The 288,358-nt window shown below is 42.4% G+C and overlaps 3 protein-coding genes across 10 annotated transcripts; 1 reads left to right on the top strand and 2 right to left on the bottom strand.

Annotated features, from left to right (window-relative positions):
• Positions 1-79,102: 79,102 nt before the first annotated feature.
• Positions 79,103-122,389, bottom strand: SEC23IP (SEC23 interacting protein). Of its 4 annotated transcripts, none has more exons than XM_047825398.1 (19): positions 122,147-122,389; positions 118,273-118,805; positions 114,517-114,739; positions 113,141-113,334; positions 110,861-110,950; positions 108,651-108,771; positions 107,024-107,113; positions 105,399-105,540; positions 103,600-103,808; positions 102,903-103,021; positions 102,221-102,373; positions 100,832-100,927; positions 95,759-95,956; positions 90,208-90,363; positions 89,681-89,783; positions 88,010-88,195; positions 87,178-87,340; positions 86,598-86,699; positions 79,103-79,488 (listed from the first exon to the last, which is right to left on the bottom strand). In XM_047825398.1, exons 1-18 carry the CDS (start codon positions 122,307-122,309, stop codon positions 86,618-86,620), a joined length of 3,021 nt encoding a protein of 1,006 aa, XP_047681354.1. In that variant the 5' UTR covers positions 122,310-122,389; the 3' UTR covers positions 79,103-79,488; positions 86,598-86,617. The 4 variants fall into 4 exon arrangements, with proteins under 4 accessions (XP_047681354.1, XP_047681353.1, XP_047681355.1 ...); XM_047825397.1 differs by having other exon boundaries at positions 79,103-79,470; XM_047825399.1 differs by having other exon boundaries at positions 79,103-79,470; positions 87,178-87,337.
• Positions 122,390-135,448: 13,059 nt separating this feature from the next.
• Positions 135,449-183,542, top strand: MCMBP (minichromosome maintenance complex binding protein). 2 transcript variants are annotated; one of them, XM_047824641.1, is made up of 16 exons: positions 135,449-135,789; positions 154,998-155,083; positions 155,909-156,049; positions 156,179-156,220; positions 158,477-158,578; positions 163,281-163,425; positions 165,745-165,896; positions 167,276-167,376; positions 170,619-170,791; positions 171,165-171,288; positions 173,086-173,203; positions 175,927-176,092; positions 177,001-177,134; positions 178,345-178,509; positions 181,231-181,319; positions 181,691-183,542. In XM_047824641.1, exons 1-16 carry the CDS (start codon positions 135,732-135,734, stop codon positions 181,815-181,817), a joined length of 1,923 nt encoding a protein of 640 aa, XP_047680597.1. In that variant the 5' UTR covers positions 135,449-135,731; the 3' UTR covers positions 181,818-183,542. The 2 variants fall into 2 exon arrangements, with proteins under 2 accessions (XP_047680597.1, XP_047680596.1); XM_047824640.1 differs by having other exon boundaries at positions 170,619-170,797.
• Positions 175,023-273,516, bottom strand: INPP5F (inositol polyphosphate-5-phosphatase F). Of its 4 annotated transcripts, none has more exons than XR_007145237.1 (20): positions 273,205-273,516; positions 251,910-251,990; positions 233,532-233,668; positions 224,110-224,238; positions 223,733-223,900; positions 223,560-223,616; positions 221,039-221,237; positions 220,095-220,274; positions 218,881-218,948; positions 211,742-211,866; positions 210,891-210,968; positions 209,812-209,932; positions 208,446-208,574; positions 201,990-202,107; positions 199,636-199,834; positions 191,522-191,593; positions 190,405-190,478; positions 190,117-190,242; positions 183,716-183,722; positions 175,023-175,033 (listed from the first exon to the last, which is right to left on the bottom strand). XR_007145237.1 is itself a non-coding variant. In XM_047824637.1 (20 exons), exons 1-20 carry the CDS (start codon positions 273,299-273,301, stop codon positions 185,487-185,489), a joined length of 3,402 nt encoding a protein of 1,133 aa, XP_047680593.1. In that variant the 5' UTR covers positions 273,302-273,505; the 3' UTR covers positions 184,393-185,486. The 4 variants fall into 4 exon arrangements, 3 of the variants coding, with proteins under 3 accessions (XP_047680593.1, XP_047680594.1, XP_047680595.1); XM_047824637.1 differs by lacking the exons at positions 175,023-175,033; positions 183,716-183,722; positions 190,117-190,242 and adding exons at positions 184,393-186,639; positions 189,139-189,226; positions 189,845-189,973 and having other exon boundaries at positions 273,205-273,505; XM_047824638.1 differs by lacking the exons at positions 175,023-175,033; positions 183,716-183,722; positions 190,117-190,242; positions 190,405-190,478; positions 191,522-191,593 and having other exon boundaries at positions 199,639-199,781.
• Between the last annotated feature and the right edge of the window lie 14,842 nt (positions 273,517-288,358).

Here is a 288,358-nt window from a genome sequence, read left to right as displayed (position 1 = left end):
TTGGGAGTGAGGGTTTGGGGATGAGGGGGTGGGAGGGGGGCCTACCCAGAAAAACCTGCATTGGAAGGACTGAGTCTACTCTATATAGACGTTACAGACAGTCGCTCTCCTCCTTGCCTCTTCCTTTGGCCTTGAAGGATAGCAGAATATGCCACTCCAAAATACTCCTCTTTAGCATAAGGATTATTTCTGAGCTGATCATTCTGAGAAACTGCAGACACAGGAGAAACTCTGAAAACCGTAGAGAAGTTGCCCTTTGGCGGGAAATTTACATTAGAAAGGGAGCCTGTACCGGAGAGCTATTCCCAGACTTCCTCTCTCACCAGAGAGACTCAGTTGCAACCTTTGTTTACCAAACGTTTCCTCTCTCACTTTCCTGTGACTTGCCTTCCCTGCCTTGAAGCCTCACACTCCTTTCCTCAGCTCAGTCTCAACTGTCTGGCAGCCTTTGGAGTCTTCCAACTTTGTGGGGCTCCCGTAAGGTCCCACATATCCAAGTTAAATGTGGGTTTTTCGCTTATTCGCCTGTCTTTTATCACAAGGGGGTGTCAGCCAAGAACTCAGAAGGGTAGAGGAGAAATGACCTTTCCTCCCCCACAGCATGTCCTGGCATCACCAGCGTGTACAGTTGGGGGCAAGGGGAAAGGGAGAGATTTGGGAGCAGCCCGCCTCCTCTCCCCAAGGGAATTAACCAGGGTTTCAGACGACTCCCCACCACCTGAGCGAATGTGTCTTGGCCAACCTCGTGCCCCTGGCACACACTTCTCTTGGGAAGTCTGCTCGAGGAAAGGGTTACAGTCACTCAGTCGGAGGCGCTAGCCAGTGTGATCACCATCTTCACCCCGCCCTCCCCCACCGCCACACCCTATCAGGGCCTAGAACAGTCCTCAGCACTTCTGTGTGTAAGTCAAAAGGTGGGACACAAACCCCCTTTAAAATAGTCTATGATGCCAGCTTTGGGTTATTACAACTTGATGCTCTGTCAGTTACTTTCTCACGACCTCAACAATCCAGGATTGGCAAGAACTTCCCTTTAACAAAGTAGGCCTTTTCCAGTAGGATAATACAAGGGTGGGTCCTGTCCCCTCTCTTTTTCACTTTTTCTCTTTTTTCACTTTTTTTCCCCCAATGACTCAATACCTCTTGTGGAAGACAGAACTCTCAGAACAACTCCAATTACTAAACCGAAAGATAGCATTCCCTGGACATACAGGACATCCTCACAAACAGAGAGGAATTGAGATAGACAGTTGGCTAAGCTAGGTAAGGACCACCAGAAAAAACTGGATAGCAACTCTTATAAAGCCAGAATTACTGTTTTTTTTTAATAGACTTCCTCCAACCTTTTCTTTATAAACATCAAAATAATTTATCGAGCACCAGCTGGATATATGCCACATTGGTCACGAAGAGGTGGCCCTTGCCCTTACAATTTCTTTTCATTACGATACAATTCACATGCCATAAAATTCACTCTGCTGCCTCTATCTTTTAACTCCCACTGTCATGTTAACCAACTTGGACAGTGAATTCAGTCACTGAGCTCCCTAAAGGCATACTTTGCAACAAAGACATTTTAAAGGAGAAGAAAAACAAGACACAGTGTTTCAAGTTGGTGACAACTAAGCCTGTCCTGTGGCCCTCCAGCTGGCCTCTCTGCCTCCCAGCCTCATCTCAAGGCTTCTCCCATTGCCGGCTGAGCCCCCCACCTCCACAGATCTTACCCTCAGTTCCCTGCCCACCAAGGCTTTCCTGCCTCGGGCTTGCACTTATCATCGCCCATTCCTGAAGGCTCTTCTCCTGGACCTTTGCAAGGCCAGTGTCGTATCCAGGCCACAGCCTAAATGTCCCCTCCTCGCCCCATTTAATGTAAAGACCTCCCCTCTCCTCTCATCCTATCTCCCTCCTAGCCCTTAGCACAACTTGCAATATCTTTTTATTTATTCATTCACATGGCTGCTCGCTGTCGCCTGCCCTCTGGAAAACTAGCTCCAGGAATGCAAGAACTTTGTCTTGATCGTGAACCCTTAGCACAATGAGGGACTCCCATAATGCACACAATGAATGAAACTGCTTTGATGTTTTCCTAGCTAAGCGTGACATAGAACTTTGGAGCTTTAATTACTCATTATCTGGGTTGTCAGAACAGACCCAGAATCGCTTTCTGAGAAACACTTTGGCCCTTCTCACATACCCTACTATGACCCACCTCCAGGGGCAGGCAGGCCAGCCCTCAGGTCAGGCACAAGCCCTTCCCAGACTCCCCAGTTTGTTTAAAAGGACGCCTACCCTTTGGGGCACCTGGGTGATTCAGTCGGTTGAGTGTCCCACTTCAACTCACATCATGATCTCACGGTTCATGAGTTCAAGCCCCGCATTGGGCTCTCTGCTGTCAGCACAGAGCCCACTTCAGATCCTCTGTCCCCCGCATCTCTCTCTGCCCCTTTCCTGCTTGCGCTCTCTCAAAAATAAATAAAATATTTAAAAAAAAGAAAAGGATGCCTACCCTACCCCTACCCTGCTCTTTGTCAGAGGACAGAACATCAAACTCACTGCTAGTCTATACTTAGCGGCACTCACTAGGCAAGAATCATCTTAATGGAGGACGGCCTGGAGAACATGCTGTCCATTCTTGTCTTTCATGTTAAATGCAATCTTTTGAGTCCACCAGACCCTTGGAAAGAATAATTGAACCATTTCTGTTTCCCGTACAAAAGTTTTTACTAAACCATACTTTCTCACCACACCGTTGACCTACATTGAAAGATGCTATGAGAAACAACGTAGGAAGTTCATTATTATGTATTGTTATATATTCTATACGAATGGTTTTGAGGATATTATTTGCTACACCGCCCTGGGCCTCCTACTGAAGACCCACAGGAGAAATTTCTCAGCTCTCGGTAGCAGGAATAGCTGTGCCTCTCTGAACCGCTGGTTAAGTCTTGATCTTTTTCATGCTGTGAATCTTGTTTCTTCCTGTGCTTTGGAGGCCAAGAAGCTCATAGCCGCACATTTGGGACCTTACCCTGGGCACTTTACGTGCTAACCTTCCTTGGGGCTTTATAGAATTTTCCATACACTTATTTCCTTTTGACCCCAATCTCTTTGCTCATCTTTTTTTGTATCTTGTTAAACCAAATATATTATTATATTATTACAGAGCGTTTAATATCTTTTCTGGAACAAGGTAGGGAATCTGCACAAATAAAGTTAATAATTTGGCAGTTTGCTACCACATTACAGAAAAACAGTGATGTGGGGGCCCATGCGTTTGCCCTGACTTAAAATACAGACTTTGCCTCTTCTTATGGTTTTCGCCTCCAATCCTGGTCACTCCCGCCCATGCACTGATGACTTTTGGCCTCTGTCTTACTCCCTCTCCCCTCCTGCCACTGTTATAATTATTCCCAGTGATTTCAGCATCCACCTGGATGACCCACCCCACACTGACCATCCCTTGGTTTCATCATCTTGGTGTCAGTCATCTTTTCCTTTACCATACCACAGTGTCACAACTGGAATCATCACCAGTAATGCTGCCGTGTCAAAAACCTCAGGGGCTCCTGGGTGGCTCAGTAGGTGAAGCGTCTGACTTCAGCTCAGCTCACGATCCCACAGTTCATGAGTTCGAACCCCGTGTCGGGCTCTGGGCTGACCGCTCAGAGCCTGGAGCCTGTTCCAGATTCTGTGTCTCCCTCTCTCTCAGCCCCTCCCCTACTTGCACTCTGTGTCTTTCTCTCTCAAAAAGAAATACACATTTAACGTTTTTTTGTGGGTTTTTTGTTTTTTTTAATTTTTTTTAATTTTTTTATTTTTGAGACAGAGAGAGACAGAGCATGAACGGGGGGGGGGGGGGGGGGGGCAGAGAGAGAGGGAACACAGAATTAGAAGCAGGCTCCAGGCCCTGAGCCATCAGCCCAGAGCCCAACGCAGGGCTCGAACTCACGGACCGCAAGATCGTGACCTGAGCCGAAGTCGGACGCCTAACCGACTGAGCCACCCAGGCACCCCAAGAAATACACATTTAAAAAATTTTTAATAAAAAAAATCTCATGTCAGGGGTGTCTGGGTGGCTCAGTTGGTTGGGGGGTCTGACTCTTGATTCTGGCTCAGGTCATGATCTCAGTTGTAAGATCAAGTCCCTCATCAGGCTCCACATGCAGCGTGGAGCCTGCTTGAGATTCTCTTTCTCTCCCTCTACCACTCATTATCTCTCTATATATACATAAAAAAAATTAAAATAAATTTTAAGAAATCTCAATGCCAAACATCCAGCTCTTTGACCATCCCCTCTTATCCTTCCATTCACCTTTTCTAGTATTCTCTCTCTCTCTAGCAAAGACCTCTTCCAGTCCATTGAGCTGGCTATGTTTTCACTATCCAGAACCCTCATCTCCTATCCTCACTTCCTTGCCCATCTATACTCCACAGTCCAGCACTAGACACACCCTCTTTTCCTCCCACTGTGCTCACCTAGCAAAACCCACACCCTGTTTAGCCCAAGCATATAACGCAACGTTTCTGGAGAGACTCCATGGCTGGGATGACTGGACTTACTTCAAATTTTTATGACAACAAATATCAAATGTGCACTCAACACTGACAGGCACTCATTTACGCTTCCTGAATAAATGTGCTATCCCACTCTCTGGAATTACATCAACTAAGACAACTCAGGCCATAAATGAGCATCATTTCCCAGACTATGGCTGGCCCCCAACAATCATTTCAACTTTGCAGGCTAGTGTGGAACCTTGGCCCCTTCTGCATTTTGTGGGCTCCCTGGGGCATCTCAAATATGCTCTTGTCTGGTCCTCTCAACATTAGCCTCATCACCCTCCTTTCATTGATGTCTGCTTTCTAAAAAGCTGCTTGAGGTGGCGCCTCCCTGTGGCTGGCCACTGATAGGACACCTGTCAGGACAATGCTATAGTGGAAATGTGACTTGTCTGCTCAGGGCCCCTCCCCTGTCCCCGGTAACGCTGGGAGGGCCACAATAAAAGCATCCACAGCCATGACGCTGGGCGCTCAACCTGGACTCAGCCCACCAGGGAATCCCATTCCCCAGCAACAACAACTGGGCCAGGAGTGGGCACTGCCCCCAGCCCAGTCGCCCAGAGTTCTTCTCCATAAATGATAGGAGAGAAAAGTTATCTTTGCACTGAGTTTGTTATCCTGAAATGATGTGAATCTGGAAAACTGGCAGCATGTTTCCTTAAAAGTAGAGGAAACCTTTCTTCAGGAGGCCTACACCCAGAGACATGGAGAGCCCGAGTACCAATGTTGAAACTCCTCGTCCATCCAGACCCAAAGATCTGTCCCTGGACTGGACAGGTACAGACACCAGTTAGTCACCCTTGGTGCTCAAGCCAGTTTGATGTAGGTTTCTTCTGTTTGTAACTAAAACCGACTCAGAGAGTTAGGTGTCAACTGAGTGCCATCACCTGGGGCTCTCAGCAATGCTCCCCTCCAAGAGCCAAGTATGGGGTCATCACCATGCCCGAGACCCACTGTTCCATGCAGGAGAAGGAAGAGTGCCCCCCTCAATGTAGCACATGTTGAAGGGCGACCCACGCCCCAAATCCTCACTAGTTCCTCCAGCCTCTGTCAGCAGCCACACTCTGTGCAAGGCTGACACCAAGTTCCGGAACCCGAAATGGAGGCAAATATGCAAGGCATGAACCTTTCCTTTCTCCTCAATCCAGGCCGTCTCCAAGCTCCAATGAAAACTCTCTCCTCCCTCCCCTTCCGGTCAATAGCCCTCTTGCCCACCCTTTGTCACACATGCGCAGACATGCCTGAACAACACCAGGATCGGTTCAGTCTGCAAACACACACACACACACACACACACACACACACACACACACACACACTTCTAAGTTGAAAGTAATGAAGAACCAACCACCAAGGGAAAGGATTGTAGAATGTTTCCATTGGAAGGGTCAAGAGGAAGGAGATCCATGCAAAGAAAATGAAGAGAAGAATAAATATAATAACTTGAGTGACTTTTACAAGACTTAGAAAGGGCAATAAGGTCTTCTCCTCAAATGCCAGCCAAAAAAAATAAGTTTCTAACCTCTACTGAAAAACAGAGCCAAAGAGTAATTTCAGATCATCGGATTCAACATCTAATTAGTTTCTGCCTAGCACCATGTTTGAGGAATTGCCCCTTCCTCTCTATCCATAAGCCTGTGGTAGGAACAGCCATGATCATACAGAGTGACCTCCCTCCCATCCCCTGAACACAGACCAAAAGCCACTATCCCAGGAATTTGAAATGAACACCAAGAGAGGCAGCGCACCCTTACCAGGGCAGGTGTGGGAGGAGTTATAAATTCCAGATGCAACTGGTATCAATTTCTAGAGACTGGGCTCCTGGCTCTTGTCTGTGCTGAGGCCCAGTCGTGTCCCTGTTTGCGGGTTCTGTCATAGACCCCAACACCCTCCCAAAGAATTCTGCTTGCTGAAACCAGCCCAAATGTGTTTTTGTTACTTGCAGCCAAAAGCGTATTAATTTAAAACATCTATGGGGCGCCTGGGTGGTTCAGTGGGTTAAGCGCCCGGCTTCAGCTCAGGTCATGATCTCTCCATCCGTGGGTTCGGTGCTCGTGCCTGGCTCTGTGCTGACAGCTCAGAACCTGGAGCCTGCTTCAGGTTCTGTGTCTCCCTCTCTCTCTTCCCCTCCCCCATTCATGCTCTGTCTCTCTGTCTGTCTCTCTCTCTCTCAAAAATAAATAAAAACATTTTTAAAAATTTAAAAACACCAAAGAGGATTGTTAAAGGAACGTGAAATGAGAAGAGCAAAGGATCATTAATTAATTAATCAATTACTCAAGCCGGATCTGTATTTGCAAGGAAGGAGTGGCTGGGCGACAGACAAACGACCATGGGCGCAGAATTCTCCCCAAAAGCTAGTAATGTTAAAGTGACAGAAAGGAGCAGTTACTTTGAGAATAGAAACCAGCACTGACGAATGTCTTGGGGACATGCAGAAAAGGGCCAATTTTAAAAATTGAGGCTGGGGAAGGAATTGATAGACTTATAGAGAGTGACCCGCTTCCAGAAAAGCAAAGAGTCCAATCAATGCCAATTGACCTTGTGCCTACACATCCGCCAGGGGTCACATAAATCCAGTCAACAGCACTGTCGCAGAGGTGGTCTCCCACACTTACCGCTCAGAAGCCTGTTCCCAAATGTCTCACAGCTGAGAACACAATTCCTGAGAGAAGCCCACCCAGCGGCAGATGGAAAGACATTGTGCAACGCTGCATCCCTCCTCCATTGCAGGGGAGAGAAACCACCACCGAATTCTCATCACCCAATTACCTTATTGAACATGTAGAAGATAAAATGAGAGAGAAGGAAACCAATGAAAGAGAAGTAATTTTCTAAAATTAAAACAAGGGGCACCCAGGTGGCTCAGTCAGTTGAGTGTCCGACTCTGGGTTTTCAGCTCAGGTCATGATCTCACAATTCATGGGTTCCAGCACCGCATCAGGCTCTATGCTGACAGTACAGAGCCTGCTTAGGATTCTCTCTGCCCCTCCCCTGCTTGTGCTGTCTCTCTCTCTCAAAATAAATAAACTTAAAAAATAAACAAACAAACAAACAAAGTTAAAACAAAAAACTAGCACTGCCCAGAAATCTGACCCCTTAGTTCTTATGTCTAAATGCCTTCCGTGACTTCCTGTCACCTATGGATAGGGTCCAAGGACTGTGTGGCCCTTGCCACAGAGCCCACTTCTTCTGTCACCACCCTAACCTTCCCATCTGGGCACCAGCAACACCGAATGCTCCAGGCTCTCCAGCTCACCACGAGGTACCCGCCCCCCCACCTCTGTTCCCTGGGGTCAGCCTCCAGCCCATCCCCCTCCTTGGTGGTGCGGATTTGGTTTTCTTGGTGTTTGGGGAGAGGCAGTCACTGTTCTTTTCACTTCAAATTCCTCTAACAATCAACTTTGCCTCCTTAGATGTCTCTTCTAATTAACACTCTTTTGCCTGCAACTAACAAAAATTGCCCGAGCTCCTTCAGCAGACGGACAATTCACTGTTCACTATTCAGAAGGATACTGCCCTCTCCAACCCCAGCTGGCTCATTCACCAGCTTCTTTCCTTCATGGGTGTGATCATGGGTCCCCCACCCCAGGAACACCTTGGGGCCCCGCTGGGTGAGGTGCTCCACCTCTGTGCTCCCTGTGTGTTCTGCACAGACTGTGAGCTCCCTGAGGACATGACAGGGACTTTGTCTCCCAGGGTCAGTACTCTGCATGGCTGGTCCTGGGATTGGATAAATGTCTGTTGGACACATATATGAATTATCAAGAACATAAATTCTTGCTGGTGATCTATGTAATGGCCATTAATCATCGCCCACCACATTTTTAAAAAAATTCCTGAATGGTTGTTCTTGGCCCAGGGAATCCCACTCAATGACAATCAATTTCATGCACATCCATCCTGCCTTAGAGTCTCTGGGACCCTTTCCTCCAGCAAAGGAGATTTTCCATTTGAATTTAGGGTTGTCCCATTGATCAATACCACACTACTTTGGAATGTAAGGGCACACTCGTTATTGTGGACTGGATGTTATCTGATAACACGAATGCTTGATTAGAAACTACCTCATATGCTTCAGATCTCAGGATGTTTTTCTCAGAAGACTGAAGTTAATTGTCATGCTTGGCAATTATCTAAATAACAAAAATAAGCACCTTTTACAGAACCTCACTTAATGAGCTGAGACTGGGCTAAGCATTTTACATGTATGATGTCACTTTTTTTTCTTTTTTTTTTTAATGTTTATTCATTTTTGAGAGACAGAGAGAGACAGAGCATGAGTGGGGGAGGGGCAGAGAGAGAGGGAGACACAGAATCCGAAGCAGGCTCCAGGCTCTGAGCTGTCAGCACAGAGCCCAACGCGGGGCTCGAACCCACAGACCGTGAGACCATGACCTGAGCCGAAGTCGGACGCTCAACCGACTGAGCCACCCAGGCACTCCTGTATGATCTCTATCCTCACAGTGACCCTGAGGAATTATGGCCACTTTATAAGGAGGGGACTGGTGTTCAGAGAGCTTAAGTGACTTGTTCAACAGGACGCAGATGGTATGGGGTAGAGCCCAGAACCAAGGACAGCAGATTCTAAATCACCCACAGGACACACCAATGGGTGCCTAAGAAACGGTGGACCGGGCCCCGTTGTGACAAGGACCAAAAAGGGTGGTGAGCACATTGGCTAAAAAGGAATGACTGTGTTTCACTAAGTTCCCACACAACTTTTTTATTGCCCTAAGAATATTTGTTTCTTTCATTATTCTCTTGTTATCTGCCATAAAGCTGGAAACTGGAACCTGAGGCTAGGAATGGTTGGGAGAGCATTACTCCTCACTTCTCCACTGGAATTTGACATAAGGCCATATATCTAAGGCCACATTAGGAATCTCTTGAAAGCAATAAGTTTGCAAACTACATTACCAGCAGCAAAGCATACCACCTTGGGGTTCATGAGTTCTGCGTTCTCTGAGACTAGAATGCAAACTATAAAATCCTTGAGACATAGGAGGATAAGGAAGAGTCCTCGAAGGCTCCCTCTGGATGCAGTAGACAGAGGCTCTGTTCTAGGCAACCCACCTGGGCCTCCTATGGACACTTCCCTACAAATTACAGTGATGTTCTGATGAATGTCCAGTGAAACTTCCATTCAGATTAAATGACATAAAATGGTCAAAAGACAACCATGTTTGGGTCTGAGCATGCACTCTGCTTGACTGGTTCTCATCAGGGTAGATTTCTCCATTGGGCCAGGAAAAAAAGAAGTTCTAAAAGTGCTGAATCCAGGTATTTTTAAATGGATAAAAAAGAACATATCAAAATTTAATGGAGGAAAATAGGTCAGCTCCTATTTTTCTTCAAGAAACAAGTCTCGGTGGTAAGGCCTTGAATGTGCCACACACTGAAAAATATTGCCATTAGAAGAACTGACACTGAGGCCTAAGAGTTCCCTCCATCTTAGACTTTCTGTCTCCATAAGTGACAGGAAATGTGATTTATTTGTAGAATTTCACTGTGGATTGCTTGAGGAAAGTTGACTTGAAAAAAAAATCTATCAAAAAAAGACAGGGGCACCTGGTGTCTTAGTTGGTTAAGCCCCCGACTTCGGCTCAGGTCATGATCTCCCAGTTCATGGGTTTGAGCCCCACAGCCCCACAGCAGGCTGACAGCTCAGAGCCTGGAGCGTGGTTTGGATTCTGTGCCCCCTTTTCTCTCTGCCCCTCCCCTGCTCACATTCTGTCTCTCTCTCTCAAAAATAAATGAATAAAATTTTTTAAGGAAGACAAATGTTCTGTGGAAAGCAGATACGCAAATGAAAGGCAATGTTTATGTTCCACTGAACTACCGATGATTATTAAAAATAGTAGCTGTGAAGCAAGGCAGGGTTGGAACTATTACTGGATATTATGCCTTATCTAGTTAATCTTGAGAACCAAAGTGAGTTAAAGGTGAGAAAGCAGAGCTATTCCAGGCTTTACCACTGATTCGCCAATTAATGGGAACTTTCTTTTCTATTTCCTGTGGAAATGTCATTATTGCCTTACTACATGTCCGTGGAGTGATGCTTCCAACAAAGAATGCCACATTAACGTCCTTTGCTCTTGTGTCTAATTCCAAAACAAGGCATTCAACAAAAGCCCAAATGTCCATCAACAGATGAATGGATAAACAGTGGCATATCCACCCAATGGAATATTATTTGACCATAAAAAGGAGTCGAATTCTGAGACTTGTCACAGTGTGCATGAACCTTGAAAACATAATGCTAAGAGAAAGATGCCAGACATAAAAGGCCACGTGTCATATTATCCTATTTACATGAAATGTCAGAATAGATAAATCCATAGAAGCCAAATGAATGCTAGTTGCCAGGGGCTGCAGGGAGGAGAGAACTGAAAGCAATGATTTATTGGGTACAGGGTCCCTTTGTGGAGTGATGAAAATGTTTTAAAACTTGATAGGGGTGGTGATGGCACAACATTGTGAATGTACCAAACGTCACTGAAATTTTTCACCCTAACATGGCTAATTTTATGTCCTGTGAATTTCACTTCAATTAAAAAAATTTTTGCAGGGGCGCCTGGGTGGCGCAGTCGGTTAAGCGTCCGACTTCAGCCAGGTCACAATCTCACGGTCCGTGAGTTCGAGCCCCACGTCAGGCTCTGGGCTGATGGCTTAGAGGCTGGAGCCTGTTTCCGATTCTGTCTCTCCCTCTCTCTCTGCCCCTCCCCCGTTCATGCTATGTCTCTCTCTCTGTCCCAAAAATAAATAAACGTTGAAAAAAAAATTAAAAAAAATTTTTTTGCAATAAGACAAGGCATTTACTTTATGTTTTTTTTTAAAAAATGCCATATGGGAATTTTAATACAAGAGGAAGAGTTAGGACTGTGTGATAAATGCTTCTAATAAAACAAAATTATGAACGCAGGCATCGTGTCCTCCACAGCACTCAACAGAGAAACATAAAATCCTTCAGATGGGCCAAAATCTTCTGAGGAGAAGTGGATTCAATCAAAGAGCTATGGGTTTAGTTGAGGGGCAGCTGGGTGGCTCAGTTGGTTGGGTGTCTGACTTTGTCTGGGGTCATGATCTCCCAGTTCAAGAGTTCGAGCCCCACATCAGGCTGCCGTTGGCACCATGGAGCCCACTTTGGACCCTCTGTCCCTCTCTCTCTCTGCTTCTCCCCCATCCGTGCTCTGTATTGCTCTCTCTCTCAAAAATAAATGTTAAAAGGGGCGCCTGGGTGGCTCAGTAGGTTGAGCGTCCGACTTCGGCTCAGGTCATGATCTCGCAGTCTGTGAGTTCGAGCCCCGCGTCGGGCTCTGTGCTGATGGCTCAGAGCCTGGAGCCTGCTTCAGACTCTGTGTCTCCCTCTCTCTCTGCCCCTCCCCACTCACATTCTGTCTCCCTCTCAAAAATAAATAAACATTTAAAAAAACTGATAACATAAACATTTTAAAAGATTTTAATAAAATAAATAAAAATAACCTTAAAATTGGGGCGCCTGGGTGGCTCAGTCGGTTAAGTGTCCGACTTCAGCTCAGGTCATGATCTCGCGGTCCATGAGTTCGAGCCCCGCGTGGGGCTCTGTGCTGACAGCTCAGAGCCTGGAGCCTGTTTCCGATTCTGTGTCTCCCTCTCTCTCTGCCCCTCCCCCATTCATGCTCTGTCTCTCTCTGTCTCAAAAATAAATAAACGTTAAAAAAAAAAATTTAAAAAAAAATAACCTTAAAATTAAAAAAATAAAAGACCTATGGGTTTAGTTGAGTGGGGAAAACTACCAGCCACAATGTTCTACCCTCCACCCCCTATGCAAAACTGCTGCAAATGACAACCTCTCCCAAGGTTCTCACTTTATTTATTTATTTATTTATTTATTTATTTATTTATTTATTTTTAACATTTATTTATTTTTAAGACAGAGAGAGACAGAGCATAAATGGGGGCGGGGCAGAGAGAGAGGGAGACACAGAATGTGAAGCAGGCTCCAGGCTCTGAGCCATCAGCCCAGAGCCCGATGCGGGGCTCGAACTCACGGACCGCGAGATCGTGACTTGAGCTGAAGTCGGACGCTTAACCGACTGAGCCACCCAGGCGCCCCCCAAGGTTCTCACTTTAAATGTGCAGTTTGTTATGTCTGCCTCATGCTGGGCACCTGAGGGTGGGGTAGCGAAGCTGTCCACCCCACCCCCGCCACAGATGACCCCTTGGGCTCATGGAAGTGCTGCATTCTACTGCAGTCAGTGACCTGCCTCCATAATCAGAGACCAACCTCCCAACAGAGAGAAACAGACCTAAGTTTTAACCAAATCAGGGAAGGTGAGAACGTTAGGAAGTTCACCTTTTTGCTGTTTCTGGCTCTGCGAGATTTGCTTTATAGCTTGCCTGCACACAACCCTAACCTAAGAAAGGTGTTCAAAAGAAACAGGCGGCCCAAAATGGAGTCACTTTGGTTAAGGCCCACCAAGACTTAATACCTAGCCTCACTGCAGTTTCTGCCTTTTCCAGGAGTAGAATTTTATTTATCTATTTATTTATTTATTCATTCATTCATTCATTCATTTTTAATGTTTATTTATTTTTGAGAGAGAGAGAGACAGAATGTGAGTGAGGGAGGGGCAGAGAGAGAAGGAGACACAGAAGCCAAAGAGGGCTCCAAGCTGTCAGCACAGAGCCCAACGCCAGGCTCGAATGTACAAACCACAAACCACAAGATCATGACTTGAGCTGAAGTCAGAAGCTTAACCAACTGAGCCACCCAGGCGCCCCCTAGGAGTGGAATTTTAAACCAATCAGTTGTTCAGTACTCCTGAGGTTGTCTGCCTAAGACCCCTGCCCTCCCCACTAAGGGAAGGTGACTTTGCCTGAAACAATCCTTCCCTTTTGCTAATAACTTCCTTGGGCCACCCCATTCCTGCCTATAAAAGCTTTCTCTGTTGTACAGCTCCTCAGAGCACACTATTTGTTACACGGGATGCTTCCTGATTCATGAATAGTTGACTAAAGCCAATTAGATCTTTAAATTTAGTTGGCTGAATTTTTGTTCTTTAACAAAAGGTACTGTACACGAGAGATCTATCAATTTTGAATCCCAGGCCATTACTCCTACCCGTGCTGTTACCAGAAATTAATGCCCTAGAATTCAAAACTGCCACCAGCTAGACCCCAGGACCTGACCTTTACTGCTCACCTGCTTGTACCCACCAACTCTGGTCCACCTTTTTCCTTAAGCTCTTCTTTCCAGCTTATCTTTTAACTCAGGCAAAAGACCCAACGGGTGTAACATTCTATGATGGAAACTGAAAATACCCCTCAAGCAATAAGGACTTCCCAGACCAAGAGTTCTGGCGGGCCCAGACCACCCAGACCAGTTTGAACTCAACTCCAGATTGACGCCTGTGCAGATGGACCACAGAGCAACCCATGGAGTGACTGACAGTTACCTGTACCTCATTATAATACTACAATCTCCACCCAAAGAGGACCAGCGGCCTCACTGACATCACATACCATGTAGATATAAGCAGGTTTCCTTAAGGTGCATGTGCAACCTTATGCCAGCTCCCACATACAACGACAAGGCTTCCCTATCTAAATATTCATTCTAACCCTAAATAAAAGAAATCCATTCTCCCTTGCTCGGGGAGTCATGGCTTTGGAAGTTACTGGTGATCTCCTTATTTGCTGCAAATAAAGTTACCTTTGCGCAACAACTCACCTGGTGCAGTTTCTGTCTGTGACTCACCAAGGAGCAGACTCATGCTGGTTCAGTTGCAAAACTGCTTGGCTCGTAAAATGCTTTGCCGAAACTTGAACATGACTCTACTGGCCATGGTCAGAATGGCATCGGATTGGCGTCAGCAGGTTCAAAGCTAATCGGTGGAAGAAGCAGTGAGGGCGTTTCCTAGTGCAGGTCTTTCCACATGGGATGATCTGGGAGCATCATCTGAACAGACCGCCAACCTTTGCACATACTCTTTTCAGGTTGAATGTTTGCACAGGACAGTGGCTGGAAAATCACTTATCTGAGGGCACACAGAAGGTAATCCGTAAGCAATTATGCAGAGTTGGAAGCCGAAGCTGAATGCAGCCCTGAACGCTACATTTGTGTATGGCACCTTCATTTAGAAAGTCTTCCATACTGCAGGGGAAGAAATCTAATTTGTCAGCGTTGACAAGAAAACAGACGTGATTATTCTAAAAATGACTGTACCTTGGGGCTCATTTTCAGCAGATGCAGGCACAGAAAACACAGGAATACGTACACCCTGAACCGTATGGGGTTTCCAACCAAATCTCCTATTGTTATCTCCCTTGAGAAGAAGGAAGGAAATAAACCAAGAAAATAAATATTTGTACATCGAACTGATAACTAGAAAATCAGTAAACGAAACAAACCCCCAAGATTGGATACCATTATACTTGTCTTCCTCTCCTTGCTCTAGAATTTTCTGCACATCTTTGCAGAGGGAGCAAGGAAGGAACTCATCAAAATAAGAAGTTACAGTCCATCTCGACACGCCTCAGGCCATGAACACAACATTCCTCTGATTAAGTATCTCCATTCATATCAAGGAACTTGAGAAAGACAGGTTTGCATTGGCATTCTTAACCAGAGAGGGACCACCTGAGTTTGTGAACTCTCTGGAATTTACAAAATGTTGCAGTTTACCTGTAACATGTAAAGTGGAGGTTGCAAATTTCATTAGGCTTTCAGAGAGAGCCCTGCTCCCCCAGAAGCTCTCAACTCTTTATTTTAAAGGGCTCCCATGAGATAGATATTGAAACTGAGCAGAACCTAATTTTGATCCAGCCCTAGAGGTGCCCCCAAGAGTTAGAGTTTCACTCCATGGTTTGTTCAACCAATTTTTGTTGTGCCTACCATGTGCCAGAATGGAGGGTAGGGCAGAAAACTACTGCAACATTTGAAGCCAGAAAGCAGGCAAACATTACACAAGAGAACTCACAGTGGGAAACCAAATCAGATACATTTTAGGAGACAATGTTTGCTCCGGGTCAGTGATGAAGGAGGTTGACCTGTCCCACTTGAGATTTGAATCCAGACCGATTATAGTGGGGAAGAAACCTCATAAACCCTTCAGCCTTCCCTGAGTTTAATCTACACAGGAAGATACTGCATTGTGAAGGCTGCACTTTACATTGACATCACATATCTGCAGATATTCACAAAACTGAATTAAGTCATTAACATATTGTGGTTTCCCCAGATTCTACTCCTACATAGAAGTTTTTGACAGGCTAATGTTGCTTTGCCTCACATGAGTCCATGCGAAACTGATTTTGCCCTCTACAGTCTGCTCTGGTTAGATTCCATCTCATCCACAGAAAAAGCACGAGTCAGATCCGTAAGCACACCATTTAAAAAACCAAGTTCCAGCCCAGAGAACGCAGGTGGTGATCCTTAGTGGGTAGGTCCCACGGAAAGCCCCACCCCCCATCCCAATGTATCTCTCTGATTGGCTGCTGAGAGACTGTCTAGGGCTTAGAGATGTACCACTTCACACCGCAGGCAGCAGACCTGGATGGGAACCAGACAGCGCTGCAATGGCAAACCCCACACTTCTAGTCTCAGGCCATTCTAGAAATGTGCCATCCCATTTTACAGATAAGAAAACAGAGGTACACATATGTCCATAAAGTGACTCAGTCACTCACAAGCCGGTGTTCTTCCCATTCCTCCATAATTACTAACCACAGCAATGAGTCAACCTTAAGGCAAAAGTTCCAGATCAGCCCCAGGCAAGACAGCTGGGCTGGCCACATTTGGCTTTTCTTCCCCTCACCCTATCCAGCCTCTCCCCTTTCTATTTCTTCTCCAGCCCCAGTGAATCATTCACCCATTCTTAAGGCCAGCCTGCTGGCCCTGACACCTGCTCCCTGGGGGCGTGTTCTCTCTCACCTCCAAGGGCAGTGGAAATGTCCTCCACAACCAGCCCTCTCTCTCCCCACATAAAATGTGTGCATCTTCGCAGTGACCTTGGCGACCCAGGCTTCATATCTGCTTCCCAGTGGAAAGGGGGGAGGGCGCGGGGAATCCCCTCCGTGCCTATAAGCCATCAGGTCCAATCTCGCTCCCGCCAGCCTCTCTCCACCAAACTCAACACTCGGTATTAGCTCCTTTTCGTTCTCTGCCTCAAACCTTGGGGGAGCTGCTAATGAAGGGAGAACTGCGCGGAGAGCATGGGCGGTGGGGTCAGCGAAACTGGAAGCCGTCCAAAGGGGACAGGCTCCGCAGGGCCCATGGAGAGGTGACACTTCCAGGGCAAACCCACAGCTGCCTGAGTCCCGCCGCCCTGCTCTGTCCCAAGGGGAGAAACACCGTTAGCAGGCACCTGACCTCAAGCCTGCTCCTCCGCCAGAAATGCAGGTGGCAAAAATAAAAAATGAAGGACAGCCCTGAGAGAGAGAGGGGGGGGGGAGAGAGAGGGAGAGAGGGAGGGAGGGAGGGAGGGAGGAAGGGAGCGGGGGAGAGGCAAACCAAGAAACAGACTCTTAACTACAGAAAACAAACTGATGCTTGGGGAGGGGAGACGGGGTGGGAATGGGTGAAACAGGTGATGGGGATTAAGGAGTGCCCTTGCGATGAGCAGCAGGTGATGTACGGAAGGGTTGAATCACTATCTTGTACATCTGAAACTAATATTACATCGTATGTTACCTGGAATTTAAATAAAAACTTTTAAAAAAAATGAACGGAGAACCCAAGTAGGTCTCGGGCAGAAGTCTCCGCCCCAGCCCATGCGATTCAAAGCCCCCCTCCCAAGGCAGTCTTGCTCGTGGGGGGCTCTGTATTCCCCGAGGGGATGTAGGCAGCCGCTGAGACTGGAGTCAGGCGTCAATCGCCTCGCGTCTCCGCAGGTCTGGACCACTCCCGGCTCGGAACCCGCCCAAAGGGATTCGCACCCCTCTCGGGCGCCACCTGCTGGCCGCTGCCTGCGCGTCAGCTCCGTGTCTGTCAATGCATGATTGTCACAGCCGCCTACTGGCGAGTTGAGGACAGTTGGATGAGTCCAAGGCTTAGAGCGGTGCCTGGTGGAGTAAGCACTAGAGAAAAGGTTTCTTCTAACAAACCTTGTGTGGGCCGTGTCCCTCCAGTCACAAGACAGTACTACATTTCACTTAACAAGGGCACAAGGCTAAAAATGAGGCATTCTTACGCAACCAACTTGTAGATTACAAAGCGAAAAAATGGTTTATTTACATGATACACAAGGTGCAACAGTCTTATTTATTCAGCCACTAAGAGTCTCAGCCTCAGTTGTCATGTTCAGACAAAACCCAAAATTCTTCAAGCTGTGTTAACATGAAGAACATTTCCTCGTTCCTCCTCAGCTGTACTCATACTTTACAGGAATCAATCTAAATTTCAACCTTTTCTAACATAAACGGAGAATTGAGAACAGGGGAGAGAAACTGTACTGCTTGGTACCTCCTTGTTATGGGCTGAATTGTGTCCTCCCCGCAAAATTGATATGGTCACGTCCTAAGCCCCAGTACTTCAGAATTTGATGTTAATTGGAAATAGGGTCAGGGTGCTCAGTCAGTCAAGCATCCGACTTCGGCTCGGGTCATGATCACACGGTTTGTGGGTCCGAGCCCCGCACTGGGCTCTGTGCTGATAGCTCAAAGCCTAGAGCCTGCTTCAGAGTCTGTGTCTTCCTCTCTCTCTGCCCCTCCCCTGCTTGCGCTGTCTCTCTCAGGACTAAATAAACATTAAAATAAATTTTTTTAAAAAAAGGAAACGGTCATTGAAGTTGTAGTTAGTTAAGATGAAGTCATGCTGGAGTAGGGTGGACACATAATTCAATATGACTGGTGTCCTTATCAAAAGCAGACATTTGAGGGGTGCCTAGGTGGCTCAATCGGTTAAGCCTCCAACTTCAGCTCAGGTCATGATCTCGCAGTTTGTGAGTTCGAGCCCCATGTCAGGCTCTGTGCTGACAGTTCGGAGCTTGGAGCCTCCTTCATATTCTGTGTCTCCGTCTCTCTCTGCCCCTCCCCTGTTTGTTCTCTGTCTTCCAAAAATAAACATTAAAGAATTTTTTTGGTTTTTTTTAAATAAAAATTTTAAAAGGGGAGGGGACACTTGGACACCAACAAACACCCTGGGAGAAGGCTATGTGAATGTGAGGGCAGAGTTTGGGGTGATACATCTACAAGCCAGAGAGTGCTAAGATCAACAGCAAACCACTAGAAGCTAGGTCAGAGTCTTGGAACAGATTCTCCCTCCCAGCCCTCAGAAGGAACCGACCCTACTGACCCCTTGATATTGGACCTCTGGCCTCCAGAACTGTGAGACAATTTCTGTTGTTTAAGCTACCAAGTGTGTGCTACTTTGTTATAGCAGCCCCAGCCAACAAATACACACTTCCACAGCAAGAAAGCATAGAAGGTTTAGACATACAACTCGGTGGTCCATGAATACACAAGGATTTGTTCCACAAAGACTTTTGGGTACCTGCCCTGGGTAGGCACTGTGCTCCATCCTGGGGCTACAATGGTCCCACCACACGGCCCTCGAACCACGGTACTGAATTCCCTATCACCGGGGTGAGTGTTTGGGAAGGGAAGGGGAGCCATGAAAAGCTTGGACATGGCCCAACAGGGGCCTTCATGTGACCAGCAGCAGCTGCACATTAACTGCGGAGAGCCAGAGGTGGCCAAGGTGACATCATCAGGAGTCTGACATTGACAGAAGAGGCGCTTGCCGTCTTTATATGCCCACAATTGTGTTGCTGATGCAAAAATATCAAGGGAAAACATCATCTCGTAACAAGTGGCATGGCAACGTTTCTTGTTAAAAAGACACCTTGCTAAGAATTTAGCTTGAAACCCCAAAGGTTATACTCCAGTAAAACCATAGGGTCATTAAACTGCTCACAGGTAACAGCTGGGTCTATTGACCAAGGTTTTTCATCTGGTTGAGCTCTGCAAAGGGAAGGAGAGACCTCTAGTGGGAGGGCAAGAGACAGGAGACAGGGGACAAGATAGAACAGTCTAACTGGGATTTTTTTCTGGTGTTTATGGGGGGTGCTTAAAGTCCCCTCCCTCCAGCTTACCCTAGGAATTTTTCAGTGACTGCCCCATGCTCCTTGGTCCTTTGAGGGCTTAGTGGGGGCAAACCAGTGAAAAGGAAAAATGAACAGCTGACAGATGGCTTAGCCCAGAAATTACTTTATACTTGCTTATCATCTCTGATTGCAAGGCATGTGCACAAGGAAGAGCACAGTCTGACCCCATGTAAAAACTATTCCCTGAAATAACAAACTCCCAAGATGGCAAGACATTCTTAAACTGATCCTTCTGGGGGCAGGGAAGCTTATCTGACTCAGGCCTCACAAATACCTTATAAGATTTAGAACATCCTGCCCGTTTGAAAGATGAGGAAAGAACCCTTAGGAGAGCCTACGTCACCAGCCAAAGAGGGCAGTGATGTGCTGTGGGAGCTGGATTCTCACCCCATCTGCCCAATACCCTTTGCTCCAGACGGTGCCTGCCCAGCCCCTTCATGCACCACAGGGAGTCCCCCAAACAGGGAATCACAGACCGTGTTCTTTGAAATAAACATCTCAGGGGCACCTGGGTGGCTCAGTCAGTTAAGCGTCTAACTCTTGGTTTCAGCTCAGGTCATGATCTCACAGTTCATGGGATCGAGCCTCACATCAGGCTCCAAGATGACAGTGCAGAGCCTGCTTGGGATTCTCTCTCTTCCTCTCTCTCTCCCTCTGTCTCTCTCTCAGCCCCTCCCCCTTCTCTTTCTCTCTCAAAAATAAATAAACATTAAAAAAAATTAAAAAAGAAAATGAAATAAACATCCCAACAAATTTCCTAGGGGAAAGAGGATAGTTGGAGTGGTTATAAGATTTTTTCTAGAATGAAAGCCCTTGGTGTTCATGGACTCTGCAGTCTAGTTCTCTCCATTGGATCACATCCCCAGAAGCACTGCTGACCTTGGCCTGTCTCACTTTTAGACTCATATACAGAAAGATGACCATCAAAAGTTGTTTTGTCACATCTGCCCAAATCTCAGTTCACAGAGAGATGATTTACAACCCAGAGGAGCCCAAATTTTTCCTTAAGGGGCAGAAATCCATTGAGTTCCCCGTTTTTTTACGTTATATGGTATTAATTCCACCCAACTGATTAAGATTCTAAACATATTAGGAGTTGCATTCAGTCTGCAGGCTGCTAAATTATATTTTCTTAAAGTTCATGAATTATGCTTTATATACAATGAAATTCAAAATAGCTGTTAGTGCAGCAGATCTATATATCCTGAAAAGAAAATACTTCTATAGTATGTCAAATGAAATTAAGTAAGGAGAAGAACAGTATATATAACATGTGCCTATTTTTATTAAAAAAAAATAAATAAAAGATTACATGTAAAGAGGTACAAGACTTACAACCATACAACAGTGAAAATTGGGAAAGGGGCCCCAAAGGACAAGAGAGTTCTGTAGTCAGCTTCCCACTGAACATCAAGGGAACAGCCCGAGAAATTTCTACTTTGCCAATGGGCCGTCCAAACTGGCATAGTCAGTCTTTGACTCAATAAGAGTTGTTACCATGAACAGGTATTGGATTTCATCAACAGCTTTTTTGGCATGTGTTGAGATTATCCTAAGACTTTTCTTCTTTAATATGTTAATATGATCATTTATATTAGTTGATTTTATAATGTTAAGTCAAATCCAACTCATTCATGATTTACACATTTAATTGATGCAGGATTTCACTTGCTAATATTTTCTTTAGGATTAAAAAAAAATTTTTAATGTTTTTTTTTGAGAGAGAGACAGAGAGAGAGACAGAGTGCAAACAGAGGAGGGGCAGACAGAGAGAGAGAGACACAGAATCCAAAGCAGGCTCCAGGTTCCGAGCTGCCAGCACAGAGCCCGATGCAGGGCTCGAACCCACAAACTGCGAGATCATGACCTGAGCTGAAGTCAGACACTTAGCCAACTGAGTCACCCAGGCGCCAATTAGGATTTTTGTAACTATGTTTATGAGTGATTTTCCCTTCCCAGTCTTTATCAGATTGTGGGATCAAAGCTATCCATCTCTCAAAAAATGAGCTGTGTGGAAGGAAAAATAAGATAAAAACAGAGAGGGAGGCAAACCATAAGATACTCTTAAAGACAGAGAACAAACTGAGGGTTACTGGAGGGGAGGTAGGTGTGATGATGAGCTACATGGGTGATGGACATTAAGGAGAGCACTTGTTGGGATGAGCACTGGTGTCATATGTAAGTGATGAATCACTGGGTTCTACTCCTGAAACCAATACTACACTGTATGCTAAGTTGAATTTAAACAAATAAATTTTTAAAACTAAAAAAAATTTTTAAAAGAGGGAAAAAATGAGCTGAGTATTGTTGTTTTTATATGTTCTGGAATAATTTGTACAAGACAAAGTATTGGGCACCTACGTGGTTCAGTCAGTTAAGTGTCTGATTCTTGATCTCAGCCCAGGTCATGATCTCGTGGTTCATGAGATCAATCCCCATGTTGGGCTCTGCACTGACAACATGGAGCCTGCTTAGGATTCTCTCTCTCCTTCTCTCTCTCTGCCCCTCCCTCGCTCTTGTTCTCCCTCAAAGTAAGTGAATAAACTTAAAAAAATAAAAAATTAAATTAAATGAATCATTTCTTAAATATCTGACAGAGCTTGTCAGTAAAAACCATCTGGATATCCTTTGTGGAAAAGTTTTTACCAAATGGTTCAAACTCCTTAGATTATGAAACTATTCAGTACATGTCGCTTCTTGAATCAGTGTTGGTAGGCTGTATTTTTCTAATTTGCATTTCTAATTTTTCCATTTCATCTAAACTTTAATTTTTATAGGCTTAAGTGGTTTACACTATCCTATCATATTTTAATGTCCACATTCCTAACATTTTTAATTTCTAATATTGTTTCTTTTTTTCTAGATCATTCTTACCAGAAGTTGGAAAAATTTTTTAGTCTTTTCAAAGAACCAAATTGACTTTGTTGATCCTCCCCATTAAAAATGTTTTTCTATTGTTATTATTACTGTCTGTTCTTGTGATATTACTTCCATCATTCTGATTCTTCCTGTGAGTTATTCTACTTTTCTTCTACTAACTTAAGGTCAATGATTAGTTCATTAATGTTGAGCCCTTTTTGTTGTATATTAAATATCAATATATGAAAATATAACATATTAGTTTGTTATATATGATATAGAAATATATAAAATATTTTAATGTGTCAAATTCTGTTATATGTGGTATGTTAAATATTGAACACGATCAATTTCCTTCTAAGAAATGCCTCTTACATTTTTATATTTTACCAGTTCCTCGTGCACCACTTAACTCAAGGAGTGGTGGGGCAGCCTTCTGCTGAAACCTGATATCAGGGCCTCTGGATTTTCCATCAATGGTCCCCAAGTGCTATGCCAGACCCTGATGTTTGCCCTCCCCCTTCCTTGCTAATTGACCCCCCTCCCCGCCCCCACCAAGTTTTGTTCCATATGGCGTGTTCTTGGCTTTACAGGCTGTCTCTAGCCCCAAGGGGAATGCTAATTGACGAGCCATAGCCAGAATCCAATTTCCTCTGCAGCGATTGGTACAAAGGTGAACATGTGACCCAATCCTAGCGTTAGGATTGGGGAAAATTCAGATGGGGTGGATGTGATGGAAATCAGAGAAAGGTTTTCCTTCCCAGTGAAAGCAGGTGCAGGGGAGAAAACGGTGCTCCCCTTTTCTGAATGTTGTTACATGCAGAAGTGGGACCCCTCGCCCAAGGCTACTTTGCAACTCTGAGGGGAAATGTTACCCATGAGTTGAGAATGGTAGAGCTGAAAGGAAGAAAGCAACAGGACACAATCATGTCATTGAATCCCCATGTCTGCACTTCTTATCCTGTAAAATAAGAAACTCCTTATTGTTGAAGCTCCTTCTGGCCAGGTCTTGTTATTTGCGACTGAAAGTGGCCTGCAGTAGCCCCATGAGGCCAGCCTCCTGCCTGCTGCATGTCATTTGATGGCAGAGGGTTTGTCAGTGATATTGACATGTGATCTTTCAACACTTGCGATGAATCAGGCAACTGGAAAAGATACTCATTACAGTACAGCTTATGTCATCTCAGGAAAAGTACACTATTCTACCTTGTTCCTTTGTTCTTTGAAAAGCAAAGTTTTCCTTTGTAAGTTCGTAGTCAAATGATAGATGGTCAGAATAAGCCTATGCACAGAGGAGAAAAATCAAGGAAGTGAGGTCACAGCTTGTGCCTGCCATTGTGGCCATCCAAAACAGTCTTGGGAAAGTCATGCTGCAAGCCACGTGGTCTGGAAGATGGGGGCTGTCATTGTATACACACGCCCCTCTCTGTCAAGCAAATGCGGGCACATTGGCGAGAACATGGCCAAGCACTTGCTTTTGTGCGAGATAGCACTTCCATTTGAGGACGCTTTTGCATAACATTTTTAAACACTACCTTTAAATTACATTATTTAGGGTCCTTTGGATGCAAATGACTAAAAAATTATCTCAAACCAAGTTAAGAAGGGAAAGGGGAGCCTGTGTTTATTGGTTCACATGAGCAAACTAAAAGAATGTGTGCCTGGATGTCAGGATTTGAGCACCATCAGGACTTTCTCATCCTCTCTCTAGTTTTCTCCATGCATCTCCAGTGTCTCAGGCAAGCTTCTCCACAAGGTGGAATCATGGTGGCCAGTGGCCCCATCATTACTCTCTCAAGAAGAAAAGTGAGGATATCCCCCAAAAGCTCCAATTAGAAATTCCAAGTGGGGACTCTGGCCCAGGTTAGGCAACATGATTATCATTGGACCAATCATCATGAAAAAGAAGGTAATGTGGATTGAATTGTGTACTCCAAAAAGACCTGTTCGAATCCTAACTCCTGGTATCTGTGAATGTGACCTTATTTAGAAATAAGGTCTTTGCAGATGTAATCAAGTCAAGATGATGTCATACAGGATTAGGGTGGGCCTTAATCCAATACTGGTGCCCCTATAAGATGAGGGAAATTTGGACACAGAGATACACACACAGGGAAAACACCATGTGACAACAGAGGCAGAGAATGGAGTGATGTTTGCAAACCAAGAAACACCAAAGATTGTCAACTACCAGAAGCTAGGAAAGAGACACGGGACGGATTCTCCTTTGGAACTTCCAGAAGGAGCCAACCTTGCCAACATCTCGACTGGACTTCTGGTCTCCAGAACTGTGAGAGAGTAAGTTGCTGTTGTGGTAAACCACCTGTTTGTGGTATTTTGTTTTGGCAGCCCTAGGAAATTCATATGGGGAGATAGTGGTCTGGGAGGCTAGGTACTATGAAGGTAAGCGCCCAATACATGGATGGAGGGGAGGAAAGGGCTGTATCCCAAAGAAAGGAGAGGGGCTCCATTAAAGGGGGAAGAGGGTAAAGGGAGCTGGGCAGACAAAAATAGCAGCCACGACATTAACACACACTGTCATCACCTTTGGCTGGATTTCTTACAGGTAAAGAGAAAGCAATATGGTTTTGCATTGCAGAAAATATTTATTTCTTCTTCCAAAGACATTGCAGACTCCTTCATCCAAACTCAGGAATAGATAAGCCACTGCAATTTGAATAGTTTTATTCTTTCAATAAGGACTTAAATAGCTTGATTTTCTTTGACACTCAGGAAGGTCTTGGATTCATTCGGTTGTGCAGTTCTGCTGTAAGAAATGTTTTATTAATTATACCAAGGTACATAAAAAATTAAAAGTTAAGTTCCTGTGAAGCACATATTCTATTTCAGTTACCTATCAGATTTAACCTTTTATCTTGGCCATAAAATTCAAATTATGCATCAAATATAATAAAGATCTGTTTCAATGAATCGAAATTAGTTGTCATTTTAACGTGCCTTTAAACTATTCTTAATTGATAACATGCTTTTATTAAATGGTCAGTTCAAAGATGTAAAAGTGTTACTTATAGAGAGTGATCTTTGAGCAGACACTATCAGATAGATGGCCTTGTGCTTAAAGATTCTATTTCAAGGCAAGTCCCCTGCAGTTAGAATTCTAATGAACCACACATACAGAATCCTTTAACAGCTTGGGTAGACAGGAATGTTCTCCAAGACCATACTCACTTTGAAAGTGCTGAGCCTGTGAACGAACTTTAAAGGTTAGGGAATTAGCTGTGTGAATATGCGTTCAAATAAGTCAGCAAACATCGAATCTACCGAGACCTTACAATAGCTAATGTGTCAGGTACTGCTGTATGCACTCTGTGGGTATCAACTAAGGTAATACCCCCCATCCCTCACCATGGGATGGGTACGATTATCCCCTATTTTACAGAAGTAAACTAAGAAACAGGTTATGAGATTTTCCCAGATCATGTAACTAACAATGTGCCGAGCTCCAAGATTCTAACCTAGACCAGAGTCCATAATCTTCACCTGCTGGAGACACAGAGCCCTGACCTCCTGCCTTCAAGGGTCTTTGAGGAGATAAAACCTTCCCACATGAAATCATAGCCAACAGTGCTTGATGGCAAAGGTGAAATAATTCATACGGAAGACAGTCCTACTGATCAGCAGGGTGTTTGACGACCACCAGAGTGGGCAGGTAGGCTGGGAAAGGTCAGGACTGGCCTGAAAGGACCTGGAGGACAGATAGGATTGGGTTAAGGTGAGCAGGATTTGGATGCTCACCATCCACAGAAGAGTCAGTTTGTCTCTTCTTTGCCATAAGACAGAGTCATCAGTTTCCTTTCACATTGCTAAGGCCACAAGCCACAGGTCACCAAGAAACATGGCAAAAACCATCCAGGTAAATGGCTGCAAAGCCCTGTAAGTAGGGTCAACAACTCATCTTGGTTGTTCTGGACTTTCCTAGTTTTAGCACTGAAGTCCCAAGTCCCAGGGACCCTGTGAATCTCAGGCAAACATGGTTAATCACTCTGCTTGTTAAATTTTAATAGGAGAAAGACAGTTTTTTTTAAGAAACGGTTTAAAACAAAGCTGATGCCATGCACATATTACAGTAGGTAAGGTGACCTATCAAAAGACTAAAACCTTTGAACTTGAGGTCCTCTGGACACTGCAACATAGAGGCTGTGGGATCTTAGGACAGTCACCACCATTCTGGGCCCAGTCTCCCTCCCTATAAAATTAAAGGTATAAAGTCAGATAAGCCTTAAGATCAATTTCAGGGCTAATAACCAGTCTATTACTCTTGAGTTAACATCAGTATTGGGAAAGCCCTGTGGCCATAAACACACACACACACACACACACACACACACACACACCCCTATACAAGTGGACACTTATGCACACCTATACAAAGCTTTCTAATGGGGGGGGGGGGTGGGAGAAGTCTCGTGGTATGTATTATCTTGCATTTGAGATGTGAATTAATTCGAAATATACTCAGATAAATTTAGTACTTGGAGGGGTTTTTTACCATGATTCTTTTAGATTTTTACTGTTTCCTAATTTTACTGTCTTAATGAGTTTTACAAACAATAGAGGAAATGCCTTCAGAATAAAATAATTGATAAAAATCAGAAGACAGTTTTCATGAATACTAACCTTTGGCTCCCAGACATGCCTTGGGAAGGCCAGATGAGCTAGGACAGGACATAAGAAATAGGAGTGCTCTGGCTCCAAATAGGAGCCTGTGAACTGAGCTACTACAGGGCCACTGGAAGGCAAGGGTAGAATTTGTCTAATGGAGTGTTTGGTGAGAAAATGCCACGTGGAACAATACAAGTCAACAAAAATCTATCAGAATGTCAGCCAAAAAGAGATGTGGCTCAGCAAATCTAAGTATAAGCAACTGAAATTTAAGAAGTATAACAAAATGGTTGTAAACTCCCCATTTTCCATACTGATGCCAGGGAAGGGGAAAACCTAGGTTCAGATCACTGGCCAAGTAGTATATCATGTGACCCACTCACCTTTCCTACGTGCCTTAGTATGATTAGACTCTTGCTCAGTGTTCTCCAAAGGACCCCAGGGCCACCTTGGTTAATCATGTCCTTGAAATAGACCATAGGCTCTGGGAAATAGATTCAGACTATGAACACTGATACCCTTCTAACCTGACTCAGCTTTGTACTCAGCTCCCGGGTCCAACCTGCTTCTATGGAAGGCAGGTGGCAAATAAACACACAATTATGTTGTCCTATCCACTGAGAGTGGGGTGCATCACAGGGAGGGTCACAGTGTCCATCAAAGACAGCAGAATTGGATTTTAGGCATCTGGTAAACCAAGCAATAAATATTTTTACTTTTCAAATCAGCAAGAGGGATACCTCATCTTTCTTTCTTTGGTAAGAACTTGCTCTGTGGGGAGATTGCAATTTAACCCCTAAAGTGCCATCGCTGATGGTTAGCAAGCACTAACTCCCTGCCATTTCATATCTCCAAGTTCAGTGCAAGTGTCCCCTGAACACAGAGGTACTCCTGAGTGGGGATGCCACAGAGCATCCTGACAGAAAAACAATGAAAGTTTAATCCCAGCCTAGAATTCCTCTTCACTGCAAATGGAATCATCAGTGTGATGCAGGATGCCCCCCAAATACACACCTGCCACCAGCCATTCTTTCATTAGAGTTTTGTTTCTGAGGCACCTGCAGCTTCATTCTCCTATTACAGTATCTTCCCAGACTTCAGTCATTTAAGATAACGTCGCATTTACGAAAGGATAAACATAGATATCAGTGAAACAGAATACTGTCCAGAATTAGATGCACACATGAGATCAGTTGGATTTTAACAAAGGTGCCAAGGCAGTTCAAAGGGTCAAAAAACAGTCTTTTCAACAAATGGTCCTGGAACAACTGGTTATCCATTTGCAAGAAAAAAATTTTTCAACTTCAAACTTTACCTCAGACAACACAGAATAAAATGACTCAAAATTGATCATAGTCCTAAATATGAGAGCTAATACTGATAAAACTTCTAAAAGAAAACACGGAAGGAAGGGAGCCAAGATGACGGAACAGCATGGAAGTTTTTTGTGTGTCTCGCATCCATGAAATACAGCCAGACCAACACTAAACCATCCTGCACACCTAGGAAACGGATCTGAGGATTAACACAACAACCTGAACCACAGCATTCTCAGGTACGCAGCGGGGAGAGGTGAACTTGGGGAGAGAGAAAGTGCGGAGGGCGCCGCTCTTGCGGACAGAGAGAGGACAGAGATGGTGGGGGAGAGGAGTACAGGAAAAGCACCCATCCCCAAAAGCAGCTGGAGAGAATGTGGAACATTGGAAACAGCCACAGGGTCTAAACTAAAAAGGGAGAAAGGAGAAAGGAGAGGGTTTAAATTCCATTAAGACTGTAAACAATAGGAGCGCAAAGGCTGCAACTCCGCAGCTCCCTACCTGGTGGTGCTCTGGTGGGAAGGGCGAATCCCCAGGAGCAGAGTGGGGTCCGGGAGGTTCTCGGGCCACGCGGGGAAAAAGGGTTCCACTGCTGGAAGGACGTTTGGTAGAGGCTATGAGGCCACCTGGTCCCAGCAGACCCCAGAGAACGGCCACATTCGCTGGTGCTGGAACAAGGTCGTTAAGGGTGAAGCCTGGTGCCAGATGTGTGTGGTGATTTTCCATAATCCCTGAAACGCTGCTGCTACCCTATCTCGCGATCTTTTTCTGGGGCGAGCTGGCACCTGGCCGCAGTCTCGGCCCGGCGGCAGCAGCAGGGTCCAGCAAGCGTTCCTGGGTGCAGCCGGCATTCAGCCATTGCTCATTCAGCCATTGCTGGTGAGACCCTCCCGCAGGGGGCGGAGCGGGTCAAAGCCGCTGTCCTGCGGAAGTAAGGGGCCGGGGAAAACAGCCGCCTCTGAGACAAAACTCGGGAGAGGGGTACTACCTGGGGCTTGGTTAGAGACAGTGTAAAAGCGGGGAGAGGATGAAAGCTGAAGACAAAGGAGGGGTGCACGATTGCTGGTCGGAGAGAACAGAGTTCTGGCAAGAGTGACTGGGTGGCTGGGGGACACCATTTTCACTGCTCCTGAGCATGCGCAATGCACCTCCAAGCGCCACAACAACCCACCCCGGTAGGCTAGCAGCGCCATCTAGTGGAGAATGGAGCCATTACACTAAGCCCCGCCCAACTGGGCCAACCTCCCTCTTCAAGAACACAAGTCTCACCCCCTGCTTAGTTTATGGACTATAAAGCGCTTCATAGTCTGACTTCTAAGGGAAAACGAAGTAATTTCAGTCGTATTTCAGTCTGTTAGCAGGTCCATCTATTAAATTTTCTTTCTTGTTTTCTTTTTTCTTTTTCACTTCCTTTTTTTTACTTGAATACAGAAAGAGAAAAAAATCATTTTTATTTTCAATTTTTCTTATGAATATTTTCTTTAATTTTTTAACTATATTTTTTACTTTTGTGTAAATTTTTTCAAATTCTATTTTACTTCCATCATTTTATTTTAGTCTACTTCAGTGTATTCACTTTTCCAAATTTTCAAACAATTTCCCTTTTTTCTTTTTTTCTTTTGTTCCCCCTTTTTTTCTCTAACCTATCAAGCCACTTTCAACACCCAGACCAAAACACACCTAGGATCTAGCATCACTTATTCAATTTTGTGTGTGTGTTTTTAATTTTTTATTTTAATATTTTTGTAATTTTAAGTTTTCTACCTCATTAATTCCTTTTCTCCCTTCAAAATACAAAACGAAGGAATTCATCCCAAAAGAAACAGCACGAAGAAAAGACAGCCAGGGATTTAACTAACACAGATACAAGCAAGATGTCTGAACCAGAATTTAGAATCACGATAATAAGAATACTAGCTGGAGTTGAAAATAGACTAGAATCCCTTTCTGCAGAGATAAAAGAAGTAAAAAATAGCCAGAATGAAATTAAAAATGCTGTAACTCAGCTGCAATCACGGACGGATGCAGCGGCGGCAAGGATAGATGAGGCAGAACAGAGAATCAGCGATATAGAGGACAAGCTTATGGAGAATAATGAAGCAGAAAAAAAGAGGGAGATTAAGGCAAAAGAGCACAATTTAAGAATTAGAGAAATCAGTGACTCATTAAAAAGGAACAAAATCAGAATCATAGGGGTCCCAGAATAGGAAGAGAGAGAAATAGGGATAGAAGGGTTATGTGAGCAAATCATAGCAGAAAACTTTCCTAACCTGGGGAAAGACACAGACATAAAATCCAGGAAGCACAGAGGACTTCCATTAGATTCAACAAAAACCGACCATCAACAAGGCATATCATAGTCAAATTCACAAAATATTCAGGCAAGGAGAGAATCATGAAAGCAGCAAGGGGAAAAAAGTCCTTAGCCTACAAGGGAAGACTGATCAGGTTTGCAGCAGACCTATCCACAGAAACTTGGCAGGCCAGAAAGGAGTGGCAGGATATATTCAATGTGTTGAATCAGAAAAATATGCAGCCAAGAATTCTTTATCCAGCAAGGCTGTCATTCAAAATAGAAGGAGAGATAAAAAGTTCCCCAGACAAACAAAAGTTAAAGGAGTTTGTGACCACTAAACTAGCCCTGCAAGAAATTTTAAGGGGGACTCTCTGAGGTGAGAAAAGATGAAAATATAAATAAATAAATAAATAAATAAATAAATAAATAAATACCAAAAGCAACAAAGATTAGAATGGACCAGAGAACACCACCAGGAACTCCAACTCTACAAGCAACATAATGGCAATAAATTCATATCTTTCAGTGCTCACTCTAAACATCAATGGACTCAATGCTCCAATCAAAATACATAGGGTATCAGAATGGATAATAAAACAAGATCCATCTATATGCTGTTTACAAGAGACCCACTTTAGACCTAAAGACACCTTCAGATTGAAAATAACAGGATGGAGAACCATCTATCATGCTAATGGTCAACAAAAGCAAGCTGGAGTAGCCATACTTACATCAGACAATCTAGACTTTAAAATAAAGACTGTATCAAGAGATGCAGAAGGGCATTATATCATAATCAAGGGGTCTATCCACCAAGAAGACCTAACAATTGTAAACATTTGTGCACCAAATGTGAAAGCACCCAAATATATAAATCAATTAATCACAAACATAAAGAAACTCATCAATAGTAATACCATAATAGTAGGAGACTTCAACACCCCACTCACAGCAATGGACAGATCGTCTAATCAAAAAATCAACAAGGAAACAATGGCTTTGAATGACACACTGGACCAGATGGGCTTAAAAGATATATTCAGAACATTTCATCCTAAAGCAGCAGAATATACATTCTTCTCCAGTGCACATGGAACATTCTCCAGAATAGACCACATACTGGGACACTAATTAGCCCTCAGCAAGTACAAAAAGATCGAGATCATACCATGCATATTTTCAGACCACAACGATATGAAACTTGAAATCAACCACAAGAAAAAATTTGGAAAGGTAGCAAATACTTGGAGACTGAAGAACATCGTACTAAAGAATGAATGGGATAACCAAGCAGTTAAAGAGGAAATTAAAAAGTATATGGGGGCCAATGAAAATGATAACACCACAACCCAAAATCTCTGGGACACAGCAAAGGTGGTCATAAAAGGAAAGTATATAGCAATCCAGGCCTTCCTAAAGAAGGAAGAAAGATCTCATATACACAACCTAACCTTACACCTTAAAGAGCTGCAAAAATAACAGCAAATAAAACCCAAAACCAGCAGAACACAGGAATTAATAAAGATTAGAGCAGAAATTGATGCTATCAAAACCAAAAAAAGCAGTAGAACAGATCAATGAAACCAGAAGCTGGTTCTTTGAAAGAATTAAGAAAATTGATAAACCCCTTGTCGATTTGATCAAAAAGAAAAAGGAAAGGGCCCAAATAAATAAAATCAAGAATGAAAGAGGAGAGATCACAACCAACACAGCAGAAATAAAAACAATAATAAGAGAATATTATGAGCAATTTTATATGCCAATAAAATGGGCAATCTGGAAGAAATGGACAAATTCCTAGAAACATATACATTACCAAATCTGAAACAGGAAGAAATAGAAAATCTGAACAGACCCATAATCAGTAAGGAAATCGAATTAGTAATCAAAAATCCCAAAAAAAACAAGAGTCCGGGGCCAGATGGCTTTCCAGGGGAATTCTATCAAACATTTAAGGAAGAGTTAACACCTATTCTCTTGAAGCTGTTCCAAAAACTAGAAATGGAAGGAAAACTTCCAAACTCTTTCTATGAAGCCAGCATTACCTTGATTCCAAAACCAGACAGAGACCCCACTAAAAAGGAGAACTATAGACCAATTTCCCTGATGAACATGGATGCAAAAATCCTCAACAACATATTAGCCAACTGGATCCAATAATACATTTAAAAAATTATTCACCATGACCAAGTGGGATTTATACCTGGGATGCAGGGCTGGTTCAATATCCGCAAAACAATTAATGTGATTAATCACATCAATAAAAGAAAGGACAAGAACCATATGATCCTCTCAATAGATGCAGACAAAGTATTTGACAAAATATAGCATCCTTTCTTCATAAAAACACTCAAGAAAGTAGGGATAGAAGGATCATACCTCAAGATCATAAAAGCCATATATGAACGACCCAACGCTAATATCATCCTCAATGGGGAAAAACTGAGAGCTTTGCCCCTAAGGTCAGGAACAAGACAGGGATGTCCATTCTCGCCACTGTTATTCAACATAGTATTGGAAGTCTTAACCTCTGCAATCAGACAACACAAAGAAATAAAAGGCATCCAAATTAACCAGGAGGAGGTCAAACTTTCACTCTTTGCAGATGACATGATACTCTTTATGGAAAACCCAAAAGATTCCACCAAAAAACTACTAGAACTGATTCATGAATTTAGCAAAGTTGCAGGATATAAAATCAATGCACAGAAATCGGTTGCATTCCTATACACCAACAATGAAGTAATAGAGAAATCAAGGAATTGATCCCATTTACAATTGCACCAAAAACCATAAAATACCTAGGAATAAATCTAACCAAAGAGGTGAAAAATCTATACACTGAAAACTATAGAAAGCTTATGAAAGAAATTGAAGAAGACACCAAAAAATGGAAAAAGATTCCATGCTCCTGGATAGGAAGAACAAAATTGTTAAAATGTCGATACTACCCAAAGCAATCTACTATCATTGACTATAGCATTGACTACATTGACTATAGTCAATGCAATCCCTATCAAAATAACACCAACATTCTTCACAGAGCTAGAACAAATAATCATAAAATTTTTATGGAACCAGAAAAGATCCCAAATAGCCAAAGAAATCTTGAAAAATAAAACCAAAGCAGGAGGTACCACAATCCCAGACTTCAAGCTACACTACAAAGCTGTAATCATTAAGACAGTATGGAACTGGCATAAGAACAGACACTCAGATCAATGGAACAGAATAGAGAACCCAGAAATGGATCCACAAATGTATGGCCAACTAATCTTTGACAAAGCAGGAAAGAATATCCAGTGGAATACAGTCTTTTCAGCAAATGGTACTGGGAAAACAGGACTGCGACATGCAGAAGAATGAACTTGGACCACTTTCTTACACCATACACAAAAATAAACTCAAAATGGATGAAAGACCTATGTGTAAGACAGGAAGCCATCAAAATCCTCGAGGAGAAAACAGGCAAAACTTCTTTGATCTTGGCCGCAGCAACTTCTTACTCAACATGTCTCCGGAGGCAAAGGAAACAAAAGCAAAAATGAACTATTGGGACCTCATCAAAATAAAAAGCTTCTGCACAGCGAAGGAAACAATCAGCAAAACTAAAAGGCAACCAAGGAAATGGGAGAAGATATTTGCAAATGACATATCAGATAAAGGGTTAGTATCCAAAATCTATAAAGAACTTAGCAAACTCAACACCCAAAAACAAATAATCCAGTGAAGAAATGGGAAAAAGACATGAATAGACACTTCTCCAAAGAAGACATCCAGATGGCCAACTGACACATGAAAACATTCTCAACATCACTCATCCTCAGGGGAATACAAATCAAAACCACAATGAGCTATCACCTTACACCTGTCAGAATGGCTAATATTAACAACTTAGGTAACAACAGATGTTGGCAAGGATGCAGAGAAAGAGGATCTCTTTTGCGTTGGTGGTGGGAATACAAGCTGGTGCAGCCACTCTGGAAAACAGTATGGAGGCCCCTCAAATAACTAAAAATAGAACTACCCTACGACCCAGCAATTGCACTACTAGGCATTTATCCAAGGGATACAGGTGTGCTGTTTCGAAGGGACACGTGCACCCCCATGTCTATAGCAGTACTATCAACAATAGCCAACGTATGGAAAGAGCCCAAATGTCCATCGATGGATGAATGGATAAAGAAGATGTGGTGTATATATATATACAATGGAGTATTACTCAGCGATCAAAAAGAATGAAATCTTGCCATTTGCAACTACGTGGATGGAATTAGAGGGTATTATGCAAAGCAAAATTAGAGAAAGACAAAAATCATCTGACTTCACTCATATGAGGACTTTAAGAGACAAAACAGGGGTGCCTGGGTGGCTCAGTCGGTTAAGCGTCTGACTTCGGCTCAGGTCATGATCTCACAGTTCGTGAGTTCGAGCCCCGCATCGGGCTCCATGCTGACAGCTCAGAGCCTGGAGCCAGCTTCAAAATCTGTGTGTCCCTCTCTCTCTCTCTCTCTCTCTCTCTCTCTCTCTGCTACTCCCCCACTTGTACTCTCTCTCTCTCTCTCTCTCTCTCTCTCTCTTTCTCTCTCAAAAATAAACATTAAAAAAATTAAATAGGTAAATAGATCAACAAAGTTTGGTATATCCATACAAAGGACTACCAGTCAACAATAAAATTGAACAAACTACTAATACACACAACAGCATAGTTGACTCTCAAAAATATTATGCAGAGTGAAAGAAGCCAGAAACAAAATACATATATCTTGCATGATTCTGTATACTTGAAATTCTGGAAAATCCACCTATAGTGCTAGAAACAGATCTGTGGTTGCCTGGGGCCAGAGGTAGAGAGGCCAAAGGAACTTAGGCATGATGGGAACATTCCATCTTGATTGTGGTCATCATGATTTGTATACATTCATCAAATTCACCATCACTTAAAAATGGTGCAGTTTATAAGATGTAAATTTACCTCAGTAAAGTTGTTTTTTTGTTTGTTTTTGTTTTTAGGAAGAGAGAGGAGCATGAGCAGGGGAGAGGGGTAGAGGGAGAGAGAGAGAATGTTAAGCAGGATCCATGCTCAGCACAGAGCCCAACACAGAGCTTGATCCCAGAACCCTGGGTTCATGACTGAGCCAAAACCAAGAGTCGGACACTCAACCAACTGAGCCACCCAGGCGCCCTGCAAGTTGATTTTTAAATAAAAAGGTGAGGGGTGGGAATTTCCAAGAAAGAGACATTAAACTACATTCTGGCCACAAAATGAAACATTTTTCCTGAGCTCAACAGAGAACTGAAAAGAAATAAAAGAGAGGGCATTTTCATTATTTGAATCAATGTCTAAAATCAACTGTGAGAAACACTGTCCTCTATAATTTCAACTATCCTGGGAAAGACCTTCCCTTAAACCCATATTTTGGTTCAGATTTCAATTATCAGCTAACAATTTAGCAAGAGGTGGTCAGCAATCATCTAAGAGGGCAGGCTTTGTAGAAGCGGAACAGAAGGGAAGAAAAGGCTGTGGTTTCACCAAAAGCTTCAGGAGAATATCCCCATGAGCTATGGTGTGGAGGGAATTAAATAATCTAGGGGGAGAAAGAGAAAGAGAGAAGGCAGAACAGGCCATCCTCATGTGCTAAGCCTCTTGGTCCTGCTCAGGGAGTTGACCACTTTGGTTTCCCATGGAACAATCTGGACACATCGAGGTGGAAGAAGGAACACAGCAAATGAATAGTCAAGAATAAGCAGCCCCAGGGGCACCTGGGTGGCTCAGTCTATTAGGCATCCGACTTCGGCTCAGGTCACCATCTCCTGGTTCATGGGTTCAAGCCCGCATGGGCTCTGTGCTGACAGCTCGGAGCCTGGAGCCTGCTTCGGATTCGGTGTCTCCCTCTCTCTCTGCCCCTCCCCTGCTGACGCTCTGTCTCTCGCTATCACAAAAACAAATAAACATAAAAAAAAAAAAAAAAAGAATTTAAGAAACAAAAAACTGTCAGTTAAAAGAAAACTTAAAACTTGCAATTTAACAACTTTAACAATTAAAATTATTTTTATGCTTTCAAATAGGCTATTTTCCTTCTAATACATTCCAGTGTGTGTGTGGAAGAGAGAGTATGTATGGGCAAAACAAAATGTTGAATGCATGAATATAAAATTTTTAAAACAAAAGTTCTTAAAACTGAAGTTTTAATTTTTTGAAAAAGGTAACCATACCTTATGGCGTATATTTTATAGAAGTAAAACGTTTCACAGTTCTAGCCTTCAATTATCATCTCGTTGCCCATGTGCGCGTCGTGCACGCTGTATTTAGACCTAGGAATATGCAACTTTAAGGATAATATGCATTGTTTTAATATTGCAAAATATTGCTCAGCTGCCGCTGAAACTCCTGCAAACACTGTGCTAATTTATGAGTTCCTCTGGAACGAAGAATTGGAACACAAAGAGAAGCCGGAGAAGGAACGCTTGGCACAGCTGGGAAGCAATAACTCTTTCTACAAGAATCTGTTGGAAGTTAATTAAAGATAAATTAATTAAATTGTCTTTGCTTTACCTCGGTGCTCTGCTGCTCACATCATTCTTACACCCCAAAGGCGCCCCAACACAGACAGCCACACGACAGTGACCCCTCGTGACATCCGAGGCAGCTGCCTGTGTGTCAAGGACACGGGACCAGAGGCACAAAGCAGTTCCCTGAGGCCTGAATCCGGCTACTTACAAAAGCAGGTGTTTAGGTTTTAAATTAGCATTTAAATTAGTGGTAAATCAAACTATGCCCATGTTGAGTTCCTCAGTGACAAAGTTGCCCCTTTCTCTGACGTGTGTGTGCGTGTGTGTGCGTGTGTGTGTGTGTGTGTGTGTGTGTGTGATAATGGACTCTGCAAAGCATAGGGTTCAGGGCAGGATCCCCTCTGTCCAGGTCCAAGGGCAGCACTGCTTGAGATTTCTCTCTTAAATTTTTTAATTTTTTTTTAACGTTTTATTTATTCTTGACAGAGAGACAGACAGCATGAACGGGGGAGGAGCAGAGCAAGAGACGGAGACACAGAATCCGAAGCAGCTCCAGGCTCTGAGCTGTCAGCACAGAGCCTCACGCGGGGCTGAAACTCACAAACCGCGAGATCGTGACCTGAGCCGAAGTCGGACGCCCAACCGACTGAGCCACCCAGGCACCCCTCTCTTAAATTTTTTTTTAAATGTTTATTTTGAGAGAGAGCCTGAGCGGGGGAGGGGCAGAGAGAGAGAGGGAGAGAGAGCATCTTAAGCAGGATCATGATCTAAGCCAAAACCAAGACTCAGACACTCAACTGACTGAGCCACCCAGGTGCCCCTCTCTTAAATTTTTAGTCTGAAGATATCCACCAGGTTTTTTAGGATCTGTTAAATTAATTTTTTTTATTTTTTTTCTAAGTTTTTTATTTTAATCCCAGTTAGTTAACATACAGTGCTGTATTAGTTTCGGGTGTACCAATTAATTTTTAATTATATAAGTAATATGTGAATTATTTCTTTATTGCAAAAGTATTTAAACGTTAAAGGTAAGGCTAAAATCCAATTCTTTCATCCTCCCATCCCACTGTTATGAGCTTGGCTACAAGTTCAATACAAATTGTTCCAAATGCGTTACCTCATGGTAATAACTAACACTTGTGACATATTTACACTGTGCTAGACATTGTTCTAAGCATTTTACACGCATCATCTTTTTTTAATCCTCATAACAACCTGATGACACAGCTACCTACATATATTCATATATTTATGTAGCTCTGTGTGTGCCTGTAACATAAAATGAATCATACTTAGGGCTTAGTGTTGAAACTTATTCATTCTTTTAATATATCTAGGAGACCTATTCATGTAGGGACACTTAGGGTGTACTTTCCTTCCCAACAGCAAGAGGCACATGGAAGCAAAATTTGCTTTGGGAGGGAAACAAGTTTTCCGAAGGCCTCCAGAATGTTCCATTTACTGAGACTTCTAATTTCTTGATTTCTAATTCGTTTCAGCTTCTGAGATCCGCAGGCAATTAGCCGTCAGGTGAAAGGTTAGCTGCACAGCTGGCCAAGGCAAAACTCCAATCTGGGCAAAAATTCCTATCCGCTGGGGCGCCTGGGTGGCGCAGTCGGTTAAGCGTCCGACTTCAGCCAGGTCACGATCTTGCGGTCCATGAGTTCGAGCCCCGCGTCGGGCTCTGGGCTGATGGCTCAGAGCCTGGAGCCTGTTTCCGATTCTGTGTCTCCCTCTCTCGCTGCCCCTCGCCCGTTCATGTTCTGTCTCTCTCTGTCCCAAAAATAAAAAAAAAAATTAAAAAAAAAATTCCTATCTGCTGTGCCTCGTTTTCTCCCACTGGACAGCTCTGTGAACAAAAGAGGACAAAAGTCCCACCAGGCTAATTCAGGATGACTTCCTGATAAATAATGTGAAGAAGCAGAAAGTGTAATGTCCATACAATTATTCTTTAAGCAAAGGGGCTCCTCCTACTCTAGACTAAGTTACTAGAGAGCCCAAGCTAATCTCAGCTTCCCCTTCGCCTCTCCCAGCATCAGGGCCCAGCACCACATGCAATTCTCTCTGATATCCTGGACTGAAAAAATCTCCCCCCAACCCCATCCCTACTTTCTTCTCCACCTCATAAACAGATAAATCTCTTTCTAAATGGAGCTTTCAGCTTGGTATGGGAAGGGAAAAAAAAATCTAAGTATTTCACACTAATAAGTGAGTGGCTGGATACCTCTCCTTCAGAACTGTCCAAAAGATGTCTTGTTTTAATCCAGTCTCTACTTGGGGAATTGAGGCTCTTTGGGGTAGACATTTAGGCACAGAGAGAACAGTCAGATGCTTACTCCTCTTTATTGTTGTCAGTAAGAAAGACAGATTAGCTGATTAGTATTTACGATGCATCAAACGAGCCAGGATCACAGAGTAATGCAGGGCAGGGCTGAACATGAATAAACAAATAAAGTGAGCATCATGAACTACCCAAAGCTGTTGGGACCATAAACCTGCAAGCCAGAGATGAGGGAACAAAAGAGGCAGAGATTTCATGAAAGCGGATATTTTTAGCCTTTCTGCTTTGCGATAGCAAAGTAGAGTTCACTTCCTTTATAAATCAAGGGCTTGGGTTTTAGCATGCTAGAACCTCTCTGTTTCTTCATAAAAGAAAGTACCAGGATCATTTTTCTAACACTTATTTGTCCCCAGATTCTCAGTGGGAGAGTTTTCCACCATCACCCAGAGTCAAGAAAAAAAGATTCTTGCACACCTGGGCCATCGAGGTCCTGTCTCTAGGTAATTCTCCATGATTTTAAGGCTCTGTAAGAGCTTTGTGCACAAATCAGCTCTGTAACATTCACCCCATCACCTCTAAAACATAGGGCCAGTACACGTCATGCCACTGTGCTAATCAGCAGAAACGTGGTGTGCACAGACTTCGTGGGGACAATTCTGCCAGGGGCACCCACACTCCCACAATTGCTCTGGCCACCCCTCTTGCCAGAGGTCACACACCCCAGTTCTCTGCCTGGTCCTCACTGCTCGAATGAATCCACTGGTTTTGGTCCCCCATGGCCCAGGCAAGAAGAACATGATCCGTGTTGGCCTGCTCACAGACTCCAGACTTGGAAGTGGAAGGGACTACACCCTCACTCCAGATGGCTGGATTCGGTGAAACCTTTAGCACTCCATGAACATTTGCCGCTCGTTATCCAATCAGCAGACAGTCTGGGCAAGTAGACCCACAAAACATCAAGGAGTGAGTGTACAGGAGGTCCTGTGTCCCACGCCCGGGGCAGGAGGCAAATCTGGGCCATGGCCACGGAGTCTGTGCTGCAGGTAGAAAATGTCACAGAGGGTGGGGGAGGCATATCCCTGAAGTCCTGGGATCCGATGACAACTGGTATAATGACAAGAGGAAGAACAGCCTATGGGAGAGGTCATGACCCACAGCACTTCCAGAAGGAGTGGCCAGTTTATACAAATCAAACCCATTTTAATTTTTTTTTTTTCAACGTTCATTTATTTTTGGGACAGAGAGAGACAGAGCATGAACGGGGGAGGGGCAGAGAGAGAGGGAGACACAGAATCGGAAGCAGGCTCCAGGCTCTGAGCCATCAGCCCAGAGCCCGACGCGGGGCTCGAACTCACGGACCGCGAGATCGTGACCTGGCTGAAGCCGGACGCCCAACCGACTGCGCCACCCAGGCGCCCCAATCAAACCCATTTTAAAGATGAGGACCACTCCTGTCCCAGGTGCCTCGGTCTGTCTTAGAGGCGCTTACCGAGGTTGAGCCTAGCTCCAGGTAAGTTGGCTCCAGGTAAGTTGGAATGCAAAAGGGAAACCTTCTGCCCAATTCCCCCATTGCTACTGGAAATTTTCTATTTTGTACTTAAAATGTTAAAGAACTCCTCCTGAAATCTGTGCTTGGGATGCAGGAATCTAAATTATTTGAAAGATGGTGCTATATAAACGCTCTTTGTAAAAGTTCCTAGAGGAGTGGTCCTCAGACTTCAGCAAACATCGAAACTGCCTGGGGATCCCAAATGCTGATTCTGAGACACTTCCAGGAGTCTAAGGTTGGATCCGTATTTTTAACAAGGACTCTAGAAGATTCTGAGAATTTTTAAAAAAAATTTTAATGTTTATTTGTACTGGGGAGAGGGAGAGAAAGAGAGTAAGTGTGCAAGCAGGGGAGGGGCAGAGTGAGAGAGACAGAGACAGAATCTGAAGCAGGCTCCAGTCTCTGAGCTGTCAGCACAGAGCCCAACACGGGGCTCAGATTAATGAGCCATGAGATCACGACCTGAGCTGAAGTTGGATGCTTAACCTACTGAGCCACCCAGGCTCCCCCATTCTGAGCATTTTTAACAAGGACTCTAGAAGATTCTAAGGTGACTAGTCCATGGGTCATAATTGTGAAAGCACGTTGCCATGATTCATTAGAAACATCTGGAAAAAGCACTTTAGAGATAAAATGTGTGTGGCTTTAGTGAAAAAGAATCTTTCAAAGTGTAAATCATAGAACGGTTACCTAATTATCATGAGAATTTCAATGGTTTCTGGGTGGGGAGAAGGTGATCCCTCCTGAGTCACCAAACTCCCAGTGAAGACCGCCGTGTGCCAGAAGTTGGGCTGAAGGCAAGGGACACGGAGATGAGTAAGATGTACTTCTAGTCCTCGAGAAGCTTAGCGTCCAGGGAAGGAATTCAGTTGGTGATCGCTGCTGTGTAATTCACACTCGCTGCCTAGCTAAGCCTGACCACAACTAGTTGGACAATCGTGGACAAGTTGATGAGCTTCTCCAGGGCTCCGTGGGGAAGAGAAAACAGGAGGCAGAGGCTAACTCAACAATACTTCCGGTTTCTTCCCACTCTAAAAAAGTCTATGATTCTACCTACACCCCTACTTAAGTAGCCATGCCCAAAATCTCTTCCAAGTAAGTACATAGAACAGACTTAATTGTGAAAGAATTCATATCTTATGATCCTTTTTAAGAATGAAATTGCATCCTATTCAGGAAACACTAACCAGAATGGAAAACAAAACCTCATGTCCAGGAGTCTTGATCTAGAATCTCTCCGAAGGGTGCCCAGGAGAAATATAGATCTTTTCCTGAATATACAGACCGTCATCCTCAAATATTCTACATACGGCCTGGAATGTTTGCCTTCAAGAATACTGAGCTAATTTACATTTCCTTTCAAAATAACTTTCTTTGTGCCGACTCATAGTGAGGACCAGTGAAAAGAAACCCCTTTCAAACCTTATGGGAATTAGATATTTCTAAGAAAACCTCACCTTAAAACCATTCTCTCCCACAATACAGGCTTTAAAGCAGCACATTCCACAGTAGCTATTTGCTTCACGGTGGGACTCACCAAGTATTTCTTTTACATAAACTTTTGTCGCATCAAAACGAAATGTTACATATAAGCCATTATCTTTACATATTTTTTCAGAAACACAAAATAATAATAGCTAATATGTACTCAATGCTTTGTGAGGTGATGGCCAAAATCCTGGATGTGTTTTGGTTTATTAATGCTAGAAGAAAACTCCCAAGCTAGGTACTATTTTTCCCCATTTTACAGGTGGGAAAAAATAGGTTCCAAGTGATAGAATAATTCGTCTGAGTTCACACGACAATACAGCCAGAGAGTCTGGAGGCCAGAATGTATGCTGTTACTTACAACACGATACCTTGCAAGAACAGAACCTGAGACACAGCAGGTGCTAGAACTGGAAACTAAGGTCAACAGCCAGCTTGACCTTCTCTTCAGGCTCCCCAAGGTGATGACTCCTTGGCATGATCTGTTTTGACCTTTGAGGTCCATCTAATCCTAACCCGATTGAAATTTGAAAGTTAAAACATAGTATCACCCTCAAGATACAGTCAGGCTCCATTAATTCACAGCTTCCGAAACTTCCATCATTTCTGTACCCTCTGTATGATTTCCCCATGTTCATGTATCACCTAAACTACTTCATGCTTAATTTACTTAATATTTCCTTCGAAATCATCTACTTTATTTCAAAAGGATCATTTAATATCTTTGAATTCACTGGGTGCTGTGCTAGTTATGTTTTTTCCAACTAACTTTAAAATAAATATATAGCCACTGAAATTCAAAACCCATTGTGAGATTGTTTCTTAGGATACTCGTGGCAGGGACACACTGCCATTGAAGTCTGTGGCTTCCAGAATGATGTCAGTTAAAAGGTATCAACAACAAGGTCTTTACTGGAAGCCGGTAGGAACCTTGTATTTGTGGAATGTCTTTACTGATAGACACACATGCAAGGACAGGTTCCCCCAACCATCTGTGCCTTATAAACCCCAACCAACTGTCTTGAAGAAAAACGAAGAAATACATATGTTCCCAGGGAACAGTGTTTGCAACCCTGTCATGTACAATTTGTCTTCACGTTAAATGTAATACGGTATCTCATTTGGCATTAGATCTTTTAAACTCTATTTCCCCCCCAAACTAGTGCTTTTTCTAACTTCCGTATATTTGGGTTGACTTTGGAAGGGAAACTTCCACTGTTGGATGGAGGGCAGGGTTTTAAGGTCTCCACTGGTCTGGGAACTAAGTTACTGACACTTGGATCTCTCTCGATTCCTGTGAAAAGAAATTCCCATCAAAGAAATGGTTTTTATCATAGCATGTCATCCCAGCAACAAGAATATAAAGGACCGAAGGCAGAAACTGTGGCCAAATTCTGTTCACTCACTTTCTTATCATCCTTATAGAATCAGACTTATTCATAGTTCTTGGTGTCCTGAGAGCTGGTTAATCCCTCGAAAGAAAAAGGTGACGAGCCAGAAAATAGATGAATCACTAGTTAGTGTGGACAACTGTGAGGTCACACTTCCTGCTGATGTTGTAGGCATTTTTTTAATGTTTATTTGTTTAGAGAGAGAGAGCATGAGTGAACAGGGGAGGGGCAGAGAGAGAGGGAGAGAGAGAATCCCAAGCAGGCTCCGTGCTGTCAGTACAGAGCCCAATGTGGGGCTTAATCCCACATTGTGAGATCATGACCTGAGCTGAAATCGAGAGTCAGATGCTTAACTGACTGAGCCACCCAGGTGCCCCTGACCTTGTAGGAAATTTTAGAATGTACCGAAGAAGCAGGAGAAAGGTATGAACCCGGCGGGGGGGGGGGGGGGGGAGATAAGGAGAGCATCTGATATATTTCTCTATAATTGTCATCTTTATTTCACGTAAAAAGGAGTCTTAGACTCTAACAATGGAAAAGCGAACTGCACTACCTTTTAGTTTTATAATTCATGCTACCATTTTACTCTGTTTCGAAGAGACAAATGATATTATAACATTCTTAAATCACTTTAGGCTTAAATTTATGTTAGGAAGGTAAACCGTGATCACTGATGGTTTCATAATAAGTTTAATTTCCACTCAGCCTCTCTTTACAAGACCACAGAACTCATTCTTTGAATTGAAATCCCATAAGCATCCGTTAAAATTACATCCAAAAGAACAGTCACCTTTTGCTTTAAGTGTTTAAAGTCAGCCTGTCAGTACTGTTGGAGGGGACACTCTAGGGAGTTGAATAGAACTCCTCAGCAGATTGTCAATAAATCACATGATGCAGGCAAACAATGACTTCAGGATTTCAGAGATGAATTGTAAAAACCTATGAAAACACAACGTGACCTGATGGATAGACAGAATTTTGCCCTCAACTACAGTGCCAAAGACGCCAAAGTAACCCACAGAGTGGTGTTTTCCCACCTGCATGGAGTTTTGGAAAATTGAGTTAATTGCTTGCATTTAAAAATTGGGAGAGGGGAGCCCGGGTGGCTCAGCCGGTGAAGCATCCGACTTCGGCTCAGGTCATGATCTCACGGTTCATGAGTTCAAGCCCCACATCGGGCTCTGTGGAGCCTGGAGCTTGCTTCAGATTCTATGTCCCCCACTCTCTCTGCCCCTCTCCAGCTCACGCTCTGTCACTATCTTTCTCAAAAATAAATAAATGTTAAAAAATTATTTTAATAAAGATAAAAATTGGGAGAGTTCACAGAAAATGTGGATTTCCATCTACACTTTAAAAACTCATTTCTGGCTGAGAATGCAAGCTGGTGCAGCCACTCTGGAAAACAGCATGGAGGTTCCTCAAAAAACTAAAAATAGAACTACCCTACGACCCAGCAATTGCACTACTAGGCATTTATCCACGGGATACAGGTGTGCTGTTTTGAAGGGACACATGTACCCCCATGTTTATAGCAGCACTATCGACAATAGCCAAAGTATGGGAAGAGCCCAAATGTCCACTGATGGATGAATGGATAAAGAAGATGTGGTATATATATACAATGGGGTATTACTCAGCGATCAAAAAGAATGAAATCTTGCCATTTGCAACTACATGAATGGAACTAGAGGGTATTATGCAAAGCAAAATTAGTCAGAGAAAGACAAAAATCATATGACTTCACTCATATGAGGATTTTAAGAGACAAAACACATGAACATAAGGGGAGGGAAACAAAAAGAATATAAAAACAGGGAGGGGGACAAAACAGAAGAGACTCAAATATGGAGAACAAACTGAGGGTTACTAGAGGGGTTGTGGGAGGGGGGATGGGCTACATGGGTAAGGGGCATTAAGGAATCTACTCCTGAAATCATTGTTGCACTATATGCTAACTAATTTGGATGTAAATTTTAAAAAATAAAAAATTAAATTTAAAAAAAACTGCTAGGAGAAATCTAAAGGAAAAATAAAATCATGTAGGGGCACCTGGGTGGCTCAGTCGGTTAAGTGTCCGACTTTGGCTCAGGTCATGATCTCATGGTTCATGAGTTCAAGCCCTGCATCAGGTTCTCTGTTGTCAGCACAGAACCTGCTTCAGATCCTCTGTCCCCCTCTCTCTGCTCTTCCCCTGCTCGCATGCTCTATTTACAGATTGAAAATCGGTATTTACAAATACAGAAGTGTAGATCTATTAGAGTAGTGAATTTACAAATAATGCCTGAATTTGCTTTTAATAGAATAAACTGAGGTATAAAGGAAAACTAAAACAAACAAACAAACAAAACAAAAACTCATTTCTGGCAACACTGCGTCCACCTTCCAGCAAGGTCAGAGAGAGGGGGAGACAGGGAGACAGGATAAGTCCAACTGGTGACAGAATAAAGAGAGTCCCTGGGAAGTCACCCATTCTGTCCGTGGCCACGCAGGTGCTAATACTGGCCTCTATCCTTCTTAGGAGGTGGGTAATTTTGCAAACAGTGTGTTTCTGGGAGCGATTAGATTGTCCAACTCTGCCATGAGTTACAGACACCATCAAAACTGCCATGAGTTACAGACACCATCAAAACTTTTCAGACAAGTTAGAAGCCAACTCAGAAGCTATCTTTCCAGAGTTCCCGAGAGGCCATTCAAGTGCAAGTTGGGAACACATACAAATGTGCAACTACAAACAATGATGTGCAAGACACCACATTTTTCACTTCTTTAATGTTTGTTTCTTTTTGAGAGAGAGAGAGAGACAGAGTGCACACGAGGGAGCGGCAGAGAGAGAGGGAGACACAGAATCCAAAGCAGGCTCCAGGCTCTGTGCTGTCAGCACAGGGCCCGATGCAGGGCAGAACCCACAAACCGTGAGATCATGACCTGAGCCGAAGTCAGATGCTTAACCAACTGAGCCACCCAGATGTCCCTCATTTCTTTAAATCAACTCAAATGCAGGTAGCACCTGCTAAGTAAGCACCATCACCACACAGAATATGGCTGTGACAGGGTCGGGATTATCGAGCATGATGGCAGTGCACAGGGGACAGCCCTCGCTCCCAGGGGCCCCCTACAGACTCACCATGAGAAGTCCTCTCTCCCAGGAGGGAAGGTAGACTTTTGCTCTCATCTCGTGTCCGGGAAGCCATCTCACCCGTGTTCAGTGGCCGTCCCGGGGGAGTGCCATCATGGACCGTGATTCAAAAGGGCACTAGGTGGGTATTGGACCAGTGCCTCTGGCCTGTTTCTCAGAGTGAACTCATCAATTGAGCTGATCAGACGCCAGCACAGGGAACAGGAAGGAGATATTGGAAATCTATGGCCAAGTGGCTGTGGGAAAGAGTAGCTAAGTGAAAAAAGCAATTTGCAGAGAGTACACGTGTGAAGAAAATAGCTGGAAGGACGCACATCAAATGTCAACACTGACCCTCAGGGAATGCATGGGAGTAAAGACAGCGACTATGGCTAACTACATTGTAGCTCACACAGTCTGCTCGCCTCGGGTTTCCTACATGCATTGCTTTCATAATTATAAAAGCTTTTTGAATCAAACATTTATAAAATATCAAGTATAAGATATTCTTATATAAGGGGTGCCTGGGTGTGTCGGTCGGTTAAGCGTCAGACTCTTGATTTCAGCTCAGGTCCTGGTCTCGTGGTTCGTGAGTCTGAGCCCCGTGTTGGGCTCTGCACTGACAGGGGGGAGCCTGCTTGGGATTTTCTCTCTCTCCCTCACTCTCTGCCCCTTCCCTACTCTCTCTCTCTTCCTCTCTCTCTCTCAAAATAGATTTTAAAAATTTTTTAAGATATTCTTACATAATACATGCTATATGTAGGAATATATGCACTAAAAAAGCTTGTCTCTGGGTGGTGGAATGGTGAGTAATTGTTTCCTCCTTTATAATCATCTGTATCCTCCAAATGTTCTACTTTGAAGGAATTAAGTAAATTTAACAGTACATTTTAAGATAAATTTTGTATCTTAAATCATCTCTCACCTTCACCTTCTCACCCCTAAAAATTTTAATTAAAACAGAAACCTCTCCTTGCCTCCCTGCCCCACCCTGCTGATTTCCCACATATTGTGTCCCTACATTTCGTCACTCACAGCTGTCCATCCCATGACAACCTCTCTTGACGTGGTCAGTCAGTGACAACATTTCAAACAGAATCTCAGCATTAAAACCGGCTCAGAAGGAAACCTGGAGAGGCAGCAAGCTCTTAAACGTCACGTTCATTGTGTTCCCTCGATGTCCCAAACGTGCACATCCACTGTGTTGAGAAGATCTTCCATTCAAAATTCATGTTCTTTGATTCAAAGCATATTGACCATAAGCATATGGAGGTGAATACAGATCATCAGGTAAAGAGAACCCTCCCCTCAAAAAAGTTCTATTTTTTTATATTCCCAGACAGGGGCTGTTGGAGCTTCAAATGGGTTTACCTAGAGTAAATTCTTGGTAAAGAATGGGCAAATCTTCGCTAGATAATGAGGCTGAAGGATGTGTCACCCCCACTCATGAAAGCTATTCCTGGAGCTCGTCCTAAATCCTATAAACCTCTGATGAATGTTCTTGATATGAATGATGGCCTACAGGTGCTTGGGGAAACTTCTCAAAAACTCTTAAGTACAGAAAAATTCACACGTGCTAAGTCCAAATGGTTATCAAGTAACAGAAACATACAGTCACGATGCAGTTTCTGTACGAAGTTGTACAACTTGGTGGAATCTGTCTCATCACTTTAAGGATACATGAAGCAAAGGGAGGATGGAAACACACACACACACACACACACACACACACACACACATTCATACACAAAAACATATGAAACAGGTCCCAAGCAAGGACATACAGCAGGATGATGACCTTGTGAGTTAGAAATCTCTACTCACTGTCCCTTTGGATCATGAAAAGTGGGTCATGCTCATGTCCCAAGGTCTGTGACCAGGTCAAGTCCAGAGGACAGAGTCAACAAATTATTCATTTCTAAGTTCAAAAGGCACCGTTCAAATAAAAGACAGAAAACATCTGAAAAGAGGTGCCATCTGGCACAAGTGGCTCCCCATCCTGTGCCCTCCCCACCCCTCACCTACCTCTTCCCTTACCCCGGAGCTACGCAGGAAGGAGGCAGAGAGCGGAAAGGGAAGGGAGGGGGCCGAGGCAGTCTGTCTTTGGGCCCTGCTCCCAGCAGAGAAGGTGTGAAGGCTGGTGGCAGAGACCCAGAAGGATTAGAAATCCCAGAGTGGAAAGCATCAAGCCTCATCTGCCCCATGTGGAACCCTGGACACTCCATGTCTTGTCTCCCATGTCATGAAGGCCAGGAAGTAACAGCACAGAGAGAGCAGCAAGGATGGTTTGGAACTGAGAGGGTCCTCACAGTCAGTCACAATCTTCCCAGAGTCCCAGAAAGGCAGGAGAAAGAGAATGATGCTTTTGAAGAGCTCCGGAAATGTATGGTCAACTCAGAGCCCTCTTCCCTACAAATTCAATGACCCCAATGACACCACAAGACTGGGTGTGCCCTGCCCCGGAAGACACTGAAGTAAAAACTCTCCAACGCTCGCCAGGGAGGGAAAGGGGGTGTTTGTCCCCTAAGGTGTTGAGAAATGACCAGAACCTGGAAGATCCAGGGGGAAGAGCCTCTGAGGGCTCACTGCAGGGTCTGGGGTCTTTTGCTCGGGGAACTTCCATGATGGTTCAGATCCTGTTGGAGGGGCAGAGGGCTTGCTTACACCGACAGGCGGGAAGGATCTCCAGGGAGGACATGCCAAGCTCACCATCCACCACCTCTTGGCTCCTTGGACTTGCTGCTGGCCCTTAAGCCAGAATGGGATTTCCAGGAGGTACGGACAGTAAGCTCTGGATCTTCCATGGACTGGCTACGCAACAGCAGTCCGTCAGATAAATTACCCTCCCTGAATCTCACTTTCCTGACGGGGGGAAAGGACACAGCCACCTCCCAAGGCTTTGGTAAAGCACACAGAATGCCTCAGGAAGTGGTAGGTAGTCCTACCTCCCTCTCCCTGACCCCAGCTGGAATTCTCCTTGTCCGCAGCATCCTTACAGAGACAGCTTAAGGCCCAACACTTACTATTTGACTTACACCCATGGCTTCTTCCCTCCTCAGGTCTGCATTTAACAAAACTGCACGTAACTCTTTATTTGCCTTCAAAGTACACGGGGGGGAGGGTGGGTGATGGGTATTGAGGAGGGCACCTTTTGGGATGAGCACTGGGTGTTGTGTGGAAACCAATTTGACAATAAACTTCATATATTGGGGGAAAAAAAGTACACAGGAGAGGCATAAGGAAATACTTTTTAGAGACTTACATCAAAAAGCACCTAATTATTTGTTGACCCTACTATTCGCCAAGCATTTTGCAAGGGGTTTTATAAATATAACCTTATGACCCAAAGGGGTCCTCATTTTTAAAATTTTACGCACAAGTAAACCGAGGCCATTAGGTTACATTAGGTTACATTAGGTTACATTAGGTTATGCAACAACAATAATGCACCATGTTTATTATTTATTATATACCAGCTACTATTCTCTTTATAGATATTAAATAGAAAAATAAATATGTTTGTGTACCGGGCACATACTTCGCATTAAGTGTGTGTTGATCATGTATTATCAGAAGTTCACACTTCATTTCTCCCACAATCCTAACAAGCGGGTAATGTCCCCATGAGAAATCAGATCACAGAGAGGTTAAACAAATTGCCCGGGTCACAGGGTTCCTACATGGTAAAATGAAGCATTGAACCCAAAGAGCCGAATCTCAGCGACTACAGTCTTCTGCTCAGTCCCACAGCTGGAAGTGACAGAGGCAGAATCCATACCCCAGGTTCATCTGACTCGAAAGCTCTTGACCACCTGGTAATTTGCAAGGGGCCAAACTCCACTGACATAGAGAAAGCTCAGGCAGCCTCTTTGTCATGGTGGAGGATGAGCGCACGTGACACCACCCCCCACCCAGGCCCTCTGCAATGGCTGTCTATTCCAAGTCTGCAGGTGGCCACTCTGTGTCAGACAGACAGACGATGTAAGCCAGGCAGTTGGGATATAATAATATCCATGGCCATCAGGCTGCAGGGGAATGCTGCTCTCAAAATGCAGACGTCCTCGTTTCTAAAGCAAAGCTAATTTGCTCTCCTAATGGATATGACTGCTCCCTCCTCCAAACCCTCAGAGCATTTACTGCACTGTCTCCTGGAACTTCTCATATCCTGACGTGCATGATGGTTATTTCTATAGTCTAGTGCCTTGAGAGCTGTATGGTTAAAGATGGATTGGCTGCTATGGAAGAGACATCTCCAAATAAGAGTGGCTTAAAGGAGATGGCAGTTAGTCTCTTGCTCACATAGTGGAACAGGTGCAGAGTGCAAGGCTGGAGGACAGCTCTGCTCCGCTAGGCGCTACGCGGGGATCCAGGCACCTTCAGTCTGCGTCTGCGACTCTCGACTCTGCCGTCCTCAGAGGGTTGCCTTTAACTGGCTACAATGTGTCAACACCGTGTCCAAATTCAACCAGTAAGAAGGGGAGAGGGGGCCAGAGAGCAAAGAGAGGGCAAGTCCCTGCCTTCGAAAGGCAGAACCAAGTTAAAAGTTCTTATACTAGCAAAAAAAAAAAAAAAAAAAAAATTGGAGAGCATATAGTGAAAGAAAGTTGGCCATCTCAAATGACCATTTCTTAGGAAACGCATTCAAAACGGTATTATATGAATGCAAACAACATTTCTCCATCCAACAAACATGTATAACAACATGTCACCCATATGTCACACACTGCTAATTATTGGGAATCCAGTGTAAGGTGTTTACAAACAATGGATGAATAAATGAATGAGCCCTTTTATGGAATAGCATCTGGAGGTGAGGCCATGAAAATTTCATGAAGGTAAATAATTTAAAATACGGACAGAAGTAATTTCTTCCCATAGAAGGTCATAGATAAAAACAGACACATTTAAAGCTGAATTTTTTGTGGCTTGCTGAAAAATATGGAAAATCAATTATAAAGAAAATAAACAAACAGACCTGATTTATTGGGCTATACTGCCACTAGCAAAATATATTATAGAGTCCCAGTGCCGAATTTTTACTTTAATGACTTTTTTTTTTGTATTTTACTTTAAGACACATTTTTACTTTTTCCCTATACAAAACAAAACAAAAAAAATTGTCATTTACAGGGTAGATAAATATACAGGTCTAAAATTGAATTCTTTCTGTGTCTCCTATAAGATAAACATTCAAGGGATTTAATCTGGGAGAGGAGCCAAAAATCCAACTCCAATTTATTATTATTTCTAAATTATATATAAAGCACCACATAAAACCTTTAATAATAATGTCAGTGGCTGCCACTGGAATGCATTATTGTTTTCAGACATCCACATCCCCAGCTAGGCTTTTCTCATTTCCCAAATTCCATTAAGATGGGATTCCCCCCTCCCCACCTCTCACCACCATAAAAAAGTCCAGCGACTGATTTGCCCTACACATTTTAACTAAAGTGCCAGCAGCACTGTGAATAGTAATGTTAACGAGCGAGTTTTTAAAATTCAAATTGAGAGATGCACGGAATTTGTGTGCTGAATTAAAATGACCTTGGGTTTAATTAGACTAGTTCTCTGAACTTAGGTTTTAGGTTTCAAAGAAGCAGAAGTATTTGTATTTCCCCCCCCTCGTGTTGTTAACTTGTGATGTTTTTCTCTGCACGCGTGGCCCCTGAGAACCTGACAATTTCCCCTTTCTCTCCAAGGAACCCAAACATCGTACATCCCCAGCATGCCGTTTCTAGGAGAGCTGCCCCTGGACACATTCTGATAGCTTCCCGCCCTCAAATTGCTTTGGGTTCGACCTAAAGGAATCATTTCTAGGCTCTCAATAAGTTTCTCCTTGACAGGAGGCAGAGCATTGTCTCTTAGAACTTTGTAAGTCTCCTTTTATGTAACTTAATTGTGCGCGCATTTATTCGGCTAGTGTAGGTAAAGTATTTGGCAGTGTGTTTGGCAAATAGTTACCATTTGTTTAGGGCTTAACTCAAACATGGTACCATTCCAAGCCCTCTGAGGAACACTAAGATTCATTCATTCATTAAAAATACTTATGGATCATTAAGTACGTATGTGTGCCCATACGTATGAATGAATATATTCATTCAACGTCCATCTATGGAGCGATGTGCCAGACTTCAGTCTAGGTTTGCAAAAACATAGTCCCCACCTTCATGGAGTTCACAGGCTAGTGGGGAAGGCAGACAGTCAAAAATTTGCACAAGTAAATGTGCAACTAATTATCCAGTGGGATAAATGTTGTTACCCTCATATTATAAAGCGTGGGTTCCTGTGGTTCAATTTCCTGGTGGTGTCACAGTCAGAGAAACACAACCCAACAAGCAGAAGTCATTTCAACCTAGCTCAGATCTCTGTCAAGGTAATGAAACCAAGGAAAGATGAAGAAGTGGTCACACCAGGAGGCTGCAGACGTATAATAATTAAAGGCAAGGTGGTGCCCTGCATGGGATCCTGGAACAGAAAGAAGACATTGGTGGAAACACTGGCAAATCCAAATACAGTCTGGATGTTGATGAATGGCAGTGTGCCAAGGTCAGTTTCTTAGTTTTGGCAAATGGAATATGGTGATGTAAGGGGTTAACACCAGTAGAAACTGGGTGGGGTATAGGGAAACTCTTTTCTGCTGTCTTTGCAATGTTTCTGTAAATCTAAAATTACCCCAAAATAAAAGGCTTGTTTAAAAAAAAATAACACACATCTTTATTTGAATTCTCAAAAATTGATGATGGCGTCTAAATACGCCTTAACACACAAAAATCTCCATTTGTGATTTACCTCTTATTTTGCTATCTGTTGCTGCGTAACAGATCAACCCAAAACTTAGCAACTTAAAACAGCAAATAGTTATTATCTCACACAGGTTCTGAGGATCAGGGATCCTGAGAGTGGCTGAGCCGAGTGAATCTGTCTCGGGGTCTCTGATGGGGCTGCGGTCCAGCTGCTGGCTGAGGCTCCTGACATCTCAGGGCTGGGCTGGGACTGGAAAATCAAATTTCAGGCTCACTCATGTGGTTGCTCGTATGCTTCAGTTTCTTGCCTGGTTGTTGGCTGGAGCTGTCAGTTCTTCACCACATCAGCCCGTAAATCTAACTGCTCCAAAACAAAGCGTGCCTGGGCGGCTCAGTTGGTTAAACGTCCGACTTCAGCTCAGGTCATGATCTCACGGTTTGTGGGTTCAAGCCCCGCATCGGGCTCTGTGCTGACAGCTCGGAGCCTGAAGCCTGCTTTAGATTCTGTGTTTCCCTGTCTCTCTGCCCCTCCCCTACTTGTGCTCTTTCTCTCTCTCTCAAAATAATAAGTAAACATTAAAAAAAATGTTTTAATAACTCTTCCAAAATGAAAGCATATTTAAAAAGTAGAAGTAGGGGGTGCCTGGGTGGCGCAGTCGGTTAAGCGTCCGACTTCAGCCAGGTCACGATCTCCCGGTCCGTGAGTTCGAGCCCCGCGTCGGGCTCTGGGCTGATGGCTTAGAGCCTGGAGCCTGCTTCCGATTCTGTGTCTCCCTCTCTCTCTGCCCCTCCCCCGTTCATGCTCTGTCTCTCTCTGTCCCAAAAATAAATAAAAAACGTTGAAAAAAAATTTTAAAAAATAAATAAATAAAAAGTTGAAGTAGTAGTTAGATCCCCTAGATGCTCTCCCCAACTTCATGGTCAACCATGCAGGCCATTTTTAGGTATGTGATTTATCCCCTAAATAGGGAAACTCTGAAGGGTCTCCCACAGGGATGCTGGGTCTTATTATTATTATTATTTAAATTTGTGTTTTTCTGATGGAGGTTGAATACTTCTTCATATACTTATTATTCATTCAGTTTTCCCCTCTGTAATTTGCCTAGACATATAATTTCCCTTTTAATTTTTTTCTTAATTTATTTTCTAAATTTTTCCATGCTGATTGTTAGATATTTTTCTCTGCATCCCAGAAACTATTTTTAGTCATAGATGTTGCACGTAGCTTACCAGCTGTCACCTATTCATTCATTTTGATGATGGCCTTTTAACAGCAGCCCCCCAAAATTTAAATTTTTTTAAGTTTTAATTTTTTTGAGAGAGAGAATGCAGGCACACGTGCACACTTGCATGAGTGGGGGAGGAGCAGAGAGAGAGAGAGAGAGAGAGAGAGAATCTTAAGCAGGCTCCATGCCCAGCATATATAGCCCTATGCAGGGCTTGATCTCACGACCATGAGATCATGACCTGAGCCAAAATCAAGAGTCAGACGTTTAACTGACTGAGTCACCCAGGCGCTCCCCCCAAAAGTCCATTTTTAATGCATTCAAATCTATCTCTTCCTTTATTGTATAAGTTTGAGGAGCCTGTTAAGAAATCCTCTCCACCCAAGATCACAAAGAATAATTTACATTTTTTCTATATGGGACAATTCTATCTTTAAATTTATGTCTTAAAGCCACCAGGATATGGTTTGAGATGAGGATCCAACTTTTTTCCTCCAGATAACAACCCAATTTTCCCATATACAATATCAATTTTTCCATATACAATTTGATAAAATACCAAATTCCCATATACACAGGGTCTATTTCTGGATGCTCCTCTGTTCCATCGGACCTGTTTTTCTGCCTGGTTCTATAATACATGTTAATATCTGGTATTGTAAGTCTCCTTTTTTTGCTCCTTTTTCCCCCCAAAATGTCTTAGCCATTCTTGAAGCATTATTCATTTATCAAATTTGTAGAATCAGTTTATTAAGCCCCCTAAAAATGCTCTTGGAATTTTAATTGGAGTTGCATTGCATTTACAGAATAAATACGTGAAAATCAACTGTTTTATAATGTTGTCATCTCACTCGTAGCTCTTCCTTTATTTACATCTTATTTTATATCCCTTAATAGAGTTTCAAATTTTTCTTTGTCAAGGTCTTGAGACTTTTTATTATGGTAATTCCTAGAAACTGGATAGGTTTGTGGGGCTTGGAGGGGGTTTTTTTCTATTTTAATTGGTATCACTTTTAATATTTTATAATAAGCTATTTATAGAGTATGTGTTAAAAAATCTCCAACTATAATTCTTGATTTGTGTCTTTTATCAACATGCAACACTTTGAGATATATATAATTTTTTTCCATACACTTGTTTTGTCTGATACTAAAATTGCTTATTGAGCTTTTATTTGCCTGGGCACACATCTCTTTTTTTTTTTTTTTTTTCAGTTTGCCAGTGTCCTTTGGGTCCAAGTGCAACTTGGTAGATGGTGAATGAGTCACTGGATCTCAGGATTCTCTCACTAGCCCATCCTGGAGTCCTTGACTTTGAGCAGTCATCTTTCTTCCCAGAGCTTCTGCTCCTCAGCTGTCTCCTAATTGTTCTGAGTTCACCTTACTCCCTGAAGAATGACTGTTTCTTGGCTGGTGATAGCTGTCCAGTAGAAAGAGAAGACCCTATCTGCATTTCTCTGGGTGAGTTGGAGGTACAGAGACAACTAGGGGGTACCTAGGATTTCCAGGCTCAAGTGATTCCTGCCTGGGCATCCTCTAGGGGTGGGAGTGATAGACGCTCTGGTCTCACGGCAGTGGGCACTCAGATCAATCAGTGTATCTATTTGTCTACTTGTATATGGACTGCCACAGATGGTGAGCTTTGGAGCAACATGAGTTCTGGTCCAGCCATGCAATGTAAGCCTCGCTATTGCACTGGGGAGTGCCTCCCAGACACCCACCTGGTCCACCCAGGGCAATGTGAGGGAGGAAGAAACCCCCAAGTAAAACCCGGTCTTAGTTCATCCTGGCTTGGGTTTCTGACCCTGCACAACTGCAGCCCCCATGCCCTGCACCCAACCTTCCACTTCCTCCAAAGAGTTTAGGGTCAGTTGCAGAGTGAGTCCTCCCTATCTCCTCTCGGGTGCCTCCAGGGCTGGGATCAGAAGCCACTGGCTTCCTTGACCAGAAGATGAATTCTGAATAGCCTGTAACAGAGATTTTTCTCTTGCAAGAAATTTTGTGACTGTTTGTTGCCTATAAATCAACTTAATTTACATTTTGAGCCTATGGTCAGGCTAGTGGGAAATCACAAGCCCTTTCTCTCTTTATTTTCAATAGGTGATATATTTATATGGCTCAGAAATAAAATATATGTAAAGTGATGCTGTGAAAATCTCCTTCTCACCCTCATACATAACCATGGATATTGGTTTCTTATGAATCTTTCCAGGCTTTCATTATATTTATATACAAGTGAGCATAAGAATGTAATTGAATGCAAGTGTGTGTGTGTGTGTGTGTGTGCGCGTGCACACACACACACACACACACACATTCTGATTTGCTCCCTTTTCCCACAAAATATGGCCTACTACACAATCTACCCAGCATTTTACCTTCGTTCTCTCCCTTGAAATGTCTGGTAGATCTTTCTCTACAGAGAGGTTGGTCATTCTTTTCTGCAGCTGCCTGGTATCCCATGGCAAGGAGGACTGTGGTTTGACCAACCATCTCCCACTAACAGACATCGAGATTGTTCACGAACTTCCACCATTACAACAACGCTACACTGAATAATACAGAGAGTTTAAACAATGGGGGGAAATGGAGAAACTAGCATTTTATTATGTTTTTCCCAGTGATTTCTTTCTCCTGCTGCTGTTTCTTCCTGCTGCATTTTTATCTTGCTGGAAGCCAAATGCTGATGCTTTATTACAGTTTGCGCATGGTTCAGGGCCATTTTCACAGTTGGAATTACACAATAAAACAGAAAAATGTATATTTGTGGAAGTCCTAAAAGTAGTGACAACAGCAGCAAATCTCACATTTTTCCAGGATCTTCTGCAGCCCTCAGTGCTGACAGGGCAGGCTGGTGGGGACTGGGCAGGTTCGGCGCACGGTGACATGATCAGATGCAGACCCCTCCTTAGTGTCCCAGGACACTAAGAAGCCTAGGTTGTGCCAGGGCTGCGGACCACCCGGAAGTCACCCAGGAATTTTTTCCTCCACTCACTGTGGAGAGGATGGAAAGCCAGGACTCCAAGTGATACCTGCCTGCCAGTGTTCGAGGCAGCATTATTCACAATAACGAAGGGGTAGTAGCAAGCCCGGTGTCCCCTGAGCAATGAATAAATAAGAAAACATAGTATATGCATATAATCGCATGTCGTTCAGCCTTTTTAGGAAGGAAATTCTGGCAAATGCTACAGTATGGATGAGCCTTGAGGACATTACAGTAAATGAAATAAGCCAGTACAAAAGGACACATACTATGTGATTCCACTGCTGTGAGGCCCCGAGAGGGGTCACACTCCTAGAGACAGAAGGTACAATGGCGGTTGCCAGCGGCTGGTGGAAGGGAGTGGGGAGTTACTGTTTGATGGGTACAGAGTTTCCATTTTGCATGTAAAGAGTTCTGAATTTGCATGGTGGTGACGGTCGTATAGTAATATGAATGTGCTTAATGAGACTGAATTGTACACTTAAAAATGGCTAGGATGATGAGTCTTATGTATATTTTACCACCATTTAAATTTGGTTTTAAGAGGAAAGAAAGAAAGAAAGAAAGAGAAGGAAAGGAAGGAAGGAAGGAAGGAAGGAAGAAAACATAGGCAACCCCTTGAGGTCTCTGTGGAAGCAGCTGTAAGAGAGGCTTTTCCAGTCAAATCCTTGTTCTCCACGACCCCTTCGCCTGCAATCAGTGGAGGGAGTCACAGAGAAAGTCTCCACCATGAGGCTGGTAGCAGTGGGAAGGCTGGCTAACACTTATCAGCCAGCCTCTAAGCTAGGCTTCTTACTTTATCTCATGTAACCCTGTTAAAGCTCCACAGAGTCAACACTATCTGCATTTTGCAGATGAGAAAACTGGTGACCAGCAAATCCAAGAAAAATAACTGAAAACCATTAATGCTAAAAAATACAACAAAACAAAACAAACAAACAAAACAACCAAACCAAAAAACCCTGCAAGGAGTAAGGTGGACAGGACACAAAGTAGATGACAATCAGTGCCTTCCCCGGTACTAAGGCATCCAGCTGAAACCGTAAAAGTCATTTCACGCACAGCAACAATCTAACTACTAAGGACTGGGGAAGCACTATGAATATCTGCTGAAGAAACTAAATACAAGAGGGATTGGGGCGAGGGGATAGTGTCAGAAAATTCACTCCTACCTGGTGTAATGGACTGAACGTGTATGTTCTCCCAAACCCAAATGCTAAATCCTAAAGCCCAGAGTGACAGTATCTGGAGGCGGGGCCTTTGGGAGATGAGTCAGTCCTGAGGGTGGGGCCCTTGAAAAATGGGATTAGTGCCCTTATGAAAGAGACCCCCAGAAGCTCCCTAGCTCTTTCCACCATGGGAGGCCACAGTGATAAGATGGTCATTTATGAACCACAGAGCAGGCTCTCACCAGACACTGGATCTTCCAGTGCCTTGATCTGGACTTTTGGCCTCCAGGAAATGATTTTCTGTTATAAAATACCCAGTCTATGGTAGTTTTGTTATAACAGCTCAGACAGACTAAGACACCTAGTATTAGCTCTGTACAATTTGAATTTTTTTTTTTTAATTTTTTTTTTTTTTCCAACGTTTATTTATTTTTGGGACAGAGAGAGACAGAGCATGAACGGGGGAGGGGCAGAGAGAGAGGGAGACACAGAATCAGAAACAGGCTCCAGGCTCTGAGCCATCAGCCCAGAGCCTGACGCGGGGCTCGAACTCCCGGACCGCGAGATCGTGACCTGGCTGAAGTCGGACGCTTAACCGACTGCGCCACCCAGGCGCCCCTGTACAATTTGAATTTTTATGACAAGTATTTTTATAACAACGAAAAGCTGCTAAAATACAAGTAAGGTTAAGAAAATTGTCCAGGTCAGAATTTGAAAGCAAATCAATCCAAATCCAAAAGGATTCCTTTATCCTCCACCACCCCAGAGTCCACCCATGATGACCCCTGTTGGTTTGCATTAGGATCATCAACAGAACGAAAACACGAATATCTAAAACTCCTGTGGAGGGCTCAGTGGGCCCTGACTCTACACAGTGCTCTGACTCCAGCATAAACACTGTTGCTATAAAAAGGTTCCCTGATTTAAGAACTTTCCAAGCCAGGCCACAGTATGGACAGGGGGTGTGATGCGTGGGGCAGAGTCAGTGGGAGGGCACGTTACATTGTATTCAATGAGAATGGTGCCGCCTGGACCATAATTCAAAGCAGAGCCTTTGCTCTGGGCCCCGAATTTCCTATCCCATTTCCCCAGCGACTTGTTGTATGTCACTGCCCCCAAGTCTCACCCCTTGGCTTGGACCTAGTTTCCCCCTACCCAGGCCCTTTGGATGGGACACTTCACTTATACTGTCTGCTTCCCCTTGGCACTGAGCCTTGAAGCTTCGGACCTACCCTGTGACAGACCAGACTCCACTTCATGAGAGCAGATTCCGGGCAGTTTCCTGAAGGTGCTGCAGGAAAAACCTTTATCCCTTGGCTCCCTGGATGACCACATTCCCTGCAAGAATCCATCTCATTGTACTCTTAGTACCTTCCCAAATCCTCAGCTCTTTACAAGACCCACAGCAACGCACAGCCCAGAACTCCCAGAAAAGGACACCCAATCACTCTTTTGTGCTGTCCTTTCTATTACCCATGCCCAGATTTCCAGTCTACTAGGCACATGTATCTCTTATATATTCATTTTATGTACAGCAAATTCCTCCCATACAGTTGAGTTACTCTAGAAATTTAATAACATTTGCAAAGCACTCCTGCATACCTGTTTCACTTGGTAGTTACAGAAACCTGTTAGGTAGCCATGTGACCCGCTAGGACGGGCCATCTGCACAATAACAATCATAATAGTATCTGACATTACGGAGAGCTGGCTGTGTTCCAGGCAATGTGCTAGTAAGCACCTCATATGCATTATCTCATTAAAGTTTAAAACCACCCTCTGAGGTTGCTATTATTATCCCCACTTTACAAATAAGGACACCGATGCTCAGAGATTTAAGTAACTTTCCCAAGGTCACACAGCTAGTAAGTGGTGGCGCTGGGATTCAAACCCGGGTCTTCAAAGTTCTTTCTGTTGTACTATGATCCAGAAAGATATGGTGATAGTAATTAGAAATGCCAAAGTGCATGAAGGGTGAAAGAGAAAAACCATAAAAATCAAAAAAGAATTCAAAAAGCACATATATCTAGACCAATGACCCTACACTCCTCCTGGAACCCAGGAAGTTCTGTATCATGATTGATGTCATTTACACAGCACTACTCTGTGCTAGGCCAAGGGGCTTCCGCGTGACTTTTTCTTACTAGTTGTGTGACTTAGGCATGGTCAAGTCTCCCAACATCCTGAACATCATTTTCTCTCTTGTACAATGAGCTGAAGATGCCTAGTCACACAGCTGTTATTACAGGTGAATGGATGGCATTCAACATTACCGTCACAATGGTTGTGATCAGAGTAGGGGGACACTCAAGGCCCCCTTAGGTATGAGGGGCCCCCTTCCCAGAGCACCCTACCCCGACCCTAGCCTGCTGTCTCCCCCCCCCCCAGCATTGGCCAAGACTGAGTACATGACCATCCCTAAATCAGTCACTGGCAATGGGATAAATGCCATCTAGGTTAGACTAGTCACTGGCGGGGGGGGGGGGGGGGGGGGCCGGAGTAAGGGGTGGGGGGGTGAAGGGGAGACACAGTCTAAACAGGCAAAAATAATTTACAAGAAATTCCTTTTTACTTTGTTTAACTTGAGCCTTTCTAAACATCTTCACAATTCTCGGGAGCCACTCAGGAGGCCCCTTCTCCCAAGGCTCCCCCTCTACTTCCAGCCCTCGGATCCCCCTCCTTCGTATGATGCATCCGCCCATCCCTTCTGATGCCAGCTTCCCCTTCTCTCCGGTCTGGTCCTTCTCCACCTTGCCTTGGAGTCATCCTTACTCCTCTTTGTCTCCCACCCAAACCCAATCTAACAGAAAATCCTTGGCCTCTACCTTCAAACCAGGTAGAGGCGCTGGTGGCTTCTCAGCCCTTCCCTGCCCCAGCTGTGCTCCAGGCCACCACACTCTCTCCCCTGAATTCGTGTAAGATCACCCACGATCTCCCTGCTCCCACCCTTGTCCCGCGGTGGACGCCATGAAGTGCCACCCGGATCCGCCCTTGGGACCACTGCATTCATTTCCCTAGCGGTCAGGAGTGTCACCTGCTGATGGCTCTCAGCCGAGGCCCTCCCCAGGAAGGCCCTCTGAGGAAGTAAGAGCAGCCCACGTCCTATGACTGGTCAGTGTAGGGATATAAACCCCCGGCCACTTCCCTCAATCCAGGACATCTCCCATTGAGCCAATGTCGCCGTTGCAAAACACTGACGTGCAAAACACTACATGCCCTGCCTCCCTCACTCCCCGACGGACGCTGCTCTCGAGGGCACACCCTGCACACCCTCCTCCCTCTCGGAGTCCGTTTCTGGGGAAATCCAACTATGACACCCTCTGCTGTCTCCTTTCCCACCGAAGCAGCCAGAAGGATACTGATAGTATCATAACACAAATCCCATCATGTCACACACTCTGCTCACATCTCCCTCGTGGCTCCTCATCTCTCTCAGGCTAAAAGCCAAGATCCCAGTAATGGCTCCTCCAAGGCCCCCAAGAGTCTGTGCATGAACTCTCTCTCCTTTGCTCCCTCCCCACAGCCTCCCCAGCCTCCCTGCCATGCTGGACGTGCCCCACCTCGGTGCCTTCGTTCACACTCACGTGCGCCCTGCCCACCGCTGTCGTCCAGCTCCCTCCGAGGCTCAGGTCTCACCTCCCTCTAGCCTCTGCTCAGATGTCACCTGTGTGTGAAGCCAAGCCTGACCACCCTTCCAGGTTCTAACACCCCTCCCAGACTGTTCATCTCTCCTAGCCCACTTCATGTTTTCCATTGCACTTACTGTATTCTAGAATACCAGAACTTATTATGTTTAATGCTTATTACCTACCACTCCTCCCACTAGAATGTAAGTTCTCAAAACACATGATCCCTGTTTTGTTCAGTGCTGCATCTCGAGGGCCTAGAATGAAGCCTGGCTCATAAAAGGCTCTCAGCGAATCCGTGTGGAATGAACAAGTGAATGAATAAGAGAATGAATCCAAACGTGCTTTACAAGAGCCTAAATTCTCCCCAAGATGCAACACAGTTCATTTATGTCATCGTGGGAAAGAGGAATAAGTCTCTGTCAATAATTTTTATCCCAGCACATAAATACACTCTTGGCCCTCTACCTTACAGCAGAAGCCTTCCTTATAAGTGAAGATTATACCTTGTAAGTGAAGAAGTCCCACCAATTTCAGTACCCAAGTTCATATCTGTATTAAAATCAGATTTCTGGGGCACTGGGTGGCTCAGTCAGGTAAGCGTCTGTCATGATCTCAAGTCATTCAGCTCAAGTCACGATCTCACAGTTCACGAGTTTGAGCCCCCCATTGGGCTCTGTGCTGACAGCTCAGGGCCTGGAGCCTGCTTTGGATTCTGTGTCTCCCTCTCTCTCTGCCCCTCCCCTGTTCACACGTTGTCTCTCTCTTTCAAAAACAAGCATTAAAAAAATTATTTAATCATATTTCTGCCTACTGAAAAAAAGAATAAACGATATGGTTGGCCCGTAAAGGCTTCCCCACGTTGTTACAAGGACAACATGAGATCTTCCATGGCGACGGCTTCTTCTGATGCCTGACAGATACTTAGCGCTGTCTGGAAGGCAGATTCGGTTATTTCTTTCATTTCCTCAGTGCTAACCCAGGGAGAGCCAAAATATCAGACAGGTTGCTGCTAATGGTGGCGGGTATTAGTCTTTGACATTAAGAAAAATTTATTTCCCAATTTTCTACAATGTAGCTAAAATTACAATATAAATTGCACAAGTATTTATTTACCTAAGGAGCAGGAGGAATAGATTGTGAGTAAAACACATTGGAGTAATACACCCAGTGTGTGCCTAGATAAATAATATGAATACATTTTTTTAAAATTTTTTTGTTTATTTATTCTTGAGAGAGAGACACACGCGCAGAGTGCGAGTGGGGGAGGGGCAGCGAGTGGGGAGACACAGAATCCGAAGCAGGTTCCAGGCCCTGAGCTGTCAGCACAGAGCCCGACATGGGGCTCGAACTCACAAACGGTGAGATCAGACCTGAGCCAAAGTTGGACGCTTAACCGAGTCACCCAGGCACCCCTGAATACATTTTTTTAAATGCCTTAACCAAGAAGTTAACAGTAGTCAGGTTAACAGACAGTTGAATCAGGAATACAAGATTCAATTGATGGAAATTGCTATTAAAGAATTTTCCAGTAGAGAAAGTGGTGCATCCAATGCATCAACCTTTCTTTTTTTTTTTTTTTTTTCAACGGTTTATTTATTTTTGGGACAGAGAGAGACAGAGCATGAACGGGGGAGGGGCAGAGAGAGAGGGAGACACAGAATCGGAAGCAGGCTCCAGGCTCTGAGCCATCAGCCCAGAGCCTGACGCGGGGCTCGAACTCCCGGACCGCGAGATCGTGACCTGGCTGAAGTCGGACGCTTAACCGACTGCGCCACCCAGGCACCCCGCATCAACCTTTCTTAAAGGCAGAACTAGGAAGCAGATGAAAATGGGCCAGGGTAATAAGAGCAGTACCCTTTACTATACACAGAGACAAACCCTTCAACCAGCCCAGGTGGTTTATTTGATCCTATCAGGGTCTGATTTTTCTGGCTTTTTTTGGAAACTTTTCAAACTTTAACGTTCACTTCCTCCTTTGAAGGGTGAAGTTCGCCAACTCTTGTACATACTTAAAGAGATTAATTTTGAAGCTCTCTCCTCTGATATAAAATGCACACCTCCTCCTCTCCTTTCATGTTCGGTTCCCACTGGGGCAAAGCAGGCACAAAAGGTCTGAAGAAGCCTCAGCTACTATTAAGGAAGAAATGCATGGCTGTGATGGGGCTGAAGAAATCGATCAGGAAGATTTAAAAACAAGCCCATCCACTAATTGTCTTCTATACGTCAGACACTTTACAAACATGAGCTCATTTAAATCTCATAACAGCCCTTAAAAGTGTAACGGCTATCATCCTTATGGGGCACATGGGGACACGAGAGCTCCAAAAGGTAAGATTATACAATGACTAAGTGGTGGAAGAAGGAGGTGAGCAGGCAGAGTGATCTGTTTCCAGAGCCCGTGCTCTCAGCCATGACCCTATGTGCCTTCCGACCTCTCAGTAAAAGGCCTGCCCAGGCGGATGAGGCACTAGGCATTTCTCCCCTGGGACCACAGACAAGGGCGCAGTGAGAGAAGCACAGCAGCCCTGGGGGCACAGAGACCTCACTCAGGGCAAACGCTGGTCCTTGGAAAATGCTCCCCCAAAGAGAGATGTGCCTGCGAAGAATTTGAAGGCAAAGCTATGGAAGCAGTTGTGGGATACAGAGCAGTAGTGTTTGCCCAAGTCGGTGAAGACATTCTGGTCACGTAGTGACTTAAGGAGTGATTTAACTCAGCATTTTACCATGATGCACTTTTAAGGTGTCATTTTCTTTGTATTTACTCAGCTTATGGTTTATGGAGCTTCTTGAAACCATTGTCAGTTTTGGAAGGTCCTCGTCAATTTGCTCTTCGAATACTGCTCCTGCCCTAGTCTCTGACCTGCTTGCCTTCCAGGACTCCAAATACACATTAGATCGTTCATACTCCACATGTCTCTTACACTCTTTCCTGTGTTTTCTATCCTTTTCCTCTGTGTGGTTCAGGCTATTTCTTCCTGACCTGCCTTCTAATTTACTATTCCTCTCTTCAACTACTACATCGTATCTGTGTTGAAACCCACTGCTGAGTTCTTATCTTCTATTACTATATTTTTCAGTTCTAGAATTTCCATTTGGTTCTTTTCACATCTCCAGTTCTCTACTCCAAATTGTCCACTAATTTCTTGATGATATTAATCACCATCATTTTTAAGTCTGTATCAAATAACTCCAATGTCTGGATCTATTGTAGCTGTGTTTTTTCCTCAGGTTTTCAGTCATGTAGATTTGACATCATGTATGAAAAATTACACAGAAAATGTGAAGCTCTGGGTGATAGTATCTTCCTTCCAAAACAATTTGTTTTTGCTTCTTTCAGGCAGTTCACGTGGGAGCAAATCACCGTAATGCATTCAAGGATTCAGGTGATTTAAATCTGAGCTTCAGTCTTGGTGAGAGGTTCTCTACTTCTGGTTCGTCCCCATCTGAAAGAATGGACTTTCAGAAGTCCCAGCTGCGGGGCGCCTGGGTGGCGGAGTCGGTTAAGCGTCCGACTTCAGCCAGGTCACGATCTTGTGGTCCGTGAGTTCGAGCCCCGCGTCGGGCTCTGGGCTGATGGCTCAGAGCCTGGAGCCTGTTTCCGATTCTGTGTCTCTCTCTCTCTCTGCCCTTCCCCCGTTCATGCTCTGTCTCTCTCTGTCCCAAAAATAAATAAACGTTGTAAAAAAAAAAAAGAAGTCCCAGCTGAAATCCTGTGATTTGTATCAGAACCTCTCCTCGTTGGTGTGCTGTAAACTATCATTTCTGTCCCCTCAGTCCCATAAAAATGCCAGAAGCTCTGCTGTCACCTCCATGGTATCTCCGTCACCACCTTCTGCTTTGGCAATTGCCTCAAGGGGATAAGTGGCACCCACTGTCATACTTATTTTGCTGAATCTCCTCTCTGGAACCTTGGTCCCTTGGGTCCTCGCTTCTTTGGTAGGTCTGCTACTCCCAGACATTGTTTTCTAGATATCATAGCTCCTAGTTGTTTATAGCAAGATGGTTGGTGTGCAATAAGCTAGTGCATCATTACTGAAAGTGGAAATCCCTCTCGTGGCTTTGTAATTGAATAAAGTGATGAGTTGGGTAGTGAAAATTGGTGTCACGGCAGTGGGGGCTGCTGGGCAGGAAGCCAAAAAGGGAACAAGTGTATTCTGGAAGACAAGATTGCTCAGCAAGAGGAAACACTGACTGGATGGGCTACTTTGCTCTCCCTCTTCCCCTCTCATGCACGTAATTTGGATTTAAGAGTCTCTGGAAGGTGGATTTGAGAATCTGAATAGGTTTGTAAGGAAACAATACCTACAACCAATAACTGTACTTTCTGAAATTAGAGCTTTATGGTCAAGGGCAAATTTCATTTTTAAATAACAGTAAATAAATGAAACATGCAGGGGCGCCTGGGTGGCTCAGTCGATTGAGGGTCTGACTCTTGGTTTTGGCTCAGGTCATGATCCCAGGCTGTGAGATCGAGCCCTGCATCAGGCTCCACACTCAGCATGGAGCCTGCTTAGGATTCTCTCTCTCTCTCTCTCTCTCTCTCTCTCTCTCTCTCTTTCTCTCTCTCTCTCTCCTGCCCACACGTGCATATACACTCTCTCTAAGATAAAAATAAATAAGTAAATAAAGTGCCACAGATACCATAAAAGGAATTTAAAATATTGCTAACACTGACTACAATGAATTAGACCAAGGACTAAATTTCCATTTGCTTGAATGAAAGCAAATTAATTGAATGCAATATGAATCATATGCACCCCATACAGTGGATAACTAAAACCTTTCTGGAATATAAAGCCTTTCCGGAAGATTTGGAAAGGTTCAGAAACCATATCATTAGGCTTCCATGACCATATGTGCAAGCCACATTTAAATGGCATCTGCTGGTCAAACAGCTTGTGGATTTAACCTTTTGGGGTGTCTGGGTGGCTCCGTTGGTTAAGCGTCTGACTTTAGCTCAGGTCATGACTTCGCCATTCATGAGTTTAAGCAACATTCGTGCTGACAGCTCAGAGCCTGGAACCTATTTTGGCTTCTATGCCTCCCTCTATCTGCCCATCCCCCACTCACACTCTGTCTCTGTCTCTGTCTCTCTCTCTCTCTCTCTGCCAAAAATAAACATTAAAAAAATGTTTTTAAATGCCACCTTTTGATAAACACACCCCTTCTAAGTGAATCAGACTTGAAAGCCACTGTGGGTGTGTGAAATGGTCACTGTGTTCTGACAGAGGCGTGCCTTATAGAATTCTCCTTTCCGACAACTGTCCACTTTTGCTTTAATTTCGTTCTTCAGTAGAATTAACTTTTGGTTTGAAAATAGAAAACCGCTTTACTACCCAGCTAAGTAACTGAGGTTGAAATCTACATGTAAGATGGGGTTTTGGTGGATACCAGCACTGCCATTCAGGGAACAGAATCTTGAGGGTGATTTTGAGCCTTTTGAGAGTGTACAAAGACTGAAACAAAGCCACCTCGGGAAAGTCTTATTTCCTTAGCAACTTCCTGTTTCATTGGACCTCAGGGAAATCATACCTGTTCAGTGACTGAATTTAAAACTCATTTTGAGTTTATTTTTGTGTATGGTGTAAGAAAGCGCTCTAGTTTCATTCTTCTACATGTTGCTGTCCAGTTCTCTCTCCCAGCACCATTTGCTAAAGAGACTAAGACAGTCAAAGAAAGACAGATATCATATGTTTTCACTCACATGTGGATCTTGAGAAACTTAACAGAAAACCATGGGGGAAAGGAAGGGGAAAAAAAAGTAGTTACAGAGAGGGAGGGAAGCAAACCATGAGAGACTCTTAAATACAGAGAACAAACTGAGGGTTGATAGGGAGTGGGGGAGAGGAGAAAGTGGGTGATGGGCATTGAGGAGGGCACTTGTTGGGATGAACACTGGCTGTTGTATGTAAGCCAATTTGACAATAAACTATATTAAAAGAGAGAGAGAGAGAAATGTAAACTACATACATACATACATCTTTTTATTTTTTTAATTTCTTTAATGTTTATTTATTTTTGAGAGAGAGAGACAGAGCATGAGCAGGGGAGGGGCAGAGAGAGAGAGAGACACAGAATCCGAAGCAGGCTCCAGGCTCCGAGCTGTCAGCACAGAGCCCGACACGGGGCTCAAACTCACGGACTGCAAGGTCATGACCTGAGCCGAAGTCAGACGCACAACCGACTGAGCCACACAGGTGCCCCAATAAATACATCTTAACTCAAATGTTCACAAAGCTATCTCTGAAAGGAGGTTCATCAAAAGGTTGATCTAATGTGTCTATCTTCCTATACACACACACACATGTGCATATATATTTGGAAAATTGGAAACAATTCAAAAACCAAATGATGGTGATTGGATAAGTAAAAAGTGATTTTATAGAAGATTTTTCAGTGACAGAAAATTCAAGCAATAACACACATAAAAAGTAAGTTCCAAACATTATAGTGTGATTCCATTTTTTTAATGTTTATTTATTTTTAAGAGAAAGAGACACACACACAGAATGCAAGCAGGGAAGGGGCAGAGAGAAAGGAAGACACAGAATGCGAAGCAGGCTCCAGGCTGTGAACTGTCAGCACAGAGACTGACGTGGGACTTGAACTCACAAACGGTGAGATCATGACCTGAGCCAAAGTTGGACCCTCAACCGACAGAGCCACTCAGGTGCCCCAAATGTGATTCCATTTTTATGAGGAAAGAAATGGTGTAATTTTATTTTCTCATTTATGCCTCTCCGCATTTTCCAAATTTTCTAATACAACACGACGTCAAGAGCTATTTCATATTTACACACTTTGGGGTGTGGCAGAGTTCCCAATTATATACTGATACGAAATGTATTCCCAAGGAGCAGCAAGCAGTCTAGGATGCAGTCTAGGGCAGGTCTAGGATGGAAAGATGTGAGCTCCGGTCCCAGGTTCCTCATCCACTCCTGAGTCTCTGTGGACAAGTCACGTCGCCCCTGGGAACCTCGGTTCCCTCATCTGTAAAGATGGAGATGATCATCCCTGTCCTGCCTTCTTCCCTTAATGAGCACAAAGATCAAACGCAGTGAGGTTCATGAAAGCGTTCTGCCAAGGGGCGAGTGCAAACCAGTAAGAGAAATAATTGCCACTGCTAAAGATGCTCTTAATGTTCGTATGGGTCTGACTCAAGCTTATAAAGTTAAGGCTCTGTATTTTACATCAATTAAGATGTTCATCCCTACAGTGCGCCTGTTCCATCCAATACAAACATGGGACCCTATGCAGAGCACTAAAGCGGGGGTACCGGACAGGTGGGTAGCACCAGCCAATCCAGAAAGAGAGAAAAAAAAAAAAAACCAAGATATTTACAAAACCCACTAAAGTAAGGAACAGCTGTCCAGGCCCCAGGGGCACATTATCAACAGTTATACGACGCCAGAAAAGGTAAGGATACTGTGGGAGATACGTCCACATATGAGGGACAGGATAATTTTTTAGATGATTAACATACTCCTCTCCCTTCCAAATCCATGAAAAAGAAGAATTTTTGATCAACACACTGAGATATTTTGTCCAAACATGGGAGGAACATAAGAAAAGCAATAAGTAAAATCTTGACTTTTCATCTCAGTTTTCCATTCTTGCTTTCTCTACTCTGACAATTCCATCACTGAATCATTGTGTCATCTTAGACAAGTCACTCCATTTTCCTTTTATTTTTAAATGTTTATTTATTTTTGAGAGAGAGAGAGATACAGAGTGTGAGCAAGGGAGGGGCAGAGAGAGAGGGAGATACAGAATCCAAAGCAGGCTCCAGGCTCTGAGCTGTCAGCACAGGGCCTGATGCAGGGCTTGAACTCACAGACCACGATTTCATGATCAGAGCCGAAGCCAGACGCTTAACGGATTGAGCCACCCAGGTGCCCCATCCGCTTTTCTGATCTCAGTTTCTTTACCTGTAAAACGGGCCTGTGCCATTCCAAAGCCACAAACATTGAAGTGATACATGAAGCTGTCGCTAAGTTTTGGGCTGCAGGTGGACACAAATGGGCTTTGGATTCAGGAGACGGGACTCCACGCTGGCTTTGTTGTTGTCTGCCACCCAAGCCCACCGCCCCCCCACAGTGCTCAGATTGCTCAGGACTGGTTAGGAGGGTCTTGAGCCCCCAAGTCCAGCCACCCTTAAAGCTACACACACCCATCGTCCGCCCAGACTGGCTTCCCTCCACTTCAGGTGGCACTCTGTGCGAGGACACTGCCTCTGACATGCTGACCCTGTACAGACAGGGGATGCACGTGGGTTGTTTTTATACTTACAAAAATAAACAGATCTGCACTGAACAGTCCACATGCTTTCACTGCCCAGTAAGATTCCTGGTGGCCAAGACTAGAAATGTATGAAATCTCATGTCTCCCTTCCTCTTCCCTGACTTCTTCCCAAACTGATCATCTTATTTTGCTTCCAGATCTTCACTCTAAAAAGCTCCCCTGATGAATAATCCAGTGTATATAAATCTGTGTCCATTTTTAAGACTATTTCTGAAAGTGAAACTATGGGGTTATAAGACCATTTTAAGGCTCTTAACACACAGTATACCACATTGTTTTCTGGAAAGAAGTATCAATTGATATTCCTACCAGCAATGTAAGTTCTGTGCACGTCTTTTTTTTTTTTTATTTGCCATTATGAGCAGTTTTTTAAAAATGTCCTTCTTCTTCCCTCTTAGTTTGTATTTCTGAGATAAGTAACAAGCATGAACGTTTCATTTCAAGTGTACTAGTCTTTTTTAGTGAATTATCTGTTCGTGTCCTCTTCCTATTTAAGTGGCTAAAAGTTCACCCTAAAAAATTTTGTGAAGCAATTTCTTCCTTAGGGGGGAAGACTCAACTCTAGCCAGAAAAATTAAAAGTGGCCACTTTCTTTTCAGTTGGTTGGGATTCACACCATGCAAAATGAAACAACATCTATAAAATAAAAACAACTTTAAATATTCATTTCCCTTTGAGGCTTGGCGACTGGGAACGTACTTCTGGTTTACTGCTCACGCTCACTCTTGCTGTTCAAGAAAGCTTTCCAGAACTTTAAGATATGACAAGGAGAAGACTTTATGTTCTTCTCTCAGTTCCGAAGAAAGCAGACGTGGCTCTAAATTCCAGCCAGCAGGTGGATTTCATTCTCTGCACAGAAGCAGCACATGTTTTGACTAGTGATGCCCAAGGATCAGAAACCTTAATCTTCATGTCTCTTCTGGAGGAGACTTATTGAGACTCCAAATCGCCAATTCAGAACTCATTATATTTGACAACAGTTGAGGTAAACTATCATTTTCAGGTAACAAAACATTGTCATTTTGTAGACAACGAAACTCCACAGGGCCCCATCGACAGAAAGTGATGACAGAGGAAGGTAATAATACACTGTCGTCCAGAGACCAGAGCCGTGCGAGATTCAGGTGTTGACAAAGCTAATTTGGGAAAAGGAAAAACCATGTAGGGCCATCTAAGGCATTGGGAAATGAATTTTGAAGGGAGTTAGGTGAAAGGCGTTTGAGCTAAAAAAAAAAAAAAAAAAATGAGGCAAAGTCTCAAGGGGTAAAAAGCAACTGTACCTCACAACCGTGTTTCTTTTTTTTAAATTTAATTAATTTTTTTTTAAATTTACATCCAAGTTAGTTAGCATATAGTGCAACAGTGATTTCAGGAGTAGATTCCTTAATGCCCCTGACCCGTTTAGCCCATCCCCCCTCCCACAACCCCTCCAGCAACCCTCAGTTTGTTCCCCATATTTAAGAGTCTCTTATGCTTATGTTTTGTCCCCCTCCCTGTTTTTTTTAATACATGAAATTTATTGTCAAATTGGTTTCCATACAACACCCAGTGCTCATCCCAAAAGATGCCCTCTTCAATACCCATCACCCACTGTCCCCTCCCCCTCCCTGTTTTTATATTCTTTTTGCTTCCCTTCCCTTATGTTCATCTGTTTTGTCTCTTAAAGTCCTCACATGAGTGAAGTCATATGATCTTTGTCTTTCTCTGGGTGACTAATTTCGCTTAGCATAACACCTTCTAGTTCCATCCACATAGTTGCAAATGGCAAGATTTCATTCTTTTTGATTGCCAAACAACCCGTGTTTCAAACACAAGACTCAAGAGCTTCCTGCCCAAATGCTGAACAAAGTAACAAAATCTGTCCTGTTGCCACACATGACCAAGACATGACCTAAAGCAAGTTGTAATGAATGATCGAAAAGCGACACTCCAAAGAGGCAAATTAAGGAATTTCTAGATGACCTCCGGAAAGATTTACCTAGTAAAAGCAATCATGGATCCCATTTAGAGAAATTTTTGACACAAGATGATACTTCGGCAGGGGGAATTTTGTATCTTTTCATGGGGGAAGCTTTGTAATTAAAGCTTTTTTGTTCAGACCAACAAAATGCATTCAGTCCGGATCCTTGAAGTGAAGGTGAGCTCCCCAGCCTAACAGACACGTCCCGGGACCTCTGTGTGTTTTAGAAGCGGCACCTGCGGCCTGGTTGGTGGCTCAAGGACCTCCCCTCACCAGGTGACCCGCCACACAGGGGTGCGGGAGAGCAGAGGGTGAAGACGTTTACCCTCCCTTCTCCTGGCTTTCGGATATTCAGGGGGGAACCTGTCACTCTGACGTGGCTATTCTGCCTAGGGTGCGGCACCAGGTTGAGGACAGCGTGGCAGAGGCCGTGGGGGCCGGGGAAGAGGGGCAAAAGGGTCTACATGTCTGTTCGCCTCCCTTCAACGTCCTTGGAAGGCAAAGGCTGGAATCCCATTAGTCATTTCCCCCTGTTCAACTGTGCTTTTTGAATAAACCCCTGAGACCAAACTGAGGCACAGGGGCTGGGGGAGGCAGCGGCCACATGGGGCCGAGACAGGTGCAGGGAGCAGGTGGGACGGGGCTCTGGTCCCACAGAGAGGCCGGACTCGCAGCCCGGGGCAGCACAGCCAAGAAAAGAAAAGCCACTGGGGAGAGTGTAGAGTTGGCTTGATTCACGGAGGGAGCAGAAGGCAAAGCCAGAGAGAGGCTGGGGAAGAGGGCAAGGGGGACAGGAGATTGGGAACAAAGGAAAACCTCTCAGTGGGATGGGGAGCCAGGGGCAGCGTCTGAGGACAAGCTGGGAGGGCTGAGGTTCAGGCTGGACTGACGAGCCAGGGCGGTGTTGTGGCTCCCTGGGACTGAGGCAAACGGGTACGGAAGCGGGAATGGAGAACCGGCCTGAGGACGGCCAGCCTGGCAGTGGTCTCTGCGAAGCCCAGGGTGGGCACACAGACCAGGACGCTTTCGACACTCTGAGGTCAAACAGACCATCTTGCATTTATTCCTCCCTTTTCAGTTCAGAGGGTCGTTGTGCGAACGTCTAGGTCCCATTTAGGCCAATATTTGGGAATCTTCATTAACTAGAAGTTTTTAGCCCTCTGTCAAAGAAAACAAGAGCACTTCGGGCCAAAACGACAAAGCCCATTAGAATCCGCAGCTCCTAAAACTTATCCTTTTCTTTCAAAGGTATCTTTTGAAGATGATTTGGCTTATGCAATAATAATGCAGTAAGCTTCGTCACTGCCTAGGCGCTTCCATACAGAGGTGGGCAGGCAGTCTGCGAGTATTTCAAAGGACTTCCCATATTTTCATTTTGGGGGTTTAGGTGCACTTTATTCAGCCCTGATACTAACTGTATGGCCCCAGCAACACGGCTGGCTTCTATAAGCCTCAGTCTTCTCATCTGTAAAATGGAGTAACACCCACCTCCAACAGGCTCCCGTAAAAACTATGCTAAAGAGCTGGAGCATGCACAGTGCCAGAAACACAGTCGGCACCCAAACCCCCCAGGTTCCCACCCCAGCTCTTGTCCGGGAAGGAACGTTCCAAAGATAGCAGCCTTGTTTACCTGAAGCTTCTCTGGGAGTCAGAAGTGCCCTTCAAAACAGCTTTGCAACTCTTCACCTGTAAAGAGAAACAGCTGGACGCAGACCCGAGGGGCACAGGTTAAGGAGCACTTGCCAATATTCCAAACTGCGCTCCTGTCCACAAGAGCGAATGCTACTCAGCGGCTACCGAAAGAAAAGGCACCGCTAGGCATGTTGTCTTTAAAACAATATTAATGGGGCGCCTGGGTGGCTCAGTCGGTTGAGCATTCTGCTCAGGTCACGATCTCATAGTTCATAAGTTCAAGACCCGCATCAGGTTCTGTGCCCACAGTGCAGAATCTGCTTGGAATTCTCCCTCTTTGTCCCTCTCTCTCTGCCCCTCCCCCACTCTCTCTCAAGATAAATAAACTTTAAAAAAATACAGTGTTAATGACAATCAGACTCAACACACTCATAGGGTTCTTTTCTTCACATTTCACGCCTAAACAACCTAATTTCTTCCAGCGGCCCGAGCAGGCGACGCCCTTTCCCCCGGGACAGCCTCCCACACATCCTGAATGCACTTCCCCACTTCCCACCTGGCCACTACTTACCTGTCCTTTTAGGTCACCTCAAGAGGCTGTCCCTGCCAATACCTCCGAAGGGAGGGGAAGGGTACCAGGGGATTCATTATACCATCCTCCATACTTCTGAGTGCGTGAAAATTTCCATAGTAGAGTCTCTTAGAAGTCACTCTTTAACATAAGGAATGAAAGAAAAACATGGTGGGTCATCCCAAGGATGCCATTTGCACCTGTTCGTGAACCTGAACCTGCAGCTCACCCTCTAACGAATCTACTAGCTCCAGAATGGGTCCTTGATAATCCCCGGTCTGTTTGAGGTGTCATCGTGCGGTTTCACATGCTGAACTGTATTTTGTGGTAGCTTCCGGGGATATTACATGTGTATACCACCCACGTAAAATCGGTCCCCTGGACCTGAGACTGAGGTATGAAGAGGCTGTGCTGTCTCACGAGCTCCCCCTGGTGGTCACAACGTGAAGTCATCTTCCAAGTGTTCTGCGGGGCCAGTGAGTTTGGAGGAAATCTAGAAGGGTTGATGTTTTAAAGCAGGAAAACGAAATATCAGGGAGAAAAGAGAATTTAAGAATGAAAAACATGTTTTCTTGATCTTTATCCCAAAAAGAGCTTAGGGAATCAGGGCATGCAGAAGTAACACACAGGTGCTTTCTTTTTTTTTAAAGTATATATTTATTTTGAGAGTGTGTGCAAAGGGCAGAGAGAGAGAGAGAGACAGACAGACAGACAGACAGAGACAGAGAGAGGGAGAGAATCCCAAGCAGGCTCCACACCACCAGTGCAGAGCCCGACATGGGGCTCAACCCACGAACCATGAGATCATGACCTGAGTCGAAATCAAGAGTCGGACACTTAACTGACTGAGCCGCCCTGGTGGCCCACAGGTGCTTTCTAACGGTCCTGCTGACCTGCTCGAAGCAGCAAAGAAGCGTTAGCATCCCCACCCCCGCCATCCCACCCCACTGGCTCCGCTGTCCCTCATCCTCCTTTCTAATGACCGCCGCCTCCTCCAGGCCACCATGCTTCACACACCTGCACGGCTGCTAGCTGCTCTCGGCTACAGGAAACCTGGCAAAAGTACAACCCAGGGAGGAGAGAAGTGGCCGTGAGCCAGACGCGAAGGCCTGGGTCTTCCCCGACGTGAGTGCTCTGGCGACAGAACCGGGCGTTCTGAGTGCTGCTACGTGCCTGGTGCTGTCACACGCACTTTCCCCACATTTCCATTGAGTGTCACACAACTGCGGGGTCGAGGAATCGCACGGCAGAGGAAACGGACCAAAACCAAAACACGCCGTGCCTGCCGACAAGTTGGGGACAAAGTCTTGCCCCAGGAGCCACACCCGAGGGCTTGGACACCAGGGTGCGTGGGTGCCAGAGCTCTTTACGAGGCTGTCAAGGTTTGGGAAGCTCATTCGGAGGTGAAATGGCAGGACAAGACTGATAACCTGCCGGAAGTATGACAGACATCTCGAGGAGAGGGCCCAACAGCAGGAACGCAGGGTCAGGGTCACTGCTCACAGTCAGACCGCGTGTTGTGACTATCTCACACATACGGTCTTCCCGCCGGGATGGCGGTTATCTACTATGATATAATGTGTAGTTATGATTACACTCACGTTTTAAGAAAACACCCTTACTTGAGAGACCCAGGAAGCACACAGGTGTATCAGAGCTACAGAGCTCTCTCCCCTTGTTACACATCAACTTAACCAGCCAGGTTACCATCATCGGTTTTATGAGGACTCGGGACCTCCAACTTCAGACACTCCTGCTTTTTTTGGTCCCACGCTCTGGGTCTGAAACCCTTTCAGAAGGACGAGTGATGACCTTCCTCACCTGGGGAAAGTGAGGACATTAACCTGGATCAGGGGCTGGGGTGGGAGGTTCCAGGCAGGCGGGGGGGGGGGGGGGGGGGGGGGGAGTTGTTCCTGGGGGATGTGGGGAGATCAAGCTGGACTCGGAAGCTATGCTCACGTCTAGGTTATGTTCTGGAATTCGGTGAAAGTTCTCAGTTTTGCAGACCACTGATCTGGATGGTCTTCCAAGGCCTCTTCCATGTGTTAAACCATGTTTTTGATTCTTAAAATTCTTTTATTCAAGAAATAATTGGAAAGCGCCTTAGTATGAGACAAGACTGTGCCAGGCCTGATATGCTATCAATAGTGAACAACATGCTAATAGATGCCGATTCCGCCCTCATGGGAACTACCAACTACTCATTTTTTTTTTTTAACGGAAATTGAAGAGTAATACAAATATACGTCCACAGGCAGAGTCACCAAAAAATTCGAATACGTGTTTCAAGTGTTAAAATCTCAAAATTCCTGAAACTCAGCTGGTACACAATTTATTCTTTGCACACTGGTTCAGGTGTTTCTTCTTTGCACAAGACTCAAAAGACATAGGCAGACGAAACCACTTGTCAATTGAAAATTCAAACTGGGGGCGCCTGGGTGGCGCAGTCGGTTAAGCGTCCGACTTCAGCCAGGTCACGATCTCGCGGTCCGGGAGTTCGAGCCCCGCGTCAGGCTCTGGGCTGATGGCTCGGAGCCTGGAGCCTGTTTCCGATTCTGTGTCTCCCTCTCTCTCTGCCCCTCCCCCGTTCATGCTCTGTCTCTCTCTGTCCCAAAAATAAATAAACATTGAAAAAAAAAATTTAAAGAAAATTCAAACTGGATTTTGTTTAGTATCCATAAACAACCCTCATCTTCCTTTATGTCGTCAGTTTGGGGAAGATAAGTGGCTATTAAGTGAAAAACAATAGTACTAGCTGTAGAGAAATGAAGGCCAAAACGGAGTCAGGAAAACTGTGTTCCAGCCCCGGTCTGCAGTCAGAGAAAGGCACTTAGCGTTGTGTCCTCAGCCGGAGAATGAGGTTGGTTGGAATGAACACATGTTGCCAGAGATCACTTCAGCTCTAAAGTTGTTCTGTCCTAATTCTATTATTAGGAGTAATTGCTAGGAACAAACCACATACAGCACGTACTCACGATGAAAAGTAAATGAATGCAGGAATATTCACAGGAACATTTTTAAGAAAGACGAGAAATACAGACGTATGCTGCTTTTTAAAAATGCCATTACTGTTTTATTCACACTAGTTAGAATATATACACAAAAAAATGTGTATCATATGTTGCTTTCAAAAAATTCTATGTTCCATGAGAACTATGTAAACAGTGTAAAATGTTTCTATCGCATAACAAAAGAAGAAAAATCGGCATTCCCATGTAGTATTAGGAAAATATTTAAGATAATTTGATTTTAAAGTCAGAGTAAAACAAAGTGAAATATTACAGAACAGTCTTTCCAGGAAGTAGATCTACAGTCTAGAAGCAATACATTTCATACTCTGAAATACTTTGGTATACGTGAAATTAATACAAAGCAAAAAAACGAACAAAAAAAACCCACCCCAAAACCTAAAAAGTCTACTTTGGTTCTCATATTAACTGAAAGTTTAGCAATGAGGCGACTGCACAGCTCCTCAGATGACAAAACGGAAAACCTCTCATTTGCTCCCCACACCCCTGTGAGCGGACGCGGATGTGCCCGGAGGACACTTCACAGGACCTCTGGAGCATCTCACTTCTTTCCACAAGTACGCTCTCAGCGAGAGCCTGAAAGGCTTCATAAAACCTCAGATTCAACTCGGAATATAAGTGCTCTTGGTTACTTCCTCTTAGACACCAACGACCCCTCATTAAAGCAGCTCGAAACTACAAGTCACATTGAAAGTAGAATATAAATTTTTGGAAAGTCGTATTACTATAGTTTCTCAAGAAGTCCATACTTGAATAAAAGAACATAACTACATTAATTTAAAAAAATGCAAGTTTAATGGCCCATTGACAATAGGTTTTTAAGAAACAGAAATAACCATCTGCATGCTACAAATATTTCTTCATTGATATCACGCATTACTCTGACAGCTGTACAACTAAACTGATCTGAGGAATTTTTAATTGCATCATTTTTCAAATTACGTTTTCTTATCTATACTGTCCACATGTGGTACTGATTTTCTCCATTGTCTTTTTGTTCTGTACGTTTTCTTTGAAACGACTTCCTACATGTGAGAAATTGTGAGCAAACGCTGATGAACCACTTTTCTGTCATCCATCACGGGAGCAAACTGGGAATGTCTTCTGAGGGTTTTCTCAGCAATGCAATTTCTTGCCTGACTTTCTGGAAAGACAAGAAAGCCTTTAGAAGAAAAAGAAAATACCTGGTGAACTTCACAAAGTTACAGTAATAACACACTAATGCACTGTTATTCCTTCCTGAAGTAAAAGAAATACTGTCAAGTGCCTCCGAAGAACACAGCCCGTGAGCACAAGGTCTCGGGCCTTCCACGGGGGTGGACGTGAGGCGAGGAGCGTTCACTGAGAGTCGCCAGCATGGTAGCTCTCCAGAACAAAACACGTATGGAAAATAAGAGAGAAAGTTTCTGTCAGATTCATGAGAGGCTTTTTAAAGAACAATTCTTATTCTATTTTTACTTTTTTAATTTGAGAGAGCGTTCATGAGCAGGGGAGGAGCAGAGAGAGAGAGAGAGAGAGAGAGAGAGAGAGAGACGGAGGGAGAGAGAATCCCAAGCAGGCTCCACACTGTCAGCGAGAGCCCAATGCGGGGCTCAAACTCACGAACCGGGAGAGCATGACCTGAGCCAAAATCAAGAGCTGGACACTCAGCCAACTGAGCCATCCAGGAGCCCCTTAAAGAATACTTGTAAAAAGGACTAAAGGAGAAAAACATAAAATTATTCAATAAAACTGACCTAAGCTTACACGAACCAAGTAGAGAAGGCCTGTTCGCATTCTCAATTATCGTATACTATTACAACAGTCTCAGGAACCAAAGTTCTGGCCCAAATTTTACAACCAAGCATAAGGAGAAGTAAAACAATGAGCAGTGAAAAATTCTGTATGAAATGAGAAAGGTTCTTAGTTTTTCATGCCAGCTTTTGCTTTCTTTTGTGGAAAGACACTGTCAGGGGAACTTGGGTCATTTCAAAAGTCATTTGCGACAACAGCCAAGACCGTCGTATACTCAGAACTTGCACCGCCAGACAGCAAAATCTTCGTCACGGTCACTAAAACACCGTATTTCACGAAGTGTGAGACACCATCGATTGTGAGATGTACCATCATTTCAGGCACCCATCTTAGGCAAAGAAAAAAAGATGTTCAGGATACAGACTCTAAAAGGAGACAGAGACCATCACAAAAAGTGGGGACACGGAATGGCCACAGCCTCAATGAGCGGTAAAAAGAATAACCCTTCCTCTACAAAGGACAGCCAAGAAGTCTGCATGCCTCTTCCTTGATGATGGGAAGAAGGGAAAAGATATGCCTTGGTATGTGAACTGGTCCCCCAGCCCTGCCAGCCCACAAATTTTGTGTCTGAATTCATATTAGCAGCATCGTCCAAAAACCTGAAGCAGAGAAATTAGCTTAAGCAGGCTCAGGTTGGTAGTGCCCCACCCAGTAACTGGGAGAAAATAACGCAACCCCTTTTGGCAAGAAGTCAACTACCATCCAGGCAACACCTGATTAGAAGATGCAGTCCAGGGGCACTTGGGTGGCTCAGCCAGTTGAGCGCTGACTCCAGCTCAAGTCATAATCTCACGGTTGGTGAGTTCGAGCCCCGCATCGGGCTCTGTGCTGACCGCTCAGAGCCTGGAGCCTGCTTTGGATCCTGTGTCTTCCTCTCCCCCTACCCCTCCCCTGCTCGTGCTCTCTCTTTCTGTCCCTCTCAAAAATAAATAAACATAAAAAAAAAAAAGAAGATGCAGTCCAAACATAAAGATAAAATGTGGAAAATATACGACTTGCAATCAGTAAAATATGGTAGACAGATGAGTAAGTCAATAGAAGAAATGTCAAAAAACCTCGAAAACAAAGACTGGGTACAATTATCCTGATGAGCACTAAGCTATGTATGGAAGTGGTGAGTCACTATATTGTACACCTGAAACTAATATAACACTGTATGTTAACGACACTGAATTTAAAAAAAAAATTAAATCAATTTTCTTGGGGTGCCTGGGTAGCTCAATCGGTTAAGTGTCCGACTCTTGGTTTCAGCTCAGGTCATGATCTCACAGTTTCACGGGTTCGAGCCCCATGTCGTGCTCTGTGCTGGCAAGCCAGAGCCTGCTTGGGATTCTCTCTCTCCCTGTCTCTCTGCCCCTTCCTCACTTGCGCTCTCTCTCAAAGTAAATGAATAAACTTAAATAAATAAATTTTTTAAAAGCAAATTGTTTTCTCATCAAAAAAAGAAAACAATACTGGGCATATAATAAAAATATCAAACAAGAACTTATCATGGAAACATCAAATCAATGACAAAAGGATGCATTTCAATATATGGCATGGGCAAAACAACTAAGAAAAAAGTGAAATCCCTCTATTCTTCTAAAATATATCTTTCTAACCTATAAAGTTAAATTAAAACACTATATAAAAACAAAAAATTAAATGTAATTATTGAAATGGTAAGTAATCTCAAAAGACTGGCTTATGTATTTTTAAAACATATTCTCTACCCATCCAAACCCCCAAAATCCAAAGCATAAGCAAAAATAAAAGGCCAATGTCAAACTGGAAAAAAACTCTGCAGTGACAAAACGTTATTATCCTTAAATATTATAATATAAATCATTAAGAAACAAAAATATCCAGAGAAACACACATAGGTTAAGACTAGACAACTGACAAAAAATACAAATGGGCACTTAAATATACCAAAAATGTTCCATTTCACTAATAATGGAAATATAAACTAAAACAATTATAATAATTTATGCTATCAAATAGGCAAAATTTTTAAAAATAGTAATACCCAGTGTTGGCAAGGGTACAGGAAAACCAGCACTTTTATACTGATGGTAAACATGAAAACCAAGAAACCTTTCTGAAATGCAATTTAGCAATAGGTAGTATAGATCAAAATCCTTTTATTTTGGTTGTTTTTATTTGAGATAGAGAGGGAGGGAGAGGGAGAGAATCCAAAGCAGGCCCCACACTCAGCACAGAGCCCAACAAAGGGCTTGATCCCACAATCCTGGGATCGTGACCCGAGCTGAAATTAAGAGTCGGATGCTCCAATGAGTCACCCAAGCACACCAAATTCCTTTAAAATGTGCAATACTCTTAAATCCAACGATGCTACATGTAGGAATTTATCCCAGATATGTGCAAAAAGCATATGCAACTACATGTCAGAATTATTTATAATAAAGTTGGAAAACATCTAAACACTCGACAATAGTAGATAAATTAAGTATTTTAATAAATAACAGAACTATAAAATGGAATACAATGCAACTCTTAAATACTATGAACAGTAAAGCCTTCTTTATACTAGTAAAAGATCAGAAGGACCTAAATGCCTATTAACAAGGAGCTGGTTTAAAAAACTATAGTGTAGGGGCGCCTGGGTGGCGCAGTCAGTTAAGCGTCCAACTTCAGCCAGGTCACGATCTCGCGGTCCGTGGGTTCGAGCCCTGCGTCGGGCTCTGGGCTGATGGCTCAAAGCCTGGAGCCTGTTTCCGATTCTGTGTCTCCCTCTCTCTCTGCCCCTCCCCCGTTCATGCTCTGTCTCTCTCTGTCCCGAAAATAAATAAAAAACATTGAAAAAAAAATTTTTAAAAACTATAGTGTAGGGGTGCCTGGGTGGCTCAGTTGGTCAAGCATCTGACTTTGGCTCAGGTGGTGATCTCACAGTTCGTGAGTTCAAGCCCTGTGTCAGGCTCTACGCTGACAGCTCAGAACCTGGAGCCTGCTTCAGATTGTGTCTCCCTCTCTCTCTGCCCCTCCCCTGTTCATGCTCTGTCTCTCTCTCTCTCTCTCTCTCTCTCTCAAAAATAAACATTAAAAAAATTTTTTTGATTAAAAAAAAAAAAACACATAGTGTAGCAGTCAATGGAATAGCACACAATCATTACAAAGAACGAGGCAGCTCTTACGTTGTGATATATATACTTCTCTCTGCCTGAAATGAGCTTTCCCCAGATACCCGCCTTGCTCACTTGCTCCAATGACATTGTATCAGTGAGACTGTCCCTCACCATCTGATACAGAATAGCAACGAGTCCCATCCCAAACGCACTCCCTCTCCCCCTGACCCTGCTGCTCTACTTTTTACCATCTGGCACACTTCAATTGTTTATTTACTGTCCGTCCTCCCCCAGACGAAAGAAGATCCCTGAAGGCACCACCAATGTCACCACCTATCTGCATCAGTGTCCACACTCCTCTCCGGCATCCGGCACCGGGAAAGATGCATCCCTGTTCTTTTCCTAAGGCTAACCGCTTCACTTGACCTAGGCCCCCTTCCTGCACTGCCTTTGCAAGTATTTCCTCCACAATTATCCCCTTTTGCTCCTGTCTTATCATTGTCTCCCCCCAGCACTGGGTCGTTCTCAGTAGCAAACATACCTTAATATCATAAAATGTCCCCCCATCTTATTTCTATTCCTTCACAGCAGAACTCTTTCCTATCTGATCCCTCACTTCTCCTCAACCCACTCTACCTCTGCCATGGTGTTAACAAGGTTACCAGTGAAGTTCTACGCCTTCCTCGAGCCTCAAGCACATGGCCGAGTCTTGGCCCTCCTCCTTCTTGACCTCTGTGTCAGCAGCCCTGGACACCACTGACCACTCTCTCTTGAAGCAATCTTCTCTCAGCTTCTCTGAGATCGTAAGCCCCCAAATTTTCTTTCACTTCTATGGCTCCTCCTTCTCCACCAGACCTCTTCTCTTCTCCACCTACTCACTCCAAGGTGATCCCATCCAGTTTCTGGCTTCAAACGGCCAAGTATATGCTGATGAATGATTTCAAGGTTATTACCTTAAGCTCAAACTTTCTCCTGGGCTTCAGGCCATCAGCTTCACAACATCATCAACTACTGACTTAACGCAACAGAACTACGGATTCCTCGTCCCCACTCCCCACCCCCACCCCCACCAAAGAGCCTGCTCTGTCCATAAGCCTTCCCAGGAAAGGCACACCATCCACCCAGCTGCTCACCTCAAAATCCTAAGAGTCATCCTCAACTTCATTCCTTCCCCGCTTACGATGAATTCCTCTGGAAGTCCTGGACTTCCCTTCCTCCACAACAGATCTGACCTCAGCCATCTGTCACATCCCTATCACTAGAGCCCTCGTCAGTCACCACTAGCCTCTTCACAACTCCCCCTTCCACCATTCTTGCCCGGCAGTCTGCCCTCCACCCAGCACCGAGAGCATTCCTTCTACAGCCTAAGCCAAGTCATGTCACTCCGCCCATTAAAGCCTTCCATGTTTCCATTATACTCAGAGTAAAATGCAAAGGCCTTACCAGCGACCTCATAGCCAGGCCCGCCCACCTCTCTGGACTCCTCTCCTCTTTTATTACCACCAGCCACAACGATCTGCTTGCTGTCCCTCAAACGTGACACGTCTGTTCCCATCTCATGACCTTAGAAGGAAGCTGCCCTTCCTTCTGTTTCTTCTCCCCAAATCCTCAGATGTCCACCTCCTTCTCATCTTTCAAATTTCAAACCCAATGTCATCATCGCCCAGCAAGGCCTTTCCCAGTAGCTACCCATCACTTGCAACGTCTTCCTATTTTCTCTCTCCACAAAACCTACCAATATCTGGAATGTACTTGTGGGGAAAGCACAGGTTTACTACTGCTCTCCTCCCAGGAGAAGGGAAGTTCTTTAAAGGTGAGAAGGCTATCTTATTATCCATTTATCCACAGCATGAAAACCGGTGCCTGGCACACAATAAGTACTGAATAAATATTTGTCAACCAAAGGACAGACCATTTTATAACTGAAAATCTGAACTGGGGTAGCTTTTGACATCACCTCCAGTTTATTTTAGTACTATAGTATCAGAAATGGTGAGAACTGGTAAAACTATATCAAGAGCCTGATTGCAAAATGGCTTTTTTAAACCTCTTACCTACTCTGTTGACTAAGACTCCCTAATATATATTAGGGAATGATCTAAATGTGCATTAATGGGAAACTGGCTAAATAACACGGAGTACAGCCACACAAGAGGTTACTATGCGGCCACTAAAGAGAATGAAAAAGATACCAGCCAACATAAAATACAAGCTGCACAAGTGAGAAGGTTGATGGAAACCATCAAGCAGCACAATACGTTCAATGAGATCCCTTTGTTTCCACGTGCACACATACCAGCCTGGATATGCACAGGGCGATCCCTCGAGGGCAATCCTGAAAGTGGTTACCGCTCCAGAATAAGGCGGAGGCTGAACTTTACATTTATTGTTAGAAAGATAAAAAGTGCCAGGAACTACTTTTGACTTCAACAGTTTAGAGCTCACCATTTGTATTTCATGCTTTGAAGGGCTTCAAAATTTCGAGCTATTTAAAAAACACACCTCTTTTTTGTAAATGATGCATCATCTAGTGAGGAAGAGGAGGTGTCGGGGTCTCAGGAGAACCGTCAGGAACGCAGGCTGGCTCGTTCTTCACAGGTTTAACTCCCTTCTCTACCCCTTCCCTCTATAAGGACTGGGGCACATGAAGCATTGCTTTTATAACCCTCCATGCAGTTTGGGGTTGGAGGAGACACGGGACATGTGGTACAGGCTTAGTCAATAGCAAATTCATTACTGAATCTGCTTTCCTAATTAAAAGGAATAGATATAACGGGACAATCCTTTCCCCCGTATTCATGTCTCAAATGTACACATGATGCCTGGAACCACGGGACCCGTCTTGTAATTGTGGAGTAAGAGCCGAGGTGCAGATGAAAAGATGCCAACAGTGTGGATGTCCAGTGACTTCACCCAACAAATGACAAGAAAAACAAACCTCTCTTCATTTAAGGTACAGTGAGCTGCGTTCTGCTACCTACAACCAAAACAACTCCTAACTGATATTCTTGGGAATGTCTCATTGAAAGAAATTGAAAACAAAAGAACTCAAATTTGATGTGGAGTTAGAAAACTGTTAACACATCAGAAATGTAGGCTGCAAACCAATTCCCCTCTTTAAGGTCTCTATTCTGAATTTTAAAAAAAAAAAAAAAGGAAAAAAAAAAACTACTAGGAAGAAACAGAAAAAAGAGAAAATTATAGTCAACATCAACTCCATAAAAAAGACTTCAGAGAGGTGCCCGGCTGGCTCAGTCCAAGTGGAACATGTGACTCTTGATCGCGGGGTCATGGGTTCTATTCCCACACTAGGCACAGAGATTACATTAAACAAACAAACAAAAAACAAAAACTAAAAAAGACTTCAGAATGAAACACTCACAATGTATACGCATAATAAAGATAAACTCACAGAGTGAGACTGAAGTCCAATCAATGCTGGGGCTGTTCTGGACTAATGTTCACTGTTCGATAAATTTCTTTAAGTAACAGCAGGGCAGTATCTTCAGATTCCCTATCACAAAGAAAAGAACATTTTTACTTAACAGACCATGAGGAGAAATTAACCTCTATGCATAAAGGTGAAAAATGCAACTTTGGTTCTAGTCAACCTACCTAAGAAAGGCAAATGAAAATAAAGCAGTGTAGCCTTAAAGCTGCCCTTAAAAACTGGATGGATACCGATCAGCTACAAAACAGCTGTGCCGCAATATGAAAGGGTGGCTTTTCAAAGTCCCCACCGCTCTCATTCTGTGAAAGGTATCCCTACAGAAACAGTGTGCAAGTACCAAAGGCCTGTGGTCAAAGTCAGATGACACACTGCCATCTTGTGGACAACAAACTAAAGGGGGAAAATACTGATTCTGAATACACGGCCGCTGAAATTAATATTCCATCCCAAGTGATAAATCCGCAAAAGAGTCTCCCTAAAACTACTGTATGTGCTAGCACCTAAAGGCCACGGGAATGTTATCAAAGAAGAAGACACTTACCAATAGCATAAATGACTCTGAAGAGCGAAAAGATATTCATTAAAACTCTCTATTGGCTTTTCTTGAAGAACGTAGTCAATTCGACGGCCTCCGTTTAGCATTCCCACCTTTCCTAAGTAGTCCTCATCCTTGGAAAAATCTGGACTTTCAACAATCTTTTCTGCTAGAATTTAAACCATTTCAATATCAAAGTCAATCACTTAATCATTATCCTTTGACTTTAGCTGACTTTCTGGGCTCAAGAGAGTATCGCTTGCCACACGTAGCGACCTGGGGAGCTACCAGGCTCCCTTCCCATTCCTCCAAAGAGCCGGGGGAAGGAAGAGGGGCTGGTTACCCGACAGAGAGGAGAAAGAGCCAACGAGCTGACAGCAGTTTTGAAGAAAAGGGGTGAGAGAGTTGCAGAAAGAAAGGAAACAGAATTAGAATCTGAAAGAGTCAAAAAACATCACGGCACAATGACCTGACTATGCAGGTAAAGTCTACAACATAATGACACAGTTCAACAACAGCAAGATAACTTCTCACAGCGAGCGGGCCTTTAACATGCCTGAATACGAGCTTAGCTCTCAACTCTGACATGGCCATTCTGGCCTTAGGAGTTTCGACAAAAACTTAAGATTGCAGAGTAAAAAAGTCCAGCAACTATCAGGCGAAACTCCAGGAAAAGGCCGACACGCATTCTGAAGCAGTTTATCAGAACAGATTTTCCTTTGTAGGAAGAACATTTTAACAAAAGAGACTAGAATGGAAACACCTCATTGAACAATTCGTAAGTATTATGTTTACAAACGACATTTGTACTAGAAAATGCCTCAAAGGTTAAATTTACCTTCAACGACTTGTTTTTCTTCTTCTTCTTTGATCTGATTGGCCACCTTTTCCAGTTCTTCCTGAAGCTGAGCTGAAGAGGTGTGAGCGCGGGCAAACTCGTTCAACGTCTGCCAAGCGCTTTTCAGGGAGCTGATGAAGCCCTGCTTCAAATCAGATCCCATACGAGAGAGACTGTCTTTCAACTCTAAAGAGATTAAGACGACATATCAAGTGAATTAGGCACTGGGTAAAATTCTCTACCGAGAAAATTAAAACAAAAGTTAACACCGTCCTCAGACAGGTTAAGACCCCCTCAAGGCCTTAAACGCCAACCACACGGGAGTTTCTCAGCCAAGAACTTTCAACATATAAAAATGTCTTGAGGAGTCTTACTCTGTCATTTTTTTTAACAACTAAAGCTAATCCAGCCAAAATGTATACATTTCCTCTCTCCAAAAAAGAAAAGAAGAGAAAAGAAAAGAGTTCAAATACCATAAAAATTCACGTGCTTTTTTTTTTTTTACCATAAGTTAGAAGAAAAAAAAATAGACCCATAAGATTTAAAAGATGACTGCCTTTCTAATCTGTAATGGTAAAATGGTTTTGAGAATTTGAGATTCTGACATAACCACAATTTAACTTCTTTAAAAATGAAAAAACTCCTGCCCCTTCAACCTTTTCTACTTCAGTCTAATAAATCCTATTTGAACTCAAGGTATTTGAGTATCAAATTTCTCATTTTAAGCCCAAAAGAGTTAAATACATTTTTATTTATTTTTTACTGTTTATTTATTTTGAGAGAGAGAGAGAGAGAGAGCAAGTGAGTGCAAGTGGAGGAGGGGCAGAGAGAGAGAAAGAGAGAGAATCCCAAGCAGGCTCCACGCTGTCAGCACAGAGGTAGATGTGGGGCTCGAACTCACAAGCCTCAAGATCATGACCTGAGCCAAAATCAAGAGTCAGACAGACACTTACCCACCAGAGCCACCCAAGTGCCACAAAAAAGAGATAAATGTTTTTTAAAAGCATGATGTAAGCAAAAAAAAAAAAAAAAAAGGAAAGGAAACCCCCACTTTCAAATAAAAAGGCATGATCACTTTCCTCGCTCTTCTGTGCCACACTCCCATCCTTTCCACCCAGACCTTTAAACCTATGAGTAATATACACCCTTAACTGGCATTAGAGAAACCTAAACCCCACTTGGAATTATTATCGATCCACTATGTTTAATGAACATTTTTAAAGGGAAAAGTTTATCTTGTTAGCAAGGACATGACAGCTCACTTAACTTAGCATAGGGTTTATTTCCTGATTGCTGGTCCTTCGTTCGTGTTACTCGGCTTCCCAACTCCAAAAATTATGACCAAATTCTATCAAAATCTATGCGTCTCATCATTTTATTACCACTTCCCCCATTCCTAAGTATCTCAACCATTAGAACGCCATTTCAAGGAAAAAGTCAACAAGGAGAAGCAACGCATTCAAAACCTTTCTTCACAGTTCCTCTGAATGTTCTAATAAATGGGTTCTAAACACAGCAGGCATTTCAATAACACTAATTCCATCAAGAAAGAACTTAGTGTTAAAATTTTCATAATTCAATTACAAATGACAGGAAACACCTAATTCATTAGGACTGACAGATTCCAAAATGACAAGAAGGAAACAAGTTTTTACAGTATTTGCTTTTTACCTAAATGAAGTCTTTTTCTGCCTTTGTGATGGGGAATGAGAACTGCTTTCAGGTCCAAATCTGGAACAATCATAGGCTCTAATCTATACGCCACTGGATCAAGCTGTAAAGGGAAGAATTGGAAATTCAGGAAAAGCTGTTTTATCTTGAGTTACGTATCTCAGTTGGGCGACCAAACGGATAACCAGCAAACCAGAGATTTTGATTTTTTCCCCCAGGTTATTCTGGTATATTACCAGTATAATTATACTGGTAATTATGAGGAGACTTCCACATTTGTGGGTAAAATTACTTTGCAAGCAAAGCAACAGAAATATTTCCTTGAACAAAGGCTCTCTGGTAGAGAAGTTTATTGGAAAGCATCAGACTGTTCTCTATTAGGACAGAGAGCTAAGCTCTATGTACCTCAAAATCAGAGTTACTTCCTAAGAAATAAGGATCTGAGAAACTATTAGGATGATCCAGATAGGTGTTTTTATGTGGGTGTTTCATCTTCTCCAAAATAAAAAGTAATTCAATTCACTCACTGGATGATAAATATTGAAGAATCCTTTACAGGTGGGAAGCCTGTAGTTCTCATCTATCCTATCCACTCCTCGAACAGTGAGAAACATACCAATTGGAGATCCCAAGGCAAAGAAAATCTCTGGTTCAAAGTCTAATGAGTTGTAAACAACAGAAACCTAGGAAGAATCAAAAATAATGAAAGATCATCATTCCAATGGCATATAATAGAAAATTCACAAGTTCAAGCTGGAACTGCACTTAGTTAAAATCACCTCAACATAGATGATGCCATTCTAGGTGCGGCTTGTGAGGCTTATAATCACTGTCACAGCTATTTTAAAAGGGACTAAAAACTCTCTGTTTAAAATCTTCACAGGCTTCTCCATCTTCTGTCTATATTTCTCCTTGTTGTACAGCATAGTATGTACAGTACACTGTGAGCATTCTATTTACTTTGGTTATAAATTACCCTTAAAACTGCAGACTCTAGCTTCAAACCGCCTGGGTTTGAATCCTGGCTCCACGCCTCACTATGTGACCTTGGGCAAGTTTCTTAACCTCTCTTGCCTTAGCCTGTTTCCTCACCTATACAATGGGGATCATAACAATGCCAAACTCATAATGGGGTTAAAAAATCAAGAACCTAATCCACATGAAGGGCTAAGCACAGGGCCTGGCGTTCGCCAACTGCTACTTCTATTCCAGCGACCATCTTCGTTTGTTCAAGTGAGTTGCTTTCCATTAGGAAAACGATGTGCCCCCAAAGAGCTGTTTTGGGACAGCTTGCATGGAGTGTCGCAGCCCGCTGAGAACTGTCGAGATTAAGAAAAAGCACCTACATTGGTGCCACTCTACAGTTTACAAAGCTCTTCTGTTTGCGGCTCAGTGGCAGGATACGGGCCTTTGTCACCCGAGTACCCTGAGAACGAAGAACGATCCCCACGTGCACGACAGAGGCCCGCTGAAAGGGATGTAGGCAAGATGATCATGTGACCCCTTGGATGAAGATGTCACTTCTCGGATGAAGACGGTTAAGCTCAGACAGGTGGCACCACTCACCCGAGGGCACTCGGCCGGGGTGGCAGAGCGAGGACTTCTCGTTCCCACTCCGATGCACCCTCGACTACACTAGGCTGCCCCTTCCAACAAAGTGTGGCCTGCACACGCCTTGGCTTGTCCTTATATGTGCAAATTCAATGGTGTCTGCTACTGATGAGGGCCACACAGGACGTGCTCCCAAGGTTACCCACTTCCCCCAGCTCCAGACAAGAAAAAAAGAAGAAAATCCAAAGCTAAAAGGAAAAATACCAACCAGAAAAGGTTTTTACCACACAGATGACAAAGACCAAATACCCTTAATATACAGAAACTCTTCGATATCTGTGAAGGGAGAAAGAACTCAGCAGGAAAGTAGGTAAAACCAGCACTTCTACAAAGAAATCATGCCAAACAGACCTACGAGCCAACAGCTAACTTGTCTAGTGCTCAGAAACACAGCGAGGCGCCATTGTCCCCACAAGGTTATCAGATCAATGAAATACTAGAAAGAAAGTAAAAGTCCTCTGTTTTCACGAAACAGTTATTTCTTCAGAAGAAAGAGACCAAAGTGACAGCACTGACTATCCATAAAGGACGCATGTGTAAAGGGTAGCACCAGTGTCAGTGAGGAGACCGGACGGGGGTCAATGCTATAAACTGCTAGCCAGAGTACAAACCAGCACAGCCTTTTCAGGGGCAAGTAGACAGAACTACCAGAATTTTGTGTGTACGTTCTTGTACCCAGCTATCCCACTTGTACTTATTTAGCTAAAGGAAATAACGAAGAACGTGCACAGAAAATTGGCTTAAAAGTGTTTATCACTGGGTGGCTCAGTCGATTAAGCATCTGACTTCGACTCAGGTTATGATCTCAAGGTTGGTGAGTTCGAGCCCTGCATGGGGCTCGCTGCCATCAGCATGGAGCCCGCTTCGGATCCTCTGTCTCCCTCTCTCTCTGTCTCTCCCAGGCTCACTCTCCCTCTCTCAAAAATAAATATTAAAAAAAAAAAAAAAAGTGTTCATCACCGGATTACTTAAAAAGGTGGAACACCAGAAACTGCCTACATGTCCGATGTTATGGGTGAACTGTGTCCCCCACAAGATACATGGCACTTCCTCAGACCTTATTTGGAAATAGGGTCTTTGCAGCAGTAATCAAGTTATAATAAGGTATTCAGGTGGGCCCTAATCCAACATGATTGGTGTTACTATAAAAAGGGGAAATCTGGACAAAGAGACAGACACATAAAGGATGCAGACACAGGAGGAGCCATGTGAAAAGACGCCTGGAGAGCTACATCTATAAGCTCAGGAGCCCCTGGAGGGCCGCCAGAAGCTGGATGAGGCAGGAAGGGTTCTTCCCCGTAGGTTTCAAAGGGAGCGTGTCCTGCTGACACCCCGCTAGACTTCCAGCCTCTAGAACTGAGACAATCAGTTTCCGTTGTTTAAAGCCACCCACCGTGCGATAGATACTTTGTTACAGCGGCCCAAGCAAGCTAATACATCCGGTAATAAGTAAGTGACAAAATAAATCATTATCTTTCCAAACAGTAATACAAGGCAGTCATTAAAAATGACAGAAATATTTAAACATGGGAATATATTCATAATATAGTGTTTGAAAATAGCAGTAGAATGTTTTGGTAAAACACTATGTAGTATTTTCCCATTTTTATTAAAGCATATATACATAAATATATGCTTAAATAAAAGTCTAGAAGGGCTTGTTCAAACACTTCACACTGGTTAGTTCTGGCTAAGGAGAATATGATGTTATTTCTTTTCTCTTGCTTAAGCAGTTTCTTGGCTTTCCGGCAACAAGCCTCCACACAGGCTATTGTCCACACTGCCCCATAGGCCTTTGGGTAACAGACCCTACTTGCCCACATTGGCCCACCCCCCACAGAGGTGGCATGTGACTTGGGCTGGGTGAATCAACTTGTGCCCCATTCCCCAGGCAATATGAATTGGCCAAAATGGACTTATGACCCAAACTAAGTCAAGTAAATTTTCCTAACTGGACCAACCAGGGGAGATTCCTTTTCCTCTGTGGTCATAAAGCTATAAGGAAAGGAACATACAGTCAATGACACCCATGAGCCCAGGTTCATGGAGAAGGCCAACTACCAGAGAAGGGAATGCAGTGAGAGCGTCCTGGTCACAGGGAGTCCCTGGTTCTACAAATCTTCTGTGCTCTGATCCTTCACAGTTAAATGAGGAAATACCTGCCCTTCATTTGCCAAAGTATGCTCAAGTTTGCTCATGTTTAAAAAGAAAGACATTTTAGAGGCGCGTGGGTGGCTCAGTAGGTTAAGCATCCGACTCTCGATTTCCTCAGGTCATATCATGGCTCATGGGTTCGAGCCCCACATCAGACTCCACACGGACAGTGCAAAGCCTGCTTAGGATTCTCTCTCTCATTCTCTCTGACCCTCCCGCATTCTCGCTCTCTAAATAAATAAACTTAAAAAATAATAATAAAGGGTTCCTGGGTGGTTCAGTCAGTTAAGTGTCCAACTTTGGCTCAGGTCATGATCTCACAGTTTCTTGAGTTCAAGCCCCACGTTGGGCTCCACGCTAATAGTGCGGAGCCTGCTTGAGGTTCTCCGTCTCCTTCTCTCTCTCTGCCCCTTCCCCATGTGAACTGTCTCTCTCAAAGTAAATGAATAAACATAGGGCACCTGGGTGGCTCAGTCGGTTAAGCATCCAACTTCGGCTCAGGTCATGCTCTCACAGCTTATGGGTTCGAGCCCCATGTCAGGCTCTGTGCTGATAGCTCAGAGCCTGGAGCCTGCTTGGGATTCTGTGTCTTTCTCTCTGCCCCTCCCTTGTTCACGTTCTGTCTCTCTCTGACTCTCAAAAATAAATAATAATAAATAAATAAACTTAATAATAGTAATAAATAAAAAGAAAGACATTTTAAAAAATGCAATCTTTATCAGTGAATTGGGTTAAAAGCTTGAATAGACTGTAATAAACACCTTGTTCCATTTTCTGCCTTCTTTAAATCAGTCATGAATTCCTTTATGATAAGGAACCTTAGAGACCCAACTATAAATACACTCAAAAATACAATGTCTATAAAGATTTTAATACTCCCAAGCCACTGAGATACAAGTATAGTAAAGTATACTATTAAATGAAGCACCACTGGGGCGCCTGGGTGGCGCAGTCGGTTAAGCGTCCGACTTCAGCCAGGTCACGATCTCGCGGTCCGTGAGTTCGAGCCCCGCGTCGGGCTCTGGGCTGGTGGCTCAGAGCCTGGAGCCTGTTTCCGATTCTGTGTCTCCCTCCCTCTCTGCCCCTCCCCTGTTCATGCTCTGTCTCTCTCTGTCCCAAAAATAAATAAACGTTGAAAAAAAAAAAATTTTTTAAAAAATGAAGCACCACTGACTCCTTGGTTTTTATAGAAATTTTCTGGGAAAAAAAAAATTTTTTTTCTCCAAGGGAAGAATTGTGAATACTAAAAACTGTAAGTCAAGTGAATGCAGCAAGTTTCTCTCACAGGAATCTAAGGATATATTAGTCTCCCCTCATCCAAGGGGATACACTCCAAGACCCCCAGTGGATGCCTGAAACCTCAGATAATCTGGTACACTATATACCACGTCTTTGCCTACATATCTGCCTACATACATACCTACGACAGTTTAATTTATAAATCAGGTACAGTAAGACATTAACAACGACAATAAAATGGAACTGCAACAATATACTATAATAAAAGTTATGTGAACGTAGTGTGTCTCTTTTGAAATATCTTCTTGCACTGCACTCAGCCTCTTATTGTAATGATGTGAGATGATAAAAGGTCTACGTGATGAGATGAGGTGGGGGGAATGACGTAGGCATGTGACGTAATGTTAGGCTACTGCTGACCCTCTGACCATGTATGTCAGAAGGAGGATCATCTGCTTCCAGGTCACGGTCGACCTTGAGTCACTGAAAACTGCAGGTAACTGGCGTCTACTGTGTTCAGAACATAATTTTATTTCTAAGTACTGCCACTCTGTTGCTGATGGCTATGAGAGACTAATACTATAAAATATAAAGTACTGCTACAAAATAATGGAAAAACTGAAATGAAAACAATTTCAAAAGTAGTAACGTTCAGTACACAATCTCTTACTTGGAACATTTCCATGAAAGAAGCATACAATCCTACTGAATGCAAATCAGTTTTCTCCATCGCCCCCCATAAATGTTGAATTTTTAAAGAATTTAAAGCCAACTCGGGGCGCCTGGGTGGCTCAGTCGGTTAAGCGGCCGACTTCAGCTCAGGTCATGATCTCGCGGTCCGTGAGTTCGAGCCCCACGTCGGGCTCTGTGCTGACAGCTCGGAGCCTGGAGCCTGTTTCAGATTCTGTGTCTCCCTCTCTCTGACCCTCCCCCATTCATGCTCTGTCTCTCCCCATCTCAAAAATAAATAAAACATTAAAAAAAAAATTAAAAAAGAATTTAAAGCCAACTCAAATAAAAAAGATATACGATTCCAATATAAAATTTGCAGCCCTAATCAACATATAAACTTACCTGTCCAGTGCCAACTTCAAAAGACTCATAATCAACATGCACAGAAGATACATAAGCACCAACTGGAAGTTTCCTCTTGGACTCATTAGATTCTGAGGGGAGAGAAGCCGTCTCTTTAGCTTTCTGAGCACTTTCCTCTTGCCCTTTTGTCGAAGCAGCCATCACTGCCTTCTTCTCTGATGCTGCTTTTTTCTGTTCCTGTGAAACACCAATTCATAACATAACCCTGAGGAAAAGTTCAGTTAATCAGCTATCACTATGGAACACGTTATATCGATGGTAAGGAATCCTCAGTCGTTTCTTTGGCAGTGTGGTGATTAGAGAAATGTCCTTTTTAGAGACACACCCTAAATATTTAGGGAAGAAACACCAGGATTTCTACAATTTACTTTAAAATTCTTAAGAAAAAAGGGGCGCCTGGGTGGCTCAGCTGGTTGAGCATCCGACTTTGGCTCAGGTCATGATCTCACGGTTCGTGAGTTCGAGCCCTGCATCGGCTCTGTGCTGACAGCTCAGAGCCTGAAGCCTACTTCAGATTCTGTGTCTCCCTCTCTCTGCCCCTTCCCTACTTTCTCTCTCTCTCTCTCCCAAAAATAAACATAAATAAATAAAATGCTTAAGAAAAAAATGACTAAGAGACTAAGAAAAACAGCAAAACAGCAACATTAAATCTAAATACTGGCTATCATTATACTATTCACTCTACTTTTCTTTTTTTTTTTTAATATATGAAATTTACTGTCAAATTGGTTTCCATACAACACCCAGTCCTCATCCCAAAAGGTGCCCTCCTCAATACCCATCACCCACCCTCCCCTTCCTCCCACCCCCCATCAACCCTCAGTTTGTTCTCAGTTTTTAAGAGTCTCTTATGCTTTGGCTCTCTCCCACGCTAACCTCTTTTTTTTTTTTTCCTTCCCCTCCCCCATGGGTTTCTGTTAAGCTTCTCAGGATCCACACAATCACTCTACTTTTCCATAGAACTTAGATTTTTAATAAAAAATGCCAACTTCTTCCTTTATGGTCTCAACTTTAGACAGATTAAAGTACCATATAATTATAAAATACATACTTCCCATAAAGATATGAATTTGGGGAGAAATTTCTTCATTCAACATGTTTACACCCATCATGTCTACATGGAGCCACTGACTAATTTTCCTCAAAACCATTTTGGGAAGAATGGACGAGCACCCTACAGCTAGAGTCGCACAATGGAAAAACTACTCAGAGATAAAAAGGAATGAACTGCAAATGTTGCAACAACTGGATGAATCTGAAAAACATGATTGTGAGTAAAAGAAGCCAGATACAAGAATATATGATGCTGATTCCATTTATGTGAACTTGAAGAGCCAGCAAAACTCCACAATGATGGAAACCAAAGTAGTAATCGTATGGCAGGAGGAGTGGACTACAGAGAAGCATGAGAGAATTATCTGATGGCAGAAATGTTCTAACTCCCATCTTAGGTGGTGATTACACAGGTGCAAAAACGCTCAAAACTTCCTGCGCTGAACAGAAGACCCACGTATTTCCATGAGCAAGGAAGTAACCAAAGCGTTAGGAGCCTCTGTGGAACAGGTGTGCCTCTGCAGTAATGAGACCAGGTCCACTCACACTGCTTTGTGAGCGCAGCCTGACACAGCAGCCCGACAGAGTCAGAGGAACGTGAGCAGCTGCCATGGGTGGACTGGCCTGTTCACCACAAGCCCACATCTCAGCGGCCCTCGCTCGCCAGGCTGCACACGACTGCCTAAGTCTCTGCTTAAAAGGGCGCCTCAACAAAACAGCTGGCCAAGCGATCTTGTCTATGAAGGGCTTCCAAACACCAGGAAATCGGGAATCAAGTCTAATTGGTTAATTCTTAAGCAAAAAGAGAATACAGAACTCTCTGGCAGCCTTCTTTTCCACTTCCCAACACACCCCCATCATCTCTCACTGAGTCACTAAATAATCACAATGACTGCTCTGAGATGTGTAACAGCCCCTCACCACCCCACTGCCCAACAGCAGGGGTTCGAGAACCGCGTCCCCTCAGAAACTGGAGCAAGAGGTTTACGGGGGCTATATGAAACTATGGCCCAATTCACACACACAAAAATTTTTTTAATGAAGTCAATCCAATTTAAAAATGGGCAGCGGATTTAAATAGACATTTGCCCCTAGAAGACACATATACACATGGCAAACAGGTACACGAAAACGTTCCACATCACTCATCATCAGGGGAATGCAAATCCAATGCACAATGAGGCATCACCTAACAACTGTTAGAATGGCTATCGTCAACAACAGCAAGAGATAACTAGTGTTGGAAATAACGTGGAGAAAAGGGAAAGCTTGTGCACTGTTCATGGCAATGTTACCTGGCGTAGCCACTACAGAAAACAGTATGGAAGTTCCCACCAAAATTAAAAGTAGATACACTATATGATATCTAGAGGGATAACCAAATCAAACAAAATCACGGTCTCGAAAAGACATCTTCTACCCCCATGTTCATTACAGCATTTTTTACACAACAGCCAATATATGAAAGCAACCTAAGTGTCCACTGATGGATGAATGAATAATGTTTTGGTGGGTGTGTGTATAAATCTGTGTGTGTGTGTGTGTGTCTGTGTGTGTATATACACGTAGGAATATTATCTATCAACAAAAAAGAAAGAAATCTTACCATTTGCAACATGGATGGACCTTGAGGGCATTATGACAGGTGAAATAAGAAAGAGAAACACAAAGGCTATATGATCTCACTTAAGTGTGGAATCTAAAAATCAACAAACTTGGGGCGCCTGGGTGGCGCAGTCGGTTAAGCGTCCGACTTCAGCCAGGTCACGATCTCGCGGCCCGTGAGTTCGAGCCCCGCGTCAGGCTCTGGGCTGATGGCTCAGAGCCTGGAGCCTGTTTCCGATTCTGTGTCTCCCTCTCTCTCTGCCCCTCCCCCGTTCGTGCTCTGTCTCTCTCTGTCCCGAAAATAAATAAACGTTGAAAAAAAAAATTAAAAAAAAATAAAAATAAAAATAAAAATCAACAAACTTATAAAACTTGAGAACCATTTGGTGTAGCCAGAGATAAGGGCTGGAGGGTACGAGAAATGGGTAAAGGGGGTTAAAAAGTACAATCTTCCAGGTATAGCATTTAAAAAAACTTTTTTAACCAAGCTGATAATAGAATTGTTTCAATTTTAAGCTGACCTCCAATTTTTTTTCCTTTAGCCCTCCATATCAGCCAGTAGGCCCTAGCCAATAGCAAAAGAAAGCAAATGTTAATGGCAAAACCAGGAAGGAATCAAAATGTTAAAAACTCATTTATTACAGACACATTGCTCATGGCTGAAATTTTATTACATAGTTTATGGTACATATTTTTAACTTTTAACATGTCTAAAATAAAAATTAAACTTCAGACTAAACAGATGATTTGATACTAAGTCGTAATTTGTGACAGAACTAATAAGCAGGAGAGTATTTCATGGTATTTCTTTAAAAGCACCATGACTTTTATGGCACCTAGGTGGCTCAGTTGGTTACACATCCAACTCTTGATTTTGGCTCAGGTCATGATCTCCCGGTTTTTGAGATCAAGCCCCGTGTCGGGCTCTGCACTGACAGCTTGGAGCCTGCTTAGGAGTCTCTCTCCCTCCCTCTCTGCCCCTCCCCCTGCTCACATACATATGCACTCTCCCTCTCTCTCAAAATCAATAAATAAACTTTAAAAAAAAAAAAAAGTACCATGACTTTCATGGCCATAAAAACATGCTTGAGAACCACTCCCTTATAAAAGAAAATCCAAACTCCAACACCTGCCATTCCCACCTCCAGGAACCTTTGTCCTACAGTATTCCCAATTCACCTGTTTCAGCCCCAGGAAAACACAAGCCCACTCCTGGAAAGCCATCTCCCCTAATCCTCTCTCTCCTTCAAGCTCAAGCATCAGCATTTGGAGGAGTCTTCTCTCCCCATTCCCAGCCCCTTCTCCCCAGGCCAGAAATACCACCCCTCCCCTGGCTGACAGCACAGACGACACTCTGTTCCAGGACCGATGCATCATTTGTGGTCAAATCTCTGCCCCTAACTAGACCACATAACCTTGTTCGTCTCCAAATCCCAAATACCGAGCATGGTGCCTGACCCAAAAGATATTCATAAGATGCCGAATAACTCAACTACACAAGCTAATCGTAACAAATCAGTTCTATGACTTTATAGTCCTATTGCGTATAAAGTGACGTATGGAAGTTCCAAACATGTGACACAAATAGAAGAACCACAGAAATTCAAAAGATGGAAGGATCAACACAGACCATGATAACAACAATAAAAATAAAGTAGCCACCCTAAGTGCTAATTTTTCTAAGTATTGAGAAAATCTGTCAAATTAATTTGATTAATAAATGAAAATTAAACGAGTGAGTTTTTTCCCAGTTGTTCTATTTCTTTCTGCATGCTTTTTAGTTGTGGCTTTGTTTTGTATTGTTAAGAATTTTTGCTTTTTGGTTGTTACTAATTTAATGAGATTTTAGTGGTCCGTTCTTGTTTCTTTAGATGGTGAGGCCTGAGAAGAGAGAACATGAGCTAACATTTACTGGGGGCAGAGCCGACACGTATGACTTCATCCTCACTGCAGCTCTATAAGGAAGGTAGCATCATTCACATCTTAGAAATGAGGGAAACAAAAGATCCGAAAAGTGAAGCAAATTGCTCATGAGTAAGTAGCTAATAAGTAGTTGAACTGGGAACTAGGGTGACCAATCCATCTTCCTGTCCAGGGCCTACCCAGTGTTTGCACCAGGAAATCCCCAAATACCAATTTTAAAACTGCAAGTCCTTTGGCCTGGGAATTCTCTCGGTTCCAGGAAAAACAGGATGGTCAGTTACCCTAACTAGGACTGAAAATCAGCTCTGGCTGCCTCCAAAGTCTGGGCCTCCGTCAACATGACTGTACCCTCGGGCAGGGAGCACACCCGCTGGCCTAACCATACCAGTATCAACACAAACTTCCAAAATACAAAGGAGCTAGTCAAAGATGGGTTTGGGTTTCTATTTTTAGGGCGGAAATCAACTTTACCAGTTTAACCGCTTTCTGTTTTACAAAGTTAGCTATCTTCTTTCTGGGTCCAAGGGGTATGCCCATCTCCTTCAGGTCATCAACTGTGCACATAAGCTTTAAAAGGAAACAGATAAGCACATTAGTTAATTGGTCTAATGACAGATGAGCTGCAACTGAAATAAGGAAATGATAACAAGGACCCATATCACTGAAAGCAATCTAAGATCCAGTCGATTTTTTAAAAGTCCATTTGTTTTTAAATCATGGATTAATTTAGCTTGTAAAATCTGGGGCCTCCACATCTAAACCACTCTATTTATTTTTGGCTGAAAATACATGCGTGTTGTACAAAATCCAAAAGCTACAGTCGAGCAGACAATGAAGTCTCTCCCCTCCCCTCCTGTCCTCACCACCCCTCGCAGCAGCCACTGCTGACAATCTGCTCTCCTTCCAGAGACACCTTCTGTATATACAACACCTATGTGGTTTTCCTTGTATGTGTAGCCTGCTATACAAACAGGACTAAACTGTGCGCTTTTCTCATAACATACCTTGGGAATCACTTCACACCAGTATTTCTGACACTACCTTATTTATTCCACAGCTGCAGGGTATTCCATCGTGTGCATGCACCATTAATTATTTCACTGGTGCCCTACTGGTGGACATGGAAGGTGTTTCTGAGGTTTTGCTATTATAAACAGTGCTGCAGTGAATACCCTTGTAGAAATTCTCGTGTAGGGACGCCTGGGTGGCTCAGTCGGTTACGTGTCCAACTTCGGCTCAGATCATGATCTCACCATTCGTCAGTTCGAGCCCCAAGCCCCACACTGGGCTCTGTGCTGACAGCCCAGAGCCTGGAGCCTACTTCCGATTCTGTGTCTGCCACTCTCTCTCTGTCCCTCCCCTGCTTATGATCTTTCAAAAATAAGCATTAAAAAAAAAAAAATATATATATATATATATATATATATATATATATAGAATAGTTTTTTTTTTTAATTCTTCTGTAAACACTTTTTTTTTTCTTCACTTATTTTCCTACTGTGTTGATGGGCTTTGTGGAACTATTTTGTAGGAGCTTTAAATAATAAGGAAATAAACTCTTTGCCCAGAAAGGATGTTCCAAATATTCTTCTTAATCTATTGCTGGCCGTTAGATGTTGTTTAGGGCATCTCCAGCTATGCAATCTTTCTCTTATGGCTTCTGGGTTTTGTGTCCTACTTAGAAGCATTCCCAGATTATACTAAAAAACAAACAAAACTCCTGCCTTCCATTTTTTAAACATGTAAGTTTCTGCCTTATCTGAAATGTATTATGACGTAAGAATGTTCAAACCATTCTTAATGTTTGATCTTACAGGAAAAACAATTTCAAACAGAAACGAACGAAACTATCATCGGTACCAGAGATTCCATGTCAATCTTTTCCTTTTCAAAAGTGCTAACATATTCAGAGAGGCTAAGTGCTTCCAGAGTTTCTTGCAAACTTAGGACTTCTTCATTTTCAACATCAAGGTCACAAGACTCATCCAAAGTCAGCTTTGACTCTTCAGGCATCTTAAAAAAAAAAAAAGTCAAGGGAACATTACAAAGCTCAGAAAAACTTCCACAAAATGTCTCCTGACCTACAGAAAATCTTAAACAATTTTGCTCCACAAAGAAATCCATTTTAGGTAGTTTATCATCCAAAGTTTGAATATTCTGAAAAAGAATATAAATTTAATAAATCATTCTCACTCCCATTTTCTACAGTAATTTGCTTAACATTTTTTAAAATCCTAAACTTTCTTTCACATTTAAATTTATAATCCAGAAGAAAGAAAAGTGAGAAACTCCAACAAGCTACATGATCCTATCATACTTATAAACCTCAGGATAATTTGATTTATAAAAACATTTCAGGAGCACCTGGCTGGCTCAGTCAGAAGACTCATATGACTCTTGATTTCAGGATTGCGAGTTCAAGCCCCACGCTGGGTGTAGAGATTGCTTAAATAAACTTTAAAAAAATTTTTTTCCGGGGAAGTTCAGACTTTAATAAACTGTTCAGCTTCACTTCTAAATCTGAATGTTAATCAGGCCATACCTGCTTTTCCTGAAAATGTGGCTGCTTCACAACTCCATTAGCAACAGCAAAAGGCCCAGGAGACTTTGACAAATTCAAATCTTTTTGATTAGATAGGATGTCAAATAATATTAAAGAACCTAGAAAAAAAATTGCATTTTGCTTTATAATGTATTAATAATTTTGTAACACTAATTATCATTTTTTTTTACAAAGTCCCTAGGCAGAAGTCATACAAAAGTTAAATGCCATTCAAGATCTGATCATCAATATCATTGTTTTACCAAACAGCAAAATAAACTAAAATACAAAGCATTCCTAGGTAATTGAAAAGCAAAAGCAGAATCTAACTAGACTCACCGCATTCATGTTTACCCTTTATAAAACTTAAAACCTGGGGCACCTGGGTGGCTCAATCGATTGAGCATCTGACTTTGGCTCAGATCACAACCTAATGGTTCGTCGGTTTGAGCCTCGCGTTGGGCTCTGTGCAGACAGCTCAGGGCCTGTAGCCTGCTTCGGATTCTGTGTCTCCCACTGTCTCTGTTCCTCCCCCACTCACACTCTGTCTCTCTCTCAAAAATAAACATTAAAAAAAGAATTGAAAAAAAATTAAAACCTGTAATTCTAAATCTCACACTAACATTGTCACCCTCTCTAAAAGCAGTGAGGACTCAACAAAAATCATGTTTAAAATGTGGATATTTGACAGTTTTACCTAAACTGTGACCAGCAACAGAGACTCCTCCTTTAAAGTCTGGATTCCGACTCATAAAAAGTGCATGTAGACGGTTGATCTCCATGCTCACTTTTTCCACAATCGTCTGACAGTAGGTGGGGCTATTGTAAAATAAAATATCTAGCAAGGTTTCATTGGTAAAGTGACGAAACCGACCAATACTTGGTAAGGTGATTTTCTTAATATTCCTGTTTAAAGAGAAGAAAAAGTATATTCAGTCAGTAGCCACCTTAAACCTATAGATTTTTTAAAGTTTAGATCCTGATTTCTAAATACACAATGAGTAAAGGAATCCCATAGGCTAATTATGAGCTGATTCTGTAGACAGTTATTATAAACGAATCAAGATAAAGCAAAAATTATGTGTGCCTATAGCTATACTATGACTTTGGGGCTTCATGAAGAGTTATTACATAAAAGAACGCCTACATAAAAACTTAAATTTTATTTTTAAAGATGAAAGGCTGCTCTTCCATTTTTCTTCCAATTAAGTGGAAATGAGGACACCTGACAAAAACTGCAGCGGAAAGGACAACAGGGAATGTAACAAAGAATCAGAAAGCAGCTTCATGCACTGAAAAATCTTTCCTGATTTGAGAATGGAGGTAGCCAAGTTCATGAACATCCACATGGAGAGAAAACACCCTCATAATAGGGCCTGCCTGGAATAACATATGGAATAACACAGAATGCCGTTTGTAGAATTAGTTTTATTAAACTACGTGCCTTGAAACATTATGATGTTCACTAAAACCCAGATATGTTATTAGCCCTGTGCCCCAGCAGAAATGTTTACCTCAATCTGTGTTTCTCAACTGGAAGCATTCAAAACTGAGTGGGACACTAACTTGTCATAGTGCCTACAGAGTGCTGCTGGTCTTTAACAACGACTGGAGATGTCTTTGGCTATTATGGGTTCGAGGCCAGAGGAGGGGGTGCGTGCTGTTGTTGTCTAGTGGGTAGAGGCCAGGATGTTCCTAAATGTCCTACAACATACAGGACAGCACCCTGTCTCAACTACTACAGGTGAGAATAGTATTCTAAAATTGGCTTAAATTCCTTAGATTCTCAGGGCACCTGGGTGGCTCAGTCAGTCAGCTGTCTGACTTCGGCTCAGGTCATGATCTCACATCTCATGGGTTCGAGCCTGCTTCGGATTCTATGTCCCCTCACTCTCTGCCCCTCCCCCGCCTCGTGCTCAGTCTCTCTCTCTCTCTCTCTCTCTCTCTCTCTCTCTCTCTCTCTCATAAACATTAAAAAAAAAATTCCTGGGGCGCCTGGGTGGCACAGTCGGTTAAGCGTCCGACTTCAGCCAGGTCACGATCTTGCGGTCCGGGAGTTCGAGCCCCGCGACAGGCTCTGGGCTGATGGCTCAGAGCCTGGAGCCTGTTTCCGATTCTGTGTCTCCCTCTCTCTCTGCCCCTCCCCCGTTCATGCTCTGTCTCTCTCTGTCCCAAAAATAAATAAACGTTGAAAAAAAAAAATTTTTTTTTAAATAAAAAAAAAAATTCCTTAGAGTCTCTTATTTATAATAGGAACACATACATATGCCTACACACATGTGCAAAAACACACATGTAAACACACACAGATAAGTAGCATATAAACATTAACGGCCAGTATTTAAATCATATGTCAGGGCAACTAGAACATTTAAATAAAGGACTGTATTTGTTGAATATATCTGTTGAAGCTACAACAAACTATTTTATATTATGGTTTAAATCTTGAATCTAAGTGTGACTAATCCGAACGACGAGTTATCAAAGTCCACAAACCTGTCAACACCTGTGGCGTCCCCACCCAAGGAACTGTGCCAATGAACAGGAAGAAACTCCACTCTGCTTACTTTCCGATCGTCTACAGATTTCTTGAAATGTGTCTGCAGCAATTTCAGAGAAACCACCCGAAAATCATCCACTTAAAAAAAAAAAAAAAAAATTCAGGAAGACAAATTAAATAGGTTAAATTTTCCCAGCTTGACAGGTAGTTAGCAATTCCCATTAACTATGCCAGTATGCTTTATAACAAACTTCTTAAGAAAAAAAAATAAGAATGACAAAATCAGTCCAATAAAGAAAAAACCCAACTTTTAGGAAGCTCTTTTCAACTTTTCAATAGTTTAGAGGAATATGTAAATGAATTAACTTAACTACCACTTCTGGAAGGCAGCATGGCACTATGGGTACAGACTCTGGAATCAAACTACCTTCCACTGGGCCCCTGCCCAAGAACCCACAGACCACGAAAGCAGAGAAGCTAACTTGCGCTTACGGGCCTCAGTGCCGCACCTACCGGTGCAGAGGACAGACACCCCCAGGGTTTATTGGGAGAGGTAAGCAAAATGACACACGCAAAATGCCTGGCACAAACCAAGTATTGAATAAATACCAACTATTATACAAAATATAAAAACAAAACTTCAAAAATGTAAGTAAACAGGCAGATTCACTGTTCCATTAAACAACTTCTTTCAACTAATTCACTTTAAATTTTTTTTTTCAACGTTTATTTATTTTTGGGACAGAGAGAGACAGAGCATGAACGGAGGAGGGGCAGAGAGAGAGGGAGACACAGAATCGGAAACAGGCTCCAGGCTCTGAGCCATCAGCCCAGAGCCCGACGCGGGGCTCGAACCCACGGACCGCGAGATCGTGACCTGGCTGAAGTTGGACGCTTTACCGACTGCGCCACCCAGGCACCCCTAATTCACTTTAAATTTAAAGCTCAAAGCATAGGTATTCCCAGTTGCTAGAGGTGCTTAGGCAGAGGGTGTCTGTCAGGAAAGGCTAAATCATTTCAAAGATCTCCCTAATTCTAATTATTCTAATTCTTCACAGTCTAGGATTTTATGAGTTACATGTATCATAAGAGCAAATCAAGTACAAATTATTTCCCAGTGATCATTTAAAAATCTCCCCTTACAGTTCCTCAGCCGGTAGTACACAGCTGGAAACTATCTTAAAAATGAACATTTAGGGGTGCCTGGTGGCTCAGTCGGTTGGGCGACCGACTTTGGCTCAGGTCATGATCTCACGGCTTGTGAGTTCGAGCCCCACGTTGGGCTCTGTGCTGACAGCTCAGAGCCTGGAGCCTGCTTCCGATTCTGTCTCCCTCTCTCTCTGCCCCTCCCCCACTCATGCTCTGTCTCTCTCTGTCTCAGAAATAAACATTTAAAAAAAATTTTTTTTTAATGAACATTTAGTTTTTAGTGAACAGCTCTATCTTAGAAAATATTTTGCCAGGTATTTTCTATTTGTTTTAACATAAGGGTGTCACCTTTTGAATGTCTCTGAATAATACCAGAAAATGGTACTTGTTCCAGGAAAAAAAAAAAAATGAACATTTCAATGTTCTTCTGTTAGTTCTCAAGTCATCACATGAAATAAAATGACTAACTTACCACATTCAATAATGCTTCTAAAGCGCAAGTCACACACAGGTCCAATGCCATGCACCATGAACACCAAATGGTCAACCCGAGGCATTTCTCCTACAAAAGAAATGCATACATGGCTATATAAATGCAATATTATAGATACCCCTTTTGTCACCATAAACTGGGCAAAGAACTGTAGGACCCTTCCATGCTAATAAGCTTTATTACTCTCTATGAGATGAGATGAGAAGAACAAAGCTCAAGGTCCACCTCGGTAAGTAACAGTGAACTAGACCAAGAAGTGGAGGAAGGTCACCCCTGATCCCAGAAGTTATGAGCATGTGATAATCATTAGTTTTGTGCCTACTGCATCTCCATAACCTTTGTGATTTCTTCAGGATTCCCCAGGAGACTACTAAGTCCCACATGGAAAAGCAATATGCCAAAATAAAACTTTAAATATTTCCCCCAGTGGGGCACCTGGCTGGCTCAGCTGGAGGGGCATGCAACTCTTGATCTTAGGGTTGTGGTTTCAAGCCCCACACTGGGTATAGAGATTACTTAAATAAATAAATGTAATTAATTAAAATAAAGCATTTTCCCCAAATCCTTCCATTTCCCTATACAATATATATCCTGTATCAAGAGCATCTTCAAGATATATATAGGAAAATCAAGTTAAATCTATTATCTTACTCTGGCATATAGGAACATATGGAACATATGGCATATAGGAACAAGTTAAATTTACTATTTTACTCTGGTTATTTTGTTCAGATTCACAATGAGTACATTTATTTTATAATTTCATAAGACAATGAAACAAAAACGAAGTATGTAATTGTCAAAATAAAATGTGTATATTTTTTAACGTTTATTTTTGAGAGAGAAAACGCGCGTGCGCGTGCCAGTACAAGCAGGGGAGGGGCAGGGAGAGGGGGACAGGATCTGAAGCGGGCTCTGTACTGACAGCAGAGAGACCGATGCGGGGCTCAAACTCGCCAACCACAAGATCATGACCTGAGCAGAAGTCAGACATTTAACCAACCGACTGCCCAGGTGCCCCTGAAATGTGTCATTTTGAATGGTGCCACAGGAGAAACCAAAGCATATACACTGGAGCAGGGGTTGACCAAACAGGCCAAATCTTGCTCACTGCCTGTTCTTTACAAAGCTTTACTGGAACACAGCTATCCTCATTTGTTGATATACTATCTATGGATGCTTTCGCACTGCAATGGCAGAGTTGAGTAGATGCGACCAAGTCCATATGGCCTGAAATATTTACTATTTGCTCCTTAACAGAAAACGTTTGCAAACTTGCACTGGAGTAATACAAGGTAGATAAGGCATAATGAAAAAAAGCCCAAATGTATTGCCAAAAGCCTGGTTTCAACCAGCAAAGTGTTTCTTCACAACAATACGTATTTTAGAATTTACATTACATGGTTTGTATATCTTCAACAGGATTCTCCACTTAAAAATTAAGAGAGAGAAAATAGGATAAAAAGAAAGATATGTGCCAACCTGGCTGATTTCTGCATGTTACAGCAGGTATTCCTAATAATTGCTCCCTTTTTCATCATTCTAAAAATGATGCTACAATAGAGGAGTCAAAAAAAGACCTTGGCCCTAAGCAAACTATACACACCATCAGGAATTTCATCAAGGTTATCATCAATTCCACGCTTTACAACCCTGGGCCTTGTCTGTCCATCTTGTGTGGTTCCCCATTCATCTGGCACTGATGAAGGCTGGAACTGAACAATAACCTTCAAGACATGACAGAAGGATTATGACAGAGCTCACGACCAAGTGCATTTCCACTACAGGCTAAATAATTTATTTCAATACATACTAAACTACTTCATAGTATGAATAATTTATAAATCAAGTACCCGTATTGTTCTCCCAACACCAATTTTATAACAGTCCTGCTAGAGTTCATTAACCATTAAAACTAGGCAAATCAATACCATTACTTCCAATGCGTATACTGGAAAATACTACAACTAAATCAGAAGTAGTATACCTTGATTTTAAAAATGTAACGTAATAATCCAGGGTTATGCGTAAGAAATTAAGGAAAAGTTACCTAGAAGAGAAGAATCTTTGCCTAACAAAAATATTTAAGGCATAATCCTTTAAATAGCAAGATTCTCAATTAATTTACAAAGTTCAATTTCAATGCCAAAAACTGATATACCCACCACTTTTTAGGAAAACACATATTCTGTTAAACCAACTGTTTTGAACTTAGTCCTATGTCACACAGAACATTTTCTTCAAAAAAAAAAAAAAAGGATGCAAGATGGTATGCAAAATGTTTGTGTTTGCATCAAAAACAAATGAAAAACAAAAGGTTAAGAGTAGTTACTAACAGGAGGAGAAAAAGGAAATGCAGAGTAAGAGGCTTTTATTCTTGATTTGATACCTTTTTCTATTGTTTCAATTTTGTTGGCAAATGAATGTTTTTATTTTTATTTATTTCAGTATCAATAAGAACTACAGAAGTGATGAGATTAAAATTACTTTTGTTTTCTTTTATGCTTTTCTAAAATAAATAAATAAATAGCCTATGTTCTGAGAAACTATGATATGCCAAGTACTATGCTGGATGTTTTTGTAGAAATTACTTCGTTTTATTTAAAATATGATCCTGACCCTGGAAAGATTGAAGTAAATCTTATCACAGGTGAGGAACCTGGAACTCAGAGAGACTAAGTGTGGTAAATGAAAGACCACCACTAATCAAGACTTTAAAAAAAAAATAAATTCATGGAGACAATACAAACAAAAATAGGAAGAACATATTTTTAAAAGGTGAAACGAAACATCATCAAGTGGAGGGTGGGTAAACTATGATGCACACTAAACTTTAGCGGACACACAGACATCAACAGCCTCATGAGAAAAATTCAAATTTCATTTTTGTTTCTACAATCAATGTGAATAAGTAAGCTTTTAAAAGCCACGTGCTTGTTACAACTAGATCCCTACAGAAGTTAACAAAAATGAGCATTTATCTACAAATCAAAGCCACACTGAGATACCACCTCACACCGGTCAGAGTGGCTAAAATGAACAAATCAGGAAATTATAGATGCTGGAGAGGATGTGGAGAAACGGGAACCCTCTTGTCCTGTTGGTGGCTGGTGCAGCCACTCTGGAAAACAGTGTGGAGGTTCCTCAAAAAATGAAAAATAGACCTACCCTATGACCCAGCAATAGCACTGCTAGGAATTTCCCCAAGGGATACAGGAGTGCTGATGCATAGGGCACTTGTACCCCAATGTTTATAGCAGCACTTTCAACAATAGCCAAATTATGGAAAGAGCCTAAACGTCCATCAACTGATGAATGGATAAAGAAGATGCGGTTTATATGTACAATGGAATACTCCCTGGCAATAAGAATGAAATCTGGCCATCTGCAGCAATGTGGATGGAACTGGAGGGTATTCGCTAACTGAAATAAGTCAGGCAGAGGAAGACAGATACCATATGTTTTCACTTGTATGTGCATCCTGAGAAACTTAACAGAAGACCATGGGGGAGGGGAAGGGGAAAAAAAAAGTTACAGAGAGGGAAGGAGGCAAACCATAAGAGACTCTTAAATACTGAGAACAAACTGAGGGTTGATGGGAGGTGGGGGAGAGGGGAAAGTGGGTGATGGGCATTGAGGAGGTCACCTGTTGGGATGAGCACTGGGTGTTGTATGGAAGCCAATATGACAATAAATTATATTTAATATAAAAAAAGGAGCATTTATCAACCACATGCAATAAAATCTTTATTGAAAGGAACCTTACACTTTAATATCTTTTTTTTTTCCTTAACACTTTAATATCTTAAACATTACCTTTGGATTGTGCATAACGATGGTCTCTCCACTTGGGAACTCTAATCTACGGTGCCACTGATTGGTGGTTACTGCTTTTTTATATTCAGCCTAAAATAACAGAAACATATAAGCCAAGAAGACAAATCTATGCCACGGTGAGAAAAAGTGTGGAAGAAAAGTAGAACTATGATGATGATAAAAATAACGTAACAGCAGTTCTCATGTACTATTTATCATCCTTGTCTGTCATTTTACGTACATTATCTTATTTAATTAATTACTCTCAATCACTCCTAAATAAGATTATCCTCAGTACATACAGGAGAGAACAAAGGTTTACCCAGTCTATTAGTTTCCTAGAGCTGCTATAGCAAAGTACCACAAAATGAATGGCTTAAAACAATAGAAATGTACTGTCTCGGAGTGCCTGGGTGGCTCAGTCAGTTAATCCTCCGAGTTCAGCTCAGGTCATGATCTCACGGTTCGTGGATTCGAGCCCCGCATCAGGCTCTGTGCTGATAGCTCAAAGCCTGGAGCCTGCTTCAGATTCTGTGTCTCCCTTGCTCGCTGCCCCCCCTCCACTTGCACTCTGTCTCTTTCCCTCTCAAAAATAAATAAACATTTAAAAAATTTTAAAAAACAAAAACATAAAAAAAAAAAAAATGTACTGTTTCACAGTTCCAGAGGCTAGAAGTCTGAAGTCAAGTGTCAGCCAGGGCCGTATCCCTCTGAAACCTACAGAAGACTCCTTACTCCTTCCTTGCCTCTTCCTAGCTTCTTCTGGTGCTTTGCCGGCAATCTTTAGTGTTTTTGCTTTAAAGATGCAACACTCCAATTCTCTATTTTTACATGGTATGATGTCAAGTCATACTGGACTAGGGGCCCAACCTTTTCCAGAATGATCTCGTCTTCACTAACTATACCTGCAAGCACCCTATTTCCAGGCAAGATCACATTCTGAGGTGCTACAGGTTAGGGCTTCAACATATCTTTTGTGGGGTGCAAAGGAGGACACAATTCAACCCCTCAGTAGACATTTTAAGTTCACAGCTGCACGAGATCGCAGGTGTAAAGTAGCACGGGCAGAACCGCAGTTCACTCCCACCCTCAAATTTCTGACTCCAGAGACTGGACTGTTGAACAATCTTCTTTCTAGGGAAGATTAACATTTTAGGGGCCGCTTTCAACGTTAACACAGTGTTGTTTTAATGTTTTCTGTTAGTGCCAGTTATCTCAGTTTTAATAACTACTACATTAAAAAATAGTAAGTAGGAGTGCCTGGGTGGCTCAGGCAGTGAAACGTCCAACTCTCGATTTCAGTTCAGGTCACGATCTCACGGTTGGTTGGATCGAGCCATGCGTCGGGTTCTACGCTGACAGCCCTGAGCATGCTTGGGATTCTCTCTCTCTCTCTCTCTCTCTCTCTCTCTCTGCTCATACCTTGCTCGCACGTGCTCGCACATACCCGCTCTCTCTCAAAATAAATAAAAGTTAAAAAAAAATAGCAACTAAAGTGTTCTGTATCTCATTTCCAGTGTACGTAAATTGAATTCATTTATTAATTCAACCATTAAGTAGAATTATCGTAAGAAATGAATGCAATTATGTGAAACAACATTAACCACCAGTTTTAGAATGGCTAAGTCTTAAAACATTTGTTTCTATTCTGTTTTCTATCTATTTTCAAAAATCAGAAGTTAAGCTCAAGTCTTTTACTGAACAGTGATCAGAAAAGAATCCATATGCTTGGCACGTGCTTTGAACAACAGATCCCAGCAGACTAAGTTGGTTTGAATGTTTGATACAAGTATCTAGTTTCTAGATCTGTGATACGCCCCTATAAAACAGTCTACCTTCAGCTACTGAGGCCATGATTAGCACCTGATCTGAACAAAGGCACCACTGAAAAAGCAATCTTCTCTGTGAACAGCATCAAAACAGGCTCTTAAAAAGCCTGCTTCGGGGGCACCTGGGTGGCGCAGTCGGTTAAGCGTCCGACTTCAGCCAGGTCACGATCTCGCGGCCCGTGGGTTCGAGCCCCGCGTCAGGCTCTGGGCTGACGGCTCAGAGCCTGGAGCCTGTTTCCGATTCTGTGTCTCCCTCTCTCTCTGCCCCTCCCCCGTTCATGCTCTGTCTCTCTCTGTCCCACAAATAAATAAACGTTGAAAAAAAAAAAAAAATTTAAAAAAAAAAAAAAAAAAAAAAGCCTGCTTCGTTGTGAGTGGTGTCACGTGAGGCTCCAATGTATACAGGGCCTACGGTTTTGAAGGAAAGCATAAAAGAATGAAGCCCACGTACCTCTAGTTTTTCACTGAACTCCTCTGTATAGGGAATAAATCTGCTGTCTGTGTCCCCTTTGTAAAACCAAGTACAGCGTCTGACTTCCGCCGGCTCCTCTTCCCAGTACACAGCCTTCCTCAGTCGATCATAGAGATAAACGTCATAGCGCCCTCCATCGGTGCCTAGAACCACACTCTCAGGGTCCGGCTGGACTGGAGCACAAAGTTCACGTTTTAACCCGACAGTTACAAGGCAGGTTGAAAAATGATAAGCAATGAAAAAAATAAATGAACTTTAAAAAATAAAAAATAAAAGTAATAAATAATGAATATGGTGGCTAGTTGACCCTTAATGACACAGAACTAAGTTCATTCGTGTTTAAATATTGAAGTTTGGGGCTCCTGGGTGGCTCAGTCGGTTAAGCGTCCGACTTCGGCTCAGGTCATGATCTCACGGCTCGTGAGTTCGAGCCCCGCGTCGGGCTCTGTGCTGACAGCTCAGAGCCTGGAGCCTGTTTCAGATTCTGTCTCCCTCTCTCTCTCCCTCTGACCCTCCCTCGTTCATCCTCTGTCTCTCTCTGTCTCAAAAGTAAATAAACGTTAAAAAAAAAAAAATTAAAAATAAATAAATAAAAATTGAAGTTTAACATTAATTTGTGCTACTCAAAATTATGACTCTTCTTGGAAACAAATTTGGCAATAAATTTCATATATTGAAAAAAAAAAAAAATTATGACTCTTCCTAAGTGAAGAAAAAATAGCCGGAGCAGAGTTGTGAAGTAGGACCATAAAATAATTCAAATGAAAAATAAATAAATAAAATAATAATTCAAATAACTGGATTTTCTTTTTTTAATCCAAGCAGCAAGTCTCCATGAGGTATGCTTCCAGAAGGTATTGAGGGATTTTTAAGTCTCACGATGAAATATCATCAGGATGAACAAAAACACATAATTCTATACTCCAGGACTTCTCAGAGCCTTAACACACTGCATTGCACTATCTCAAGAGGTGAATGAAGTTAAGTCACTTTCAAAACTGCCTGACTACAGAACACTTTTCAAAGCATCTTCAGGAACGAGAGTTCTAAAGAAGATGTTTTATAAATGTCCGTTAACTACAAAAGAATGACAGAAATAGGAAAACTGACACCTATGTTATATGAACTACTCTATGTCTCTAACTTAAAACATCTTTAAACAAAGAAGAAAATTACTAAAACATTTTGAAAACCTTTGCTTAAATCATTCAGGCCTTCTATCACTATCACTATCTTAAGCTACAGAGTCTGGTGGAGGATTAAGGAATCTGACATTCACAAAATACGAGCCATGGATAAATACTATTGCTTCTCTTCCTAAAATGAGATAAAAATGATGCATGATCTGTCCTTACCTGAATTATAGATTTCTTCAAGATTCAAAGAGTCAAACACACTGAAAGGCATCCACAATTGTTTGTATTCTACCTCCTTGCAGTAAAACCAGTGGGGTTGAACAGGTTCATATTGGTTTTGAAGTAGAAAAGGAGGGGGCGTTTGCACAGAAGGACCTGTGGGTCTAGCAAGAGCCTGCTGTTGTGTTGGAGGGGTCAACCCCGATGGCACTGAAGCAGGAATCTGGAACACACCAGAAAGACAGGACTATGATGTTTGTCCAAAAAACAACAATTCCATATATGCCTCAGACCCAAAGTAACATTCATAATGATTATCCTACATATATCTCTGGACAACCATTTAGTTTAATAATTGGGCCCTAAAACAATGTTTCTTAACAACAACAAAAATCAACAAAATCCAACATCAGTCTCAAAGTAGACTGGGCTTTCTCAAACTGATGGTGAAGTAAACTGGCACCTTTACAGAAATCAATCTAGCAGTATGTCTCCTGGGATTTATTTAATCTCTATAACTTGCATATTCCTTGACCTGACCATTCTATTTCTAAGAACTCATCTTAAAGACGTAACACAGAAACAAAAATTTACCTACAAAGACATATACTAAACGGTCACTTATAACAGAAAATCACTGGACACAATCTAAATGTCTAACAGAGACCTGATTAAGTACATTATCTGTGACTTAAAGGGTGGAATTCTCTAGAGCCATTAAAAATGTTTTAGAAAAGGGGCACCTGGGTGGCTCAGTCGGTTAAGCATCCTACTTCAACTCAGGTCATCATCTCGCAGTTTGTGAGTTCAAGCCCCACGTCGGGTTCTGTGCTGACAGCTCAGAGCCTGAAGCCTGCTTTGGATTCTGTGTCTCCTCCTCTCTCTGCCCCTCCCCTACTCATGCTCTGTCTCTCTCTCTCTCTCTCTCTCTCTCTCTCTCAATAATAAATAAATGTTAAAAAAATTTTTTTAACGTTTTAGAAAACAATCTTAACATCTAAAAAACGTTCACAGAAATCATATACAATGTTTGTCTACAAAAAAAGATAAAACATAAAAAAAATGAGAAGAAGGGTTATCCAGATGCAATTTTTAATCATTTGACTATTCTGCATTTTTCAAATTTTCTGCACTGGAAATACTTTTAAAATCAGAATCAGGGATGCCTGGGTGGCTCAGTCAGTTAAGCATCTGAGTCCGGATTTCGGCTCAGATCATGATCTCACGATTTGTGAGTTTGAGCCCTGCATCAGGCTCCACACTGGGATTCTCCCTCTCCCCCTCTCTCTCTGGCCATCCCCTGCTTATGCAAGTTCTCTCTCCCTCTTTGTCAAAAAATAAACTTAAAAAAAATTTAAACATGATGTGGCGCCTGGGTGGCTCAGTCGGTTAAATGTCTGACTTCAGCTCAGGTCATGATCTCACAGTTCATGAGTTTGAACCCCACATGGGGCTCTGTGCTGACAGCTCAGAGCCTAGAGCCTGCTTTGGATTCTGCGTCTCCCTCTCTCTCTGCCCCTCCCCCACTTGTCTCTCTCAAAAATAAACAGTACAAAAATTAAAATAAAAAAACAATTTTTTTAATTAGAAAACAATTATTTTTAAATGTTTTAATTAAAAATCATTTTGGAATGTTGTATCAATGTTAAAATTACGGAGGTGATAACTGTACCGTGGTTATGTAAAAGGACATCCTTATTCTTAGAAATTTGCACTAAAATAGTTAGGAGTAAAGAGTCATAATGCATTCAACTGACCATTTCCCAAACAACTTGCACACACACATAGTGACAAGGGGAGAGAGAGGATGTTCAAATGTGTGAGTGTGTGCCTGTGCACAAGTAAAAGAACAAATGGGGTAAAACGTTAATGACAGGTAAACACGCATTAAGGGCACTGGGGTACTGTTTGTGCTATCTTTATTTTTGTAACTTTCAAGTCTGAAATTATCATTTTTAAATTTCTTAATTAGAAACCTTTTCAAAAATTTAATCAGCAAACTAATATGTTAACTATCCCACATGCTGTGATGCGCTTACCTTCCAATATGCTGAAATCCAACATTATCAAGTTTGTGTATTGATAGGATTTAAATTAAACAATAAAACTGAGCCCATTCTCTATTCCCAAGAGAGAAGTTAGGTTATTTTCTGATTATAATACCGCTATCCCTGCCACACTTGGGTTAATTCTTCCTTTGAATCATTTCCCTTTTTTTGATTCAGTTGATTTCCCTGTGGAAGTCAGTTCAACAATCAGCTGGGGAAAAAGCATAAGGGAATTTCACAGAATTTACCCAATGCAAATGTTGCCCCATCACCCTCCTGAGATAGAGTTTGACTGTCTAGACCCAAACTTCATAAAGTAAATAAAGGAAATTATAGAAGTAATAAATTTTAGTCCCTGTAATTGAATGTTTTGATTGAGTAGGATAATTAAAAACTGAGAAAATGGCAGTCTGTTAATAAATGCTTCAACTCTGACATATCCCCAGATAACATTTATTATTGGTATCTTACTCTAAAATCTGGAAATACTGACATGTAGTTAACTCATTAAAATCAGGTACTACTTTCATAAATCAATAATATATGAACCATTTAATGAGCTTCCTTTAAATTTTTTTTTAATGTTTATGTATTTGAGAGAGAGGGGCAGTGGGGACCCACGGCAGAAAGAGAAGGGGGTCAAAAGATCCAAAGTGGACTCTGCACTGACAGCGGGGAGCCCAATGTGGGGCTTGAACTCACGAACCGTGAAATCAAGACCTGAGCCAAAGTCTGACTCTCAACCAAATGAGCCACCCAGGTGCCCCTTTATGATTCCTTTAAAAGAATGTTTACTTCAAAACACATAGCTTACAAAGAATCACCTCTAAGAACAGTTTATCATCACATTGACTATTAAACGCCCAGTGTTGGGACACCTGGGTGGCTCAGGGGGCTGAGCGTCCAATTCTTGATTTTGGCTCAAGTCATGATCTCGTGGTTGATGGGATCGAGCCCCAGGTCAGGCTCTGCGCTAACAGCGTGGAGCCTACTTGGGATTCTCTATCACCCTCTCTCTCTGCTCCTCCCCGACTTGTATATGCAGGTGAGCATGCGCCGCTCTCACATTCTGAAAATAAATAACTTAAAAAAAAAAAAAAAGGAATGAAAAAATAAAAATAGAAGCTCACTTTTTTTTTTTTTTTAATGTTTATTTATTTTTGAGACAGAGAGAGACAGAGCATGAACGGGGGAGGGTCAGAGAGAGGGAGACACAGAATCTGAAACAGGCTCCAGGTTCTGAGCTGTCAGCACAGAGCCCGACGCGGGGCTCGAACTCACGGACCGTGAGATCGTGACCTGAGCCGAAGTCGGACGCTTCACCGACTGAGCCACCCAGGCGCCCCGAAGCTCACTTTTTAAAAACACAGGCTAAGATGAGAGAGAGATAAAAAATCAGAGTGAGGGAGGGGCGCCTGGGTGGCTCAGTTGGTTGAGCATCCAACTTTGGCTTAGTTCATGATCTCACGGTTCCTGGGTTCGAGCTCCGCATCAGGCTCTGGGCTGATAGCTCAGAACCTGGAGCTTCCTTTGTACCCTGTATCTCCCTCTCTCTCTGCCCCTCCCCTGCTCGCATTCTGTCTCTGTTCTCTCAAAAAGGAATAAACGTTAAAAAAAAAAAAAAATTGCTTTTAATAAAAAATAAAATAAAAAACGAAATAAAATAAATCAGAGTGAATAGCTAAGATATAAAAACACATCTCCGTACCGGTGGCAAAGATCCTACAGGCATCTGGTACATCTGAACCGGGGGTCCGGCGGGTGGAGGATGGGGGGGATGGCCTGGTGTTTGGCACTGTTGCAGCTGTGGGGGTGCAATATAAGGATTAGCCCTGCTGCTTACAGGGGTGTGACGATATGGATTGTGTCCTTGTTGGGGCGTTCCTTGCGGTGGGCTCCCAAAATTGGAAGGAGGGAGACTACTTGGCTGAGAAGGCAGGTAAGTATTCATTCCCATCTGTGCAGAAGGTGGAGCACCATACTGAGCCTTCGAAATGGCTGGTGAGCACGCATTCGACGCATCTTGGGATCCAGTTGTAAAAGGGAGAGCAGCTGGGGACTTGGAGTATGCTGAGTGTCCAGCCGATGCTGCCACAGTTGTTAACGGCGACTGTCCAATATTCCCAAAAGGATCACTACTGCTTGATACCTGAGAGAAGTAACTAAAGGTCTGTGGGGTAGACGTGTGAGCAGAAGTCTGACCGAGGAAGCTGTCCTCCTCCCCAACGTCGGTGGAATCTTCTGAAAAGGAACAGGAGAGCAAAAGATTTAAAGGATATTCTATTTTTCTGTAGCTACGATCCTATAAGGCAGATCGAGCAATTGCACGTGTTCTTTTTTCTATTTCTGCATTACAAAAAAGAAAGGAAAGAAAGAAAGAAAGAAAGGAAGAAAGAAAGAAAGAAAGAAAACCTTGTTCTTTTTTTCTTTGAGATGAAAAACTAGAAAATAAGAATACGAAACAACAAAAGGAGGGAAAAATCAGAATTCATTCATAAGCCCACCTCCCAAAGACAATCACTGTTAACACGTTAATGTTTTGGTACATAACCTTTTATATTTTTTAAATGAATAGTCAAGTATTTATTGTAAATATATATAAATTACACATATCTGTATATAGGAGTTTTTGAAAACAGAAACAAAATCTATACCTACTATTTTTACATCTTATTTTGAATTTCCTCCTGGTAAAAAATAATTCAAATATTTTCTGCTACCAAATACACGCAGTTTTATTTCTACAGTAATAAGAAACTTAAGTACAGACATGAACTCTGTTGACAAGAAGGGGTGTGTCGGGACTCTTACCTACAAAGCATTCATTGTACAAATGAACACGTGGTATTTGTATTCCCAAGGCAAAGTAGGTCAACCATTAATTGCCATCCCTAAAATCACACTATTGCGACCAGAGAACTAGCCATTAGAGAATGCCAAATCACTAAAAAAGCCATTTTCTAACCAAAGTTCACTTCTCTTCACTTCCCTTTGCCCAAACTGATCTTCACCACAGGGATTATCAACCCCAAACTACCTTCTCTTCTGCAACCAAGTTGTAAAATAAAAGTATTCTCCCTCTACATGGCCTCAACAGTCCAGCCCACTCTTCTTACCAAACTTTTATAAGCCCTTAGCTTGTAGAAACTTTCTTCCTAGGGGTGCCTGGGTGGCTCAGTCAGTTGAGCGTCCGACTTCGGCTCAGGTCATGATGTCACGGTTTGTGGGTTCGAGCCCTGCATCGGGCTCTGTGCTGACAGCTCAGGGCCTGGAGCCTGCTTTGGATTCTGTGTCTCCCTCTCTCTCTGCTCCTCCCCTGCTCACACTCTGTCTCTCTCTCAAAAATAAATAAAGATTTTAAAAAAAATTTTTTTTAAAGAAACTTTCTTCCTAATCTTTTCCTTCCCCCGGCTCATTCCCTCTTATCTCCTACTGCTGGAGGCATGGAGCCCAACAGAAGACCCACACTCAGCACACAGGCACACTGTGATCCTTGCCCCCTGAGAGGCCTTCTTTCATTGGCTCACAGAGATTCTGGCTTGAGCTTCTAGGCTGCTCCCACTGTATTTCTCACACATCAATTTAACTGAGATACTCCACTACTCAAAATACTCCTCTCCATTGTTTCTTTGTAACCAAAAATAAATTCTCACCTCCTTCACAAAGCCCTTTGTCTGCTGGCTTTATTCTCCTTTGGAGATACATCTCCAGTTCCCTCTCTCTCTTTTCAGCTGCCTGGACCTCACTTGTCTTACATCTCTCAGTTCACCTCTCAACAACTAAAAACATGGAATGGAAACAAACTAACAAACCCCTGTGGTATCTTTCTTCCTTTAAGACAACCTGGGATCAACCTGATCCAAGAGACTTTTTTCTGATTAGCATCAATTGCAAATGAAATACTGACCTCTCACCTCAGGGGCACTTTCTAATTACATGTGGACACATTCGGCATTGAAACCTACAACCTTAATGAGCACTTGTACACTTTTGACACTCCCAAATCTGTCTCGAACCAGGAGCGTTCTCCTGTGCTCCAGAACCTATCAACCAACTGCTTCCTCAACACTTTTGGCAGACTCAGCCACATACACCTCAAACCTACGAAGCCTGAAAAAGAACTTACCACCTTAATTGTCCTCCTTCATGCGATCCTTTTATCACACCGCACTATCTCAACAGGTGTTCACCAACATCCATCCAGACACTCAAACCAAAACATCATCTCTTAGACTCCTCCCCCGCTTCGTTTCTCAATCCCTTCATTTAACCATTCAGACACTCATTCAAGAAACATGTACACAGTATCCATTACACGCCAGTTAGGGAGCCAGGTCTTCTGGCTAAAACTGAAGGAAGAGAAGGAGCCTCTGGGCTGATAAAGCTGACAGTATGGCCTCCAGGGAGTCACTGAGGCCCAACAATTTATAGTCTAAAAAATCTCTCCCCTCTCTTCCCTGCTCTTCATACCCAATGTGGCTGGGTAGGGCTAGAGTGCCATTCACTCGTGCCTGACTCCCAGTGGCCCCCAGACTGACCGCTCTTGCTACAGTCAGCTTTACTCTGGTGCAATCTCAGAAAACTCCAGTCTTTCTGAAACACACCTCCAGTTTCACTGCCTTGTTACCTTAAGATCCTTCGAAGGCTCCCCCACACCCTACAGGATGAACTACAAACTCCTCAGTACGGCATATGAGGCGCTTCGTGATCTAGTCCCCACTGACCACTCACGCCACTCCTCTGCACACACTCTAGCAACAGCTGCAAACTTCAAGAAGCCCACAGTCCAACTAGAGAGGCAGATATGTTTATTTCACAAACATGCAGGTAACACTATGTGCCAGGCACTGCACTCAGCACCTTACAAAAATCAATCCACTTCTCCTTACAGTTTTATGAGGCTGTATGGACATGGAAAGTGAAGCACAGAGAGGTAAAGTAACATGCCTAAGGTCATACAGCAAGTTCCTGGCACAGCCAGGGCTGGAACGCAGTCTGTGCCCCTAGATACTGTGGTCTGGGTAATGCCACAAAATCATTAAAAAGCAACACCCCTAGACAATAATAAGGAAATGAAAGAGCTAGGGTGCACGTAGGAGTGGGGGCCAAGGAGAACAGGAAACGGCTTCTTAGACAATGTGATGATGCACTGTCTTGAAAGATGACTACTGCATCGTGTACCTCTACTTTGCAAGTATTACAGGTCTATCCTAGGAGATCTCCTACTGTATCCTAGTTGAGAAGCACTATTCTCTTTGCATTCCCTGCCAGCACCTGGCACACTAGCATGTGTTCGACAAAAATCTGTGCAATGCCAGTGCCAGCGTGGAGCGTCCAGCCCTCGGATCAGAGGATTCCTCGACGAAAAGCAAGTCTCATGATCTGGCCCCCTACTTCCAATATTTCAAAGTCCCCGGGCCACTCAAACCTGGCCACGGATGGCCCTGGCAAGCCACCCACCACCCACAGAGTCGCATCGAGGCGCAAGGAATACCTCCTTTCCGACCCTCGTCACCCCACGCCCTCCGCCCACCTCCCTGCACACACTCTTCCCACCGGACACCCACCCCCGCCCCCACTACCTCCAGGCAGGAGCAAGGAGGCCGAGGCAGCGGCGGCTTGGGTGACTGGGATGAAGGGCACGTTGAAGCTGAATTCCGTGGCCGAGGAGGAGAAGAGTAAGTTAGTGCCCGATGAGGAGGTAGAGGCGGCGCCGCCGCTACCGTTAAGTTTCCTCTCGGCCATGGCTGCGGCCCACCGTCCGTTACACGTCTCCTGGCAGCCGGTGCGGCACCACCGGCCGGAAACCGGTCACACTCGGGGCCAGCACACTTCCGCACTTGCGCACAAGGCCCGGAACTCGGGTCGGCTCGTCAGCGGCCTTGCCCTTCCCCTGGAAAGCGCCGCCAGAAACCAACATGGCGGCGCTGGCTTCACGCCCGTGTCCTGGCACGTGACACTCCCCGGCGCGGCCGCGGCGGAGGCTGGGACTGGAGCGTGGGAGTGGCAGTACTGCTGGTTCTGAATCGAGTTGACGCTGAGGGTCACGGATTGCGGGGGGCGCGCTGGGCTGCCTAAAAGTATCGACAGAAGAGTTTAACTGGCAAGATTCTGGAGGAACAGCGGGAACCTGCGGGAGCAGTCAGCAGAGCGCTGTCCCCACTGGGAGGGAAGAAGAGGTGTTGAGCCATTTGTAGCCAAAGCTGAGCCCAACTCACCCACGCTAGCACTCACATCCAACCCGCCCACATGTCTTTCTGGACTGAACTGAACTCTTTTTGTTGGCCCAGAAATAGAAACGGTAAAACTTTTGAAGTTTTTAAGCCATGTTTAAAAAAGGAGCCAGGGAATTGAAATTTGGAGATGCTACATTTTAAAATAGCTTTCTATATCTGTCTACAATAATCTGATTAGTTAAATCCCAAAATGCGCCGTGGGTGACTTGGATGTAATTGTCACCTTTCATGTAGGTAGAGATTATGAAATAAAAAATAACAGACAAGTAGCTTTTTTGGAGGGAGGGAGAGGAAGATAGACCCCAAAAGAAGCTTTGAAATAATGAAACTCCTCCCCTGCAGCCATTCCCTCCTGTGCAGAACCTGTTTACTTAATTCAGTAACAATTTAGTGTGCTTACTGTCAGAGATAAACAAAGTGAGACACTAGTTAAAGCAGTAAGGATAGATCTTACTGGGTAATAACTACTACAACAGGAAAGAGGGTACATCATGAACTGAACTGAACTTCCCCAAAAGACTGCAGACTTTCCAAAGATCAGAGTGCTAAGGGGAAAGCATTGAAAGGTGCCAAGGGATGTTGGTCCACGTGACTAGGCCACCTAGGTTTGTTAACTGCCAATTATCTGGAGGAGAAACAAACTTCTCATATCTTTATGACAGGCAGTTGTACAAGTTAGAGCAATATACCACCAGGCTGGGAGGAGATGGGCCTTGAGAAGACAGTTCTGTATGGAAGATTTACACCTCAAAATTATAAGGGATATAGAATTGCAAGTTTTCTAAAGTAACTGCTCTGAAATGGAGCTCAGGGGCCCAAATGCCTAGCACCAGGTTTTGGCTGGAACATACAGTAAGTTCTCCTGGCAGCGTTGAGCTTTCTCAGGGCAGGCGTTTTAAGGAGGACTGGGGTCATTCTAGGGACATGGCCTTACACTGTTAGAAACCTTGCTAGAATTGGGTCAAGGAGAGAGTCTTTGTCGTTCCTATGGGTGACCCAGGCACTACACCAAACACCGCGGGTTCGGTGGTGTTTAAGAAAGACACAGAAACTTTCCATCTTAGAGCTCATAGTTTGGCCAGGAAGACAGGAAAGTAAACAGTGGTGACAGTTGTAATGTAGAATTTCCCAAGTTCCCATATTATGTCTAATATGGACACCATCAGGGGAGGGAGGTATAACCCTTCTGTGAGAAAAGATAGCAAATATTTAATATTTTTTTTCAACGTTTATTTATTTTTGGGACAGAGAGAGACAGAGCATGAACGGGGGAGGGGCAGAGAGAGAGGGAGACACAGAATCGGAAACAGGCTCCAGGCTCTGAGCCATCAGCCCAGAGCCCGACGCGGGGCTCGAACTCACGGACCGCGAGATCGTGACCTGGCTGAAGTCGAACGCTTAACCGACTGCGCCACCCAGGCGCCCCAAGATAGCAAATATTTAGACTAATCAGACCATCAACAAAGGACCTACATAGTGTTGAGTGACGTGAAAGGCTTCCTCGAAGAAGAAAATTTAAAGTCAAGCCCTGAAAGACAATGAGTAGAAGTTAAGTGGAAAATTTGGGGGGGGGGGGGGGTTGGAGGAAGCAATGAGAGATCATTTCAAAAAAAGTCACAGTATGTAGGAATACCCTGAAATGCCACACTGAGAAACTGGAAGAATGTTGGGAGATGAGAATGAAAAGCAGAGCAAGGCCAGATGATGCAGGGGCTTACAAGTCAAGAGCAACAGGGAGCCAAAGAAGGGGTTAAAAGAGGGTAGAGAGGGGAGCCTGAGTGGCCCACCTGGTTGAGCATCCGACTTCAGCTCAGGTCATGATCTCACGGTTTGTGGGTTCAAGCCTGGCGTCAGGCTCTGTGCTGACAGCTCACGAGCCTGGAGCCTGCTTCACATCCCTCTCTCTCTGCCCCTCCCCCCACTCGCTCTCTGTCTCTCTCTTAAAAAAATTAACATTAAAAATGTTTTTAATAAAAGAGGGTGGTGGGGCGCCTGGGTGGCTCAGTCGGTTAAGCGTCCGACTTCAGCTCAGGTCATGATCTTGCGGTCTGTGAGTTCGAGCCCCGCGTCAGGCTCTGTGCTGACAGCTCAGAGCCTGGAGCCTGTTTCAGATTCTGTGTCTCCCTCTCTCTGACCCTCCCCCATTCATGCTCTGTCTCTCTCTGTCTCAAAAATAAATAAGCGTTAAAAAAAATTAATAAAAGAGGGTGGAGAAATAACATTTGCCCTGTAGAAAGTCCACTCTGACTTCAGTGTAATAAAGTAGATACGGAAAGAGCAACCCGGGCTGCTACAGTGGACCAGGGGAGCCGTGAGAGTGGCTCAAATTAGAGCAATTGCAGTAGGCATGAGCAGAGAATTCCTGGGGTAATTCCTGGGGAGAGACATCAGATTGAACCAAAGTGTCTTCATTTCCTTCCTCCTGAAACTCTGTGGAAAACACAAATAGGTGTGTTTGATTTTTAAACCCAGAAGGATAAGGGGGATAGGAGAGGATTCCGCAGCAACAAGATTCTGCATACACACACAAAAAAATGGACCTGTAGTAGGTGATTTAGCAAACCAGTAATGGGGAAAGCCCAAGAGCAACTTATTTGCACCACAGAATCATCATAAGATTGAGGGTCTGATGACCCCAGGCACCTCAGGAGGTAGCAGTGAAGCTAAAGAGTTTGGAAGATTGGGTAAAACTGTTGGAGAAGCTGTTAGGTCTGTACCCCTAACTCTGAGTAACTGGACCACTAAACCATCCCCCTTCTAGAAAAAAAGACGAAATTTTCCCTTCTGGAGTGGGTAACAGAAGAAACACTTAGCAAACATGTACATACTGAATAAAAAAATAATCTCTCCCACAACCCCAGCCAAGTTTCTCCACTCAGCTCTGAGAACACTGTCTGCCAGATCTTCAACCTTCAGGCAGAAGATTAGAAAATTCTTCTTTGGGGCATGGGAAAGAGAAATGTAGAGGTGCTGAAATCTGGAGTCCCTAGGAAGACAGCCCAGCCAGATCACCCCATATTAAGTTCACAATCAACAATCCCTATTTATATGCTCTGAGCTCCCAATCACCTTGTTAGTCCCCACACTTTTTTTTTTTCAGTCCCTTCTGTGGCCAATGTGGGGCTCAAACTCACAACCCTGAGACCAAGAGTTGCATGATCTACGGATTAAGCCAGTCAGGTGCCCCTGGTCCCCACACTTTAAATACGATCACCACATAGTTGAGAAGGTCCTTTAATGTGAAAGAGATCAAAACAAGACACACACCAAAGGAAGGAGAAATAGCAACTTAGAAGAAACAACCCACACGGGAAGAAAAAGACTTAGAAAATCTGTCAATAATATCCTCAGAGGGATAAGAGGGTCAGTAACCAAGAAACAAGATCGGTGTGTTGTTTTTTAAAAAAATGTTTTTTAACATTTATTTATTTTTGAGAGACAGAGACAGAGCATGAGCAGGAGAGGGGCAGAGAGAGAGGAGACACAGAATCCAAAGCAGCCTCCAGGCTCTGAGCAAGCTGTCAGCACAGAGCTCGAACCCACAAACCGTGAGATCATGACCTAGCTGAAGTCGGATGCTCAACCAACTGAGCCACCCAGGCGCCCCCAGGATGTTATTTTAAAAAGAAAATAAGTGTTCAGGGAACACACAAGAAAATCAGTAGAAGGAAGATAAATAGTGAGGAAATTTCCCAAAAAGTAAAGCAAAAAGACAAACAGATGGGAGCTAGGAGAGAGACATAAGAAAATTAGAGTGCTGGGCAAGGAAAGCCAATATCTGTACATTAAGAGTTCTGCTAAGAATAGAGACAGAGAAAATGCGGGGGAGGGAATAATCAAAGAAAAAACATTTTTATTCCCAGAAATGAAGGATACCAGTTTCCAGATTGCAAGGGTTGAGTACCCAGCACAATAGTTGAAAATAGACACACACACGAGAAAACGCTGGAGACAAATAGAAGATTCTTAAGGCTCCAGAAGGATAAAAACAGGTCAAATGCAAAGGAATTCAGCTCTCAAAATACTTACCCCTCCAGCACACCTTCTAAGAAAGCAAATGGAGGAGGTCCTCCACCAAAATAAAGGAATAAGCTAAGGAAGTCTTCCTATGTGGGATACAGGAAACGTGATGTGCAACCACAGGTGTACCGGAGAATGTAAGCTGTTTTAACAACAACAACAAAAAAGACCCCAAATGCAGTGGCTCAAAGTAAAGGTTCATTTCCCACATGAGAGTACATGCAGGTAACCAGTTTTTCATCTTCAACACAAGGCTTCCAAGGCCGCTCTAGTTTTTTGCCAGCCAAGGCAGCGGCCAGAGGTCAGAGCAGTTCAGGCACAGATGTCTCATCTTAAGAAGTAAGGCAGACCTTGTACAAATCACTTCTGTTCACATTCCGCTAGTGAGAACTTAGACAAAAGGCACTCCTGGTACAACAGCTGGAAATACAGTCCTCACCTGAGTATCCACATCCTACCTACAATTCTGTAACTGTTCTGTATGAAGAAAGAAGATTTTAGTGGGCAAATGACGATCGCCACCACAGTCTGCCCCTCTGGCCACCAAACGCCAACCCTTCTTCCCAAATGTAGAATATACTCACTCCTCAAAGGAAGCAACATGCTGCATCCTGTTTAACAGTCTAGGATCTGCGGGTGCAGCTCAGCCCTCTCCACTGGGCCTGGATGTGGCTTCTCACCTATGGCGATAGGGCACATTAGACAGTCATGGACCGAGAACAGGGTAACTGTATGGAGACTCCCACTGTTGCACAGAAATGATTAAATCCTGCGAGGCATAAATTGAAAATACTCCCTGAGAGTGGAGAATGTTTTTGATTGGTCCTGACTGCCCCTGGTTTGGGCCTCTAGAAATACTTCCTCAGTCTACAGTCCTCCCTGGCCTCAGCTTTGCCCTCAGGGAGGTTTCTTCTTGTCCCTGACCATCCATGGCTGTATCCCAAGTGGCACGGGGAGGCATGTCCTCTTTGGGGGCTGTACAGCTTTGGTAGCCCACTGTCTCTCCTATGAGTCTGGGGCCTGAGACTCGCCTTAAAACTTGACAAGTTGCAGACTTTTTCAGGCCAAGCTCCTGGCATTTTATTTCCTGAAAGTTCCATGTTCTTTACTTCCTTGTCTGACTTGAGCCCTTTTTCTGTCAGTCTAATAGGTATAGGTGGGAAAGCTACATCCTTGATCTGACCTTTGCCATAAGGCAGGACTCTTTAGTTTACCAGAGAAATCTTAAAAGACCCTTGGAAATGCCTTTGAGCAAGATTCTTACCTCCTCTGATCTGAATACTGAGGCCCTGGTCTCTCTTGTGCTGCCTCACTTGATGGTCCTGGCTACCTGTGGCTATCGAGGTCTGGAAATGTGGCTGTCTGAATTGAGAAGTGCTGTAACTGTAAAATGCACACCAGATTTCAAAGAATTCATTCTAAAAAAAGAAGATAAAATATTCATTAATAACATTTATATTGATTATTCCAATTACAATATTTGGAATATGTCAAGTTAAATATAGTACTAAAATTTTTTAAGTTTATTTATTTATTTTTGAGAAAGACAAACCCAGTGTGGGGGGGAGGGGCAGAGAGAGAGGGAGAGAGAGAACCCCAAGCAGGATCCACACTGTCAGCACAGAGCCCAATGTGGGGCTCAAGCTCATGAAACCATGAATCATGACCTGAGTTGAAACCGAGAGTCAGATGCTTAACCGACTGAGCCACCCAGGCACCCTACTATTAAAATTAATGTTATCTGTTTCTTTTTACTTTTTTTTTTAACATTTATTTAGTTTTGAGAGATGGAGACAGAGACAGCGTGAGTGGGGAGAAAGCGGGAGACAAAGAATCTGAAGCAAGTTCCAGGCTCCAAGCTGTCAGCGCAGAGCCCAATGCGAGGCTTGAACTCATGGACCATGAGATATGACCTGAGCTGAAGTTATAGGCTTAACCAACTGAGCCACCCAGCTGCCCCTCTTTTTACTCTTTAAATCAACTTTATTGAGGTATAATTTACATGATAAGTGCATGAACTGTAAGTATACAATTTTATGAGTTTTGACAAAAATATCAGTATAGAATAAATCCATCACCCTACAGATGCCTGAGTGACTCAGTTTGTCGAACGTCCAACTCTTGATTTCAGCTCAGCCCATGATCTCACAGTTTGTGGGATTGAGCCCCACATCTAGCTCTGCACTGACAGCACAGAGCCTGCTTGGGATTCTCTCTCTCCCTCCCTCTGTGCCCCTTCCCCACTCATGCATGCACACTATTTTTCTTCCTCCCTCTCTCAAAAATAAAACATTTAAACATTTTTAGAATGTTTTATTTATTTTTGAGACAGAGAGTACAAGCGGGAGCAGGGGAGAGACACAGAGAGAGGGGAACAGAAGATCCGAAACAGGCTCCGTGCTGACAGGAGCAAGCCCCACGCGGGGTTCAAACTCACAAACTACAAGACCATGATCTAAGCCAAAGTTGGACGCTCAACCAACTGAGCCACCTAGGCACCCCATCAAAATAAATATATTTTTTAAAAAATAAATCTATCACCTTAGACTATTCCTTTGTGTTCCTCTTTCCAGCCAATTAATAACATCATAAATTCTATTCCCAGCCCTATTCCACCACTGATCTACTTTCTATTTTTTACATTTTTACATCTGTCTTTAGTAAGTTTTGTATAAATGGAACCATATAGTACATATTCTTTTGTGTCTGACTTCTTTTGATCAATATAATGTTTTTGAGGTCCATCCATGTCATGTGAATCATAGGTCATTCTTTTTTCTTTGTTAAGTAGTGTTTTATTATATGACTATACCACAATTTGCTTATCCATTCATTGGTTGGTAGAGATTTAGGTTGTTTCAAATTTGGGGCTATTATTATTAAAGTTGCAATGAAAATTTATGTAAAAATCTTCATGGGAAATGTTTTCATTTCACCTAGGAGTAGAATTACTGAGTCTTCTAGTCATGTATATTCAACTTTGTAAGAAATTGCCACATGATTTTCCGTCATCTTTTTTTTAATGTTTATTTATTTTTGAGAGAGAGAGAAAGAGACAGAGGGTGAGTGGGGGAAGGGCAGAGAGAGAGCCAGAGACACAGAATGTGAAGCAGGCTCCAAGCTGTCAGCACAGAGCCCGATAACTGTGAGATCATGACCTAAGCCAAAGTCAGATGGTTGACTGACTGAGCCACCCAGGTGCCCCTTTTCCATCATCTTATTTCCCCACTGTATCATCTTATTTTCCCACCAGTAATATCTATACTTGGTTTTGCCAGTATTTTAAATGTTGGCCATTCTAACCGGTGTGTAATATTATCTCACTATGGTTTCTTGTTTGTTTGTTTTCTATTTATTTAGAGAGAGAGAGAAAGAGGGCATGTGTGCACATTCAGGCACATTCAGGGTGGGAGGGGCAAAGGGTGGGTGGGTGAGAGAGAGAGAGAGAGAGAGAGAGAGAGAGAGAGAGAGAGAATCTCAAGCAGTTTCCACACCCAGTGCAGAGCCTGATGCAGGGCTCCATTTCACAACATTGAGATCATGACCTTAACTGAAATCATGAGTCAGGGGCTTAACCAACTGAGCCACCCAGGTGCCTCAGTTTGTTTTCAATTTTTTTTAATTTTTTAATGTTTTTTAATTTATTTTTGAGACAGACAGAGACAGAGCATGAACAGGGGAGGGGCAGAGAGAGGGGGAGACACAGAATCTGAAGCAGGCTCCAGGCTCTGAGCTATCAGCACAGAGCCCGACATGGGGCTCAAACTCATGGAGTGTGAGATTGTGACCTGAGCTGAAGTCAGATGCCTAACTGACTGAGACACCCAGGCACCCCAGTTTGTTTTCAATTTTTAATTGAAGTATAGCTGATATATATTTCAGGTGTAAAATATATTGATTTGACAGTTATAAACATTATAAAATGCTCACCACCACAAGTGTAGTTTCTACCTGTCACCAAAGTTATAACAATATTATTGATTATATTCCCTATGCTGTGTTTTTCATTCCCGTGACTTCCTGATTTTATAATTAGAAGGTTGCACCTTTCGGGGCACCTGGGTGGCTCAGTCGGTTAAGTGTCCGACTTCAGCTCAGGTCATGATCTCACAATTTGTGAGTTTGAGCCCCACGTCAGACTCTGTGCTGACAGCTCAGCTGCTTCAGATTCTATGTCTCTCTCTCTCTCTCTACCCCTGCCCTGCTTGTGCTTTGTATATCTCTCAAAAATAAATAAACATTAAAAAGTAAATAACTAAAAAAGAAGTTTGTACCTTTTATCAACTCTTAATGTGACTACTAATGACTTTTAATTTACATATATGGCCTGCACGATATTTCTGGGAGGCTGAATATACAAACAATGGCCAGACCATATTTAACAAAAGAACTCTGACAACCTCTGCAGCGATTGGCCTAGAAAAGTCAGAACTTGGTCAATGAGTCCAGCTTCCCTAGTAGTTGCCCCCACTCACTCCTCAGAAAACAGGGATAGTTAAGAAATCCCTTCTTGTTTCTGTGTTCCAAGAAAGGATTATAAATGCAAAAGACCAACTCGTTCTTGAAAATTCCAACATAAGGCTCACCTCCATTCTTCCTCGACGACTTCCTTGCTTTATGAAACTCAAACTTTACCACTCTCCTTTGAGATGTTTCTGAACGAACATTCTCCCTACTGCAACAGCCTGAATGAAATCAGTCTCCTTCATTGTCTCAAGCATTTCATCTTTCACTGATTGCTACCTTCCTTCCAACCACCAAACTAGAGCCACCTTACTTTGTGTTTGTTGTGATAACACCCCACTTACACCACTTGCTGAATTACTTAGAGTAATGCTAGCAGTTGTAACAAAGAGGCCTCAGAATGCAATGTTCATATACAAATCCAGGCTGTCACACAGAGTCGTTGTAGTCATCACCATCCTGTCCATCACAAAGGAGGAAAGAACATATCCAGGCCAAAAGTTTTCTCCAAACAAATTGAGGGGGAAGTTCCAGACATAACATTTGCTCCCAGTTCATTGGTAAGAACCTAATCACAAAGCCCTACCTAGCTGCAAAGAAGGCTGGGAAATGTAGTCCCTCGTTGGGCAACCAGCCTCAGCTATACGTCTGTAGGTAGAAAATGCAGGTCTTCCCTAGGAAATCTATCTATAGCTATGGAAGATGGAGGAAACAGATTTTTCTGAAGGGTCAGTGAAACCATGAAAGGAAAGAGAATCTTAAGGATAATGGATAATGGTGGTAGGCGATCCTAGGAAGACAGTTTTGTACCAGAGGTAAAGGGCAGCAAGTCTAGATCAGAACAGGTCAAAAGGCTCTAGGAAAGATACCCAAGAAAAGGTGCTTAACACCTAGAGAGGAAATTTAGGCAACGGATGGAAAATGTGTATTATCCATTCAGAAACCATTTATTGAGCACCTATGCTATGCCAGGCACTGTTTTAGGTGCTAGGGAATAAAATAACATGTAACTACCAAAATCATTGCTTCAAGGATCTTACAGTCTAGTGCAAATTCTAGTGCAGTTGAGGCTTAATTAATAACAAATGTGTAGAAAACTAGCAAATGTTTAAAAAAATTTACTCCACCCTGAAGGCAACTGCATTCAACTCTTTCTGCTGATTCTTTCAGGATTTCTGTTTCCAAATTAACATGATTATGTTGCCACTTCTTTTTTTTTTTTTTTTTTTTAGAGAGTAGATTTTTTATTTTTTTATTTTTTTTTTCAACGTTTATTTATTTTTGGGACAGAGAGAGACAGAGCATGAACGGGGGAGGGGCAGAGAGAGAGGGAGACACAGAATCGGAAACAGGCTCCAGGCTCTGAGCCATCAGCCCAGAGCCCGACGCGGGGCTCGAACCCACGGACCGCGAGATCGTGACCTGGCTGAAGTCGGACGCTTAACCAACTGCGCCACCCAGGCGCCCCACGTTGCCACTTCTGATGTTTTTCCTGTTTGCATTATATTGTTGACTTTCCAGGTGAACAATGAGGATTTTGCCCCTTTTGATCTTTGTCCTCATCACATATATGAACTCTTTCCCCCTAGCCTCTCGCTGAAGTTAAATTATAACATTGGTTAGATTAACACTCAAGTTTTACCTTTATTATGATTACATAAAGATGATTCGTAGCCAAATCATATAATAAGTTGTCACTATTTTAATTTTTGTTTGCAAGCTTTGTTTTCCTAGGCTTGGAACACTCTTCCCTCACTTTTTGCCTAGTTACCTCTTATTTATCTTTCAAGTCCTAGGGTAAATGTCACATTTCAGGAAAGTCCTCAAACATCCTTTGCCTTTACCCCACAGAGGTAGACAGGGTTATTTAATGCCCTCCTTAAAAATATAGGCTTGGTGTGGGGGCAGCGGTGCCATTCGTGGTGGTGGGAAGTCAAATCTTGCCACAGAGATGTGCTTTTATGGATCCTCCCTGGCCTCTTACATTTTCATAACTACTTAGTAGTAGTATCAACACATCTTGCCACAGAAAAATTAGGTGTTATGATTATTCACATTTTAAAATAATGACATTTCCGGGTGCCTGGGTGGCTGAGTTGAGCATCAGACCTCAGCTCAGGTCATGATCTCACCATTTGTGAGTTCGAGCCCCAGGTCCGGCTCTGTGCTGACAGCTCAGAGCCTGGAGCCTGCTTCAGATTCTGTGACTCCCTCTCTGCCCCTCCCCTGCTCATTCTCTCTCTCTCTCTCAGGAATAAATAAATGTTAACTATATATATATATATATATATATATAAACAAAATGAAATAATGACATTTCAAAAGCATCGTGGGGTCTCTTTAAGTAAATCTGAGCGATAGTTTGTTTCTAAGTCACTAAATACAGAGGAAGAAACCTAAAGCTTCAGTGTTCCTCGCCACTGTTGACTTGGTATCCATCGGCAATTTCATATGAAGCAAATCAATCTGCAATTATTATAACTTAAAAGCAGACATTTTCACGTCCGCATACATTTAATTTGCCCGTTACTGGTCAAGACACTAACATATGGGATTTCTCCATTTAATACAAGGGACTTGGCAACCCTCTCTGCTAAACACATGAATAAATGAACGACGTGGTGGTAGTGCCCTGGATTTGAAACTCCGTTTTCTCAGCTCACCCAAACTCACAAGAGCCAGATGTATAATCCAGTAGACCAATTAATTACTTCACAATGAGAAATACAAACCACCCGCCTTTGCCCTAAGTAGGGCTTGAGCTTCGAGTTCAGTTCTTATTCTCAGGCTTCCCACTTTCCAGTCTCCATTCAGATCATCCTCCTGTTTAACACGCTCTTTCTTCAGCTGTGGATATTTCCGTTTTCTCAGGTGTGTTCCAGTCCTAGGAGAAACATGCTGTTTCATCCCTGACCTTGGACGTTTTTCTGAATTCCCTCACTAAAAGTTTACCCCTAGATTTGATCTTTTTGTGTGTGTTCATGCCACCATCTTCAATCTTAGGGTATCCAGAGAGAGGCACACATGGTTTTACTCTGCTTAGCTTTACTGCCTTTCCCAAATACTGCGTTTTTTCACAAATTGAAAGTTGGTGACACCAACATTTGGCGCAAGTCCATTGACGCTATTTTTCCAAGACCATTTGCTCACTGGGTATCTCTACGTCGGGTTGTATTAGATCTTGGCAGTATTTCAAACATTTTCGTTATTACTACATGTGTTATGGTGGTGATCTGTGATCAGTGATCGTGACTTGCTGAAAGTTAAGATGACAGCATCTTTTAAGTTAAAAAAGATTTTTAAATTGACATATATACTTTTTAAGACTTAAATCTATTGCACGCTTGATAGACTACTGCATAGTGTACACATAATCTTCATGTGCCCTGGGAAACCAAAAACTTCATTTGATTTGCTTTATTATGATTTTCGCTTTATTGAGATGGTGTGGCACAAAGGGGCAGCATTTCCAAGGTATGTCTGTACACGCCTTCTGCAGGAACCTGCCAAAGCTCCCTGGTTGTTTCCAGCTTCTAGGCAGAGGCAGACAGGTACGTTTCCACAGTGAGGAGCTTGCCTCTCAAATTATGAACTCGTCACTCTACCACAGTGCCAGAGATCCAGCAAAGGGCGCTTGTGAGTTTTCAAAGTACCCCCTATCCAAATGCATACCTCCCCCAGTGGGATCAGACTTTATGCAGCTGAGGGAGTCACTGTATGGGTGTTTCAGGCAGGGCGCCACAGAAAGGAGCAAAACAAAACAAAACAAAACTAGCACCAAGAGGGGATGGACCGACACCCCAGGGCTGTTTTGCCCACTAATTTTGCCCAGAGAGGACCCGAAGGTCTCCTTGGGCTTGTGCTTTTGGGCTGCTGCGCCCTCCAGCCTGTGCAAGGGCTCGTATTACGAATTAATAAACCGGACCTCGGGAACTTCGCCCTTCACACTAGCACAGCGTGACAAAACGCGATACGCAAGGCTCAGCCTAGAAGCCTTTCCACCCACCAGCCCTGCGTGCCCTTCCTTTTGCCCATCTCCAAGATGGCGGCCGCCCCGCCGCCGCGTCGCCGCCGCGTCCTGGCTCCACCCCGCCCCACCCCCGCGCTCCCGCCGCCCCTCCTCCCGCCCTCGGGGCCGCGCCGCGCGCTCCCGCCGCCCCTCCTCGCGCGAGCTCCACCCAGGTCGCAGGCAGCGCGGTCGGCGGCGCCTATTTCCCGCCATTGTGCGAAGTGGAGGCTGGGGGCCCGCACGCGCCGCCTGCCCGTGGCCAGCTGCTCCTTGGCTGCCGCCGCCACAGCCGCCGTCCCCTGAGGCGCGGGCAGGCCGGGCGGCCCGCGCCCCGAGGCTCGCCGTGCGTGGGAGGGCGCGGGCGACGAGCGGCCGAGCCCCCGAGGAGGAGCCGCGGCGCGGGACGCCGGGCCGCGCCGGCCCCGGCCCGTCGGCGAGATGCCCTGTGGGGAGGATTGGCTCAGCCACCCGCTCGGGATCGTGCAAGGTTTCTTCGGTGAGTGGCGGCGCCGGGGGCGGGCTGGGCGGGCCGCTGAGTTTGCCGAGCCCGGGGCCCGGCCCCGCCGCGCGGCCCCACGCGGGGCTCCCCCGGAGGCTGGCGTGGCCGGCCAGGCCTGCGCGGAGACACCCCCGTGCCAGGGCCCGTGCCCGTGCCCGGGCCGCGGCTTCCCCGGCCGGCCGCAGGTGCCTCCCACCTGCCCGATTCGTGATTCGCGAGCGGCCAAGGTTACGCGGCGAGGAGCCGGCGACCGGCCGTGATTGCCGGCCTCGCTCCCCTCCGTGGCGCACCGGGGACCCGCGCCCCGCGTTTGACGCTTCGCGGAGGGGTCCTTGAACCTTCGGGGGGCCCGCCGAGACGGGGCGAGGAAAAGCACTTTGCCTATGGGAAGCCTGCAGGATATTTCAAAACTTCCGGTGTGTCGGGGGAGTGCTCGCTCGCAGCAGAAGTTGGCTCTAACTACTGTATTACACACATCCTCCCTTTTCGCGATAAGATTAGGGGTGACAGCTTAATTTTTTCTGTTATGACTTTAAAGCCTTTTTAGTACACGTCTGCTTTCGTGCCAGAGCTAGCAAGAAATGTTGAATTCAGCTGAGTTCCTACGTAGAAAAGGGCTTTGAATGCTGCAGACCAGCTTAGTAAATTTTAGTTGTAGTTCTTGTTAACGCTACTTTTCTGCTAAGCATCCATAGAGGAAAATTGAGGCTTGTTTGCGGTTAACTGGGCATTTTAACGCCCCTCCCCGTTCTTTTTGCACTTACGAGTGGTGGAGGCAAACCAGAAATCACTGTTAGATTGTGGCACCTGGAGGTAGCTTAGCAGTGAGTGGCCTTAGCTCATTTAAAACACCAGGCGGGTGTTAGTGAGAACGCCTTGATCTAGAAGCTAGTCTCCAGCAGCCAAAACCAGTGGCGTAAAATGCACGTATTTCTTGTAGGAGGGAATCAGCAACTCTTTATTCATTTTCCCTATAATTTGAACTAGTTTAGTTTTCTGGTTTCCCAGGCTGAAACTAGAAGCAGTAAATTAGAAGGCCTGTGTAGGCATCAGGACTGAGTCCGTGAACACTGACAACCTGATAAAGAAGTCTAAAACTAAATTTTTTTCTTTTTCTTTTTCTTTTTTTTTTTTTTTTTTTTACTATATCCATAAGGGTGCTTTGAGGAAGGGACATATAGTCCTCCACTAAATCCTAGTAATTGATGTTCACATTACTGGAACCCGTAATTGACGTCCAAAATAATGGCTCCAAAATGTGGAGTGAAGATTAAATTGCACAGTTGGTTTAGGTCGCTGTAAATGCATAGGTACTTCTTAGGGAAAATCCATCAAAAGTGAAACGTTTTGGGGCACCTGGGTCGCTCAGTCGGTTAAGTGTCCAACTCTTGGTTTCAGCTCAGGTCATGATGTAACGGTTCATGAGTTTAAGCCCCGCATCAGGCTCTGCGCTGATGGTGCAGAGACTGTTTGGGATTCTCTCTCTCTCTACCCCTACCCAAACCCCTACCCCGATTGTCCTCTCTCTCTCTCAAAAATAAATAAACTTAGAAAAAAAAAGTTTTGGTGCTTAAGGGCAAAGTTCCAGTTACGGATATTTAGTAAATTTCCCACATCCTGGTCTTGCTGGATAAATAAGATGACTTTATATTTGATGTAGTTTTGAAAGTATTTGTCATGTTTTGTTTCCTATGTGTATGATCCTAAGGGACACATCTCATTATAGTACAGAAAGGGTATAATTTGGATAAAAATACTGGCTTTACAGTATTTTGTAAATTTTGTAAGTTGCTATGGGCACCTGGATCTTGTTGAAATGTTTCCCTACAGAATGTCTTATTTCCCCATATAGATTGTTTTATAGAGAAGAAAATAATACTGCTTTATAGCCATAATTTTTTTGTAGAAGCTGTTCTGAAGTATATGTTTTTACTGTATTTTCCTACTGCCATGAATATGTGGAGTACCTTTGTAATAACAGCATTACAGGTATGTTTCTGTGAGAAGTAGGTCGGGTGTTAAACTTGTAGACTCTTTTTGGTTTTGTAGTAAATTGTTTCAAATTGATTTTTCAGCCAGTTAGAGAAATGACTGTTGTGGTTTATGAGGCCTTTCTTGGCTCCACCCCTACCTAGTTCTCAGACCTCACCTTATCACTACATTCCCTCTCCTACTGAACCCTCTTTCAGTTCTTTAATTTTGGACCTTGCCTCTAGACCTTCTGCATCTCAGCTCTTTCCTTTGCCTGGCCCCCTCCTCATTCCACTTGTACTTTCCTGGCTAAATCTTCTTTTGGAAACCTAAGTTAAGTACCCCTTGCTCCGGTTACTGCAGGATCCTTTGTGTCCTGGAAATTAGTATACGTTAACCCTAAAAATAAAACTGCCAGTTATTTTACCAGTAAGAATGGGTTTACTGGGAAATAACAGAGAATTACAGTGCGGGACATGCATGCAAGCTAAGGCAAACCATAGACAAGTCCCACAAACAAAGGAGAGGAACTTTATTTTATAAAGGAGGAGGAAGTTGGGACGGGTTATTTTGAAGGGAAGCCCATTGGAGAAAAAGGTTCAGGGTGATGCTGGTTTCTCACTGGCTGAGTTGCAGGGATAGTAGATATCTTGTAGGAGATGCAGTGTACATCTCTCTCTGTTGGGGCCTGTAATTGATACTTACCTGTTAAAGATTTTTTTTGTTAGGGATCTTTAATTGATAATTCTTCTTGTAATTAACATTGAGTGATAGAGCTCCCCCTTTCAGCCTCCCAAGTCCACTTTAGTGAGGTTTCCCTTTGTTAATTTTCACATATGTAAAGCGAGTTGTTGAAAGTACTTGTTTCTTGGGTTCCTATGCTATATTTTTTCTCAGCACATTCAGGGCCTGTCTCTGACTTATTCACCAGTATATCTTCATTGCCTGGAATGCACCTTGCACAGTGAAAATGCTCAGTGAACATGTGTCAGAGGCAGTGGAAAGACTGATGAATCAATCAGAAATGGTGTGAATTGGGGTGGTTACTGTGAGCGCAGGTCTCAGACATAGGACAGTCCTGGCGGACCTCCTACTGATTCAGAGAATTCATGATCATACCAGGTATGAGCTACGTTCACATGCAAGTCCTGATTCTTCTTCATTTGGATAGGAAACTTTGAAATTCTGTGAGTGGCCAATCATAACTACCTGGGTCATAATTCATCTTTGCGAATCAATCTGTACTTTAATTTGTATCTGCCATGTTCTAATTGCACATTTTTTTAAAAATGCACATTTTTTCCTGTAAGCCCTCATAAAGTGTCATTAATGTTTCACTTGGAGTTTCTTAAAGATTTTATGTACAGGACACTGAGATCCAAAGCTTTAAATTATGATTTAGGAATACTTCAGCATTATCTTTGTTGGCCTCTGTTATGTGTATAGTGCTAATGGCTAAGTCCCGACAATGATTATTTAGTGATCCATATCAAATTGCTTCCTTTAAACAAAGGCAGGAATAATAATTAAAAACAATTTTGGTATACTTTTTTTTTTCTCTTAATCAGTTTTTATTTAAAAGAAATTTTTTTCTTCCTTCACTCAGGTCCTCTCCACTGTACCACATTAACACTGAAAGACTAGCTATACTCATTCCTGTCCTCTGCTGCCTCAGTTTCTGTTGAATGGTGTTCTCCTCTGGTATGACTATACCCACACAGGTGGCTCCAGCAAGCACCAGGAAGAATGAACATTGGTGGAGCCATCCACGGGAAGCATGATGCACTCAGCTCTCAGACAACCATGAAATAAATGAGAGGACTTCTGTTGTAGCCTATCTCCATTTTCAACCACTCATTCTCATCCTTGAGTGGTAGCTGTTGAAGTGGAATTTGCTTTATTTAAACGAAGACTCGTAAGACAAGATTTCTAGATCTAACTGTTGGTTAGAAAAAATAGATAAAATAAATTTTCTTAGGGCAGCTGACTGGTTCAGTCAAAGGAGCGTTCTACTCTTGATCTTGGGGTCATAAGTTTGAGCCACATGTTGGGTATAGCTATTTAAATTAAAATACTTTAGGGGTGCGTGGGTGGCTCAGATAAGTGTCAGACCCTTGGTTTTGGCTCATGTCATGATCTCACAGTCGTGGGATCGAGCCCCACATTGGGCTCCGTGCTGAGCACGGAGCCTGCTTGGGATTCTCTCTTTCCTTCCTCCTCTGCTCCTCCCCCACTTGCACATACTCTTGCTCTCAAAAAAGAATAAGGAAAAAATTTAAAACACCATTAAAAATTTTTTTCCTTCCCTGAATTAATAACTCTTCAATTTTGGAAAACGTAGGAATGCTTATTGACCGGTTTCTTTAACTGTTTTTATTAAAAAAAGTTTTTTTAGTGTTTGTTTCTTTTAGAGACAGAGCATAAATGGGGGAGGGGCAGAGAGAGCCAGAGACAGAATCTGAAGCAGGCTGCAGGCTCTGAGCTGTTAGCACAGAGCTGGACAACCCACGAACCATGAGAAGATGACCCAAGCTGAAGTCGGACGCTCAACCGACTGAGCCACCCAGGCGCCCCTCTTTCACTGTTTTTAGATTGTTGGTTTTTATTATTATTGGTTATTATTATTGGTTATATTCAAAGTACTGTGGTTATATCCAACAACCAGAACTAGACTAAAAGAGCAGTGTTATGTGGAGGAGGGCAGGGAGAAGTATTTGGTCACTAGCATTTTAAAGAATTTAAAGCAATAATAAAATTGACTAAAAGTTTGCTTTTTTATTGTCACCATGATTCTGGACAGACAGTTCATCCCCTCTTGTTTGTACCCATCTTGGATCTCTCCTATCATCCTAACCTTGGTAGGCCACTGAAAAAAGGCATTTGTTACAAGGCTATGGAACCCAAAGATAGGGAGGATGTCTTGGCGTCCCAAGAGTGGAATCTGGAACTGGAAAGCTGGCAGGAATCTAAGCAGCTCTTCTCAGATTTTCTTCTTAGGCTATATTCATCTCTGCACACGAACTTTATCTGTCTCTACTCCACAGCTCCCAAATTCACTTGGTCTCAGTTCCACACTAGTTAGCATCTTTATCTTAATCTCAGATTCCAGGGTTAGAGAATCTGATTGGTCCAGCACGGCGTCAGGAGTCCACCCGTGCACTAACAAGCTGTGTCCAGGGCACAGAGTTATATAGGACAGTCCTGACTTTTGAGTTCCACACCTCAACAATGGGGCAAGTTCTCAGAGAAGAAGAATGGATTGGGCACCTGTGGCAAAAGGTGTAGATATGTATGTATGCATTTTTAAATAATAGATCACACATGATTTTAAGAAACATGGTAATAAGTAGAAGGATGCCCTTTTCCCACTGAAGTAACCACTTGTGATCCTACTTTTAGTGCCTTTATTTTTGTTTTGTTTTTTATTGAGATCTAACTCACAGACATGAAATTAATCATTTAGGTATGTATACTTCAATGGTTTTTAGTATATTCACAGTGGTATGCAGCCATCACCACTATCATTTCCATCATTCCAAAAAGAAACGCTGTACCTATTAGCAATCACTCCCAATTGCCCCCTTCTCCATTCTCTGTCAATCAGTCTACTTTTTATGATTTACCTATTCTGGACATTTGTATAAATGGAATAATACATGTGGGCTACTGTGTCTGGCTTTTCACATAGCTTAATATTTTCAAGGTTCAACCATGCAGTGGCATGTATCAGCACTGTATTCCTTCTTATGACTGAAGATAATATTCCACTGCACGGATATACCACATGTTTATTCGTTCATTCGTGGATGGACCCTTGGGTTGTTTCCACTTCTTGGCTATTGTGAAGCGTGCTGCTGTAAATATCAGTGTACAGATTTTTGTGTTTTCACTTCTTTTGGGATATACCTAGGAATAGGCTTGCCTACTCATAATGGTAATTTATCTTGATTTATATATACATATATATATGTGTGTGTGTGTTTTAGGTTTATTTTGAGAGAGAGAGAGAGAGAAAGTGCACACTCATGAGGACTGGAGGGGCAGAGAGAGAGAGGGAGAGAGAGAATCCCAAGCAGGCTTCGCATAATCAGTCGGGAGCCCGATATGTGGCTTGAACTCACAAACCGTGAGATCATGACCTGAGCCAAAATCAAGAGTTGGATGCTTAACTGACTGAGCCACCCAGGTGTCACTTTTATGTTTGTTTGTTTTTTTTTTTAATTTTTTTTTTTTTAACGTTTATTTATTTTTGAGACAGAGAGAGACAGAGCATGAGCAGGGGAGGGTCAGAGGGAGAGGGAGACACAGAATCTGAAACAGGCTCCAGGCTCTGAGCTGTCAGCACAGAACCCGACGCGGGGCTCGAACTCATGGACCGTGAGATCGTGACCTGAGCCGAAGTCAGCCGCTTAACCAACTGAGCCACCCAGGCGCTCCGGTGTCACTTTTATGTTTAATTGTTTGAGGAATTGCCAAACTATTGTCCAAAGTGGCTGTACCATTTTACATTTTCACCAGCAATGTGTCAGGTTTCCAGTTTCTTACATCTAACATTTGTTATTTTCTGTTTTATTAGTTATAGCCATCCTAGTGGGTGTGAAGTGATAACTTCTTGTGGTTTTGATTTGCATTTCTCTAATGACTAATGATAATAGCATATTTTAATATGCATATTGGCCATTTGTGTATTTTCTCTGAAGAAATGTGTATTCAAATCCTTTGCAAATTTTTTAGCTGGGTTTTGTCTTTTTATTGTTGAGATTTGAGTTCTTTGTATATTCTGCATACTAGACTTACCAGATATATGTGATTTGCAAATATTTCTGCCATTTTGTGGATTGTCTTCACTTTCTTGGTGTAATGCATTTCAATGTAAGCTTTTAATTTTTTGTGCATAATACACCATAGTTTATGTAGAGGAACAGAAAGCACAGAAAAACTTTCATAACATTCTATTTGTATGTGTTCAAATTTTTAATTTGATGAAGTCCAATTATATCTTCCCTTTGATTGCCATATTGCAGAATCCATTGTCTAATGCCAGATGTAAAAATTTATACCTATGTTCTTTCTAAGAGTTTCAGAGTTTTAGCTCTTAGATTTAGGTGTTTGATTCATTTTCAATTAAATTTTGTATAAGGTATGAGGTAGGGATCGAAATTCATTCTTTTGCACATGGATATCCAGTTGTCCCGGTATCATTTGTTTTTGGCTTATTTTTTACATTTTCCAGTTTATTATAAAAGATATTGTAAAGTATTCAGATGGACAGCCAGATGAAAAGGTGCATAGGGTGAGATCTGGAATAGTACCTCGTGCTTTTGTCTCCAGGGAACTGGAGTGTGATAGCTACCTCCCAGCAGTGGATGCATTTGCCAACCTGGAAACTCCCGCACTGTTTTTTGAATAGTCTGTTCTGCCCACTGAATGGTTGCCATTGAATGACACCTTTGTCAAAATCACTGGACCATAGATGTGTAGCTTTATCTCTGAACTCCCAGTTCCGTTGGTCTATATGTTTATCCTCATGCCAGTACCACATTGCCGTGATTAACTTTGCAGTGTTTTTAAATCAGGAAGTGTGAATCCTTCAACTTTGTTCTTTTTTATATAGTTTTGGCTCGTTAGAGTCCCTTGCATTTCCATATAAATTTAGAATCATATCGCCCATTTTTGCAAAGATAGGCAGTGGGCATTTTGGTAGGGATTGCATTGACTCTTTTAGTTCTTTTGATAATAGAGTATAGTTAAGATTACAGACTCTAGAGCCACACTGCTTCTTAACTTCTGAACCATACTGGGTATTTGGCTCCCTGAGTCATTTTTTAAAATATTTACTTTTTTTTTTTTTTAACTGCTGAATGATTTTCAGTAATAATCATGAAATGAAGCTTAAAGTATTATGTATTTCAAAATAGTATAGTTCTGCTTATTGCTTCTATCGCCTTCTTCTGTACGCAACGCACCCCCCCGCCACTGATTTTAGAATTTTTTTGTTGAGTTTCACTGTAATGATGTTGTTTCATGTTGGTATGGCACATGAGATTGGAAGAATTTTGTTTTAATTGTGTAATTAATTCTTTGAATAACTTCCCAAGTTCCTACAGGACAAAAAAGAAACAATTGATAATTAATAAGTGAATTCCAACTACTTGGCAATGGCAAAGAATGAAATCTGGTCATTTGTAGCAACGTGGATGGAAACTGGAGAGTGTTATGCTAACTGAAATAAGTCAGGCAGAGAAAGACAGATACCATATGTTTTCACTCATATGTGGATTCTGAGAAACTCAACAGAAGACCAGGGGGAGGGAGGGGGGGGAGTAACAGAGAGGGAAGGAGGCAAACCATAAGAGACTCTTAAATACTGAGAACAAACTGAGGGTTGATGAGGGGTGGGGAAAGTGGGTGATGGGCATTGAGGAGGGCACCTGTTGGGATGAGCACTGGGTGTTGTGTGGAAACCAATTTGACAATAAATTTCATTAAATAAATAAGTGAATTCTGATAAAACAAGCAACTACAAAAGACACAAGTTAGGCAGTTCCCAAAATCGTGCCCCTGATGTTAATGTATTTTTTGTCATTGTTAACGTTTTTTCTTTTCCTTTCCTTTCCTTTTCTTTCCCTTCCTCTTCCTTTCCTTTTCTTTTCCTTTTCCCTTTCCTAGAGAGAGCACACACACCAGCAGGAGAGAAGGGCAGAGGGAGAGAGAGAATCCTAAGTAGGCTCCATGGTTAGCGCTGAGGCCCACGCGGAATTAGATGCAGGGGCTCGATCTACCATCATGAGATCATGACCTGAGCCTAAATTAAGAGTCAGTCACTTACACAACTGAGTCCCCCAGGCGCCCCTGTTAATATATTTTCTTGATTCATTCTTTAGTTATAAAGCGAATAACAGTTTGATAAGAATATATTTTAGTATTAAATACTAAATTCAGTGCAATATATACGTGTGAGCTAAAATTTGCGCTTCCTATGCCTCTCATTTTGCACTGTTTTAAATATTAAACACACTCCCAAGTTGTCTCATAGAAGATAGAGTTGAAATAACTCAAGTTCTGTCTCTTCATCTTTACAATCACTGTGGTGTTTATTTAAAATCTGTTGTATGCATGTAGGGCTCTAGAGTGCCACACAGGGATTGGGGGATACTCACTGCCCTAAGAAACTTTGGACTGTTCTGGACCACTGAGAGATTTACTGTCCAAACAAATGCACTTAGCTGAGTCTTGATTGAGAAGAATCTTGACAATATTGAGTCTTCCTAGCCATGAATGTGGAATATTTCCCCATTTATGTAGTTCTTGAGTTTCTTTCATCAGGCTTTTATAGCTTTCCTCATACAGATCTTACACATATTTTGTTAGATTTATATACAAGAATTTCGTTTTGGGGATGCTAATGTGAATGGTTCTGTGTTTTTAATTTCAAATTCCACTTGTTCATTGATAATATGTAGGAATATGATTGACTTCTGTATACTAACCTTGCATTTTGCAATCTTGCTATAATTGCTTATTAGTTCCAGGTGGGTTTTTCTTTTTGTTGATTCCTTCGGATTTTCTATGTAGAAACATGTCTTCTGTGAACACTTTGATTTTTTCCTTCTTGGCCAGTATACCTTTTCTTTTCTTTTCTTTTCTTTTCTTTTTTTTTGTCTTAATGTATTAGTTATGGCTTCTAGTACAGTGTTGAAAATGGTGAGAGGGCCATCATTGTTCCTTGTTCCTATCTTAGTGTGAAGCTTCTGGTTTTTCACTTATTTTTAATTCTTCAGTTGCTTTCCTTTTGAATGTAGAGGCATATTCTAAAGTTGTTTTTTCTCTCCAGTAACTTTAGATACCATTTCAGAGCTTCCATTTCATAAGATGAGGAAATAGTGTCTATACAACCCTCCATTGCTTGTACCCAATTTTTGTCAGTCATTGTGCCACAAATGTGGCACCAAAGTTTACAGTGCTCTAGTGCTTTGTCTGATCGTATTATAAAGGTCAAAAGCCAGTGAGTAACATTTATGTTATTATGATTGTATAATAGCTTTCCCTACAGAATCTACTAGGGTGTTTGGACCAGTAGGGGAGGAAGTAAAATCCTGTCATTAAATTACTTTGCTTTCAGGACAGTGTTTCAAGAATCAAGGTCAAAAGATTTCTCTTATACTCCAAAGTTTACTATCAAGCCATAATTTATCATTTTTCATCATGAAATAGGTTTTGCACTTTATCAAGTGCCTAGTTTTCTATCCCCTGAGATGGTTATATTTTTTCTTTAATCTTTTAATGCCATAAATTATACTCTTAGGTTTTCTGGTCATAAACTACTTTTGTATTATTGGGATAAGTACTGCGTGATCATGATTTCTTTTTGAATACTCCATTGGATTCAGTTAATAGTTTATATGGGAGTTTTGCATCTTTATCTTTTGTGAACAGCTTGGCTTGAAAGTGCATAATTTTCTGGACTTGGGACTTCATGGGATTGAGAGGAAAGATCAGCAGTTTTTCTCTCGTGCAATATTAGACATACAATGTTCTTTGACCAGATAGTGATAACCAGAAGAGCTCTGCCTGCCAATCTTGTGGCAGTTTTGGCAGTTCATATTCTTTCAGAAATTTATCTTTCGCCTGGATTTTCAAATCTGTTTATAGTTCATAATATTTTGCATAGTTTTTAGTATTTCTGTCATCTATAGCATTTTCCCTTTTTTCATTTTGTTCTACCTATATTCTTTCCTTTTAGTATTGTGTTCTGTGTCTTGTTTTTATTTGTATGATTTTGTTCTTTGGGTTTTCTTTGTTCTGAACTGGCTTGCCAAAAAATTTAGCTATCTTAACATTAATGATTTGTATTAGTATTTTTCTCCATTTTATTTATTATTTTTCTTATTCTTTGGATTTTCTCTTCTAAAAGCTTCTTAAGTTGAAAAGTAATAAGCTCATCTATTTCCATTCTTTCTTTGTACTTGATAAGCATATTCAAATCTATAACTTCATAAAAACCACCTTAGTAACCCACAGACATTAAGCTGCACAGCTTTCTTTGTTATCCGTCTGGGAGAATTTCATAATTACTCCCTATAAAGTCCTCTCTAAATTATGGATTATTTATTATCATGGGCTTCTCTGTTTTTAAAAATCATTATAGACATAAGGGTGCTCATGTATTAAGCTTCCCTTTTGTACTGAGTTCTTGTCACATTTTGGACAGAGAACATACACCTGGCATCTGTTGAGGCTTCCTCTGTGACTAGTACGTAGAACTTTTTGTAAATGTCACATGCTAAAAATGTACTCTGGATATTTTTATTTATTAGAGAGCTTACTATCTTCATACCTGCTGTGTATTTAATTCTGTGTTTCATGCTTGATTTATGTTTCTGAGAGGGCTGTGTCAAGTCTTTGTGATTTCTGTTTAGTCTTTCCTCCTTAGTTCTGAAAGTTGTCGCTTTATGTATTTTGAGGCTATGCTGTCAGGTACATACACACTTCCTTGAGCAGTACTATTTTAAAACTTAATTTACTTATATTTGTATTCTTGCATTTCCTTATTGAACAGAAATTTGACATCATATTCAATAAGTTCTTCCAGCATCTCATTCGTATTATTCACTAAGAAAGAACTATGATATCTTTGTGGATGTTCTTCAACTTCTTCGTTTTTAAAATTTTATTTATTTTGAGAGAGAGGGAAAGAGAGAATCCCAAGCAGCCAGAGCCAGATGCGGGGCTTGAACTCACAAACTATGAGATCATCACCTGAGCCAAAATCAAGAGTTGGACGCTTACTCAACTGAGCCACCCAGGTGCCTCAACTTCCCTTTTGAATTATTCCTCTCATTTGTGCTAGTTGCTTTTTAGGTTTGTTGCTTAATTATGATGCTTGGACTTTTTCCCCCCCCCCCCATTGCATTCATGAGTTAATTCTGTTGTTTCTTAGACCTTAGGTCTTCCTCTTTAGCGGATTCTTCATTTTAAATTTAAAAATATTTTTAAGAAATATTGTGTGAGAAGAGAACAAGAGATTCATCACATAATGATAAAACAGTTCACTAAGAGGCCCTACATGTAAATGCACCTAACAGCAGAGCTTCAGAATACAGGAAGTAAAAACTCCTGGAACTGGAAGGAGAAATAGAGAAATTTGTAATTATATAATTATAAGTGGATATTTTACCATTTCTCTTTTAGTATTCTACAGAACAAGCGAATAGAAGATAAGCAAGGATTGGGGCACCTGGGTGGCTCAGTTAAGCATCCAACTTTAGCTCAGGTTATGATCTCATGGTTTGTGAGTTTGAGCCCTACATTGGACTCGCTGCTGTCAGCATAGAGCCCATTTTGGATCCTCTTCCCCCTCTCTGCCCCTCCCTTGCTTGTGTGTACACATGCACGTGCTCTCTCTCTCTTTCTCAAAAATAAATAAATGTTAAAAAAAAAACAAGGATTTAGAAACACTGCACAACACCATCAACCAAATAAATGTAATTGACATTTGTAGAATGCTCCACCAACATCAGAACATACATTTTTTCTGAGTGTGCATAGAACATTCACCAAGATAAACCATATTCTGGATTATAAACAAATATTAACAAATCTTAAAGAGTTGAAATCATCAACTATGTTCTCCAGCCATAATGAAGTCAGATTAAAAATCAGTAACAGATGACAAGAAGATTCAAAGTTGTGGAAATAATATTTCTAAATAATCCATGGATCAAAAAGTCTCTAGGGGAATTTTAAAATATTTTGAACTAAATGAAAATGAAAACACAGCATATCAAAATTTGTGGGATACAGCCAAAGATGTGCTAAGAGGCATTAAGTGCACTTATCAGAAGAGTAGATCTCAAATCAATAATTTAAGCTTCTGTCTTAAAACTAGAAGAGCAAAATAAACCCAAGTCAAATAGAAGAAAGGAACTAATAAAGGTAAGGCAGAAATGAATGAAATTGAAAATAAGAAAAAAGAGAAAATCAGTGAAACCCAAAGCTGTTTATTTTTTTAAAAAGATCAGTAAAATACATAAGCCTATAGGCAGACTAGCAAAGGAGAAAAAAAAAAAAGACACAAATTACTAGTACCAGGAATGAAAGAAGAGCTACCACTACAGACTGTATGGACATGGAAAGGATACAAGATAACTCTAAGGACATAAATTCAACAACTGAATGGAGCAGTTCTTCAAAGAACTGTATTTCCTATTTTTACCGTGACAAATCACCACAAACTAAGGGCTTAAAACAGTATAAACTTATTATCTTACAGTTCTGGAGGCCAGAATGATGGGAGTCTTACTGGGTAAAATCAAGTTGTCAACAGGACAGAATTCCTTTCTGGAGGCTCTAGGGGAAAATCTATTTCCTTATTGTTTTCCAGCTTCTGGAGTCTGCCAACATTTCTTGGCTCATGGCTCCTTTCGAGTTCTTTTCTCCTCGCTCTGAAGACTTCTGTCTCCCTCTTCCATGTTAAGGACCCTTGTGATTATATTGGACGCACATGGATAATCTCTCTGCTTTAAGGTCAGCTGATGATCAACCTCAATTCTATCTTCTACCTAAATTCCCCTTTGTCGTGTAATATATTCAGTTTCTGGGGATTAGGATGTTGCCATCTTGGGGAAGGGGGAGGCATTATTCTGCCTACCACTCCACATATTCATACTCACCCCAAGGTAAAATAACCATCAGCTCCCCCTCTTTCATGTGTCTCCCCTACAAAAGCCTCTGTTCTAATTTTTGTCTCTGTGATTTTGTCTATTCTTGGTACCTCATGTGAGTGGAATCCTACAATATTTGTCCTTTTGTGTCTAGGTTATTTCACCTAGCATAATGTTTGTAAGGTTCATTCTTGTTGCTCTCATTGTTTGACAGAGTACAAAGATAATTCATGGAAAAGGATATTTTCAACATAAATGTGGGAACACATTTAAAACCTTTAAATCTCATACCTTATACAAAAATTAACTCAAAATGTGTCACAGTTCTAAGTATAAAATTTAAGACTGTAAAAATATAAAACTTTTAGACGTAAGAAGATCTTTGTGACCCAGGGTTTGGCAGTGAGATCTTAGACATACACCAAAGACACAATGCATGAAACAAAAATTTGATAACCATCAAAACTAAAAACTTCTGCAAAAAAATACTATTAGAATGGAAAGATAAGCCATTAACTAGAATATATGTGAAAACCATAGATGAGATTTGTATCCAGAATGTATAAAGAAAGCACAATGGTAATTAACCCAGTTTTAAAAAGGGCCAAAGATTAAATAGATGCCTCACCAATTCAGCATCATTAGCCACTAGGGAAATGCAAATCTGAACCATGATGAGATGTTACACACCTATTAGAACAGCTAAAATTGGAAAACATAGTGACAGTACCAAATGCTGGCAAGGATACAAAGAACTTGATCTTTTATACATTGCTGGTAAGAATGCAAAATGGTACAGCCACTCTGGAAAAGAGGTGGAATCTTAACTGTACATTTACCGTATACCCAACTGTCCCATTCCCAGGTTTTTACTTAGAGAAATGAAAGCCTACGTGTACACAAAAACCTCTACACAAATGTTTAGTTGTTTTGTTCATAGTTGTTAAACTTGGAGACAATCTAAATGTCCTTCAGCGGGTAAATGGAGAAACAAATTGTCATTCAGCTATACTGTGGAATACTATTCAGCAATCAATAGAAATGAACTATTGATGTACTCATGTGTTAGGGTTCCCAAGACCACTTCTATCTTGAGAGACTCACTAGAAGGACTTAATGTGACTCCATGTATAGTTTTATTCAAGGCCAAGATTTATTACAGCAGGATAGTAAAGATACACAGCTGGATCGTAAGGGAAAAAGACACAGATGAAGTCTGGAGGAATCCACGTGTAGGCTCCCTTATTCTGTCTCGACTCTGTTAAGATGTCAGTTCTCCTCAAATTATCTGTAAGTTCAACACAACCCTAATCAAAATTTCAGCAGACCTGACACAGAAGTCCATAAGCTGGTCCTCACAATTACATAGACATGTTAAGGATGACAATAATCAAGACAAATTTGAAGAACTTAACTACTTGATTTTTAAGACTTAAGACCGAGCCATAATGGTTAAGACAGTAACGAATATAGTATTAAGACAGCATAAAGATAAATAGATCAGTGTAACATAGCAGAGTGTGGAAATAAACTAACATAAGTACAGTGAGTTGATTTTTGATACAAGTGCCAAAGCAATTCAATGCTAAAAAGAAAGCCTTTTAATGTTGGAACAAGTGGATATCTTTTTGGGGAGAAAATGAGCCTCAACCCCTATGTCACAATATAAACAAAAACATTAATTTGATGTGGGTTTACAGACCTAAGTATGGAAAATAAAAAATGTAGAATATCTTCATGACCTTGGGGGTCAGTTACTATGAAAGAAAAAAAAAAACTTGGCAAATTGGACTTCTCCTTAAAAGACACCACTAAGGGGGCGCCTGGGTGGCGCAGTCGGTTAAGCGTCCGACTTCAGCCAGGTCACGATCTCGCGGTCTGTGAGTTCGAGCCCCGCGTCAGGCTCTGGGCTGATGGCTCGGAGCCTGGAGCCTCTTTCCGATTCTGTGTCTCCCTCTCTCTCTGCCCCTCCCCCGTTCATGCTCTGTCTCTCTCTGTCCCAAAAATAAATAAACGTTGAAAAAAAAATGAAAAAAAAAAAAAAAAAAAGACACCACTAAGAATGTCAGAGAGATAAGGGGAAAATAATGTGCCGTGCATATATATCTGGCTTCATCATCTGTTAGGTGGCATGGTCTTGTTTGTATAACTTTCTTTTTTATTTATTTTTTTAAAAGTAAACTCCACACCCAATTTGGGGTTTGAACTCAACCACTGTAAGGTCATGAGTTGCATGCTCCACTGACGAGCCGCCCTCCTCCCCTCACCCCCCAGCATGTCATGTTTCTTACTCAGATGCAGTCAGAATAGCAACGTTGCTGTGGCTGTCATGGCTGTGTATCAGCCTTTTCTTTAAACATCCATTTTCACTGAAAGCAAAAATGCCCATTCTTATTTACTTATTTATTGTCCATTTTGGTAATCCTTTATCGGCACTCCTCTAGTACAACAGCAGCTCTCTTTAGTATGCATCAGATTCACTTAGAGGGCATTTTATTTGTGTATTATTTTTTTTATCGCGATTTACCAACAGCACTTTATTTTTGTCTTCTCGACATCTCGTTCCACGGCCTCCTTGGCCCTTTCTGCCGGGGCATCAGAGTCCAGCGTTGGCACCGGCCGTGTAAACACTGGCTGCAGTTCTCCTCCTCCTCTGTTGTGACTCTGACTTCCTCCTTGCAGACATTCCATATGGGCATGACCGGTCCTGTCAGCTGGGTTTGACCGATTTGAGGTCTTCCGGAGAGCCCTCCCAGAGAGGGGCAGAGAGAGAGAGAGAGAGAGGGAGACACGGAACCGGAAGTGGCTCCAGGCCCCGAGCTGTCAGCATGGAGCCGGACACAGGGCTCGAACTCACAAACTGGGAGATCATAACCTGAGCTGAAGTTCGGGCCGAGGGCGTCCGGGAAGGAGGATGGGCTGGGAGCGGTGCCGCCACCACGGCACGCCGGCCTGCAGCACTCTGCAGACTGGTTCTGCCCTCTTGGATTCCACCGAGATCACTGGTTCATGCCGCCTCCTTGTGGACGCCGGCCTCTCGAGACTCTTCTGAGCTGAAGGCCCTGCCGGCTCGCACTTGGGTGTGACGCCGCAGCAGAGGGCACCTCGCTGTGGGCTGGAGGGGTCCAGGAGGGGTCCAGGCACAGGGTGCGGGTGAGGCACCAGGCCTTTGGTCTGTGGATCTTCCAAGCTGGCTGGTTGAACCACAAGGCACGCGCCACTGTGGTCCTCGTGGAAGTGGGACTTCAGGGTCCTGCCGTTCCGGCCACGGGCCGTGGCTGCTCCAAGGGGGGGACAGCCAGCGGGAAGGGACGGGCCCGCAAAGCCATTTAGGCATTTTAAAACGCAGATTGCTAGGCCTCAGCTCCAGAATTTCTGATTCAGTAGGTCTGGAATGGGCTGGAAATTTTGGATTTTTAACAACTACTCAGGTGATTCTAATGATGGTGGTCAGGGCACGCGCTGAGGACCAGTTTCCCGGTGGATTTAACCCTCGTTGCACATCTGAATCACCTCAGGAGTTTATTCCTCCCTCCTTTTTTCAGAATTAGACTTGGCTCATTTAAATGAAAGTGTTTGGAAGCCCTGCTGAGCATGGTGTTAGTGGAATTTTATGAATATTTCTAACAGAATCAGCTCGTCACAAATAGTTCCTTCCTTTACTTCACGGCACCATAGCACCTGTGTGATGAATATAAATGGTGGAAGTATTGGCTAGCTATGTGGTTTGCTGGTTCTCCCCAAGCAGATAATTCCTAATTCTGTCAATAATTCACTTTGGTCTTGGCCAAATGCTGTAATTTTTTTCAAAGCCGTGGTTTTCTTTTCTTTTTCTTTTTTTTTAAGATTTCATTTTATTTTTATTTTTAATGTTTATTTATTTTGGAGAGAGTGAGAGAGTGCAAGCGGGGGAGGGGTTAGAGAGAGAGGTTAGGCACAGAATGTGAAGCAGGCTCCAGGGCTTGAGCTGTCAGTGGGGCTTGAACTCAGTGAACCGCGAGATCATGACCTGAGCCGAAGTCATACACTTAACTGACTGAGCCTCCCAGACACCCCTAAGATTTTATTTTTAGGTAATCTCTACGTGCAACGTGGGGTTCAAATTTACAACCCCAAGATCAGGAGTTGCTCCACTAACTGAGCCAGCCAGGTACCCCGGTTTTCTTCTCTTTAAAAAACATTTTTTTTTAATGTTTATTTATTTTTGTGAGAGAGAGACAGAGAGTGAGCGGTGGAGGGGCGGGGGGGGGGGGGGGGTGGGATGCAGAATCAGAAGCTGGCTCCAGGCCCCGAGCTGTCAGCATGGAGCCTGACGCAGGGCTCGAACTCAGAAACTGTGAGATCATAACCTGAGCTGAAGTCAGCCGCTCAACCAACTGAACCAACCACCCAGGCACCCCTCTTCTCTTTAACATGACATTAGAAACACCTTTTTCTTCATTTTACAGTCATCATTGTAAGAGTTGTCAATGGATGCTAAATCTGGGGGTGGGGCAAGATTTGTAATAATTATTTGCATGCTCTTGAAGTGCCTCCTGCAGATTACTTAACAGTTGCAAAGGGGAAAAAAGTAACTGTACTGTGGAGAGATTGGCTATCCTTTTGACTGGGTGGTTAAAGTGAACATCATCAGTGAGGGGAAGGTGGACATTTGTCTCTAGATGATACCATTACAAGGACACAGCATCGCTTAGGGAATAGTCTGATAGTGCACACCTGCAATCTAATCATAAGAGAACATTAGACAAACCCAAAGTGAGAAGCATTCTATATTTTTATCTAGGGTTTGTATTCTTCTTAAATATGAATGTCATAAAAAATAAAGATTGAGGAACTGTTCCAGATTGAAGATTAAAGAGACATGATAGCTAAAAGCAGTCAGTATGTGATCCTAGACTGGCTCATGTACCGAAGAGGAAAAAGTGCAATAAAGGATAGTATTGGAATATAGATGGTGGGTTAGGTAAAAAGCATTAGTTTTGAATTTCCTGAGATTGGTAACAGTACTGCTAGTTATATAAAATAATCTCTCTATTCTTAGGAAATGCATATTGAAATATCTAAAGGCAAAAGCGTATGGATGTGTGTAATTTAATCTAAATCGGGTCAGAAAACTATGAGAGCAGATAAATGGAGCAAAGACAGAGGTATTCTTTGTACTGTTCATGTGATTTTTTGGAAAGTTTGAAATTACTCCCAAATTAATTTTTTTTTTTTTTTAAAGAACATCCTCTTTTTATTTCAGGATAGCTGTAAGGGAAAAAAATCTGTATAAAAATGTTTTCAAAGAACATCGTGCTTTACAAATGATGGTTCATATGCTGCTTTGCATAGCTTTAGGCCTCGTTCTGTGGTGTTCTCGGCTAGGGTGTTGGCTCCTGAGAGCCTGCACGAGGTCACCATGCCCTTCCTTGTGACACCCAACCCCCTGGAGGGCACCCCCCCCCCCCCCCGGGTGCCCAGTGCAGGGCTGCACCTGGACGCGAAGTGCCACACCTGACCAGAGTCTGTTGTTACGTATTGTAATCTTGTACATGTAGCTGTGAAAAGTGCCTTTTTTTTTTTTTTCAGCCCAAAATGGAGTTAATCCTGACTGGGAGAAGAAAGTAATTGAATATTTTAAGGAAAAGCTGAAGGAAAATAACGCTCCGAAATGGGTAAGTTTATTGCTGCTGGGTTGAGCTGACTTCCAGGTTCTCTCTGTAGAGTGGTAATCCACGTAAAATTTTAAACTATATATACACGTTATATATATACTATATGTATACATTAATGTGCCCTGTCTTCTAAGTGTATATGTATTAAAAGATTTTGCCCTCTTTCAACTGAAACGTCGAGCAATTCGGTGCTTCTATGTTGGTGCCTCTAGGTGGCAGTAACTGACCATATTACTCTCTAAGACCAAAAAAAAAAAAAAAAAAAAAAAAGGTGTGAGTCTCTATTATCTTTGTTTTATTGCTTTCATTTAAAAAGAATTGGCATGTACTAGGTTGTTTTTAACATTTATTTATTTTCGAGAGAGATGAGAGACAGAGTACAAGCAGGGGAGGGGCAGAGAGAGAGGGAGACACAGAATCCGAGGCAGGCTCCAGGCTCTGAGCTGTCAGCACAGAACCTGATGTGGGCTCTAACTCACAAACTGCAAGATCATGACCTGAGTCGAAGTCAGGTGCTTAGCCAACTGAGCTACTCAGGTGTCCCTGGGATGTACTCGTTTTAAGAGAAGAGCTCAGTAAGGCAAATGCCTTTCTGCTACTTGTGAAGTTTACATTAGAGTCCAATGTCATTATACAAACTAGGAAGAACTCAGTACTTTTATGCCCAGCACTTATGTTAACTGTTGAGATCATTGGCTTCCTAATGGGGTTTGGGGTGTGTGTGTGTGTGTGTGTGTGTGTGTTGCAGTTTGGGTCTGGATATATAGTTTCTGTATATGTGCTTAATGTTTTACAGATAGGAGTATTGACTTGTTTTCCTTTAAGGTGCCATCATTGAATGAAGTTCCCCTTCATTACTTGAAACCTAACAGTTTTGTGAAGTTTCGCTGCATGATTCAGGATATGTTTGACCCTGAGTTTTACATGGGAGTTTACGAAACGGTTAACCGAAACACAAAAGCACGTGTATGTATTGCTTTTTTTCATGAAACTTTCTGTTTGTAATTAGTGGTGTTAATCTTATCCTTGTTGTTTCTGGTGGTTTTGATTCAGATATACTGAAATGATACTGTTATTCTTTGTTTTGGATCATAGGTCCTTCATTTTGGAAAATACAGAGATGTAGCAGAGTGTGGGGTATGTATCCTTAAGATGTATAAAACATTTTTAGTAAAAATTTTTTTTCTTAAATGTTTATTTTTGAGAGAGAGAGAGAACACAAGGGGGTGTGGGGCAGAGAGAGGGGGGTGGACAGAGGATCCAAAGCAGGCTCTGTGCGACAGTGGAGAGCCCGATGTGGGACTCACAAACCATGAGATCATAACCTGAGCCAAAATTAAGAGTCAAACGCTCAAACCAACTGAGCCACCCAGGTGGCCCAATACGAATTTTTTCGTAAGCAGCAAAGTTATTTCCTTTGGTTGATCTTAAATGTATTTATCTTGTGTGTAAGTAAGTTCTAAGAAGTCACATGAATGTTTTATTTACCTTTTATTTGAGTTTCTCTGGTGTGGATGTATTTTTAATCTTCTAAAAATCTCTTAGAAGGTGGAGTACTATAAATAACAAAACTAATTCCTTTTCCTAATATCTCTATACTTGGTTAAAAAATTACAGGTTATGATAAGTTATTTTAAAATAAAAGTGGAAGATTAATTTAGGACTTAACACTTGCTTAATTAAATTTCATTAAATCCTGTCACCTTTTTGTAGGAGGAAAAATGTTTTTAATAAACTTAAGCTTTCTTTGATAAAAAAAGGTAATGGAAGCTCTCTTACATATCATGGGAAAGGCCAGAAGGCAGAGAACACCAGTCAGGATTATGTTTGGGAAAGGGATTGTCATGAGGTAGAAACTTACTAGGAAAGCAGTTATAGAGAGGACCTACAGTGTATCTGCAGTTTTTTAAAAATTGCTTTTCTGATAAAAGCAAAAATATCTCCCATATTTTACTTTTTATGTGTTTTTCATGTGGTTCTATTGAAATTGATGGTAATTTTATTGTTGGGGAAAAAAACAGGTATCATAGGTGGAGATTGATCAGGCAGGTGCTTACGTAGAAAGGTGTTACCTCTATTCTAGGGTCTAGTTCTCTGGTTTGCTGATCCAGAATCTTAATTTAATCAGATTATGTAGGGCTTTTTATATTTTGGGAGTCTGGCTCCTGCTTACTCGAACCTTAAGAGATTGATTTATAACCCTCATACCAGCCGTTAATTCACAGTAGAAGCTGTGCCTGGCTGAATAAAGTGTTCTAGTTCAGGGGCCAGTCTGAACAGAACAGCCCTAATTTGGAAGGCTGTCGTGAAGATTACATTCAACAAAAATGTATCTTCCTACAGTTATTTAGGGGGACCCAAGAAAGATGGATTTGTTCGTCTTAACACATGATGAACCAGGTCTCCCGACGTCTTTTTTTCTTTTACAGTGTTTCTACAAAGTAAAATGTGGGAGTAAAACGTGCCAAATCGAATGAGTTAACTTTATAAATGCTTGCTGCCTCCCTTTTTTGAGGAATCCTAAGGCACATTAGCCTAATGTATTAATAAATACACAGTTTTGTCCAGTACACAAAATGCAACATCACAATAGATTACCAAATCTCAGCATCTGGAAATAGGAAAATAAAAAAGATGATGTGTCTGTCCACGTGTGACACTTCCGAAGGCAAATAGTTTCTATTGTTTTGCTAAAGGTCATAAGTAAAAGCACCAAACTAGGAAAACTTGGGGCCTGGAAAGAAAGCAACACGCAGAAAGCCCAGGTTGTACATATTGGCTAAGGCTCACACTTGATGTCTCTTGGGTTTGTGGGTCCTTGGGCCCTTGTTTTTTTCCTTACAAAATGGAATATGTATATTTTTTTTACTTCTAAGAATTTTTTTTGTACTATAAAAGTATGTACTCATTAAAGTAACATTTTACTATTACATCCTGGGTTCTTTCTTACCTCTTAGGATTTTCTAAGTGTATTTGAAATAGAGAACATGCCTCTTTTAGGGAATAATATCTGACTCCAATCTCATATCAGTTACCTCCTAATGAATATTTCATTAAGTTCCTGTTTTGTAGGCTGATTCTGATCATTTTCTATGAAAGAGACAATGGAAGTACCATGTATCCTGTTTATTAAAAAGGATTTAATTTTGTAACAGGGTGCTGTGTATTATGGATTTGAGGGAAGCTAGTATATTCATTGCATGTGAAATGATTTTATGTCCATTTTCCTTTTTAAAAAATGACAGTTTGGATTTGGTATTTGTTTTTTAGTTCTTAATGTGTAATATTTACAATGATTTTATAAATAACATGAAAAAAGTGACTTGCTAATTAAAATTTTTGTTTTTGTTTTTCTTAGTAAAATTTTAAATATACTTTTTGTGTACATCACAGCCTCAACAAGAAGTTGATTTAAACTCTCCACGAACTACCACATTGGAAAGACAAACTTTCTATTGTGTTCCAGTGCCTGGGGAATCTACGTGGGTAAAAGAAATATCCTTTATCTGAAGTTTCTTCCATATTGAATGGTTCCTGATTATTAATTGAAAAGACCACAATTAGGGGTACCTGGGCAGCTCAGTTGGTTAAGTGTCCACCTCTTGATTTCCACTCAGGTCATGATCCCATAGTGTGTGAGTTCAAGCCACGAATCCACCTCTGCACTGACAGTGTGGAGCCTGCTTGGGATATTCTCTCTCTCTCTCTCTCTCTCTCTCTCTCTCTCTCTCTCTCTCTCTCTCTCTCTTTCTCCCCCTCTCCTTCTTCCTCTCCCTCTCTCTTCTCCCCCCCACCTTGTTCACACACACCCACTCTTTCTGTCAAAATAAATACATTTAAAAATAAAATAAAAAACAATTACATTTTGAGTTTTTAGAAACTTCATCTTTTTATGCCAATGAAGTTAGCCGGGAAAAAATTGTTCTTCATTTACAGAGGTTGGCTTTATTTTAATGAGGTGTTTTTCATTTGTCCTAAATAAGAAAGCTTATAAAACAACCCAACTATTCATTGTGGAGAAATCATAAAATTATGGTATATTCCTATAGTGAAATACTGTTGGGGCACCTGAGTGGCTTAGTCAGTTAAGTGTCTGACTCTTGATTTCATTCAGTTCAGGGCTTGATCTCACAGTTCATGAGTTTGAACCCCAAGTCCAGGCTCTGGTGCTCGCAGTGCAGAGCCTGCTTAGTATATTCTCGCTTGCTCTCTCTGCCCCACCACTGCTCACACACACACACTCAAAATAAATAGAAAAAAACTTAAAAGAAATACTGTTAAAAAGATTGAGGTGGCTAAATTAAAGGTACTTAAAAAGTACCATAATTAAGTAAAAACATAGTTTCAAATTAGAGCTAATGCTGAATTTCTTAAGGGAAGGCAACATGTTGGCTATTTTGAGAGATGTGGAAACATCTTGGTGTCTTTTTTATTTTTTAAATTGTACAATTTTTTTAGTTAGTAATTTTTTTAGGCATAGTTCACATACCCTGAGATGCATAGATTCTAAAGGTACACTGCAGTGATTTTGACAAATGCATACCCATTCAATTTACACCCGTCAAAGTAAAGAACTTGTGCCAGCAAGTTCCCTTGTGTCTTTTCCAGGCACCTGTCTCCTCTTGGAACCACTGTCCTGATTTCTTTCACTATAGCTTCATTTTACCTATTCTTGAGTGTCCTGAAATGGAAGCGAGAGTCTGTGTGTCTGATTTTTGTTCTGCATAACATATTTGAGATTCATCTCTGTATGTATGTTAGTAGCTCCTTCTTTTTATCACTGATGGTATTTGTTTATATTTTTTCTGCTTGATGAGCTTTTAGGTTGTTTCCAGTTTGGAGCCTGGTGTTTTCTTTGTGAGAAGATTTTCAATTAAGTTTAACAGTTTTTTTCTGTGTCAGTTGTAATAAGTTGTATCTTTCAAAGAATTGTTTCAAAATCACTTAATCTAGTTGTACTCATGTCAGTATCAAAGCTTTTCATAATATTTCCTAGTTTTCCTTTTAATGTCTGGGGCATATCTAGCAATGATCTCTTTTCATTTCTAGTAATACTAATTAATTTTTCTTTTATTCTTGGTCAGTGTTAGTGGTTTGTCAGAGAACCAACTGTTTAATTTTCTGTTTTCTATCTCATTGACTTCTGTTCTTGTTTCCTTTTATGATAGTTTGGTTTTAATTTTTCTCTCACTTCTCAAAGTGGATGCTCAGATCATTAATTTCAAATCTTTTATTTCTAATATTAACATTTAAGGCTGTACATTTCTCTATAATCACTGCTTTAATTGCATTCCACAGATTTTGATTTGTTGTTTTCATTATCATTCAACTCAGACATTTTCTAATTTCCCTTGTGGTTTCTTCTTTGTTCCTTGATCTTTACAATAGTGTACTTGCATTCATCCACTTCATACTTAGTGCTGCTGCCATAACACTTGATTTGTACTTAAATTGTAGAGCCCCCAGTATATTATCATGTTTGCTTTAAACATTTGGCTTCTTTGTAAATTAAGAAATGAGGATGGGGCACCTGGGTGGCTCTGTCGGTTGAGCATCTGACTTCAGCTCAGGTCATGATCTCACAGTTCATGAATTCGAACTCGTGTCGAGCTCTACAGCTCAGAGCCTGGAGCCTGCTTTGGATCCTGTGTCTCCCCCTCTGTCTGCCCCTTCCCTGCTCACGCACTCTCTGTCAAAATTGAATAAATGTTAAAATTTTTTTTTAATGAGAAAAATGTCTTTTATGTATTTTTGTGTGTATGTATCATTTCTAGCTCCCTTTGTTCTTTTTTAAGTTCATTTATTTTAAGAGAGCTTGAGCAAGGGAGGGACAGAGAGAATCCCAAACAGGCTGAACTAAGCCACCCAGATACCCCTGGTTTTTTTGCTTTTATATAGAGTCATTTTCCTAAGCTTTTTTTTTTCTTTTTTTTTTTAAAGTACACATCTGTTGGTGATGAATGAATTTTCTCAGCTTTGGTTCAACTGAAAATGTCTTTATTTCACCTATATTTTTGAAAGATGTTTTCGCTGGATATAGAATTCTTGATTGATAGCTGTTTTCCCTCCCCAGTGCTCTGGTGGTATTGTCCACTGTCTTCTGGCCTCCATTGCTTTTTTGATGCAAGGATAGCCATCATCTTACTGTATTCCTGTGTGTAATGTCTCTGATTTTCCTCTGGCTGCTTCTAATGTTCTCTCTTTGTCTGTGGTTTTCAGCAGTTTGACTGTGATGTGTGTGAGTATTTTTGTATTTATTTTGCTTGGGTATTTTTAAGATTTTGGATCTGTGGACTGGTACTTTTCAGGTTTCGGCCTTTATTTCTCCCAATGTTTGTCTGTCCAGTCTCTCATCATTGTGTCATTTTCTGAGGATCCACTCACATGATCATTAGATTCTTTGTTACTGTCCTCCTGGTGACTGGGCTTCTGGGAGACTTTTGTTTTTGTTTTTATTTTTATTTCAGGTATCTTATTTTTCTCTTCTTCATTTTTCTTTTTTTTTTTTTTTGTTTCCATTTCTCTGCTAACATTCCTCATCTTTGACTCATCTCATCTTTGCTTTTAAAATTGTGAATTTTATAACTGCCCTTTAGTGTCCTTGTCTGTGAATTCTAATATCTGAGTCATCTCTGTGTTTATTATTAGTGATTTTTTTTTTTTTTTTTTTAATTTTTGGGACAGAGAGAGACAGAGCATGAACGGGGGAGGGGCAGAGAGAGAGGGAGACACAGAATTGGAAACAGGCTCCAGGCTCCGAGCCATCAGCCCAGAGCCTGACGCGGGGCTCGAACTCACGGACCGCGAGATCGTGACCTGGCTGAAGTCGGACGCTTAACCGACTGCGCCACCCAGGTGCCCCTATTATTAGTGGTTTAAAAAAAATTTTTTTTTAACATTTATTTATTATTGAGAGAGACACACAGAGCATGAGCAGGGGAGGGGCTGAGAGATGGAGAGATACAGAATCCGAAGCAGGCTCCAGGCTCTGAGCTGTCAGCACAGCCCAACGCGGGGCTTGAACTCACAAACCGCGAGATCATGACTTGAGCCAAAGTCAGACGCTTAACCTTAACCTTAAGACTGAGCCATCCAGGCACCCTGTTTTTAGTGATTTAAAAATTTTTTTTTAATGTTTATTTTTGAGAGAGACAGAGCGTGAGGGGGGGAGGGGCAGAGAGAGAAGGAGACAGAATCCAAAGCAGGCTCTAGGCTCTAGGCTCTGAGCTGTCAGCACAGAGCCCAGTGCAGTGCTTGAACTCACAAACTGTGAGATCATGACCTGAGCCGAAGTCAGATGCTTAACCAACTGAGCTACCCAGGTGCCCCTGATTATTTTTAATCCGGATTGTAGGTCATATTTTCTTGTTTTTCATCTGTAGCTAATAATGTTACTGTATGCTGATATACAATATTGTAGAAAGTTTGGTTTTGTCTTATCTCAGGAATGTTGCATTTTGTTCTGATAGGTAGGTGATTTAAGTTGATCCCTTGGACCTTGTTTGTCATGGCTTGGTTTTGGGATTGGTTAAGGTGGGTATGGAGTGGCCCTTGCTGTGTAGGACACAGTCCTTATTCATGAGATGCGCTATTTCTGGGTCACACTTAAGTGCCCGATATGTTCATTAGGGTCCAGTTCTACTATTGTACAGTTTCCCCCAGCTGCATTTAGCTTGCAACCAGCTAGCAGCTGTTCTCTGCTAGGCCTCAAGGAATCCTGACTTGAACATCACAGGTTTCAGTTCAGCCAAAGACCCAAATGGAACCTGCACAGATTTCTGGGTGTTTATCTGCAACCAGTAGCCCTGAACTGGGTGTTCTGTTTTCTCTACCTAGTAAGGGCAGGGCCTTTACTTCTCTTTGTTGCAATTTGGGCGGTGTTCCAAGAGAAAGCTGGGAAGAATGTGGAGTTTATCCGTTATGTTTTCTTATTCAAGGATTATAACCTTACGCTCCCTTACAGTGACTAGAAATCGTTGCCTTGTGTCTTTTGCCTAGTTTTACACTTCTTTATAGCAGGGGTTGGGGGCATGAGGCTAAGTTGCTACCTTCATAATCAAAACTGGAAGTCCAGTCTTCTCTTAAAAGAATGTTTTAATTTTAACCAAATTGCCAAACTAGTAATCTTTTATTGGTCCTGTAATTAGCATACCTTAGGATATTCATTTCATGGTGGACTTTTCTTAACTTATTTAACGCCTATGTTAATGCAAACCAAGCTCGAGTCAGTCCTTCAACGTCCTACACCCCCAGTCGTCACAAGAGGAGTTATGAAGATGATGAAGATATGGACCTACAGCCCAGCAAACAGAAAGACCAGCATGCGGGTGCCAGACAAGCAGGTATTGTGTGCCAGTGGGCTTTCTGTAGACTTCTCTCTCAGATTTGGTTTCAGAGTGAATTGTGTGATGCAGCCCTAGATTTAGGAGCTGGCAGTGATGGGACAACCTCACTTTCAAGTTTATCGCAATTACAGACGGTTTTGAGATTCTGCAGTACTTTTGGTCAGACTGTTTCATAACCAAGCAGTTAGGCATCACTTAGTGAAAAGTGTCTGCTCGCCTATTAGTTTGTAAGGGTCTTCAGGTGGTTAGTCAAGAAAGGCCTTTGCTCATTCTTCATACTGGTTTTTATCTCTGCTCATAAGTAATACGGAAGCATAGTACTTTATCCTGAAAATGTTTTTTTCATATCTGAAAACATCCTTTCTTGTTTTCCTTTTGAGATAGTGGTATTTTAAGTTAGTGAGATTGAGAACACCAGCAGAAAACTTGAAATTGTGGCACATGAGATGACTTAGTCCTCAGCTTGAGAGCAGAAAGCCCTCGGGATAGGCAGAATTGTACTTAATACATGTTTGTAGTGGTTTATCTCGAAATGTGCTGAAAACCCAGTGAATTCTCATTAACACAGGGAGAACGAAAGGGGCAGCGCCCTAAGAGATGAGACCATTTCAGGATTGGCATAGTTCATTCTTGATCTCACCGATCACGGTTTTTAGGAGTATTCTTTATTGTGGCAGGTAGAGAGGTTTGTCTTTCCTCCTTTTCTGTCCAGTCATTGAGCTTGAGCACCTTCATCAGAGGGCAAGTTGAAGGGAGAGGAGGTCAAACAAGTCTGTCTTGTCAGTGAGCTTCTGTAAGATTGGGCTGAGGGTGGTAAACAAGGAATTAGTAATGAATTTCACTTACCAATATGTTTTCCTACTTAGTAAAGTTCATATTACTATATTTCCTTAAAGCCAAGGCAGATTTTAATGTTCTTAAAATTGGGATGTTTAATGGTAAATCTATACAAATGTGGTTATTCTTTTTCTCCACACCACCCCCCCAAACAGTATAAATTAATGGTGTAGCATAACAATAAGTAACCTTAGAATCCAGGACATAGTAATTCTCTTACTGTCTAAGCAGTTGATGCTCTCTTCTGTTTTTTGCCTTTTGTTTGAATGTCATACTGTAGGGGTTTTTTTAAATACATTTGAGTGTATTATTTATGTAAAACTTGTTTGTTGGTTTCTGGGTAATCTGTCAAGCTACATATATTTTTAAACTTTCTTTGAGATAAGTGTAGACCACATGGCAATTGTAAGAAATAATACAGAGAGAGCCTGTATATCCTTCACCCAGTTTCCCCTGATAACATCTTCTATAATTCTAGTAGAATATCATAACCAGGAAATGGTCATTAATACCACCCATTGACCTTATATTCACATTTCATGGGCCCACTACCACGGTCCAGATCCAGAGCAGTTCCTTGCCCGCCATCTCTCAAGTTGCCTTGTAGAGCATACTTACCCCTTTCCTGCCTCTCCCCTCCCCACAGATTCCTAACCCCTGGCAAACACTAACCCATTCTTTATGCTTCTGTTACTGCATGACCATATGTAGTCAGGTATACTTCAATTAAAAAAAAAAAAAAAAAGATTCCAGCCTAGCATTAACCCTAAAAAAAAAAAAAAAAAAAGGTTACATAAATGCAATCAAATATTACGTAAACTTTGTGGATTGGCTTTTTTCATTCAGAATTTCCTTGAGATCCATCCAAGTTGTTGCAGGTATCAGTAATTTATTCCTTTTTATTTTTTTATTGCTGACCGATACTTTATGGTGTGGCTGACTATCTGTTGATTCTAATTAGTTATAAACCCTAGACTGGGACTGCTTCAGAGATAAGAGGGTACTTTTTAATCATCTTTGTATCCCCAACAACTGGTCTGATTCCTAGTACATAATGGATGCTAATAAATATGTGGTAAATGAATATATTGCTATTATATGGTTTTATTCTGCTTAATAAGTAGAAAAAAGTTCTACCAAGGTGGGTTTGTTGTCTGTAAACCATGTATTTCTTAAAGATGTCAAAGTAACTATTAAATGTTAACTTTTAAAATACTTACACTTGAGATTTGATGGGAATTTTTTGCCATCTTATTGTAGGGAAGAAATGATTAAAATTTGCAGATCTTCATAATAATCTTTGTTCTTTTAGGTCAGATAGTAGGTTTTGTTAGCATATGTTATTTAAGAACCGTAACAACTTGAAGTTTGTGAGTTCAGCAGCACCATTTATATCAAACTTGAGAGGCTCTTTGGAATGTTCTTTATCTCTGGGAAGCCTTAAAAATGACTAAGTGCAGTGTTGTTCTTTGAATTTAGGCAGTGTTGGTGGTCTTCAGTGGTGTGGAGAGCCAAAACGTTTAGAAACTGAAGCTTCTACTGGGCAACAGCTGAACTTCTTGAACTTCTCTTCTCCTTTTGACCTGAATTTTCCACTGCCAGGGGAGAAGGGCCCTGCATGCCTTGTGAAGGTACTAAACCCTTTATAGACCCCATGTGGATACAGATGTGCTATGCGTCTCAAGTCGACATGGAGTGCTCTTAGCATTGTGTTTGTTTCCTGTGGCTGCTGCAGCAAATACAACTTCAGTAGCTTTTAATAACAACAAAAACGTATCATTTTATAGCCTTTAGGTCAGAAGTCCAACATGGATCTCACTGAGGATAATATGCAGTCCTTAGGGCTGCATTCCATTATAGATGCTCCGGGAAGACTGTTTTTCTAGCTTCTAGAAGTGCTCACATTCCTTGGCTTGGGACCCCTTCTTCCATCTTCCAAGCCAGCAGCCATGCCTCTCTCTAACCATTTTTGCATAGTCACATCTCCCTCAGACTGTTGGTAGGAGAGATTCTCCAGTTTTAAGGGCCTTCATGTATATTTGGGTCCAGTCAGATAATCCAGGATAATCTCCTCATTGCAGGGTCTTTAATTTACACACATTCCTTTTGCTTGCAAGGTAACACATTCACAAATTTCAGGGATTAGGATGTGGACCTCTTTAGGAGGCCATGTTCTGCCCACCACAGCATTCTGAAAGAATTGAAGAATATTCGAACACAGAAGTGGAACAGTTTTTTAATTCATGTCTACTGCCTTCCTTAGTCATTTCCATCTTCCTAATAACGACTTCATTTTCAACATTCTCGCCCCCAAATCCATTTCTCATTTGAATTTAAAATAAAATAGAAGGCAGCAAATCTATTGGTAGTTTGTTCTCCAGTCTTGCTTACCCTGGTTTTTTTGAAGTTTCAGAAGTGATCTTGAGAATTTCCATTCTCATATTTTGTGGTTTTAACTTCAGTGGCACTTCAGTTATGTAACACGGGGACCAGAGTTAGGACAGCTTTCCTGCCATGCTTCAGTTAGGTCTCCCCAGTAGGAGGCTTTGCCAGTTACTAAAGTCCATTAAAGACAGACAACTTTGAAAGTTTGTTTTATTGTGAAAAACCTCATGGCCTGAGTTAGTGTTAATCCTCCTAATGGTACCTAGTGTGTGAATAAGTCCAAAGATAGTCATTCTGGTTTTTTCCCCCCTTCCCTTGGTATACCTAATGGATTTTGAGTTATATAATGCATGTTTCTTGTTTAGTTGGCCATCATTCTTCGGGAAAGCCCTTTTCTTCACAGCAGTGTGGTGTATTGAAAACAGACCATGGTCTGGGAGTCAGGAGTCCTGTGTTTTAATTGTTAATTGCTAACTAGGAGAATGACTTCAGGCGAGTACTTTACCTCTCTTGGTTTCAATTGATGAAATAAAGGAGTTGCCTTAAGGTCCATTTCCTGTATTTTATGATTTTTTGGTGTTGGTTAGTGCTAACAACATGATTTTGTGTGGTTTCGTCCTGTTAGGTCTACGAAGACTGGGATTGTTTCAAAGTAAACGATGTTCTTGAGTTATATGGCATTCTGTCTGTGGATCCTGTGCTAAGTACACTGAATAATGACGAAAGGTGAGTCTGTTTGCTCTTTTTGGGGGAACTTTATTTTGATATAATTTCAAACTTGCAGAAAAGTTGGAAGATAGTTATAAAGAACTTTCTCCCTATGCCCAGATTTACCAGTTGACACTTGTGCCTCATTTGCTCTGTCATTCATTTGTGCTCTTACATGTACACATTTTTGTGTGCATACATACATTTTTCTGAAACACTTGAGAGTAAGTTGCCTACATTATACCCTAAATACTTGAGTTCATACTTCCTAACAACAAAGACTTTCTCATACACATTCAGAATATAACTATCAGAATTAAGAACTTTGCCATGAATGCACAATACACTGACCCACAGTCCACACTTAATTTCCCCAGCTATCTCAGTCATGTTCTTTCTGGTGTTTGTTTTTTGTTGTTTTGTTTTTCTTCTTTTCCCTGGTACGGTATCCATAGGGTCACATGTACCACTAACCCGGAATAGTTCTCAACTTTTGTCTTTTCTGGTCTCGATGCCTTTTTTTTTTTAAACAACAGAAATTCATTGCTCACGGTTCTGGAGGCTGGGAAGTCCAAGACTAAGGTGCTGCCAGATTCAGTGTCTAGTGAGGGCTCGTATCCTGGTTTGCAAATGGCTGTCTTCCGTGTCCTCACATGCACAAAGCCTTGACACTTTTGAAGAGTAAAAGCTAGTCATTTTATAGAATATCTCAGTTTGGGTTTGTGTGATGTTTCCTCATGATTAGATTCAGGCCATCATCTCGGGAGACATGTGATGTCTGGTTGCCCTATTACTGGTGATACTAATTTTGATTACTTGGTTAAGGTGGCATTTGCCAGCCTTTTTGTCCTACAAAGTTACTGTTTTTCAATTTGTAATAAACAAGTAATTTGGAAGGTGATACGTTGAGACTATAAATACCTGGTTTCTCATATAACATCCACTTATTTTAATATCCATTGATGATTCTTGAACCATTTATTACTGTGATGGTGATTTTATTATCAGTCATTCTTCCTACATTTATTTATTGGCATTCTGTTGGAAGAGCAATTTCCCTTCTCTCTCATTTGTTTATTCCAGTAATTTGTTTATATCAGCATGGACGTTAGCCTGGTATAATTTTGAGATTCAGATTTTCTCATTTTGCTAGTGGGAGTCATCGTAAGCAGGCTTTGGGTCCTTGCTGACATGACCTTTTCGATTTTGAACATCTCTTTTCTGGCACATTAACAGTGTTTCAGCTTCATCTTGTCCTTCCCATGCTCCAGCTGCAGTATCAGCCATATTTCCAAGGAGCACCAGTTTCTTTTAGGGAGGAATTGTATTTAAAAGTCTAGATCTGAGTGCTTGTGTGCTCCTTGGTACTAGGATTGGTATTGCTTCTATGCTCTTTGAGTGGACAGTGCTGGGAAATATATATACACATACTCGCACTGTATACATACAAATAAATGCACGTTTATATACACATACACACAGATCTGTGTATTTTCAAGTCTGTATATCAGAACCATGAGTTCACACTGTTTCTGGTTCCAGTTCAGCACGTAGATCGTCCTTCCCCCTTCCCATGTTTGTAACTCCTTTTCTAACAGAAAGAAGCTTGACTCTCATTATTCTCCATACATCCTACAATACAGGGAAGGTCATTGCAGAATTGGTAGTCCATAGCACTGCAAAGAACAAACCTCATAACTTGAGTTCAAGATTTGTTTCCATTTCTTCTTGTTTTAGAATGAGGTTTGTAGTCAGAGTGTTATGTCCAGAGTTACTGGGGTGGGTACTTTCCTTCCCCTTGGTTCTTTTGCTCATCATTCATTTTACGTGGTCGCGTTCCTTTGCTTCCATTGTGCTTCATTTCAGAGTTTTTCTTCCATTCTTAACTGTTTTGATTTTTAAAGTCTAGAAAACATTGACATTATTGCCAAAGTTGCAGCTGTACACAAAGAATGCAGGGCTGTCATCGCCCTGCCCTGTTCCCCTCACCCTCCACAGGGAACCAGCCTCCCTTTCCACTTTTATCTTCCATGTAGTTTTGGCCAAAATAAGTAGAAACGTGTCTATTTTATTCCCCTTTTATTCTTATGGAAAAGGTAGCACAGTATATGTATTCCTTTATACTCTTTCTGCTCATTTAACAATATATCCTGAAAATCCAGATCTTCCTCATTATCTTTTGAGTTTGCCAGAAGAGTGGAATCGCATCTCGCCCTTCCCCTCCCCCGCCCCGCACACACACGATAGCTTTGTTGAGTATTGGACACTGATCTTGGTTTCTCCACAGAAAGAACTTTTCACTGTTAAAAAAAAAAAAAAAGGTACAAAATAAAAATTTTAAAGAACTTTAAATAAATAACATTTCCGTAATAACAGTAGAGCAAATTACTTTTCTCAGCTGTTTCTGGTTATGATGATTTTTCCTGCGTCGGTTACTTCATTTGCTGAGGCCACGCAGTGTACAGAGAGACCCGGATCGCCTTGGGCTGGGTTGGCAGCCTGGTTTGGCCATTTACTGGCTGTGCAGCCTTGGGCTTAATTGCTTCGGTGGCTTGGTTTCCTCTCTACAGAGGGTGTTGGTGCACAGCGAAGAACACTGCCCAGCACATAGTACGCGTCACCTAAGGGTTGTCATTGTCCTTGTGTGTGAGGGAGATAGCAGTATGAAGTGGGGACTCTAGAGCAACCTGTAAAGTCTGAAGTTCTAAAAACATTTTAGTGTTTTGTTTCAATCATATCACAGCAAATCCATCGTCTGCTCATTCATTTGGCAAATTTGAAAAACTCACTTTATTTTCACTGCTTGACTACTCTTCAAGGGAGGTGTCGTGTAGGAATAACATTTAGGAAGAGCAATTAGAATAGAGGTGAGTGGATCTTCCACACACTGAGTAAGAGATACCTGATGGCTTTTGAGAAAAAGACCCCAGTTTGGGGGTAGCTGAGATGCTGCTGCGAAGTATTTCATGTTTCAGCTGATAGCTTAAGAGTATCTGTGTTTTGCAACAGCCTTATCAGTGACATATTCTGTTCCATTATTTGCAGCTACAGCACACTGAGTAAAAATGTTCTTGTTTTCAAAGAATAAATCCATATCCTCCTACGACCTTAACTAGCCTGAAATCGTGTGACCTGACAATTTAGAGGGGCCGTTTTTTTGTTCTTTATGGAGATACACAGGTGGAACCGTTCTCGGCCTGAATTCTCATTTCATTTTCAGAGATGTGTCTGGGAATTGAAGCTTTATCCTGTCTCCGTAGGGATGCCTCTTCGCTCCTGGATCCAATGGAATGCACAGACACGGCTGAAGAGCAGCGAGTGCACAGTCCTCCTGCCTCGTTAGTGCCAAGAATCCATGTGGTTTTAGCCCAGAAGTTGCAGCACATCAATCCTTTACTGCCTGCTTGCCTTAACAAGGAGGAGAGCAAAACCTGTAAGTGTAAGTGCTGACGCCGTGGGGCCCAGACCGTCAGCCCCTGTGTGTGTCGGGAGCTGCCTGTGACATGTGCTCATGGTGGCGCCGAGTTGGTCAGGTCCTCGCTCCTCAGGTTGAGCTTCTCTAGTAATCCCCCTTTCTCTGCCCCATTTTCCTCTGTGTTAATCCTCTTTATTAAAACGAAGCAAACGAAAGTTTACAGGCTGTCTTATTTTGAAGATTGGCATCACTTAATGACCAATATTTTAAGTCTACGTTAGTTGTCTATGGACCATAGTGCTCTGTTCCACTCGGGTTTGTTTAGTTTTTTTAGCCTGAGATGCTCCAGAGGAGCCGCGTGTGTGTTCTAAATGTGGTCTCCCCTCTCCAGTCATTTCAGGTTTCATGTCCGAACTGTCTCCCGTCCGGGCAGAGCTGCTTGGTTTCCTCACGCACGCCCTTCTGGGAGACAGCCTGGCCGCCGAGTACCTTATCTTACATCTCATCTCCACAGTGTAAGTGCGGTCGTCCCGGGGTGCTGAGGGCAGCTGGGGGTGGTGTGGAAAGTGGAAGAGAGCGGGAAGGTTTCTCCGCTAACTTGTGTGTCACAGTTTATTAGCTTCATCATCAGATGGTTTTTATTTGTTCAGTGTAACAAGTGTTACACCAGATGGCAGACAAATTCCTTTTCTCAGTTTCACATTGAACCTTTTGTTTATGTCTCCCGTAAATAGAAGAGCCACAGTCAGACAGAGCCTGGCTGATGCGTAAAATGAGCTGTTTTACTCTTTTTGGGTCCTGCATTCTCTGTTCATACAATCCAGGGCTCCACACAGTTCAGTGTGTGCACCGCTGACTGGTCTGTGGACGTGAGCGCCTTGCACAGCACTGTACGTGTGTCTTCCCTGATTTCGGAAGTAACGTGTGTCTTCAAAGTTTCAGGAGCGTAAAGAAACGGGAAGTCATCTATAATCTCTCCAGTCAGAAATGATCTCTGTTAACACATCTTGGCTCATGTCCATTTCATCTTTTTTTTTGTTTGTTCTTAATGTTTGTTTATTTTTGAGAGAGCAGGGGAGGGGCAAGAGAAAGGGAGACAGAGGATCTGAAGCAGGCTCTGCAGTGATAGCACAGAGCAGACTCAGGATTCGAACCCACCAACCATGAGATTGTGACCTGAGCCAAAAGCAGCCACTTAACTGACCACCCAGGCGTCCCCATTTCGTCCTTTTTGTTTGCATATGGATTGGATATATCCCTACACAGATACTCCATTGCATTCTTTTTTTTTTTTAAATTTTTTTTTTCAACATTTTTATTTATTTTTGGGACAGAGAGAGACAGAGCATGAACGGGGGAGGGGCAGAGAGAGAGGGAGATACAGAATCGGAAACAGGCTCCAGGCTCCGAGCCATCAGCCCAGAGCCTGACGCGGGGCTCGAACTCACGGACCGCAAGATCGTGACCTGGCTGAAGTCGGAGGCTTAACCGACTGCGCCACCCAGGCGCCCCTCCATTGCATTCTTAACACAGATCTACATCTTGGTTTTATCACTGAATATATCTTAAATATTTTCCCTTTGTGATTCTTCATAAAACTTTTCAATGGCTGCACAGTATGTATTTCCTTATAGACAGTTGTACTGTTTCCATACGTGTTAGATTTCCTAGTTTTTCATTGCAGTAAACATCTTTGTACTCCAATAAATCTTTCCTTGGATACGACTTCAGACAGCCATACGTGATGGTTGAGTGCACAGATTCTGGAGCCAGACTGTAGGTTTGAATCCAGTTCTCCCACTTGCTGACTGTGTGAGCTCTGGGCATGTTACTTCAGATTTCTGTCTCAGATTTCTTACCTGTGCAGCGAAGATGACCTACCTTAGAGTGTGTGGGGACTAAATGAGGCATTTAAGCTCTCTGGACAGTCCCTAGCAGCTGATCAGCACTTAGGTTCTGCCTGCTACTTTTATTGCTGTCATTCTGATAAATGAACCGATCAGAGTAGTCTGCTTTATTTATTTATTTTTTCTAAGTTTATTTATCTTGAGAGAGAAGGGGAGAGAGGGGAGATCCCAAGCAGGTTCCGTGCAGTCAGGTCAATGCAGAAGTGGACACGAGGCTCAAACCCACAACTCTGACATCATGACCTGAGCCGAAATCAAGAGTTGGACACTTAACCAACTAAGCCACCCAGGCACCCCTAATCTGCTTTATTTTTAATGACAATACCGTGCTGATCTTTGTTTGCTCTTTGGTGGAAATCAGGAAGTGACCTGAATATCTTATTGGTTGGTGTCTTTTTTTTCTAGATATACAAGAAGAGATGTTCTTCCACTGGGAAAATTCACAGTTAACTTGAGTGGTTGCCCGCGGAATAGTAGCTTCACAGAACACTTATACCGAATTATTCAACATCTTGTTCCAGCAGTAAGATCAATATAAATATTTATTATAAACCTAAGCAGACTTGAAAAATTTATCTAATTGTCTTTCATTCAACCCAAGTATTTAACTTTGAGATTATAATAGATCTTACTCAGGGGAAACAAAGCCTGCCAAGTTCCAGAATTTAAAACCTATTCACCCCTCAACATGTCACTTTTCTGTTATTGCCTTAGCACATATTTCTGCAAATCTAACAGCACGATTGCAGGGAACTTCCTTAAAATTGTACTCTCAGTCGATGCCTGTTTGTGCAGTTTGGTATCCTTTGTGTACGTTAAAAATCTTAAATCTTTAAGTGAACCTAAATTACAGGAGCATAATTCATTTAGCTGAGGTAATAAAGATCTTTATGTCCATTGCCCCAGTTTTAATTCTTGCTTGCAAAGTCGAGCTGCCTTTGCTTGCCAGGGCATCTAGAACGAGCGTCACCGTGGGGACCGAGGGAGTTGCTTCTGAGTAGTAGTGTGACCGGCAGTGCTGACCGCTTGTTTAACTGTGCTCGCTGAGGGCGAGTGTCAGCGCTCTTCTGGGCCCTCAGGAAGCAGCAGTAGACCAAATAGACCAGCATTTCTCACACTCCTTGACTCACTTTACACTCTTAAATTATTGAGGACTCAAAGAGGTGTAATTTATTTGGGTTGTTTTTGTCATCAGTTTACCTAGTAGAAATCAAAAGCTAAAATACTAATTCACAAAAATAAATCAGTTACATAGGAACATAAAATATTTTTGTAACTATAGCTATTTTCTCACACCAAAAACCGTTAGCGATAAAAGTGACAGTTTTTTGCCAGTCTCTTTAATATCTGGATTAGTAGATCGCTGGGTTGTCAAATCTGCTTCTGCATTCAGTCTATTGTAATAGGACACTTTGATTGAAGTATATGAAAGAAAGCTGGCTCCTTACAGAAAAGTAGTTGGCCAAGGAAGGACTGTTTTCATAGCCTTTTCGGATACCTGTGGATATTCTTTGATACTAGACCAAAACTGCCTACGGGACATTCTCTTGAAGGATGGTTGCAGGTGTGGGATCTGTAATCTCATCCGTGAACTTGCATTCTCCACTACAGTAAATTTATTGGTCTCTCTTGCACGTTGAATGGATCTTTCATCTATGTGTGATTTTGACCTCGTGGACTCCATAAAAGGGTGTCAGCAACTCCCAGGCAGTTCCCTAGACCACATTTTGGGAATTACTGAACCGGTCAGATTTTAGATTGTAGTAGAACACCAGTAGGTACTAAGTAAGTATGTAGTATGTCATTGAAGTGCCCTGGAGAACAGTAATGGCCCAGGAGAAAGGGTCTTGGGGGCACTGGGCCAGGGTGGAGTTGCTAATGTAATCCGAGTGGTCAGGGAAGGTCCCGCCTTCAGGGAATTCAGGGAGACACTTGGTCGAGTGTGGGAGCAAGTCAGATGCTCTGTCGGGGGTGGAGGGTGTCCATCCTGGGCAGAGAGAGGCAGCAGTGTGCCTGGCACGTTGGAGGCCCAGTACAGGCCGGTGTGGCTGGTGCAGAATGAGTTCTGGGGAGGAGGGGAGGAGGTGAAGTCTGAGCACATACTAAGCACGAGTTGTATTTTGTAAGGCGTCTGTGCTGGGTACTCAAGGTGTGAGAGTGGTAAGGGATTTCCTTTTGGTTCCTTCTTATTTTGCATCACTTTGTAGTGGGTTTGCGGGTTTTACTCTTTTATCGCTACCATATCCCACTCCCTACTGTTCCTCTTATGTTTATGTCCAGCACCAAACTCCTTCTGAACACTTGCCTTGTTCATCTCTTGTTTAGTTTCCACAGCGGGTTACGTATGAGAGACCTCATGCCTGCGTGGAGCTAGACCTGCTCTGTGCCACCTTGTGAATGACAGACTCTGCTTCTTCAGGGCTTGTTTGCTTCCATCTTTGGTATTCCAGCCCCCTGCGCATTTTCTTTGAGTCACCGAGCCAGCATACCATAATCCTCTGAACTCTGAAAGTTTCTCTCTTCCTCAGCACCCTTTTCCCCAGCCCTAGTCTCCACCCCATCCATGCCTACCTCTTCTGAGGCTGGAGCAGGAGGAGGGGTTGGAGTGGAAGCAGGGTGCAGAGGGTGTTGGTGGGCTCGGGGAGATGGAGGAGAGGCTGCATGTGGTCTAACGGATACTGAAGCGTGTTGAGACGGGACGAGGAGGCTGCGTGCAGCAGGTACACGACCCGCAGGGCCCGGTCCCCGCTCCGTGCGCTTTGCGCCACAGTGTTTATTTATCGGGGCTGTTTGTTCACTGGTCTGTGGTAGCCTGATGAATGAATGTGATTTTAACTTGAGGCACACAGAGGAAAATTAAACTTTTCTCTCCCCATCTTGAATAAGTATTTTCTGTTTTGTTAGCATGTGGTCGTGGTAGGCAAAAGAAGTCGAGCTCCTGAATATTTGATAAATGTATCTGAATTATCTGTCGTTTCTTGTTCACTGGTAAAATAGAAATTAGTCATTAAGAATAGCAAACAAAACGGTTGAGAATAAAGCAGCTCATACAATCAGTGAAATTCTTATTTAAGATGTAGATATTATTTTTGCTTCTGAGAGCTCAAGAAACCATGAAACTCCACCCTGAGGTTGCAGAGATAAGCTCTTTCTTACACACATGTGGCAAGTGTTTAACCCCGCGTGTGTATTTTCTTAAAACAGGGAAACTTCGTTCCTTGCTTAGTGAAACGTGTCTCTTTGTAGTCTTTTCGCCTGCAGATGACTATAGAGAACATGAACCATTTGAGATTCATCCCCCACAAGGACTATGCAGCCAACCGCCTCGTCAGCGGGCTCCTCCAGCTCCCCAGCAACACTTCCCTTGTGATCGATGAGACTCTCCTGGAGCAGGGGCAGCTGGACACACCAGGTATGGACGGGGGATGCTCCCCTTCATTTCTGACCTCCCGGGAAAGCCGGATCTGGTAAGGACTTTTGAAAGAATCGCTGAACAAAAGGCAGACTCCCGTTTCACAAATATTTAATTAAGGTCAAGGCTCGCCCTATGATCTGCATGCTGTGGGTACTGTAAACTTACAGATTGGGTACATCAGCTATGTTTTGTGTCGTAGTATGGAAATAGTACAAGGACAGAGCAAGGACGTAGCGAGGAGTTCTTTAAAAGCTGAGAAGGCAGGAGATTTTGCCTTCAGTAATCTGTTAGCTAAAAAGGAGAGGGTAGAAAAGATCTAATAAAATGTTTTTTACCGCCCGATGGGAAATTTAAAATTATTTTTCCCAGAATCCCTGAAAAAAAAGTACTATGTTGAATGGTTTGAACTAGCCTCAGTTACGAAACATGTTATAAAATCACAAGAAAGCAGATTGTGCTCAGCTGAGGTTGGAGGAGGCACTTTGCTGCTGGGGGTTCAGGAGGCAAAAAGGTAGGACAAGTAGTGTGGATGGGGGTGCTTAAGGCAAAGGTGAATCTAAGAGTCACTGCAATTCAGTAACCTCCTTTCTCTGCATAAAATAGTTTTAGTTCTGTCATTTCAGACCTGTGACACCGCACACAGTGATCATACTTACTGGGAACCTGTCTTAGGCCTGGTTGCACGCCGGGTGCTAGAGTAGATGTGGGGGATCTTGGCCCCAAAATACGTTTGTCCAGCATTGTCTGTGGTGTCTGTTAACTTAGTGAACATTTAGTTGAACGGTGCCCAAACGCTTTTTTTATAGAGGTAGAAACCTCACGTCTTAAAATCAATGTCCGTAAAACCAGTTTGTTTAGGTGATTAAAATCAAATGACCAAAAAAAATTTTTTTTTTTTTTTCTAGGTGTTCATAACGTGACTGCCCTGAGCAACCTAATAACTTGGCAGAAAGTCGATTATGACTTCAGTTACCACCACATGGAGTTCCCCTGCAATATTAATGTTTTTATCACTTCGGAGGGGAGATCACTCCTCCCGGTAAGAGGAGTCATTCTGAGATGGAGGGAGGTTACATTGGAATGGGATCTGTATTTTTGTTTTCTTTCTCGGTACTGCTTGTTATTATTGGTAAGTTAAATTTGTTTCACAATTGTGGCTGCTGATTGTCAGTAAGAGAACTGATTATTTTGTTCCTGCCTTGGCGATGAAAACCTCTCTGAAGAACTGGCCACCGGCAGATCACAACACAAGCAAGGGAAAGCTTTTGGTAGCCGAAACTCCCACATCCAGGCCTGGAGAGGAGAAGCTGTCTGTAAATTGCCTGATTAACATCTAGACCTTTGTTCTTGCTGCCTCGATCCTATTGTTTTCTGTCCGTCTTCTGTGAGAAGTATTTTAGAGTTGCTTTTAAAATGTTCCCAATGACATGGTAATTAGTTTTGTGCCTTATGGTGGAATGCTGTGGGAAATCATCAGCGTGATTTCTGAAGAGAGCTTTTAATTCTGAATCTTTTAATGATGAAAAGTATGCCCAGTTGCTTAAAAGGTATGTCGTTTCTCTGGAAACTAATGTTCACCTGTGATTTATGAGAAATTGCCTCTGGATAAGAATGAAATAGCCCAGGAGTAAGTTTTCTTTGGGAAAGTGTTACGTTATGTGGTGTTTAGAAATGCAGATCAGTAAGAAACAGTACCTATTCCAGGATGAGGAAACCTCTAAAACATTTTAATTGGCTGCTTTTTAGAGGTGGGCTCCCTTTTTATACTGATACCCTTTTTACTGATACTGTTAAGGAAATAAAAGTAACCAAACAAAGGCTAACTTTAGTGAGTATTGCTGAGGTAATCATCGTGCTTGTAAATCAGTGTTAGGAAGTGACATCCCCACCCCTCCCAGGGCGCCTTGGTGGCTCTGTCAGTGTAGCGTCCGCCTCTCGGTTTTGGCTCAGGTCACGATCCCAGGGTTATAGGATCAAGCCCCGTGTCGAGCTCTGGGAGTGGAGCCTGCTTACCGGTCTCTCCCTCCCCTCCTGCGCGCCCCCCCCCCCGTCCGCTTTTCCCTCTGCTCGCACGTGTGTGTGCTCGCTGGCTCTCAAAACCCCCCAAACCCCCCAAAAACACAACGTGCCCTTCCCCCAGTAGTAAAGAGTATTTTCTGATACGTGCAGGGGCCGATAAGGTGACGCATCCCCCCGAACCGTCAGACCCTGTGGCAGCCTGGAAAGCACTGTGCCCTTTGTCCTTGCAGGCCGACTGCCACATCCGCCTGCAGCCGCAGCTCGCCCCGCCCAACATGGAGGAATACACCAACAGCCTCCTGGCCGCGGTGCTGCCGTCCGTGCTCAACAAATTCCGCATTTATCTGACCCTCTTGCGGTTCCTGGATTACAGCATTTCTGATGAAATCACCAAGGTGGGTTTGGGTCCAAACACGGGATTTCCCCGTGTGGAATCGGACCGTCGCATCGACTCCCGTGTCCTGTGACCGCCCTGTGGTGCCTGCGGGTCCCCCGTGCCCTTGGTTCCCTCGTTTTCCGGCGTCGTGTCGTGTCGTGAGGAATCGTCCCTTGTATACAGTTGTGGTTTCCGGGTCTTTGTTTTTACGGTTTGTCTTCCTAGTAGCTGTCCTGGGTTCTGCGGCTCCCAGTGTGTGTGGGGTCCGTCGCAGCGTGTACGAAACGGCGACTGTAACCCCGTTCCCGGTCCCCCCGGTGCTTTATTGTCACGCACGTGACACCGTCGGGCCTGGCTCTCCGCCGGCGCTTTTACAGTTTGTGCTGTGTGCGCTCGTCTTTAAGTCGGAGGAGAAAAGTCCCGAGGCAAGAGACCTGCATCCTGCTTTTGGTGTTTAGCTGCGTGCTCACCTTCGCCGGTGACGTTTGCGTGAATGCGAGTCACCATGCAGGGTCCCTTCCGTTCCGGCCTGAAGAGCCCGCTCGGGCTCCCGTGGGGCAGGTCTGCTTCCCTGGGCCTGTCTTCGTTTCTGCTTCGCTTCCGGAGACCGCTTCTGCCGGATGCGGTGTTCTCGGTTTAGAGACTTCTTTCAGCTCTACCATTTCCTCCGGTTGCCTTCCGGGCCCGCGGTCTCTGACGACAAGCCCGCTAGGGCCTGAGGAGAAGCTTCTCGGTGCACGGTGAGTCCTTTCGCCCCCGCGCCTTCGGACTCTCTCTGGCCCTTGACGGCTCAGCTGGGGCGCGTCTAGGCGAGGAGCCCCGGGAGCCTGCGCCGCCGGCCTTCGTGGGGCGTCTTGGGTGTGTGGACAGGGGCACATCTTGGGAAAGTCTTGAAGAGGCTTGGTGGGTTTTGGGGGCCCCCGGCGTGGCTCGGTCGCTCGAGCGTACGACTTCTCGGGTCGCCATCTTGCGCTTCGGGAGCCCAGCCCCGCGTCGGGCACTGTGCTGTCAGCGCGGAGCCGCTTCGGAGCCCCTGTCCCCCTCTCCCCCCTGCCCCCCTCGCGCTCTCTCCAAAACAAATACTAAGGAAAGATTTGGTGAGGTTTTGACCGTTACTTCTTTACGTTTCTTTCTGCCCCCCTCTGTCTCCTCTCCCCCCGACACGCCCGTACGTATGCGAGTGTTCGCGCGTGGAATCAGGTCCCCCGGGTCGCTGAGGGGGGACCTCCCTTTTACCGTCTCCTCTGCAGACCGGACATTCGCATTCGACCTTCCCGCGCGTTCACAGAGACTTTCTTCTGCCTGCCGCGCAGAGCTGCTCTGGAGCCTAGCTTCTAGTGAATTTTCAATTTTGGTTCTGTTTTTGTGAAAGAATTGGTCTCTGTTGAGGTTCTTTATTTGGGGAGACGTTCTCGTCCTTTCTTTGAGTTCTTTATACGTGGTTTCCGCTGGTTGTTGGAATGTATTTAAGATAGCAGATTTAAAGTGTCTGGTGAGGCCGATGTTTCAGCTTCCTCAGAGACAGTTTGTTGCCTCCTTTGCTCCCAGTGAAGGGCGCCGCACATTCTTGTTTCCTTCCCCGTCTCCTCAGTTTTGTTTGGAAAACCAGATGTTTTACGACGTCGGCTGGCCCTGCTCTGGGGGCTGCTCACCCCCCCCCCCCCCCCCCCCCCCCCCCGCCAGGGGTGGTGGCGTGTCGTTCCGCGACTTCTGAGTGAATCCTGTGAAGTGTGCCCTTGGTATGTGGCTTAGCGGTCAGTCAGTGATCAGACAGAAACTTAATTTCCTCAGATGCGATGTCTCAGTCTAAGCCGAGGGCTGTGGGTCTTGTGTGGACAGGCCTCCTGCTCTCAGCCATGCAGGTCACGACTGTGACCTACCCTTCTCCTTCTCACACAGAAGAGGCTACTCAGAGGGGATGGCCCGGAGCCCCCTCCCTGTACACGCACGGGGCCTTCTGCGTTGCCAGGGAGAGGGGGCTAGATCTGTCCGCTGGGGGCTCTGGGAGGAAAAACCTCGCATTTCCTAGTTTTTTCTTTTAAGGGTTTTGGTTAACCGCGTTATCTGCCCCGACTAGTACCCGACGCGTGAGGCGGCCGGGACGATCGGTAATCGCTTCTGGTGGTTTCTGGTCAGTCCCCTGGGAGAAGAGGCTGTTCACACTGGGCAGGCCGAGTCAGGCTGAATGAAGACCACCTCGCAGGTGGGTTCTCCCGGGGAACCGCCAGTCAAATAACGACCGTGCTCCCGGGTGGTGCTTTGAGAGGACCCTCTCCAGCAGTGGCCGAGAGTTCCCTCTTCAGGGCTGCTGGGGCCAGGGGATAGATAGGGCAAGCTGAAATGACTCACAGCCTCGTGTTGTGTCTTTCTGGAACAAACGCTCCCTGCATTCTGGTTAATTTTCAGCTCTCGAAGAAGCAGATTTTCGTATTGTTTGCTCCCGTTCTTGTGCCCTTTAATGGGGGAGAGAGTTTTCAGAGGTCCTCGCTCTGCCACTGTGGTGATGTCACTCTTCCCCGTAGGCCACGCACACTGCCGACCGGGACGTTTGCCTTGCCGGGCCCCGGTTCCGTCAGCAGCGACAGCCCCGCGTGTGACGTGTGCTCCTCTGTCCGCTACCTTCTGGTCTCCGCGGCCTCAGAATCGGGGCCGGTGGCCCATGTTACTCTCGCTTTCCCTGCGGAATGCATGTCTTTTCCAGAAGCAGTCGTCTTAAAGTCCGCTTCCTCTCTCGATACAGGCAGTCGAAGATGACTTTGTGGAAATGCGCAAGAATGACCCTCAGAGCATCACCGCGGACGACCTCCACCAGTTGCTCATTGTTGCTCGGTGAGGAACGATGTGTCCGTGAATTGCTTGCTTGTTTAGTAAGCCGTGTACGAACCTCGCGACTGGGGGGAGTAACAGAGGCAGATTTCTATAAATGGAAGATGTTCTTCCTTTAGAACACCTTGCGAAAGTGCTTAGCGAGGGGGATTGCTTGGCAAGTGACCACTACAGTGGGACGGGCTTGCTCTTTGGCTCCAAGCTTCAAAGATCCCTCTGTGGAAGTCTGGGCTCTTGACTTCCGTGTAGCCAACAGATGGTCTTGACCTGTAACTCAGGATTCCTAGGTTCTTTAAAAAAAGAGAGAGAGAAGGAAAGAGAACTAGAGACTGCCCTAAGTCTAGACTTCAATCTATTTCTGTGTTTCATTCCAGGTTTCTGTCTCTCAGTGCCGGTCAGACAACGCTGTCTAGGGAACGATGGCTAAGGGCAAAGCAGCTAGAGTCTTTAAGAAGAACCAGGCTTCAACAGCAGAAATGTGTGAACGGAAATGAACTTTAAAGATCTGACACTTATGAGAGTAGTGGGCAAGTTGTAGCCACATTATTGTAAAATTCCAATGCCATTTATACCACATTGTTTTGTAGATAATTTGTATCAAAAACCAATGACTTTTCCTGAAATCAAGCCTGGTAACATCTGAAGTTTATATAATATTCAGTAAGGGCTTTTACCTTACTGATTTTATGGAGCTTTTGATTGTTTTATAATTATATAAATTAGTAACAATGTACAAAAATGTATTTGATATTAAAAGTTTAATATTGATAATGTTGCTGATTATACCATTTCCTTAGTTTCAGCTAAGTCATAGGCCAGACTCTGTTGAAATGCTCATGTCAACTTCATTTGAAGAAAATTGTTGGAATTCCAAAGTCAGAAGGGTTGTTCGCTTCAGATTTTTACATCTTTCCGATTAACGGTGGGTCTGAACGTGTTTAGTGGTCCAGGTTTGGGGTGTACTTGCCATTAATTCACACGACCGTGTGAGATTCTGCAGTATCACTTCCCAAACGTTTGGCCACAGATTTTTTTTCCCCCATTTAACAGTTGTTAATAACCTACAAAATTAGTCTTTTTACGTGGCAGTGGTTCCCAGACTTTTGGATTTCATGGACCAGTAAGGTTTCCAAAAATTTGGGGGACAGGGTTGCCAATATGTTTTGCCAAGTAATCTGAAAGAAACCCCTGTATTGCCATTTGTTTCTTCCTAAAAGGACAGTCTCCAAAGGAGAATCCTTGAAATGGAATAAACACAGCTTTTTCAAAAACAAAACAAAACACTACATTGTCCTTATTTTTCTCATTTCACCCCGGTGCATCTGGGAACCACTGTTTCATGGGGTTTGTTTAGGGGAATGCTGCTGGCCTGGGATAGGATATCTTGCCCAGACCTGAAGAGAGCAAACAGTTAACTTTTTTAAAGATGCCTTCTGTAGAAAATAAAGTTTTAAATTGTTTTCCTAATGGTCATTTAGTTGCTTTGATGATTGTATTGGATTTTGAACCTTTATCTAAGTTTCTCCATTAGTTCCAGATGAGTTAGTTCAACTAACATTATCTGCTAGTCCAGGAATACCTGATAAAGCTATGGTAAGTTTGTCCCAGACCAATTACAGCTGTAACATGAAAGTTTTTAAACTAACAGAAAGTTTAGTGCAGTGTAGTAGGGAAACTGTGGTATCAGAAAGGTTTGGCAAGTTTAGAGCATTACTTTTGTTAGAAGCCATCAGTGGTAACGTATAAAGATGGTTTTCTTAGGCAGCAACTTACATAGTGGGAAACGCGAGAGCTCAGTTAAATAACTCCCGAGGTCTGCCCCCCACTCCAAATTGACACAGCTACACAAGGAAACAGGGTCTGCCTTGAAAACCAAGGAATTCGTTATGCTTAACTGAAGTGAAAATTACTAGTTTAACTTTTCCTAAACTCAAATCTATTTTTATAAACTAATGTAAATAATGTTTATATTTAGAATTCTAACTGGTTTTCATTTTTATAAAACTGGTAGACTAGACTTCCTTAAAGTTTTAGAAATGAAATGAACACTCAACTGGATCTGTGAGAATAAAATTCAAGAGAGTAGATTAGTTACCATGTGATTACTGTGCCAATGTGAACTGTAATTTACCAAAGAGAAGTACATGATTTGCTTGATTTTGCAGAAAAGTTCCCCTGAAAGGAAAACCCTCTTCCAAATAAATAAAACTTCCCAAATGACCAGTACTTGGGGTTGTTTTTCATGAATTGTAAGACTCTTCCCCTGTGACGTGTGGGGAAAAGATCCCACTTCCTCCTGGTAGAAAACCGTTACTAGAAACTGTGTCCTCCTGGCGTCCCACTTGGGTAAGACAGCCTGGAACTCTGGGCTTCAGAACTCCCTTGTCCTTTGCCTACACACTGGACCTCACAGGATTGTTACCTCTATGTGAATCACCAGGAAACTGAACATAGTACCCTCCCTGGAATTAAATGTTGCTTTATTTTTCAAAAATCTCTTTGGAACGAATTCTGTGGAGCTTAAAAGATACGTTTTATCACCTGACTTTGCTTGTATTTCTCTCTCCCGTTGTGGGACACTTTAGCATTTCAAGACCCAGAAGAGAAGCTGCTTGAGAACAGGATAAAGCATTCAGTGTTCAGGTGTTTAAAATTTGCGATGTGCTTCATTGTCACGAGGGGGCACTTGGGTGGCTAAATCGGCTAAGCGTCCAACTTTTGGTTTCAGGTCAGGTCATAATCCCAAGATTGTGGGATCGAACCCCGGGTCAGGCCCTTCACTGATCGTGGAACCTGCTTAAGATTCTCTCTCCCTACTCTCCCAAATTAAAAAAAAGGGGAGGGGGCAGAATACTAGAAGGGCTGTGACTTTTTTTTTTTTTTTTTAAATGTCCGAGACAGGGAGACTGAATCCCAAGCAGGCTTCACGTTGAGAATGGAGAGCCTGACGCAGGACTCAAACTCACAAACCCTGAGATCGTGACAACCTGAAGTCGGCTGCTTAACTGAGCCACCCAGGCGCCCCCACCCTTATCTTTAAAATGTTATTCAAGGACTCCTCATACACACTGTCACATTAAATTACAATGGTCTTTTATTTTAAATAGTCACAAGATTCGACACTTCAAAAAAAAAAGATACCACTAATAAATAACAAACGTGGAAATACTTATCAAAGTTACAACAGACATAATGTTTAGCTGAGAATCCCTTCAACAGAGTAAGGCTCTAAAGATACCAGACAAACCAGAATTTGTTTGTAATAACGTTCTTGTTGTGTAGGGGCCCTTCTGGGGCCGTGGTTCCACGTGGTCAGGATTAGAAGTCCTGTAATCGGTTTCAGCACCGCTGTGCTTCAGCTGAACCTTTAATACTTTTCAGTGAACACAAGATGTTAAGGAATGCCTCCCTGCAACAAATGACTTGAACACTCAATTACCAGTATCTAATAGATGCACAGTCTTACACTCCTGAAAACAGCAAAAATTTAAGGTGCTGATCTTCACATCTGGTGTCGTAGGTTTCATGACTGACAAGTCTTAATCCTAGACTTCGGGGTGCAGAAGGAAGCAAAATATTTTAAATTTAGGCTACGGGGAATGCATCAGATGGGCATACCCTTCTTGGGCCAATAACCCTCAATTTAGTCTTTCTAGGGGATGGTTAAGCCATCAAAACTAAGTTAGTAGTTTTTATATTCAAACGCTTCTCTGTACTAGTAACTCTAAAGTCACTAAGAACTAAATGTATTTACACAAAAGAACGGACAGAACAAAAACACATGGTGGAAGAGGCTGTTCCCCTACATGTATCCACGTGTGTACTTTCCGTGTTTACTTGCACACGCCACCCGCCCACCTCACTCCCAAGAAGGGTCGTTCAGGTTATTCTGTCTCAGAGTAATTATCCCGAAATTCCTTCCAGAGAGACACCGCTCCATAGTGTATGAGCTACTCACATGTGCACCCTTCGGGGATGACGCACTTCTATTGTTCTGGCTCTCAAATCTGGACATCTGCTCAAGTTCACACTCCTTTTAAAACCTTTCCCGATAAACACCATTAGGATTTGCGATCCCTAGCTTCAAAGACCACGAAGGTTAAAATTGCCTCACGCGTGAAACCTCTTTTTGGATCAAACAAACGCCAAAGGATTCTTTGCAGCTAAAAACTAAATCTGAATTATTCGTGTCTGGCATTGTGTAAACATATTTTTAAGTTCGTTTTGCCGGACTTCCTGGACCACTTCAGACTCTGCAGGGCTCTTCTGGACCTTGGCCACCGCAAAGTTTATCCCCTGGGTTAACCCGGCTTGGGTAATACTCGCCACCTGGACCATGGAACTTCGGATCTTCGCAAAGGGGGAGACTGCCCTGCTGCCAGCGCCCTCTGAAGGAGAAGGAGTCACCGGAAGCCCGGTCTCCAACTCCCGAGTGCTGGAGCCAGAGCCTGGGGTCTTCTGAGATCCAACCGGATGCACCGGTTCAACCGACAAATACTGGGGGCCGCTTGCGGAAGAAGCCACGTCTAACTGAGACGGTCGAGAAGGTAGCGGTTCTGTTGATTCAGACGGTGTTTCTTCATTAGAAACTTGATTGGTCACTTGGTTTCCTTCCTCACTGGCCTGCTGAGAAACAGACCCCGCTTCTGATGGCCGGGTCATTTTGTTTTGTGCATCTCGTACAAATCTGTGGCAGTAAATATCCACAGGCTTGGCAAAGCCAGTCAGTACGTGTATGTTGTCGGCAGAAGGGCTCTTCTTCAAAGGGGACTCCTGGCCTTTTCCAAAACCACTTCCGTGAGCGGCACCCTCTGGAGGGACGTGAATGCTAATATCCGTGCTGCTGAGAGACTGGGACCGACTGCCTAATCGAGGTGCTGAAGCAATAATCCCACAACTCGGAAGTACGTAGTCTATTGGCCCTACGTTCTCTAGGGAGTTAGCTAGCTGTCTGTCTTCATCAGACTTGGAATTTGTGAGGAATTCATCAGAGTGGTAGGAGTCGTTATCTGAAGACATTTCCCCATCCGACTCTGCCTGGACTTTATTATCCATCACACCGGTGTTCTCCATGGTTTCCAGACTACTATCTGATTTCCAGAGATTTACTTTTAAGTTTGGTTTTAGAAAGTTAACTTTCATTTCAGGTTTGGTAAAGTTTCCTAGCTTTCGTAGATTGCCGATATTTACATTAGATTTGGTCTGTTTCACTTTTTGATTTAGAGATGAAAATTTGCTCATTAAAAAATTTTTTCCCTGTGCCAAAGAGCCTTGGTTTTGAGATCTGATGCCAATGATGTCTTCGTGAGGTTTGCTGCTCTTCCTACAAATGAGAAGAGAAAAAAAGTTCCCTGTGAAATCCAATATGCCAGTTCCAATTACTAATGTAAATGAAAACGGTTACTTTCATTGGGCCCAATTTCTTAAACTCATATAATCCCTTGGAATTGAGGCTACAATAGTACTGTCCGATAGAAATGTGAGCTATATGGTAATTGTGAGCTACACAGTAATATAATTTTCTAGCCACTACTAAAAACATGAGATTTTGATAATCTTCTGTGTATATTAAGATACTGTATCGTTTCAACATATAATAATCACTATTAAAAGACAATGAGATATTCTTTTCGGTATGAAGTCTTTCAAGCAGCCAGTGTGTAGCAGTTGACCACTGGGCAGCAGAAGCCTCTGGAAACAGTGTCGACAAGTTGTCCCCAAGTCTGAGTGGGAACAGTGGCCTGGCTGTGACTTTAACCCCAAGTCCAGCAAGCAGTGTCCTGCCCTTACCATCCTCAAACAGGCCATGCACTGAACAGCCAGTCCCTGGAAACACAACACCTATAAGATCTTAGTCTGACTCCGAAGCTCTTCATGATAGTTAGGTTCATCATATTGGGTTCTTTGGGATCAAACCTTTTGTCTTTAAAGTTGACTGTAATTATTTCATGTTTCCTTCAACTGAGTTCTCTCTAGCATTCAGAGGAGGGGGAGGCAGCAGAGGAAGGCAAGGGAGAGAAGCATCCCAATGGTTGCCTCAACCTGCATTTTGGGGTATTCTGAGAATTAAGCACAAAAAGTTCCCCCAAAAACCACACCTAAAATTCAGGCAACAGCAGTTATCCCCTCATCTGTGGGGGATACATTCTAAGCCCCCTGCAGTGGCCATCTGAAGCCATGACTGGACTAAACCCTGTATATATACTAGGTTCTTCCTTACACATATGCACCTGTGATAAAGTTTAATTAAGCTAGACACAGTAAGAGATCAACAGCAGTAAGACAATAATACTGTAATAAAAGTTATATGAACATAGTCTCTAAATACCTTCTTGTACAGTACTCACCCTTCTGATGATGGGAGATGATAAATGCCTACACGATGAGATGCAGTGAACAACGTAGGCATCGTGACTTAGGCTACTACTGACCTTCTGACAATGGGTCAGGAGAAAGACCACCTGCTTCCAGACCGTGGCCGACAACAGGTAACAGAAACGTGGATGGCAGGGGGAGGGGAGAAACTACTACAGTCACTTTGGGGGCATGTCCACCACATCCACAATCTAAAGGACCAGCAAAGACAACAGGCCCATAAATAGGAATCTAACATCTTGACTAAAGCTGCCTGCACGCATTCCATTTGGCTGAATTCGGATGGGAGGGAGGGAAAATTTTCCTTACGTTTTCTATGATTTACCTACATTTATTTAAAAAGATACAGGCTATTTAACATAGCGTTTTCGCATTTGGCATCCCTCGTGACAGCTATGAATGTCAGAAAAAAGTATTGCTGTTTGCCACATGTCTCAGTATGTACGTTTGACTCTTGCTGGTTATGTGGGATTGCTGGTCATGAGCATGTTCAGAACAACTAGGATGTTACTAAAGCGCTACTGGAACAATTCTCTCTACTAACAGAAGACCGAACAATTATTCTCTAGATGACCAAGTGGCTCTCTTTAGTGGAATGTGAACCATGAAATGTGATTAGATAGAAAATCCAAATGTTAATGTAAATAATCTCTTCACAGGCATTCATTCCTTCCCCAAACTCAGAAACCACTGGTGTTTAAAACATACTGGCTTGGGGTGCCTGGGTGGCTCAGTCGGTTGAGCATCTGACTTCGGCTCAGGTCATGATCTCACAGTTTGCAAGTTTGAGCCCCACGTCGGGCTCTGTGCTGACAGCTCAGAGCCGGAGTCTGCTTCAGATTCTGTGTCTCCCTCTCTCTGCCCCTCCTCTGCTTGTGCTCTCTCTCAAAAATGAATAAATGTAAAAAAAAAAAATTTTTTTTAATTTTTTTTTTTTTAACATTTATTCATTTTTGAGACAGAGACAGAGCATGAATGGGGGAGGGTCAGAGAGAGAGGGAGACAAAGAATCTGAAACAGGCTCCAGGCTCTGAGCAGTCAGCACAGAGCCCGACGCGGGGCTCGAACTCACGGAGTGCGAGATCGTGACCTAAGCCGAAGTCAGACGCTTAACCGACTGAGCCACCCAGGCACCCCCCGCCAAAAAAATTTTTTTAAATATATTTAAAAGAAAAAAAATAAATAAAACATACTGGCTTGTCATTTTCTCTATACAGTTGTTTAAATTATGGCCACAAGTAATGTATTGCTTAGATCTACTCTCAAGAGAGAGCATTCAGATTCAAACAAAAAGCATTACTTATTGATCCACAAAAACGGGACACTTCCCAGCCTAAATACCAGTACATTATCACAGATTTCTCCCCATCTTGCAAACACTTTTAAAGGAGTAAGACTTTGAATAACAATGTCTTCATTCTTCAGAAAATCAAAGTACTGTACTTACCTCTCAAGTTTTTTCTCAATTATAGGTACATCTAATCCCATGGCTTGCTTGGTTATCTGCAGCATCTCCGCAATGCACTGAAGGGTATCTGAAACCCAAATACAACTGCTTGACAATCTCTCCAAAAACAGATGAAAAAAACAGCACTTGTAATTCAGAACCCTGAATGAAACGTGCGGTCTTAACGCTTAAATACAAATGTACTTGCTGCGATTTACAGAAAACTGCTTCTTGTTCATTACTCTCCCCCACTAATTTAAAATGCCCTAAAACAAATTTTTTTGTTGTTCTAAAATTAATAAAGGGCAAAAGGAATTAATAAAGGGCAAAAGACCCAAATCAACTGGAATTAGAAGTTTCTTCTCATTCTTCTCATTGTCCTGTGTTAGACACCAAGGCAACAGCCACAAACAAGACAGGAACGGTCCCCGACGAGTGTCCACGAGAGGCACCTGTGTTGGGGGAAAGGCCTGGCACCCATATGGCCAAATACACAGATCTCCCATCAGATACCCTTGCCCGAGCTACATCAGCTCAAATAACTTCCCTGCTTTGCTGGGGACAAAGTTGCTATGTGAAGGTTGCAAAGCTCAAAGCGGTTTTCCTGGATCGTTCCGTTTGTAATGGTATGTACTTTCCCCAGTTCCACCTGGATTTTTAAGAGCAGATCAAAAGCTATCCCTGAATACAGGCATCTCTTCATTACCTTTCCCGTCCTCTTCTGGATTGCGCATTACAGCTCTCAGTGTGTGGAAATAGCCACTTGCTTCTTTGTATCTGTAGTGCAGTCGCATGCAGGAGAACTTTGGCTTACCAAAAAGAGTGGGTTCAGGACCTAAAAACCCAAAGGAAGATGTTTAAACGATTCATATAACATTCACTTTTTTAGCTCCAAAATACCAACACTTACTCATCATTAACTATTTAGCACATGTTTCTTATTTCTTCTAAATGAGGACACACAAAATACAAGCTTACTGTGATGATTTGATGAGACTACATAAAAACTCTTCTTCAGTTTCAAATATGTAAACTTTCTTGATCCCTGGGTTAATCTTCACAAGGTATTAAGCACAGTTATTACAATCTATCCATCACTCATCTCTAAGGAACAGAAGAGAGTCCTGAAAATTAGACTACTTGCAGTATAGTATCAATACCCCTTTCTGGGTCCACTATGCTATAGTGCTTGCTCAAACAAAGTGACCCATTCTTGGAAGAAACCGTATTTGCTTCCGAGGAGTTGATTAGCATGTTAAAATTTACCTATTTCTATTTTTTCCAGGTCTTCTAGACTTAGTCGTTGATACTGGTTTACCTTATCAACTTCATCATCATAACTGGATAAAAGGAAAGGGAGTAAAAACAGGATTAAAATCAAAAGCATATTTGGTTTGTCGGGTGAAACAGTAGCAACTTCTATACAGTTAAAATATTCCAGGGCATAATACACTATGGGATAAAAGGTTAAACATTTTAAAAACTAGATGAAATGGCATTAACATATATATACAGTTCAAAAGCTAAGTAACAATCAGCTTATATCTTACATTAAAATGAATTACAAAATGTAATTTGTTTTATAAAAATTTTTAAACCCAACCAACCTAAAACTTAACCTAAAAGGCAGGTATACACATACGTACTACACTAAAGGCATGCATCTGTGAATAATAACAGATACATCTGATATCCGAAATCAAGAATAAAAAATCCATACATCAACCTCAATGGGCACCTGGGCCAATGACTTAAAAAAAAAAAAAAGGCCATTCAGAGTCACACAAGTCCAAAAAGAGAGTATTTACTTAACAGGAAAAACAAAACAAAACCTGATTCTGGTAAGGCTAATGAGGAAGTGCTTGTAATTTTGCTAGTGGCATTGTTAATTGGTAGCCTTATTGGAGATCTGATAAACCACAGAAATATTGTAATTCATCATACCCTTTTAACCAAAGAGAAGCAGGTGTGTGCTTGTGTGTACACACACATATACAATTACCTGCACAATGACAACTGTATCATCCCTAACAGCAAAAAAAAAAAAAAAAAGGAAGTATTTCAGTGCTAAAAGATGGGGAACTGTTTACTGTAGAGTAATAAAAAATAATGTAGGGTCATTTACATTAAAAGTATGGAGTACATCAAAACACGGAAAATATATAATACTTAAATACTGAAAAAACATATAAATACTGATTACAACTCTAAAATCCCATTTTCAAGTTGATAAGAACAGTTATATGAGGTAAAGAAGTTCAGTGAAGTTCCTTAAACTATGTAACAAAACCAGACTCTTAATTTTTTTGTCATGATTTCTAATAAGGAAGTTGACTTAAATTAAAATAACAATTAAAAAGCTTTAAATCAAAAAGCAACTTACTAGGCCACGTAGTAGGCAGAGTTAGAAAGCAGTAACAGCACATCCACATCTCTGTGAGTAGCATCAATGAGGCTGAACAGACACGACACAAATAATTAAATATTTTCATTTTCACCTGCATTTGTGCCAAGATTATTTGTATAGCAGAGCCACTTGTGATAAAGATTGGTTGGGGGGGGGGGCGCAGAAAATCAAATAATCAAGGAGTCCCACTTTTGAAGTTAAATGTATGCAATCTATCCATCTGGAGGGGGGAAAAAAGGAACTCCGTTTGAGAATGGGGGGTAGGTGTCAGGGAGGACTAGCTGAGGAGAGAGGTCCCTTCTCAGAGAGAGGTGGCCAAAGAGGTGGGAGGATTCGGCAAAATAAGATAATATGTGGGGAGAGGGGTTTGAGAAGAAAGGAAAACCAGGGTCTCAGAAAAGAAGAAAAGGTCTACATGATCTCACAAGACCTAACCATCAAAACGACAGCACACATTAAGGATATTTTTACATATGTGCAGAATGCATCTTTTGAAAAAAATTTACATAAATAAAACATTTAGATGCAAAAATGGGACCAAGCCCAAGCAACTTTGTGTATTTCTTACTCCAGATTAATTTATTTGGCTTTTAAGGAACAAGTAAACATTTCCTTATTCTAAGTCCATTTTTTGGACTTGTTTCACCATATTTTTACCTCCCCTCTCAAATGAAATATCAAAATAAGGGTCAGAAACATGAGTGTTGGTGAGACCATTAAGCCCCACGGCAAAATCTACATTTCTGTAAGATTATGAATTAAAAAATGGTCCAAGTATAAAAATCTACAAATAATCAGCAGATAAAGCGGGCAAAACCTGAACTCAAATAAAAGTCTTAATATTCATCTAATATTAACTATTAATTTCCAATCAAAAGGTGGAAGTTAATCTACATTCTTATATTGGTCTCAATATTCCACTGCACGAGTGGATATTGCTCCTTTAGAATTTCATACCTATTCGCCCAGATTTGCCAAAATGCTACTACTGAAAAACAAATGGAAAACAGTAGGGAAAAAAAATCATTTGTAGATGGAAGTCACGTCCTTAAACTGCGTCAGAATGAGGTCATTGTTTAATGCGTACTGCAGAGACAAACTAACCAAAATCTTAAAACTGCAGTAATTTACATCCGCGGCCCCCTGCCGCAGCATAACTCAAACGGTCTTAATCTGAAATAACTAATTCGCCTCAGTTTTCACCTACAGTAAGACACCGAAAAATACAACGAGTAAGATGCTAGGAACCGACGTTACGCAGATTGGTCCAAGAATCACGCGCACTAACTAATCAATCCACCGGGAACACAAGACCACGCACTCAGGCTACCGGCAGCTCCACCGCGAACCCCGGATCACACTAGGGCGCAGTGGGGGTTTTGCGCAGCGATACTTACATGCACTCTGAAAACTGATGCTTGAGCCAAGCCATAAAAATTATGTCACGACACTTATCTTAAGGAGAAATTCTACTTCTACAAGTCAGTGTTACTTCCTCCGAGCTTTTTCCACTGAGGCATTAATATATTTACATCAGTCCAACAGGATCCTCAGTCAAAAACATTATGTCTTTAACGAAAAGCACTGGGCACGTAACAGGCGGTCAAGAAAAAGGTCAGCCCTCCCCCCCCACCCGCAATTTTACTGGAGTCGTAGCTGCAGTAAATACTTAATTTCCCTCCCCGCCCACCCTGCCCCTGAAGCGCACAAAAAAAGACACGTTTTTCAACACGAACAGTAAACGAAGGAAGCCCCCCCACCCTGCTTAGGTACCTCCCCACCCCCCGCGTTTGCAGCTTCCGAAGCTGCTCTACTCGTTTTTGTTTTCCTGCCAGTCAGGCATGCCCTCCTTCCACACGATGAAGACAAAAACTGCCAGCACCACATGCAACCCCACCACTGCGACAATGGTCGCATAAAAGCCACTGTCGTCAGGAGACATTAACAGGAGACTTTGGAAAAGGAGCAACTTGCAGGAAAAATACAGCCCCACAGGAACTTTAACCATAAGTCCTGCAAAAAGGAGAAAAATCTTGAAAGTCGTGGCCAGGCTGCCGCCTTCGGGCTTGGGCTCGGCAGCGTTGCCGGTGGCATTGCCGGTGGCGTTGGCGGGCCGCTGGGCGGTTGGTGGAGGCCTGTGGGAGCGCGGCATCGCGTCCGTCCGTCCGTCAGTCCGTCCGTCGAGAAGTCGAGGCTCAACCGGAGCCGCCTGCACCCAAACTCGCGCCTGCAGCGACTGCGGAGACTGCGGCAACTGCGGCAACTGCAGCGCCAAGCCACGCCCAGGAGACACGTCTCGCTTCCGGCCGCCCCCGCTGCCGCGGCACGCGCCCAGTGCGCATGCGCATCCGCCCCCGCTATCCCGCCCCCGCGCAGCGCGCGGTCCAGCCCGCGGGGGCGGAGCGCCGAGGTGCCCGCGGTCCGCCCCGCCCGGCGTTCGCACTCGCTGCGGCTGAAAGGGACGCACGCGGCCGCGGCAGTGTGAGCATCTGTCCGCTGCACTCACACGCCCAGCAGCGTGGCCGCCCCACGCCTCCCCGCTGCCCTGAAACGAGTGGAGAAGTGGGCATCTACTCGGGGCAGAAAAAGCGGGCTCGACAGAGTTGGGCAAAATAATGAGTGGGCTGGTGGAGGTGCCTGCCGAAGGGCACCTGGGCGGTACGCCCGCTGTCCTTTCCACTCTGCCGACTCCCCTCGCGGCCAGCAGCGCGCCCCCAGGCACCTGTCGTTCAGGGCCCAGCGTTTTCGCGGCAACGGGGCGCAGTGCAGGGAGCAGGGACCCAGACCACCCGTCATCCGCGCCGCTGGCTGGCCGTGGGGGTACAAGCCGAACTCGACGCTGGAAGGCAAGAGGCCGCGACGGGAGTAGCCGGGAGGCCCGCAGGCAGTGCGGGAACAGTGCAGCGACAGTGCGCGGCCGCCCCGGGAGGGGTGGAACAGCGCGGGGAGCGGGTCGTTCCTGCGGTGGCAGGGCTGCGCGTTTGTCAACTGCGGCCCAAACTGTTTTCCTGCCGGAGTTAAGTGACCGGGACCGCATTGCGGCGAGCCTCTGGCGCAAAATTTAACCGACATCAAAAACACCCAGCCATTAATTTTTTAGTGCAGTATTTAAAAAAAAAATCCTAACGCCAAAATATCATGAACAAAACACCAACCAACATATTTGAAATAACGACAGATCTGACCCTGCACTTGTACAACCTTGTCTCACTTGCCTCCATCCCCAGCCCTGTAAAAGTTTATTTATCAAAACACAGTAGCTCAACAACAAAAAGACACAGAACTGTTTTTAAATGGGCAAAAGATTTCAACAGACATTTTTCCAAGGAAGATACACAAATGGCCAACAAGTACAAGGAAAAATCCTTAACATCCTTTGTCAGTAGGGAAATGCAAATCAAAGCCACAGTCAGATACTACTTCACACCTCTTAGGAGGACTGTAATTAAAAAAAAAGGGGGGGGGGGGAACAAATGTTGGCGAGGTGGAAAAATTGGAACCCTCATACACGGTTGAGAATGTCAAATGACACAGTCACTCTGGAAAATAGCTTGATGGTTTCTCAACAGTGAAACACAGATTTACACATGACCCAGCACTTTCCACTCCTAGATATGCACCCAAAATAAAAACTGATGTTCAAACCCAAACTTGTACAGGACTGTTCTCAGTGTTACTATTCACAACCGCCAGAAAGTGGAAACCACCTAAATGTCCATCCGTGGAAGAAAGTAAGCAAAACATGCTGTATCCATATGACGGAATGCTACTCAGCTACAAAAAGGCCTGAAGTTCTGATATGGTCCACAGCATGCACGAACCATGAAAACATGATGCTAAGTGAATGAAACCAGTCACAAAAGTGGTCGTAAAAGTCACTTATTATATGATTCCATTTATATGCAATGTCCAGAACAGAGACATCTATAGATAGACAAAAAGTTGACCAGTGGTTGTCTGGGCAGAGGGACAGGAGAATGGGGAGTAATTGCTAGTGGGTGCAGGGCTTTCTTCTGTTGTAATGAAAATGGTCTAAAATACACCATGGGGATAATTGCACAATTCTATGAATACACTAAAAGCCATTTAATTGTATGCTTTAAATGGATGGATTACATGGTATATGAACTCTATCTCAAAGAAGGTGTTTTTAAAAATATATACACACAACCCAGGAGCAAATGGCGGAGACAGGTAGGTATCAACTGCTGAAGACCCCAAGCCCCATGGCTGGCTGGCTGGCTGGCTGGCTGGCTGGCTGGGGATCTGAGCCCACACAGCCATTCCTGGAGCTCTCTCTCCCTGTCCTCCATCAGGGTCCGCCTGCTCTGGGTTTACCTCTCTGGCTTAGTCGATAGACTGTACAAAGGTTCCGTAGCAAGTCAGCCAAAGAGCAAGTTTCCAAACATCCCCCTTTAAGGGAAAATGGTCCGCCATCTAAAAAAAATCTTTAATCTTTGCAAATGAGGAAAAATACCAGTAGTGAAGTTAAAGAAATTTTAGCAGTATTAGAAAGAATGACAGCCACAAGAAAAAGTAGAGAGGAGCTGACAAGCAGGAGAATTCTAAAGAACTGTGTGCAATCGAGATGCAGACACACAGTTAACTTTGGAAATTCAAATGGGCACATGAGACCCATCAGAGAATAATCCACCTGAGAGGAAAATGTAGTGAACCCGAAGATGGTAATAATTCTGTATCTGAAAAAGCATCACCTCTGGAATAAAAGAGAAGACTGACCTGAAACAACGATGGCTTCTGCTCCAGCTCCTCCAAAACCCAAATGTAAGGCTCCAAACCATGCCCCCCATAGGGGTCGACGCTGGGGCCAGCCGCAGGGTGGCAAAGTGTCTCCCATTACCTCAAAGATACCAAGACTCCTGGGGCGCCTGGGTGGCGCAGTCGGTTAAGCGTCCGACTTCAGCCAGGTCACGATCTCGCGGTCCGGGAGTTCGAGCCCCGCGTCGGGCTCTGGGCTGATGGCTCAGAGCCTGGAGCCTGTTTCCGATTCTGTGTCTCCCTCTCTCTCTGCCCCTCCCCCGTTCATGCTCTGTCTCTCTCTGTCCCAAAAATAAATAAACGTTGAAAAAAAAAAAAATTTAAAAAAAAAAAAAAAAAAAAAGATACCAAGACTCCTGATGGGCGGGTCCCGGCCTTCTACCCAAGCCACCAAGCCAAAATACGACCTTCGAAGTCACTGCCTCAGCTTCACTACCTATTCTATCCATGTCATCTTGTCCCACAGCTTCAAGGGTGGCAGTTTCTAGTAAAACAGTAATAGTGGGAAACACAAAGGGCAAGAAAACCTAGCAAGCAGCTAACCCCTCAACCGTTATCAGATGCAACTGCTTTCAGTTTGGTCAGCCTCAGGGAAAGGAGATCCTTCCCAGACCAGAGTAGAGAGTCTCAAACCTGAGCCGTCTGTCCCTGTCACCCAGTAGACCACGTGCAGATTCCCACAAGTCTGTGTCCCCTCTGCTCCCCCAACCCTGTCCTCCTCTTGAGAATCCATACGTCACTTCCTCAGACACTCCTGATGTCCGGCGTAGCAGCGGGGCTCCCTGCCCATCTCTTCTCGGACCAAGTCCGGTGTCTGTGCTGAAGAGGCAACACACAGAACCATTCTCCCATCAGGAACTGGCTACGTGTGAGAACCAACAAGACACAGAAGACGACACCTCGGCCAATGAGATGTAAGCTGATGGGACAATCTTCAGAATCTTTCTGTGTCCTATAGCACAGAGGTCACGAGGTTTCACTACGTTCATGACTCTGGCTCTGATGGGCCTCTTTTGTCCACCAATGACCACGAGGAAGAAGACAAGGATGAGGACGGCAGGGGTGAATGTGCTTTGGCATGTGACATAGGCAAAGGGGTCCTCTCATCACACTAAAACTTAGCCACAGACCGTCTAAGAAAGAATTAGAAGACAAAACACCTCGCAGGGGTGACACGTGAAGAAGAGAGGCAGGGAATCCAGGAACAGGTTGGAAATTAGGAGACTTAGTCAGAGGCCCACAGCCGAGGAATTTGAGGGAAGAGATATCCTTAACCCAAAGGAATGGGTAGGGAAGGATTCAGGGACACTCGCTGCCTAGTATGGGTTATCCGAGTAAATTATTCTTCCTCAGGAGCTTCAACCAAAGATGAGCAGAACACAATCACCGTCTCCCAGTTACCAGAAAGCCCAAGGGTATAGTGCAGGATTAAAGAAAAACGAGGAGTTCAATCATCGGGCACTAGAAAGGGGTGGAGGGGTCAAAAAAAATCAGAAAAAAAGAGAAGTATTTCATCATGTGAATGAAGAAAGGACAAAACTGGGATAGGCATTGGCATCTGGAAAGTTATTACGGGTTTGGGAATCTAACCACCCAGCAATTTTCTTAAAGACCTGATCTGATCCCAGGAGAGGAGACCAGTCTTGTTTCAGCTGTTCTGGTACATACGGTACCAGTAATTTATGTTGTGCCAGTGAGCCCAGTTGCCAGAAAAAAGCCTGGAGTGTTTTCATACACATTTTTCTTAAATGCAGGAGGCTTCTTCTGACTCTTAACAAGCGTGCCTACCCAAATTGTGCAGCAAGCTTTAAATACAGCACAAACACACTTTACATATTTTTAAACTCCTCATCCAGGAGACCAACTTCATGTGAGAATTACAGGATTGGAAATCAAATCAGGTGTAATGTGACCTTGCAAAATGGTAGTCAGCTTTAGAAAAGAACATTTTGGGGCACCTGGGTGACTGTCAGTTAAGCATCCGACTTTAGCTCAGGTCATGATCTCATGATCTCACGGTTCGTGGTTTCAAGCCCCACATTGGACTCTGTGCTGACAGCTTGGAGCCTGGACCCTGCTTTGGATTCTGTGTCTCCCCCCGCCCCTTCCCTGCTCACACTCTGTCCCTCAAAAATAAATAAACATTAAAAAAAAAAAAAAAGAACATTTTGGTCTTTCCCTATTTCAATAATCTCCAAAGCAGAAATAAAAATACTTGATCTAAGGAATATGATATTGACAATCACAACACCTTTACAAATCTGAAGTGCAAAGTTAAAATTCAAGCAAACTGCAGGTGTGCTGCCCATAATTATTCCTGAATCTCCCTCTTTTGGGATGCTGCCTTAAGTTGAACTAATGTTATTTAAAAAACACACACAAAAACCTAAGGTACATGAATCAAAAATGTTTACCAAATGGCTCATGGGAACCCAGAAGTTTTCCACTAATTTGTATGTAAGAAAAACCTCATCTCTTATTTTATGAGTCTGAAAACTGCATCCACACATACAGTATTGATTATCAAAGTGAAATAATCCAGGAAATTAAAGTCATGGAAGGATTCCCTATGAACCTACAGTCAATATTGTTTTTAATTTTAGTATACATATAAATATTACCTTGCATTCAATTGTTCTTTCAAGCTTGTTTTATGCCTTTTATTAAAAGCACATGAAAGGTAAAGTGCAATAAAATCTAAACAGAGCCATTTGTCCTCAGAGCTTGGTCTAGAATTTTCTGCAATGTTTCTAATTCATAATATTGAAGATTATAATGTTAGATTTTAGCGTAAAAGCAAACACTCAATCTGTGAATGAATTTAGATCCTGCTGTTCCTTTTGAAGAACAACTTGAAACTGGATGGTTTTCGTTTAAAAAATGTTGAGCATTCGTTGGCCGATTGATTTTGTGAAAGGCCAGGATACTTTCCAAACAATCCAAGTAAGTGCCACCATTGTTCCTCTTGCTGCACTCAGTTGTGGGCAACAGAGCAATAAACCTAGATTCTGGGGGGGGGGTGGGCAGGCAGCTGTGAACTGTAGTTCTACAATTTGACTCAAATATGGATTTTTTTTAAAAATTGCATTAAAATATGTCTCTTCATTGCCGAGTTTTTTAAATGCCCCTTCAATTTTGCACCCAAAGTGAGTGCCTCTGTCAGCTTGCCTCAGTTTCCAGCCCTGGTATATGAAAACTGCCATGCACCAAGCATCCATGCCCACAGCTTGATGGACAGCCACTAATGCTAATTATGACAACAACATCAGAAATAGAAACACGTTAGTTACCAGAACGTGACTCCAACTCACCTGGGGTCACAGTCAATGAGGGCCCAGCCCCCATGGAACTTTTCATCATCAGGCAGCAGTAACTTCATATAACTTTGTAACAGCTGGCTAATTAGTTCCTGGTGGCTTCGCTGATTCTCCTTATGCAAAGCTTCATGCTCTTTCTCCTTGGTAAATATGGAATAAAGATCTTCTGTCACTGGAATGCCTTGCATCAAATCTAGAGTAGAAAGTGTTAATATCTATCATCATCTTAATTTGCTAATATAATTTAAAAAAAACAAGACAGTGTAAGACCTAAAACAATAAAACGCATAAGAAAACATAGGCATGGGGGCGCCTGGGTGGCTCAGTTGGTTAAGCGGCCGACTTCGGCTCAGGTCATGATCTCGCGGTCCGTGAGTTCGAGCCCTGCGTCGGGCTCTGTGCTGACAGTTCAGAGCCCGGAGCCTGTTTCAGATTCTGTGTCTCCCTCTCTCCGACCCTCCCCCGTTCATGCTCTGTCTCTCTCCGTCTCAAAAATAAATAAACGTTAAAAAAAAAAAAATTAAAAAAAAAAAAAAAAAGAAAACATAGGCATGAATCTTTGTGATCTTGGATTAGGTGGGTTTTTTCTGGTTTTTGTTTTTTTAAAGTAGGAGTCACACCCAGCACGGAGCCCAACAGGGGGCTTGAACTTAGAACTCTGAGATCAAGACCTGAGCTGAGATCAAGAGTGGGATGCTTAACCGACCGAGCCACACAGGCACCCCCCCGCATTAGGCCTTTTTGTTTCATTCAGATAGGGCACAAAAATCACAAGCTACAACAGCAAACTAGACAAAGTGGACATCATCACGATTAAAAACTTGTGTGTCTCAAAAGGCAATGCCATGAAACCGAAAAGAATCTACAGAATGGGAGAGAGTGTTTACAAATCACCTGATAGGGACTTACATCCAGAACGTACAAAGAATTCCTACAAATCAGTAACAAAAAAAACAAACCAATTTTAAAATGGGCAAAGGAACTGAACAGACCAGCTAACTTCTTTGTGGTGTGGCATATAGCTCAAGCCTTCACACAGCACTGTAATCCATTCCTTACAGGTGTTCAGGACAGTGAGCCTAGCAGCTTCTGGGAGAGAGCTGCTGGCCACTGGCCTTACAAGGGGAAGCAGTAAGCCCAGACTGCTGTGGCCTCACGCCTTCTCTCACCTTTAAAGAAATCCAGTTTCAAGATTAAGGTGAAGCTGACGCAATGGATGGTCAAACAGAGAGGGACAGAGTCTGGGTCCTCAATGACTTAACTGAGCTGCTAGATCAACCAATGGAGGAAAAGTGTCTTATTTTTTCTTGAATAAACTGCTCAAATCCAATTTTCCGGTCAACACACACCCTACCTATGGGCAAAACCAAACTTTTTTATACCAGACTTCTCAAATACCTAACTGACCAGTGTATAGGCCTTACCATTGCATGTATGGCAAATAATCAGATTAAACAATAGAATTTCAAAAATATTCTCAGAGGGATGCCTGGGTGGCTCAACTGGTTGGGTGTCAGACTCTTGATTTCGATTCAGGTCATGATCTCATGGTTTGTGGGATCGAGCCCCACGTCCAGATCTGCGTTGACAATGCAGCCTGCTTGAGATTCTCTCTCTCTCTCTGCCCCTCCCCTGCTCTAAAGCATGCACTCTTTCTCTCAAAATAAATAAACTAAAAAGCAAAAAAATTCCTCAGAGACCATAGGACGAGTTGTTACTTTGGTTCTAACCCAGAACGTTCTACATTTACTTTAATCCTATGAGGTAATACTTTCATGAAAATTAAATTAAAAACGTGCCACTGTATGAATTCCACTGGGCAATCTACCTCCATGTCCTCTTCTAAATCGTGATAAGAACTGGTTAGGATAATTTCTAAATAAGATACCCTAATATCATGTTCATTCATGCTTACAGGAAAGGATGGTGTGCTGTCCACAGCAAGAACATATGACAAATGTCATACAGGGCAAGAAAGACATCTCATCACATCTTTCAGCCTTGAGTAATGGAAAAACAAATAGAACATGGAGTTTTCAGTTGATGAAATTTTAGGGTACCTCATGCCATACTCCAGGAACCTCAACTCTGCCTTCTGTTACATGAATAGCAAACTGACAAATACACATGGAAATGAGTGGTTGCTTTTGTGCTTCAGCCTAAAAAAATCTGTCAAAGTCTAGTCTTGAAAAAGTTTGAATTTGATTTCTTGGGTAAGATGCTCAATATAGAAACACAAGTAAGTATATTATAAAACATGCGCTGTGTTAATGAAGTTGGTTTCTGCAAAACACTAGTCAGGGAGGAATAACAAATTTTAAAGAAAGAAAGCCATTTATGTTCCTTACCTATAACAGCTTGCCTATAAGCATCCTTAAATCGATTCAGGTAATACCGATTTGCCGAGTTCACACCATCTTTCATAACTCCAGCTAACTTCCTTTCTCCTGTCCTTGTAAAGTCACCCTGTTGAGGAAAAAGTCATTCTGACAATTGATTCAAATGTAAGAATTTTCCCAAAGTCAATGTGGGCTTTCAATACAAGACCAAAATTCTATAGGCTTTTATAATCTCTAAACAGTGCTGTTAAATTAAAATACCTACTAATAGGGGCGCCTGGGTGGCGCAGTCGGTTAAGCGTCCGACTTCAGCCAGGTCACGATCTCACGGTCCGTGAGTTCGAGCCCCGCGTCGGGCTCTGGGCTGATGGCTCAGAGCCTGGAGCCTGTTTCCGATCTTGTCTCCCTCTCTCTCTGCCCCTCCCCTGTTCATGCTCTGTCTCTCTCTGTCCCAAAAATAAATAAACGTTGAAAAAAAAAATTAAAAAAAAAATACCTACTAATATTAGGCTATGACACAAGCACATCAAATAATTAAAATGCTATTTGTGGCATTAAGTCTTCAGTTAGAAGGTGCTTTAAACTAAATCCATTCTTGGCAACCTGTAGAATTTCTAGAATTTACAGGTCAGAACTTACTACATAACAAACAAAAAGACCTAAAGCCTCAACCTGGTAGGATACTCAAAAACTACAAATTTCTGATGTCGGAAAATGTGGACCATTCGCTAGAGTTTATTACAATGGTGTTTAACTGGTGGATGTGGATGTTTGTGTCCAGAGAGAAAGAGATTTCTGTATTTTTCTGTATCTTGCTGCCCATTACAATTTCTGTAGAATGATTTAATGAAGAGCTAAACTGTTTTCTCTTGCTTTTCAAGAGAGGTGTCAGAGCAAGGCCCTGGAGGGCAGTGATTTAAACTTAAACAAAAGGAAAGCACTGTCGTCTTTTTTGTTTTTCCCCATCACAACCCTACTCTTTCCATCCAAGGCGATTTCAAAAGCAGTCCTAACACTGATGGCTTAGGAAGAACATATTGCTAATTAGTGAAGTTATTCATAGGAAATATTTAGCAATTGCTAATTAGTGAAATTATTCATAGGAAATATTTAGCAATAAGAATCTATTATGAAGAGAAAGACATAAATGCTGAGTCCAAAGAAGTGTAATATCAAGGAAAAAAGAAGTATTTCTCCTTTTCCTCCCTGCTTTACTGAGATATAATTGGCAAGATATAAATGGTAGTAGCACTGTGTGACTTTAAGGTGTATAATGTGATGATGTGACCTACATATATATTATGAAATGATTGCATTAAGGTCAGTTAACATATCACCTCACACAGTCCGTGAGTGCGTGTGCGTGTGTGTGTGTGTATGTGTGTGTGTGTGTGTGTGTGTGTGTGTGTGTGTGGTGAGAACATTTAAGATCTTCTCTCTCAGCAAATTTCAAGGATGCAACACATATGTTTTTAACTATGGTCACCATCTTGCACAGGAGATCCCAGAACTTGTTCATCTTATAACTAGAAGTTTGTATGCTTTGACCAACATCTCTCCATTTTCCCCTTCCCCTGGTAACCACCAATCAACTCTTGCTTTCGAGTTTGACTTGTTTAGATTCTACACACAAGTGAGATCATACAGTATTTGTCTTTCTCTGTCTGGCTTACTTCATAACACAATGCCCTCAAGGTTCACCCGTGTTGTTGCAAAGGCAGCATTTCCTTCTTTTTTATGGCTGAATAATAGCCCACCACACACACACACACACACACACACACACACACACACACACACACATATATCCAGTCACTCACTCCACATTCATCCACCACTGGACACTGAAGTTGTTTTCATGTCTTGGCTATTGTGAATAATGCTTCAGTGAACGTGGAAGGGCAGCTATCTCTGAGACACTGATCTCATTTCCATATATACCTATAAATGGGATTGCTAGATCATATGGCCATTCCATTTTCATTTTTTAGGGACCTTCCTTACTGTTTTCCATAATGCCTGTGCCAATTTACATCCCATCGATGACATCTATTTTTCCACATCCTTGCCAATACTTGTTATCTCTGGTCTTTGATGACAGCCATCCTAACAGGTATGAGGTGGTTAGCTTACTGAGTCTGGATTGGCATTTCTCTGCTAATTACTGATTATCAGAGTTGAGCACCTTTTCATATACCTCTGGGCCATTTGTAGGTCTTATTTGGAAAAATGTTCAGGTGTTTTGCCCATTTTCTCACTCAGATTATTTGTTTTTTTGCTACTGAGCTATAGGAGTTCCTTATACATTTTGGATATTAGCCCCTTATCAAGTATATGGTTTGCAAGTATTTTCTCCCATTCTGTAGGTTGTCTTTTTGTTCTGTTGTTTCTTTTGCTATGCTGCAGCTCTGTCATTTGATGTAGTCCCACTTGTTTATTTTTACTCTTCTCACTATGCTTTTTGTGTCACACCCAAATAATCACTGTTGAGGCCATGTCTCAGAGGTTTCCTCTATGTTTTCTTGTAGGAGCAAACTGTAAAAGCTCAGGTCTTGCATTTAAGTCTTTAATACATTTCAGTTTAATTTTTGTGAGTGGTGTAACACAGGGGTCCAACTCAATTCTTTTACATGGTGAATATCTGATTTTCCCATCACTATTTATTGAAGAGGCTATCCTTTCCCTATTGGAAATTCTTTTTGCTCCACCTTTGTTCCAGCTTTGTTTTGCTCCAACTTTGTTCTTTCTCAGAACTGCTTTGGCTGTTAAGGGGTCTTGTGGTTCCATATGAATTTTAGGATTTTTTCTAGTTCTGTGAAAAATGTCATTAGAATTTTCTTCTCTAAGTTGATTTATTTATTTTGAGAGAAAGAGGGAGGGGCAGAGAGAGACAGAGAGAGAAAGAGAATGAAAGAAAATCCCAAGCAGGCTCCACACTGTCAGCACAGAGCCTGACACGGGGCTCAAACTCATGAACCACAAGATCATGACCTGGGTTGAAACCAAGAGTCAGATGCTTAACCAACTAAGCCACCCAGGCGCCCCGCCCTTATAATTTTCATAGGGATTGCATTGAATCTATAGACAGCTTTGGGTAGTATGAAAATTTTAACAATATTAATTTTTATGATGTATGAACACAGGATATTTTTCCTTTTGGGTCTCTTTCCTTGATGTCTTAACAATTTTCACTGTACAGGTCTCTTACCTTCTTGGTTATATTTATTCCTAAGTATTTTACTGTTTTTGATGCTACTGCCAATAGAATTGTTTTATTTCTTTTTCAGATATTGTTAGTATATAGAAATGCAACAGATTTTCATGTGTTGACTTTGTATCATGTAACTTTATTGAATTCATTTATTAGTTCTAACAGTTTTCTGGTGGAGTCTTTACGATTTTTTTATGGATAACATCATGTCATCTGCAGACAATTTTACTTCTTCCTTTCTGCTCTGAAGGCTATTTCTTTCTCTTGCCTGATTGCTCTGGGTAGAACTTCCAGTACTATCATGAATAGCAATGGTGAGTGGGCACTCTTGCTCCTGATCTTAGAGGAAAGTGTTTAGCCTTTCACCACTGAATATGCTGTTAGCTGTGGATATGTCATATGTAGCCTTTATTATGTTGAGTTACATTCCTTCTATACCCAATTTGTTCAGTTTTTATCATAAAAGGATGTTGAACTTTATCACATGCTTTTTCTGCATGTACTGAAATGATTATACGATTTTCATCTTTCAGTCTATTAATGGGACATATCACATTTACTGATTTGCATATGTTGAACCATCCTTGTAGCCTAGGGATAAGTCCCACTTGATCATGACGTACAATCTTTTCAATGTGCTGTTGAATTCAGTATTTTGTTGAGAATTTTTGCAGCCATATTCATCAGGGATATTTGCCTGTAATTTACTTTTCTTGGACTGTCTTGGCTTTGGTATCATGGCCTCATAAAATGAATTTCAGAATGTTCCCTCCCTTCTATTTTTTGGAGGAACTTGAGGAGGAATAGCATTAATTCTTCTTTAAAACGTTTGGTAGAATTCATCGGTGAAATCATAGTAGGCTTTGGCTTACTGATTCAATTTCTTACTCATTGGTCTGCTCAGATTTTCTATTTCTTCATAATTCAGTCTTGGTACGTTGTATGTTTGTAGAAATTTATCCATTTCTTCTAAATTGTCCAATTTGTTGGCATATCACTGTTCAGAGTAGTCACCTGTGATTGTATGTATTTCTGTGGTATCAGTTGAAACGTCTCTTCATTTAAAATTGAGTTTTTTTTCTTGATTAGTCTAGCCAAAGGTCAATTTTATCTCCAGAAAACCAGCTCTTAGTTTTGCTGATCTTTTCTACTGTTTTTCTCATCTCTATTTCAAATATTTCTGTTCTAATCTTTATTATTTCCTTCCTTCTGCTAACTTTGGGCTTACTTTCTTCTTCTTTTTCTAGTTCTTTGAAGTATAAAGTGAGATTGTTTAAGATCTCTCTTTTTTCTTAACGTAGGCATTTATAGCTATAAACTTTCCTTTTAGAACTGCTTTTGCTGCACCCCATAAGTTTGATATGTTGTGTTTCCAATTTCACTTGATTCAAGACATTTCCCTTTTGATTTCTTCTTTAACTCACTCATTACTCAGGAGTGTGTTTCATTTCTACATATTTATGAATCTTCCAATTTTCCCATTATTGATTCCTAGTTTTATATCACTGTGGTCAGAAAAGACACTGATATAATTTCTACCTTTCTGAACTTGTTGAGACTTGTTTTGCAGCCTCACATATGATCTGTCCTGGAAAATGTTCCACATGTGCTTCTGAAGCATGTGTATCCTGCTGTTGTTGGATGAAATGTTCTATATATGTCTGTTGGGTCCATTTCACTGTTTCCTTATTGATTTTTGCCCAGATGACCCATTGTTGAGAACAGGGTATTTAAAGTCGCCAACTATTACCGTACTAGGACTTAGGCAAGTTATTTCTCCTTTTCATTCTATTAGTCGTTGCTCTATATATTTAGGTGTTCTGATGTGGGGTGCATCATTTAAACAAGAACTTGTACAAGGACTTCTAAAGTTCAATTTCTTTAATTAATAAAAAGCTTTTTGAGATTTATCACTCAACCAAAGATGGACTATCTGATGCCTGTTGAGACCTTGACAGTTTTTTTTATAAGAAATATCCTGAGATGAACTATTACCTTAAAGGAAAATTAACATAAAACTAAACTAATTCAACCACTTCCTATTGCCCACAGAGGGAGCATTTAGTGACCAGTAACTATAATTTACATGTAAATTAAATTCTGTGAAGAATGGCTCTGTAGGATCCTCCAAAGACTTATTCATAACAACCACGAAAAGATAATAAAATATTTCTTCAGCATTTACTATGTGCCAGGAATGACCCCCACATGCACTAATGCGTATAATCCCATGACAATTTTTTTTTAATTTATTTTTTTTTTTTTTAATTTTTTTTAACGTTTATTTTTGGAGAGAGAGACAGAGCATGAGCGGGGGAGGGGCAGAGAGAGAGAAGGAGACACAGAATCCGAAGCAGGCTGCAGGCTCTGGGCCATCAGCACAGAGCCCGATGCGGGACTCAAACCCACCAACTGTGAGATAATGACCTGGGCCCAAGTCGGACGCTTAACGGACTGAGCCACCCAGGTGCCCCTTTTTATGCTTATTTTAAGAGATAGAGAGAGAGAGAGCACACAAGAAGGGGAGGAGCAGAGAGAGAAGAAGACATAGGATGTGAAGCAGGCTCTGGGCTCTGAGCTGTCAGCATAGAGCCCGACACAGGGCTGAAACCCATAGGCTTCGAGATCATGACCAGAACAAGATCATGACCTAAGCTGAAGTCAGGGCTCAACTGACTCAGCCACCCAGGCGACCCTCTCATGACAATCTTTTGAAGTGTGCCTAGTATTATCCTGTTTTACAATGAAGAGACAGACACAGAGAGGTTAAGTGACTTGTCCAAGGTTGCAGAGCTAGTAAGACGCAGGATTGGGGATTCAAATTCAGTGGAGGCCAATCATCATACTAGGGACTGAGTCCTGTCAATGGACACATTTTATCTGTACAAAGTTTTAAAAAAAACAACTATTCCACATGAAATTCCTCATTTCCGAACTCCCGTGAAAAACTGGAAAATCTAGCAACCCTGGGCCTCTGTCCCAAAAGGAAGCAGAACAGTCCCCTCCTGAGACAAGATATGCTTTTCCTTAGGGTCATACCCATCTCCCCCTTTAATCTAATGGGTGGTCACATTACCTGGCCTCAGCAGGATGTGAATGTGTGATTCCCACCTTAGCCAAACATTCCTGAAAGGAGTCAGCTACATAGACTACCATCTGTAGCCCACATATCTTCCTCTCAAAAGCAGAGTCAGTTTTCAACCACGTCCTATCTCCCCCAGAATGATCCACAAAAGCATGCTGCACTTACTTACCTTTAGAGCAGCTGTCCCAGCATATTGTCTGCTAATGGAGTCTCCGTTGTTGGCCCACATTATCTGATAGATCCGATTGCATTTCACTGGTAGTGGCTGTTCCGGGGGCATCACACCTAATTTTTTTAGCTGAAATCAACACATTGGTGGATTAGCTACATATAAGCCAGGAAACCATAGCATAAAATACACACTGCAGAAAAAGGAAGCATGTTCATAAACAGTTTAGGATCCTCAAATAAAAGTAATGGTGTTTTCAGACTTTCCCCCCAAAAAAGCACGGTTGGGAGAAAGTTTTACGAACTGTTACACATGAATGAATAGAAGGAAATATTTATACTGCTTTGGTGTAATTTTTAATGTGTAGGCTCTTATTATATTTTGTCTGTGTTTTTAATTTGCCTATGAAGTCAAACTATCAAAAAAGCCTACTGAGACAACAATAACACTAACGGTAACACAGCAGTATGTGCCCAATAAAGGTCAACTCTGTGCTGGGGTTCTAAGAGATTGTTTATATAAATTATTTCCTTTACTCCTCATAACAACCCTAGGCAATCAATACTCTTATTACATCCATTTGAAGGATGAAGAGACAGAAGTTTCGAGAAGCTGAGTTCTTCACATGGGGTCAAACCTCGTATGTGGTAGACAGAGCCAGTGCTTGGACTCAAAATCTGGCAGCTTTAGTGTAACATTAGAAGGAACGGACTCACAATCTCAAACAGTCACTAGGCTCTATCAAAAAAGCCCTGAAACCATGCTAAGAATTTCCACCTTGAGAACTCACTACTCAGGTGTTGCGGCGTTCAAAGATCTAAAGGAGGACACCGAGTGACAGGCGTAAGGACTGCACAATGCAGCTGCAACCAACTGGGGCGTGGAGGGTAGAGGCTGGTCCTGTGGTGCCAAAGGAGCCAATGGCTGGAGAGGGCGCTGCCGACAGGACCATAACACAGGTGAAGAAGCCTGTTCCTTCTCCTTCCTCCAGCCTCCTGGTCTTCCTCTGGCACCTCCTACTGGCAGAGACCAACACAGAGCTCGGGCTGAGCAGAAAGTGTGGCAAACTCCCAGCCCCATGTGCACAAGGCAGGGTTTGGAGCTGAGAGAAAAAAGGCGTATGACCACAAAGTGCCACCCAATCGACGTTGAAATGCAGGGGTCTCGTATTCTTGAATTGAGTACGTAAGAAAATGCCCCTAATTCCACTCATTTCTAGTGAAGGTTGTACTCGGCAGGTTTGAATGTAACAAGGTTGTTCGTATGCTGTAAATTGTCTACAGAACAAAGATTTTAGTTACTTGTTTACATGTGGGGAAGAAAAGTTAGAAATGAATACTTATAAATCCGAGGGACCACCAATTACCTGCTGTTCCATGACCACTCGCGCAATGGCGGCTTGGACCACGTTGGTGCGATCCAGGCAGTCCATGCAATTGACACGAAAAATCCCTTCTTGTTTACATATTACTCCAGCTTGATCCACCCTTTTCAAAAATAGTGCGGGATTATGTTACAATATGAAATACTTCAGCAAGTTTTTCAAAAACCACAATTCCTTAGAGTAGCATAACAACAATAGCACTGGTTATCCATTGTTTGACATATCATTATGTGATGGGCATGACTGAGTACTTTGTAGACGCTGTTGTTAATTTACATAGTAACTTGGTAAAACAGATGTGATTATTCCCATTTGGGGAAAAAACAAAAACAAAACTGAGGTACAGTGACTTGCTCCAAGTTTCACAACTACGAGGCAGAGGTGACACAACCCCAAATTATGATATTTAAATATATATATATATATACAAATATTTAAATATATATTAAAGCCAGAAGCCACTTTAAAACACCATCCTGTCCCTCCTTTTTGACTCCAAGTAGAAATGCATCTGAACGCATGGAGCTTGAACAAAGTCACTTTACCACTCAGTGAGAAGGCATGCAGCATGCCTTGTGCGTCTAATTTCTCTGTCCACCTCTGGCCTTTCGAGTCCAACTGAAGGTTCTTCCCTAGCATTTAAGCCAATTTCTTCTTCCTACACCTCCCTCCTGCAGTCTGAGAATCATCTTCCTTCTAATTTTGAAGTACCTGCAAGCTGAGACCGAGTACCTCTAAGGCTTCCTTCCCTTAGATGAAGGGATGGTGAGAAGAGGAGGAAGAGGAAATATAGACCATGGAGCATTAGATGGAATTAAACAACAGTCCTAGAGCATTTCGCTTCATCTTGCCTGACCATCTGACACCTCTTCCCTTTACAAAGCTGATGCTGCCTAGCGACTGACACTCTCGAAAAGGAGACTGGGAATTAGGAAGCAAAATAAAAACGAACACGCTTTTTCAGCTTGCTGCTATTATTTTAGTGCTTAGCAGTACCAGACAAATACATCTGATTTCACAGACCAACAGTTTGTCAAATTGACTTCTTAGGAGATACCTACCAACACCACTTCATGTCAAGAATAATGTCATAAATGGCATCCGTTAGTGTTTGAACATTCTCAAACTTCATTCCTCGGCTAAAACACATGCCAAAAGAAAAAAAAAAGTTTAATAATAGGTTAAACCTAATAACAGATTTTTTAGCTTAAGTCACAGTATTTAAAGTAGCTTGGAAAAATTAAAGAAAACTATTGCTGTAAGTACGTGAGGTTAACTCTGCTATAAATTATATAGGCAATTACATACACGTTTGTAATTAATCTCCATTGTGAAAGAAAATATATTTAAGAATACATTGAAACATATCACAGCTATCAGAAGCTTCTTTCCCCCACCAAATTTTCAAAACTTAGGTAAACGAACCCACATCAGAGCCAGGATTAGGACAAAAGAAGCTAGCTTTCAGAACACGCACAAGTTAAAATTACCATCAAAATGATCCAGTGACTGTTGTTTTTCCAGAGCAAACTCTAGCGAAGCTTATCCATAGAGAAAGAAGTATTATTAATAGAGCATGAAGATGAGCCAGCAGAATGATTTTTAAGTAAGGGGACTCGATTACTTCTGCTAGGCTTGGACTCAAGCTGAAAGGAAAAGCTCCAGAAGTTCTTCGAGCGATAAAAGGAAAAATGGAACTCTCCATCGCCATGTTGTTTTGGGAAAGACAAAATATTTCAGGAACAATTCAATTTTTAGCCAAAATAAAGCTCATATGAAAATTAAAACTAAGTTAACAATGAGAAGAAGAAAGTGTTCTTCCCCGTAAGGAAGAGGAGAGCTCAGCTTGCTGTGGGAGCGTGTACCACAAACGCTGGAACTGATCAAAACTCCCATCAGGAAGCCCTCTTACCAGTGCTCATGGAAGTCAAATGAGACATAAGTGAGGTGTGAGCTGTTGAAGAGTAACACTTGTTTCAGGTAAGCATCGCCAATAATTTTCTCCCTGCCTGCCTGGTCCACCAAGTTAATAATAACCTGTGAAAGTTAAGGAAACACAAATTCAGTTTAATCAGATGCTAAACTCAATGTGGTTTTGAATCAGTTTATTTAAAATTGTTTTAGAAATATTTGATAGCCATACTTAGAAATTTATCCACTCAGGCATCAACTTTTTCCCCTATAAAGTTAGATTTTCACTTGTTATATTTAGGCATCATTAATAGTTGTTTAATGTGCTATGTATCTGCAATGACCAATTAGAATAAATTGGTAAAAGCCAATTAAAAAACCAATTAGAATTGGTTATAATAAAATAATAAACAAGGTCCTTTGTAACGCAAATATTAAAAAATATTTAGAAGTTTTAAAAAATATACAAGACCTACTTATGGACACTATAAAACTTTGCTTAAACACGTAAAAGAAAATCTGAGTAAATGGAAAGACACACTATGGTGCTAGATAGTGAGATTCAATATTATAAAGATGTCAAGTCTCCCCAGATTAAACACTCAACAATCCCAATCAAAATTTGATCAGGATCTTTCTGTGGACTTTGACAAGTTAATTCTGAAGTTCCTCTAGAAAATAAGTATATGGAAAAAGTTTTGAAGACTAATAATAAAGGAGGACTTGTCCCATTGGAAAGCAAAACATACTCTAAATCTGCAGCAATTACGACAGAAGTACTCGTGGAGAAACAGATGAATGACCCATAGAACGGGACAGCCAGCTTAGAGACAGACCTATGCACATTGAGGAATCTAAAATATTAACAATATCATTCTGGGAGAAATAAAAAATACTCTATAAATGGTACTGGGATAATTATCTATCTATATAGTGGGGGAAAACTTAGTTTAGCTCTCTAAATCTCATTATATACAAATCATAAGATGCATTAATGACCTAAATATTTTTTGAAGTTATAAAAAAGCTAGAAGAATATTCGGGGTGATGTTTCCATAACTGTAGGATGGGACGTGACTTTCTAAGCGTAAGAACCAGAGGGCATAAAGAAAAAGATGGACAAATGTGACAACATAAAAATTTAAAACCTCTTTACCCAATGACAATACAAGTAAGCAAAGGTAAAACAAAACAAAAAGACACAAAGGACCACGTGGGGGGACAGGCCTGTATCATTAAACCAATACTATATAAGAGTGCTATAAATTCAGTAAGAAGAAGAGTAAATTCACAATACAGAGGAAATTCACAAGAGAAAATATATAAATAGCCAATAAACATGAGGCTACAACTTTGTTAATAATCAAAGAGACAGAGGCAAACCAAGAGACAGACTCTCAACTGTAGAAAACAAACTGGTGGTTACCGGAGGGGAGATGGGTGGAGGGATGGGTTAAATAGGTGATGGGGACTAAGGAGGACACTTGTGATGAGCACCTGGAATTGAATGGAAGTGTTGAGTTGCCATATTGTATACCTGAAACTAATATTACGCTGTATGTTAACTAAATGGAATTTAAATAAAAGCTCTTAAAAAAAATACTAATTTTAAAACAGAAAACTAGCTTTCATCTTTACAGAGGCAAAAATTGAATCCTAAATGTCATCAGCATTGGTGAATATATGGGGAGATGGGCATGGCTCCCACTGTTGCTGAGGGTATAAACTGTTGGGATCTTTTGGGGAACAACAAAGTGGTAGTTATCAAGTTTAAATGCATCCTGTTTGATCCAGTCATTCTGCCTCTAGAAATCTGTTCTGTAAAGCAACTAGGTGTCCCAAAGTACACAAAAGTTGTTTTCTGGAATTTTTGTTTTTACAATAGCAAAAACTAGATCCTAAGGGTCCACCAAGAGATAAACGGTTAAATAACAGCCATGGAACATTAAGTGAAAACAGCTGCAGAATAGCATACATGGTATAGCCCTCCACTGACTTCATTTTAAATGTGTATATATACACGTGTCCAGATGGGCTTTTGCTGCAAATGACAAATCACTGACTCAGGTCTCAGAGGAAGAAGTCTGGAAATGGCATGGTTCCGGAATTGCTTAATTCAGTGGCACCAGTACCAATTGTCTCCATCTTTTTGCTCTGCCATCCTCAGCACACTGGTCAGCCCTGAGGCCAGTTCATTCACGGTTTTGCCATAGCTGCAGCGGCACGTCACATCCACACACAACAATCACGGAGGGACTGTTGGGTCCTGTATCTCCGCTTATTTATTAGAGCAGGAGATCTTTCCCAGAAGCTTCCCAGCAGACTTCCCTCACATCATCCCTCACTGGCCAAACTGCCAATGAACACAAACAGGCCAATGCCTAAGCCAATCACTGGCAACAGGAACACTGGTGCCACCCTGACTGAGTCAGGCTGACCGTGGGCCCACCTCCCAGAAAGCAATTACCCAGGGGATGCAGGTGGACAAGGGAACATTACTGGGGTACTATCAGAAAGGAGGTGTCTGCTCAATACACACACTGGTAAAACTGACGTGTACAATCAGGCTTTAAAAGTCCGTACAGAACAGGGATGAGGGTGGTTAAGGAGGTTATTGTTACTGCTTCCTTTACACGCTTCAGTATCATTAAAATTCATTTTTTAAGCAAGTCTATTTTTTTTTAAATGCTTATTTATTTTTGAGAAAGAGAGACAGAGTGAGACTGGGGGAGGGGCAGAGAGAGAGGGAAGACACAGAATCCAAAGCAGGTTCCAGGCTGTGAGCTGTCAGCACAGAGCCCTACACAGGGCTCAAACCCACAATCCTGAGATCAAGAGTTGCATGCTCGCCAGCTGAGCCAGCCAAGTCGCCCCTAGTTGTTACATTTAAATTGTGGTTTGGAGTGCCTAGGTAGCTTAGTCGGTTAAGCATCTGACTTTAGCTCAGATCACAATCTCACATTATCTCAAAAATAAACAAGCGTTAAAAAAATAATAAATTGTGGTTTATTTTCTGTAGTGCTAATTATAATTGCACATATTGCTGATATATGAACTTATTCACACTGTAAAAAATTTCAACCATATGGGAATGCAAGCCGGTGCAGCCACTCTCGAAAACAGTATGGAGGTTCCTCAAAAAACTAAAAATAGAACCACCCTATGACTCAGCAATGGCAGTACTAGGCATTGATCCAAGGGATACAGGTGTGCTGTTTCGAAGGGACACATGCACCCCCATGTTTATAGCAGCACTATCGACAATAGCCAAAGGATAGAAAGAGCCCGAATGTCCATCGATGGATGAATGGATAAAGAAGATGTGGTATATATATACAATGGAGTATTACTCGGCAAGCAAAAAGAATGAAATCTTGCCATTTGCAACTACATGGATGGAACTAGAGGGTGTTATGCTAAGTGAAATTAGAGAAAGACAAAAATCAAAGGACTTCACTCATATGAGGACTTTTAAGAGACAAAACAAATGAACAGAAGGGAAGGGAAACAAAAATAATATAAAAACAGGGAGGGGGACAAAACAGAAGAGACTCATAAATATGGAGAACAAACTGAGGGTTGCTGGAGGGGTTGTGGAAGGGGGGATGGGTTAAATGGGTAAGGGGCCCTAAGGAATCTACTCCTGAAATCACTGTTGCACTAGATGCTAACTAATTTGGATGTAAATTTAAAAAAATAAAACAAGTTAAAAAAAATTTTCAAACATAAAGGTCAAATCCCTCCTCACCACAACCCAGACCCACACCCTTCCCTGGAGGTAACAACGGTTACCGTTCAGTGTGTGCCCTTTCAGCCCATATAAAGGTATGCCTACATAAATGTGCATGCCACATATGTGTGAGAACATATATGTGGAAAAGAACTACGTGTGTATAAAAGACACAGTTTTGTTTTGTGGGTTTGAGATGGCAACACACCATATGCTCTTACAGTCTTTTCTCGCTCTGTGTGATCTTAAGATGTTTCCATGCTAGTACACACAGATCTACCTCATTGTTTTTAAGCGTCTGTAGTCAACACTTTATTTATTTTTTTTAATATATTTTTTTAACGTTTATTTATTTTTGAGACAGGGAGAGACAGCATGAACGGGGGAGGGTCAGAGAGAGAGGGAGACACAGAATCTGAAACTGGCTCCATCCAGGCTCTGAGCTGTCAGCACAGAGCCTGACGAGGGGCTTGAACTCACAGACCGCGAGATCATGACCTGAGCCAAAGTCGGATGCTTAACTGACTGAGCCACCCAGGCGCCCCTGTAGTCAACACTTTAAATGTGTCACACTGTTCATCCACTGACGTTCTGATGAACAGTCGGGTTACTTTCATGCTGTAAAAAATGCTCTTGTACATCCCTCCTGGGTTGAACGTGAGTTTCAGGTACATTTAAACATTTTTTTGTATTAGAGTCCCAGTTATTTCACATCCTTAATGGAACTAGGTATGTGTGATTGTTTTATTTTAGTCATTCTGGTGTATAAGCGGTTTTAGTTTGTATTTCCTTGATGATGGGTGAAGTTCAACACCCTTTCAGATGTTTATTGGCCTATTAAATACACTTTTTCATGATCATCTGCTTAAGTCTTTTGTCACCTTTTCTTTTAGGTTGTACATCTATTTTTAGCGTTTTTAAGAGGTTTTTTTGTTTTTTGTTTTTAGTAACTCTAGATAGGAATCTTTTGTCCTATATATGTATTAAAAAATCTTAAATATCTTCTACTTTGTGAATTGCTTTTCCATTCTTAGTGGTGCCTCTTAATAAACAGAAGTTCTTTATTTTAATAAAGTCTAAATTATTTTTTCATTATGGTTTGGGATTTAAGTCCTATTTAATTTTAATACAGTTTAAATAAATGATAAAACTTTGATAACAATTAAAAATTTAGTAAAGTCAAATGTATCAATATTTTTCATTATTGGTTAATGCTTTTTAAGTCCTAAGACCAAAGATCAAAAAGATGCTCTGGGGGTGCCAAGGTGAGTCTGGGCCAAGGCCCTGGGTCTTTTTAAAACAAAACAAAACAAAAAAACCCTATATTTTCCTTTAAAAGGTTTACAGTTTAACTTTTTGCATTCAGATCCATATCCACCTAGAAATGACTTCTATATATAATATATAGGAAAGATATCAAAGAGCAAAACTACCAGATTAACAGTATAAGCATATTTTATTTTGATTGATAATACCATTCAAAATAGCTATACCAACTTATGTTTCCTCTAGCAATCTGTGAGCGTTCTCATTTCCCCAATTACTTGCCTTTATTTCTTACTGTCAAACTTTATAATTTTTTCAATCTGAGGGGTTTTAAAATTTTTTTATTTTTGAGAGAGAGAGAGCACGAGGAGGGGAGGGACAGAGAGACAGGACAGAGGATCCGAAGTGGGCTATGTACTGATAGCAGTGAGCTTGACTCGGGGCTCGAACCCATGAACCGTGAGATCACGACCTGAGCTTAAGTCTGACACTCAACTGAGCCACCCAGGTGGCCATGAGGGTTTGCTTTTTATTTCCCTGCTCAGACTTTGGGACTGCACGAAATTTCTACATTAATTTTGGAAGAACTGAAATCTATTCAGTATTAATCCTTCTTTGCAGGAACATGGTATTTTTTCTCCATTTATCCAGGTTTTCCTTTGCATTCTTTAGTAATTCTTCGTCCCATCTCCCATCTCCATACACCACAGACTAGACTATCGTAGACTCTAAGTCTCAAGTTCTCTCTTGGCCAGCAAAAGAACAGATGCAGGATTAAAAGTGAGAGATGGCTCATGTCTGGGAAAAGACAAGAGCCCCGAATAAGGGTCCTTGCTCCGTATTTATGAAGATTAAAAGGCTTACAAACTTGATGGGAGCGCATAAAGCGACAATGAATCTGTGAACATTAACTCATGGGCATGAGGGAAAGGGGGTTTTGAAGATATACGGTGTTTGGGGTTTGGGTCAATATAAAACAAAATCCTGGCACCGCGCAGATGGTTGTTAAAGGCAGACAGGAGGCACTGCGTCTGTTTATCTTAGCTAGCCTAGGGGATAAGACAGGGAAAATAACCTCAGGGTTAACAAGGCACCTTTCTCTTGTTAATCAGCTCAGCTCTGGGCAGCATCACCGCAGGGCAGCAGTCTATAGCCCTATTTACCTGTTTACCTAATTTGGTCCTTCCTTCCTGTGAAAGCTTTCTGCTATAGCACTAATTTGGGGGGCTTGGGGGGTAATCTTGTTTACCCTACATATCTTTGTATTGGGGGCCTTTGCCCCACCTACTCTATTCTGGGGGCCTCAGCCACCCCCCCTTCTTCATCCTTATAACACCTAATCTTGTTTACCCAAACTTGGGTGTGAGCATCCTATGGCTTTGTAATTTTTTTTTTTTAATTAAAAAAAAAAATGTTTATCTTTATTTTTGAGACAGAGACAGAGCATGGGGGGGGGGGGGCGGGAGACACAGAATCAGAAGCAGGCTCCAGGTTCTGAGCTGTCAGCACAGAGCCTGACGCGGGGCTCGAACTCGACAACTGCGAGATCATGACCCGAGCCAAAGCCGGACGCTCAACAGACTAAGCCACCCAGGCGCCCCTGGCTTTTTAATTCTTTATGCCTTGTTAACCCATCAGTGCTTATTCCCCAAGCTTATCCCCCACAGGTTATTCTATACAAATCTTGTATCTGAAATCTGGTCATCTTATTGAACTTGTAATTTCACTTAATAGTTTTCACTTGATTTTAGTCTATATGATCACAGTCCTACATATAAATACATAAGAGAGGTGGGCAGAGAGAAAAGATCTTGAAGATAGATGCATATCAAATTGTTATCTTCAGGAGGCAGAACTACAGGTGGTACTGAGAGATGCCTTTCTTTCCTTACTCTGGATACTTCTTCAACTATAATAATTAACGACAGTAGACTAATTCTTATCTAAAAACAGTCTAAAGTAGCTGATTGAATTCTTCCTAGAGAATATTAGAAATACTCTTAGCTTATGTATTCTTCAACTTCATGGCAAGATGCCATTTTGTTTAATTACAAATAGTATATTGTTATTTTCACGAAATTTAAAGAAATAGATACATAACCATGGCTGAAAATGAAGGAACATTAATACAGATCAAAGCCCACCTGTTTTTTGTAAATTTTCAGTTGTTCTTCGAAATGGGCACAGAAATAGGCAATGGTGTCCTTTTCACCTACAAAGAAGTGATACAAAATCTATTTTTCCTTCCGATGTTTGAGACAGAAATTAGTGTCTATTCCACCCTTAATCTTACTTTTCAACAATTTCTTGGCCACCAAATGTAACTAAGATGGTCTAAAACCAGTGTTTTAAAATAAAATGAGCCAAAGCCAAAGCCCTCAGATTCCTTTTCCCCCCAGTTAGACTGCACCAGGTCACACTGGAAAAGCACACTATGTAATCAGGACCTTTATTGTTCATGTGTCCAGCCTGTTGTCAGAAAGGGTTCCATGTAGTTTATAGTAAGAGAATAAAACTCCTCTAAAAATATGAATATTATAAACTGAAGGTTTACTGGATTCTTACAAATATCAATTGAGTTTTGAGAGAAAAATATTCTGTAAACAATTTTTAAAATCAACCTCATTGAGTTACCTGGTTAGACTGATATGATTTGGCCATTCCAGCGCTAAAGTTAAAATACTAGAAGAAATTAAATCCTCAGTAGCTAAAACAACAACAAACCTTACACAGCGAGACACTTGAGTAAAGGCATCTATTTTTTGTAGATGCCATCTGAACATATCTCCTGCTTCTATTAATATTGACTACATTTACCCTTTTCCAAAAGTAAACATTTCATAAAATATTCTCCAAAGAAACAACAATCAAAATCTGTGAAATAAGCTTTATTTTACTTTTTTTTAATTTTTTTTTTTTAACGTTTATTTATTTATTTTTGGGACAGAGAGAGACAGAGCATGAACGGGGGAGGGGCAGAGAGAGAGGGAGACACAGAATCGGAAACAGGCTCCAGGCTCTGAACCGTCAGCCCAGAGCCCGACGCGGGGCTAGAACTCACGGACCGCGAGATCGTGACCCGAGCTGAAGTCGGACGCTTAACCGACTGAGCCACCCAGGCGCCCCAAGCTTTATTTTATTCTATTGTGAGGGCATTTTTTATCGTTAAACAACTTACTTAAACTGTCAACAACCATTATAACTCTTGCAATTACGATACCTCTATTAAATCTCACCAACTGGAATATTGTTTTAAATGAAGTATCTGGCCAAGCAAATCCAAACCTATAAAATACCTAATATTTTAAAAAATACTCTCTCAAATCATCACTGCAAACTAAGTAATGAACATGCTTACTTTTGTCCAGTCGTGGTCGCGGATTATATCGATACCCAACCTGGCTCCAAAAGACAGGCACAGAGCCTCGTGTTTGAATAAATGACAAAGTATGATTATGAACATGAATCAACTGCTCAGTTTCCACATAATTGGCAACATTGCCATTTTTATCCACTCCTCTTCGTTTATAACGCATTCCTAAAAGAAAATTAAAACAGAAAACAACATAAAAAAACATTATTTAGTCTGATTAGATATGCTACTGCTTTTTTTTTTTTATGTTTATTTTGAGAGAGAGGGACATAGAGCACAAGCAGGGGAGGGGCAGAGAGAGAGGGAGACAGAATCCAAAGCAGGCTCCAGGCTGTCAGCACAGAGCCCGATGCAGGGCTCAAACCCACGAACTGTGAGATCATGATCTGAGCCGAAGTCGGATGCTTAACCGACTGAGACACCCAGGCGCCCCTGATTAGATATGCTTCTTAACCAAATCCATCTTCCAGGATAGCTTTAAGGATCTAATGTGCAACTTCCAGGCAGAACAGCATCAACTTCCCCCAAACTCATAACTCTATGCATCATTGTTTTGTACAAGTTGAAGCGAAGCTACTTTCTGTGAACTGAAAGGGAAAGGTTTTCCCGAGGGCGCTGGTGCTCAGGAAGGATTTATTACCGTGATACAGGCTGTCAGTGGGAACAATGGTATTTAGAAACATATCCCAAGTGACTTTCTTCTCTTCTCCATATATATACCTCTTTTCTTTCTGCTTTTGTTAACTCTCCCCCATTCACCGCCCTCCAAAAATTGGTCCCCAATTACATCACACGATTTAGAGTCACTGAGCACTTTGAAGCCAATTATGCTTCCAACTCCATTACTGTCATTAGCATTTCAACCCATATGCAGCTTTTCCATTCTCGTCTGAATTTAACTTGCACATGATTTCAGCCCTTTTACTCACCTGCTCTGTGCCTACTTCGGCGTGAAATGAGAGCCACGAGAAATCGTGGGTGAATGTCATCTACACAGGTGGACTCCTGAGGGGGGGTCTCTGGGCTGCTTTTCTCATCATCAGATGATTCATTGTAATTAACCACAAGTTCTTCAATCTGCACGAAACCTTGGATAATGGGGAGAATCCAAAAGTCCACATCTGGTGTCTGAAAACAATATGAATATCATGTTGTTTCTATTCTGTATGGTCCTGCTGCTTTCTTAAGTAGAGGCTAGCACATATTTGTCGGTTTCCTAGAAGCAGAAACCTTCTGTTTCTTAACCATGTTTTCTGCTTATTGGAGAATGGCAGAAAAAAGGGAGGGAGGAAGGAAGACAAAGGGGAGAGCCTTTTTCTCTATGGTGAGCATTCAAAAATAGCTGCCTGAGAGGTCCCTGGCTGGCTCAGTCGGTAGAGCAGATATAGCGTGAGACTCTTGATCTCGGGGTCACAAGTTTGAGCCCCACATTGGGTATAGAGATTACTTACAAAAATAAATAAATAAAAAGAGCTGCCTAAGAGGACCCACCGGATAGAAGCCACACTGCCTGGGTAACAAATTCAACCTCCACCACTTACGAACTCACTCTGATGAATCACTTAACCTCACCGTGCCCCAACGTCCTGCTTTGAGAAATAGGAAAAACTGTTACCTCATTTGGTTGAGTGAATGAGTAAAATGTAAAAAGTGTTGGGCATAGTGCCTGCCTTATTGTAAGGATTTAACAGACATAGCTACTATGATTATTCCCATTGGTACAGAAAAAACAAAAAACAAAAAAACCACTTATAGGCTGATTTTTAACTCACCATTGTATCAAGGCTTTAACAACATACAACCAACTCTGATCCCCTTACTACAAAGCGCAGAGGTCCAACTCTATGTTCTAGTTTAGAAAAAACTTGCCTTGCCAAGCTAAAATCTACATAGTAAATGAACCAAAAAAAAAAAAAAAAAAAAAAAAGGAAAAGGAAAAAAAACGCTTTCCATAAATATCTTATTTTACAATGTCACCCAACATAATTAGGAGAGTATTAATTACAGTTAGACATTTCCCCTTCTGTGCCTTTGAGGCTAAGAATACTCCAATTTCCCGGCTGACTGTCTGCAGGGAGAGTGAAGGGTAAGAAGTACTCTAGGGTGTTGTTCTCTTTCTCTCCCGTCTCCACAACTGTATCCAGCCTTAACCTCAGCATGACCTTCAAACCCACCTCATCATCCATAACCACATAAGCCGGGCAGGACCTGTCTCACAGTTTTGTTTTATGGAGCAGCAGACAGGATCCTAGGAAGGTGGTTAGAATTGAAAATTATGAAGGGTCTATATGCATTCATTATCCTTACCACCATCCTCATTATTTGTATTTTTGTTCTAGCAACAATGCAGAACTCTTGACGGGCACAGAGAAACATACGTGGCGAAACGCCACCTCTACTGCAAGCCATCAATTTTAAATGGGAATTCGAAGTTCCTGACAGAAACCCTGCAAAACGTATTAGAGCCCAATTTGTCAGCAAGCAGGAAAAATATGCATTATCGTCACCCTTATTTTTCTCCCCTGTCACTGAGTCTCAGTGGTCACAGTTTGATCAGCCTCCTAAAAAGAGGTGAGAACATTTTCAAGCCTCATTCTCAATAGAGGCATGACAGATATCTCGTGGGAGACACTGCTAAAGTCAAAATCATTTATACTAACCACTGCCAAGGGGGAAGAGATAGGAGAAAAAAGGTTTGAAATTTTTGAAAAGTTAATGAAAAGATAGTATGTCACCCATTCAGCTATTTGCCCACTTTGTGTCCAAAACAGCAACTGACACACAGGAGGCCTTCCATACATATTTGTGGACTGAGTGAACTGTCCTTGGATGGGTATAATTCTTCCACACAGGAGACAGAGTGAAGGAACAGAGTAACCATTAAACTGGAAGGATCCTCATACAATAATCTCAACATATTCCCTCTCGTCCCTGATTCAAATACTGGCAGTACTGGAATGTCCTCAAAGATCTTTCTACTCCAATCCCCAGATGAGGAAACAGGAAAGGGAAGTGACTGGCATCATTAAAGAAAAAGCACACTTCACCATTTCCAATGGGTGCAAACAAAATCTCTGTCTCCTAGGAACTCTGTGGACATTAGTTCCGCAGCCTTAAATTACTTCTATCCCATGGGAACCTGCTAAAAAGGCAGGCCTGTGGCTAGGCTGTAGAGTTGAGAACTGTCTTAAAACAAGGTCTTGGTGTTCATAGCTAAATGATTCCCATTCTAGAGAGGAAAACATTATAGTGAGATTTTTTTTTAAGTAGATTCCATGCCCAACGTGGGGATCAAACTCACACCCCTGAGATCCAGAGTCACATGGTCTACCGACTCAGCCAGCCAGGTGCTCCCATTTTAGTGAGATTTTGAATTCGTTTTAATACAGTGTTTAAAACTTTGCTTAACAACCATAACTACCTTAGGATATTTTAGAAACAACTACTCACACCAATCTCAGTAAGATCTTGTATCATATATTTATTCCAAAAAAATCGGTCATCAACCTGGAAAAGGTAGAGAATGAACAGTTCAGAAACATGTTGAGCTTTCTTATAGAAGTCAAATGGGCCCATAAATCATTCTGGAGGGCAAAGCCTGCCCTGAGCCATGAGAGAAGTACCTTCTGCCAGAGGGGACGGGGGTCTCTCTCCCCAGTGCTTTGCCTCTGTACCGAATTGGTTAGGTCATAAGTCAAGCTATAGTAAAAGGATTCTGAGTCCATGAACATCTTCAGCAACTCCTCGAGTAATCTCCTCTCCAACTTCTCCTTTTCTTTACTTTCCTTAACCTGTAAGAAGTTAATCTACTATTACTACAGGAATTCAATGTACAGTATTGTGTGGATAATACCCAACTTCCTAGGAGGGAAGTGAAAATAATCCCAAGAACCATACATGGGACAAGCAGTTTGAAAACAAGTTTCCTGGGAAGGAAACTACCCTTCAATTTAAAAGTAATCAAAGATGGATTCCAAGCCCGTATCAATGAAACTCTTACTTTCTTTTTATTAGGAGCAGACACGTTGGATTTAATGTGTGTAAAGGTCTTCAGTAGAAACTTTGAGTCATCAGGAGATGGTACAATCTTCTCTGGTTTGTTAATTCCAAAATGATGCTTCTTACAGAGCTAAATAATTAGGAAGAGAAAGAAAATTCATTATTATTACCGTCTGCTTGTTAAATGTCCGGGTACAAGTGCACAAGTGACTGCTACTGCTCATGCATAGTAGTTAAAAGAAAACCTCAAGATTTATTAGTAAAATGACCAAGTAGACAACTGATATTAGAGAGCACAGCTATGGTTTCAAGGATTAGAAAGCTACCATAGAGGGGCTCCTGGGTGGCTCAGTCGGTCAAACATCTGACTCCTGATTTTGGCTTAGGTCATGATCTCAATGGTTTGTGAGATAGAGCCCCGTGTAGGGCTCTGAGCTGATGGCATGCAGCCTGCTTGGGATTCTCTCTGTCCCTCTCTGTCTACCCTTCTCTGCCCCCACCCCTTCTCAAAATAAACAAAAATAAACGTTTAAAAAAAAAGCGATCATAGAGGATAAGAAAGTAATACAGGACAAGACATCCTTAGGATTTAGGGGTGGGAAATTCAGGTTCGGATCACAATGGCAGTAAGTCCTTACCCAGTATAATTGAAGAATAAAATACTCTGGTTGAGGTTTATCCATGCTTTGAAAATCGGCATCTGAGATTTAAAATATCGCAAAATACACATCTGCTATGCCCTAGGGGCATTACTTTACAGCTGTCTGCTAAAGATTCATTCATGCTAGTTAATGGAGCATTTGGGTTGAGAAGATGTCAAGAGTCTGCTCTGTAGGGAATCTTAAAAGCTGGACATTTCAATCACTCTCCTCCTATCCTCATACCTACTAACAGAATCAGCATAAAAACATACTCTTTGGGACCAGAGATTAAATTTGAAGAAGCCGTAAGCAGAGGCTGCAGGAAATGTGCAGTCTAACTGACAAGTATGAGGAAGAGGATGGGAACCTGTTAAGGGCACAGAGGTTCCAAAGAAGGCTACCTGCTTAAAGCCAAGGGTTTTACATATAATTTTCACGTGGCTCAACACACAAGGCAAATACTCTGAGAGGTACACAGAGATTCTTTTAACTGTATGCAGACGAATTCCATGTTTTCAACGCAATGGGTGTATCACTCCACTAAGTGGTAGACACTCACGAAGAGCAAACAATTACTACGTGCCTATTATAATTAGTGTCTTACTTGCAAAATAACTATTACTAGATGATAAGCAGGATAAAAAAATGAGAACAGAATCTAGCTCAAACTGTGATTTTAAATTTAATAAAAAGGGGAGAGGTATTCCTGATCGATCACCCTTGAAAGTGGCCAATTTTGTCAATTCTATATACCTCAATAAAGCTGGAGAAAAACCAGAGGTGCAGACTGAGAATGGGACTGTATTCAGACAGAACAGGATCTTACAGACTTCAGGCCTTTTCAAGATTATGGCTATCAAAACCTCCGTTCACCCGGGTCTCATAACCTGACTGCAACTTTATGCTGCTCCTGCTCCGCTTATGAACACAGGGGACCCGAAGATGGAGTCGCTCACGGCTGTCCTGCCGAAACTGAGCTGACGATTTCCCAGAGAGTAAGCAAAACTACCAGGCTCTGAAGCTGACAGGGAAGGGGAGGAGAGCTAAGCAAGTACACACCGCTCCGGGGGCTCTCTCCTCCTCCCCTCCTTGCGTGCGACACTCCCATCAGCATAGAAACATACCGATAGATCTTTCCTCCAACACCTTCACTTGACGCCTCTTCTGCTAGCCAGTGCCCTGTTCTTGTACTCCTCACTGCCTCCAGCCCATGGCATCCCCTCCTCTCCCGGGCCCACTCCAGTCAGGCTTCAGCCCCCCACTACTCTACGTAAACTGCTATCTTCAGTGCGACCAATGACCTCCACTTTGCTAATAAGTCCAGAGGCGGACTCATCTTAACCTCTCGGTGGCATCTGACACAGTTGGTCACGCTCTGTCATCACATCATGCCATCTGTCACGCACTGTCTGCACTTGGCTTTCACCGGTTGTTCCTTCTTTATTTCTTCTGCTGGTTCCTTTCTGACCTTTTGACTCAATGTCTTGGGCACCACAAGGCTCAGCTCTTGACCCCCTTCTCTATCTAAATTCAGTCCCTTCGTGATTTCATCCAGCGTCGTGGCTTCAGATACCACCCATATGCCAACTCCTCCTTCCCAAATGGGTATTTCCAGTCCAGCTCTCTCCCCAGATTCTAGACTCTCAAATCCCAACGTTCCCTTCTGAATTGCCACCGGGCATCTGAAATTCAACGTGTCCAAAACTAGACTCTTACCTTCCCTCCACTGCCTTCACCTCCCACTTTCCTCCCCTTGTTTACTCCACTCCATCCACACTGGCCTTCTTGCTCCTCAACACGTCAGGAATGCTTCCGCCTCGGGATTCCATTCTAGCTGTCCTCTCTGCCCAACACCCTTCTCCCCAGACCTCTCACCACAATCTCCACTCCTGAGCACTCCGCCCACCGCCCTTCCTGTGCCCGACTTTTATTTCCCATAGCATTTATTACTTCTCAACATACTGCATAATCATTATGCTGACGTTTACTATCTGTAACGGAAGCTCATAATGGCAGAGGTGTTTGGTTTTTTGCCTCCTGTATCTCTAGTGCCGCACAGTCCCCGGCACAGGAGGTCACAATATTTGCTACGTGACTGAATGAGCGCTGATGCTAAAATATAAATGGTAAACTCCAGGTTCATACATGGGGCAGGCATCGAAGTAGTCCCAGGAAAACTGTCACTGCCCTTATTCCAAGAATATACCTCACCCCCCACGCCCCCACCTGCATTGGTGCAGAATCACTGGGGTAGCACAGAACTGGTTTTAAAAAGAGGCTCTCCCGCTAGACCCCTGCTGCCTCCTCTGCTTGCAACACTGAGCAACTGCTGGTTAGCAATTTTTATACAGAATGTTAGTAATTATCTAGTCATATTAATAACACTCTCAAAAAAACAGTACTCAAGCCAGCAAAATTTCTCCCAGGAAAGTAGAAAGCAGATGCGTAAGACCCAACTACTCTAAAGTCAGACCGTGTCTGCACCCACACATTCCTCACTCTCAGAAGGAGCAAGGCTAGTTTCCTGCTGTGTCCCTTCTAGGACCAGGACCTTTCCTTCATTTCCTCCTCTCTTATCTGTTCCAGCCTCTAAGAGCCCCTTTGCTACCATCTTTTAACACTGTTAGAATTTACCAGAACATGTATCTTTTAATCCATTCCTTAACCGGAGAATCTCCTCTGAGGTAGCAGGGTAAAAATGGTGTCATGGTCACTTGAATTGTGAGGACTGTGGTCTGGTAGGCATGGGTCAGAGAGTAAAAGCCCAATGGGACTGCTCAGGCAGAGTAAAATAAGGGCCTCCTCAAGTATGGAGAGGACAAACTTTATCTCTAAGAACATGACGCTAACACTCACCCCTGTGATCTCTTCCTCTGGTTCCCACGACTCTGGGCTCTTCCCCCACCTCTAACTTCTCCTGCTTAGTCTTCTTTGTTGGCATCTCGTTCTGTCCCTAAAGACGGTGGTATGTCCCAACATTCTGCCCTTAGCTCTCTTCCCCTTCTTCATGAATTCTAGAAAATGTCATCCTCTCTCCTCATTTGAACTACTGCTATGTTTAACTACACATTTCTAATGCCACTCTTGTGCTGAGTTCATGACCCAAAAATATAACATCTCCCAGCTACTGACACCCTAGTCCCTCAAATTCAGCATTTCCAAAACTGATCAAAGTTTGTTTCCCAAATCTTGTTCTTCCTCTGGTTGCCGTAGGTCATTGACCACACTATCTACTGGATCCCTTACACAAGAGATGGACCCCTGGGTGGCCATCTTCCATTATTCTTCCCTAGCGTCTCTCCTATCGATCCCAGCTACTTCATGCTGATTGCCATTATGTTAATTCAGATCCTTACCTTTTGCCCAGATCAGTATTTCTCAAGGCAGGGCCTACTGGCTAAACAGGAGAATTCTTTATACATAATTATCCCACATAGAGCAGACAACCTAACAAGCCTCCTCTCACAAGGTAGCAAGTTGGGCTCCAGCACTGAGCACGTTCCAGGCCCCCATCTCTCCTGTAGTCCTTTTAGTTCCCTTTACTGTGCAGATGCCAAATCTCCACCTCCCACTGCCTGATTCCGGACCCAGAACCAAGGAGGCCTATAGCCTCAGTTCGACCTAATGTCCATTTATGGTCCATGAAGATGCTTCTCCTCTCTAGGCCTGGCCATGTCTTTGTTTTCCTTTTTCTTTCTTTCTTTTTTTTTAAAAAAAAAAAAAACAAAACAAAAAAAAACCTATCCCCTTCCTGGGCTTGGAACAGAGCCTAATCCCAATAGCCCTTAACTTCATTATCCACAACTCAAAAAAAAAAAAAAAAAAAAAATCAATGAAACCTGCAAGTTAATTTTTTTAAGTTTGTTACAAACTCATTTAATTGCCAAATATGCCCTGAACTGATAGAAGGCTATTGAAAGTCATCCTAGTATGAATATTCATATGATTCTTTAGGAAATATTAATGTATTATATTATGGGGTAATGCCCCAGACTCACTGGATGTGTATGGAATGCATGGAATAGCCTTTTGAAAACTCTCAAAATCCTGAATTCTAACACAAATATGGCCCCAAAGTTTTCAGATAAGGATTGTGATCTGCATAGCAAAGCACAAACGCAGGATACCATCTTACCTGGAAGTTGATTTCTGTCTCTTAAAACCAATTTTTCTAAATAGAGATTTAGGGGCACCTGGGTGTCTTAGTCAGTTAGGCATCCAACTCCAGATTTCAGCTCAGATCATGGTCTCACGGTTCGTGGGATGGAGCCCTGTGTCAGGCTCCACACTGACAGCACGGAGCCTGCTTGGGATTCTCTCCCTCTCTCTCTCTCTGCCCCTCCCTGGCTCGTGCTCGCTCGCTCTCTCAAAATAAACTTAAAAAAATAAAAATAGAGATTTAAATTTACTTTAACAATTCCATAAATATTTTAGAATCTTCCACATAGTTACCGTTAGAAAAGTATAGACCACAATTGTTTTTAAAAGGGCTAAATTTTTTTTTAAAGGGTTACATTTATTTTTTTTAAATGCAGGCTACCATTTATTTTTAAGTTTTTATTATCACCACCTGGTGCTCATCACAACTGTGCATTCCTTGATCCTAAAAGGGTTAAATTTAGTCCTTCTGAAAAACAAGGATAGAGAAAATAACCTCTTGGGATCCTGTCCAGTCCTAAGATGCTTTGTTTAGACAGAGCTCTTGGGATTACAACATTCAGCATTGACAGTGGGATCACCTTCCCTTTTCCAGAGGCCCAGCCAGTTGTGCGCAGTATGTGCTTAGGCCCTTATCACAGCTTTGATCCACACGATCTCAAAAAGAAAACCACCACCAGAGGCCCCAGGGTGCTCCGCTACTTCTTGTATTACTCTAGCAACTTACGTCTCACAACCAAGATTAAGGGCTGATGTTGACGCTGCTATTTAAGAAAAGGAAAATGAATGATTTTACTTTCAAAGTTGGTATCTGTGTCCATCTGGAGCTAAAATTTTAAAGATGTCTAATGGGAAACCAAATATGGAAAATGTTGCAGTTATCTATTAAGGCAATGAGATACAGCAAATAAGATATGCAGACGTGGGACAGAAGGCTATAAAACTTTAAAGGATGTTTTTTCAAAAGCAAGAACATCGATGTTATCTACTGAACCCCACAGATTCTTCACGCTCTTGGATAGATGTTTTAAAATGGCATACTGCTCTGAACAACAGTCTGGTGCTTCCTCAAAAGGTTGAGCACAGAGTTACCGTATGACCCAGCAATTCCAGTCCTAGGCCATGCCCGAGAGAAACGAAAACAAGTGTCCACCAAAAACTTGTGCACAAATGTTCACAGAACTACTCCTAACAGCCAAACAGTGAAAGCAACCCAAATAGCCATCAACTGGTGAATGGATAAATGTGATATATCCACACAGTGGAATGAAAAGGAATTAAGTACTGAGATACGAACAATGGTTATGCACCTTGAAAACACTGCACTAAGTAAAAAGAAGCCAGTCACAAAAGGCCACATATAGGGTCTCCTGGGTGGCTCAGTTGGTTAAGCGTCGGACTCTTGATTTCAGCTCAGGTCATGATCTCACAGTTCGTGAGATCGAGCCCTACATCAGGCTCTGCACTGACAGCAAAGAGCCTGCCTGGAATTCTCTCTCTCGCTATGTCCCTCCCCACTCCCTCAAAATAAATAAATAAACATTAAAAAGTATTTTAAAAATAATATTAAAAAACAAAAACAAAAGGCCAAATATCATATGATTCTATTTAAAAGAAATGTTCAGAATAGGCAAATTTAGACAGTAGATCAGTGGTTGCCTAGGACTGAGGGAGCTGGGGTTTGGAGAAAAATGAAGAGTGACTGCTAATGAGCACAGGGTTTCTTCATGGAGAACATACATAATGAATATGTTCTAACGTCGATTGTGGTAACGGTCACAAAATTCTGAACACATTGAAAGCCACTGAATTATATGCTGTAAATGGGTGAACTGTATAGTACGTGAATTTTTTTTTTTTTTTAATTGGCAAACAAGCCTAATACTTGAGGTGAAAAGGCAACCAAGGCAGAAAACTAGAAAATCTATTAAATTCCAGAGTCTGGAATAAGACTGCTTCTGCTCTAATTACAGAACACAGACGAGGCCCCAGCAAGTCTGAGAAGTGACCGCACGAAAGAGTCCGAGGGCCCTGCTGGGAAGGACGAGGGCACTGAAAGCAATACACAGACATCCAAATGAGAAAGAGGTAGAAAGAAACATAAGAATTGGTTTTAAAAATATGTATGTTTATGAAAAATAACAGGAGTTAAGTAGGAAAAAAATATGTAAAAATGCAAAAAACCGAAAACTAGTCTAAAAATTTCAAAGTAATGTTGTTCCTTCAAAAGCTTGGGGCAATGGAAATAACCATTAAGACTCACTAAAATATGGACAATGATTATTTCTAAGTAGTGGGCTTTTTTCCCTTCTCCTCATTTACAATTTACTATGAAATCAAAACAAATAACAGTGATTGCTAAGCTTCTAAAAGCTCCCTTTAAATGGATTTATATGGCAATTGGAATAAAGATCCCAAAGATTTAAATTAACGTGTTGGAAAATAAGCAAGCAATTCATGATTTCCAAAATAGCTGTTCTTTGCCCTTTCCTCCTGTTTTTCACTGTTGAAAAGCTCTCCTAAAAAGGGGGGAAAGGCTTAAGTGCAGATTTCTAAAATGATAATCTCCTCAGAGAAAGGTGTGCCAAACTACTCATGAAAATAAGATCTGGAAATATTTTCCCTATGTCATGTTTACCCCCAATTAACAGGGATCATTACATATTTTCAGCTCTTAACATGGACCACACCCTTAATGCCCATAAGTGCTATAGTTAATATGGTCCAATAGTGCGGTAAAAACATTCAACTCTCTTATGTTGGGGGTAAATCTCATTTTCATTTTATTTAAAGACAATCTGTTTTACTTGAGAATATCAAGAGAGAAAAAAGGAAAAATGTGAAGAATGAAAATCTCAAAGTTTTCATAATATTCACATTTCTGTGTTTAAAAATTCCACATAAATGTCATTTGCTTGCCCCCCCCCCCCATTTTTACAATAGCCAGCTACGAGTCTCAAGAATATTACAGATTAGGGAGCAAAAGGGTGTCAGAAAACTTCCCTGAAAAATCCAACAAGGGTCCCAGGGTTCTCTGGATGAGGAGTGACCGTACATTTCCCAGAGTGGGGAGTGCAAATGTGCAGACCAATGACTGACAGGTGGATAAAGTGCCAGACAAGCTGGTCCCCTACTCTAAATCTAACTACCAGGGTCCCTAGCTTAATGCTTAAACCAGAACGCCAGTGCTCCCCCTCAAGGCAAAGGTTGGTGACAGAAAAGTCAGGCTGATCTTCCAATTTGTCAGCAAAGCCATCCAAAGACACTGATGACACATTTATTGGTTTAGTAAACTAACTGAGTTTTTGCTAGTCTGGCTGCCCTTCCCTACGATAAAATGCAAACAAAAACTGCCAAGACCTGCTTTTAGTAGGCTTAACTGCTACCTAAGTTATTTGTCTCTAGATCAGCAATAATGATTAATGTTCTAGCACTGGAACCAATAAAGGGGAGTAAGAAATACTCTAATCTTTTTTGATTCCCATAATAAATAAAATATCAGGGTCCTCTTAAATTCAATTTAATGCTGGTTTCTAAAAATTAGATTGTCAAACTTCCAGCACAATCTGAAACATAAAAATAACCGTATTTTTACTTATTTTTCTAAACAATTTAACCCTGTCCCCAAATTTCCTCCCCAGGAGACCAGCCCAGAAAAACATGTATTGAACTGTGGGATAGTGGGTGCTCTGGTACCTGTTACCTGCTGTTTAGGTACTAGGGAGGCAGCTCAGTGGAGTGATACAGGACCAGATGGCCTGAGTCCAGGCCCAATCCCCATGATGTGCCAGCTGTGACTTAACTCTTGCCAAGTCTCCTTCCTTCATCTGTATAGCGTGGATCCAACAGTGCTCACCTTATAGGGTGCTCTGAGGCATCAGATGGATAAGCCACTCAACCTTCAGGGCCTCACATATCACATAGTGATGAGGACACCCCAGGACCAGGGCAGAGTGAGGACATCCCTAGAGGCCACATCCCTGCACCAACTGCAAACATGATACAAACGCTTTCGTGGGCTACTTCTACCTACTGGTGGTACAGTTGGTGGAAAAAAAAAAAAAAAAATACTGGCCCTGGGAAATCTCATTATTTTGGCCTTAAGTCCCTCTACTGTAGGCTTGGTTTCCTTTTGAAAAATTAAAAGATTGTACTAGATCAGTGGTTTCTTTAAGAAAAAAAATTTTTTTTAATTACAAAAACAAATATATGTTTAAAAATTTTTCAAGAAATACAGATAAAAAAGGATGTAGAATAAGTTAAATCTCATCACCTCCTTGACTCACTCCACTCTCTCCCAAATCAGGAGTTTTTAAACTGTACTGTGCAGAGTTCTGGGTTCCCTGGAAGCAGAAAATGGCTTTCCAGTAGAGGCCAGGTGGGCAGGGTCCCAAGGATCCCCTCCCCTGTATCACCACCTCTGCCTTTATGCATTTTATACACTGGATTTCACAGATTTTGAAAGTTTCCACTACTGAAGTGAAGTTTGAAAACCACAGGATTAAGTTACTTTTAAAATTATTATCCAGTTCTAAAATTATGATTTTGGACTATTAAACCAAATCCTATTTGTTGTTATATTTACATCAAGCTTCCATAAAATTTCCTGAGACTTCCACCTTACCTCTAACTCAAGATCCTGAGGCTCCATTTCAGAAAGCGACAGCACAGCAATTTTGGTAACTTTACAGACCTCATGGTCTCCTGGAAGTTTGCCCACCAACGCTTTCTGCCGAATTAAAATAAGCCACCATGGAAGATCTGAAAGAGAAAAAGTCACACTAACGTCTGGTATCTGTAAAATGCTACTATCCTAGCAAGCTGAAGACGAATAATCTAACAACACAATATACATTAAATATAACCCTTCAGGGTGCCTGGGTGGCGCAGTCGGTTAAGCGTCCGACTTCAGCCAGGTCACGATCTCGCGGTCCGTGAGTTCGAGCCCCGCGTCAGGCTCTGGGCTGATGGCTCAGAGCCTGGAGCCTGGTTCCGATTCTGTGTCTCCCTCTCTCTCTGCCCCTCCCCCGTTCATGCTCTGTCTCTCTCTGTCCCAAAAATAAATAAACGTTGAAAAAAAAAATTAAAAAAAAAAAATATAACCCTTCAAAGTAAAGCACACGACAAAGATATAAAAATGGCCCCGAATATGGAAAAAGATGTTCTGTCTCACTCATAATTAGAGAGATGTAAATTAAAATGTAGTGATGCCACGTTTACCTATCGGACTGGGGAAAATAAAAGGTATGACAGCACATTCACTGGCAAGGCTGTGGGGACACAGGCACCATCATACAGTGCTGGTGGGAATACAAACAGGCAAAACTTTTCTGGAGGGAAATTTAGTGACACCTAACAATAAAACATATGCACTTACCTTAAACCTAGCAATCCCACTCTTGTGAGTTCACCCAAAGATATGCAGCCAGCCCAAAAGTAGGTAAACTCAAGTCTATTCATTGCAGCGGTTTGTAATTGCCAAATACTAGAAACAATTTAGCTGTCCAGACATAGGACAGTGGTTGAATAAACTGGAACACATCCTCTCAGTGGAATACTATGAAGCTGTAGAAAAGACATTAGGCATGTTCTAGGAACTGACAAGAAACGATTCCTGGATATATTACATGGATAAACTGGAGATACTTATAGAACAAGGATATAATGAAGTCATAGATGACTTATCATCAAATCAAAGTACAAAAGAGTATCTAGAGTGTGCCACCTTTTATGGAAGATATGAGAAAAAACACACACACTGCTGAGTTACACACAAAAATAAAAGAGAAATTAGAAATTAATGAGACTGGTTACCTACAGAGAGTAGTAGGCAGAAATATGATGCAAAAGGGGGGAAATGGAGATAAAAGGGATCAGGGGAAATGACAGTTCTCTGAGTATACCCTTTTGTATAGTTCTGACTCTCAGGACTACGGTGATATTTCACATCTCCTCAAAAATAAGGAAATAGTTGCTTTCAACCAGAATGGGGAGTGGGGGCAAGACTAAAAATAAAAACTAAATGCAAACAGCAACTTAACTCTAATACAAATGGAAAATGTAACCACATGGTTAGAAAAAACTCACCTAAATAACTCTGGAAAACATTATTTTTTTAAGGATGAAGACAAAAAGAACTATATATCATACTGTACTCTGGTTAGTGAATTTGTTGGAAGGGCGTGAGTTAGCGATTCCAAAACCACTTTATGCGCACACTAGGACCAAGCAAATAATATACTGAGACGAACGGGTGGGGTGAGAGGGGAGGGAGATGGTAAAACAAACTAAAGAAATCTTTAAGTACAAGAAAGAAGGAAAGAAAACACCCAAGGGCCCAACAATGATCTTTCCAATCCAAATTTTTTATTTCTCACAAAATTTTTATTTATTTTTTTAAAGATTTTTAATTAAATGAGAAATGGTCTAGAAAAGACGGCATGCAAATGCTATTTTTCAGTTCATGAGGTTACAGACACCCTTAAAAAAAGTACTCCCTAATTAGCACCAAAAATAAACATAATCAAAATAGTGTTTCAGTAATTTCTTGTGGAAAAGCAACATGATGGATATATATTCACCATATAAAAAATGTTCTTAAAAGAGATATATAGTATTTCAATTTCCCCCAAATATCAATCAACTCACATTCTAGGGACTGTGCTTTGAAAATGTGCTTAAGACATCTCATAGATGCAAGAGTTTGGAAGAGTTTCATAATTCTTTATAAAGTAGGATGGAAATTTACTCCAAAGTTTCAAGGCTTTTACAGGCCATTTCATTATTCATTATCATTAAACATTAAGCAGGGACCTACCACGGGCTACGGAGTATTTTAGGCATGGATCAAAGTTATCAAGCACCTATCATATAATAAACCTAACACATAATAAATAAAGCACATAACACTTGTTCTTCAGAAAGGTAGGAGTTAGCAACAAACAATATACTGTTGAATGTCAATACAGTATTTTGTTGAATAAAACAAAATCCTTACTATAGGATTCCTAACCTCACAGGAATAATTTCTGTTAGAGTGCTGGCAGTTGACCAGGCAGCCAACACTAGGAAGTCCTTTCCCTAGCTTATGCCTTCTAGCTGGAGTTGACTTTGGATACATTTCATATTAACACTGCAAATTATGGTTTTAATAAATAACAGCAATGAAAAACACAATATGCATAATCAAATGTAATAAATATCTTTCCAATAAACCACCTTATGGCATAGTGCCAACATATAAAAATATTAACCTTCGAACAGAGGTTTTGCTCCATGCATAAATTCACTTGGGAAACCAAAACGCATTTTTTTCTTTCATAAAAATACTGATCCTGCCAATACTGAAATACAACTTCCAAACCCAAACACATTTTAAAATATGCATACTTTTAGAGCTTAGTTAGCTAGTTCTACAGAAAAAAAAATATGAAAAAAGGTGTTCTTTAAAAATATATATATTATGGACTGAAGTTCAATATGTTTGGGGAGTTATAATGAAGATTAAATCTGAAAAAGTATAATGTAAGTGATCAAACAACAGAGAAAATCTGTAGTGGGCTGGACTTTGAGGTCAGAACTCAGACTGGAATTTTAGCTCATCACTTATTTATCGGGTACCTAGCAGCACAATACTTAGCTGACTTCCTGGTTTTCTTATTTGTACAGTGGGATAAAACTGCCTGCTACAGAGAATAGTTACGAGGATTAAATAATCTTTATGATTCATGTTATTGTTACTAAGAGCTAACGTTTACCAGATAGCAAAATATACTATAAAGCAGGTAAACAAAACAATGGGGTAGTGGTATAGGAATGGCCAAATGAACACTGGAAGAGAACAGAGCAGACAGACACAGACCCGTAGAATATGAACACCTGGTACATGATGATAAAGTAGGGGAGAGCATGTAGGTCATTAAACGGTGCTGAAACACATACTGAAGCATTGGTGGATAAACAGGGCATCTGGAATCGGCTTTGAAATAATTTAGCAGCTGGAAGTGTGCGAACCATGGATTTAAAAAAGGCTTTTTTATAGCTAACTTCCAACCAATCTACAAACTGCATTGAAAAGAAAACATGAGGGGTGCCTGAGTGGTTCAGTAGATTAGGTGTCAGACTCTTGATTTCCAGTCAGGTCATGATCTCACGGTTCTTGAGAGCAAGCCCCGCGTCGGGTTCCATGCTGAGCCCACTTGGGATTCTCTCTCTCCCTCTCTTTACCCCTCCCCTGCTCATGCTCTCTCTCTCTCAAAAGAAATAAATAAGCCTAAAAAAACTAATAAAAATTAAAAGAAAACATGGAAAGTAAAATTAATAGGGGAATAGATTTCTACTAGTTATAATCTAAGGAAATTGGGATGATGAAAATATTTTGGAATTAGTGGTGATGATTGTACAACTCTGAGAATGTATGAAAAACCACTGAATTGTACATTTTCAAAGGGGTGAATTTTACGGCATGTGGATTACATCTCAATTCTTTTTTTTACTTTTTTATTTAAAAAAACTTTTTTAATATTTTGAGAGGGAGAGGGAGAGAGAGTGAGCAGGGGAGGGACAGAGACAGAGAGGGAGAGAGAAAATCCCAAGGAGGCTCCATGCTGTCAGCACAGAGCCCAGTGCAGGGCTCAAAATCATGAGACATGAGATGATCACCTGAGACAAAATCAAGAGTCGGATGCTTAACTGACTGAGCCACCCAGGCAGCTCCTCAATTTTTTTTTTAAAGTTCCTTCTAAAAAAGAGAAAAGAACTTGTTAGGAGTCTTACCTAGCAAAGCAGAGAATAAAAAACCAAAAAGTGTATTTTCTGCCCAAGACAAAGGTAAAACTAGGACAGCCTATTAATTCTTGAATTACATCAACATCACTCCAAACAGCTACCAGTTTTCACTAGTGTTGAAAAAACAAAACAATTAAAATTATCACAATGGAAAGAAAATGAAAATTTTGAACTGGACACAGAGCTATCTCCAGACAAAAATCACTGACTCTAGAAAACAAAACAAACAAAAACCTCATGGAAAATAATAAACTTCATTTCTATAATTATTTTGCTTTAGGTGAAACCGCACATAACAACCCTGTAAGCCTGAAAGTCTGGCAAGAATGAACATGTTAGGAACAGGGTTAAATGATCCAAAAATATGTTTTATAGTTTAAGAAAAAATGTAGAAGCATCCAGTCACTAGTGTTTGGCAGTTCCAGTATGCATCAGGCAAAATTCTATAATTAAATTTTTAAAAGCACCAATGATATTAATTTATATCATCATCCACCAGGGAAAAAAAAGTGTGGCTCAATGAAAGCTGCCACATTGAGATCTGGATGTGCAGTGCAACCAAGTCAAAGGTAACTTTGGCGTAAAGATACTCTTTCACCTTTTTTTAACATATTACAATGGGAGAAATAGTCAGTTTTGTAACCCTGGCTCCTCCAGGAAGAGACAGACAAGGAACTCTGACTTCCCCAGCAAGATAAGAAAATGGATTAGGAAATAATTATCTTGAAAAGGATGACCAGTAGGGCAAGCTAAAACAATAGTACTGGAAAAGATTCAGTTGTTTGCTCTATACAATAATTGACTCACTTAAAAGGGTAAAAACAATTGTGGAATAAAGATTTTCACCAAAAAAATTTTTTTATCCAATTTCAGAAAATGTTTTTACAGACACTCATGACCTCACCTCTGGGAAGTATTCCATCTACATGTTTCTCGACATGGTATCCATCCTACCAACATAATGATAAGCATGTGATCCAACGATGAGTGGCCAGCAATCCTTTTTTGTTAATGTTAATTTTATGAAGAATATATAAACACATTCATTTGCTTAAAAATGTAAATGTTGGGGCACCTGGGTGGCTCAGTCGGTTAAGTGTCCGACTTAGGCTCAGGTCATGATCTCACAGTTCCTGAGTTCAAGCACAAAGCCTGGAGCCTGCTTTGGATTCTGTGTCTCTTTCTCTCTCTGCCCCTCCCCTGCTCTCTCTCTCTCTCTCTCCTTCAAAAAAAACATTAAAAAAATGTAAATGTTAACAGATAAAACTAAACTTCCTTTTGATCATTATTCCCCCTTCCACAGATATTCTTTATATCAAATCCAAACCCCACTTCAGGAGAACAATTAGTTACTATGCTTGGCACTAGCCCTTTTACTTACTTTTTATTTAAAAAAAAAATTTTTTTTTTGAATGTTTTTGAGACAGAGCATGAGCGGGGGGAGGGGCAGAGAGAGAGGGAGACACAGAATCCGAAGCAGGCTCCAGGCTCTGAGCTGTCAGCACAGAGCTCGACGCAGGGCTTGAACTCATGATCATGACCTGATCCAAAGTCAGATGCTCAACCGACTGAGCCACCCAGGCACCCCTGGCATTAGTCCTTTTAATCTTACTTAAAAGCTTAAAGATGACATATAAAAAAAGACTATTTTTTTAATATTTTGAGAGAGCGCATGTGTGAGCACACACCTGCATGCAAGGGGGAAGGGGGAGAGAGAGAATCCCAAGCAAGCTCCACGCTGCCAGTGCAGAGCCTAGTGAGGGGCTCGATCCCACAAACCACGAGATCATGACCTAGCCAAAATTAAGAGTCAGACACTCAACCAACTGAGCCACCCAGGAGCCCCTTAATTTTAGTTTTCATATGAAACATTCAAATGTATATTGATTTACCTAGAATTTTGAGAATGGGCTACTGATGGGTATTCAGTGTTGCTATTTATTCTTCTTTCTTTTTTAAAAAATTTTTAATGTTTATTTTTGAGAGAGAGACAGAGTGCAAGAAGGAGAGGGGCAGAGAGAGAGAGGGGGACACAGAATCCGAAGCAGGCTCCAGGCTCCGAGCTGTCAGCACAGAGCCCAACGTGGGGCTCGAACTCATGAACATGAGATCATGACCTGAGCTGAAGTCGGACGCTTAACCAACTGAGCCACCCAGACGCCCCTTATTCTTTTTCTTTATAGCGCAACACAGCTTTATCTACGTATTTCCAGAGTATTCAGTTCAGCTTTCCTAGAAACCATTAGTCTTCCGTTTACACTTAGAGTTGATGGGCTTAATATTTAATCACATAATTACAATAACGAGTTTAACAGATATAAACAGGTTTGGGAACAAGCACCATCCATGATCCACCAGGAGAGAGCGAGCTTCCTGCACAGTCCTCTACCAGCCAGCAGCTTTCAGCCTTCAGAGCATCCAGCATATCCACCAACAGGCTTTACAGAGAGGCAGTGGGGGGAGTTGGTTCATCTGGTAAATGGCTTAAGTGAGATTCAATTAAAAGAACTCCTCAAAGAAATGCACATGCAGTACATATTCATATGTGCCAGACAATTGAAGTGAATGAAATATTTGTGTGAAAAAGATTTTGCTTTTCCTATTTTCTTTTCTTCTGGCTCACCTTGTCCAAAGACTGGTTCTAATTTGAACTGGTTCAGTAAGGTAGGAATTTTTAAGACTTTATTTGCTTATTTATTTATTTACTTACTTACTTAGCATACAACCATAGTTGTTTTTTCGTAGCATACAACCACAGTTTGTTTTGGAGGTTCTGTTTTCACTGCTCTTTTGGACACTTTCTACTTTCTCTGTATCTCTCTCCAACCATTCGTTATGACCAAAGGCAAAAATAAAAAGAGAAGCCTGCTGTTGACTCTCACACGTTTACCTCCTTTAGCTTGCTCGCAAAGAGTAGACTATATTCCTGAGGACAAAGCCACCCTGCACCTCTCCTGGGTCCACTTCTCAGAGAAGGTGGGAAATGCGAAGCAATGAGCACAAGCTGTCTTAACGCAGTCTGTGTAAATGGAGGGCCCGGCACGGCAGAGTCCATGACTACACCCACATGCAAATAAAAACTAACCCAAAGACAGATGGGTATTATATACTCCTAGTTATTTGTCATAGAATATTCGAATACAAATATTTCAGTTCTTGAAGGGCTTCTACAGATGGTATCTCAGGGAGGGGTCTGCGTTCCCACAACATATATTGGAAGATGGAGACACACTGGCGAAGAAGGAAAACGAGAATAAGGAAAGGAGATTAGAGTTGGCTCACCTTTTCTTTCTTCTGTATCAAAGTGATATCAAGAATACTTACATGATTCTCTGTCATTTCAAATTGACAGTCTGAACCAATTTAAGTTAAATGACTCACTGCTCTTTATAGATTTTGAAGTTATGTTTAGGTGCTTACCAATTTAAAATTGTTATACCTTTCTGGTGACTTAAATCTTTTGGTATTATCGAAATGTATATCATTCTATGCTTCTTGCCTTAAAGTGTGCTTTGATATTAGGGGCACCTGGGTGGTTCAGTCAGTTAAGCGTCCGACTTCGGCTCAGGTCATGATCTCACAGTTTGTGGGTTTGAGCCCCGCGTCGGGCTCTGTGCTGACAGCTCAGAGCCTGGAGCCTGCTTCGAATTCTGTGTCTCCCTCTCTCTCTGCCCCCCTCCTGCTCGCTCGCTCTCTCTCAAAAATAAACATTAAAAAAAAATTTTTTTAAGTGTGCTTTGATATTAGTATACTGCACATCAGTTTTCAGGAGGTTAGCATTTGCATGATTTTTTCTATCCTTTTACTTTCAACCATTCTGTATACACATACCTAAGGTACTTGCCTTGAGAGCAGCTTGTAGATGGATTTAACTGTTCTTCCAGTACGAAAGCTTTGTGCTTTAATGGAGTTTAAATCCATTCATATGTAATTATTGATGTATTTAGAAATCAATCTACCATCTTATTTTTTGTCCTATCTGTTCTATGTACTTTTCTTGCCTTTGGGGGATTTTTAAAATTATTGCTGTTCTATTTCTCCCTTTAGTCACATTTTACAATCTTCTATTATTTTGTTAGTGATTATATTGTAGGAGATGAAAACATGAACCTGACCTACAAAAGCCTTTTTTCTTTTCTTTTCTTTTTTTTTTTTTTACACTAGTTTTACTAGTTCCTGGACAGGGGAAAGGACCTTAGAACACCAATTCCTTTCAATTCCTTATCATTTCTACTGTTGTGTATTTTAATTCTATCTTATTTTAAACTCCATATAAAGTCAAATTCCTTTAAATTTGCCAACATATTTACGTCTCCTGTAGACAGAGATAGAAGGGATAGAGATCCCTTCCCACATCTCCATGCTCCATCTAGAGTCATTTACCTTTTGCCTGAAGAACTCTAGTATTTCTTGTTAGCAGATCCTGCTGGTGACAAATTCTCTCAGTTTCCGTTTGTCTCAAAATGTCTTTATTTTCCTTAACTTTTGAAGGTGCAAAATTCTAGACAGGCACTTTGAAGACATCATTCTGTCGTCTTTTGGCTTCCATTGTTTCTATCAAGGCTCACTGCATGCCTTTAAATTTAATGTGTACTTTTCCTTTGTCTGCTTTCAGGGTGTTTTCTTTGTCTTCAGTTTTCATCAGTTTCATTTTGAGGTGCCAAAGTGTGGTTTTCTTTATACTTTTCCCCTTGTGGTTCAAAGTACTTCTTAAAGCTGTGACTTGTATTCATAATTGGTTTTGGAAAATTTTTGGCTATTATCTCTTCAAATACTGCTAGTCTGTTGCTGTCAGAAACAGAATCTCTGACTAGTTTCTCTTGATCTCATTTTTTTGAATGTATGAAGTCTCTTCAAATGAGCCATCATATATTAACACACTATACATTATAAGAGAATCTAATAATTGGGATATCTTAAGGGCTTATCTCAGGATAAATTATGCTCCAATTTGAAGGATCCTGTTTTTGGTTTGTTTTTGTTTTTGTTTTTTTTAAATACAAATCTTTGGTAGGAATTCAAATTCAGTCGGATGTATCCATAAAACCTACTTCATTGATACCCACTGCATAAACTATTAATTAGCCAGTTAGTACTTTTATATGAATGTGAGCAAGACTCTATAAAGTAGGTTTTATGCAAATTTATAAATTAATTTAAATTTTTAAAGATATGGATCCATAGTATATTTAATATGTTTTATATTTAAAGCCATTTCTATTTTTTTTAACTACATTAACAGAAATGCTCCCCCTCCCCCTTAATAGAAACAGATCACTATACATCCCTGAATACATTTTAGGGAGCATTGTACATCGAGTAAGTGGAATTGCAAGTTAACACTACCACTATCACTTTCAGTCAGGTACCTAGCAGCTAAGAGTACATGACATTGGCCTTCTAATTCTCTTACCAACTCAAAAGCCAATTATTAATTTGTTGATCTTCCATACATAGTAGTTACTCAATGCTTCCTGACTGGCTGCTCTGTTGACTAGTAAAGGTCCCTCAAGTCTGGGTTTATAGAAAATTGACAATGACTCACAAAGAGAGCATCTAGGGCAAGAGGCACTTTTAATAGGCACCATTTCAAAAATACCAAATGGTGGAATCAGAAACATATTCAGGTCAGCTTATGATGCTTTAGGATGAATTTAGGTCCCTGATAATGACCTGCCATAAAATGAAATAATCTCTGACACTGTATAAAAATATAAAATCTTTTGTGTCTGTAATAGTTTTAGAAAACTAGAAAAGTCAAACTTATAAAGTGTCATTGGGCAAAATGAATTTATATATAAAAGTACATTTTCAACATAACTATAGCTTACCTTCCTTAAAGTGCAAAGATGTATTCTCCTATGTTTATTAAAAACTTTAATGTATTACATATTTTCCTATTAGGTATAACAAGTACATGAAGTATAACTGGGATTTCTACTCATGATGCAGGTTTACCAACAGGAAGATAAATCACTGGTTGAGAGGGGGCACAAGCATGCCTCAAGGCTGGAGGCAACTGGCCCCTCCAAGAGGGGACCCCAAGCCCACAGGCAATAACAAACTTATGACCAACTCAATTCAATCAGTAACTTTCATTTTCTGCTCTGGATGGCTGATACTGGCCCACATCTATATAAATGACAACTTACTGTATTTATCAAGAATCTCTTTTCTTAAACAATTAGGCCTGACAATAATTTGATTATCATCACTTCAGAATGTTCAATAAGATAAAAAGTTCAAAAAGAATTAAAGGGGGAAATAAATATAGAAAGAACCTTTATAGGTGGTCCATACACACAGTCACTCTTAACGTAACAATCCTTTCCTTCTGCCAAAGCTAAAAATGTTAATATCACTGCCATATGAATCACTGAGAGAGACTGGAGTTTAAGAACAAATGGCTGGGCACCTGGCTGGCTCAGTTGGTTAAATGTCGGACTTCAGCTCAAGTCATGATCTAGTGGTTGGTGAGTTCAAGCCCCATGTCGGGCTCTGTACTGACAGCTCAGGGCCTGGAGCCAGCTTCAGATTCTGTGACTCTCTCTCTGCCCCTTCCCTATTCATGCTCTCTTAAAAAATAAACAAATGTTAAAAAAAAAAAAAAAAAAAAGAACAAATGGCTTATAACTAGAAAATGGAATGGAAGGGGCACCTGGGTGGCTCAGTCATTAAGCATCTGACCCTTGATTTCAGCTCAGGTCACGATTCATAGGATTAAGCCCCCTATCAGGCTCTGTGTGGACAGTGTGGAGCCACTTGGGATTGTCTCTCTCCCTCTCCGCCCCTACTTCACTCTCTCTCTTGCTCTGTCAAAAGAAATAAGCAAACTTAAAAAAAGAAAGGAAATGGAATGGTAGTGGAATAGCATAAGAGGCAAGCTGGCCCATCTCCTAAGAATCTCCCTGCCCGAAGATATGAAAATCTGATTAGAAATGCGCTCGGAAACAAGAAGCTTGCTTATCTGACAACCACTGGGAAAGCTCAAAACTGTGGGTCACATTTGTGTGTCCAATTTGTCCTGCCAGGGTGGTGGAACCATCTGCACCAAGGAGACTGGAGCTCAGATCAGGGACAAGGAAGGTGATGGAAAATTCTGAAGTGTAAAGTGATGGAAGAGACTGAAGGGAGCAAAGAGAGGAAGTAAGGGCCATTCAGCAGCCACGTACCTTGGGAGAGAGTAAAAGGAAGAGCAGAAAAGCAGAAAAGAGTGAGAAGATGCCAGAGAAAGGAACCTCCTGCCACGTAGCTGCCTGCTTCCCAGACCCAAAACCATTCACAGAATAGGTCCCCTACAATTAAAGAATCTTTTAAGGGTTAACCAGGAACCTAGTCACCACTGAAAATTTTACCCCCAAGATAATAATTCTGAGACCCTCATGAATAACAACGTGAATATAAGATGACTACGTTTGAATTACATTTTAAGTCATTCCTACTTTGGTAGAAATATTAGGTCACAAATAATACTTCCTTAGAATGCTTCCTTCAAAGCAACTTGAAAAAGTACATGAAAAAAAAATCATCAAAACTTACCTCAAAAGAGGTATTTATTTTTTTAATTAAGATAAAATCAGGGGGCGCCTGGGTGGCTCAGTCGGTTAAGAATCTGACTTTGGCTCAGGTCGCGATCTCGAGGTTTGTGAGTTCAGGGCCCACATCAGGCTCTGTGCTGACAGCTCAGAGGCTGGAGCCTGCTGCGGATTTTGCGTCTCCTCCTCTCTGCCCCCCTCCACTCATGCTCAGTCCCCTTCCCTCCCTCCCTCCCTCCCTCCATCCCAAAAATAAACATTAAAAATTTTTAAAAAGATAAAATAAGAAGTAATAACAGTGTACATCACAAGTTACCTTCCAAAATGGCTTCACTGAGATATAATTTACATACCATAAAATTCCCCCATTGTAAGTATACAACTCAATGATTTTAATAAATGTATGGAGTTGTAAAACCATTATCCCAATCTTCACACGTTTTTAAAAATGTGAGTTGTCAGTAGACAATAAAACAATCTACTTTTCTCACAATGCAAATGGATGCCGACAATCACATGGGTATTTAAACATAAGAAGCAATATCTAAAAGGCGTGCCCCAAGAACCAGGCCTCCAGTGGAGGCCGAGAGCACCACAAGGCTCTGCCAGACTTCCCTTTCTTCCCTCCAGGGCCCTTGACAGCTGGGATTTTCCAATGGCTTTTCAGGAAAATACTGAGGCAAAGCTAGTGACACTCCACTCATTCATCTCTAAAGTAGGTTGAAGATTTCATGTCATCAGTGTCCTAGCCAAGTCTCTGCGGCAGACTAAAATCACACTTTTTAAACCACATGCATAATACATTTTACCATTTTAATGATGGAGACATCTTCCCCACGTCAACAGTGGAGAAGGAGCAGATGGCCAGCACAATCTGAATGAACGAGAGCTACCGCGGTGAACCGTGTCTCTGGCTGTTCAATACTACGACTAGTAATTCACTTAATTACTAAACCAAGAGCCTCTATTGCCACTTCAATCAAGATTCCTTACAGTTTTCACGCTATTCCTGAAAATCTCATGGAATATATATTTTTCTTTCTATATTCAGACACTTCTTACCCTACCTGAGCTTATCTTATCTTCAAAATAGATTTTTTTTTTCCAAAATAGATTTTTAAATTTTTCCAAAATTGATTTAAAGAGCTTTTGTGATCCATTTAAAGCCTCCAGCCTCATGCAACCTCTTCATGGAGATCTCCGCGAAGGTACGACTATCTCCCCGGCATCGCACAGAAAACAGGAAACATCAATCATGTGGAAAGATCAATCATGCATCTTTTTTGCACAGCTGCTGACTCCGCCAAGAGCCATCTATCTCTTCTCGCTCTCTGCCCTTACCCTAGCCTTTTCCAGATTACCTCGCTCATTTCTCAGGCCTTGCTTCGAACATCAAGTCCCCAGGGCTGCCTTCCATCCGAGACCCGCACCCACCAGTCAGGCCCCTCTGCCACGTGCTTCACCATATCCCACACTCTTCTCCAGAAGCTGAAGTCTAATGAGCACACAGTGTGACTGGGTAATTAATGTCTAGCTCCTGGATCCAATCCTAGACTCCTAGAAGCTTCGAGTTTTGTTCACCCTGTGATCCGCAGCACTGAGTGCACACCATGACACGCAGTAGGCGCCCCATAATTATTCGTTACAGTAGTATTTGCTGTATATTTATGAGTAGCCCTGCTATAGGCCAGCACAGGAGGACACAGCAATGAGCACAAGAGAAACAGCTCCTGTCTTCCTGGAGCTTATCCTAGGGGGTGGGGTGAGACAGGGCCATGAGAAAAAAGGAACACAAAAAATTAATGTGTAATTACAAGTGTGATAAGAGTATCATTCTTATGTCCCCCTAGACCCTACAATGGATTAAAAAAAAAAAAAGTGTTGATATTTCATGGTGCTTTTCTCTCACCTATTTACCATGTTACGTGTCCCTATTTTCTGCTCCTCAAATCGGTAAACCCCACTGATCAAACCAAAGTCAGACACATTCAAGTTGTCAGAGATAGCCTACATTACACCCTCGCTTGAACGTGGAACTGCTCGCAAACGTGTGGGGAAGAGGCCTTCCTCATATTGTGACCCTATTTCAGAGACAGGGTCTTAAGGAGGTAATTACGTTAAAATGAGGTCATTAAGGTGGGTCCTAATCCAGTGTGATTGGTGCCCTTGTAAGAGGAAATTTGGACACAGATACACACAGAGAAAGGCCAGTGTGAAGACAATGTGAAGACACAGGGAGAAGACAGCCATCCACAAGCCAAGGACAAAGACCTCAGAAGAAACCACTCGCCAACACCTTGACCTCGGGACTTCTGGCCTTCAGAATCGGGAGAAAATACATTTCTGTTCTTTAAGCCCCCCAGTCTATGGGACTTTGCTATGGCAGCCCTCACAAACTAATACTGTTCCTAAGTCACACCTGCTGACACTCCACAGAGCTCAGAGTTCAGTGACAGTCAGGAACAGTGGCATGGCTCACCCACGCCGCTGTTAAGACTGTCAATGACATCTGTTCAAATAAACTTATGTTCCCATCACACTAGACAAGAACAAAAATTCGTGCCTTGAAATGCAGAGAATAAGTAGGAGGGAAACAGGAGTGAAAAAGAGTTTAAGTACAGACATGTTATCCCCCCCGGCCCCATCCTCTACCCCCAGAAGGGAAGATGCTCCCAGGGGAACATGCATCTCAAATCATTACATTAGATCTGGTACATCCAGCGAACGAACCTCCAACCAGCCGAGCTGATGGTGTGGCCAGAGCAAGAGCTTTAGCGGGCCCTAAGGAGGCCTGGGGATGAGGCATCACAGGGCAGAGAATGCAGGGAGGGAAGAAGGGTGGGGAACTGGGGGGGGGGGGGGGGGGGGGGGAGTGACACACTGGGGTGTGGCTGCAGTTAGCTCTTGTGGGTGGTGGGTGAGGGAAGAAAGAGCAGTAGGGGGCCCAGAAAAGATGTTCCTTTGCTTCCTCCCCACTCCCCCTCTTAAGAGCCAAACCTCAAAAGGGATGTGATGAGAGGGAGGGAAAAAAAAGTACAGAGATTACTTTCCCTGCCTTTCTTACATTTTCTTTCTCCACCTCCCCCTTTTCCAAAGTCCTGGAGAACAGGTATCCCCAGTGCTTACCAACCACTTGTTCTGAGTCCAAAGGCAAGCGGTGCAAGGAGGGAAAGAGCATATAAACAGAGGCTGACCACAGGAGATGCCCATGTCCACCACCTCCAAAATGCCCACACTTTCACTGCATCACGAACTCATCGACCAACAACGTCTATCTGTTCATTGCTTGTATGAGACAACTTTGCATCGTCTGCCCAGTCCAAGGCCTCCTACTCTGATCAAAGAAGTAAACCTCTGGAGCGTAGTTGAACTTTGAGAACCAGGGGAGGCCGATGGCCCAGACAGCACCAATAGCAATCTCTTTTTAGGGGTCTGAACTAGACTCCCTACTCAATCCCTGATGGCTATAGGCAACCTCCGGGGGTTGTAGGGAACAGGAGCTGTTGTTGGGCTTGAGGGCTGAGGGTATCATTTATGAGCAGAAATTTTGTCCTACATACACAGAAACAGAAAGCCAAAAGAAGAGAAAAATAAAGGAGATACATAGGAAAGCAGTGCTCAGAGACCCCCGGCCCCAAAATGTAATCTCAGATCCTGTAAAACATCCACTTCTTGGTTTTGGTCCCTGGGGTTTCTAATAAAACTTCGTTTTCTGTATGCTGATAGGTTTATTTTTGCAACCAAAAGAGGCTTAATAAAATAGTGATAATTTATTAAGTACCTCCAGGTATATTACCTCATTTAATCTTGTTTTACAGCTTACAAAGCAGAGGCTCATGGGCATGGTGGCCAGAGTGAATCAGCCTCCTGGGATACAAGCTTTGTAAAGTCTCCTCCAATGTTGGCTCTGGACTTGGCTATGGGACTTACTTTGGCCAATGGGATATTAGCAAGCTCGATAAACCTTCTCATACTGACACTTGTCTTCTTGGCACTCAGCCACCACCTTGGAAAAATGTCCAGGTATCCAAGAGAGAGAGAGAGGACCTAAGGGAGGCCTTGTGTGTAAGAGAGGATTTACACGGGCAGAGATGCCCCTGGAATGAAAACAGATACCGCAGGCAAAATCCTGGGTGGACATGGTCACATGAATGACACCAGATGACAGAAGAGAAAGGGCAGAAGAGCTGCTTGGTCAATCCATAGTATCATGTGATATTTTATGTTGTTGTTTTAAGGCATTAAATCCCAGGGTCTTAGCAATAGGTAAACAAAACAGATGTTAAGCAACCCCCTCTATTTCTCAAAGCTAAGAAATAAAGCTTGGATCCAGATCTCCTGATTTCAGTGATTTATTCACTGCTGTAGGATGTGACTGAAACTGAAGAAAAATAACTCAAAAGTTTCATAAGCTTCATTTAAACAATAGAAAATGAGTTTTAGCTCAGAACACTCAGCTATGAAATTATCCTGTCAGCATATAAATGAATTAAAAATATATTTATGTAAATGTGGACAGGTAGGAGAATGTTACTAAAATACTTAGCATGGTTATACAATGTCTAAATGCTTTTCTCCTTGTACCACAGAATTATAAAACTACCAAAGACAGAATATTCAACAATGCCTTTTTTTTTAATGTTTATTTATTTTTGAGAGAGAGAGAGAGAGAGAGAGAGAGAGAGAGAATGGGGGAGGGGCAGAAAGAGACGGAGATACAGAATTCAAAACAGGCTCCAGGCTCTGACCTGTCAGCACAGAGCTTGATGCGGGGCTCAAACTTGCGAACCATGAGATAATGACCTGGGCCGAAGTTGGACACTTAACTGACTGAGCCACCCAGGTGCCCCGTGGTACTATTTCTAACAGCAAAAATAACCCCCTAAACAATTACCCAATGACAGGAAAAAGGACAAATTTAGGATATATTCATACAATAGTGAAAATAAAAAACTAAAGCTTCATATATCAACATGGATAAATCTCAAAAACATCAAATTAAGTCGGGGAAAAAAAGAAGTAAAAAAACCCACAAACAGCTTAATAGTAAAGTCCCCAAATACAAACCTTAGCAACTTACTACTTAGGGATACATATGTAATAAAAGCAGTAATGAAAATCAAGGGAATAATAAACACAAAATTAAAAATAGTAGGTGCTCTATGAGCACCTGGGTGGCTCAGTAGGTTAAGCGTCCAACTCTTAACCTCAGCTCAGGGCTTGATCTCAGCTCCACGCTGGGTGTAGAGCCCACTTAAAAATAAAATAATAGGTGCTCTTGAAGGGAAGGAAGCAGGATACACTTGGAGAAAGGCACAGTGAGGGATCCAAAGACCTTGGTCATGTTTCATTTCTCAATTTGGGTGGCAGATATATGTATGTTTTACAACCTATACTGTACGTCTATAATAAATAGCTTTTTTATCTATGATACATTTCATAATAAAAAATTTATTTAAGACTTAATTTTATTGTTTTAAGTGACCTCTACACCCAACGTGGGGCTCAAACTCATGACTCCAAGTCACATCCTCTACCAACTGAGCCAGCCAGGTGTCCCGATAAAAACAAATTTTAAAAAACAACCAAAGAATCTAACAAAGGAAAATTAGATGGTCTCCAGTAATAGGTGCTTTACAACACAGAGAAAGCAACCAAGCTCCCAAATGCATAACAATTTTATTTTATTTTTTAAAGATTCTATTTTTAAGTAATCTCTACATCCAATGTAGGGCTTGAACCCACAACCCTGAGATCAAGAGTCACACACTCTACCCACTGAGCCAACCAGGTGCCCCGCAACAATTTTATTTTAGAAGAGTAAAAAAGGGCATACTACAGAGGTAGCTAGGCTCCCAATTACACAGTAATTATGGTAAAGCTGCCTATAGTTTTTAACTCATTAAAACTGATGCCAAAGGAAAAATAGATATTTAAATATAGTACTTAAAATATTTCAGTTAGTCCTTTTCAGGACTTTTTGGAACCTGCCTATAAAACATCTCTTTTCTCATCAACAAAATTCCCTCTGAACCCCAGATACAAGTGTCTGTCTTTGAAGCAAGGGTCTGGTGAATAACCTAGACCTTTCCTCAGTTTGCCCTGGAAAGGGCCACACTGCATGCTAAGAGAACCATGCCCTTCCTAAGCCAGAGTTGATTGCATCCGGGATGGACAGCTGACCAAAGTAGGCCAGTCATGGCCTGCCACGTGCCTATCTGTGCAGTCTTAGTCCTACCACCCTCTCCCTTGAAATCAGTGCAGTTTGTGTAGTTTTGTCAGAGCACCTACCACAATTATCAGACAATTTCATATTTATTTCAGTGATTACTGACCGATATCTGTCTTCCCAAACTGTAAGCTCCACAACAAGGGTGAAAACAGGTCAGTTTTTTCTCACTATTGCGTTCTACCAACTAGCATAATTCCTGACACATAGTAGGTATTCAATTTTATTTTTCTTTAAGAGGAAGAAAGGGTTGTAAAATTATCCCTCCTCCTCCCTCAAGCTTTATTTTTATTTCATGAAACTTACATGGAACTTTACCTACTTTGGGCAGACCTAAAATTAAGGCAAAGGAATCAAAGCCATAACAGAATCCACATTCATTCTCAAAGAAGAAAATATCATAGGATGCCACGTTAAATTTGACAAATTTAAGGACTTGATAGAAACATACCTGAATGAAGCTGAATTTTCCCAATAACACCTTCTACCAATCCCAAACAAATGGGATTCCAGGCAAGAAGTAGATCAGTAGCTAAAATAAAATAAGAAGCAATCATGAGAAAATATTCATCAGAAAACATATTAAAACAATAGCAGCCTATTCTAAATGATCAACATCCCCAAAGGGCAGTTATGAACATCCAGAACTGTAAAGCAATTTGTGAAAAAGCATTAACTCCGAGGTCTGAATTAAGGTTTCTGACATCAGGACGTGATGGGGAGAGAAATGACAAGCCGAAATTCTACTCTGATGGGAGGCAGTACTTTGGCGCCCTGCAGTGGAGGAAAGAGGCTGGTACATTGCAAGAGGGCAAGTTAGAGGAGTTCTCTAACCATCCTGTGGCCCATAGCTAGTCCCAGATTCAAAGACAAGGCCTGGGAAACAGCCACAAAGATGTCGACTTGCTGGATCACACTCTGGAAAATATGTTTTCCCAAAGAAGCTTACACCAAGCAAAGAAATCCAGAAAGCCAGTGCTCTTTTATGTGACTTCTCTGGCAAAGGCAGTAAGAACCACTGCCATTTCCTGAGTGTCTACCATGTGCCAGGCATCCCAATCAGGGGTCCTTAGAACAGAACAGAACGCAACGCTTTGGTGACTCTTCTCAATTCTCCCAAGAATGGCACATAACTGATATTATTCTCCACGACCAGACAAGAAGCTAATTCATTACACACAGTGGATGTGTGAGAACGTCAGGGCTTAATTCCCTTGTGAGAGAAACCCAGGTTGCAAAAGTCTGTTAAATACACGGAGATAAATGTAGCTCTAATGGTAACTCAATAGCTGGAAAAAATTACCAAGAATGAAAACAATATTTGTCTTAGCAGGAAATTTAAATTACATTTTAATTATTACCATTTAAATTTTATTTTAGTGAAATTTATAACCAATCTATAACTCACAGGGTAATTACAGACTCAATAGTTCATAGTCTCCAAATTCATTTGAGTTTTGACTACTGTATCTTAAATGTCTTTGTTGTTAATGATCTACTCAGTGGGAGGCATATGAAGTTGACTCCTCTTTGGGCAGAAATGCAATTCAAAGCAGACCTGCATGACTCACAGTCTGTGCTCTTAACCATCCTGCTACAGAACCTATACATGGAACTAACCAATAAGAAGATATTTACATTTTAAGTAATATGCATTCTTACTATAAAAGTAATACTGTACAAAATTGGGAAAAAGTATTTTATCACTCCCATTCCACCAGCCAGATAACTTATTTTGCTATGTTTAAGGTCATACTTTGTGTGCATACCAAATCACAAGACTGCAAATATAGCAGTATATGCAAATTGTTTTTCTTATAACATGAGTATTGTCTCATGTCTTTAAAACATTCTTCAGGGCACCTGGGTGGCTCAGTGGGTTAAGTGTCTGACTCTTGATTTCAGCTCAGGTCATGATCTCACAGTTTGTGAGATCGAGCCCCATGTTGGGCACTATGCTGACAGTGCAGAGCCTGCTTGGGATTCTGTCTCTCCCTCTCTCTCTGCCCCTCCCCCACTTGTGCTTTCTCTCTCTCACTCTCAAAAATAGATAAACTTAAGAAAAAAAAAAAAACTCTTCAAAACTATAACGTCACAGCTACGTAATTTTCCACCACAGGAAGCACTTCCTCACTCTTGGGCATTTAAGTGATTTCTAGTTTGTCCCTATTATTAAAATATACTGTAATAAATGATGAACATTATGCAAATATTGTATTGCCTCCCTAATTAACAGCTTTAGGGCAGATTCCTAGGAATGAAATTCGTAGGCGAAAACAAAAAAATTTTAAATATTCAATTCAAATATTCAAATATTACCAAATTGCTTTCTACAAAGGTTATATACCAAGTTAAGATTTCTGCCAGAAACATATAAAAATGCTTGTTTTAAAACACGCTTGTGGCCATTCAGAATTTTTTTTAAATTGTTCTCATTTGCTGGCATCCATTGCCTAAATGATGTTTATTTTCTTTTCATTGCTGATAAAATTAAACTTCTAATTATAAAACTGGCTTATGTTTCTTCTATGATTTTGCTATTCATATTTTCTAACACTTTTTTTATATTCCTTATTGATTTGAGTCCCTTTTATATTAAAGACATCAACTCTGACATATTTACAAATGTTTTCATTTCTTAATTTTTATACACAACCTTTTTTCATTATCTTTACACCTAAAAAGCTGTTCTTTACCCAGTATTAAATATTTATTAATTTTATCTTTGTGAATTTTTAAAAGCTTAACTCTACTGGAATTCACGCTGGTGTGTAGACTAAAAATACCCTGATTTCTTTTCAAAGAGTGTGCCAGAATCTCTATCAGGCAGTCCAAGTCTCAACATCTGCCAACACAGATGCCCCTCCAAGCAAAGAGCTCCAATCACCCATAACCCTTCACCTTGACCTCAAATGAACAGACCACAATTTTGTGACTCTATCCTTTGGGACCAAATGAGCTATAGCAATAAGAAAGAGGAAACAAAGTTAGAGGTAAAGCAGTCAGGAACAGTTACACAGAAGAAGCGGAACTTGAAGCATAAGTAAAGCAGCAAAAAAAATAAATAAATAGATAACGCAGAGGAAAGTGCAAAGTTTGTTCTGGAATGTGTCCCTTCACTGGAGAAATGCTTATCAAGTACCTGCCAGGGACCAGGCACTGTACCAGGCTACATAGGTAGATATAAAAATAAAGGAACAAGCTGTCTAGAACAGAAGACCAATGGCGTGGTGACGATGTGGATTGATAAGACTGGAAAAAGTAAAGTGAGGCCAATTGTGGCGAGATGTGAATAAAAAACTAATGAGCGTGTGCTTCCTGGAGACCAGGGCAGGCAGATAATGGCATAAATAAAACAAGACTGCAGCCAGGGATTAGCTGACAGTATTGACAGGAGGCGGAGACTGAGAGTAGGGAAAGGAACAACTAGATGATTGTTGCAAGGGTCTTAGCCGGACGGGACCTGGAGCTACATAGCTTGAGGGTGGGGTGGACAGTAAGTGAGGACTGCGCAGGAGGTTAACAGAAAACACCTCAAAGAAAGCCAGGGAAGGATGGGAAAATAGTAAGTAAAAAAAGACATTGAAACAGCTCTTCTGAGTGGGAGAAGAAGGAGAGGGGGCAGGGCAGAAAGGACAGGGTATACAACAGCTGGAAGAAAAGGTCGGTGAGAACCTCCTAATTCAATACCCTTTTCCATCTTTGGCATTTTGAACCACAAGAACACATTAGCCATTCAAGAAAATTTTAACTTAAAAAAAAAAAAACTGGAAAAACTATAAGGATGACCACATTTTGTGCTCTAATGACTGAAAATAGTCACAGATAATCTTTGCGATCCAGAGAGAGCCAGTTAAACCCGTTAAGACTGAGTTCCTTGGGAACGCAAGCTGGTGCAGCCACTCTGGAAAACAGCATGGAGGTTCCTCAAAAAACTAAAAATAGAACTACCCTATGACCCAGCAGTTGCACTACTAGGCATTTATTCACAGGATACGGGCGTGCTGTTTCAAAGGGACATGTGCACCCCAAGTTTATAGCAGCACTATCAACAATAGCCAAAGTATGGAAAGAACCCAAATGTCCATCGATGGATGAATGGATAAAGAAGATGTGGTATATATATACAATGGGGTATTACTCGGCAATCAAAAAGAATGAAATCTTGCCATTTGCAACTATGTAGATGGAACTGAGGGTATTCTGCTAAGTGAAATTAGTCAGAGAAAGACAAAAATCATATGACTTCACTCCTATGAGGACTTTAAGAGACAAAACAGATGAACATAAGGGAAGGGAAACAAAAATAATATAAAAACAGGGAGGGGGACAAAACAGAAGAGACTCAAATATGGAGAACAAACTGAGGGTTACTGGAGGGGTGATGGGAGGGGGGATGGGCTAAATGGGTAAGGGGCACTAAGGAATCTACTCCTGAAATCACTGTTGCACGATATGCTAATTAACTTGTATGTAAATTTTTTTTTCAACATTTATTTATTTTGGGACAGAGAGAGACAGAGCATGAACGGGGGAGGGGCAGAGAGAGAGGGAGACACAGAATCGGAAACAGGCTCCAGGCTCTGAGCCATCAGCCCAGAGCCTGACTCGGGGCTCAAACTCACGGACCGCGAGATCATGACCTGGCTGAAGTCGGACGCTTAACCGACTGCGCCACCCAGGCGCCCCTGTATGTAAATTTTTAAAAATAAAAAAATAAAATTAAAAAAAAAAAAACAACACTGAGTTCCTAATGTAATAATCAAGGAGAAATAAGAACCAGAGGAGATATTCAAGGAGGAAAAGAAAACAGAAGATGATGAAATCAAAGTACAGGTGTAAAAGTTGCCCTTGGAAAGGAAGGTCACTACCTTTCTCTAAGTCTGGGAGAAGGTGAAAAGCTAAATATAGCACTGGAGAAGCAGCAAATGAATAGATCAGATGGCCTTGACTCAGTAAAAGCAGGAGTCAAAGTCATCTTTGCTTTAGCAGGGGGGAGGGAAGTTCGGAGGGAGATGGAGAGGGGCACCAGAGGCTTGGCTTGGTGAAGGGAATCCAGAAAGTCAATTTTTAAATGTTTTATGTGTGCATGAAACTCAGTGTTTTCAAGAAAAAAAGGTGTCAATCCATTAGTGGGTCATGAAATCAATTTTGTATAATGAGATCAACATTAACATCAATGAAACTGAACAGAACAGAAAATAGGGAAATTGCACCAGGTAAAGAGAAACATTTCATGAAACTTTTGTTTCTGGTACACACATATAAGTATGTGCTCACTAGGTCATAATTTAACAAGTGTTCCTTATTATGGATCTCAAACATTTGAGCATACTATTTAACCTTAGGGTGAGGATTCATTACATCAACTTTGTTGATTATTTTGCCCAACTCGTGTATGTACTAATATTTTTGATTGTTTCACCAAAAAGTTTTTGAGAGAGGGCTTATTTTTATAACCTTATACTTTGTGTATATTTTTCCATTTTTCCCTTAGTTTTTTTTTTTCACATTTTGAGACTGTGCTGTCAGGCAGATACACATTCAGGATTATTACACCTTCCCTGGTGAACTGCTGTTTATCAGGATGTAATAACGGCCTTTATTTTAAATGTTTATTATTTTTGAGAGAGTGAGTGCATGCACACACAAGCAGGGGAAGGCAGAGTAGGGGGAGACAGAGGATCTGAAGCGAGCTCTGCACTGACAGCAGAGAGCCTGATGGAGGGCTCAAACTCACGAACCATGAAATCATGACCTGAGCTGAAGTCGGACACTCAATTGACTGAGCCACCCAGGCACCCACCTGCCTTTATTTTAAATGTTGCCCTTTGCCCTAAAATCTGGTTTGTCTAACATTAATATTATGAAAGAAATTACAGCAGGTATTAGAAAAGCATAAATATGAACATCAATAATCCGAACGTATCACTTCCACTCCTCCAGCCTTAGGGACAAAGTCCAAATTCCTCAGAAAGGGCTGCAGGGGCTGGTCTGGCTGGTGTCTACCCTCCTCTTGCCCCCTCCCTACCCCCCAGCACCCTGGCCTTCCCGCAACCACCCAGAAGTGTGTGCAGGCTGGGTCTGGAATGCTGCTCCACACCCACTTCTGCCTGCTTTTCATTCCAGACTTAGAACAAGAGTCACTGGTGTTCCCTGACACAATGCCCACTCCACCCCCCAGGAGAACTGATTAGGCACTCTTTTGTGGCCTCCTGAACCCTGTGCTTATTTCTATCATGGCACCTTATTTTGGTCTAATGCATCTGATTACTGACTTCCCTATCTCCCTGAACACGAAGTTCACGGAGACCTAGTCTCATCTAGCTTTATGTCCCCAATACACGGTACACAGCAGGTTCCAAAATGCTGAATGGACAAATGAAGGAAGATACAGCGTGGAATGGAGAGGCAAGTTGAGGTCAGGTAACTTACACTGAATCACACAGTGATTCACTACTTAAAGTGGCAAAGTTAAAGTCACTTGGTCTATTTCAGATAAAGATATCAGGGCTGACTGTACCAAATACAACACAGACTTGTCAAAATCAGAATACCACTTCCCACTTAGTGCAGGGCTCTTTTTTAATGTACCTCTAACACCGTAAGTTTCCCTACAAGACGTTCTTGAGTGTAATACCCTCACTTTACATTGGAACAGGCCTTTCAGCTCACCAACATCATTCCAGCTGCACAAGTCAGAACCTGGGAGTCATCCAAAATGTTTTTCTTCCACCCCAAGTCCTATCGATTTACTCCTCAATATCTGATGAATGTTTCACTTGTCTCCAACCCCACTGCCATGATCCTTGTCCAGGCCAAGACCTCCCCCATCTAGATCATTAAAAACGCTCTCATCAGCGGTGCATCTGACAGGCTGCTTCACACATAACAAGCATGCAAATATTTACTGAATGTGGTGAGGACTCTAGATAGTTTGGTACTGTGGGGCAGAGAGCTGTAAGTTGGGGGTGGACAACAGAGAGTAAATGCAGGGGTCATTCCATCCAGATGGGGCAGATTTGCATTGGAGATTGAATGTTAGGACCAGCGTGGAGAGGATGGACATGAGAGGACGGGCCTACAGCCAGAGATCCAGGTGACAGGACAGGGCCAGGTGCACAAGAGCAGCCTGGGCAGACACCGGAACCAGGAGATGAGACAGAGTCCAGAGATGCGGGCACGATGAGGTAACGCCTGTGCTCCGTGCCCCAGGGGAAGAGTCTCAGCTCCACAGCTGTCTCTGAACCCCTCTCAGCAATAACTCCTCTGCTGTCAATGGAAATCCCATCCAACTTGTAGGGTACTTAATAAGGATCAAATGAGAGAGAATCATGAGAAAGCATCCAACACAACGTCTGGCACATCAACATTCAATAACTTTTAGCTCGAGTCGGGAAATGTAAGTGTTTAAAATTCCAGGTTCCTACCACTCAAATAGTTCCATAGATTATTTCAAGGTATACATATGGTTTGTTGTTGTTTTTTTTTTTTTTTTAAAGAGGAAAAGCAAAAAGGAAAAAAAAAAAAAAACTTCAAAGTTTTTACTTATTAAATCTTATGGTAGGACCAGAATTCCCAAAAGCCTTCTCAGAGTAATGAACATTTTATGAGAATATAGCAATGCCTAGATACGCCCCCAGAATCCTGTTTCCTCAGAACATGAAACACGCAGCTCACAACTGGGTGTCCGGCCTCAGTCCCAGCAACCCAGTTTGGGTCCAAATGGCAAATTGAGCACCAGGGCCAACTTCCTCCCTTTCCTAAATCCTCTACACAGGACAGAGGGAGAATCTACAAGAGGTAAAAACCTAACAAAGGGGTAAAAACATGCTTGGGAAAAAGACATGAATATTGGTACACTTTCCTTATGTATGTGAAAATAAGTACTGGGTCCTAAGTCATAAAAAAACACAGAAAAATATAAATAGAATGTATTGTATAACTTTTCATCAGCAACAGAAAGACACCTGACAAAAATTCAAGCTATCCGATGGAAGACAGGAAAAAGTGGGAGGAAAAAGAAAAAACAAAACCACATGTACATAATGGGAAACATAAAAAGGTAGAAATAACTCCTAATAATAATTATAATAATCTATATAATAATTGTATATTATATATTATATAATTAAATAACATTATAATAAATGTATAGGTTATTTTTTAAATTTTATTCATTTTTGAGAAAGAGCATGAGTGGGGGAGGGGCAGAGAGCAAGAGCGGCACAGACTCCAAAGTAGGCTCCAGGCTCCAAGCTGTCAGCACAGTGCTCAACGTGGGACTCGAACCTACAAACTGTGAGATCATGACCTCAGCAGAAGTCAGACGCTTAACCGACTGAGCCACTCAGGTGAAAATGTATCATTTCAACTAACCAATTAAAGGGCCAATTGTTAAGTTTCAACTTACCAGTTTATTAATTCTATGCCTATTTGCCACTGGTAGCAGGCACTCATTTAATAGTTATTGAACCAAATGAATAAATAAGTAAAAGCAAGTGTGAAAGATTGAAGTGGAAAATGGATTTCTCCTACCAACTTTATCTTCAATGTTATTTCAGTATTATCTTCAGTGACATTTAGGGGCGCCTGGGTGGCGCAGTTGGTTAAGCGTCCAACTTCAGCCAGGTCACAATCTCGCGCTCCGTGAGTTCGAGCCCCGCGTCAGGCTCTGGGCTGATGGCTCAGAGCCTGGAGCCTGTTTCCGATTCTGTGTCTCCCTCTCTCTCTGCCCCTCCCCCGTTCATGCTCTGTCTCTCTCTGTCCCAAAAATAAATAAACGCTGAAAAAAAAAATTTAAAAAGACTAACATTTGTTTTTACCATATTTAGTTAGTTAGTTTTGAGGGGTGGAGGGGAGGGGCAGAGAGAGGAGAGAGAGAGAATCCCAAGCAGGCTCCATGCTCAGCTCAGGAGCTCAGTTTCACGACCTGAGCCAAAATCAAGAGTTGAATGCTTAACCGACTAAGCTGCCCAGGCACCCCTGTTTATACTGTTTTTAAAGGAAGTCCCCAGGGGTGCCTGGGTGGCTCAGTCGGTTGGGCGGCCGACTTCGGCTCAGGTCACGATCTCGCGGTCCGTGAGTTCGAGCCCCACGTCGGGCTCTGTGCTGACAGCTCAGAGCCTGGAGCCTGTTTCGGATTCTGTGTCTCCCTCTCTCTGACCCTCCCCTGTTCATGCTCTGTCTCTCTCTGTCTCAAAAATAAATAAACGTTAAAAAAAAAAAATTAAAAAAAAAATAAAGGAAGTCCCCAAAAGACCAGCATTTTGCAATAGGCACTCTTAATACTAAAAGCATTTACTTTTCAATAAATATAATAATGCAGGTGTGATTTCTCACAATGGAGACTCGCCTGAAAATTCGAGGAAACTTTAAGCTAACTTAAAATGGCTTCCCTTGCCAACGTACAGATGAGACAAAACAACAGAGGAAGGCCTAAAGAGGCAATGTACCTGGCACAAGAGGGGAGCTCAGTATGTCTTTAAAACTGCTGGGACTCTGCCGCCTGGTAGGGTACCTTGCACACAGTTCACTTCAAAATGTGTGTGTGTTTAACCTGTCACTCTTCACTAAGGAAATAAAAGTTGGCATTAGCAGAAGTCTGCTTGTACAGAGGACACATGTAGATGACATTAATCTAAGCATATGTAGCAACTACACTCGGTAATGGACATCCTATCACCAATATGAACGGCTACTCTGGAGGCAGAAGGCAATGGTATGGCAGAGAATATGACCAATGGGCCTCTACCACCCTTCCACAAAGAACAGCCATGTAACTGATGTGCTCCAACAGACTGCTTTCTAATCGCTCCTTCGAAAGGGATGGTCCAATGTGTCATACAAATTTGAAAGAGAAACATTTGAAATTTGCAAACAGGTTCTTAAATTTAGGAATTTCAAAGATAGTAGAGTTGCTTACAAATTGCAAAAGTATAGCACTTTTGAAATAACACCAAATTTAATGTAGTGGAATAATTAAAGTAACATACACCCAAAGATATTTGGGTATTTTGTCATAGCTCAATTGTTTGACCCATTAGGTCAACATTTCCACTCTTATTTCAGGCCCCTTTGGCAGCACATGGCTTCTATTTTCACATGCCCTCCTCTTCCTGGTATACAGAAAACAAGTGATTAACTACTGTATGCCTGCAGAGAGCATGAGTCATTCATTCCAAGAGCCCAGAGAGCCTGGCGCTCCCTCAGCCCTGGCTAGAGAAGCCTGGGTGTCACACATCTACTAACGTTTATAGGCAGTTTCACTTGTGTCTTTAAGAAAAAGAATAGGGGCGCCTGGGTGGCGCAGTCGGTTAAGCGTCCGACTTCAGCCAGGTCACGATCTCGCGGTCCGTGAGTTCGAGCCCCGCGTCGGGCTCTGGGCTGATGGCTCAGAGCCTGGAGCCAGCTTCCGATTCTGTGTCTCCCTCTCTCTCTGCCCCTCCCCCGTTCATGCTCTGTCTCTCTCTGTCCCAAAAATAAATAAATGTTGAAAAAAAAATTAAAAAAAAAAAAAAGAAAAAATAAATAAGGTATGAGGGTATGCATAAATAATCAGACCCAAGTTTCATTTCCTGCTAAAGACAAAGGATATTACTGCTCTGAAAGACAATCACCAATACCAAAGTCAGATGAGGAAAAGGGTTCTACAATGAGGAACTGAAAGTTCCCATCAGTAGCTCATCCATGCCTCAGTTCTCAGAATGATGCAAGGAAACAGGTTAGGGAATAATTTCACTCAGGTGCCATCTTAGAAATGCAAAGTTGGATACACGTTTCTTTGAACTAATGGTAATTATTTTCCAGCATTAAGCAAGCTAAAGAGCTAACCCAATTTAGAAGTTCCAGCAGCTGGTGATTTCCCCATGTGAACTCCCAACTCACTGGTTACTGACCCTGGCTTCTCATTGAGAAAATGTGGATGCCTGGGCCCCACCCCTTCAGAGGGTCTGACTCGGTTGGTCAGGGTGGGGCCCTGGCATAGGTATTTTGTTAATCTCCCCTAAATGATTCTAATGTACTGGCCGATTGAGAATTACTCGTCTAAGGGATTATAGGTTACTGGGTGGAACCTGCATTAGTAATTTTATTCTATCAATCACTTTGATTCATAGAGGATGCCTGTGCCATGTAGGACTTTAAATACTTCCATGAAATAAAGTACGGCTTAGGATTCTCTCTCTCTCTCTCTCTCTCTCTCTCTCTCTCTCTCTCTCTGCCCCTTCCTGCTCGTGTGCATGTGCGAGCCCGCTGTGCTCTCTCACTCTCTCCCAAAATAAACAGACTTAAAAAAAAAAAAAATGTTTCAAAAAATTACCCATATACTTAAAAGATGAGAGACACTACTTAGGAAAGGGATCTTAAGAATTTTCAGACTTTTCTATTAAAACGGGGATCTAATTATGGTGCAGCAACAGAGCCACAAAGTTTTGACCATGATCATGAAGGGTATCAGAAATTGTTTTTTAAACTCTACCAATAACCAATCAAAAAACTGTTATGATTCTCTGACACGTAAAGTCCCAGTTGTCCCATCTCAAGAGAAGGCCAGTGCACATCGAAAAAGAACAGAGGACAATAAAAGGGAAAAAAAAACAACTTTTTTGTGTGTGAAAGGTCAGACAATGTAATCAGGTCATGGGAGGACCTGCTGGAAATGTATAGAATTATGAAAGGTGTGGACTTCACAGTGCATTCAGAATACCAGCACAGGAGATACATGTCTAAAAGACCTGGTCTGATACATGTCTAAGATACCTGGTTTGAGAATAAATGAAGGCAAGTACAGCTTAAATTGCAATTTTCCAAACTCATTACCTTAAGAAGCTGACGATATGATCAGGTCAAATAAGGATTAGATAAATCCTTGAACAGTAAACTCATAATGCGTTACCCAAGGAACAGCATTGTGTTGGGTGGGATAGACCCCTCACCTTCTGTGCTCCCCAAAACAGTTCTTTGATAGATCTTTCAGAAATGGGATCCTGAAAGCTAAATCAGAGCTAATAATTGGTATTTTCTTTCCTCATCTTATTTCTTTAAAAAAAATTTTTTTAATGTTTATTTCTGAGAGAGAGAGAGAGAGAGAGACAGAGACAGAGCATGAGCAGGGGAGGGGCAGAGAGAAAGGGAGACAGAATCCGAAGCAGGCTCCATCCAGGCTCTGAGCTGTCAGCACAGAGCCCGACACAGGGCTCGAACTCGTGAACTGCCAGATCATAACCTGAGCCCAACAACTGAGCCACCCAGGCACCCATTCTTCCCTCATTTTAGAGCTCTTAACCAAGATGCATAAAATTAGCACTTCAATTATTAAATAGACACAACCTTTCTCCCAGCTGGTGTTTAAATAATTTCCTGGCTTTTCCTGGAAAGTTTGTTCAAAGCTGACCCCTTCCATCTAGGATGGTCTGTGTCATTCTCCCCCCCACAGGCCCTCACCAACAAAAAGCTCCGCCTTCAAACCCACCATCAGATCTAGGATTTGCCACCTTAGCTGGCCTCAAATGAACTGCTTCTAGATCAAAAAACAAAGACACAGCAGAGTGTCTGTGGGTGGGAGGTAGGGGGGGGAGCCCGGACTACTTCAGTCTGGCCATTATCAACTTTTTTTTAGATATCCAATTAGAACGCAGTGTGCTTACAAAGCATGAAGTCTGGCCAGGAAATAAAGTCCATAGCAGTCTACTAAGGTATACAGCCAGTTTCTTCCAGGGCTTCCCACTTTTATAGGAGACATACAATCAGACTATTTACAGCTGGTAGAAACTTCACAGAACCAAATAAAAGGGCACCGTTCTTCCTATTCCTTTTACTAGGAAGAAAAACAGATTTTCACCATCTTGTGGGGAAAAAAAAAAAGACAACACTAAAACCTCGAACTTCAATACCCAACTCAAGCCTCCCACAGAGCTGGGCCGTACATCTCTGTCACAGAGCCTGTCACTCTAGAATCCTGTGTGTCTCTCCCTCATTGGACCATACCCTCGGCTAAGGTATAGCATTTTATCCATCTTTTTCTTTGGCACAGTGTCCAGTAGACAGGTCTTCAATAAATGTTGAGAGAATAAATAACTTCACAGAATTTCAGACTTAATATAATTTGGAAGGAGACAAAAAGAATGCTAAATTAGAGGGGGAAAAGTGAGGCTGCTTCTCTGCGAGAAGGGAATACAGATGGTCCCCCACTCACGACGGTCCAATTTACGACTTTGACTTTACAATGGTGCAAAAGCAATATACATGCAGTAGAAACTGTATTTTAAATTTCGATCCCCCCCCCCCCCCCACCCTGGGCTAGTGTTACACAATACCATACCCTCAGGCTGCTGGGCAGTCACGGGTACCTGTAGCTCCCAGTCAGCCACGTGACCCCACAGGTAAACAACCCACACCCGAAACAACCATCCTGTACCCATACAGCCATTCTGTCTTCACTTTCAGTATAGTATTCAACAAATTACAGGAGATATTCAACACCTGATCATAAAATAGGCTTTTCGTCAGAGGATTTGTGCCCAACTGTAGGCTAACTAAAGTGTCCTGAGCATGTTCAAGGTAGGCTAGGCTATGTTTGGTAGGCTAGGTATATTAAATGCGCTTTCGACTTATGGTATTTTCAGCTTATGAGGGGTGATCAGGACGTAACCCCATTGTAAATCAAGGGAGATGTGCACTGTAAAGAGGTAAAGGGGGATAAATGTAACAGCTACTAGAAAGAATCGAATCCTGGAGCTCAGGAAGTACCCAGAAGGGACAGTAGCAAACTATTACTCTATTCAACAATTTGTTCTGTCTCCTGAGGGTCTGAAATAGGGAGAAGAACGTTTATACTTGGCATAAAAACGAAGTATAATGATACTCAGAAGCATCATTAATATCATACATGCAGACTACTGAAATTAAAAACATTATGGCAATGTTTAAAATTTCCTAATATTTCAGATCCTGTGACTGTTTCAAATTGTAGACACTGACCATGGCAGAAACTGTGAAATTTGAAGTTTGGTGTAAATGAAAAGCTGTTTCAAAGAATAAGATTCATAGGGGCGCCTGGGTGGCTCAGTCAGTTAAGCATCGGACTTCAGCTCAGGTCATGATCTCACAGTCCGTTGAGTTCGAGCCCCGCGTCGGGCTCTGTGCTGACAGCTCAGAGCCTGGAGCCTGCTTTGGATTCTGTGTCTCCCTCTCTCTCTGCCCCTCCCCTGCTCATGCTCTGTCTCTGTCTCAAAAATAAATAAAAACATTACAAAAAAAAAAAAATTTTTTAAGTAAGATTCATAAAGAAAATGTATTTTTAAATATCCCACTATAAAGTTAAAGAAATGCCTGGTTAAAGTTGAATCGACCTGAGATAAAATGAATTACCTTAAAAGAAATAACAACAAGAAACACTGACCTAAAATCAACCTGTATTTCATTCAACCAGGCTTACCAAAGAAAGCAACCAGGAGTGGATGCTTTTTTGTGAATGAGAGCAGTTTCTTTAAGGGTCTCACAGCAACCGGAAAATGAGTCATCCTAACAGAGCACGAGATTTAATTAAGATCTTACCAGTATGTGTTGTGATAGTACTATAATGCTAAACGTTCAGGGTTTATCATCAGTTGAAAAATACTATTAATGCATTATTACTTAACATATTATCAACAGCTACTGATGATTTAAAAAATGTATTATTTCTCTATTTTGTTAAACATACTCCAAATGTTCTTCTCAGTTCAATTATGGTCGGTTAATACATAATGATTATAACTCAGACTTGCTAACAGGTAATTGTTAGAGGTTCTAGGACATTGCTGTCACTTCTCAGGACTTGTGTTTGCAAAACTAGATTTTTAAAAGTTATATTTTAAAACATTTGAACACGGCATCTTGGATGGCACAGCCGGTCAAGCATCCAACTTCAGCTCAGGTCATGATCTCGCGGTTCCTGGGTTCAAGCCCCGCGTGGGACTCTGTGGTGACGGCTCGGAGCCTGGAGCCTGCTTCAGATTTTGTGTCTCCCTCTCTGTGTCCCTCCCCTGCTCACGCTCACTCTCTCTCTCTTTCAAAAATAAACATTAAAAAAATTTTTTGAACAGAAATAGAACAGTTTACAGTTTACTCATAGAGAGATACTGCTTACAAAGACCCAACACATTTAAACCCCCATGAAACCACACCAAAGTTAGCCTATGGCTCTGAGAATCCACTCAACAGCACAAACTAGTTTGATTTGCTAATAGTCTAGTATCTATCTGCAAATACATCACCTAATTTTGTCTCGTCTGTGCTGCCAAAGCAAGGACAACCCGATTTTGTCATAAATCACAAGGACCAAAATTAGCAACAAGCGATTTGTGGTTTTTGCATAATGGCCAGTTCAAGAAAAATTAAAATGTCTTCACATCCCATTTATTTTCATTCAAAGACAGAAGAGATTTATTGAATTCCAGACTTAAAAGTCCGATTCCTCCCTTCATGAATAAAATGACAATGAGAAATTAGCACGTTTTTTGTTGTTTTTGCTGTTGTCAAGACAGGCAGTGTTCTAGTCTTCTGTTCCTATCTTCTCCATTTAATCTTCCCAACAGACCCTTTGTTGCTCGGGGTACCCAGGGTTGACCAGGGACCAGAATCCTTTCAATTCATTCAATATAGTTTTTACAGAAGACCTGCTATGGGCCAGGTGCTAGAGAAATAACTATAAATCTACACCTCCTTTTTTTTTTTTTAATATTTATATTTTGGGAAAGCACAAGTAGGGGAGGGGCAGAAGAGAGGTGGGGACAGAGGATCTGAAGTGAGCTCTGTGCTGACAGGCTGACAGCAGCGAGCCTGATGTGGGGATTGAATTCACAAACTGCTAGATCATGACCTGAGCAGAAGTCAGATGTTTGACCGACTGAGCCACCCAGGTGCCTCCAACATGTCCTTCTTCTTTGGGCTGAGTTATTAGCCTGGGAAGTTAGGACAAAGGGGAGTCAAGCTGCTGGGCATCGGGGAGCAGCACCAATGCAACCAAATTTCTCAAAAACCAAGCTGTCTGGGCTCCCTGGTTTCTGGCACCTGAATGCTCTAGCCTAAAAGGCCTTGAGACTGCCTCTCCTGAAACCAGCCTTTGGCAAGTCCTGGCCTCTGCTGGCTAAGGCCTGGTCACAGCCCAAGCATCTGGGAACCAGGGACTCTACAGAGGTTCTTCCCCTCTTTGAAGGTGGCTGCCCCGAAGACGTTTTCTCCTCCACTCCCTCTCTGCTCTGCGTGCTCTGAAAGGATGCCTGTGAAATTGGATCTAGGACTCCTGACAGCAGACTGGGAAAGGCTTCAGGTTGCTCATCACTGGCTGAAATAGTTCCCATCCAGTACATATCGATGTTTCTGCTCAAAGATCTACCCTGTATCTATTCCCTGCCCAAAATGCAGATGTTCTAAGAACCGAAGAGAAACCTGATAAACGGACCCTAACTGGAAAAACAATTAGTCAATTATATAACAATGTTCCCTGTACTACATGAACTAATTCTGCTACAAGGAGTCAGGGCAGGGGTAGGATCAAAGACTGACCAGTAGTCCCAGTTATCAGCCTTTCATTCTACATAGATCCTTTCTCAATGTGCATGCTCTGACATGTGAGGCTCTTTTACTCTCTACATACGCTACCCTATAATGATTATGATAGCGAAAGATACATTCCAGATATTACCATTAAAATATAAATCCTATAACTGTAGTCAAGAAGGTAGAAAGGTTTATAAAACATTTTTGTCAATACTGGGGAAAATTTGGCTTTACAGTCATATACTGGGTTAGAAGCCTAACTCTCTTACTCTTTGAACTTGGACAAATTCATTCTCTGTGCTTCAGTTTCCTCACCTATGAAATGAGGATAATAATAAACCCTCCTCCTGATGTTTATTGTGGGGATGAAATAAAACAGTACGTGTTAAGGGCTCAGAACACTATCTGATTCAGAAAAATGCTTAATAAATAAAAGCTGTTACTATTACTATGATTAATCTCGGTTGACAATGTAGACAACAAAATATGCACAAAAACTTCCCACAATCTATAAAACTTGATTGCAAAGGTCATCAGTCACCTTAGAAAAACTAGGTTTTTTTAAGCTAAAGAAGTGGGGGAGTAGAAACAGCGGTCTTTTCTATCTTGCACGCATAAATGTTCATAAAAATAAATGTACAATCTAACTGCTAGCTTGTTAGAAATATAAAATACGGGAGAAAAGGGGTTTGGGGTATAAAACTGATAAACGGCTTAAAGGAAACTGAAGACTAAAGACACCAGGAAAAAGCCTAGTTATTCAACAAAATGGTTAAAATATTTTTACAACAGATTTAATAATCCAATTTTAAATCAAAATGCCCAATTACATTTTGTCGTGGTAATTTGTGAATTTTTAGTAAACGTGGTGTTTAAAAAAGATAAAGTTCAAAAATCTTTTTTTTCCCAAGTAAACAGCAAATGACACTAAAAAACTCTAAATAAACTGAATACAGTTTCATAAAATACGATTCCTGAAAAGAGATAAAAGTTCTATGTTATTTCAATTCCAGAGCTACAATTTCTCATTCAAAAAAAGTTAACTTCATATGGCATACTAAAAATAACTTTCATCAAAAAATAACTCGACAAAGAACAGGAACACTTTTAAACGTTTCTGTGAATTCTGAGAGCCACTATCCCCTCCAAAAAAAAATGTTCTCTGGTATTCATTAGAGTATCATAACTATAAATATAGTTTACAGGCTTATGAATGTTATGTATATGACAGATGCTCGCTCTCATCTTTTCATGGTCACTCAGTCTCAGAATAGAATGAACCAATACTCAGCAGGAAATTACATAACACCCGTCATATCAGACAAAGCCACAAGGCTAGTAGCAGCAATGTTTAAGACTAAAGAGATAAGACCTTATCACCCTTCCCCAATAGTAGACTGTTTTATATTCCTTTTTTTAAGTCTTTAAATTATAATCCTTATTCTCAGATAGTAAAACACCACTCTAGGAAGATTAGTGAATATTCACACGGAGCTTTATCATTTTCCCTGGCAGAACATAAGACAATCTCTGGTAGTCATTACCTTGCAAGACAAAAGCATCCACCAAAAAGCAGTTGCTATGTATGAATACAGACTCCTCACTACCCTTAAAAAAGTGGAAACACCAGAAAAATTAAAAAATGACAGCACTCAAGTGTTTAGCTAGAAGAAAAAACTGAAAAATTTAAGCAATGTTAAGAAAATAGGGAATACTACCACAGGGATTAAAAAAAAAAAAAAAGGTGATACTAAATCAGGTAGAAAAATAACACAAGTGGAAATACACCTTTTCTCGTGGTTATTTCATCACCCTGCTGGACAGAGATTTTCTGCCCCAATTAGAAGATATTCAAAACAGGGCTTAAAATGAACATTAAGCATAACACAACATCCTATTTTTATGGCAATGATATCACTGAGAGAAAACCCGGACTTTATTTTTTTTAATTTTTTTTTTAATATATGAAAACCCGGACTTTAGCTCAACTCAACCAAAAATGCCTTCTTCATCCTAACTACTCTAAAGCCCACATTCCAAGATGAGTAAAGTCCTTGCCTTGGGGAATACGCTGTCCAATAGGAAAGAAGTAAGCAAAGTACTACCATGTGAGGCAGTATGGGCTATAATCAAAGTGTGTACTAAGTGTATAAAGCACCTAGAAACACAATAAAGGTGACCAGTAATTCTGCCCCAGGGATGTGGGCCTGGGTGAGCACAGCGGGGAGGCGGTATCTGAGCAGGGACTTAACAGAATAAATGAGGCAGGAAAAGGGGCTGACAAACATTCCAGGCCAAGGAAATGGTCGTTTAACTTTAAATATCAATACAGATTCTTTTGATGTCTCTAGGAAAAAGACAGGTCCCGTTTCAGGTGGTTCAATAGCCGAAAACAAAAACCACAATGCCCACAGGCTTTTTTTGGTTTTATAATACTGCCCTTTGGAAGAGAAAAAAGGAGTTGGCTAGTAACCCATTCAGTTAAATAGCCAATAGGAAGCAATGAAAGATTTTAAATGCTGTCATTACAAACAATAGCAAAGCTGTCCATAAAAGCAGAGGGAAAAGAGCCAATAAAATGAAGACAATATTAAATGATTCTATAGAAAAAGATCTGAAAAACTTATCCAATTAAAATACCATTATTAATAGCCATTCTTTAGAAAGGACCTTGAGTACTGGATAGGAAAAACTATTTGGAAAAGTTAAGTGCACGGGATTCTTTATTCACTGGCTACACTTGAACACACCTGAAGATCAAAACAAGCTGTTACTTCAAAAACATAATGGCCTCTTCCTTCCTCTAGATTTTTAGTCTCCTTCTGTCTGTGGTCTGCTATATCCTCAGAAGTGATATGAATTTAATTGCACAGACTACAGTCATTTTATTCAGGAAAAAAACTTTTAATTTGCCTTCTGATATGGACTTTGGATATATAAACAGTAATTCAAACCACATGGCTTAATACAAAATCTAGGCCCACATTACCCTGTGAATATTCATTAAAGGCTTACGCCTGTGACTCACTGAGCTTCTTGAGCTCAGAAGTAGGTGTTTCGGTAGCCTTCCACTGAAAGCATACAAGAAGAGTTGACTTACTTCACTTTGAGTAATTTATGCCCAAGCAACCATTAGGATTGGAGAGCCTCTTGTGCACAAGAAACAAACACAAACCAAAGAAAAGACAAATAATTCACTTAAAACCCCTCCTATTCTCAAGGCTTCCATGACCTTACTTCCTTGCATGCAATCCCACCAGCTTGGTTCACCTCTGTCCAATCTTAGAGGCCAACAGAAAGGAGAGACTAGCCCTAGAAATGGAAACAACCAAGTCCACCCTATTTATATAGGTCTCAATCCACTGCCCAAATTCACAGGTGACCACCTAGAGAGCTGTTTTTTATGAAACACATTAATTCTTGTCCTCCAAGATGTACACTGAACAAACACCGAACAAATTAGTGCTGTTTTAAACATATTTTATGTACAAGGACTCCAAAGCCCAACCCTCATTTTATAGTCCAGGAAATGCGCCACAGAAAACTGTTCTGCCGGATGAATTGGAGATGATCTCAAGTTCATCCAGTTGTAATAGCCAAGCCCTAAGAATCTAAAGGGTCGGCTGTTAGCCTGGAGAATTTTGCAATCTACCTTTCTTCAAGGGGCATTTGAAGCCTTACTCCAACTGGAGGGGCAGAGGGGTGGGAGGTGTTAGGCAAATGGTCAAATCAGAAAAAACACAGAAGAGAATGACTGGAGACTGGTCAAATTTATCCTGTCTACAGCAACTTCTGTCCCAAGATCATCAGGAACCTTATCTGAGTGTGGTAGTTTGTCTTTACTCTGAGTAGAGGAAATAAAATGTAATTGCAGGAAAATACAGCCAGAGCCTAGGAAAAAATAATAAGTTCTCCTTCACTGCTCTCACAAATCAACTAGCAGGCCCCCATAAGAAAGCAGTGGAACCTGCCAGAAAGCGTTCTGGCAGGCTCTCTCTGTGAGCCCAGGCAAGTCACTCAAGTTTCACACGTTGTCGTCTTCTCACCTGAAAAAGAGAATACCACCACCTGCTTTGTAAGGTTGTTGTGGGGAATGGGAATAACCTATTAAGGGAAAAGGTCCGAGGAAACCATGTTGTTATAAACACTAACAGCTGTCATGTGAAAAAGCTCATTTGGACCTTCTATACTTCTCAATTCATACCATGTAATTCTTGTCTACAATACACACAGAATTACAAATAAATTTTAAATGTTCTGGCTATTTCTTTAAAGAGCCCTGTCCTCTCACTTCTCCTAAAATGAAAGCTCTCGGAGGTTCTCAGGAAAAAATAACTGGGAACCTCAAAGGAGAGGTGCACTGAGATCCTCCCCCTCCCCCGCCCCCCAATAAAGGAAACCGCGTCCTGGACTGTCAGCTCTTTGAGGGCAGGGACTGCTCTATTTAACTCACCACTCTCAACTAACTTTCCTAACACAAACTCATCGCTGCAGACTTAGGCATCTCCTAACAGCTTATATGACACCCAAATGTGGCCCCACGACACATCCTGTATCACACAATACTGAGTCGTACAAAAGTATTAAAAGTTTAACATTACGATGCAGTTCAACCGTAACACTAAAATCAAAGAAAGGGTGCTTTAAATCGGGTGCTTACGAGGTAGGCAGAAGGAAGTCACACCTTTAACAAGAAAGGACCAGAAACACACAGACGTCAACAGGGAGTGAAGCTCCGGCAGGACGTTCCACTGAGCTGGTGCGTCGGTTCTGGTCTGAGATCCGGACGGGATCCGAACCCAGAACTTGTCTCAGAGAACGTGCCAGAACCGCTCCAGAGTGGAAGAGGCCTCTAAGGCCAGGCGCACCTCGCCCCAACTTTCCGACCCCGCGACTCAGCTCGGATCCGCTCCCCACCGGCAGCAGAGCGGATCTCGACGCGGAGGCGCGCTCGGAGGGACGAGGGTCGCCGGCCCTTTGTCCCCCGCGGAGGGGAAGGGGCGAGGCAAGCGCTCCCTCCCGCCAGGAAATAATGACAGCTCGTGCGCCTCCCCTCGCACCCGCCCCGCCCCGCCCCGCGCGCCTGAGCCGCAGTCGGCGGCCGCCGGGCTGCCCGCGGCTAGGGGCCCGGCCGCGCCCCCTCCTCGCCCCCCACCCCGCCCCGCCGCACCGGGCCCGAAGCCACCCCGCGCCGCCAGTCTCACCGGGTCGGAGCTGGAGGCCGCCGTCGCGGCGGCTGCACCACAGCGCGCGCTCGCCCTGCTGCAGGATGTAGTGGTCCTTGGCTTGGAAGAGCTCCATGCCGGCCCCAGGCGCCGAGGGAGGCAGCGGCGGCGGCCGGGCGCGCCCAGGTCTCCGCGGCCCCCGGCCCCGGCGGCGGCGACCCGCGGGGGGCGCGGGGGGCGTACTAGTCGACTGGGGCCGCCAGAACCCACGCCTCGAGGAACGGCGGCTGAGGGAACGCCCCGGCGGCCAGGCCCGCGGGAGAAGAACGCGCACCGGCGGCGGCCGCGGCGGTGGCCTTGGAGGCCTCTCCCTCGGCTCCGCCTCTTTCCCGGCCCCGCCTCTGGCACCTCCCCCGGCTCCAGGCTCCACCCTCTTTTTTGGCTCCTCCCCCGGCTTTTCCCAGGCTCCTCCTCCTCCCTGTCTCCGCCGCGCGCCTTTTCCCTCTCGGCTCCTCTTCCTGTCCCTTCCGCCGCCCTCTCCTCCAGCTTCTCCGGGGTTTCTTCTCCTGGCTCCTCCCCTCAGGCTCTTCCTTCTCCCTCCTCTCCCCCTCCTTCACCCCTCCGCCCGCTCTTCCCAGGCCCCTCCCCTGGCGGGCCCGCCTTCCCATCTGGGGCGAAAGCGGGCAGAACCCGGGCTTGACCGAGTTAGGGGATGGCTGACCTGCCCTGTGGCCCGTGGAGCAGAAGCTCACTCGTGGGGTTTTTCTTCCCATGCTGGCTCCTCGTGGGGTCTTCCCTCCCATGCTAGCTCCTTTCACATCCGTACATCCACCCCCTCCCCCCCTGGGCCTGAGCAGCCGCAGAGACCCGGACCAGCAGAGCCGGGAAAAGCGACCGAAGACGATGGTTACAGGGGTCTAGCCCCAGCCAGACCCTCCGCTGAGCAGGGCCGTTCTCTGTTTTGAATTTACTCTCAGTACCTTGTGACTTTTGACAACAGCAGGTATCCAATAAATGCACATCAAGGAGCATGTAAAAATAGAAAATACACAAGTATTAGCATAGGGCTCTAAATAGCGAGGAAGAAGGCAGCAAAGTTCAGAAGAGATCATGAATTAAGCAGGATGGGTCTGAGAAGGCATCAAAAAATATGTCGATTAGTGGAGTGAAAGGGATCTAGTTTGACAAGGATAAGATGTCTGGTGGAGGATGGAAGCCCTCCAGAATATCTTTGAGCTATTTTGAAAGGTCAGGTGGTATCTTGAACCCAATGCGGCTTGGGAGTCAGGTACCCAGGTCAGCTCCAGCTCCAGGCATGATCTAGTGTGTAATCTTGGCAAGGTCTCAAGGTCTCTTGGTCTCAGATGGTGGTTGGACTAAATGACTTTTCTTTTTTAAAGTTTAGCCGTTTATTTTGAGAGAAAGCAAGAGCAGGGGAGGGGCAGAAAGAGAGTGAATCCCAAGGAGGCTCTGCAGGGTCAGCGTACAGTCCTACATGGGACTCAAACCCATGAAACCTGAGATCATGACCTGAGTCGAAATCAAGAGTCAATTGCTTAACTAACTGAGCCTCTGAACTCAATGACTTTTAATTACATTCCGTTTTATAAATCTGTGACTTTTGCTAGTCCCATCTCTTGTATTCTGTAATGCTTTAGAAGGAAAGAAGAAGAAAAAATGAGGTAGGAGATAAGAAAAGGAAGGCAATACTTTTAACCTTCTGCTTAGATAAAAGTGAGAGGGCCCCAAAGCAGCAAGGAATTCCACATTACTAATTATTCCAGCCCACACTGATTTCCCTGCTGAATTTCCATAGCACAGAAAGACCCCTGATGGCAAAATGTCTGGAATCTCTGATAAGCCCCAAGCATCCCGGACTGCCCAAATGTCTTCAACATAAAGATCAAGAGGAGTGATTACTAGAGCAAATCTTTGTGATGTGACTTAGACACAAGATGATGGAGATAAGGTTCCGTGAAATCATCACTTTCAGATTTACTGTTGAATTCAGCCGTATGTTGACTTTATTTAGCAAAAAATTAGTAGGTGATGAGAAAGCCCTATGATGACAGTTTGTTCTACAAATTATATCATTATTTTTAATGAATCACATTGCCAGATGTGAAGAAAACAATGCTATTGTAGTTGAAAACAATTGGCTAGGGGCGCCTGGGTGGCGCAGTCGGTTAAGCGTCCGACTTCAGCCAGGTCACGATCTCGCGCTCCGTGAGTTCGAGCCCCGCGTCAGGCTCTGGGCTGATGGCTCGGAGCCTGGAGCCTGTTTCCGATTCTGTGTCTCCCTCTCTCTCTGCCCCTCCCCCGTTCATGCTCTGTCTCTCTCTGTCCCAAAAATAAATAAACATTGAAAAAAAATTAAAAAAAAAAAAGAAAACAATTGGCTAGTTGATTGAAACTTCTCCTGATGTTTTAAATCAGTGGTTCCAACCCTAGCTACTTATTAGAATCACCTGGGGAGTTTTTCAAACACACCAACGCTAGGACCTCAGACTAATGAAATCAAAATCTAATTGGGGTTGGCTCTGACATCAGCATTTTTTTCCTCAGCTACTCAGAAGATTCTAATGTGCAGCCAGGGTTAAACAACACTTTTAAAGTGAAACTTATTGGAAAAATCTGCCCAATAGTGGCTTAGCAGAAAACAGCAGTCAATCATTAACTAATACCATGGAAGGGGGTGGTTACCTATAAATTCAGAGTTAACAAGCAGAATCTTTAGGAGACGGAAAACCTGAAGAAAAGTTGCTCTTGGACTCTGACTTTCTCCCTCTCTCTCTAAATGGATGCCTGGCTGAGCAGAATGAGTGAAGCGAGTAAATGCTCTGTCCTCGGCAGGTATCACATCGCCAGTCTCCTGCCACAGCTGCCTTGCCTTGCTCTTGCTACGGACTTCCTGAACCTCAGGCCTGCTTCTCCATTCCCTTGCTGGCCTCCCCGTCTTGGTCTGTGGCTACTGGCTAGCCTTCATCACTCTCTTCCAACTTCCTAATTCCAGGCCCTCTTGCCCTTGAATAGTGTTATCCAGGTTGTACTGGAAAGTCTATGTGATGCTGTTTGGCTTTTTAAACAGGAATAACCATCACGCATGTTACCTATCTTCTGTGTATGGTATCCTTATGCCCATTTAAGTATATCCCCTAGGGAGTTAGTTGTACTAGACAGCTCCGAGTGACCTCAGTCAAGTTACCTAATCTTTTTTAGTCTGTTTCTTTATATATTAAAAGAGATGATCACTAAGGGTTCTTCCAGCCCCGAAATCAATGAACATGAAGAAATGTGTCCACATAGTTAAACCTACGCAAATATGATGGTAAATGACTCAACTCTGATTATTGATTTGGCCTTCAGTGTCAAGTTTACTATTTGTCTCTGAGATTTTTGGGTTCTGATTGGAGTCTAGTGTCCGCTGGTGAAATGTGACTTTTAACATCATTTCCTGTCTACTTGCCCACAGTCTTGTATGTTGTGTGTCTATGAGAACTTTCTTCAGTCTGGTTTGTGTATGAGAAATCTCCCAAAGGAGGGAATTTTAAAAATACATGTTCTGCCTGCCGGGAGGCTGCTAATTCATAGGTCAGCAGTGCAAGTAGTTAAAGGCACAAGACACTTGGAAGCCAAAAGTTTGCGTTTGACCAGTCCTCAGCCAATTTCTCATGGATTTGTCTGCCAGTAAACTTGTGCTACCTCCTCCCCTAACTTCATCAGGGACAATTGGAAATTGTAACAACCATCTCAGAGCACTTGGACATATATAAAACTGCTTGAAAAGCACCATGGAAGAAAAAAGGGAAAAGCCTCTCAGGAGACTGTCACATTGGTCCAATAGAAAGATACCACTCTGGGGGCGCCTGGGTGGCTCAGTCGGTTAAGCGTCCGACTTCAGCTCAGGTCACGATCTCGCCGTCGGTGAGTTGGAGCCCCGCGTCGGGCTCTGGGCTGATGATGGCTCAGAGCCTGGAGCCTGCTTCCGATTCTGTGTCTCCCTCTCTCTCTGCCCTTCCCCCATTCATGCTCTGTCTCTCTCTGTCTCAAAAGTAAATAAAAACATTAAAAAAAAAAAAGAAGAAAGATACCACTCTGTTCACTGGAGAAGACCATCTCCTTCATTTCTATACTTTGGAGGGCTAAAAAGTACTCATTGTTGGGGTGCCTGGGTGGCTCAGCCAGTTGAGCATCTGACTCCTGATTTCAGCTCAGGTCATGACCTCACGGTTCATGAGTTTGAACCTTGCGTCAGGCTCTGCGCTGACAGTGCACAGCCTGCTTGGGATTCTGTCTCTCACTCTCTCTCTGTGCCTCTCTCAAAACAAATAAACTTTTTTTTTTTAAAGTACTCATTATTTAGTTGTATGGCCTGATAAAAGTGTCCACCTAAATTATTGTTTAACCAGGTGTAATAATTTGTGTGTGTTTGAGAGAGAAAAAGGAATCGATTCTTTCTACATCTAATCTCCTTCCAGAGGGAAGGTAATTAGCCTTTATAGTGATGATTTCATAGTTGTCTAAAGCCAGCTGTCTCTCACTTCCTTTCTGTTATGCATTTACTTTCCAATTAAAAAAATAGTTAAATTAGATAGTTCTAAAAAAAGCTGTTTTGAAAAAAATGCCCAAGATATACTGTTACACACTAAGTCCAAATTGCAGAATAGTATTTTAAAGTATCCCATTTGGGTTTTTAAAAAGGGAGAACGGGAGAGAGGTGTTTTTATAGGCCCAGGACATTTCTGAAACAAAACAAAAAAAAGTACGGTTACTTCAGAGGAATGATGATGAGGGAGCATGGGGCAAGCTGAGGACAAAGGACAGGCTAACAGCATCCCCCCACCCCCAACAAAGGTGGGATATGCGTGATCTTCCTCGACACTCCTGGCTGCCCCAGAACAGGGGAAAGGAAAGAAAGCAGATGGTTGACTGATAGAGATCACAGTCATGCAGGACAGGAGTCTCCTTCCATTTATGGATAACTTAGTAAACTGCAAGAAAAAGCCTAATCTCCAGAAACCTACAGACTCTATTTCCTGGAGCCCAAATATCACCCTCATCAAGATGTAAGGAGGTTTAAGTGCTTGCCGTGGTGATGTGGGAAACAAAGGCAGATGAAAAATTAAATCCCCTTATTGCCAGCAGCCCAATGACAAGTCCTCGAAACAAGTGGAGTGACCTCCCTCTAGGAGCTCAGCTGCCATGATGATGACACTTTGCTGAGGGCAAATGAAATCCTGGCTTAATATTATCCCAACCCCCTAAGATCCTGTGAGTCTCCTTAAATGCATAAAAATTCCTTTGCAAACCTCCTTTATCTTTAACCCCAAGTATATGTTAGCAATTATACTCCGGACTTATGGCCCCCTGATGTAGATCTGAAGGGTCTCATGACTGAGGTTTCACTAAACAGTAATAAATGATGTTTTCCTCACAACAGCCAGCCCCTCAAGGTCCTGAAAACCTTGCTTCCAAAATTCCTTAGAGACTTATGCTGTCCCTAACTATAATCAGTCACTCTTCACAATCCCAGTGCAGCTCTTCCTGCCCACGGGCTCTGTCCCCGTGCTTCAATGAACCTACCTTTTTGCATCAAAGACGTCTTCAAGAATTCTTTCTTGGCCATCAGCTCTGTACCCTACCATCACCCCAAAATCCCATCAATGGGAAGGAGAGATGGGTCTGGCAGGGGAAGGGAGATCAGAAATGTAAGGACGGCAAAAACTTCTCCTTTTCACTTTATACTCCTGTATGATGTTTCTGTTTTTTTAACCGTTTTTTTAATTCTTTAAATTTTAAGACAAACAAACAAGAAACACTAGTTAAATGTGTCTGTGTAAAACTCATTCTTCCACCACACACAAAAACATTTTTAGGTAATTTATTGTCTAAGGATCTAGAACCTTTTGTCTTCACAAGTCAGCAGTCCAAGGCATGGGTCTTTTCATTTTTCATATTCTGCTTAGTATTTTTGAGCTTTCCTAACTTCTTAAATGCCGTCAAAACAAGGTATAGTTAAGTATATAAGCCATCTTTCTGCACAGTATACTTTAAAAAAAATCTTTAACATTGATTCATTTTTTGAGAGACAGAGAAAGACAGAGTGCAAGGTAGGGAGGGGCAGAGAGAGAGGGAGACACAGAATCCGAAGCAGGCTCCAGGGTCTGAGCAGTCAGCACAGAGCCATATGTGGGGCTCGAACCTATGAACTGTGAGATCATGACCTGAGCCACAGTCAGCCACTTAACCAACTGAGCCACCCAGGAGCCCCTGTATACTTTTTTAAATGGAGCATAAGGAACAGAGTTGTTTTCTTAGGCACGTTTTCTAAACCACAGCAATTAACTGTGGCTTGTTCTTCCTCTCTGCCAATTATAACTCTCCAGTGGATGGCCTACTGGGGTCGGTACCATAATAAATCAATAACAATTGTCAAAAATGCTGTCTGTTAGATAATCATGTCAGAGATTTTTAAAATGTTTTTTAATGCTTATTTATTCTTTTTTAAAATTTTTAAAATGTCTTTTTGAGAGAGAGAGCGTGAGCAGGGGAAAGGCAGAGAGAGAGGGAGACACAGAATCCAAAGCAGGCTCTAGGCTCTGAGCTGTCAGCACAGAGCCAGATGCAGGGCTCATACAAACTGTGAGATCATGACCTGAGCCAAAGTCAGACACTTGACTGAGCCACCCAGGTGCCTGTAGAGATTTAAAAAAAAAAAAAAAAAAAAAAAAAAAAAAAAAAAAAAATGCTTGTACTGCACCAGAAAACAGCAGGGGGACTTGCTCCTGCAGAAACTTACATCCTTGAAATGCTGCCCAGTAGATTTTAAATCCATTGTTTCTTCTCCTAGTTAAAGAAAAAGAACATCTCACTGTTTTTCACCATTTTGTAAGGGTAGCACTTAGTGACAAGGAAATACAGGGTTTCGGTTTTCCTACTAGTGGCCCATCCTTTTCCCTCTATTTTCCAGCAATTCTTCAATGAGCCTGAGGAAGCACAGAGAAGGTGTATATTGGGGGAGGGGTTTCTGGACTGCCCCGGACTGGATGGGCAAGGGGGTGGGGTACCCAGCTGGGGGAAGTGAAGAGTGGAATAGTATTTTCAAAGTCCCCAAGGTGACCTTTTAACAAGGCTCATGATGAGTAACCAGATACCAGCTGCAGATGTGGCAAACATATTTCAAAATCTGGCCATTTCATTAGTATCAGAGTAATGTTGCTGCTTTTTGAATATGGTGAAATCCTGACATTTAAGTTGCCTGTAAGCAGCGCCTTGCTTCTCATGGTTTTTCCCACTGCGGTTCTATGATTTCATCAAGATTCCAGGTTGTAGGTGTGATGCTTGTAAAACTGTAGCCCAAGGGACTCAGTCCAGGGCAGCACTGAACTTAAAAAAAGATCCATTCCACACAATTAAAAATAGTTTAAGGAAATGCAAGTCCTTTGTGTGTATTTCTCAACTGTAAGTTGTTTTTTTAATCTTACTTTTCTTCTCACCACTGTCTTCATACAGCACAGATACTCCTAACCCTCTCCAGGCTCCTTCCTCTTTTTCAGTACTTTGCTGTGAAATCTGACCCCAGGAGAGTCAGGGGCCCTTCTTGGAGGATGGGAAAGGGAGAGAGATAGCAGGAAGCTAAGCCAGAAAGCTCTCCAGCTGTGGGGCAAAGGGAAACACCCAGACATTAACAATGGTGTCTCGTTACTTCAGTGGGAGCCTGTTACTCCCTTGGGATTCAGTATAACTATTTTCATTTTGAAAAAAATGTGCCCTGTAAATATGTGGGGGGTTGAGGGGGGCCTTCCATTCTGAACTTTTCTCCCCTTGTGAATTCACGATGAAAACTGGAGAATTTGGCCCCGAGGAGGATAACAAGCTTGAGGGACTGATGTTCACCTGCAGAAACAGACCAGCCCCGGATCTGAAAGCACTCCCCAGCACACCACCAGCTCCTTGTTTCCTGCTGACCCTGACTATGGTATCATAGGATATAATTTGATGTAACAGCATTACTTGCTATTCTGCCTGTCGAGCTTGGAGCTGAGAAATCCAAGGGGGATGGGGAGAGACAGGTAGGAAAGAGTAGTATAAGACAAGCAGTTCAGATGGGATCTCTTTTCTTGTTCTCCCCTGCCCACCCTCCTGCTGGCCCTGGGCCCTGCCCCAGCCCCGGTGGACAGAAGTGTTTACCAGTTGCATGTGACCCCATCAGCGCTGGCCAGTGGGGAGCCCCGGTCTGGCCACCACCTCCATTCACCAAAGCCCTGTGGGCCAACAAATCTCCCAATTCTCTCTAAGGCCGGCTTCCTTCATGTAAAATGCAGAGAAAATAGAAAATGTTCTTTATAAGTTTCTCAGCAGGATTCAATGAGGTAAAGTCTTTGAAAGGGTGTTCTGACCTATAAAGTGTTACAGAAATGTCATTTTATAATTTTGTAAAAATCTGCTTTATGTATTAAGGGTCTCCACGAGATTTCAGATTATTTCATAGATTCCTAACATGTTTTATACATGTACATATACATTATGTTAATATATATTAAAGAGAAATATGTTAATATATCCATGATTCAGATGCTTTTAGCTCAAATCACATCACTGGGAAATAGGAGCAATTGATATTAATCATGTAACTCGAAGGTGGATGTTGGCCTGGATTCAAATTAGAGACAGAGGGTTTGCCCTGAGGCTAATGACACATAAGCTTCAGGACGTTTGGATGTCATCCAAAGCTCTGTACCAAATTCTGTACCCTTTCTGTATTTTCCTAAGAGGACCGTCCATATTTTAAAAAGCATTAGGTACCACAAGCCTTGCTCCCAACACTAGCATAAAAGAACATTCTGGGGGCACCTGGGTGGCTCAGTCAGTTAAGCGTCCGACTTCAGCTCAGGTCATGATCTCACGGTCCGTGAGTTCGAGCCCCGCGTCGGGCTCTGGGCTGATGGCTCAGAGCCTGGAGCCTGCTTCGGATTCTGTGTCTCCCTCTCTCTCTGCCCCTCCCCCATTCATGCTCTGTCTCTCTCTGTCTCAAAAACAAAATAAACGTTAAAAAAAAAAAATTTTTTTAAAAAAAAGAACATTCTGTGCTTCTACATTCTAGAAGAATTTTGTGCCCGCTCTTTGTGTTCTCTTGATTTGTCCTTCCCTCTTCAGATCATTCTCTGGCATCATTTTAGCCCCTCCCCCCTTTCTAACCTCAGATATACTTTCTGCTACCTCCAATTCTTTAATCCACTAACAATCACGTAGCGGGGAACACATGTACACACACACCCACACACTCACTTCTTTCAAGTGATAAATTTGGAGATCGGAAATAGTGTGTTCAAGAATAGCACCATTCATCCCAAATGACTCAGAGAGCTATTCCCAGTTTATGCGGAGACTTTCTGGTGAAAATGGAACTAGGAAGAATTCTTTGATTCGATAATGCTAGGCTTATAGATTTTCCAGGAGAAGATTCAAAAGTACAATTATTAGGAAGCAAGTGTTTTCATCGTGTGGTATTAGGCTAGATTGTCTCTGGAAGAAATGGAACACTCCTTGGGGCAAGGTATACTTGCCCTTGAGTGATTCAGAAGGAACCTGGCCACACCCTTTCCTGGTCAAGGAACTCTCTGGAATTAAGTAAGGCACACAGCCCTCTTCTAACTCGTAGGAACCCAGGCTCACCCCTCAACCCCCAAAACGCACACGCACATACACACACTCCAGAGCCAACAGAAGGACATCCTTAGTAACATCAGGCTGAAGCCCAAAGTGGTAAATACTTGGGGAGACAGAGGGCAGGTCCCAACCTGTTGGAAGGTTTGGAATTTCTAAACGGATTGGGAGACATCAGACTGGAAGGGGATTAAATGAAGGCAGGAGGCAGACACTGAAAAATTGGAGAAAGAGAATTAAGGACACGGGTAGTGTCCATTCAGAACATTCTCTGAAGGCCTAGCCTTCACCCCACCCCCACCCTGAGTGGCATGAGGAAAAGACGGAAGTCAGATGAAGGCAGAGCTTCCAGCCCTTCTACTGGACTGCTTCAGGTGGCTTACCTGACATTTCACTAAAAGCCAGTTGAAGGGCATCTGGGTGGCTCAGTGGTTAAGCCGCTGACTTCGGCTCAGGTCATGATCTTAGGGTTTGTGAGTTCAAGCCCCGCATCGGGCTCTCTGCTGTCAGCACAGAGCCGGCTTCAGATCCTCTGTCTCCCTCTCTGTCTGCTCCTCCCCTGGTCTCTTTCTCTCTTAAAGATAAATAAAAAAAACATTAAATAAGTAAATAAAACATAATAAAAGCCAATTGAAACCCCCAGAGGCAGCTGAATAATAGCCCTCGAAGATGTCAGATCCTAATCCTGGAACCTGTAAATTATGCCTTACAGGGAAAAAGTGTCTCTGTCAGTATGATTATGGGTCTTGAGATGTGATTAAGGGTCTTATCCCGGATTAATTGGGTGCGCTCTAAAAACTCTCCTTATACCCTTATAAGAAGGAGGCTGAGGAAGACCTTAAAAGTTCTCATCCCAAGAAAAAGAACGGTAACTATGTGAGGTGATGAATGTTAACTACATGGTTGTGGTAATCATATATATATATATATATATATATATATGTATATGTATATATGTATATGTATATGATAGATCAACTATCTATCATATACATAAATCAGTTCTTTATGCCATACACCTAAAACTAACAGCGATGTTGTGTATCTATTATAGCTCAATTTAAGAAGAAAAACAGGAGGCTGAGGGAGATTTTACACACAGAAAGAAGGTGATATGAAGACAGAACGACACTTGAAGATGCCAGCCTTGAAGACAGAAGTCACGTGTCCACAAGCCAAAGAACGCTGGCCACCACCAGAAGGTCCATGAGGCAAGGAACCGATTCTGCTGAGACCCTCGGATGGAAGCAGGGCCCCGCTGGCCCCTTGATTTTGACCCTTTGACTCTGTGAGGCTGATTTTGGACTTCTGAGCTCCAGAACTACAAAAGAATAAAGTATGTTATTTTAAGTCACCATTGGAAATTAATACAACCCCTGTTAGAATGACACAGGTGTTTGGTCGGGCAAGGATGGGCAACACCAATTTCTAATCATCAGATGTGACAATGCTGACTCCTGTGTCACTAGCAGAGAGGCCTATTGTGCCCAGGCCCTTCTGACCTGAGGGAACTGTATGGGTTTCTGGGGCCACCTTACAGACCACCACAAACTCAGTGGCTTAAATCAACAGAGAGTTATTTTGTCACAGTTCTGGAGGCCAGAAGCACCAAATCAAAGTGTTGACAGGACTGCTTTCTTCTGAAGGCTCTGAGAATCTGTTTTATGCCTCTTTCCTGCTTTCTGGTGGCTTCTGTGATCCTTGGTGCTCCTTGGCTTGGAGCTGCCTCCGGTGCTCCAAGAGCACCTCCGGTCTCTTTCCTCTGTCTTCACACAGATCTTCGTATGGTGTGCACCCTTGCAACTCTTTTCTCTTCCCCTTTTCTGTCTTTTACAAGGGCTGAGGTCATTGGATCTAGGGCCCTCCCTAATCCAGGATGATCCCATCGAGACATCTTTAAATTAATTACATCTGCAAAGACCCTACTTCCAAATAAGTTCACAATCACAGGTCCCGAGTGTTAGGATTTGGACATATCTTTTGCAAAGACACTCTTCGACCTACTACAGAGGCCAATGCCCCTCCTTTCTCACTGGGTGGGGGAATTACAGAGAACTCTAGTAATCATCCAGCTTAATAAAGACTCAGCAAAATGCAGCAACTTGTCTAGGAGCAGGCAAACATTTCTAACCTCAGACCTCATAGAAACCAACCTTGGAATTTCTAATTTTGTGTGATTCCCAACACACTACCCAGCCTCTTGGTAATTCCCTACCTAGGAACAATTTCATTTACAATTAGCTTCAAACATATTCTTCACTCATCTTCACACGACTCCTTTTGGCAGAAAAGACAAGCATACCATACATTAAACATTAAAACCAGGGCTTCATATTTCAAGTTTACATCTAAGAGATTTAAGAAAACATTGCAGGGGCGCCTGGGTGGCTTCATCAGTTGAGCCTCCAACTCTTGGTTTCAGCTCAGGTCATGATCTCACGGTTCAGTTTGTGAGTTCAGAGTTCTGAGCCTTGCATCAGAATCTGCTTGGGATTCTCTCTCTGGCTCTTACCCTCTCTCTCTCTCTCTCTCTGCCCCTCCCATGTGTTCTCTCTCTCTCTCTCTCTCTCTCAAAATAAATAAATAAACTTTAAAAGAAAGAAAGACAGAAAGAAAAGAAAGAAGGAAAGAAAAAAAGAAAAGAAAGAAAGAAAGAAAGAAAGAGAAAGAAAACATTGCAGTGTCTGGGGGATCTGGCTGGCTCAGTCAGTAGAGCATGTGATCTCAAGGTTGTGAGTTCTAGAGTAGAGCTTGTTGGGCATAGAGCCTACTTAAACACACACACACACACACAACAGCAACAACAACAACAACACAACAATATTGCACTTCTAACACTTCCCTTTCTGTACCTGTTGCTAAATGATAATGTTCTCATAAAGGGAAAATCTCTTTAAAAATTAGCTGATTTTACATCCCAAAGCAGCTATTCTGACATTTCAGAATATAGATGATTCTTCACACTGGACGTACAAGAATCGCCTCGTGGTTCACAAGGCATTTTCTAGTTCTAAAGCTCTTTATATGTGTTATCTTATGTGAGATAATGGATACCGTCAAGACGTCCCGTGGAATGTCAGCCGGCAGTGTCCATTTACCGCAACGTGTGTTGGAAAGGAAAGGGAGAGTCATTTCTGAGGTCTGTCCTAGACATTGCCACTTATAATACCCACCATGGGTTTGAAATCTCTCATTTGGGCCGGTAGCTACTTACTATATGACACTTACAAGCCCCCAAGCACTTGTCAAGAGCTGTGCTTGCCCCTGACCTGCTCACTTCCTGTGTCAGTTTCATGGGGCTGTTGTAAACAGGTTCTACAAAGTGGGTGGCTGAAAACAACAGAAATCCATCCTCTCACAGTTCTGGAGGGTAAAAGTCCAAACTCGGGGTGTTGGCGGGACCATGTCTCTCTGAAGGCGGTAGGGAAGGATCCTTCCTTGCCCCTTCCTGGTTTCTGGTGACTTCAGCCATCTTGGCACTTCTTGGCTGGCAGCTGTGTTATTGCAGTTTCTGCCTCCACTGTCACATGGCCGTTTCCCCTCTAATCCAGCCTGACATCATCTTAACAGCTAATTCTATCTGCCAAAAGCCCTATTTCCAAATAAGGTCACATTCATAGGTTCCTCAAGGACATGGATGGGAGGGGGGCACTATTCAGCCAAGTACACTTGCCCAAGGAACATTTGTAGGTCTCTTTGGATGGCTTGATTTTCTTTCACTGCCCCCTTTTAATACACCAATTTCTTATGTCACTTAGAAAGAAAAAGCCATAGGGGCACCTGGGTGGCTCAGTCAGTTGAGCGGCCAACTTTGGCTCAGGTCATGATCTTGTGGGTTTAAGGCCCGTGTCGGGCTCTGTGCTGACAGCTCGGAGCCTGGAGTCTGCTTCAGATTCTGTGTCTCCCTCTCTCTGCCCCATCTCTGCTCACGCTCTGTCTCTCTCTGTCTCTCAAAAAATGAATAAACATTAAAAAAAAATTTTTTTTAAAAGAAAGAAAAAGCCATAAAGAGTTTACTAGAAGCCTATACAAATTAATTGTATCGTTTCCTTCTATTTCTAGAGAGTAAAGATTTATCTTCTCTTAAGGAAAGGTAAAACATCAGCCATTAGGGAATTTAGTATGACAGCCACCAAATTACTAAAGTGTGAATATCAGCAGCCGTTTCCCTCTGTTCCAGGAGTGGATGTTGGATGTGTGCCCTCAGGAAGAGTCCTGCCTCCGCCAGCCAGCCCATCTGTGATGACATACCTAGAGCTTTCAGAGCTGTACCAAGCAGGTCTCCAAATTGGTGGTCTGCCACCCATCCTTCTCCATGCCCTCCCTCTGCCCTTCAGGCTGAGCTCCGAAGTAGGGAAGGACTATGGCCGGTACTCAGCTATATCAGCAACTAAGCCTGCCATAAGACAGTGCCACTGACCAGGTGGCTCAAACAATAGAAGTTTCTGGGGCGCCTGGGTGCCTCAGTCAGTTACGCGTCTGACTTTAGTTCAGGTCATGATCTCGTGGTTGACGAGTTCAAGCCTCGCGTCGGGCTCTGTGCTGACAGCCTCAGAGCCTAGAGCTTGCTTTGGATTCTGTGTTTCCCTCTCTCTCTCTGCCCCTCTCCCATTCACATTCTGTCTCTCTCCCTCTCTCTCTCTCAAAAATGAATAAACATTAAAGATCAACATGTCATCAAGGTTGATTTCTTCTGAGGTTCCCTCTCCTTGGCTGGCAATTGACCACCTTCTCACTGTGTCCTTACATGATTATTTCTGTGTCATGTGTTAGATGTGTCCTCATCTCCTCTTCCTTTAAAAAAAAATTTTTTTTTTAACGTGTATTTATTTTTGAGAGAGAGAGAGAGGGAAAGACAGAGTGCGAGCAGGGGAGGGACAGAGAGAGAGGGAGACACAGAAGCAGGCTCCAGGCTCCAAGCTGTCAGCACAGAGCCCACATGGAGCTCAAACCGACAACTGTGAGAGCAGGTGCTGAGCCGAAGTCGGACGCTTAACGGACTGAGCCACCCAAACGCCCCTTGATTACCTCTTTAAAGACCCTATCTCTAAATACAGTCACAGTCTGAGAACTTCAACATAAGAATTTGGGGGGGGGACACAATTCAGCCTGTAATAACATTCAAAGACCTCTTCAGTTTACCTACTCTTCTCCCCATCACGCCCCACCACCCTTGGGGCTCCATCCAACCACCCTACAAGATGAGGAAGGAATCTTTTCTCTCAGCCCAATGTGAACTATATTAAATAATATAGACATATATAAGACAGATACATGCAGCAATCTACCCATGACGGATCGATTCTGTGGGGTCCTTGGATCATTGAGAGTACCTATTAAAAATGATCATTTCAGAGACATATTGCAAATATGAACTAAGAAAATGGGGAAAAACAGAGTCAGGGAATTTAGTTCCATTATTCATTTAATTGAAAACAACAGGTTTGCTGTGTGTTAAAAATAGCACCAAGTGTCTGAGCCAGATGACTGAGAATAGAAAAATCATAAAGATCTCAATCATAACCAA

This window comes from Prionailurus viverrinus, chromosome D2, assembly GCF_022837055.1.
Source record: "Prionailurus viverrinus isolate Anna chromosome D2, UM_Priviv_1.0, whole genome shotgun sequence".
Classification (NCBI taxonomy): Eukaryota; Metazoa; Chordata; class Mammalia; order Carnivora; family Felidae; genus Prionailurus; species Prionailurus viverrinus.
This window is presented reverse-complemented; position numbering and strand designations above follow the sequence as displayed.

Coding starts and splice junctions, on each gene's coding strand:
- SEC23IP (XM_047825398.1), bottom strand. CDS start 122,309: ATGGCCGAGAGGAAACTTAACGGTAGCGGCGGCGCCGCCTCTACCTCC. Junction 90,364..95,758: donor TTGAAGTTGGCACTGGACAG/GTAAGTTTATAT, acceptor GATTCTTCCTAG/GTTTCTGTTGTTTACAACTC. Junction 86,700..87,177: donor CAGAGTCATTTATGCTATTG/GTAAGTGTCTTC, acceptor TCTTTGTGATAG/GGAATCTGAAGATACTGCCC.
- MCMBP (XM_047824640.1), top strand. CDS start 135,732: ATGCCCTGTGGGGAGGATTGGCTCAGCCACCCGCTCGGGATCGTGCAA. Junction 163,426..165,744: donor TGCGGGTGCCAGACAAGCAG/GTATTGTGTGCC, acceptor CTTTGAATTTAG/GCAGTGTTGGTGGTCTTCAG. Junction 173,204..175,926: donor TTCAACATCTTGTTCCAGCA/GTAAGATCAATA, acceptor GTCTCTTTGTAG/TCTTTTCGCCTGCAGATGAC.
- INPP5F (XM_047824637.1), bottom strand. CDS start 273,301: ATGGAGCTCTTCCAAGCCAAGGACCACTACATCCTGCAGCAGGGCGAG. Junction 202,108..208,445: donor CTGGGACAGCTGCTCTAAAG/GTAAGTAAGTGC, acceptor TTTCCTCAACAG/GGTGACTTTACAAGGACAGG. Junction 189,227..189,844: donor TCCAGAAGAGGACGGGAAAG/GTAATGAAGAGA, acceptor TTTGGGTTTCAG/ATACCCTTCAGTGCATTGCG.